Here is a 238,274-nt window from a genome sequence, read left to right as displayed (position 1 = left end):
TCTAATTTGTACATTTTTAGATTATTTTTTTTTTAATGGGAAACAGTTTTCATTCATTTTATTTACACCTATCAATATGTAGTTTGTAGGCCTCAACCTTGCATAAACCAAACACCTACTGCTTACAAAATATTCATTTCATTTTAAAAAGTTTTTCGCAATTCTAGCAAAAGAAAAAAATACTTTTACAACAAACAGAACACATTTTTGTTTTTATTTATATAGTGTGATACAGGATATGATAAACTCTACAGTTTCAAGTGGTATTAAATCCAAAAACAGCTTACCAATTCTTAAATGTGGTGGCTGCATTATTTTTGTTTGGTTTTTTTTTTAGGCTTGTTCACTTTTCTTTTTTACCTGTTGATCCTGCCAGTAAGTCTGTTATTTTTCAAATTCCTGTAACAGGCCAAGCTGTCTTGCAAAAGTGTCAATTAGAGCGTTGAGACAAACCAGTTAATACTAACAGGGCTTCTTACAATGGTCAGCTTTTATTCTTTTGTGTAAAACCTCTATCCCAAAAGGAAAAAGACTGTTGCTGTAGCGGCTTAAAAACTGTTAGCCGGTTTTATTTGATTTAGTCAATCTAAATCTGCTAGTGCATCTAACACTACCTTCTACCAAGTACGGCACTGCTGCTGTCCAAAGGGGTCTCTGTTGCTAACCCAGTGGAGTCAGGAGACAAGAAGTGTCACCTGGCCGATTCACCAGGTGAAAATAAAGCCTAAGAAAAAAAATGATGTAGCCACCAAATGTACAGACTGCTAAGCTACAACATATTACATTTTAGTTTTTATACTGCTTTAATTACTACAAGTCCTAGTGTGCCCAAACAGTCAAGATCATCTTTAGATATTTTAACCACTTGCCGACCGCTGCACACCGATATACGTCGGCACAATGGCAGCAGTGGGCAAATGGGCATACCTGTACTTCCCCTTTAATTGGCGGGGGTAGCTGGCACGCGCCTGCCGCCGCGTACAGCGTGGCGGTGCCCGCGGGACCTGTGGACTCGATGTCTGCTGGTCTCCCTGCGATCGTGTTACGGAGCCGCAGAACAGGGAAGTGCCTATGTAAACAAGGCATTTCCCCATTCTGCCTTGTGACATGACAGAGATTACTGCTCCCTGTCATCGGGAGAAGTGTTCGCTGTCATGTGAGTTGAAGCACACACCCCCCCCCCTACAGTTAGACTCACTCCCTAGGACACACGTAATCCCTTGATCGCCCCCTAGTGTTTAACCCCTTCCCTGCCAGTGTCATTTACACAGTAATCAATGCATTTTTATAGCACTGATCGCTGTATAAATGACAATGGTTCCAAAATAGTGTCAAAAGTGTCTGATGTGTCCGCCATAATGTCGCAGTCGCGATAAAAATCGCAGATCGCCGCCATTACTAATAAAAAAAAAATAATAATAAAAATGCCATAAAACTATCCTCTATTTTGTAGACGCTATAACTTTTGTGCAACCCAATTAATATATGCTTAGTGCGATTTTTTTACCAAAAATATGTAGAAGAATACATATCGGCCTAAACTGAGAAATTAGTTTTTTTTATATATTTTTGGGGGATATTTATTATAGCAAAAAGTAAAAAATATTGCTTTTTTTTCAAAATTGTCGCTCTTTTTTTGTTTATAACGCAAAAAATAAAAACCTCAGAGATGATCAAATAGCACCAAAAGAAAGCTCTATTTGTGGGAAAAAAAGGACGTCAATTTTGTTTGAGTGCCACGTCGCATGACCGCGTCAGTTAAATTGAGTGCCGAATCGCAAAAAGTGCTCTGGTCAGGAAGGGGGTTAGATCTTCCGGGGCTGAAGCGGTTAAAGGTACACCTAGGGGTTTATTCATCACCGTTTTTTTTAAAAGATTCACCTACGTTCAGCCAAGATTCATATTTTTTTAGCTAACTTTTATAAAATGTGTGAACCTTCAGTGAAAGTTGTGTGAATTGTGGGTGTAAAAATGGTTACCCAGACCCCATAAAGTATATCTTAAAACAAAACTTTTTATATTTTGGATAGAGTCTGTCTTCAGAGTCGGTTACAGTTAGCCTGTCATTCATTTGTACCGGCTGAACAGATGCAGCTGTTCACATAAACCTGTGACTCTTGCTGCAGGAATCCATGGTATGCCCCTAATCACACGTTTTAAATAGGGCCTTACTGTCAAAGTGCCACCAGACAGGAAATGAGGGGAAATCTGCAACGGAGACACACAGCAATAAAAAGCTCACAGGGGTTTCAGCCATCAACTACTAATAAAATATTCTCAATAAAAAATAAAGAATTTGGGCAAAATATACACTTTAAACACTTGCCCACTAAGCACTTATACCCCCTTCCTGCCCAAGCCTATTTCCCCCCTTTAGCGCTGTCACACTTTGAATGACAATTGCATAGTCATGCAACACTGTACCCAAATGAGATTTTTATAATTTTTTTCACATAAATAGAGCTTTCATTTGGGGGTATTTAATCACTGCTGCATTTTCTATGTTTTGCTAAATAAACTAAAACAAAAAAAAAAAAAACGAAAATTTTGAAAAAACAAAAACAAAAGATTTTCATAGTTTGTTATAAAACTTTGCAAACAGGTAATTTTTCTCCTTCAGGCTGGGTTCACACTGGTGCGATGCGGGAAACCCTGCGATTCAGTGCCGATTCCCGCATCGCCCCTGAATCAGACACTGGTTCACACTGCCCTCTGCGAACCGCTGGTCGTGTCAATGTAAAGTTAATGACACCCCCAGATTAGTTCGCAGATCGCAGTGCGAACTGTCAAATGGTGCAGGAATCAGATCGCATAGGTGTAAACACCCATGCAATCAGATTCCAGTGCGGACCAAAAAAAGGGTCCTGCACCATTTTGGTATGAATACAATGCGATTTCAGCCATACAGTCTGTATGGCTGAACTCGGATCGCACAGACATTGCCTGTGATCTGCACAGCAATGTGGTGCGAATCACATGCGATGTCTGTCATCGCACAAGTGTGAACATATACTCTCTGATGTGCGCTGATGAGGCGGCATTGATAGGTGGCACTAATATGCAGCACTGATGGACACTGGCAGGCGGCACTGATAGGCAGCACTAATACGTGACACTGATATGGAGACGCTGATGAGCGCTGATTAGCAGCACTGCTGGGCACTGTTGGGACTGCACTGATAATCAGTGCCCTGATTATCAGTGTAGATGTCCCTTTTACACAAGCCATTTATCAGCTCTCCTCTCCTCATGCTGTCAGCGTGAGGAAAGGAATGCCAATAACTGGCTTGTGTTTACATCATGACCAATTGTGATTGGACAAAGCTGATCACGTGGTAAAAGGCCATTGTGGTTGGCCCTTTTACCTGATCTGTAATCAGCTGTGTCTTAGTGACACAATAATCACAGAGCGCGCCGCTCACGTGCCGCAGCGGGCGCGATCATAGGAGGACTTCATATGACGCCCTCCCAGAACTGCGCTGTAGTCGTCATTCTGCTATAGAGCGGTCAGCAAGTGGTTAAAGTGGAAGAAAAGCCTAGCCTAAGTCTAAACATCCAAAAAAATGTTCTCTCAGCCCTCCTCCATCCTAGCCTGTATAAAATAGATCTGTGTAGTTACCTAATTTTAATCTCTTCCAGTTTGGTCACGTGATCCTGCAGCTCTGGCTGAATTAAGTGCTTGCTAATAGCTAGGAATTCTGGGAGCTGTGATGTCAACCATAGGCTTCCATAGCCCAGCCACTGTCAGCCCTCACTCCTCTCCCCTGCAGAAGCCGCTCACTGACACAGAGGAGCCAGACCTGCTGAATCTGATAGGCTTCCATAGCCTAGCCACTGTTAGCGCTCACTCCTCTCCCCTGCAGAAGCCACTCACTGACACAGAGGAGCCAAACATACTGAATCATATGACCGAAGTGAATTAATAATAGGTGGGTGCACAGATATTTCTTATACGGATAAGGCAGGATAGGTAGGAGGGAGAGAACATTTTTAATAAAAGTTAGACTTAGGCCCCTTTCCACACAGGATGGATTTCATTGCAATCAGCAGGGGATCTGTGAGCGGATCCCCTGCTGATTGGAGCAGAGCGGCAGCAGATCGGACACATCCATGTCCAATCTGCTGTATGGGTGGCTGGGAGTAAATGGACTACACTATGTGTCTACCTCCGACCTGCCTAAACGGATAGATTCCTCTCCCATTTTTTTAGCGGCCCCGATCGGACCCAGAGGTGGGCGGGTATAAGCGGAAACAAGTTTGTTTCACCTGTCTGTCCATAGGGATGAATGAAACGTCTGATTAGAACCGCCTGAAAAACTGACAGGCAGACCTGATTGGAATGCCTTTCTGAAAGCGTCCTTTGGCTTTTCTTCCACTTTAAGTTCTCAACACTGACAATAATAACCAGTTATCAGAAATTATTAATGTGGTGGAACAGTGAGAAACCTTCCTATTTTGGCTATTCTGTCCAGGTTGTCAATTGTGGAATAAATTAGACCTTTGCTCTCTGTAAAATGAATTAACCCATAAAAATTGGAAATCCAAATTAAATAAACCATGCAAAATCATCATTCTGTCACGTAAGATTTAGAACACAAGAACAAACTTCCATAAAATGATATTGATATAGAAGACCTAAAAAATTCCAACACACAAGTGAAACCAAGTATATAACTCGAAAAAAAAAAATATGTAACAGAAGAAGAAACACAAAACTCATGATGTGGCACATGAAGCAAGGAAGTATGATCTTCTAACAGCTCTGTAATTACCTAGGACAGGAACTGTTCCCACGGAAGTAACACATACTAATGACACATCTACAACGTAAATGAAAAAACACATACTACTATAGTTGTTTCTATATATTTAGTTGCTTAAATATTTAAGTTCAAGAAGATTCTGTTAGGATTTTAAATGTAAAATAAAGAAGTATACAAAATAATGGAGCAAGAATTAGGAAAGGTGATACAGCTAAAAAGTAAAAAGTTAGCAGAAAAAAACAGCACCATAAGCCTATTTTATAGACAGCGACTATACCTAATAAACATGTCAAGGCAAAATTTAAAAAAAATATATATGCTGTATACCTCTGCTATACATGCACATTTCCCCATGCTTTATTGTTTTAAAGACCCCAGAGGTACAGTAAAATACCATATCTGTTGGCCTTCCAGAAATGCACTCAGGTCCTAAGTCCTGCTGTGGGCTGACAATATACAGTGGTTCCACGGACCCCTGCTTGAGAATGGCTGCCTTAAAGAGTGAGGTGAAGCTCTTCTGATTCCATCATCCAATCATGTGCAAGCAAAAATACTTTTTTTTAAAATTTTTTTTGCATGTGATTAGATATTCTTTGCAAAATGTATTTCACCATATTCACCAAGCTAAGGGAAGACTCTCTTGGAATGTGAAAATTCACTTGCAAAATGAACAGCATATTCTGCTTTAGGCTGGGTTCACACGTCCGAAGCTCTGTTTTCACAGCTAATTGACAAAATGGTTGTTCAGCGTTTCTGGTTAATATTTGATCAGGATCAGGTCAAGTTTACATCAGGATCAGGTCAGGTATACTGTACATCAGGATCAGGTCAGGTATACATCAGGATCAGTTCAGGTTTACATCAGGATCAGGTCAGGTTTACATCAGGATCAGGTCAGGTATACATCAGGTCAGGTATACATCAGGATCAGGTCAGGTATACATCAGGATCAGGTCAGGTATACATCAGGATCAGGTCAGGTATACATCAGGATCAGGTCAGGTATACATCAGGATCAGGTCAGTTATAAATCAGGATCAGGTCAGGTATACATCAGGATCAGGTCAGGTATACATCAGGATCAGGTCAGGTATAAATCAGGTCAGGTATACATCAGGATCAGGTCAGGTATACATCAGGATCAGGTCAGGTATAAATCAGGATCAGGTCAGGTATACATCAGGATCAGGTCAGGTATACATCAAGATCAGGTCTGTATTTTATCCTGTTCACAACTGAATTACATGCGCGATTCAGAAGCATTCCCATAGAAGTCAATGGGTCTGAATTTGCAACTGAGCCAGACCGCACTGCTCAGAAAACCGACAGGACTCTTTTTCAATTCGCACGGAATCCGCACTTTAGCTGCACTGGGCATACGTTAACAGGCACAATATAGCTGCGGTTTGCGCGTTATGGGGACACTCTAACTGCGCATGCGCGGGACACGCGGGACGCGCATGCGCACTGAGATCCCCTTAGTTAGACAGAGGGGAGGGAGGCTATATAAGTAGATTGACAATCAGAGCGGCCTATCCCATGAATAAGCTACAGTTGTAGCGAAACATGTCGGGGGCAAGGCCGAGAGAAGGATAAACACCAGAGACTGTGTGGCTTAAGAGAACAAGGGGCTGCGGTTCACTTGTCAGGGAGACGGAGGAGTCATTGGAAGAGCGAGCGAGGAGTGGGTGAGATAGACCCCTACACACGCTGTTGGCATTGAGGTCCTCCGTGACCACACACCCTATGTGAAAACCTTAGGATAGACCACCCAGATTACCTTGTTGAGATTGCTGTGCACAGAGTGCCGTGGAGTGTTTTGATGTGCTGTTATAAAGTTGACACAATGTGAGTGTACCCTTTGTAGTGTATTTTGTAGTGTGGATATTAAAAGTTTTTACGTTATCACACTATTGGGAGTTCTTTCTCATTTACATATGGAACGAGTCTCTGAATGGAATACATTTAACCCCTTCTGATTGCCTGGATATTCTTATGCTTGCTAGCCTCATACGAAAGTGGAGGCATACAGAGTTGGTAAGAGACTGTCTATTGGGAGAGGGAACACTGAACACAGAGGTGTGGTGGAGAGTTCAAGTGTACTGCAGGATCTTCCAAGATTTGCTGTGACACTATTTATTGTGCATCTTCAACACGGACTTTCTTTATTTCACATATGTGCACTTATTATTGGACCTTTTATGTTATTTAGTCACGAAGTTCATGCTGAGTGTGTTATTGATCAACTGCACACTTGATTATAGAATTGACACATCTGCGATTTTCAGCAATATCACTGAGTCACTGAAGTCACTTCATTGCGTTTTGGTGTTTTTTGTTTTTTGTTTTTTTGTTTTTATTTTCTGATTTTTATTATCACTATTTTTCACTAATTATTTGTTTGATTCACACCCTTTGAACAAAAGGGTTATTAATTTAGGATATTCACTTGTAATGGTAATATTACGGAAAGAGTGATTAGAATAGCGCCACATTTTTATTCTTCACGTGGGTTGCAATACATCATTATCACGTCACAAGATTTAAAAATATTTTTCAGATACATCAGGATCAGTTCAGGTTTACATCAGGATCAGGTCAGGTTTACATCAGGATCAGGTCAGGTATACATCAGGTCAGGTATACATCAGGATCAGGTCAGGTATACATCAGGATCAGGTCAGGTATACATCAGGATCAGGTCAGGTATACATCAGGATCAGGTCAGGTATACATCAGGATCAGGTCAGTTATAAATCAGGATCAGGTCAGGTATACATCAGGATCAGGTCAGGTATACATCAGGATCAGGTCAGGTATAAATCAGGTCAGGTATACATCAGGATCAGGTCAGGTATACATCAGGATCAGGTCAGGTATAAATCAGGATCAGGTCAGGTATACATCAGGATCAGGTCAGGTATACATCAAGATCAGGTCTGTATTTTATCCTGTTCACAACTGAATTACATGCGTGATTCAGAAGCATTCCCATAGAAGTCAATGGGTCTGAATTTGCAACTGAGCCAGACCGCACTGCTCAGAAAACCGACAGGACTCTTTTTCAATTCGCACGGAATCCGCACTTTAGCTGCACTGGGCATACGTTAACAGGCACAATAGAAAGTTCTTTCACATGTCATGCGAATTGGATGTAGTTCAAACCCATCCAATTTGCCTGTGTGAACCTAGCCTTAGTAAATCAACCCCATTTACTCAGGTGTTCCAATCAGTTGAGAGTGGGTTTGACTTGCCTTGCTGTATAATTTGAAGAAAACAAAACACTGCATACCAAACCAAAACATTGCTCCAACTGTGAAGCATAGTGGAGGGCAGATAATAGCGTGGGGATATGACATAAGACTGTCTGAATTTTTCCTAATTTAGATAAAAATAAGATTACTTTTGAATAATATATGAGGAAAATTTAAAGGAATAACAATTTTTTTTAATACAAGATTATATATCCCAGAAGTAGTTTTTGTTTCTAAGTTGAACAAGGTGGATCTATTGTTTTTCAGTCTATGCACCTATGAAATTGAGCTTTATTATCCATTCTTCTGCAAATTTAAAGCCCAGCTCCAGCCAAAACCTTTTTTGTACTTGATAGAGCAGGGAAGAGTTAAAACCTCTGTTGGGTGTTTATTGCCAGCTGTATCCCTTTATAGTCACAGACAGAATTTTTAACTTGTTCTTAACAAACCAAAGCTTAAAAAATGGCTAGAGTTAGGCCTCGTACACACGATCGGATTGTTGGCCAACAAAACCGTGGAATTTTGTCCGAAGGGCGTTGGCCCAAACTTGTCTTGCATACACACGTCACACAATTACGAATTTACTGACATACTACGTGGTTTTTCAGCTCTTTAGCGCCACCCTTTGGGCTCCTTCTGCTAATTTTGTGTTAGTAGAAGTTTGGTGAGTGTTGATTCGCGCTTTTCATTTCGCACTTTTCATTTCACGATTTTCATTTCGCGCTTTTCAGTTCGTTTCTGAACGGCCGTTCGTCAACCAGCCATGTTGCGGAATCGGAGGCGATAACGTGTTATTTATTATTTTCTATATTTTTGGATGTATAGAATGCACTTTTTGGTTAAGTTCTATTGGCAGATATCATGTCAAATTTTGTTTGTTTTCTTTTTTTTAATGCACAATAAAAAAAATTGTGGAGAATAATAGTTGGCTATGTGTTTTACTTCAAATGACAGTTTGGGAGTAGGCAGTTACATTTTAAAAAATACAATGTAAAATTGACAAGGGACACCAACATAGTTGTATCTTTGATCTAAAAAACCTTGGGATAATGGTGATGTGGTAACTTGGCCAAAAAAAAAAAAAAGCATAAAAATATTATTTTTGATATCACTAGAAAAAAAAGTCTTTGAAAATGAATTTGCAATAACTTCACCAGTATCACCAGCAAAGCATTTTCATTATTATCCCATTAAAGAAGAAGAGAATGTGTGCTGCATTTCGAGACTTCATAATTTACCATGTCACGAATGTTAATTCTCAATTACGAATGCTAGTTTACAAGACTGATCGTTTCCGGCTCGTCCTTGCTTCCGACCATGCGTGTTTGTACTTTGGACTTTTGTCCGACTGACTTGTGTACACACGATCGGAAAATCCGACAACAAACGTTTGTCCACGGAAAATTTTAAAACCTGCTAGCCAACATTTGTCTGCGGAAAATCCGACAACAATTGTCCAATGGAGCATACACATGGTCGGATTTACCGCCAACAGCCTGTCATCAAACATTTCCCATCAGAAAGTCAAATTGCATGTACGCGGCTTTAGGCTTTAAAGCAGTGCTCTTATCTTCAAAACACATAACCACATAGATAATCCAGCATTGTCCTGCTGTTATCCACTGTTCCGGTGACATATACTGGGTTATCGTGTTCCTTTTAAAGTGATTGTAAACGATCACCTTGTAAAACAACCCATTTTGTTTAAAATGGAAATGAAAGGTATAACATTTGTGTATATATATAAAAAAAATTATAAATACTATTTTTCTCCTTTTTTACAAGTGATCTGGTTTCCTCTGTTCTCAGCTGCATATGAGGTGGGGGCATAGAAACAACAGCACACTGAGCTTCACAGTGAAAGGCTGTACAGCGGGGGCATGTCAGGACAAGTTTTATCATTGGAAGAGAGCAGGCTGAGTTCCCAGCATAGCTAGAGAACTGACCAGGATGTGCTCTCCTGCTTAGTGTGGTCAGTTTTTAATAGGAAAGCAGAGGAACTGGCAGGAACACCAGGAATTTCACACAAAGGAAGCAATACAATGAGACGAGGAGACTTTTTCCTACAAGTACATGGTACAGCAGGTGCATATCAGGAATATGATATGTTGGAGTAACATACACTTTAAGCTGGCTGCCTCTTGATGCACTGGACCTGCCCTCTGGCCCTCGACCTGGTCACACTGTATGCCAATTCCTGAAGCCTGATAGGTGATGGGATGCAAGTATCCTGGGGGGGGGGGGGGGGGGGTTGTTTAAATTAAACTACCTTTTGGGAGTTAAGTTCTGGTATGACTTTCCAGGAATGACCAAGCAAAAACAAAATAAAATAGTATATAAGTATATATTGGAATATGCACTGACAGCTAGGTCACACACGTGCTTTAAGCAGCACATTTTTAGAAACCGCAGTGTTATATTGTAAAAGCTTATAGTGCAGCTCAAGGTGTTATGATGACGAACAGGCCCGGTGTCTCACAGTATTTAAATGGGTGGTGGCTGTCAAGTGCTTCATCCAGAAAGTGATAGAGCAAATAGGACCAGAGAGATGCTGCACTCCGCCAGCTCGTCAGATAGCAAGAAAGGTGAATGGCTGAGGCCGTCTACATTTCTTCCTATCTGACGAGGTGGTGGTGTGCAGCGTCTCTCTGTCCCCGTGTGAAGTGTTATATTATTACATTACATTACAGATAGTTTCCTAGAATTAGCATGGATTTAAGTGAGGACCACTCTTGCTAAGTCAGGTCATTAAACGTATACTGTATATTGAAGACAATGTAATGTTTAAATATACTGGGGATTTAACGAAGATGTCTGCAGTAGGCACTGTATTATTAAATGAGAGCTGCTTACTTTTAACTTGCAGCTTCTTTTCTGTCCGGGTAAGATATGTGCATGTTTGATGTGAAAAAGATTGCAATTAAAGAATATATGGTATTTATTGCATATGCATTATATGCAACTGGGCTATGGGTGGAGGAGACCCAAGATCAACTCAATCCTTATGCCCCTGAATACTACCTGAAAAGGCAGTGCACAAAGTACCTATTTGACCTTGCCTTTATAAGCACACTAATGTGACCTAACTCTTAGGAGTCCCGACTTAGCATTTAAGGCAAGAAGTATGAGTTGGCAAGGAATTTGAGTTAATGTTGGAACTGCTGGCAGTCATACACTGAGCTCATCTGTGTGCAATGTTGGTATAAGCAAATTGAGGAAAGTAAATTATTGCTGTTCATTCATAGAATGCAAACCATATATTTGTTTTCTAATGCTCAAGCAGGATATACAGTATTCTATTGTGAGTGCTCTGGATGTGTTAACTTATAGTTTGCTGTGTTAGCATACTGCATGAATTGCATTCATTAGACTTTCTTTCGTAAATGTTAAAGCAGTAGTAATTAGCATTTAAAAAAAAATTCCTAAGGGAGCGAGGCTATAGTGTAGATTGACACATTGGGGTTGATTTACTAAAGGCAAATAGGCAGCTCAGAAAGCAAATACAAACATTTCTGCACTTAGCCTAAACCCGAGTTGCTGTATAAATCTGAGTTATTGTATATTAAAAAACATTATATGCAACATACCGTGCTACCCAACAAATACATATATAAAAACTAGTAATTCATACCACATTTCTTCACATGTTCCTAAGCTTCTTCACCCCTGAGGCCTCTCACTCACTACTTCTCTTCTGTGACACCCCAGGCTAGGTACTTGTGACACCCTGCGTCTCGATATCGGTCCTGGTATATTGGACACCAGTCTCTAGGGAGGGGCCAAGCCTGAAAGCTTACTCACTACCAGGGCCTTCGGTCAAAACATGCCATTTCACTGACGATTCCCCTGCTGGCTGGTTGATTAAGCACCCAACATTACTCTTATTGTCACTAGCAACCGCAATATAGCCTCTTCTACTATAGGTCCCCTGCACGTTAGACCTCTGTAATGTATCTTCACTGACTCATCTTCATCCCCATTCTAAAGCCTGTTCTTAGATATGCCATACATGAACCTCTTTAAAAGTAACTTCAGACCAGGTATTATATTTGGAACTTCAGAACTTTTACTAGAATCTTTTCCAACACAGGTCTGTACATAACAGTCTTCCACACACTCCTCTCATACCTTGCTCTCGAGTTAATTCTGGCTTCAGGCTGCCCAGCATCATACCTTTCAGAAAAGTATAAAGTCCATCTCAGATTAATCCAACTTCGGTACCCCAACTGGGTACCCACTAGGGGGATTCCAATAACAAGAACAGTTCTACATGCTGCAGCACTCCTCCATGTAATTCCCCATCTAAGGACCCTGCAAGGTTGCCTCCCCTCGAATTTATAGCCCACCACAAGGAGGCAGGGATATGAATACCTGGGACCTGACAACCTTAACCCCTTCCTAACACCCGGGCAGCCTGGCAGCAAAATACACAATAAATAGATTTAATTAGTAAAACAGTGATAACAAAAATGAGGTAGAACTTAGTCAAGTAGAGAAAATATGAAGGAAGCACTCCTATGGCCACATTCGTGTAATGAATTGATACAGCAAAAGAAAAAAGAAAAAATATAAAGAATAAAAAAGCCCAGGGTTGGACTTTAGAGGCACAATGGACAGTAGTGGGTATAAAAATATTTTATTTATAACAATACGTGGTACAGAAGAGCAAAAAAGAATAAAGGATTTAAAACCATATGATACACTCTATACTCAATACATGACAAAGATGAACATGCATAGTATACATAGTAGTGAGCCCCTGTGCATCAACGCATTTTGCTGTCTAGCTTCATCAGGACACACTCAGGGATTGTTGGAGAAAACAGGTCTCACTATATAAAAGTAACTTGCAAGGGAGTCCATGGAAGATAATCTCACCCATTAACCACTTGCCGACCGGCTCACGCCGAAATACGTCGGCAAAGTGGCACGGATGCGCAAAACAACATGCCTGCATCATTGGCGGCTAGCGGACGTGTGCCCGCCACTAGAGCGTGACCGCTAGTGACACGGAGAGGCAGAACGGGGAGATGTCTATGTAAACAAGGCATTTCTCTGTTCTGCCTAGCAACATGACAGGGATCTACTGCTCCTAGTGATGGGAGCAGTGATCTCTGTCATGTTTTGGTGAGCCCACCCCCCCCTACAGTTAGAAAAAAAATTAATGATAAAAATGCCATAAATCTATCCCCTATTTTGTAGACGCGATAATTTTTGTGCAAACCAATCAATATACGCTTATTGCGATTTTTTTTTACCAAAAATATGTAGAAGAATACATATCGGCCTAAACTGAGGAAGAAATTTGTTTTTTTTATATTTTTTGGGGGATATTTATTATAGCAAATAGTAAAAAATAGCGCAAAAAATAAAAACCGCAGAGGTGATCAAATACCACCAAAAGAAAGCTCTATTTGTGGGGAAAAAAGGATGTCAATTTTGTTAGGGTACAACTTCGCACGACCACGCAATTGTCAGTTAAAGCGACGCAGTGCTGTATAACAAAAAAGGGCTTGGTCAGGAAGGGGGTAAAACCTTCTGGGGCTGAAGTGGTTAAGCTTCAAATATCATCATATAAAGTATCTCAGGTACTTGTTATACATATAGGTACATAGGTACATATTATAAATACATTTTTATACCTACTACTGTCCATTGTGCCTCTAAAGTCTGAGCCTGGGCTATTTCATGTCCAATTTTTTATTTTGCTGTAACATAGTCAAGTAATTACCACAAGTAGGAACCTACCTAGACGCCTAACTGCTTGCTAGAACACAGTACTGTATAAGGTATACAGCACCCCCAACAGGTGCATCTGTTAGTGAAGGTAATAGTTAATTTGGACCAGCTGGGATAGATTAAAAAAATACTTAAAGCCAAAGTGCAGCTTTTTAAGTGTCACCAACCCACATCATAAAAAAACTATCAATAAATGCTGCACTGCCCACCTGGGCGTGTCACACAATCACAGCTTTCTGTGAATGGAAAACTACAAGGTCCGACAGCCTTTGCGGCTGTTGGCTTATAGTTTTCCATGAGCTACCATGGCGCTGTAAGCATCGTGGTAGTTCATTCATTCTTCCAGTCAGCATGTATCAGCTTCCTCGTACAAGGTACGAGAAAGCTGATACAGTGGCAGATCTGCTGGAGACCTGCATAGCACCAGCGATCTGTTGATCACCGGTGCTATGCTTTCCAGGCTCCTGCAAAAAAAAATAATAAATGCACATTTTTATACCTGCAAAAAAATGTGCATTTATTATTTTTTGTGAAAAGATGAACTTTAAAACCAGCACAAACAATCTAGCACAATCCTGCCATTACACATTCTATTATTTGTATCTTTAGTTCACACAAATCAAATACCTTACTTCTGGTACCAAATGTTTTATCACGTGATATACGTGATAATTTACATTTTTGGGGGGGTTTTGCGAGATGTGCAGGGAGAGATCACATAAACACTTGTAGGTATAAGTTCCGGACCGCCCACCGCACATTTACTGTGGCAGGGCAGCCCGGCTGTGTAAAACAACGTACCTGTATGTTGCCTGTGGGTAGGGGGCTCGTGCGTGTGTTCCCGACGACCCGACGGTGTTTAAATTTGTTTCAGAACCGATCAGGAGCCCCTGATTTTTTTTTTTTGGCCACCTTCTTTTCAAACTGTTTCTCCCCAGTAAGTGTGCCAGATATGGGGTCAAAATGTATAAGCTCTGTGACAGGGCAACAGGCTATACATGTAGTTTCCTGGTTTACAAGGGAAAAGATAGCAGCCACCCAACTGCCCAGACTACATAGGAAGCAGCAGCAAGATTGTTTGGGACTTGATGTCACCCTTATTTCGAAAGGAGTACCATTTATACGTGGACATTTTTATACAAACGTGCCACTTTTTAGACACCTCTTTGAATTTGGAATTGGCACATGTGACACCGTGTGATCTAACCACCGGCGCTTCCCCCAACGGCTTGCAAATACCCGACTAGACAGGGGGAGAGAAGATGCTTGAGGTACAATGTAATTTCATGCAGTGAGGTGGAAGGACAAATGGAATGTTTTCGTTATGTCTTCCTTTCACGCAGATATGACTGTCCAAACTGTAATGGCGACTGGAGTTGTGTCCACGAATACAACCTTAAAATGGGAGGGGTGGGCTTCAATGACCAGATGATGGGGCTGTACTTAATTGCTCGTAAGGCCAGACGCTGTATACGCATTTCAATTGGCTCTGTTCAACGCTTATGTACTATACAAAGTGTCTGGAAGAAGTAGATCCTTCCTAAAATTCCAGGAAAAGATCATCACAGCCCTTTTGTATTCAGAAGGTGCTGTGGCCCAATTTCCCAAACCAGATGCAGTGAGCCTGGAAAACGCGGACATAGGCGTGACACCCGCTATTTTTGTCCCCCCTGTCCTGTCCAACCTGGTCTCTGCATCCGATGCTACCACACATTAGTGGATTACTAGTATAGCAGCCTTCAAAATTTCCACTCATCTGCTCGCATTTGGCGAGTGGAAATTAGTGGAGGATAAGTGTGGAGCACGGACGGTCTGGGCTGACAGTTTCCTGGCTGATCTCTTCTGGCAAATGTGGTGCGACCATCAGAGTGGCACGGAGGGGGGCCAGGAAACTGTCAGACGGATCGGGCAGCCGGATGACACAGAGCGGGGATTTCCACTGAGACATGCTGTCAAAGTCCCACCTCCTGGATCGGCACTGGACCAGTGTGCTGTCTATTAGAGTAGCCGGTCTAGGAGGCGGGACTTCGTTTGACAGCACCAGGCTATTTATATAGAAACTGCGTCTCTCTGTGTTATCCGTCCAGCAGATCCTCCTGATTCCTTCCTGATGCATTGCTGGGCACTGATGAGGCTGCACTTATGGGCAAGGATAGGATGCATTGATGGATACTGGTACACTGCACTGATGGGCAATGAGACACTGCACGGATGGGCAATGATAAGTGGCACTGTTGAGGCTGCACTGATGGCCACTAATAGGCTAAACTGATGGGCACTGACACGCTGCACTGATGGGCAATGATAGGCTCCATTGATGGTCACCGTTGAGGCGGAACTGATAAGCTGCACTGGTGGGCACTGATCAGCTGCATTGATGGGTACTGATATGGCTTTATGTTAATATTGTTAAAGTTGTTGTTAATATTTATTTCTGGAACTTAATTCTGCATAAAACATTTAACAGTGTAATTTCATTAGATAATTTACATGTTTAGGGGCAGACTAAGGGGCGTGACAGGGTAGGGGTTGGGTGGGGCAACTGGTGGCGAGTAACTCTTAAGGCCTGGCTGGTGGCTCAGTACTTGAAATTTTGAGCCCTGTGTATAGGGTACAACACGGCACAGTCTAGGGCACATATTCACATAGTATCTCAAATGATGTTAGATGGCTATCGCATTTTGAGAGACCCTAGCCTGGAACATTTATAGTTACAATAAAAGTGTAAAAAAGATAAAAAAAAAACAAAAAATAAAATAATAAATAAAAAAGCCAAAAATAGTTGTCGTTTTATTGTTCTTACTGTTTTACTGTATTTTATACTATACTTGTTTTATTGTTACTGTTTTATCGTTAACCAATGCCATGAGCACTGCCAAAAAATGTGTTTTTTTTTTCGTTTCATTCTTTTTTTTTTCAGGTCATTTGTTATGATCGAAATTCGATATTTAGAAAAAAATTTTAAATTCGAAAGTCCGGAAATTCAAAAATCCGAAAATTTAAAAGAACGAAAATCTGAAAATAAGAACGAAAATTAGAAAACCCAAAAATGTGAAAATCTGAAATGACTAACTATTACTAACTATTAAATTATAGGTATTGGAATTTCCTTTCAAATTTGGCTGTTAATGAACCTAACGAATGCGAATTTATTCAAAGTTACAAATTATCCGAAATAAGGAATGTCACATCTATATGAATAGAACGTAAAAGATTTCTAATAACAAAATGTTTTTATTATTATTATTTATAATTACTAATTTGTTACGTTCCATTCGTTTCTTCCGTATAATTCATAACTTCGGATAAATTTCTATTCGTTACGTTCACTAACAGACAAATTTGAGGGGGCGGAGCCGGCAGCCAGAGCGGATGGTAGTGTGAGGAGAGAGCTCTGACACAACGGCTTCTATAGAGCAGCTCACAGTGACACTACACGCTTCAGAAATACATCCACAGAGAGGGGAGACTCAGGGGAATACAGAGGTTAAAATGAATGAAAGAAAAACGAGAGAAGGACCGAAAAAACTGTCCGACTTCTACCCCCTCACGGCCGGCCGAGATTTCCAAGATGGCACCCGCTATGAGAACAGAAACTCAGCATCCCCTGCACACTCCTGCAGCCATCCGTCGCCATCCTCGGGTGAGTCTAATCTCACACAATATCCACAACCATCCTCACCCTCTGACAGCCCTGTTAAGCAAAAAAGGAGGATTGGGGTGGAGGAGGAGAATCAGGATGAGGCAGGGTCAGAGGGAGACACAATGGAGGAATCATCCTCTCACAGCCAGCAGTTAGATGCTTTTCCTACATCCGGGCAGCCCATCCTGGATACCACAATGAAGGGAATGTTATTGACTCTCAGGGGGGCCCTCCAACAGGACATGTCTGCATTTATGCATACCACAAAAAAAGAAATGTCAGCGTTTAGTAGCAGAGTCAATTATGTGGAAAAAAAAATGGAGGAATTTACACTTGCTCACAATGAGCTGGTGGATGCTCACTTTGAAGTAATAGATGAGATCAAAGCTATGCGCCTAAAAATGGCGGACATCGAAGACAGGGCACGCAGGAACAATATAAAGTTCAGAGGGATCTCCGAATCGCTTAAACCAGCAGAACTCACTGCGTACCTCCAAAAGCTCATGACCACGGTTCTGCCGTCTCTGGGGCCTAACAACATAATCATAGATAGAGCCCACAGACTGCCAAAACCCTCATTCCTGCCTGACCAAATCCCCAGGGATGTCATCGCTAGGATCCACTTTTACCACATAAAGGATCAGCTGATGCGATTTGCCAGACAGCACCCCACGCTCCCTGATCCATTCACCGGAATCGCATTGTATGCAGATTTATCGCAAGCTACACTAACGGCAAGGCACAATTTAGTCCCTATCACTAAAATCTTACGCAACCATAAGATTCTTTATAAATGGGGATTCCCTGCCAAACTGCTGTTGGAAATGCACGGCGAATCGCACGCAATCACTTCACTGGAAAAAGGGATGGAACTCCTCAGATAATGGCGTCTTCTACCGCTGGATGGAGAAGCTGCAGACCCTGATCCACTACCTGACAGACGAAACAACTACCGTCAAAACAGAAGGAGCAAGTAAATGCCACTCGGATACACGTTCGCCTCGGTAGATGGCTCCTATACACGTGTGGCACTTCTCTCAGGATCACTAACTGATGCCTTCCAAATCTTCCATGAACCCAGGTGTAGGTTCAAGAAGCAGCCGTTGTTCGGCTAATATGTTTCTTAGTTATCCCCCTTCTTCAATTACAGGATGACACCTGTGACCTGTTCTATATAAACTTTAATGTTTGATTTGTCCATATTGCTGCATAATTCAGCTTGTTTTTTTGTTCATGTTTTTCTTTTTCTTTTTGCTATTCTGAAATTTTCTTCAGAATATTTATCTCAAATCTTACACGTACCCAACATCAGTCCAAAAGCATATTGTTTATTGATGTCTACCACTAGATGGCAGCAGCTTGTACTCATTGAATGGAATGAACCTTAAAATAGTATCACACAATGTGAGAGGTTTAAACAGCCCCTATAAGCGCAGGGCCATGTGGAAATCAGCTCTGGACCTGAAATGTGATATCCTGTGTGCACAAGAAACACACTTCACTAACAGCAAACCTCCAAAGTGCACACACAATAAAAAGTATTCACCGCCAATGACACTTCGAAAAAAAATGGGGTATTAATCTCATAATATGTGGGTATTTTAATATGGTCATGAATGAGGAATTTGATTCCTCCTCGGGGGCTCTGAGGAAGAGGCCCTCTTTAGGTACCTGGTGTCATGAAGAAAGGCTCTTTGATCCCTGGCGCTGCCTTAGATCCACCGAGAGGGACTACTCTTATTACTCCATGGTGCACAATAGCTACTCTAGAATTGATTTTTTTGTATACAACAGATATGTATACCCTGCAGAAAGTGAATAAGGCTGATATCTTCAACATTACGTGGTCTGATCATGCGCCTGTGGCCATCGAGGTTGAAGTTAGCAATAAAACATCCCACAAACCACTATGGCGCAACAATACCTACCTCCTGTCCTGTCCTCACATTAAAGAGGAAATAGAGAAGAAACTTAAAGAATACTTTAGTATCAATACCAATGGGGAATGCTCCCCAACAACGATCTGGTGTGCTCATAAAGCATATGCTAGGGGTATTCTTATCCAGACTGCCTCGAGGGAAATGAAAAAGAAATCACATCACTTAGCGAAACTCCACAAATCTATTGCAGAACTAGAAGCCCAACACAAGGACCCCAGCACCACATCCCCCAGCATCTTAAAACGCCTTAATTCTTGTCGTGAAGAACTGCGACAGGAACTTAGGGCAGACTACGACCTATATTTCAAAAGGCTGAAACTATCATTTTACTCTCAAAATAATAGGGCAAGCAAACTTCTGGCTTCACAAATTAAAAAAAGACATGCGAAGTCCAACATCACTCATATTCAACATCATAGCTCCAATACCACACTCCACAACCCTAAGAACATAGCTAATGCTTTTGGGGACTATTACAAATCCCTTTACAACCTCAATAAAGACCCATCCACCTACCAACCTACAGATAGAGAGATAGACGAATTCCTTCAAGGAATCCAACTGCCCTCAGTAGACTCAACAACTCTACAAGCCTTAAACTCTCCAATCAATAATGCAGAAATTGAGACAGTTATTAAATCTCTCCCCATGCACAAATCCCTAGGAGCGGACGGTTTTTCCGCTGAGTACTACAAAGCATTTAGCTCCCTTCTTGCATCAAAACTAGTAGATGTCTTCAATAAAGCAGCCACAGCGGGATCCTTCCCAAGAGAAATGCTCCAAGCAATCATAGTAACCCTACCCAAACCCGGCAAAGACAACTCCCACCCCCAAAATTATAGGCCAATATCCTTACTCAACTGTGACCTAAAGATCTATGCAAAAGTATTGGCCAACAGGTTATTAGAAATTACCCCTTCTCTAATAGGTCTGGATCAGGTGGGTTTTGTAAAGGGCAGACAAGCACCGGATGGAACTAGAAGGATGTTAGATCTACTACGATTCGCAGAAATTAATCAGTTACCAAGTACTTTTCTTGCATTAGATGCCGAAAAGGCGTTCGATAGGGTGCATTGGGGTTACCTATCAAAAACTTTACACAAATTTGGAATGTCAGGAATGATTCATTCAGCAATTATGTCCCTATACTCAAATCCATCCTCCCAAGTTTATACCTCTAGTCTCCTATCTGATCCTTTCCTACTATCTAATGGTACGCGACAAGGTTGCCCCCTATCCCTAATAATCTTTTCACTCATTATAGAACCTCTGGCACAAAGCATTAGGTCCAATGCAACCATCAAAGGCATAAATATAGGTAAAGACAGTCATAAGATAGGACTCTTTGCCGACGATATAATTTTCGAGCCGGCAGCCTCTATACAAGAACTTAAAAAGCTATTGCACAATTTTAGTAAAATCTCCTTTTACAAAATCAACACAAACAAGTGTTTCACTTTAACACTCAATATACCCATGGAAGAACAAAGCACAATTAAACATATGTTTCCCTGTAATTGGGACCCCCCCTCCATTACGTATCTTGGTGTGCAGCTCACCTCCTCTTCCGCTAAACTATATTCTAGCAATTACACTCCTCTACTTGTAAGTGTTGAAGAAGAGATGGTCCAAATTGGCAAACTGCATTTATCATGGATGGGGAGAGTAGCTGCATATCAAATGCAAATACTACCTAAACTTCTATACCATTTCAGAACACTGCCCATACCTCTCCCTCAAACATTCTTCTCACAATTAGCGAAAATTTTAAATAAATTTATTTGGGCAGGAAAAAACCTAGAATAGCACTGACTCATCTGTATAAACCCAAACACTTAGGCGGTGTAGGACTCCCCAATGCACACATTTACTATCAAGCAGCAATATTAGAACAAACTCGATATTGGTTCGCATGCCAAACTGACAATAAATGGTCTGAAATAGAACAAGAAATCACTCCTGGCCATAATCTACCAGCCCTGGCGTTAGCTGCTGGTATACACCATAGACCAATCATTCCACTGTACCCTACGGTACAAGCTTCTATAACAGCATGGTCCTCCTTGCTAAGACAACCATTTACGGACACTACTATGCAGGAAATACAAATCCCATTAGCAACGTATGAATACTTGATCCCAAACATCTCGACCCAAACTTTGAAAAAAAGAGGGGAACATTTCCTCATACCTGACCTACAGGGACAGGAAGCAATGGAAATATATCAACTGTTTCAAATAAAGCATTACCTCAAACATAACACACCTAGACCACTTAAAATACCCCAAATACTATGGCACAATCTATTAAACAAAAGCCCGTGGAAACACAAGGGAATATCCTTATTCTACAAATTCGCTACCCCTCTATACTTACAGGCTAAACTGCCTAATATGAGAAAGTGGGAACAGGACCTTAAAAAGGAATTCCCCTTACACCAATGGCATCTAGCGGTAAAGAGTAATAGTAAATCCTCAGCGTGCATAGACCACTGGGATAATGCACAGAAGATACTGCATAGGTGGTATCTTACTCCCCTACGTATTCATAAAATGAACCCGAGTTCCTCCCCAGTATGCTGGCGAAAATGTGACAATACTGGCAATCTTCTACACATATTGTGGAGCTGCAAGGTAATAAAACCTTTTTGGCAGAAAGTAGCTTCCATCATTCAAACAATTACAAATACCACAAGCACACTAAATCCTGAACTTTCCCTCCTCAGCCTGGGCATAGACAACTTTCCCCATTTGACGAGAAAGGTAGTTATAAATATACTATTTGCAACGCGCATATCGTTAGCAAGAGAATAGCGCTCTCAATCACCCCCAAAAAATCCAGGAAGTAATCTCTAGAGTGAATGCCCACTACACAATGGAAAAAATGCTAGCGTATAAGGAAAGAAGAGTCCCGGCCTTCCACAAACACTGGGAGGTCTGGAAATCTTCTCAGTATGCTCCCTCTCACTTGTGAAATCGAGACTTGTGTTTCATGATATTTAGGCTAAGCAACTAGGCATATAGAGGTAAAGGTATTTAATTAATCAGATAAAGTAATAAGAATATCAATAAATAATTAACATTACTAGAAGTAGTCACACCAGAAGTTCCAACCCAGACTTTATTATTTTGTGACTACACTAAAAGGTATGTGTTTTCTGTTATTGATGTATTAAGAATGTATCAACGTTTGAAGTTCATAAGATAGCTGTCTACAAAGTTCGAAATGAGCATATACCGTATTTCCTCACTATTGACCCTCACTAAGGTCATTAGAGGGCTGCCTTGCTTAAGACAATTAGAGGTTCCTGCTCACATTTTGTACCCAGTCGGGGTGACAGGTCCTACCTCCTGTTGAGGTCGTTAGCTATGTGGTTATGGTTGGCCCAAGTAGATTTATCGCTTTGTGGAATTCTGTCTGTCATTCAACACTCACCCTGTTTATGTCATATATTGTAAACAATGCTTCGTACTTTATGTATAAACTGAAATTCTATAATAAAAATCAATGGTTAAAAAAAAAAATAACAGACAAATTTGAAAGGGAATTCCAATACCTATAATGTAATAGTTATTAACCACTGAGCACTTAAACCCACTTCCTAACCAGACCAATTTTCAGCTTTCAGTGCTCTCAAATTTTGAATGACAAATATTCAGTCAAGCAACATGCTACCCATATGAAATTTTTGTCCTTTTTTCACATAAATAGAGCTTTTTTTTGGTGGTAAAAATAACCCAAATCGGTGTATATTATTTGGTCTGTGTGAAAGTTCTAGAGTCTACAAGCTATGGTGCCAATCACTGAAAATTGATCTCACCTGATCACACCTGATGTACTGACGGCCTATCTCATTTCTTGAGACACTAAGGCCCCTTTCAGAACCGTGTTGATCCGCCCCGTGAACATCCGCTTGCTCAGCAGGGATCGCTCCATTGATCCCCGCTGAGCCGGGGGGATGACAGGGCGGTCCCTGCACACTGTGCAGAGACCGCCCTGTCAGATCTCCGCTCTCTCCTATGGGGGATCGGATGAACATGGACCGTCTGCCCGTGTTCATCCGATCCGCTCTGCAGACGGATAGAAAAATAGGATTTTCCTTCGTCTGCAGAATCGGACAATAGCGGGGATGGATGATATCGGGTGTCAGCGGATATTCATCCGCTGACACCCGCTAGCCCATAGGGATGCATGTATGTCTGTATTTCATCCCAAAACGGATGGATGAAATACAGACATACGGTCTGCACGTGTGAAAGGGGCCTAAAGCTGGCCATACACCGAAGAATTTTCTTACTCAATTTCCTTTAGATTTACTTTTAACTGTATAGTACAAGGTTCTGCCTGATTGCATACAAATTGAAAGTGTTTAGATTTGACCTCATATTATATGGTTTTGGTAAATCTAAAGGAAATCTGTAGAAGAAAATTGTATAATGTATAGCCAGCCTAACAAGCCAGGAAAGTACAAATACCCCCCCAAATGACCCCTTTTTGGAAAATAGACAATCCAAGGTATTTAGTAAAAGGCATTGTGAGTTTTTTGAAGCTGTGATTTTTTCCCACAATTCTTTGCAACATGCAGATTTCTTTTTCTTTTTTTCTTTTACAGAATTGTCACAACGGGTTATTTCTCTCACACAGCATATGCATTCCACAAATTATACCCGGAGGACCCGACGGTCACAGACATTCCCAGGTGCGCGATTCTGTGAGGACATCCATGATCGCCCTCCCAAAATAAGCCGACCGCGCTGCAGCCGTCTTTTAGCTATGGCCCAGTCGACGTGTGGTTAATAGTTAGTCATTTCAGATTTTCAAATTTTTGGGTTTACTAATTTTTGTTCTTATTGTGAGATTTTCATTCTTATTTTCGGATTTTCGAATTTCTGCTTTTCGGATTTTCGAATGTCTGAAATTTCGGAAAAATGGGTTTTCGTTAATTCGAATATTTCCGAATTAACGAATTTGTTGAATTTTATCGAAAAACTAATTCGGAATGAAACAAATTGCACATGTCTATTAACCATTGTTTGCTTTGCAGGTATGCCATTCTACTGTTCTACTGTACTGTTATTGTGTTTTATTGTTAAACATTGTGACACCCGCTATTTTTGTCCCTCCTGTCCTGTCCAACCTGGTCTCTGCATCAGGGACTGTTTCCGATGCTACCACACATTAGTGGATTACTAGTATAGCAGCCCTTAAAATTTCCACTCATCTGCTCGCATTTGGCAAGTGGAAATTAGTGGAGGATAAGTGTGGAGCACGGGCGGACTGGGCTGACAGTTTCCTGGCTGATCTCTTCTGGCAAATGTGGTGCGACCATCAGAGTGGCATGGAAGGGGGCCAGGAAACTGTCAGACGGATCGGGCAGCCGGATGACACAGAGCGGGGATCTCCCACTGAGGCATGCTGTCAAAAAAGTCTCACCGGACTTTATATCCGGTATCGCCGGATATAAACAGTGCCATTTTTGAGTTGGGAAAGCATCTTATCACACTGATCTTGGTGTGGTCAGATGGTTTAAGGGCAGAGGAGAGATCTAGAGTCTAACCCAAATTGTTCAAAAAAAAAAAAAGAGTATCTGTCACTACCTATTGCTATAATATGGGATATTTATATTCCCTGTAATAACAATAAAAGTGATAAAAAAGATATATATATAAAAGATATATATATATATTTGAAAGGGACAGTGTAAAAATAAAATAAATAAGCAAAATAACTAATAATAAAAAATAAATAAATTACAGCTCCCCTATCCCCCCATGCTCACGCACAAAGGCAAAGGCAAGCATTAGTTTTGTGTTGTATGTAAACAGCAATTGCACCATGCATGTGAGGTATCACTGCGAACGTCACATCTAGGGCAGTAATTCTAGCAGTAGACCTCCTCTGCAAATCTAAAGTGGTAATCTGTAAAGGCTTTTAAAAATGTATGTAGTTTGTCATTTTGGGGTATAAGTTCACAAATAGCCATGGCATGTTTGAGCAATATATCATTTAAGTGATAACTTTGTGTAAAAAAAAAAAAAAAAACTTTTGGTAATTTTCTCGAAACTTGTGGCAAAACATAAAATATTCCATGGACTCAACATGCTTCTCATCATCATCAAACAGCTTGGGGTGTCTACTTTCCAAAAAGGGGTCATTTGGGGGGGGTTGGGTGTCATCTTGACATTTCAGGGCCTCCGAAACTGTGATAGGTAGTGAGGAAGTGAAAGGAGCAATCCTGAAGGCGGTCATCGGTTTTCGGCATCTGTATGTGGCTGGGTTTCCAAAAAGTCTCACACGTGGTATCCCCGTACTCAGGAGAAGCAGCAGAATGTTTTTGTTGGGGTGGGATTCCACATATACCTATGGCATGTGTGAGCAATATATAATTTCAGTGACAACTTTGTGTAAAAAAATTTTTTTGTCGTTTTTCAATCTCTTGTGCGGTCATTGGTTTTCGGCATCTGTTCGTGGCTGGGCTCCCAAAAATTCTCACACATGTGGTATCCCCATACTCAGGAGAAGCAGCCGAATGTTTTTGTTGGGGTGGAATTCCACATATACCTATGGCATGTGTGAGCAATATATAATTTCAGTGACAACTTTGTGTAAAAAAAATTTTTTGTCATTTTTCAATCTCTTGTGCCAAAAAAAATGAAATATTCAATGGGCTCAACATGCCTCTCAGCAAATTCCTTGGGGTGTCTACTTTCCAAAAAGGGGTAATTTTGGGGTGTTTTGTTCTGCTCTGCCATTTTAGCACTTCAAGAAATGAGATAAGCAGTCAAAGTAAAAGCTGCGTAAATTTCAGTAAAAATACCATAGTTTGTAGATGCTATAACTTTTGCGCAAACCAATAAATATACGTTTATTGAATTTTTATTTTTACCAAGGAATACATTTTGGCTTAAATGTATGACAAAAATTTAGTTTATTGGATAGTTTTTATAACAAAAAGTAGAAAATATAATTTTTTTCAAAAATGTCGGTCTTTTTTCGTTAATATCGCAAAAAGTAAAAATCCCAGTGGTGATCAAATACCACCAAAAGAAAACTCTACTTGTGGGGGAAAAAAAGGACATAAAATGTTGTTTGGGTACAGCATTGCATGACCGCGCAATTACCAGTTAAAGCAGCGTAGTGCCAAATTGCAAAAAATGCTCCAGTCATTAAGGGGGTAAAACCTTTCGGGGCTGAAGTGGTTAAGTAATGACAGATAAATGTAATAATATTAGAAAGTAACGAGAATACTTAACTATGGATGCCTTTTTCGCCAGAGTCCCCCGTTTTTTAGTGTGGCATGATGCTAAAACCAGACGCATGCATAATGCAGCTCTGGGGGTGAGACTCACCCTTCCAAGCTGGATGTGGCATATACAGAATTGGTATGTGAGTAAATGACCAATCGTAATTGTTTGGACAGTAATATCACCTTTTAAAAAGAAGGTGGGCTCAGCCATTCTGGTCAGTTAACAATGACATTCCTTTGGTATAAAGTCAGTTAAGGTAAAGCCATACTTATGTCCTTATATGGCACCTTGACCAGGCTTTGGAGGCTTTTCTTACACATTAGTGAGCCACAATTAAAGGAGAAACTAATTTTCTCCATCAGGTGGCTGAACAAACTACCCAATACAGGCATACTGTGTGTCTGCATAGTGTCCTTTATCTCTAAATGGCCAGACAAAGGATGAAAATGGATCACAATAACACAGATCAGCATTTGCGTTTTTTGTGATAAGTTTGGAACAAAGAAGAAAAGTGACCGATTTTTTATTTTATTAATTTAACTTTATTGCTATCACAAGGGATGAACAAGATCCCTTGTGATCGCTTGGGCAGTGACAGGTACTTTTTTACTGAGAGATTGCCCTCCAAAGCAGCCAATCAAACACAGATTGATTTGATTGGCTGCTTCCCCAGGGAAAGAGCATCGAAACTGGAAGTGATGAACTCCTCATCGCTTCTGGCTTCATTTGTCACAGAGGATAGGAAGAAAGGGATGTACCTCCTTTCCTCTGTCTGCAGCTGACCCGACTGCTTGCAGCAGTCCCTGGCGGAACAAGAGAGCCATGGAAAGGCAGTGGGAGGCCCTTCCGAGCCCTGTAAAAGGGATTGGGTGGTTGTGTAGCTTCTTGGATCACTTTTTACCAGAAAGCCGATTTCCAGCTGAAAAATTTGATACCAGGATCATGCAGCTGCAGCCATGATCCTGGTAAAACCAATTAATCCTGAGGCCATATATATATACAGCCTAAGGACCGCAAGTGGTTAAGAAACCCGTGCTGTGTATTTACAATAGAGGGCAATGTGATGTAAATGTGAACTGGGCACCCCAAAAACTGGTGTGAGACAGGGCAGCCATGTTGTTTGAAATTCATAGCAAGCCATGACATTGCTTTTTTTTTTTTTTTTAGCAACAGTAACCCCTCCTTTAAGAACATGGCTACATTAGGACTTTATTTTTTACAATTAAACTTTTAGCTGCATTCCAGAACATCCTTATTAGGTAATTGAGAGGACACCGCAAACATTTCTCAACCCTATTAAAGGATAACCACCTTTTGTAACATGTTACAACTATATTCAGGGTGTAACATGTAACATATGGTCCCTGCACCCTTCTGATCCCCCACTTTGACAGCAAATGGGGGATCGTGTAGTTCTAAGTGAACCACCAGGACGCTGTTGAGCGCGCTAGTATTTTACTAAGTCTTCCTGTCAGAGTAACTGCCTGCCAGTATCGGAGGTACGGGCAGACAGCTACACAGACAGTCTGCAAGACTGTGGCATTAAACCCACGGTCTGCTGATCATGGGTGCAATGCTTTACAGGCGCCCAACAAAAAATAAAAAATAAATGCATATTTTTTACTAATAGCAGTCATAAAACTGTCAAGTCCTGGCTTAAGTAACTGCTAATCTTAAGCAGATAATGGTCCTGACCAAACACCCATAGTAAATGGTTTATCTGGAGTAATTGGTGAACATATATTTTGGTCTTGGACTAAGGAGATCAACACCCTATATCAGTGATGGCGAACCTTTTTGAGCCCGAGTGCCCAAACCGCGACGCAAAACCAACTCATTTCTTTCAAAGTGCCAACATAGAATTAAACCTGCCAGCATCTCTGTACAGATGGGACTGATAATCCCTCAGGGACGAAAAAGAATGCAGAATGCACTGTGCAACATACACTGACCTACCTGACCATTACACTCCCCTACCTGACACATGCACTGACCTTCCTGACTACTGCACTCACCTACCTGACCATTAAACTCACCTACCTGACACATACACTCACCTAACCTGACACATACACTCACCTACCTGACCATTACATTCACCTACCTGACCATTGCACTCACCTACCTGACACATGCACTCACCTAACCTGACATTACACTCACCTACCTGACATATACACTCACCTACCTGACCATTACACTCACCTACCTGACACATGCACTCACCTAACCATTACACTCACCTACCTGACCATTGCACTCACCTACCTGACATAACACTCACCTAACCTGACATTACACTCACCTACCTGACACATACACTCACCTAACCTAACATTACACTCACTTACCTGACCATTGCACTCACCTACCTGACCATTGCACTCACCTAACCTGACATTACACTCACCTAACCTGACATTACACTCACCTACCTGACACATACACTCACCTAACCTAACATTACACTCACTTACCTGACCATTGCACTCACCTACCTGACCATTGCACTCACCTACCTGACCATTGCACTCACCTAACCTGACATTACACTCACCTACCTGACACATACACTCACCTAACCTAACATTACACTCACTTACCTGACCATTGCACTCACCTACCTGACCATTGCACTCACCTAACCTGACCATTACACTCACCTAACCTGACCATTACACTCACCTACCTGACATTACACTCACCTAACCTGACATTACACTCACCTACCTGACACATGCTTCCTGCACTACTAACATCCCCCCACACAGTACAATGTAGATCGGAGGATCCATCCTCCTCCTTACCTTTCCATGGCCTTCCTTTTCATCCTTTTCATCGTCCAGCTCTCCCCGGGCAGTATTGTAGGAATCCCCACCATCCAGCCACTCCTCAATATCCCCACCACCAGGATGTCAGCTAGCAACCATTACATTTCTCCCTCATGGGCGATCTGCTCCGAGCACCGCCCCTCCCCCTCTGCTTTCCACAGGCTGCACTAGGACAGACTGAACCAAAGTCGTCCTGGAGCAGGGGGAGTTTGAATTTGGTGCCTGTGGAAAGTAATCCACGAATGCCTTACCAGAGGTGTAGGGGTCCGGGGAGGCAATAAGCTGCAGAACAGTCGGGACGGTGGAGGAAACATTTTACACCCCTCCTAAACAGTGCGCAGGGAAGAAGATGACTGGCTGCCCACCCCCCTGCCGACGTCACTGGTACTGATGCAAGGAAGGGAGCCAGCTCCTCCCTGCCTGCAATGTCAGTGCAAGTGACTGCCTGGCTGGGGGAATCCCCTGCCGTGCCGACAGAGAGGGCTTGATGGGGAATCCCCTGCTGTGCCGACAGAGAGGGCTTGACGTGCCAGCTGTGGCATGCATGCCATAGGTTTGCCATCACTGCCCTATATCAAGGTGTGTATAATTATTAGGCAGCTTTTTCCTTTTTTTCCTTAGGCAAATAGGGCTAAAAAAGAGATTTAACGGACTCTCAAAAGTCAAAAATTGAAAAAGTCTTTCAGAGGGATGCAACACTCTTGAAATTGCTAAGATATCCGGGCGTGATCACAGAACGACAAGTTTTGTGGCAAATAGTCAACAGGGGCACAAGAAACATGTTGAGAAAAAAAAAGCAAATTAACTGCCAAAGATTTGAGAAGAATCAAATGTGAAACAACCAGGAACCCATTATCCTTCAGTTCTAGTATATTACAGATTTGCAACCTACCTAGAGTGCCCAGAAGTACAAGGTGTTCAGTGTTCAGAGACATGGCCAAGGTAAGGAAGGCTGAAACTTGACCACCACTGAACAAGACAAATAAGTTGAAATGTCAAGACTGGACCAAGAAGTATCTGAAGACAGATTTTTCAGAGGCATTAGGGACTGATGAGAGTGACTCTTGACGGACCATGTGGATGGGCCTGTGGCTGGATCAGTAACAGGCACAGAGCTCCACTTTGACTCAGATGCCAGCAACGTGGAGGTGAGATATTGGTATGGGCTGGTATTATTAAAGATGAGCTAGTTGGACCTTTTCAGGTTGAACTCAAAATCAACTCCAAAACCTATTAGACACTAGAAGACACTTTCTTGAAGCAGTGGTACTGTAAAAAGTCTGCATCTTAAAGAAGACCATGATTTTTATATACAGGACAATGCTCCACCGAATGCATAAAAGTATTCCATTGCATGGCTAGCCGGTAAAGGCCTTAAAGATGAAAGAATGACATGGTCCCCTTCCTCACCTGACCTAAACCCTATTGCGAACTTGTGGGCCCTTCTAAAAAGGGGAGATTTACAGTGAAGCAAAACAGTACACTTCTCTGAACAGTGTCTGGAATGCTCTGGTTGCTATTGCACAAAAAGTTGATCATCAACAGATCAAGAACCTGACAGACTCTATAAATGTAAGGCTTATTACTGTTTTTGAAAAGAAGGGTGGCTATATTGGTCACCGATTTTTTTTTTTTTTTTTAATTACAGAAATGTTTATTTGTAAAGTTTGTGTTTTTTTTTATTATTCTCACTTTAATAAATGACAATAAACAAGTGAGTTGGCAAATCTAAAATGTTTCATTTAGTTGCATAATATTTGTGCACACTAATAGTTGCCCAATAATTGTGCACACATAAAAATTCTTATAAGAAAGCCAAAACCTCACTTTTACTTTCCTAAATATTCAGGTTTGAGGTTTAACATCTTGGATTGACTATGAGCATTGTAGTTGTTCAATAATGAAATTAATCCTCAAAAATACAGCCAGCCTAATAATTGTGCACACAGTCTATTTACCTGTATTAATTAGTCACAAACACCACACTCCTAGGGGGTACCAGGGAGGTAATAGGCATCTGATACCCATCATATCTATATTCATTCAAATGGAAATTTCATGCTGGATAATAATCCACACATTACCAGCCTGTAGTCAAAGATAATATATGTAGAAAACTGTATTTGAGGGCAGGATAGCTGAATGCTCATAAAAGACTGTGACATCCCATCGGTCACTCCTCAGACCTTCGAATTTTTCAGAGCATTTCTGTCAACATCTCCTCAGGGACCAGAATAAGGGGCCGAATCAGTAGTCTGGAGCTCTCTTTTTACCATCAACAAGGAACATCAGCCAAGACTTATGAGAGTCACTGATTCATCCTGCTCATTGATTGGACTTTGCAAAACCTGCAGAACCCGACTTTGTTAAGTATTTTCATTCTTAAACCCTTTTTATTACCCTGTTGTATTTTTGTCTCTTTTTGATTTGTAATACCTTTTTTCCATAAATACTTTGCACCATTTCACCTGCTTACTTATTAAACAATATTTTTTTTTCAAACCATGAAATTATCTCTGATGCACTAATGCACAACTTAACCACTAGCCGACCAGCTCACACAGATATACCGTGGCAGGTCGGCCCTCCAGCGAGAATTGACAGACCTGTAAGTTGGTCTATGCAAGGTGGATAGCAAATGGGCGCGCGCGCACGCCGTGCGCCACGGCAGCATGCCTGCGGTGAGGAGAGGCAGAACGGGGAACTGCCTATGTAAACAAGGTGATTTCCTGTTCTGCCAGATGACATAACATGACAGAAGATCTACTGTTCCCAGTGATCTCTGTCATGTCCCAGTGAGCCCATCCCCCTACAGTTAGAACACACCTGGGGAACACACTTAACCTCTTGATCGCCCCCAGTGGTTTTTTTTTTTGCCACTTCAGCAAACTCTCTTGGGAAACTTAAGTCACCATTACAGTTCATTATTGTCCCAACTCTTTGTCACATCATAGTAGCTTTATCCAATGCACTTAAAAAGGTTCACATGACAATTCTTACTCAAAAAAAAAAATATAATCCCTTAATACAAGCTCTAGCACCTACTCAACAACCTCCCACCCCCCTCCCACCCCTCCTCTGCGTGCTCGCCCCTTACTTTGGGTCATCAAACTCCGCTATAGACCTATATTCTTAATTCCTCAGCATAGCTCCATGATCTTTTAAACTCTTTCCAACACTTCGCTCTAAACCCTTCATTATTGTCTTCTAAGTTTACTCTCAGACATTCCATATTAAAGGTTTCCTCTACAGAGTCAATCCATTCCCATATTAATAGACTTTCCTCTTCTTGCCATTTCTTGGGGATAAGTCTTTTAGCTGCATTTATCAAGTGCGGTACCAGTGAGTCCTTATACTGCTTCACATCTCCCTCCACTCCGTGGAGCAGCACCACCCATGGATCTTCCACTATTTCTTTTTTGGTGATTTCTTTTATATAATATATAATCTTTTTCGAAAATGTTTTGATTTTGGAGCAATCTCACCATAAGTGAGCCATTGTCCCTACCTCCTTAAATCCTCGCCAGCAATCCGCGGATTTATCCTTTTGGTATTTACTGATTTTGTCAGGAGTTGCATACCATCTAGTTAGACATTTATAGTTCATGTCAGCGGTTTTAGTATCAACTGACGAACTGTGAGTCAAGTTCAGTATTTTTCCTATAGTGGTCTTATCCCTTTGTGACCCCAATTCCTGTTCCCATTTTTATATAAATGGTGGGATTTCTACCTCGCCCACCGTCAGCAAGAGTTTGTAAAGCTTAGATATCGTATTTCTTGTGTTGACCGCGGTACACAGCCGTTACAATGGAGTCAACTCATCCCCTGATCTAATTGGGCGAGGAAGTCTCTTGATAAAGTGATGTAACTGGAGCTACCACCACTCATCAATCAACCAAAGGTCCTTATTGTGTTTTAACTCTTGAAGTGGTATAATTTTTCCTTTTTTAATCGTGTCTCTTAACTGTGTCGTGTCTTTCTTTATCCAGTTTCCCCCCAATGTCTTTTCCCCTGGTGCAAAAAATTCATTATCTTTTAAAGCAATTAGCGGAGAATTATAATTCCCATTAAGGTGCTTATACATTGTGTCCCAAATTTTTAAAACATTCCGTGTTAGTGCGTGTGTGTTTACATCCAACGTTCTACAATGTGGTGGATTCCATATTATATTTCCCAAATGTGCCTTACTACGTGTTTTTTCTAACTTAACCCATCTTTTTTCATTTTTATCCCTAACCCATTTGACCACCCTTGACAACACAACCGCTTTGTAATAGTTTTGAATATCTGGTACAGCTAGCCCTCCTCTTTTCTTTTCCTGTCTTAAAGTTGCAAAGGATACTCTCGGTTTTCTGTGTTTCCATATTGCGTTCATTATAATTGATTTTAACTTTCTGAGGTATGGTTGGGGTGGGGCCAGTGGCAACATCTGGAACTTATAAGTAATATTTGGTAATAGGGCCATCTTTATAATATTGATACGTCCTATCCATGATATAGGCCTGCCTATTATTCTATTACATTCGGTTCTTATTTCATCTAGTAATGGTATATAATTTATTTTGTATACCTTCTTCAAAGTATTCGCTAACTTTATTCCCAGGTATTTATGTTCCTTCCTCCAGGAAAACATGAATTAATTTTTCAGCAGTTGTTCTTCTGTCTTACGTAAATTTATGTTAAGGATTTCTAAATTAGCTAGGTTTTTTTTAAAATGAGATATTTCTCTGAATTGTTTTAAAGTATTTAATAGGTTAGGCATTGTGATCCTAGGGTTGGCAATGTAAAATAAAACATCATCCGCAAATGCTGCAAGCTTATGTTCTTCCTCTCCAATCTTAAATCCGCTTATGTCGGGGTTGTTTCGTACCATAGCCAATAATGGCTCCAAGGACAGCACAAATAACAGCGGGGACAAGGGGCACCCCTGTCTCATCCCGTTTTTCATCTTAAAGGGTGCAGACTGCGATCAATTTATTCTTATAGTTGCTGTTGGGTGGTGATATAATGTTTTGATCCACCGGATCATTCTAGGACCAATTCCCATGATTTCTAAAGTCTGTATCATGAGCCCCCAGTCTACCCTGTCAAAGGCCTTTTCGGCATCTATTGACAGGAGAAGACCTGGGGGCCCACTTTTTTTTATCCTCTGGAGAAGGAGTAGCGTTCTCACCCCGTTGTCCCTTCCCTCCCTTCTAGGAGTAAAACCCGCCTGATCAGGGTGTACCAGAAGATTCATCAAACCTTTCATCCTGCCTGCCAGTACTTTAGCAAACAATTTTGTGTCTGCATTTAGCAGCGAAATTGGCCTATAACTGGAACACATCGTCCCGTCTTTCCCCTCCTTCAAGATTACTGTAATTGTGGCAGACAGGGCCTCACCGCCCATTTCATAGTCTATCCCCAAGCCGTTCATGTATTTGCATAACTTTGGAGTTAGAATCTCTTTGTATTTTTTATAGTACTACGTTGTAAACCCATCCGGACCAGGGCTTTTCCCCTGAGCCGAGTCTGATAGGGCTTTATTTATTTGCTCCTCTTTAGCTATTCTATTGAAAGTTTTTTTTTTTCTTGTTCCATAAGATCCTTCAGTTCATCTCTTTTTGTTACTAAGTTTTGGTATAATTCTATCTGAGTACCCCGGTATTTCTTATGTTCTTGCTCGGCTCTGAAAATCTCTTGCGTTAGTTTTTTAATTTTCCCCGTTTTTTTCTCCTTGCACCAACTTCTATCAGGATCTACCTTATGTAGGCCTTGTGCGCCTCCCACAAGGTGGACCCCGATACCTCTCCTGTATCATTTGTTGCAAAATACTGCTCTAATTCCTTTCTTACAATTACTGAGGTCGCCTCATCCCGGATTAGATCTTCATTTAGGCACCAAGCATAGGGTTGTCTTTAGTTACCAGGTACTACCATCTTCATTCTTACTGCGGAGTGATCTACTCCAGCATCTATTACCCACTCAATCTATGTTCGACCAAGATGTAGTCTATCCTGGAGTAGGTCCCGTGTACAGGGGAATAAAACGTAAAGTCCTGTTTTTTAGAATGCAGAATCCTCCAAATATCTACCAGTTGGCACTCATGCATTTTTTGTTTTATCTTCTTTAGTTGTACGCTATTTGTCCCCTGTACCCGGGACGTACTATCCAAGCCTGGATCCATGCAGACGTTTATGTCCCACATCAGAATCACATGCCCTCTCTTAAATTCCATCAGCTTCCCCAAGGTGTCCTTTAAGTACTTAATCGGGTTCCTATTCGGAGCATAGATATTTGCCAACATACACTCCATTTCGCTCTGCCTTTTAGGAAGAGGTATCTTTCTTCTGGGTCAGTCAACCTTTCCTCCAATGTAAACCGGATTCCTTTCCCAAACCCTATTGCAACACCTCTAGCTCTCTTTGTGATTGTGTCTCCATAGTACCATGTCGGAAAGTTATGGCAATGCAGTTTCACATTGGACTCATGGGATAGATGGATCTCTTGTAAAAAGACCACCCCTGCCCCATATCGTTTTAACTCTTTTAAAATCTTCTGTCTTTTGGTGGGAGTGTTTAAGCCTCTAACATTGTAGGTCATAAAAGTTATTGTTGTCATTTCTTCTTTCCTATGCTTTTCACATTTTACTATCTCGGAGACTGACCGTTCTTATTTGCAAAGTACCAGAGGTGCCCTCCCCTCCCACACTCCCTCCACAACCCCCCCTCTTCCCCCCACCTCCCCTCACGCCCCCCTCACTCAGGTTTCACCCTGGCCACTAGATTGTCGAGGGTCACAGATGCCAAGGCCCTCAACATATCTCTTCATCCCGAGGTGAGGCTCCAAGTGTGCCCTCCTGTCCCCCCCCATCCGGATAAGATGAGGGTAAGAAGGAGCAGTAAACCGGCCACCAGCTAAGTGCCTAACCTGGTATGGCCTGCCTCGACCGCCTTCCCACTCCACCTCCCCCCCCCACACCCTTATAGATTTTAATTTAGATCATCCCTCCGACTCCTAGGTCCTGCTTTTCTATTCCTTTTTTTCTACCTAAATGATTACCAGGTCTTTATCTGTCCAGCCTGGTAACTCTGGCACCTGAAGGTCCAATTTATTACAGAAAGTCTCCAACTCTTCAGGAAATCTTAGCCTGCCTGATCTCCCATCTTTAAAGCCCAGCAGACATGCCGGGAATCCCCAGTGGTACTTAATGCTCTGTGCCTGCATCTGCTCCAATAGCGGTTTTAATAGTCTCCTTCTTGCCAGAGTATCAGGTGCCAGGTCAGTAAAAACTTGAATTTCTGTACCGTCATATCGTAGGGGAACTTTACCTCTCATCTTTGTCCAGATTTCTGCTTTATCTTCATAGAACCTGAACCTAACTATTATGTCCCTTGTCCTAAGCCCCTCTGTGTTGTTTAATTTTCCAACCCGGTGTACCCTCTCTATTTTAGGGAAGTCCTGAACTCATCTGTCCAAAATAGGGCCAAAAATTGTACATATTATTCTTCTCAGATCTTCTCTTTTTTCCGGGACTGATTGAATTCTCATGTTCTGTCTCCTGTTACGGTTTTCTTGATCTTCCAATCTGTAGAGGATTTTTTTTCTATTATGTTGGATTAATTTGACTTGCTTCTGTAAATTACCCAGCTCCTGGACTTGTCTATCTGTTCTCTTTTCCACCGACTCTACTCTTGCCAGCAAATTTCCCAGATCAGCTCTGAGCATATTTATCTCTGTTTTAATAGAGTTTTCTAAGCTGAGAAACATTCCCGTTTTCTCTCCTTTAGTGGGGATTTGGGCATCCTCCCTCTGTTCCTCCATTCTACTTGTTTACATTTCGCTTTCTGTTGTTAAATCATCCCTAGAGTGATCTGAGGCTTTTCCCGTCATCTTCTCTGCCCCCCTTTTCTTATCAACTTTGACTGGCCCCTGTTTCTCTTGGCCTGTGATCTTGGGGCTACCTCCTTGAGCCATATATTGTTTAATTTTAATTTTAGATAGTCCAGTCTGATCGACCTCTAATGGAGCTACAATAGCTACTATGTCTATAGGGGGGGATTCTAGTAAGTTAAACCCACCCCTCGTCCCTCCCCAACTCCTTTGTGACTGCAGAATTTATCCACACCTATGGGATTGGGTTAGATACCTCGCACCAGAGTTATATCCCTGTTTCGTGCCCACAGTTGTAATTATCAAGAACCGTCTATCATTCAGAATGTCATTTCTCCAACGAACGGACCCTTAGTCACACCCCGTTGTTAAGCACCTGGTAAATGTTTGCTGTAATCCTCGTCAGTTTTACAGAATAGTTGCAGAGTGGTTGCCTCCTTAAACCTCAGAAGGGATTCACACCTAATACGTTCCCGGCTCAGCCAGTTCCGTACCTGTAATTTGGTTCCTTCAATGCCTTATACATAAACAGGTCTCTTGTGTGAATAAGCCCCCAACAATCCATTCAGTAATTAATACCCCCTCTCTTACTTCCTTGTTTAGGACACAGATAGTTTCGAGTCCATGGGTATATTTAGCCTCGGCCTCCACAATAGCCACTTAAACTATACAATGCAATGGGGGGGTACCTCCTTTTTCTCTTCTTCTGAACTGCTATTTCATGCCTCCTGGCTTCGCGTCCAGCTACTCCAGCTGTACTTCATATTCCCATCGCACACTTTCCTGGATAAGCTCATGAAATATGGGTGCTGCAGCAACAACCAGCTGGATACTGGTTCAAGTCAAAATGGAAATATTTGCCAGCACACCATGGAACAGCGTAGATAGCGTCCAAACATGTAGTTTATTGCATGATCACAACACACAGAGAGTGCAACGTTTCGGAGTCACGCAGGACCCCTTCGTCAGGCAGCGAGTCCAGCTGGCTCCTCCCTCCATCGGGTCTGTGGTTGGGCCAAAGAAGGGTATCCTTCAGGGGTCTAGCAGAAGCTCCAGCCGTCCAGGTCAGGTCGATAGGGTAGCGGGGAGAAGAAACAAGGGGGGGAGATCTCACCGCTCCCCTTCCCACACACACCGTCCCGCTCAGCGCGGCTCAGCTGTCTCACCCACGATCCACCCGGTGATCCACCGGGCGTGCGGCGCACCAGTGTGCGTGTTCCAGGACAGAGGAGGGGGATGTCATCTGCGGGCTCCAAATCTATCCCCTCTTCAGGTCCGCCAGGCTCTCCTCCAGGTCAACGCATCAGACGGCACAATCAGGCCCCTCCCTCCGTGACAGACCTTACGTCCTCACGTCTGCATCGTCAAGCCCCCCTTGATCGCCCCTAGTGTTAACATTTTCCCTGCCAGTGTCATTTTTACATTGATCAGTACATTTTTATAGCACCGATCAATGCAATAATGTCCCTGGTCCCCAAAAAGTGTCACCTAGGGTCAGATTTGTCCGCTGCAATGTCACAGGCCTGCAAAAAATTGCAGATCACCGCCATTACCAGTAAAAACAATAAAAAATCCCATAATTTGTAGACACAATAACTTTTGTGCAAACCAATCAATATACGCCTATTGCATATTTTTTTTTTTACCAACAATATGAAGAAGAACATATCGGACTAAACTGATGAATACATTTGTTTTTTTTTAGATTTTTTTTTGGATATGTATTATAGCAGAAAGTAAAAAAATAAATTGTTTTTTTGTTTAAGGTGTCAAAGGTGATCAAATATCACCAAAAGAAAGTTCTATTTGTGAGTAAAAAAGGACATCAATTTTGTTTGGGTACAGCGTCGCACGACCGCACAATTGTCAGTTAACCACTTGACCACTGGGCACTTAAACCCCCTTCCTAACCAGACCAATTTTCAGCTTTTGGTGCTCTCACACTTTGAATGAGAATTACTCAGTCATGCAACACTGTGCCTATATGAAATTTTTGTCATTTTTTTCACACAAATACAGGTTTCTTTTGGTGGTATTTAATCACCGCTGGGTTTTTTATTTTTTGCGCTATAAATTTTAAAAAGACTGAAAATTCAATTAAAAAAAAAAAAATTGTTTGTGTTAAAATTTATTGCAGAGTATTGGCGAGGATTGGCAGAGTATTGCAGTGTTGCAAAGTATTGGCAGATTATTGCACAGTGTTGCAGAGTATTGCACAGTGTTGCAGAGTATTGCAGGTTATTGGCAGTGAGCAGCGCTGTGGGCACTACACATCCAACCCACAGCGCTGCTGCAATCTCTCCCCCTCTCACTGTACCCATCAGTACACAGAGGGGAGGGAGTAACTTCGTCATGACGTGACGCCGGTTTGTTTACAAGTGATCGCTCCGTCATTTGACGGAGCGATCACGTGGTAAACGGCCACGATCAGCGGCTATTTACCGTGATCCGTGATGCGCCGGGTCCTCCGGACCCGGTGGTCACGGATGTTCCCGGGTGCGCAACATTCTGGCATGACGTCCCACGGACGTGCACCCAGAATAAGCCAACCACGCTGTAGCCGTCTTTCGGCTACGGCCTGGTCGGCAAGTGGTTAAAGCAACGCAGTGCCTTATCGCAAAATATGGCCAGGTCATTAAGGGGGCAAAGCCTTCTGGGGCTGAAGTGGTTAAAGAATCTCTTAGAAGAGAGCTACTATATGGTAAATCTCTGGATATACAGGTCGGGGGTGACAGTGTGTATTTGAGACGTGTATTGTAAGTCATAATTGCTATAGCTAATATTGTGAACGTTTGATATTTACGTCAAAATATCAGGTGGAAGAGTAGAGTTAACTGAGTAGAAGCCCAGCGATGATCACTGTCAGTCAGCTGGCACTTGGATTGATATCTTTGTGCAGGGTGAAGTTAAGCGTGCCATCGTTGTGCATCAGAGATATCGTGGTGGTAGTTTGACCAGCCATTTGTAATAAGTTGGTGAAGGTGGCTGGGGTCTGACGCCATGTCTTTCACAGGCTCATGTAATAAAAGCTTAGATTTCTGTGCCTCTGTTGAGAATTTTGAAAATGAATTTCTCCATAATGCCTATAGCGTCTATAGTGTCTAGAACACTCTTTATGATTTCCAGTTTATATTCACCTGAACAGACATATGAGTAATTTATACAATCAGCTGAGTTGTCCTTCAAACACAAATTAGGAAGCTATGAACATGCATCTAAGGAAAGAATTTCACAGCTCATCCAAGCATGCCAACACGCATGAGCCATTGGAATGGTTTCCTTACCCAACATTGTTCTTTGAAACAATGGCCAAAATGTTGTGGTAGTATGACATTGTTAAAAAAATAAATCTTTGCATGTATTGTAATACTGTCATTTTACCTTAAAATATGCCACACAATATTCATGCCATTTTATTAAATATTACAATATATTATCTAAATCACAATGGAATGTAGACAGTATACAAAGGTTCAGGTATAGGATATTTTTTTTAAAACCGAGATATTTAAAAAAATATATTTTTCTTTGTTTTACAACACTGATCAATGAAAGGCCACAGGAATTAAATATATATTCATTCACACATTCTAATAACATTGTAATATAATTCAGTGCTCACATCATGCATACAATATACAAAATTATAAATATAGCTGCTGTATAGAGACATGCAAAATGAGAGTCCCCAAGGAAAGTCACACTAGAATTGTGTAGAATACACTGATATAAGCAAACGTTTGAAATGATACCAAAATGATACAAAGCCACAAAAACATAAGCACTATAAACATTTTTCCTTCTTAAAGATTGATTAAAAACAGGTTATGCAGTAAAAGGCTCAGTTTAGGAAAAACAGGATAATTATAAAATAACGTAACAGCATTGCTGACTGCAGTAAAGTGCTTGCTAAAAACCCCTTCCATTGCAAACAGAACATGTTGTGGTCTAGTCAAGTTGTGAAAAGGATAGATAGTAGTGGTATTGCCATTGTAAACCTCCAGGTCTGTAGAATTGGGCAAATGTTTCCAGTATCAGAAACAGCGGTGGCTGGTGCTCCATTACTTGACGGGGGTGTCGGCCAGCCCCGCACTTACCCCATATAGGTTCATCGTGTGTTGTCTCCCTCCTCCTCGGCTTCACAGGGCCTTCCCCTGTGTCTCCTCCTCAGTGACCAATATGATCTCTTCTCTTGGCCAATCAGGTCTCAGGACCCGCTTCCTGATTGGCCACCCTTTTTTGAAGCCTCCAGTTCTAATCAGGTGCTTCTAAGAAAGAAAAAAAAAAAAAGAAAAAACCCCATTGCAATCCATGCGTCCGACACCCTGCATTTAAATTAGGGGCTGGGCGCATGGATTAGGGGGCGGCGCCCCTTATGGACGAGCCACCACTGATCAGAAAGCACCCATACAAGGTAGACTTGGTAATAGTAAGCAGTTTTTGCACCTAAAGAGCAATTCAAGGAGACACAATAATTACATAAATCATTAAGCACTCCAAAAAGTCGGATCTCTTGGTTCCTTGAAACTATTATCTTTACACAGGGTCTGGTTAGGAAAGCAGACTTCATGTCTGCATAAGTGATGTGCATAGAGTTTCTTATGGTGAAGTTGGGAATCCAAGACCTGCAGAATCTGAAGCTCAGTAGTACCTATTCCACACTGTGTGCAGGTCAGTCCCGTTAATTTTGGGCACAAACCCTGTACAGTGTAAAGTGAGAAAAAGATCTAAAGTATTCATTATAATATGAGAGTACCCTAAAAACCCTGTACTGCCGAAAACTCCAGTATCAAAGTATGGCTTAAAGGGGAGCATTACTTGCATGCCAACATTAACTATGTTAACAGTCTTGCTGGGACGGACACAAGACAGTATCAGGAAGGCTAAAATGGTAGTTTCTTTGAGAAAATGCTAATTCTGATTCCCTGTGTTAGTGTTAGCCACATGTCTGAAGACCTGTGGACCATGCCAAGTGATCATTTCTAAAGAGCAATATCAAAAGATCAGATTTACTAATCCTCGCTTTAGCAGAAATCATGTGACCAAATGTCTAGGCTTTAGCTCCTCTGTTTAGCACTAATTAGATCATATTCCCCATGAAATGTAGGAATTTCTATTTATTAATGCATCCAGTCAAGATGATTAACATTTGAGAAGATCATTTTAATGTAAAAAAAAAAATTATCAAAATTGTTATTAAATACTATTATTACTTGTGGAAAATAAGCTGGATTGTAGCAATGTGTTGTAATCTGCTTTGTAAAATTTTCACTTACATCCTATAGTTCCTGAGTTACTAAAGGTTTTTAATAAAGAGGCCCTTTCTTCCTGTAGTAAAGCAAGAAACTCACTCCCCTCTTCAAACAATGGGGTCTTTACACCATTCTCACTATTTACCATTACCTTGTGTGATACAAAAACTAATGTTCCCCAAGACATTAGTTTGACAGGAACCATCAACTTTATTGTCCTGCAATTAATGATTAGGTTCTAACCACATAGAAAGGTGCTCTTCCTGAAAGATTGGCCAAGACTGACTTGTACTGTTTAGGAAATATGGCTGTTAGTCAGCTGTTATTCTATTGTACAGCATGAATGGAGGAGCCTGAAGATTGACATTTCTTGCCAGAACACACAAGCAGATATGTAGCCTTCATAAGAGTACACAGGTGGCCGATTTAGATTTTTTGTCTTGCATGCTCTGGATATTTTCTGGGTTTTCCTGAAGAGGCGGCTCAGTAACTTTAGCTTCTTCCTGCTTAGTGTTCTGATTTTCATCTTTGCTGTTATTTGTTTTTTCTGCTTGCTTGGTCTTCTCAGGACCATTTTCTTTTGAAGAATTAGCTATGCCTCCATTTACTTGCAGGGACTGACTTGTTGTAGATCGTCTTTTAAATAGTGATAACTGGAAAGGAGTAAAAAAGTAAGCATGTTACTTCATAAACCCAATATGACAAATGAAAGCCACTGTATACAACAATAAATAATTTAAAAACTAGAGTTCTCACTAACAATGACTATAACACATATAAAGTGAAGAGTTCTAATGATTTTGTGGTATTTAATATTCTAATAGGGAAGGATTAAAAAACTGTTATTTAGTAATCAATGTAAATTCATGTTAATATTGGCACTCTTATATTGCATATTAAAAGTTGCACTTACATGTACATATACTGTATATATTTATAAAATTGCAACGTACTCATTGAAATGAGTTAAAGTGGCAACACATTGTTAACGTGAATTATAACATTATTTAGCTGGTTACATTCACATTGTAGATTCCATTTAAAATGCTGTGAAATATGCTAAAGCATTATACATAAAATAAAATTAACTTTTTAGCTTTATCAATAAACTGCAAACACGGTGATAAATGTCAAAATACACTGCATTCCTGTTGGACATGAATTCTGATTCACTGTTCTATGTCATGATACTTTGCAAACTGCTTTTTATTTAAAAAAATAAAAAAATAAAATCTGACTCTAATGGGCTGCTGTTACTCTAGGCCACCATAGTGCTTTTTAACCACTTACAGACCAGGCAATTTCTGGAACTGTTTGTTTACATTTAAAGCAGAGGCCCTAGAAAATAAATTGGTGGATTTTGCAAATTTTTTATGTCACATGGTATTTGCGCAACAGTTTTTCAAATGCAATTTTTGGGAAAAAATAAAATAAAATACACGTTTTTAAATTTTAAAGCAAAAAAAAACCCAAAAAACAATACATAACCCAATTTTTTTGTAAAATATAAAAGATGATGCTATGTGCCTCAACTCCTTATTTAGAGGGACAGGTTATATGTGGGGGAACACTAACCTTGCTTTAGATAAATCCAACCCTACTCGTGCATGCCTTAAGCGAGCCCCAAAGGCAGGTTTACGGGTGGCAAAGATGTTACAGTCTCTTAATCTAGTTGATGCATGGTGTGAGTCCCACCCTGTAATGAGAGACTACACCTTTTTCTCTGCACCCCATGCCACATACTCCCGAATTGACCATATATTTGTCTTGTGCACTCCCAGCATCTGTAAAGCCACTACTGTAGAAAGGCATGGTCAGATCATTCTACAGTTTCTGCGTCTTTTGTCAGTGTTATCGGGTCCTCCTTGTTCTAGCCAGTGGAGGCTCAATGAATCTCTACTATCGGATCCATGCTGGTGTGAGGACATACGGATCAGCTTAAAGCAGTACTTTAGTGAGAATATGATGGAGGGTATTTTCCCTGTAACTAACTGGGCAGCCCACAAAGCAGTAGTACATGAGAAACTAATCCAGCTATCATCTCAACTCCATAAAACACGGAAGGCGCAGATCCAAGCACTGGACACTGAGCTACAATCCATGCTCAAACGTCATAAGCGTTCCCCTGGCGATTCGCTGCTTCAGCGAACTGATGAGCTTAGGGTAGAGCTAAATTTAGCATTGACACCTAATGCAGAGAAGAGTGTCCCGTTGGGCTTCCACTAAATTTTAAGCTTATATTATATATTATTATAAGCTTGACCCATGTGCGATAACTTTTGCTGTTCCCAGGGTACGATGTTCTGATGGTACATACTCCCAGAATCCCCATAAAGTATTGGAGGTACTGGAAATACTGGAGATTCAGTAACTTTTACTCATCTCTTTATAAAAATCAGGGTGGGGTGGACCCGCAATTATGTACCCAATACTTGCAGGGTGTCTCATCACCCAAAATTTCAGCACTACATAGGTCCTGTATGGAAGCCCCTTTCACAGCATAGGAGGTATTGGAGGCTATTAAGTCTACTAAGTCAGGTTCTGCCCCAGGACCGGATGGATTTCCGGCTCCCTATTAAATCCAAAATTTAAAGATTCCCTGGTTCCGTATTTGGTTCGATATTTTAATGCTCTTCGGGATGGGGCCCCTCTGGACCCTTTCTCCCAAATGGCTTATATTTCAGTGGTACCAAAGCCTAATAAGGACCCTGGGGAAGTTGGGAACTATTGGCCCATCTCACTTATTGATAATGATCTTAAAGTGGAGTTCCACTCACTTTTACAACTCTTCACCATCCCTCACTAAACTGTGCACTGTAAACAAATTGGATATTTTATTTTTTTTCTCAGCACCTACTGTATATCTGCTGTATTCATTCTTCACTTCCTCCTCCCTGGCCGCGGCCCATCACAACATTTCCTGTTTGCAATGCCTTCTGGGAAGGGGCGGCAACTTCCTTTGAAACTGCCGTTGCTATGGAAAGCTGACCTGAAACCTATTACACTGCTTGTGCTGCACTGAGCATGTGCAAGATCTGCAAGGATGGGATCCAGGAAGAAATACAGTCTGGCTTCAGATGCCCACACTTAAGATGGCCACGGCCTGCTGTAAGTTTATAAAATAACAAACTACTGCTATAAACTAACAAAACAGGCCTTAGTTTAGAGACTAACTTTACTAGAATACATTAAGCTTGTGTATTATAGGGGTATTTTTATTTAAAAAGTATAATTACGGCCGGAACACCACTTTAAACTGTTTACGAAAGTGTTGGCTAACACAGACTGTCCTCCTTCATAAATACATATGTCCATAAGGATCAGGTGGGCTTCATCTCGGGTCGTCAAGGACCAGATCAGATTCGCAGAGCAGTGGGCAGTCTGGTTGGTCAGGGGAGCCCGCACAAGAGGGGACTTCGCCTGTCAATAGACTGGCAGAAGGCCTTCGATTCTTTCAATTATTTATTTCAGGTTTTGGAAAACTGGGGTCTTGGTCCCCTTTTTTGCGTACCCTGGGAATGCTTTACGCTCGCCCACAAGCTAGGGTGAAATTGATGGGCTGTCATTCTGTCCCCATCTCAATTGAAAAGGGCACAAGGCAAGGGTGTCCACTATCCCCGTTACTCTTTGCTATTGCAATTGAGAAAGTTTCTATAGCCATCCAAGAAGATACGCGCGTACAGGGAGTGCGGTGTGGTTCTTCTATGCATAAGTGTGCATTATTTGAGGACGACATGTTGTTCGTCACCTCTCCCCTTATCTCCCTTCCAAATATACTTAGAACCCTACATGAGTTTGGTCAGGTGTCTGGGCTCAGAGTGAATGAGAAAAAATCCTCTGCAATGAACATCCCTGAATCAACGTTTTCTCGTTTACAGGACTCCTTTCCATTTCAATGGATGAGTACAGCTCTCCCATATTTAAGAATTAACCTCCCTTCCACATACTCAGCATTATATGCAGTGAATTGTCCTGCTTGCTTTCAGCATTTAGAACTACTACTTTCTATCTGGACCCTATATGGTCTTTCGTTTCTCGGTAGGATACACACAGTCAAAATGACTCTTCTGCCTAAACATTTCACTACTTACTTAGATTGTTACCAGTGTCGGTCTCTAGGGTGTATTTCTTCCGTTTTCAGTCCAAAGTTTTAAAGATTATTTGGGGCACGAAGGGCAAAAGATTGGCTCGGTTAACTTTGTTTGCTCTTAGGGCAAAGGGGGGTCTTGGAGTACCCGACTTTGATGCGTATTATAAGTCAGCCCAACTAATGCAACTGTCGGTTGTGTACTCTCGCCACCAAAGACCGGAATGGATTCAGATGGAACGCCAGGCCGTCCCCTCTTTCACAATCGATTATTTGCTATGGCTCCCTTTAAAAGATTGCCCCTTAATAAGAGCACCTACCTTATCTCACTCCTTTGCTTTATGGGATCGTTTGCAAACTAATCCATTACTAACTTCTGCATTCACCCCATTGGCACATATAATTCATAATCCTGCCTTACCTCCTGGTATGGACATAGGGGCATTTAAGTGGTGGACAGGCAAGGGCTTATATCGTATCAGCCACTTCTTCACTCATAGGAGGCCCCTTCACCCTTGCTCATTGTTCCTCAGTCCTAAAAATGCCCGTTTCAGAAAAATTCATTTTTTTTTTCAAATTTCTCACTTTCTATGTTCAATTTGGCCAGCAAGAGAACGCCCTTCAATGACCACATACGAACATTGGCGCACTAGGGACCAGGGCAATAGAGGGGGCATCTCTATGATGTATGAATCACTGCTCACCCCACCTCAGAAACAGACAGCCATACATGCTGGCCTGGGAGAGGTGCTCACAATATGGTACTTGGTCCTGACCCGCCTGGCCTAGGATGTATGCTACGGCAACATCAGAATATTTCAAGGGCTGTTTAGTGCGGTGTTCGATGTTGCATATATGGTAAGAGTGCCCTAAAATTATGGTATTCTGGAATAGGGCGGTCTCAATGATCCGCAAAGTGGCAGGGCTCTCTTTTGTTGAACAACCAAGCTTGGCCTTGCTTAATGTTTTACCTAATAAATGGCCGCGTCCGTTGAAATGTCTGATTTACTTTATACTGCTGGCAGCTAAGATCACTATTGTGGGAGCATGGAAGACACCCCTAGTATCTTACATTCAATTTAAAAACAAAATATCATGGATTATGATGCATGAAAAAATTGCTAGCATTATCACTGACCAAAGTGCTTTGTTTTAACGAATGTGGGAACCCTGGGCATCATATATTCATGTACCTTTGTCATAACCATAGGTACTGTGCAGACACCAAGCTCCTCTCCCCCTAATATTTATACATCCCCGTCCTAGTTCTCTCCTTGTCCCAAAGATCATAAAATAAACAACTTCTTTCCCCCTCTCCTCTCCCTTTCTCCTTTTGTCTCTATCCTTTTCTCCTTCCCCTCTTTCTGCACAATGCCGAGAAATTCTCTCTCAAGGTTCAGTTGTGAGAATTACAGTTGTATTATAGTGGGTGACAGATAGCATTAACTGTGATTTAAGACTAATAAGAGAACCTTCTTAGTTCTGTTATTCGCTACACATGTCAGATTCTCTTAAGAGTTAGTGAGTTCTGTTCCTATGACTTAATATCACCACTTTGTTAGTTCTATTTTTATTGGTCTTAGAACTTGCCTGACTAAACCACTGTCCTGAAACTCTCAACAATGTAAACTAGGACAAAATATATAACGTTAAACAATTCAACCTGCAGTTGGGAGGTGTTATCCTGCCCCTGTGACAGTTTGCTCCCATATGGGGTGGAGGGGGGTGTGGAGTGACACCCTTTACTTTAGGCTTAGCATTACATATTGTTAATTTTGTTCTTTCCTGATTGTTACATGATTGTAGCATAAGATTTAATTAACAAGAATTTCTTTACAAAGTCCAAAAGTATGACAGATGCTGTCTATCTTTTGTTTGTTCATTATGATAAAAGTCAATTAAAATATTGAAACAGAAACATTTTAAAGATGATGTCATGCTGCGTAAACCGATACTAAATGTGTCATCTACAGGCGACGCTTTAAAATTCTTTACAGGTTACCACGTTAGATGTACAGAGGAGGTCTAATGCTAAAATTGCTGCCCATGATCTGACATTCACGGTGGTATTAATTTATATTTTTACACTGTTGCTTTTAAAAAAAAAAAAAATGTAATCACTTTTAGTGCTGTCACACAGAATGTAAACATCCCTGTGACAGCAAAAGGCAAGTGACAGGTACTCTTTATGGAAGGAGCTGGGGTCTACAGGACCCCAGCTTGTAATAACAGCCGAGCGGCTGCTTAGCCGGGCATGCCATTCCTTCAGAGCGCATGCGCCGGTGACTTCACCAGCTGCATCTAAAGTAAATATCTCCTAAACGGCGCACGTTTAGGAGATATTTACAGTACCTATAGGTGAGCCTTATTATAGGCTTGCCTATTGGTAAAAATCATACATGGTAGTTTACTCCCACTTTAACAAAGCTTTTACTTAATGCAAAAACCTGTTAGTCATGTTTGGAAACACTAAGAATATCAAATCTAAGAATAATCAAAACTCTTAAAGTCTAAAATGGTCTTTGGACTAGCAACAAAATTATTTACTTTAATTAGTATTTCTATATTGCTTTTCTTCCCGGGGACTCAAAGCCCTTAGGAGGTGAGGGAACCATCATGGATGCATTCAGTTGAGCCAATTAACCTACAAGCATGTCTTTTTTATTGTGGGAAACCAGAGTACCCAGAGAAATCCCACACAATCACAGAGAGAACATGCAAGTTTTATGCAGATAATTTCTTGGTTAGAGTTTGAACAAAGGACTCCAATATTGCAAAGCAAAATACTAGCCACTAAGCCACTAGTAGTAAGTAGCATTTTGCTATGGGACAGGATTTAAAACCACCCTTTAAGAACACAGAGGGCACATGTCAAGGGGCTTTTGCTTGCTTCAAACAAAATTTGCATTCCTATACAAGTCTAAGGGAAATGAAAATCCTATTAAAGCAGGCCAAATGCAGGTCAAAAATAGGTCAACTGCTGGTCATGTGAACCTTTTAGGGCCTGGTCACACCTGAATAGCACAGGAACGCGGTCCGTGTTCCTTTGTGACTCAGTGCAGTGCGATTTTCAGCCCATTAATTTGAATGGGCTTAAACCGCACTGATCGCACCAAAATTAGTGCATGCACTACTTTTCAAGGACATGCTGAGCCGGATCGCATGGTACAGTACCACGGTACCATGCAATCAGGGAAAGGGAAATGCACATCGTTCACAATGACTTTGGGGTGTCATTGGATTATATTGACACCTGCAGCAGATCACACACCCAGTGCATATGAATGCGTGTTTTCTGGTGAGAACAAGCTCTCAGTCATTTCTAAATCTCAAAAGTGTCTCAAATTGATGTCAGATTGAAGCCATTAACCGAAGCCCAAAGACCTTCAACACAGGCCTTTAAAAAGTATGTAATTGTAACATTTCATATTCCTGATACGTGCCTGCTATAACACGTAGTTACATGAAAATGTTTTCTGTTCTCTTTGTATTGCCTTCTTTTGTGTGAAATCCCTCATGTTCCTGACAGTCTCTCTGCTTTCCTATTAAAAACTGACCACACTAAGCAGGAGAACACACTGTGGTCAGTGCTCTAGCTATGCTGGGAACTCAGTGTGCTCTCCTCCAATGATCAGGCTTGTCCTGACACCCCACCCCCACATAGCCATTCACTGGGAAGCTCAGTGTGCTGCCGTTTCTCCTCCCTCCAGCTCTTATGCAGCTGAAAACAGACATTATGTGATCACTTATAAAAAAAGTGTTTATATTGTTTTTTTTTTATATCTATACTCAAATGTTTTGCATTTCTTTTCTATTTTAAACTGAATGGATTATTTTACAAGGTGAGGGTATACATATACTTTAAACCTTCATATATAAACAGCCCCCCCCCCCCAGAAAAAAACTACAAGGATATTGCCTATCTTCTTGCATTAAAGTTCACTGCTTGCTCTGAAACTGCAGGTGCATAATATTAACTCAATACTGTATATGTGACTTACTCGTCTTGTCTTCTCAAACAATGTTGATTTGGTTACATCTTTTTCTGAAGAGAGGACTTCATGAACACCTTGTGGATTTTCCAGTTCTGCAGGTTAATTATATTTGTAGGTAAAAATAATATTTTTGCTCATAGACAAGATTACAATTTTCTTATAGACTGAATATTATTTGTGAATCAATAACTGGACTGGCAATTTTAAGAACAAATACAAATGCTGCTAAACTTGAAATAAATAGGACCCATGCTTATATACCACAAGGTATGGTATACTTAATTTACTAACTGGTCCAGTTTGTGCTTTGCACTTGGGAATATGTAAAATTGCTGGTGTCCACATACCTTCCAACTTTCACACAGGAGAAAGAGAGATAACTTTCAGAACAAGTTACGTAAACAAAGGACACACCTCATGGAGAAGTAATACACAATGATCATTGCAGTAATCAGTGGGTAAAGGACAAAAGGTCCCACAAGAGCCTCTAATTGCCAAGAACGTAAGGCACTGAATTCAGAGTGTGAAAATTCACAGGTCCATCCATTGACAAGTTACCGTGCTTGTGGTTATTATTCCACAATTTTAACCGACTAATAAATCTGTCACATTTCACAGATGAACCTTTCTGACCAAATCAAATGTCTATGATAAATGTAGGAAAACTAGTACTCTTTTCCCCATATTCTTGTGTGTAACAGATTCAGATTAAGGCCCCTTTCACACTTATATGACTTCAAAGTCGCGCGATTTTACTGCAATTTGGGAGCAGTACTACTTTGTATGACTTTGCTACAACTTTGGCATTAACCATTCTCAGCTTGTGCTTACAAAGTAGTGCTGAAATCGTGTCTATATTATTCAGGTACGATTTGCATGCTACTTGAGGGTTTAACATTGAGGTCAATGGAGTACAAATCGTATGGAAGTTGGACCAAAGTAGTGCAGGGACTACTTTGAAGTCAGCGCGACTTAAAGTCGTGCCAATATGAATGGTAGTCATTGAATATCATGGAGAATGACTTGTCATACGATTTTGCAGTACAAAATCATGGGACAAGTCGTATAAGTGTGAAAGGGGCCTAAAAGTATTGTTTTATGCAGTATTACTTTTTCATATATTTACATTGCAAAAACAAGTCACATGATAATCAATTCAATAATTAATCACTTGCGCACCCCCCAATGCACAGATGCGGTGAGGGGGCGGTCGCTCTGCGCCAGATCATGTACATGTATGTGATCCACCACTTCTGGGTAGGGGGTCCATGCCCCTTGCCCCGTCTGTGCTGTGATTTAGTACAGCACAGGCCAATCAGCAGGTTCAGGCCAATGATTTATGGCCAGGACCTGCTGATCAGCTTAGCGAATCACAGTACTGAGCCCTGTGTTTACTAACACAGGGCTCTGTACAGAGAGCAGCGATGTGGCTGATTTTTTTCTCCCTGCAAAGCAGGAAGAAAAATCAGCCATATCTATTAGTAAAAGCAGCACATAATACACACATTACACTTGTAATGCACTTGTAGGCACACAGTTAACCCCTTGATTGCCCCTAGATGTTAACCCCCTCCCAACCAGTGCCATTAGTACAGTGACTGTGTATAGTATTAGCAATGATCACTGTATTAGTGTCACTGGTGATGTCAGGGTCAGTTAGATAGTTCCCACCCAGCGTCAGTGTCAGATTTCCCGCCGCACTATCACAGTCCCACTAGAAGTCGCTAATCACTGCCATCAATAGTATTAAAAAAAAAAAAAAAATCCAGTACATAATATAATAACTTTCATGCAAACCAATCAATATACACTTATTGGGATTTTTTTTTTTACCAAAGACATGTAGCAGAATACACGTTGTCCAATGTTTATGAAGAAATTGGATTTAAAAAAATAAAATGTATTGGATATGTTTTATAGCAGAAAGTAAGGCATAAATTGGGATAAAATCTTTGGAACAAAGAACACGGAGGAGAGATGGGTTTGCTTTAAGAACAAATTAAATAAGGGCATTAGCCAATGTATCCCATTGGGTAATAAATTTAAAAGAGCGAACAAAAGTCTTGGATGGCTTAACTCCAATGTAAAAATGCATACAAAAGCAAAGGAGAAGGCCTTCAAAAAATACAAGGTTGAGGGATCATCATCAGCATTCAGACTTTATAAAGAATGCAACAGGAAATGTAAGGGTGCAATTAGGGCGGCAAAGATGGAACACGAAAGACACATAGCGGAGAAGAGAAAAAAAAAAAATCCCAAGAAATTCTTTAAGTATGTAAACAGTAAAAAAGGGACGACAGACCATACTGGCCCCATAAAGAATGAGGAAGGACATCTGGTTACAAAGGATGGGGAGATGGCGAATGTATTGAATTTATTCTTCTCCTCAGTCTTCACAAGGGAATCGGGGGGCTTCAGTAACCAAAACTGCAGTGTTTATCCTCATGACATCACAGAAAGCGGTGTGTGGGTGGAGCCTGCGACACTGAAGTCATCACGCTTTCCTCTGCGGAGGTCGATGGTGACAGCAAACAGAGAGTAGAGGAAGCTTGAGGAGACGCCGCTATTTTGAACACCGCACATTTAGACGTTTTATCCTGTAAGTGCAACCTATTTAAGCGTATTACATTTTACTTAAATATTACACTATGGGAGCCTTTTCTGTTTATATTTTTGAGTGACATGGATCTAGCTGCTTCAAACATACTTACTGGTTTTTGGAAGACCAAATTCCCTGGGCTTGGCGAGACCGCTTAGGTGGTCATTTAAGTTGGTAAGGAGACCACATGCTCACCTTGGGTGTAAAACTTTTAGGAGGGATCTTTCTTTGGCTTTTGGTCTCTACATATATAATGATAACCTACTGGCTAAAATGTTCATCACTTGGATAATAGGATTTTTTCTAAGAGCTTACCTGTAAAATCCTTTTCTTTTGATGTACATCACGGGACACAGAGCCACAGTAATAACTGATGGGTTATAGGGTACCACTAGGTGATTGGACACTGGCACACCCTAACCAGGAAGTTCAAACCCCAATATAATCCCTCCCCCTACAGGGATACCTCAGTTTTGTAGAAAAGCAATATAAGTGTATTAGAAGAGGGGCGGGACCTCTGTGTCCCGTGATGTACATCAAAAGAAAAGGATTTTACAGGTAAGCTGTTAGAAAAAATCCTATTTTCTTTCTCGTACATCACGGGACACAGAGCCACAGTAATAACTGATGGGATGTCCCAGAGCAATGCTATCTGAGGGGAGGGGAACACAATCAGACCTGAGGACCCTGTAACTCTGCCTGCAGCACACTATGCCCAAAAGCGATATCCTCATGCCTTCTCACATCCACCTGATAAAATCTGGTGACTGTATGGACTGAAGACCAGGTTGCGGCCTTGCAGATTTGAGCCATAGAGGCCCGGTGATGCACTGCCCAAGAAGCACCAATAGCCCTTGTGGAATGTGCCTTGATTTGAAATGGAGGAATCTTCTGTTTCAAACCATAAGCTTGAATAATCATTTGTCGAATCCATTTAGAAATGGTAGCTTTTGACGCTGCCTGTCCCTTATTGGGACCCTCTGGCAGCACGAACAAAACCTCCGTTTTGCGAATTTGAGCAGTTGCTTCCAGATAGGCCTTGACTGCTCTTACTACATCCAAAGAATGTAGTGACCTTTCTTCCGAAGAACAGGGATCTGGAAAAAAGGAAAGCAGAACAATATCTTGGTTTAGATGAAAATCTGAAACCACCTTCCGAAAAAAACTAGGATGAGGGCGCAATACCACTCTATCCTTGTGTACAATCAAATAAGGCTCTTTACAGGAAAGAGCTGCTAATTCTGATACTCTTCTAGCAGAAGAAATGGCTACCAGAAAAATTAACTCTTGTCAACAAGACCAAAGGAATCTGACGTATTGGTTCAAAAGGCTGTTTCTGTAAAACAGACAGAACCAAATTTAAGTCCCAGGGGTTTAGGGGCACCTTAACCGGAGGATTAAGACGCGTCACCCCCTGCAAAAAGTTTCGGACCAAAGAATGTGAAGCAAGTGGCCGTTGAAATAATATTGATAAGGCCGAGACCCGGCCCTTGATGGTACTCAAGGCCAGCTTCATCTCTAATCCCAATTGTAGAAAATCAAGGATTCTACCTATTACATATTTTCTGGGATGCCAACCTCTGGATTCACACCAGGACACATAAGCTTTCCAGACTCTATGATAAATTACTATGGAAGCTGGCTTCCTTGCATTGATCAAGGTGGATATCACAGGACCCGAAAGCCCACGATTCTTCAGAATGTGGGTTTCAATAGCCAAACCGTCAAATTTAGCATTTGTAAGGCAGGATGGAACACTGGACCTTGAGACAACAGGTCTGGGAGTAACGGTAGGGTCCACGGGAAACCCACCGTCATCCTTACTATTTCCGCATACCAAGTCCTCCTGGGCCAGGCGGGAGCTACCAGAAGTACCGACTTCCTTTCCCGCCTGATCCTGTGAAGAAGTCGCGGCAGTAGCAGAATAGGCGGGAATGCATAAATCAGTGAGAACCGATGCCACGGAATCACCAACGCATCTGTCCCGTATGCAAGAGGATCCTTTGTCCCTGCTACAAATCTGTCTATCTTTTTGTTGAATCTGGATGCAAAGAGATTTACATCTGGGACCCCCCATCTTTGGCATATGGCCCAAAAGACGTCGGGATGCAGAGACCATTCCCCTGGGAGTAACTGCTGGCGACTTAAATAGTCCGCCTGCCAGTTCTCTATCCCTGGAATGAAAACTGCCGATATGCATGGCACCTGCTTTTCTGCCCAGACTAAGATCTGGTTCACCTCTCTTTGAGCAGCTCGGCTCCTGGTGCCTCCCTGATGATTGATCTAAGCCACTGCTGTGGCATTGTCGGACTGGATTCTGACTGGGCAACCCTGTAGCCTGAGAGTCCAGGCTCTTAGGGCTAGACATACCGCACGGATCTCCAGAATGTTCATGGGTAAGGTCCTCTCGGTCTTGGACCATACCGCCTGGGCCGCAGACTGTTCCAAAACTGCTCCCCAACCCGAAAGACTGGCATCCGTTGTTACCACCGTCCAGGTAACCGGTACAAAGGATTTCCCCTTCTGCAGATTTTCGGGTATTAACCACCAATTGAGGCTCTGACGCACAGCCTGAGACAGGTGCCTCAGAAAGTCTAATGCCTGAACCTTCTTGTTTCAGGCCGACAAGATACTGTGTTGCAGCAGTCTTGAGTGAAACTGAGCATAGGGAACTGCTTAGAATGAAGACACCATCTTTCCCAGCAGCCTCATAAAAGGCAGACAGAATGACCCCTCTTGGTCCTGACTACCAGAATCAGCTCCCTTAAAGCAGTGATCTTTGGTATAAATACTTTCTCCTGGCTTGTATCTATGATCAGACCCAAATACTCCAGTCTTCTTACTGGTTTTAGGAAAGATCTTTCTAGGTTGAGAATCCAACCTAGGTGTTCCAGATACTTGACTGTGGTCCTCAAGTTCCCGTTCAAAGAGGCTACCGACCGGTCTATCAAGAGCAGGTTGTCTAGATATGCCATGACAGTTATACCCTGAGCCCTTAATCTGGCCAGAGGAGGAGCCAAGATCTTTGTAAACACTCGAGGCGCAGTGGCTATCCCGAAAGGCAAAGCCACAAACTGGAAATGGCGCCCTCCTATCTCGAAGTGCAGCAACTTCTGATGAGCAGGAAAAAATGGGCACCTGCAGATATGCATCTCTGATGTCTATTGATGCCAGAAATTCTCCTCCCTGCAGGATGGAGACTACTGTCCGAATTGATTCCATGCGGAAGGACCGAATCCTTAGGAATCGATTCAGATCCCTTAGATCCAGAATGGGTCTGATATCCGCATTTGGCTTTTGGACCGTAGCAAGGTTGAAATAGAAGCCCAATCCTTGATCCTTCATGGGAACCACCATAATGACCTCTTGCGACAAAAGCCGCTCGAACGCTAGAAGGAGCGACTGCTTTTTCTCTGGATCCCTGGGGACATTTGATCTGAGGAAACGAGGAGAGGGAAATTCTTGGAACTCCAGCTTGTACCCTAAGGTTACCGTGGAGATTACCCATCTGTCCTGGAAATCCTCCTGCCAGAGCTTTGAGAACTGTAGCAACCGTTCCCCCACTCGAGTGAGCGGGGGCGCCCCTTCATAAAGAGGCCTTAGTGTCTTGTCTAGTAGACTTCTTCCCCCAGGACTTCCTTTGTCCCTGGGGTTGACTCTTGTTTCTTGACCCAGACAGAGGAGGCCATCGCGACGGCCTGGAGGCTGATGCCCCTGGCACTGGGGAAAGAGTCCGTTTGAAAGAGGGATGCTTACTCTTTCTCTTAACAGGTAAAAGAGTGCTTTTCCCACTAGAGATCCTTTGGATATAGTTATCCAAGTCTTCTCCAAACAGCCTTGCACCCCGAAATGGAAACCCGGCCAGGAGCCTCTTACATGGTGCTTCAGCTGACCAATTTTTTAACCATAAGATTCTACGCATATGCACCAACCCAAGTGAAAGATGAGAGGTTTGCATGATAGAATCTCTGATGGCGTCAACAGCAAAACATAAGGCCACTAGAAGGTTAGCCAACCCCTGGGCCTGCTGTTCAGGTAAAACTTTGATGACCTGCTTAACATGGTCTCTTAAGTATTGACAGACTCCAATCGCTGCTACTGCAGGTTGAGCCACTGAACCTGAAAGCATCTTTCAACAGGGATTCCATCTTTTTATCCACAGGATCCCTGAGCATCTGAGCATTGTCTACAGGACAAGTCAGACTTTTATTTACGGAGGAAATGGCGGCATCAACGGCCGGTATTCCCCACATCTTAATAAACTTTTCTTCCATAGGATAAAGTGTTGAAAACTTTTTCGGTGGAAAAAAACGTTTATATGGGTGATCCCACTCAGAATAAAGGAGCTTTTCAAGTAAATTATGAACAGGAAAAGCATGTGTTGTTTGAGGAGGCTTCAGTGACCCCAAAGAAGAAGAGGGTTCTTTAACTGACTCAGATACGGGTAACTTAAATGTGGAGCGGACCAATCCAGCAAGGATCTGCACTAAGAATTTCTCATCCTGAGAAGCTGTAGAGGGCCCTTCTCCACCTGATTCCTCTGAAGAGGAATCATCCGTCCCATCCCGATCCTCTGAAAGGGATTCTTCTGCCCTATTCCAGGGCTCCTCTGCCTGAGGGTCTTGGGTAGCAGAGGAAGGCCTGGTACGTTTTCTTCCACTGAGTGAAGATGTGATCACGGCCATTAATATTTCCTCTAAACCATTAATGGTTGAGGAAAAAAACCTCCTGTGTAATATATACAGGGGCTGACGTGCCAGAAGCAGTAGCCCCTGACCCCAACGGCTCTCCCCGGCTAGCCGCCCCTGACCTCTCAGGGGGGAGGATGCTGCAGACAGGGGGCCCTCAGAACCCAAAGGAGATCCCCTAGAGTCTCTGGTTCTTGGGGTATTTGAACCTCTTCTACCCATAGTGCAAAGCAACAAGGTGGAGGTATCACAAAATGAACACTGACTGCTGAGCGATGTAGTCTAGCAACAGCCCTGCTACCAATGCCCAGTCTAGTGTTTCCTTAGTAAATGCTGCCTAGGAGAATGCCTGGGTCCCACCTTATATGCGACCATCAGCTCTGTGTCCCTCCAAAGGCTGAGTGCACCTGACAGGTGTGCCTTTTATAGCCTTAGAGCCGGCAATGTGGGCGATTAAGCACGCTGGACGTGCTGCGCTCCGCCCCCCCCCCTCGTTTTTCAAACAAATGTGCGCTTCCCGCGCGAGCCGACCCTCCGAGCCAAGCATGGAGGAAAGGCTGGGGGTGGGGAAGGAAGGAGAGAGGCTGGCAGTGATGGGGCCTGCACGTGGCAATGGCGGCAGCGGTGATAGTGCGATATACTACCGCCTCACAGACCACCTGCGGCCTCCCCCTATTCTGGAGGGAATATCCAGAGGAGAACCCCCCATCCCATCCTACCTGGAGCTCGGCTGGAGAAGCTTGTGCAGCGTGAACATCAAGACAGACAGTCAGCATGAGAAGGTATGTGCTCTTGGCAGCCCCCGGTGGCGACAATAGGCATAGCATGCATTTACTTAAAGGAGAAACCTACTAGAATTAAAAAATTCTGTGGAATCTCCCTTACCTTATCCAGCCGCAGGGTTCGGTTATACAGACCCAATCTTCACCTCTCACGGTGGGCTCCGTTTGGAAAAACCTTCAGAGACTGGGGCCCCCCACAGATAGGGGGATCCGCAGTTCTGGGCCTGTAAAGCACCCGGCCAGAAATAAGGCTAGAAAAAACATTTTCTGAAATGCGGGGTCCAGCTCTCTAAAAAGAGAAAGCGTTACAGGTAAAACCTTGTTTCTTCGGACACGAGGCCCGGGTACCATCCAATTCGGCCTACAAAGGACACTTTGAAATGGATTTGGTTCGTCTGGCTTGCCCCAGTATAGGATATAGGATATTCCCTTTGGAGCTCAGCACAGGACATCTTTACACGTCTAACACCTAAGACACTGACTAAAAAACTGAGGTATCCCTGTAGGGGGAGGGATTATAAAAGGGGGTTGAACTTCCTGGTTAGGGTGTGCCAGTGTCCAATCATCTAGTGATACCCTATAACCCATCAGTTATTACCGTGGCTCTGTGTCCCGTGATGTACGAGAAAGAAATTTGGTTTTAGGACTGTGCTTCAGTTCACCCTTTGGACTTTGCTTTAGTCTTTTTTTCTTAGATTTTTTCACCATATGTATTTAATTCTTATCATCCTTTGTATTATTTGTTTATGGTGTTAGGTCATTGTTTGGCGTTAGGTCATTGTTTGTACACTTATGAATATTTTTTAAGGTTTTATTATTCACTATATACTTATTTTATTTTTTTTACTGGTTTGAGCACTGCATGTAATACTTTTTGCCATTTTATCAAGGCATGCCACTCAGGCAATTGAATACGAATACCCTGACTTTTTTTGTCAGTTTCCCAATTTCATATATTGGCACTCTGCCTTAGTTTTTATTTTTTCAGTCTTTTTTTCACCACTTCTGAATTTTGAAAAAAATCATTTTTTCATTCATTAATTCGGAGATTTAATTAACACCAGCGCTGCACCTACACCTTTTTCCACATCACAGAAAGCCTTGGGAAACTTAAAGTGGATGTAAACCCGAATTTTTTTTTTTTTTTTTGGATATCATACTGTAGAGTATAAGATTTCCTATCATTTGAGCCCAGTCTTGCCACACAGAGTTAATCCATCTCTGAGCAATCCCCTTTTATTGTTCAGTGAGAAAAATCTTGACAAACTGAGAAAAACTTTGTCAAATACTCCCCCTTGCTGTGAGTGACAGCCTAAGACACAGGCATTATTTTTTAATTCCCTCCTCCACTCCTTTCTTCAGCAGCTCTGCAAGGATTGGCTGTTCCACACCTCAGCATGATTTGGCATGCTGAAGTCATGTGATTACTTTCCTGTCTTTTCACTGGATGTTAGAGATCATAGCAGAAGTTCAGTGTTAGAAATACACAGGAGAAAATGCATATTGACAAGGGGAGTGTAGAGGTGGGCGGGGCATCTACTGACATCACGACTCCACCCACCGAGCTCCAGACAACAGACCCACCCACAGAATCTGCAGTTTTTTGGGTCTAATAACAGACAGAGGGGAGACATTTGACAGGTAAAGATACATGCAGGAGGCATGTATATCCTTATAGATAACCCCTATGGCAGTAGTTTAGAAAGGATGACATTGGGTTTACATCCACTTTAACATTAATAAATCACCAGGACCAGATGGCTTGCACCCGGGGGTACTTAGAGAATGCAGTCAAGTAATTGCCAGACCATTGTTCCTAATTTTTACTGACAGTCTGACTGGAATGGTACCAGCTGATTGAAGTAAAGCCAATGTAGCACCAATATTTAAAAAGGGCCCAAAATATATCCTTAGAAATTACAGACCAATTAGTCTAACATCAATAGTATGCAAGCTCTTGGAGGGGTTGATAAGGGACTATATACAAGATTTTAGTAATGAGAACGGTATCATTAGCAGTAATCAGCATGGATTCATGAAGAACCTTTCTTGCCAAACAAATCTATTAACCTATGAGGAGGTGAGTTGCCATCTAGATAAAGGAAGGCCCGTATAAGTGGTGTATCTGGATTTTGCAAAAGCATTTGACACAGTTCCCCATAAACGTTTACTGTACAAAATAAGGTCTGCTGGCATGTACCATAGGGTGAGTACATGAATTGAAAACTGGCTACAAGGGCGAGTTCAGAGGGTGGTAATAAATGGGGAGTACTCGAAATGGTTAGGGGTGGGTAGTGGGGGTCCCCCAGGGTTCTGTGCTGGGGCCAATCCTATTTAATTTGTTCATAAACGACCTGGAGGATGGGGTAAACAGTTCAATCTCTGTATTTTCAGACGACACTAAGCTAAGCAGGGCAATAACTTCTCTGCAGGATGTGGAAACCTTGCAAAAAGATCTGAACAAATTAATGGGGTGGGCAACTACATGGCAAATGAGGTTTAATGTACAAAAATGTAAAATAATGCTAAAATAATTTGAGTGGCAAAAAATATGAATGCAATCTATACACTGGGGGGAGAGCCTCTGGGGGAATCTAGGATGGAAAAGGACCCGGTTGTCTTAGTAGAAGATAGGCTCAGCAATGGCATGCAATGCCAAGCTGCTGCTAACAAAGCAAACAGAATATTGGCATGCATTAAAAAGGGGATCAACTCCGGAGATAAAACGATAATTCTCCCACTCTACAAGACTCTGGTCCGGCCGCACCTAGAGTATGCTGTCCAGTTCTGGGCACCAGTCTTTAGGAAGAATGTACTGAAAATGAAGCGAGTACAAAGAAGGGCAACGGAACTAATAAAGGGTCTGGAGGATATTGGTTATGAGGAAAGGTTGCAAGCACAGAATGTATTCTCTCTGGAGAAGAGACGCTTGACAGGGGATATGATTTAAATTTACAAATACCGTACTGGTGACCCCACAATAGGGATAAAACTTTTTTTGCGAAAGGGAGGTTTAACCTTAAACTACGCAGAGGTTTCTTTACCGTAAGAGCGGCAAGGATGTGTAATTACCTTCTACAGGCGGTGGTCTTAACGGGGAGCATCGATAGTTTCAAAAAACTACTAGATAAGCACCTGAACGACCACAACATACAGGGATATACAATGTAATACTGAAATGTAATCACACACATAGGTTGGACTTGATGGACTTGTGTCTTTTTTCAACCTCACCTACTATGTAACATTGTTTTCTTTTTCAAAATGTTCAGCCTTTTTTTTGTTTATATAATAAAAAACCCAGTGGTGATCCAATACCACCAAAAGAAATCTCTATTTGTGTGAAAAAAATGGTACAAATTAAATTTCCATACAGTGTTGCATGTTGCCAGTTAAAGTAGCGCAGTGCGGAACAGCAAAAAATGCCCTGGTCACGAAGGGGGTAAAACATTCCAGAGTCTTAAAGTGTAACCCCACTTTTGTTGAGAAAAAAACATTCCCCTCTGGGTGATCGAGGTGCATTGCAAGGATTTTTACAAACTTTGTTGCAGATTCCTACCTTTTGTTATTCTGAGGAAATCCCTGCGTGTTTGTGTCCATGTGGGAAAGTGAGTCTAATAGGAGTGGTTTCACAATTATCAATCAGCTGCAGCACCCACAAGAAAATCATGAGGAAAGCTGCTGGGTCTGCATCCTTTTAGACGTGGGAGTATCTCACCAAAAATGACACTTTTATTGCAGGGGATGCCAGAAAATAGGATTTTTATAACAGCTTACCTGTAAAATCCTTTTCTTGGAGTACATCACGGGACACAGAGCACCATAGTAATAACTATATGGGTTATAGGCCACCTTTAGATGAATGGACACTGGTATAACCAAAAAGGAAACCGGAAGTGCCCCTCCCTATATATCCCCTCCCATACTACCGGGAGTATCCCAGTTATTGTAGCAAAGCAATATATACATATCCTAATAAGAGGGGAGGGACCTCTGTGTCCCGCGATGTACTCCAAGAAAAGGATTTTACAGGTAAGCTGTTATAAAAATCCTATTTTCTTTATCGTACATCATGGGACACAGAGCACCATAGTAATACCTATATGGGATGTCCCAAAGCAATGCCACCCGAGGGAAGGGAGACACAAAGCAAATAGCCACCGCCAGGCGTGAGGACCCTATACTGCCGTCTGCAGCACACTGCGCCCGAAGGCGGTATCCTCCTGCCATCTTACATCCATTTGATAGAATCTCGTGAATGTATGTACTGACGACCAAGTAGCAGCCTTGCAAACCTGAGCCACAGAGGCTTGGTGATGCACTGCCCATGAAGCACTGACTGCCGAGTTATCCGAGTTACTCCTTGTATGAACGCCCGGACTAAAGAAAGCGAAGCAAGCAGCCTTTGGAAAAAACACTGCCAAGGTCGAAATCTGACCCTTGATTGTTCTCAAGGCCAGCTTAATTTCTACTCCTATTTGTAGAAAGGCTATAATTCTTCCTATGACATACCTACGAGGATGCCAACCCTTGGTTTCAAACCAAGTGAATGAGCCTTTCAGACCCTGTAATAAATGGTCCTGGATGTCTGGCATTAATCAGGGTGGTACTACTGAACCTGAAAGCACCCGATTTTTTAGAATGTGGGCTTTATTTGCCACACTGTTAAATTTAGCGTTTGTAAGGCAGGAAGGAATACGGGTCCCTGCGACAGCAGGTCCGGACGAGGTGGAAGAGTCAAAGACTTCCCTACTGCCATTCTCACGATCCCTGCATATCAGGGTTTTCTGGGCCATGACGGGACCACTAGGATTACCACCTTCCCTTTTTCCCTGATCCTGTGAAGCAGCCGTGGTAGCAGCTGAACTAGAGGGAATGCATAAATCAGTGAAAACTGATTCCGCAGGGTCACCAACACATCTTCTCCAAGTGCAAGTGGATCCCTTATTCTCGCTACAAAATTGTCCAACTTCTTGTTGAACCTGGACATCAGTAGATCTACGTCCGGCGTCCCCCATCTTTGGCATATGGCCAGAAAGACATCCGATGTAGAGACCATTCTCCCGGCAACAACTGTTAATGGCTCAGAAGATCTGCCTGCCAATGTTTTACTCATGGAATGTAAACTGCAGCTAGGCAAGGAACATGTTTCTCTGCCCAAGACAGAATATGGTCCACCTCCCTTTGGGCTGCGTGGCTTCTGGTGCCCCCTTGGTGACTAATATAAGCCACTGCTGTGGCATTGTTGGATTGTACCCTGACAGGAGCATTCCGCAACCTGGACGTCTAGGCTATTAGAGCCAGACGAACTGCCCGAATCTCTAGAATATTGATGGGCAAGGTCTTCTCGGACTCTGACCACTTCCCTTGAACAGTGGTCTCTTCTAGAACTGCTCCCCAGCCCCATAGGCTGGCATCCGTTGTTACTACTTTCCAGGAAACTAGAATGAAGGGTTTCCCCTTCTGTAGATTCCTGGTTATCAACCACCAGTTGAGACTTTGGCGTACATTTGGAGCCAGATTCATTAGATAATCCAAGGCTTGGATCCGTTTGTTCCAAGCAGACAGAATACTGTGTTGCAACAGTCTTGAATGAAACTGGGCATAGGGAACCACTTTGAAGGAAGCTATCTTCCCTAGTAATCTCATACAAAGGCGGATGAAAGGACCTTTCTTTGCCTTGACCACCTCTCAGAGCGTTGACCTTTGTCTGAGGCAAGAACACCCTTTCCTCGGTTGTGTCTATGACCAGGCCCAAATACTGCAGCCTTCTTACCGGCTGTAAGGATGATTTCTCTAGATTGAGAATCCAACCCAGGTGTCTCAGATAACTGACTGTTCTGGACACCCCCTGATTTAACCCTGCTATTGACTGATCTACCAGTAGCAGGTCGTCTAGGTATGCTATTACTGCTATACCCTGTCCCCTTAGTCTTGCTAGTACTGGGGCTAACACTTTTGTAAACAGCCAGGGAGCGGTGGCTAACCCGAAAGGCAAGGCCACAAACTGAAAGTTGCACTGCTCTGCCACAAACCGCAGTAACTTCTGGTGAGGGTGAAATATTGGCACATGTAGATACGCATCCTTGATATCTATGGATGCTAGAACCTCTCCATCCCGGTAGAGTGGAAACAACTGACCGAATCGACTCCATTCGAAAGGAGCGGATGTTTAGGAAGCGATTCCGATTCCTGGGATCTAGAATGGGTCTGACATATTGAAAGAAAGTATAAATATCTATAATTCTAGATATTATCATTTCTCATTCTCAGGGGCGTTTCTGGATGTATAGCAATGTCTTTGTGTTATATGTTATATAAATATCAGTGTCCTCTCTCCTAGAGGGTAGGGTGTATAGGAGATATGTTTCTGTACTTTGTCCAAGGCCGCATTTCCAACTTACTTTTAGGAATTCGTTTCTTAGTAGAAATTGAAGAATCCTTCGTTCATACGATGCTTCCAGAAAGGTTGTTTATTTGTTCAGAAAGACAAGCAAAGACCAAACTTACATCGATAACATGTGGCATGGTGATGGTCTCAGAAGGAGGAGGAGGAGGAGACATCTTGATGTTACATTCTTCAAAGTGTTGGGTTACCGCTCTCTCTTCAACCCTACTCCATTCCTATTCTACCATGAATCTGATCCATTCTTATACTGTTTCAAAATGTTACGTCAGCATATCCTAGTAATACCCATATTTGCATATATACTTTAAATGGCTATAGTCTAAAGATAAGCAACATTACTCCACCCATTGTCCTGACATAGCAACTCAAAATAGAAATATCTACCCAGCTAAACCACTCCTCTGTCCTCTGTCCTCCATCCTGTTAACCTTCAGAAACCATCACAAATTACATATAACATTTATGTGTTTCATATATTTTTTCAGAAACTTTTATCACCTAAAATAATAATGAACTTAAAATCTTCTAACAATTCCCCCTCAATGCACTATAATCAACAGATATAATAAGTGCATTCATCTTAAATAATAAATGTCTCTGATCCACATTTTCAATACAAACAATACAATAAACATTAATACATTAAAATAAACATTAATACAATTTAGTGTGTCAGATATTGTACATAAACATTTTCCAAAACTCAGATATCCCTATGAAAAATATTTAACTATTTCATTCCATTGAGAAAATTTAAATTATTATATTAATTAATTTTAATTAATTCTCCATCTAAATCATGTAATATTAAAGATTTTCTTCCTTCAACTTCATAAATTAATTTAACTTCCTGTGAAAACTCTTATGACTTTAACCATATAATTTGACTATTTTAATATAAAGATGAAATACATATCTTTGAAAAATCAAATTATACCGCTTTGTAATATAAATTATTAATCAATAAATAAAATTTCTTCCATTCCTGGAAATTTCAATAACCAAATAACTTCTACAATGTAAGTTTTTATACATTATCCTTGACACAGAACAATTATAAACATAATAAATAATCTACTCGTCTGTAGATACATAAAAAACATAAAACTTTCCCATTATTTGATTGTCATGTTTTATATATTCTATCCATCTTTCTATTTATTTATCTATCTAATCATGTTCTTTAAATTTAGAAACGAAAGACATATCTATAAAAGAAATTGAAAACAAATATCAAATTCTTATAAAAATATGTTTTCCTTAGAAATTTTCATTATTTAATATAAACTATTCTAGATTGATAATCCTTTCTATGTTTACCCATTTTATTCTTATTTTTACCAATTATTTTTATTTATTTTATTACCAATTCTTTAGAAACAAAAAGTATAATTCCAATGTACCTTAAAAATACAAAATAATCTTTCCAATTGACATCCCAATTGACATCTGTTTGCATCCCTGGTACTTTCAGATCTATAATTCTTAACCATAACTTTAGCTACTGGAATAAATTACTAAACATACTCATTAGAAGTAGAAATCTCATTCAAGACATCATTTCTATTTACATTTAGCAAAGGCCTAGCCATGTTTTGTGAACAAACTTCTGAAATACCTGCACCTGTTGTTCGCTAAGTTTGCAACCACACTTCTTTCTGTACAACAGATTATATAAAAATAACAAAGTATGCTAATCTCAAAAGACATCCTGTCATTAACTTAAAAAGTTAATAAACCTAATGTTTAAAAAAATAATAAAGTTTTTAAACTAAGACTATAACAGGTAAATAAGTCACCCAATCTTTACCTTATTCTTGAATAATCTTACCCTATTTAGACTTTATAATACTATTCATACGTTCTACAATACCTGAGTATTTAAGATGATAAGAAACAAAAACTTTACTAAATACCTAAAATTGCATACACGTCCTGCAAAATTTTAAATCATTATCTGATTCCATGGTTTGAAATCCAACCCCAATGGAATATGACATAAGTTCACAACAACTTAGCTTTTGTTAAAAATATTATTTTTTCTAGAATAACCTCAATTAATTTATCAAAAAGAAACATTAACTAAAAAAACAAATCCTAATATCCTCCTTTAGTAGGTGGAAAAAAACTAATATAATCAATCTATATGGATTTGCCAAATTCCTCAATACTTTGTAGTATCAGGTTACTCTTTCCTATTGGATTGTTCTATAAACAAATAAAACAATATTCAGAAGTTTGATGACAAAGTGTTCTAAAATGAGTAGTTCAGAATTTCTTTCATTAGCTTAAACAAAAAAATCAATCAATCAGTCAGTCAGTCAGGTACCTGGATATGCAAAAAGTAAAAATTTCATTTAAAAATAACTCTATCCATTATTGTTGAAATCAATTATTTTTTACCATACATATTATCTTCATCAGTCTGTACTGATTCTAAGACAAAATGTCAGTCCCCCTCTTTATCCTGTGACTAATATTAAATTGTGTAAAAGAATAATCTTACCAGATTATTGTATTGTTTCCTTTACACTGACAATTTAGGTTGGGCTTTCCCAAATATTCTATTTCTGAAAGAAATTTGATCATGTTGAAATTTCTTTTCAGAACCAAAAACATTCCTCTCATACAGTATGATTGAATGAGCCACACATGCCTGTCACTCTGACTGCTAAACACATGGCAGCCTTAAGTTCAGCTTTTAATGCAGACACTTACAGAAAGTTTAATATTGTCATTCCATTGTGCCAATATATTTAGCGCTATTTATACAAACACAGGAAATTCTTTCCCAATAAATGTCCACTAAAAGTCGAAAAAGTGACTTTTTCATGATTAACTTACACAATTGTGGCTCTATCCCTCATATTGCATCTATATAATCCTCATGTATTTTTAAATACCACTACAACTGATCTTTTTAACATCCATTTGCCACTAGACAAAGCTGTGTGTTGACACCTCCTGTTTTCCTTGTAATAACACCCTTAGCGTAACATAAGATGTTTTTCAAAACAAATGGTGCAAAACCCACAATGTCTCTGATCTGTAGCATTGGACAATGCTCTCCTAACACATTTTTTTTTATAAATACCAATGAAATTGTCTCATCATCCACATACACTTGAATATAAAATGGCTGAGAGAGATCTCTATATTAATCAAAAATACTAAATTAATAAGGGCTTTTTTTAGATCTTCAAATTATTTTATATAAGTTCTCTCTTGTAATTAAAAATATTTGCCCTACAGTAAGCCTATATAATTCATTAAAATTTACTCAGACAAATACTTTGTCTACAAAAAATCTCAATGAACTCTTGAGAAAAGTTATTAAGGCCCCAAAAATCTTATTTTTAAAAACAATAACTTTAGTAAGTAATAATACCTTTTAAAAATAAATTTTTTCCTCATCCATGAACCCTCTTCCAGTTATTTGGAAGACTTTGATCCACAGAAGTGAAAACTGTCATGACATGATGACTAGTCTGTGTAACTTGATCTGCATTTCTCTGTTGGTAATAGGCTCCTCGTATGTCACAAACTCTTCAGAGAATGATCTGTTACAGTCAATCTTAGCTATCATGCTTTGTATACAACACACTGTACAATTCGGTAACAATCTAGTTTTTCGTTTTTAAAATGTTTAACCTTTTTACCACTTTTTAAACATATTTTGTTTGTACATCTGCCAAAAATCATGTACACTACGTTATATGACTTTCCTGATTATAGTAATGACAAAAAAATTGTTTAGAGGACAATCTCGTGAAACTCACAGATTGGGTCCTGCCCAAAAACTGCGATTGGCCATATCCCCGAGAAAACTCCTCCCTCAATCAAAGTCCTTACTTTTACCAGAAATACTCATTTACAAAGACTTTTAATAATTGCTATTTTTACAATTTTTTTAGATTGAACAAAACTTTCGTATTTTAATATTTTCTCTGGGTAGTCTTAAACAAATTAGAACAATCTACTACTTTTAATTTAATAACCAAATCTAAGTTTGGAATTTTTGTAAAAATTGTTCAATCCTTAACTTATTATTTCTTACAACCAAATCTGTAGGATTTTTGTAAGACACTAAACACCATGTTATTTTCCATAATCTCAATTTCATACAGTTCTTTCCACAATCTTAATCAATACTTTTTCTCTGAAAACTTTTTTCTGCCCCTTATATATGCGTTTTAAAATGACCACGTGTAATAACACACATTTCTGTTTTTCAGGGCTAAAATATTCATAAACATTTACATGCAGCATTAAACTTAGTTTCCTTATTAAATAACTTCTTTACACTCTGGCATTAATTAATTACCTTACTACTGCATGTATTCCTGTATTCCATATATATGGAATGTATCAATTTCCCGATAGTACAGGAAAATACTTCTGAGCCTTGAGATGTTAACCATCCCATGTTACCCTTTTTATATAAACAAACACACTCACCCCTTGTTAGTATGATAGTCCTGTGCGCACTTAAAAAAAAACAAGAGATGAATAATGTCCTTTAAATTTGTTGTTCGTTGCCTTTTCTTTAGTTTGTTGCTTTTTCTTTCGTTTGTTGCGTTTTCTTTCTTTCGTTGCTTCTTCTTTCGTTTGTTGCTTTTTCTTGGAAGAATCATTTTCTTGTAGCTTTTTGCCTTGTTCCTTGTATTGTGTGCTGTAGTGTGCTTCAGTGTGCTTTAGTGTTCTTGCCTGTTGATTTTTCTTTGCCTGTTTCTTGGACTTTCCATCTTCAAACATCAAAATCCAACTTTCATCTTAGCTTACCAAATAGTACATACATCTGCCCGTTGTACCTCAATGGTAGCTTTTTGGTTCTGGTACCATAAAGAGATTTGAATAAAATCCCATATCCCTCTCTTCTGAGGAAACCTCTATTATCACTCCCTGACACAGTAATCGGTCCAGTGCCAGAAATAAGGACTTTTTCTTTACTGGGTCCTTGGGAACGTTTGATTTTTGAGAACGCGATGGTGGAAACTCTTGGTACTCTAACCTCATCCACCTCTGCAGGAGGCAACTTATATCCAGAGCGGACCAGGTCCTTAAGGGACTGAAATAGCAATTTCTGAGATTGCGAAGTTGAGAAAGGTTCTTCAGATGCTGAATCCTCAGAAGAGGAGTCACCTGAACCTCCTCCCCTTAAAGGTACCCCATTATCATCTGCCCATTGTTGTTCCAAAACGGGAAGGTCAAGGGCAGGAGAAGGGGAGCTGCCGCGTTTTCTCATCTCCTGGGAACCAGCCAGAGCCAAAGCTAAATCGTCCTTAGTGACGAATGCAGAAGCTGACATGTTGGGGGTAGCCACCATGCCTGTGAGACAAGATGGCTCAGATTCGCCATATGCTCCAGGTCCTTCAGGGGAGGTTGGAACTGTGGGCGTGCAACTAGAAGCCTCAGGCTCTGACCGCAGCGACTTTGCACTCCCCCCTGATGAATTACCCCTCCTACAGGCAGACATAGTCCTAATCATAAAAAAGGCAGAGGTACTAAACAAAATGCATCTACTGCCGGGCTTTAGTCTAGCAATTTACATATTATGCTGCTAAAAATGCTCAGTCTCAATGCTGAGTAAACGTACCCCTTGGAAATGCCTGTATCCACACACCCATACAGCTTACATGCCCTTGTGCGCTCTGTGTCCCTCTGTCAGCCAACCAGACACTCCCAGAGTGTTAAGCTTTTAAGCAGTGAGCCTTGTGCTCCACCAGCACGCCGCCATTGTTTTAAGCCACGCCCCAGACTTAGGCTCCACCTTTTTATAAATAATAAGGATCCCTTTCCTGCGCTCTGCACGGAGATGCCGGCCCTGTAGTGAGGGCAGATCGTAGGGGGGGGGGGGTCTTCAGCAGGGGGGAACCTGACCTCTCTGATGGTGGATGGCCCCCCCAAACCCCTACGGATGGCTGACAGAGCAGGAGAAATAGCAATGCTGCCGCAGGAAGCCTTTGCTGACACTGGAGCACATCACAGGGGAAGCATGGAATGCTGGAAGCCAGGTATGTAGCTTTTACACCCTCTAGTGGCAAAACACAGGCAAGGCATCGCATACTCACATCAGAAAGATCAAGTCAATCATATATACATTCCCTGCCTTTCTGACTTACCTGATCCCGGCTGCAGGACTGCTAGAAATGATCACAGACAGAGCCAGCCTTCACCCATCATGGCGGGCCGTGTCATGCCAGACCTTCAAGGACCGGGTCACCTTTCACGGGTCCACTCCCTTGGACCTGTACAGCACCACTGCCGGAAAACTCTTTTGGCTGTATTAACATGACCAAAGTGCCGGGTCCCAGGGTCCAGCTCTCAAAAGAGAAGCATTACAGGCAAAAACCTTGTTTCTTCTTTTATGAGGCCTGGGTACCATACATTTGGCTTTCAAGCACTTTAGATGGATCCATTTGTATAGCTCCTTGATCCCGTCCGGGATTGCTTAGCGGAGCTCTCTTAGCACTACATCAACCGTGACCAACACCTTAAACACTGGCGAAAAAACTGAGATACTCCCAGTATGGGAGGGGTTATATAGGGAGGGGCACTTCCTGTTTCCTTTTTGGTTATACCAGTGTCCATTAACCTAAAGGTGGCCTATAACCCATATAGTTATTACTACGGTGCTCTGTGTCTCGTGATGTACGATAAAGAAATCTGACTTTTATCTTAGGGCAGACTTCTGGGAAAATCAGTGAGCCAATCACGCAAGCAGTAAATTATGTTTCTGGGGGGCATTCTGTACACAGTCTGTGTACAAAACACCTCCAGGTAGCCATATTGCACTGCACATGTAGAAAATTACAGAGCTGCAGATTGAAAAGGAAAAGGCAATTTTTAATTACATTCAATTACAATATGACTTGTGTCGCAATTGTATACTCTATATAATTTCTCAATTTGACATTTCCCCCCCCAATGAAAGTGGAGTTACCCTTTAACCACTTGCCCTCCGGAAAGTTTACCCCCCTTCATGACCATGCCATTTTTTGCGATACAGCACTGCGTTACTTTAACTGACAATTGCGCTGTCGTGCAACACTGCACCCAAATAAAATGCATGCCCTTTTTTGCCACAAATGGAGCTTTCTTTTGGTGGTATTTGATCACCTCTGCAGTTTTTATTTTTTGCGCTATAAACAAAAAAAAGAGCGACAATTTTGAAAAAAAAAAGCAATATTTTTTACTTTTTGCTATAATAAATATCCCCCCCCCCCAAAAAAAAAAAACAAAACAAATTTCTTTCTCAGTTTAGGCCGATATGTATTCTTCTACATATTTTTGGTTAAAAAAAAAAAAAAAAAAAAAATATTGCAATAAGTGTATATTGATTGGTTTGCGCAAAATTTATAGCATCTACAAAATAGGGGAAAAGATTTATGGCATTTTTATTATTAATTTAATGGAGGGGGTCTGCGATTTTTATCGCGACTGCAACATTGCGGTGGACACATCGGACACTACTGACACTATTTTGGGACCAGTGACATTTATACAGTGATCAGTGCTATAAAAATGCACTGATTACTTTGTAAATGACACTGGCAGGGGAGGGGTTAAACACTAGGGGGAAATCAAGGGGTTAAGTGTCTCCTAGGAAGTGATTCTAACTGTGGGGGGATGGGCTCACTACAACATGACAGAGATCACTGCTCCCGAAGACAGGGAGCAGTAGATCCCTGTCATGTTGCTAGGCAGAACAGGGAAATGCCTTGTTTACATAGGTATCTCCCCGCTCTGTGTCACGATCGCGGGCTCCCGGCTGACATAGAGCCTGCGGGACCCGTGGGCGCGCTCACTAAGCCACGTTTTAAAGGAGACATACAGGTAGGCCCATTTGCGCAGCCATGCCATTGTCCTGACATACAACGTCGTGTGCTGGCCGGCAAGCTGTTAACCAATTCAGCCCTGGAAGGATTTACCCCCTTAATGACCAGGCCAACAAAATTTACGTCCTTTTTTTTCCCACAAATAGAGCTTTCTTTTGGTGGCATTTGATCACCTCTGCAGGTTTTAATTTTTGCACTATAAACAAAAAAGACGAAAATTTTGAAAAAAAAAACATTTTTTACTTTCTGCTAGAATAAATATCCCCCCAAAAATATAAAAAAAAAACCAAATGTATTCATCAGTTTAGGCCGATATATATTCTTCTACATATTTTTGGTAAAAAAAATTGCAATAAGCGTATACTGATTGGTTTGCGCAAAAGTTATCACGTCTATAAACTATGGGAACGATTTAGGGACTTATTTATTTTTTATCGTTTTTACTGGCAATGGCAGTGATCTGCGATTTTTAGAGGGACTGCGACATTGCAGCGGAAAAATCTGACCCCAAATTACACTTTTTGGGGACCAGTGACATTATTACATTGATCATTGCCGTGCTCTTGAACGACTGTGGCGTAAAACCAAATGCCTGCAAGACTTCACCCTATATAAATCTGCCCTTCTAAAATACAATTCATGCCTCCATGCTGCCAAACAAGCCTACTTTGTCTCCCTTTTTAATTCCTTGTCATCCAGTCCCCGTTGGCTCTTCTCAACCTTTAACTCTCTGCTTCGTCCCCCACCCCCTCTACCCACTAACTCACTCACTGCCCAAGAAATTGCCAATCACTTCAAAGACAAGATTGATGCAATTCGTGAGGATACCTCTACTGTGCGTACATCTTCCCCATCCAACATGCCTTGCCTAACAGCACATTCAACACTCTCCTCTTTTGAATTGGCTACTACTGAAGAGGTTACAAAACTTTTCTCAGATGCCCACTTAACCAATTGTCCCCTGGATCCTGTTCCCTCACAACTACTACGGTCACCCTCTTCTTCTATCCTATGCTCCCTCACTCACAGCTTCAATCTCTCCCTCTCTAGTGGCATCTTCCCCTCCTCTCTAAAATATGCGCAGATCACTCCCATACTTAAAAAGCCCTCACTGGACCCTACCAACCTGAACAACTTAAGACTCATCTCATTGCTCCCATTCACCTCTAAACTTCTAGAACGCTTAGTCTACAACCGTCTTACCTCCTACCTCAGTGAAAATGACCTCCTTGACCCTTTACAGTCTGGCTTTCGCTCACAGCACTCCACAGAAACTACCTTACTAAAACTCACTAACGATTTACTAACTGCTAAAACCAACAGCCAGTACTCCATACTCCTACTACTTGACCTCTCTGCGGCCTTTGATACTGTTGACCACCCGCTCCTTCTCAATAAACTACATTCCCTTGGCCTCCGAGATTCTGCTCTATCCTGGTTCTCTGCCTATTTATCACAGCTCCTTCAGTGTCACCTACAACTCTGTCTCCTCCTCTACATTGCACCCTTTCTGTGGGGGTCCCCCAAGGCTCTGTTCTTGGACCCCTTCTCTTCTCTATCTACACCTCCTCCCTTGGTCACTTGATAAGCGCCCACGGCTTCCAGTACCACTTATATGCCGATGACACCCAAATCTATCTGTCTACTCCTCACCTCACTCCTTCAGTCTCCTCTCGCATTACTAACTTACTAACTGACATATCAGCATGGATGTCGCACCACTTCCTTAAACTAAATCTCTCTAAAACTGAGCTATTAATATTCCCCCCTGCCTGCGCCCCCCTCCACGACTTTTCCATCAAAATCAACAATGCAACCATCAGTCCCTCCCCTCATGCCAGGGTACTAGGTGTAATCCTAGACTCTGACTTGTCATTTCGGCCTCAAATCCAAACCTTGTCAAAAGTTTGTAGAATTCACCTCCGTAACATCTCTAAAATTCGCCCCTTTTTAACAAATGAAACCACCAAGCTCCTCATTCACTCCCTTGTTATCTCTCGCCTTGACTATTGCAACTCCCTTCTCATTGGCCTGCCTCTCCATAGGCTATCCTCTCTCCAGTCTATCATGAATGCTGCTGCCAGACTTATCCACCTTACCAACTTGTCTGCCAACCCTCTCCTCCAATCCCTACACTGGCTCCCAATCACCCAGCGAATTAAATTCAAAATACTAACCACAACATACAAAGCCATTCACAACTCTGCTCCCAGCTACATCACCAATCTTGTCTCCAAATATCACCCAAATCATCCTCTCCGCTCTTCTCAAGACCTCCTACTCTCAAGCCCTCTCATCTCCTCCTCTCATGCTCGTCTTCAGGATTTCTTCAGAGCCTCTCCCATCCTCTGGAACTCGCTACCTCCACCTGTCCGGGTATCCCCTACTCTTGCTACCTTCAGGCGATCCCTGAAAACCATTCTCTTCAGGAAAGCCTATAACGTCTCTAACTAATCTTTTACCACTTCCATCAGCTCATTCCCCACAGTTACAACCTTTTGTACCACCTGGCCCACCCTATTAGATTGTAAGCTCTTCTGAGCAGGGCCCTCTTAATCCTCTTGTATCTTATTGTATTATAACTGTATTGCCCCCCTTTTATATTGTAAAGTGCTGCGTAAACTGTTGGCGCTATATAAATCCTGTATAATAATAATAATAATCAGTGCTATAAAAATGCACTGATCAATGTAAAAATAACACTGGCAGGGAAGGGGTTAACACTAACACACCGATCAAGGGGTTATGTGTGTTCCCTCAGAATGTTCTAACTGTAGGGGGGACGGGCTTACTGAAAGATGACAGCGATCACTGCTCCTGATCACTGGGAGCAGTAGATCTGTCATGTCACTAGGCAGAACAGGGAAATGCCTTGTTTACATGGGCAGTTCCCCATTCTGCTTCTCCTCGCCGCAATTGTGGGCCAGCGCCAGCGCCAGCTCCCGCGCCAGCTATCCTGCTTTTACAGACTGACGTACAGGTACGTCAGTTTGTGCAGGGGAGCCGACCTGCCGCCGTATATCTGCGTGAGCAGGTCGGCAAGTGGTTAAATCAGCCTATTTCAACCAGGGCCCAAAATTGTATACAAGCCAGTGGGGGAAAGAAGCCTGGCTTTTAGTTACACAAAGCAACAGGTTTTCATTGTGCACCATTACAACCTTCCAGCCACCAGCATCCTAACATCCAATGATGTCAGTTGATAAGGAGGATGCCAGGGCGCCTGCACAGCATCCATTCTCCCTCTCCTGCCCTTCTCTGTCAGCACTGGGGTCACATTAGTTGTGAGGGAGAGAATCTGAAGGAGAAAAGAAACACTGGTACATTAATCAATACCAGTGTGCAATGGTGTATTTGCTTTGGAAGAATAAAATCACCTCTAATGCTGGGTGTCCTACATGTGTGGATGTTGCTGCCTTTTGTAAACCTATTTGTTTTTTTTTTTTTACAATTCTGAATGGGGCACCTCAAGATTGGGCATATTTGTAAAGGGCACTTTGACTGAAAAAAGGTTGAGAAACACTGGTTTAAATTATGTAAATTTCCTCCGTTAAAAATATTATTTTTGGGTGTAGCATGCAGAGTGTGAAAAATTATACGTACCACTGGCTGTTTTGTTGCTAGAAACAGTCTGCTCAGTAATTTTGGTGACCTGATAACAAAAAGCTTAGATTAACCATGATTTTACAGTTGGACAACTAAATATATACTGGCTATTGATCAAAAACAAAAGAAAATTCCTTCAGATTAAAAACAGATGAGTATATACAATTTAAAACCTTTGTTCTTTTACTTGAAGGAGGCTTTAAAAATGTAAAACTCTTAAATAGTATTGTCTTGGAGACCAATAGGAAGATTTAGAGCAAAACTACTTTGTAAATATACCCCCAAAAAAACTTTTTGGGTCAAGCAGGCCTTTAAGAGAGTGCCCTTCTCTTTAGGTATTTAAAACAAGCATGAGACCACATGGACTTTGCTGAACCAAAACACACTTGCCTATGGGTAGCACTGTTTACGTCAAATGGCCTTCATCAGTACAAGAATGGTGGTTATGGTCAGCATGTGAAGCACAAAAGATATCACTTCACTATAGCACACAGTAACACAGGCATTAAAGGGGATGTCCAGGAATTGTAGTTCTAATTATACTGTATGCTGGCTACAGCAAGCTTTTACCATTTAGATTTTTACTCTGAATGTTAAGTATCTGTTTTTTTTTGTTTGTTTTACCATTTACATTTTTACTCTGACAGTAGAGATTCATTCTGCTACACAGCAGCTGCTCTGCCCATCCCTCCGCCCAGCTGTCAATTCACAGAATGCTTTGTATTTTGTAAACAGGTTCACATAATACAAAACCTTCCTTGATTGGGCAAGAGGCAAGGAGGAGCTGACAGCACAGCTGCAAGCGACTCTGCAGTTCTTGTATTGGAGACAGTGTCAGAGCACTGGAAATATAGTAAGAGCTGTACTCCTGTGGTTCAGTAAAAATGTAAATGGTAAATAAAAGATACGTCCATGAGGTGGTATAGACCTTGGTTGCACTTAACTTTCTATAAGCCAGCAGATTTTTAAAAATGCTGCGATCCCTGAATGCTCACTTGGAAATATATGCAAATAACCTTTTAAAAAGGAGAAAAGGCTTCTGGACGTCCCTGTAACATGTTATACTAAAAATAATGGCTCATCTTTAAGCTGAAACAGTGATAAGGCCTTTTGGTTGCTTGAAACATGTCAGAGGAACATAGTTAGGAGGAGTTCAGGCATTTCTACCTTCTGATCTGTTTAAGCTAGCCTGGATGAGCTTGTTTGAATGTCGGCATCTGATCTGCGCTTTGGACTACAGGGGGAAGCTTCAAAGTGCTTTGAGCAGCGCCCCAAGTTTTTGTATATGGGTCATCTATGGGCTGCCTTACTTTTTCTGACTTAAGCTTAAGAGCCTAGAGTCAGAAGTCTCCTAAAATCAAACAGCTGTTGCCCTCTCACATCATCTCCGGGCTTTTGATTAAATAAACTAAAAGTGCCCTACGTAAAGATGATTGTAAGCAAATAAGGGGTTATGTTATTTAGTAAATATAAATTATTTGGAAAATGCATTTTTTTAATATAGTGTATATGTACAATTAGAATAATTTAAGACTGTATTGTGACTGGTTCTCTATAGGCTTCCACATATTCCTCTGTTCCCAGGCTCTCCAATTCTGTGAGAAAGCTACCTTAAAAGGAGGAACTTTACTCTTATCTTTTTTGCACATAACCTAAAATGTTGCCAATGTTGAGGGCGTCATACCCCCCTCCCTGCTGAAAAGCATATGGCCTGGTATAGTTCCAAAAGGGGGGCTGCATGCTGGCTGTCCTACCTTTCTGGGTCAGGACAGCCAGCCAGGTTTAGTTTGAACTGCAAGGGGAACCCTGCGCAGTTTTGTAACATTGTACTGTTTTGTAACCTTATGTGCAGCTTTAGACATCCCCAAACATGTTTTGTAAAGTGGTTATACACCTTAGTCATGAAATCTGAACAAAGCACATATCTGTAGTGTTTATTTGTCTCTCTCCAAAGCTCTAAGTGTCGTTTCTCAATGGTGCTTCATTCCTCTTATCAGCATTTGTCGCTTCTGACACGAGATAAAATGGTGATGAGGAGGAAAGCTCAGCACACAGCTTGTCTATTCACAACAGAGCTCTGCATCATTCCTTCATCGTGTGTGAAGTGGGTGTATCCCTTTCCTCCAATCAGCTATCATGCACTGTACAAGAGCTCTAACCGCAGCTCCCTGCCCCCTCCTCCGTGCTACTGACAGATGCAGAAGGATCTTCAGAACTGTATGTAGATAAGTGACGACTGCAGATAAACAAGTGAACCATATGTGGGTGGATTAGTTTCCCCTTTGTGGATCATCCGAGGCCAGTCACTTCACTGGTATATGAGAGGGTTTACAACCACTTTAAAGAATTTGTGTACTTTTAGTGTTGCTCTTTAAACCGCATGAAAAGACCTTCTCTCCACTGAATCTAAAAAAACTCCCTTGTGAGCATTTCATCTGTGCATTTATCTGTTTTTAACCTGGTGTTCAGCTTTAAAATGTGTTTTTATGAACAGCCATGCTATTTAGTCTTTATTTGATTTTTATCATTATAACTGTTTATAATTTACCTCTTTTGACATCTTCACTGGTGACTCTGTTCTGCTCTTATTTGATACAGAGTCATTATTTCCTTTAATTGTATTATCCTTCTCATCCCTTTCAACCTCTTCCTCATCTTCTTCTTCAGCTTCCTCCTCATCAAATGCCTCTTCTTCCTCTTCCTCATCTTCATCTTCCTCTTCCTCAGACTCATCTTTATACTCCTATTTTACAAAGTAATGCACAAATCCATGTTAAGCCATAATACTGGAGCATGCAAGTTCACTTAAAAACAATTTTACAAGGTATTCAAATGCCATTCATTTTTTTTTTTTATTTAGCAGTGAAAGTGAACAAGTCACAACTGGGCTAATGCAGGACTCTAAATATTCAGTCTTAAAATGGTTAAGTTGGCATTACACTAGTAAAATTTTATTTGAAATATTTAATTTAAAAAAAGTTTGTTTGATTCTCCAATTAGTGGGGTCCAATTGATGGTTGTTTGGGAAATTACATTTATTCCAAATTCTAATGTTAAGTGCAAAACAAATGTCTGTGCGAACATTCATTATGAAATGCACTAGTGCAGGGATATGCAATTAGCGGACCTCCAGCTGCTGCAAAACTACAAGTCCCATCATGCCTCTGGCTCTGGGTTTCATGCTTGTGGCTATCAGAGTCTTGCTCTGCATCATGGGACTTGTAGTTCTGCAACAGCTGGAGGTCCGCTAATTGCATATCCCTGCACTAGTGCATGGAGATCTTTAGAATTGCACAGAATTATTTATTATGTTCCCCAATGCAGGCAAAATGAGAATGATCAAATACATTGTTTGCAATAGGACTTGTTTCGACTACACTGCAATGAGTGTTCCCTTGCGTCTTGCCTTTAAAAAAGCATCAGAATACATCTGAAAATGCATGGTAATGCAACATGGGTTAACACAACATTTTTCAGTGCATCTGGCAAGATGGAACCCCTACAGTGCCCAGTAAATGGATTCTGAAAAGCTCCAAATTCAATCAGTTATAGTTTAGTGTTTTGTCACATTGTATTTTTATACGGTATTGCAGATTTTATGAAATAAGCTTAAAGTACAAGTTCATGTTTTAAGAGTAAATCCCAGGGGGGTGGTTTGGTGTCCCCACCTCCTTTTATCAAGCTCCCACCTAGACCTCAGATGCAGCACAGTCCTGCATGGCTGTCCACTGTGCCTGTTCTGCAGTATGCAGGCAGGACTACAAGTACTACAGAAATAAATGGTACAGTTAAGACCCCTCTCCAATTCATTTTATGGCACTTGTAGTTACACCTGCACACTGATTAGTAAAAGAGAGCAGGACAGTGCCGCATATCATGTCTGTGTGGGGACACAATAGATAGGGGGTGGGGGTACTCTACAGGGCTTTTTATTATAACATGAACTTGTACTGTATAAGTGAAAAAGATATACTGTATACGTCTGTGTATATAGTGTGTGTATATATATATATATATATATATATATATATATATATATATATATACATATATACACCTTACTTTTATAAAGCTGGCTATTTCAATACAAAATGTTACATGTAAAATGTACTGGTTAGTTCTCGGCGTTGCCCAAAAACGATAAAGTCCAACCAAGATGATACTTACAGGAGCTCGTGTTGAGGCAAAAAGAAAATAACCAAGAATAATGCAGAAATATAGTCATCAAGAACATACAATGCCGAAATAGACAAACATATTCTTGCAGCTTTACATTTTCAAAAGATCAGATATTTATTTCTCACAGCAGGAATGGTGGACAAAGGTATACAAATCAAACCTTGAACCATTCCAGTGTCAAACAATGCATTTAGATATCAAGATCCAGATACCAACTAACAAGTGTGTTTATTTGTGTGAAACATAAAAAATAGTCAAAATTAAGGAGATTAAATAAAAGCATTTAGGTAATAAATTCACTGTAGGCAGGCTATAATTTGAATCAGAATTACCTGTGTTCTCTGGTCCAGCTATTAAAAACACTGTGCCATGCATAACCACCTCTATATCTGCACTCTGATCTGTGTGGCGGAGATTTATTATTAACTCGTACGCATACAAGGCACGTGAAGCAAAACTGCAGCATGATTTTAGATGTTTAAATCTATCGGTATGGGTTCTTCGGTTTGGCAGATCAATGTATTAGATGCAGAGTGCAGAGTAGAATCAGATTAAAGGGTTAGTTTATCTTTACAAAAACTGCTTATGCAGGTAAAGGGTGTTGAAAAGAACAAACTGCAGCTTTAACTAAAGTTGAATAATGCCCTTGCTATAGGTGTAGGCCATTTACATGTAACCCTGTGCCTTTGAGGAGTGGGCTCCCTCCAGGCAAACCTGCCCTTAAGTTATCCACTACTATATATGCTCTAACTTGGAGACTCTCAAAAATATAGAATTAGGACTGCAGTATACAGAGCAGCCTTGGTATAGGCACTGCTTTTGATGTGCATTGCCCCCTTCCATGTGGACCTTACTGCAAAGGCTAGTTATAAATTGGGATGGTTGTCATATTTTTGTATAGCTTATTTTCTGGATTTGGCATGGGGACTCATTGGATGCCTTCAGCTGCCATTGTGCTCTTGCTAGGCGTCCAATGGGTCCTTGTGCCTTTAAGGAGGAGTGGGCATCCTCCAGGTAAACCTACCATCATTTTATCCACTGCTATATATGCTCCAACTTGGAGACTCTCAAAAATATAGCGTTAGTACCGCAGTATACAGAGAAGCCTTGGCGTAGGCACTGTGACTTCCACATAGATTTGCAATATTTGCAAATGTGTGTAACTAAAACCTCTGGGCCTCACTTAGCAATGTCCTGGGAGCATTCCAGTCAGGCTTCAGAAGGTACGTAAATGATCTACCTATAGCAAGGGCATTATTCCACTTAAGTAAGAGCTGCATAGTTTGTTTTTTATCTACAGATGCCCCTTATCTGCATCTGCAGTTTTTTGGTAAAGGAGATTTAAGCCTTGTTCCCAATTCAGTTCAGCTACTCATCTCAATAGTCGGCTTGTTTTTGAAACTACATTCTACAGCAGGGAGGCCCTCCAGCTGTTACAGGACTACAAGTCCCATCATGCCTCTGCCTGAGGGAGCCATGCTTGTAACTGTCAGCCTTGCAATGCCTCATGGGACTTGTAGTTTTGCAACAGCTGAAGGGCCACCAGTTTGAGACCCCTGTACCACAGGGGTGTTCTTTTGCTCCACCACTTAATTCTCTCCCTTTAATAGGCATGGTCATATCTGATGTCCCTACAACTTCCTGTCCTAGCATGTTTTGCCAAGTAGTGAAGAAAATAATAATAAAACCCAATACAAGCACTTTCAAAAATAAAGAAATGGCAACATGCACATTTCTTTCTTAATGGGCTCCTTTAGGCTTCATATATAATCATAACAGACTTTGGATGCAGGGATTTCTCTTTTCACACTGCCATGGCCTGGTTCTACAGTACAATTTTTATCTGCAGTGCATGATCGGAGTGCTATAGCTTGTTTGTTAAAAAGGTACAGCTACCCTTTAACAGCACTAAAAGTAAAACATAAGGAACCTGTGTTTAAGCCTTTCGTTTATATTTTCATTTTCCCTATCTGACAATGATGGGGTTGTTGAATGTAGTTATAAAAAGACATTTTGTAGCTCGAGTATCAAGCATCAATTTCCATTTTTCTTTGCAGGCTCCTGATTGGTAAATGAATAGTTTAGTGCTAGTTTGGCACCACTGTTGCAAACTATCTTCTCACAGACATTCTACTTTGACTTTTCACAATAATAACCAGTCTCACTGAAAGGGAAACATCATTCACTGGTGCATATGATAGCAGGAACTCTAAATACAAACCTGCCATCTCCTTAATCGGTGAATCTTTATACAGCATTTACATCTATAACTGTTAAAATTTTATTTCTATTACGTTTTGAAACATTTCATACAAAAGGTTATAAGATTTGAGGGCATAAGCCGTCTGTCATCCTTTTAGCTTACCAAGTTGCTTCAAACCATCTGGTTTTCTTAACAAAAATGGGTCTACCAGATGTCCACAACAAAACAAGGCTATAGTGTAAGGAGCCTTTGACATTTAGACAGGCATATTTGCTGTTGTTTTTAACATTAAAAAAGAAAGCAGCTAGATTGCAATACATTACAGAATGATATAAAAAGCACAATGTGCTCTATGAAACCCTTTACTAAGGATTTGTGCACATGCATATATTTGCTGTTCGGCTGGAGCAAACCCACTGGTAAAGGGTGCTGCATCATCACGAAAGAACGGATGTCATAGACCTCTTTCTAGAAATGCTAGTTGTCTGGTAAATGGCCTCAATGTTTTCTTTCTTTACTGACCTGGAACAAGTATTCAGGAAGTAAAGTCATAAGCTCCTGGCCAGCATTTTTGTTCTGGGCCAGTGACAAAGGAAGTGTTAAAGCCACTGGTTCTTTCTGATTGTCAGGAGACTAATATTTTGAGGAGAGTTTTACAATAGCAGTCTACACATTTCTCTCTGATAGGTTTCTTTTCATTTAAATCTAAACAAACAGTAGAGCAACTCATGTGGATCACATCACACACAGTAAACACTCATTCTTGCCCACATACATATAATAATACTACATACTCTTAGGCCTTTCATACACATTATAAGAAGCATGAACATATACTGTAAAGATAATAAAACTGTGCTTATAGTGATATTAACCACTTCAGCCCTGGAAGGTTTTACCCCCTTCCTGACCAGAGCACTTTTTACAATATGGCACTGCGTCGCTTTAACTGGTAGTTGCGCGGTCATGCAATGCCGTACCCAAACGAAATTTGCGTCCTTTTTTTTCCCCCACAAATAGAGCTTTCTTTTGGTGCTATTTGATCACCTCTGTAGTTTTTATTTTTTGCGTTATAAACAAAAAATAGTAATTAAAAAAAAAAACATTTTTTTTTTACTTTTTGCTATAATAAATATCCCCCAAAATGTTTTTAAAAAATAAATTTCTTCATCAGTTTAGCCCAATATATATTCTTCTACATATTTTTGGTAAAAAAAAAAAAAAAAAAAAAAAAATAAAAATAAAAATTGCAATAAGCGTATATTGATTGGTTTGGGCAAAAGTTATAGTGTCTACAAACTATGGAAAAGATTTATGGCATTTTTATGGCATTTTTTTTTTTTTTTTAACTAGTAATGGCGGTGATCTGCGATTTTTAGCGGTATTGCGAATGACAGATCAGACACTTTTTGACACATTTTTGGGACCACTGACATTTATACAGCAATAAGTGCTATAAAAATGCACTGATTACTGTGTAAATGTCACTGGTAGGGACTAGGCAATCAAGGGGTTAAATGTGTGTTCTAACTGTATGGGGATTGGACTGAGTAGGGGAGGAGACATATCGCTGTTCCTACATAGTAGGAACAAACAACATATCTCCTCTCCTCTGACAGCACAGGGATTTACATAGTAGGAACAAACAACGTATCTCCTCTCCTCTGACAGCACAGGGATTTGTGCATCTACACACACAGTGCTGGCGCTCGTGCACACGATCGCGTGTGGCCGGCAGCGATCGCAACCCCCCCGCCGCGCAGCAGCTCTTAGAGGAAACCCAGTACAGGTACAGGGTTTCGCGCAGGGGAGCCATTCTGCCCCCGTAAATAGACGTGAGCCACTCGGGAACCGGTTAAAGGCTTTTTTTTAAAAATAACAAACATGTTATACTGCAGTGGTTTTGCACAGAGCAGCCCTGATCCACCTCTTCTCGGGTCCCTTCTCCTGGCCCCTTCCTCCTGCTGAGTGCCCCAGAGCAAACAGCTTGCAATGGGGGCACCCAAGCAGGTTAGCGCCTGAGCTAAAGCTCTATGTGTCCATTCACACAGAGCTGCGGCTCGGCCCCTCTCCTTCCTGATTGGCACAGTGGCTGTGATTGACAGCAGTGGGAGACAATTTTACATGTATTTATAATGTTTTTTTTATATCTACACACAAATGTATTGTCTTTCATTTCTATTTTAAACTGAATGGGTTGTTTTTACAAGGTGATAATTTACAATCACTTTAATATTGGATTCAAAATTGAAAAAAAAAAAAAACTATACAAATAAGCTAGTCATTTCGGTTTTTATTCAAAGCTTTGTCATTTTAAATGGTTGACATTCACTTCAAAGCTCAAAATTCTTGCTTTCAGAAAATTAATATATTAATTTATTAGCATAAATACATTCAGACAGTTCATTTAACTCTTACAATGAACAATACAAACAAAAGAAAAATGAAACATACATACAAAGAAGAAATAATAGCAAGGCAAAACATATAAACTGAAGCGTTAGATGATGGAAAAGAAAAAAAGGCAAGAATATATATATATATATATATATAGCACCAGCTGAAAAAATATGTTCCATAGTTTTGGTCAGGCATGTCAGCCTTGTTTTTTGTGGGCTGCATACACCTTTAAAGCCCTAGGTCTGTTTAAGGGATTTGTGAATAAGACTTAACTGTTCAATGGCTTATTAAGCCTACGCTTCCTTTTACAATATTGCAGAGAAGTAATTTAGAAAGTGTTTTCTGGCACCATTATTATGGATATAGGTAGTACTTTGCAGCATTTAAAATTTTGGGGGGGGTTTGGCCCATTGCAAAGTAATTCTGTTCAATTTGCCCATTTGTTTCACTTTAATTTGACATACTAAGTCTGCTTCACTGCTTTTAATACATAGTACCCAATTCTGCTAAAGTGCAAATCTTTAACAGAGTAGGACTTAACCTGAAGTAAGTCCATCACATACCTGAATAAATCAAAACGAAATAACTAAAATATGAACAAGCAAATATTGCCTTTAGTGAAAAACAAAAATCAAAACAATCAGTAAATTTCTAAATACAAACAGGTGAAATTATATGTAAATCTCAATTTCTTTTAGTGTCAAGTTTGCCTGCACCTTCCTCTGCCTTGTAAGCTTTCTTATGAATCAGTGGGTGCTAACCAAAGGTTTACTACCTTATTAAAGTGCAAGTGTGTGTGTGTTCTGCGTGGTCTCTTGTCTTACTTCCAAACCACTCAATGCAAAAATGAACCTGACCTGAAAAAAAAATATATCACTAGATTCCCCCATCAACACAGTTGGGGGAAGGGGTGCACGAGGAGCCGCCCCTGCCGAGAGAACACAGTGATTACTGTGAGCGGCTATAGCCGCTGGCAATAATTGCATGGTAAAAAGCTGATATGTTGATTGTACCCAAGTCGATCAATGAATGCACGTGGGTACAATCAGCCAGCCTATAGATTGATCAAATCTTGGCCAGTCCCTGTGGAACCAGCTGAGATTCAATCCATCTATGGCTGGCTTAACCCTGTACAGTAAATTAGAGGCCCAAAAAAGTACAGAACATACAGATACATAGATGTCAGGGTCAAAAAGAGGTCTCTCTCTCTTTCTTTCTCTATTCTGCATGAGGCACTGTCTACTAAATAACCCATACTTGAAGGAAAAAAAACTACTCAGATTTTACTATACTAACATTCAGTATTAAAAAGAAATGAGTAAACAAAAAGAAGAATAATGTCAATATTAGCTTATCTTTTAACTTGAACAGTAGAAGTGTTTCTTATACAGCCTCTGGCAATGGGTGTACAAATATCCCCAAGTAATAGGGTTTTTTGTATTGTTTCCGAGGATTGACAACAGATAAAAAAAGCATTAAAAAACAAACAAAAAAAACAGGGAGAGGTAATAGTGGTGCACTGATGCACAGTTAATATAAGATTTTGACACCCTACTAAAGCAGACCTAATGTTTAAAGTGGAATTCCAGCTTACACCTAACTAGCTTTAAAACTATCACTCCCTCCTTCTAACACCTATGCTAACTAACATGTGTAAGAAAGATACATTTATACATCTATATTTTTAGCTTGCTCTGGTCCAGTCATGTGATCTCCCCTGTGTCAACCAGTGGCGGCTGCAGGGGAGAGGAGAGAGTGCTCTGATGGATAGTAATGTCTGGAGCAGTGAGGTCTCCCATAGACTTCAATGACCCATCCACTGTCAGCGCTCCCACCCTTTCAGGTGGGCTTGAAAATTTGTAAGTATAGCTATATCTATCTATCTTTCTTACACAGGTTAGTTAGCATAGGTGTTAGAAGGGGGAGGGGCAGTTTAACCCCTTCATGTCAACACATACCTTAATACCCAGACCCAATTTTACACATTACTATAACTGTACATATCATTGCAACTACTTAGTGTATCTAGGCAGATTATACCTTGTTTTTTTCAGGACAGAATGGACTTTCATTTGGTGGTAAATGGTAATGGATAGCCCTGGATTTAGTTTTTTTTATAAAAAGGAAAACTTGCCAAAACAAAAAAAAAAAAAAGTATTTTTTTTTTTTAATTTTAGCCTTAAATTTTTATGCCATTACCATGACCTAAAACCAGAAATACCTGCAAAATAAATTCCCCTACTCCTGACAGTTGCGGAGATACCACATAAGAGTGAAGAGTGTATCTTTTCCTCCTCACTAGAGAAGTCTGTTGTTTCTCCTCTCTACATGGACATGCTACAAAATGATCACTGTGGTAGCCATTCGCAGGTTATCACAGCGATCATGTGATCGAGAGCCAGTTGTCAATTGTTACTAGAGACCAAGAGCTGAGACAGAGAGCTTGGGCTCAGTTCTGAGAGTGCGCTTCCAGCACAGAGGAACACATATGTGGCACCCAAGATTAAAGCTAACTTCTGGGATGCTGCTTATATGTGTTACCAAGTCATAAAGGTGTTAAAGGCTAGTTAGGTGTAAGCTGGAATTCCACTTTAAGTGATGTGCAAATAAAGTACTTACAGATATTTACTATGTCTCAAAGATCACAGCACTCCTCCTTGACACACTGCATATAAGCAGGAGCTCAGAGATTTTTTTTTTTTTATTTTAAATGGAAGATATTTACTAACAGCATTAAACTTGTTTTTGATGTATATTTTGACACACAGGTCTGTTTAAGGCCTCATGCACAAGAGCTTACGAAGATAAGCAGCATTTTTTTTCTACCTGAATTTTACAGAAAGAATTACTCTAATGTTACTATATGTATGCGGGTTTATGTGCGTATGGCATATGAGCATAAATGCATTCTACTGGCCATAATATTAATTTATTCTGGGCATTGCAATATATTTTTGTGCATAAACACACGTGTTTTTTTGCGCCTTTGATGTACTTTTTTTTGCCTGTATATGCTCCTCTTCAAATACGCATGTAAACACCTATGTGTACATGGCTACATTGGCCAATATACAGGTGCTTTTACAGGCATATTAAAAAAAACAAAAAAAACATTGAAAGTCCGTATAAGCTGTGTTTTAAGTTCATGTGCATGAGGCCTTAAAGGGGTGGAGTAAAACAGAATACACAATTTAAAAAAAATATTAAATCAGAAAGATTACCAGTAAAAAGAAGAGAAAGCGTACTACAAAAGAACATTGGTAGAAACAGGTCACCTGGTGTTTTTTGTGCTCTTCCTGAACTACTGTCCTGCCTGTCATTTGTTTATAGCAGACTTCTAGTACTGAGGTACAATAAGTTCCCCTACCCTAATTTTCTCCTATGTGTCATATACTTCACACAGAGCAAATTGTCTTTCTAAACCAAGTCAGTTCGGGGCAGATATCACCAAAGTGTAAACCTCCAGCTTCTTATGCCGCGTACACAAGGTCAGAATTTCCGACAACAAATGTTCAATGTGAGCTTGTTGTCAGAAATTCCGACCGTGTGTAGGCTCCATCGGACATTTGTTGTCGGAATTTCCATCAACAAATGTTTGAGAGCTGGTTCTCAAATTTTCCCACAACAAAACTTGTTGGCGGAAATTCCGAGCGTGTGTACTCAATTCCCATGCACAAAATTCCACGCATGCTCGGAATCAAGCAGAAGAGCCACACTGGCTATTAAACTTCATTTTTCTCGGCTCGTCGGACATCTTGTACCTCACCGCGTTCTTGACGTTCAGAATTTCCGACAACATTTGTGCGACCGTGTGTATGCAAGACAAGTTTGAGCCAACATCCGTCGGAAAAAAATACATGGTTTTGTCGTTGGAATGTCTGATTTTGCTTTAAGGTAAACAATCCATTTCTCCCTACTTCATTCTCTAATTATTCTGCTTAAAAACGAATACAGTACGAGTGCAATCACTGGTTGGCCCTAAAGAAAAACATATTGATGAAGCGGGGTGGGGCTGTAAAACCCAACCATGTAGATTTCTGTGCTCGGCTGAGCAAGTAATAGAAAAAGATACTAGTGATTACATTCAACTGTATCTGCCTGAAACAAACATGCCAGGAAATTGTGGATTTTAACATTACAATATATTAAGAAGATATCAAAATCATATATATATATATTATAAATATATAATAATGCTATTCACACTGTATCAACAATCAATGCTGTACAGGAGTTCAAACCTACCCTGTCAAATAACTATAGTCAGTAGGTTTATATTTACTAATTTCCAGCAATTTAAAATGAAGCTTACCACATATTAAAACAACTGTCAACATTATTTTAGTGTCAAATATTGTGGTAAAATATTGTCCCAAAACTGGGTTGAGGGGTCCAGATTTTTCAATTTTGCGGTCTTTTCAGATTTTGTAGATTCATATTCCTCAAGCTCATGTTTCTTAATATTTTTAACATTCTTTTTTTGTTTATCGGTTTGTTTTGTAGTTTTAGTGGATTGAATCTTTTTCTCATTGGCCTTCTTTTCCATCTCCATTTTTCCCTTTTCTGTTTTTTTGTCTTTGCCTTTCTTTACATTGTCTTCCTCCTCATCTTCTTCCTCCTCATTGTCCCCCTCTTCCTCCTCCTCTTCCTCTGCTTCTTCCTCTTCTTCTTCCTCCTCGTCTGCTTCTTCCTCCTCATTTTCTCCTTCTTCCGCTTCCTCCTCATTTTCTCCTTCCTCCTCCTCCTCCTCCTCCTCATTTTCTCCTTCCTCCTCATTTTCTCCTTCCTCCTCCTCCTCATTTTCTCCTTCCTCCTCCTCCTCCTCATTTTCTCCTTCCTCCTCCTCCTCCTCATTTTCTCCTTCCTCCTCCTCCTCCTCATTTTCTCCTTCCTCCTCCTCCTCCTCATTTTCTCCTTCCTCCTCCTCCTCCTCATTTTCTCCTTCCTCCTCCTCCTCCTCATTTTCTCCTTCCTCCTCCTCCTCCTCATTTTCTCCTTCCTCCTCCTCCTCCTCATTTTCTCCTTCCTCCTCCTCCTCCTCATTTTCTCCTTCCTCCTCCTCCTCATTTTCCCCTTCCTCCTCCTCCCCATTTTCCCCTTCCTCCTCCTCCCCATTTTCCCCTTCTTTCTCCTCCCCATTTTCCCCTTCTTTCTCCTCCCCATTTTCCCCTTCTTTCTCCTCCCCATTTTCCCCTTCCTCCTCCTCCTCATTTTCCCCTTCCTCCTCCTCCTCATTTTCCCCTTCCTCCTCCTGCTCATTTTCCCCTTCCTCCTCCTGCTCATTTTCCCCTTCCTCCTCCTCTTCTCCTTCTTCCGCTTCTTTTGCATTCTCCTCCTCCTTATTTTCTCCTTCTGCATCCTCCTCATTTTTTTCTTCTTCTGCTTCCTCCTCTTCTGCTTTTCCCCCCTCCTCTTCACCTTCTTCTGCTTCATCATCTTTTTCTTCCTCCTTTTCCACTTCTGCATTTTCCCCCTCCTCTGCTTCTTCTTCTTTATCATCTTCCCCCTCTGACGTGTCTTCATCTTTTTCCACTTCTGCTTTTTCTTCTTCTTCCTCCTCCTCTACTTCTTCCTCTTCTGCTTCATTCGTGGCTTCTACTTCTTTTTTCGCTTTGTCCATTGTTTCTTTTTCCACATCTTCCTGTTCCTCTTCTTCTTCCAAATCATCATCTTCAGTCAGACAGCTTTCTTTATTTTCACTGTCTTCTTCCTTCTTGCTTGATTCTGCCATCTTGCCATTTTGCAAGACTGAATCTTCTAGACTTTCTTTTTGTTTAACAATAAGTATTTTATCTTCTTTTTTCTTGCTATTATATGTAGGTATTCCATGTTCATTTGAATTCTCAGTACTACCCCCACTATGCTCCTCTTTCTTAAAACACTCCACTCTGCCACCCTTAGATTTTTTACCATTCAGGTGTGCTTCATTCTCACTAAGTTGGCTTGAAATATCCTCTATTAAAGAAACACCCTGTCTAAATGTCTGATCTGTCAAATTGTCTGAGCTGGAAGAAGAGGACGACGTATTTCCAGCTGTACTAGTGAATTTGTACTCATTTCTACCACTGATCATTTGCTGTCTACTAATACTATCATGGCTTTGGACACGGATGATTCTGGGGGTCTTATCATAATGCTTATTGTTTTTGGATTTTGCTATGCTATCTGATTCACTACATACAAATGATGTGGCACCAGCCTTACTCTTTGTTCTATATGCCATACTAGTCTTTGATTTTTGCTTCTTAGTTCTACTTTGGGTCTGAGAATGGCTTACACTAGTTTCCTTCTCTGTACTATCTTTTTCCAATGAACTGAATTGCTCTTGACTGGCAAAATACTTTGATTTGCCAGCTTCTGAGGCTTTTCTAAATTTTTCCTGGATACCCCTTTTCATAGTGTGTGTGTGTGCCTCTGCACCAGTAATTTCAGATTCCTTGCTGTAGGATCTAATTGACTTGTTCTGAAGAGGCAGCGATGAAAGAGATCTGCTACTCTCCTTTGTCTTGACCTTACCATCAGCTTTCAGTTCCACATTTTTAATGTTCTTCTACTCCACCAGAGAGGCAAAATAATGAAGAAAGAATGGAAAACGTAAAAAATTATGAAACAAAAAACAGAAAGCAACACACACAAAAAGAATGAGACAAAGAAAAAAGAAAAAAAAAAAACAAGCAGAAAATTGACAAAGCATTCACATATACAAAGAGTTAAACAAAATAATCCTAAAATTGGGGAAATTGAAGAAGTCCAGGCATTTTTAACAACGTCATAATATATGCTTACAGTTGCCATGGAACTGTATCAACTTGAGTGCGATGCAAGAATTTCTATTGTAATTCTCAGATTGCACATGTTTGTTGTGATGATGGGCATGTTCTTGTTGTAAATGCTTAAAAACTTGAGCCTAAAATGTAAAACCTTTTTTTTTTAAATAAAAAGCTATTTTAACTAATAATGCACATCACCTTTGAAGAAAAACAATATTTATGAAGTCTACCTAGGAACCAGTGTAAATTCCTTCTGTTAATCTTTATAGTGTAGATAGGAAAGTAAAAGCAGAAACCTAACAAATTCTAGGAACAACATCTGCAAGTGATGCTAAGGATTCAATGAGATTCCTAAGGGAGAGGAACAAAATTGTTACTTTAACTTTAGCAAATGCTAAACACAAAATGGTAGACACAATAATTATTACAATATTTATTTTTAAAACCTGAAGGCATATAATATCTGGGAGAATGTCTCCTACCTTTCTTTTCTGAACTGGAGAAAAAGTACTGACACCAGTTGTTGTGCTCATGACATGGGTCTACAACACAGACATAAAAAAATTAATTAGCATGCTGTTGGATAAAGCACTGCTAAAAGACAAATATAAATAGTGATTGAATTATATAAAATATATCAAGCGGCAACCGAGCAGTTTTTGGTCTTGGGCAATCCTAATACCCGAGTATGTTATAAATGTGACCCTTATTACAAAGTCAACTTAAAGTACGATATAAATGCCATTCCTCAATGGATCAGCAAAAAATACATGTCCTTTATTTAGTGGCTCCATATACAACATAAAATCATTATTCAGTTACTTTTTTGTTTTTTTGCAAAACCTATTAAATACTACTCACAAAGAGGTGCAGTAATACCAGAGGTGTAATATAGTAATATATTAAGGAAATAAACACCCAAATATGTAAAGGGGTCAAGGCTTAGATGAGAAAGATCATAAAATAATAAGTAAAATAAAAATAAAAAAATACATAAAATCACTATATAAAATAATCTGAATTTAACAGCCAAAAAAAAAAAAATGATTTTCTTACTTTCAAGAGTAGATGTGTAATGCACCACTGTCAATTACACAAGCTATGACAGGGAGTCAATAATTATCCATTTCTCTATACTTAATTTTTAAGAAGAACAGTACAGCTACATTATAGTTCCTTTGCTTTTCAATGCGCTTTTTCCGTTGTTTCACAAACTTGCATACACACTCAGAACAAAATGTTTTTTGGTTTGTCTTTCAGCCATGCTTGCACCTCTCCTTGTACATGCTGGTCTGTGGCAAATTGATAACCTCTCAAGGCATCTTTAGGGGACCAAACAGATGGTAATCTGAGGGAGTTAGATAATAATAATAACTTTATTTTATCTAGCGCCTTTAAAAGGTGTATTCTCAAAGAGGAATAAGATAACATAAAGGGAAAAGGGACAATTAAGCGAAAGCTTGTCTAGAGAAAAAAATTTTTAGATTTGATTTGAATTAGTTTAGAGAAGACGACTCTCTGATGTTCTTAGGAAGTGAACTCCAGAGTTTTGGAGAATAGCAGGAGAAGGCTCTGTCCCCCATTAAGTGTAGGTGAGAAGTGGGGACACACAGTAAACCAGAGTTTGAAGAGCTGAAGTTTAGAGGGGTTAGGGAGGAGAGTACGTTGAAAAAAAGAAAGAGATAATAGGGTGCTAAAGCCATGAAGAGCCTTGTAGGTGAGCAAGAGGATCTTAAAGTCAATGCGAAACCTGATGGGTAGCCAGTGCAAGGACTCCAGGATAGGGGTAATATGATCACTTGTACCAGACCTAGTCAGGATTCTGGCTGCAGAATTCTGAACATATTAAGTCAATTTAAAGGGATTTAGGTACACCAGCGAGTAGAGCATTGCAGTAGTCAAGTCAGGAGAACACAAATGTATGGATCAGCTTTTCAGCTACAGTGTAGAAAGCATAGGACGCAGCCAAGCAATGTTTCTCAAGTGGAAAAAAAGATGTTCTGAAAACATTTTATGTGGCTCAAAGGTTAAACTAGCATCAAATATCACCCCTAGATTTTTTTCAATTTAGACTCAAGCTCAAGTACAGTATCATTTATAGGTAAGCTATAAGGTCTGGCTTTAGCTAATTGATTGGGGGGGGGGGGGTGCCAATAAGCATGACTTCAGTCTTGTCACAGTTTACTTGATCTGGACCATTTACAGGATGCTTCAATACATTTGACAATAGGCCTTGGTGTTTGGTTCGAAATGCAGGCTTGTCACACAGCATCTCACAGCAATATGCATGGTTTACTGCTGATCCCTTCTCCAAATAATGTTCTATTTATTAACCCTATGAGCTTCACTTTTCCTGTGGAGAGTTGAGTTTTGAATTTCTTCTTGACTGATGATTATGGGGTGGAGTATTCCACTCCATACTCTGGTGTTTGCTTTCTGGTTTAAAGTGATGGATCCACATTTTATCTCCAGTGAATTTAAAAAAACAAAACAAAAAAAACCCAAAAAAACAAAACCCCCCCAAAAAACGTTATCTTCATTAGCATAGCAGATCAGTAAGCGTTGACAGATGGCCAGACAACTGCACTTGTGCTCTTCAGCAAGTTGTTTTGGGACTCATCTTGCACAGACTTAATAAAATTAAACCCTGTTATGAATATATGCAAAACCATGATTAATTTTCTTATAATATGCCACATTGATAGTCTCTTGTCGGTTTCATAGACTTGCTCAATGTTGTCATCAGTAGTGGATGTGGATGGGCATCTCACTCCTTCTGCATGCCTAACACTTGTCTGACTGTTTTTGAACCCCTCAGTCAATTCGTACACACTTTGCCATGGTAAAACACTGTCCCCCATACCTTCCTGGTACACCTTCAGGCCACAAAAAAAAAAACGGATGACAGTTTGCTGTTCTTCTTTGGTGCAAACAGAGTGGAGTGGCCTGTGCACCAGCAGCAAAGAAAACTGAGAGAAGGTCAAAGGTACCATCTCTTGACATGCGCATAATCCTACCCAAGGATTATTATATAAAAAGTGAGGATAATTATTGACTCACCCTCGTACATAAACATTTGATATAATAATTATAAGGAAAAAAAATAGCTGTACTTACACTGTTTACCGTTTTAACCATGATTAATAAACATAAGGAGAACAGTCTTTTATTTATGTGCTTTAGTTTAGTTTTACCCTAACTGCAAAATTAAATCATTTTTAGCCTACGTACCATGTTCAAAATATCTGTTGGACCTCCAAAATTTTGCTGGCTCACATTATCAGAGTCATCTGCAGAAAAACTTTTTACCACGTCCTTCTGACTTTTTCCCTCTGCAAAAAAAGAAAAGAAAAATTTGATTAAAGCGACGTGAAATCATTTCACATAGATGTAATTTGGTATACATTGTACCACATCCCCAATTATAATGTAGAAATCATAAAAAAAAGAAAGGGACTTTTTCTGGCACTACACACTCGGGAATAGAATCACAACTTCAAGTTTAAAATAAAAAGTTAAAACCATCTTAAAAAGCTATCCATCAAATATAAATTCCATAGTTGTCATAAATAGGGCTTGGATCTAACCCTATATATTTCACCTCTATCAGACCAGAACCCAATATTTATAAGTCATATTAATACCATTTACAAAAAAAAAAAAAAAAAAAAAAAAAGAAAAATGATATATATATATATATATATATATATATATATATATATATATATATATATATATATATATATATATATATATATATATATATATATATATATATATATAAAGAATGTGGGATATGTATACTGATCCGATCCTCAGGTTGAAGGTTCTGCGTCTGTGAGATGTAAAAAATAGTCCCAACACTTTTCGCAATAAATCGCTTCTTCAGGAGGCCTTAGGATGCTAGAGAATACATACATATTAATATGCTAAACACATACAGTGCTTTGAAAAAGTATTCATATCCCTTGACATTTTCCACATTTTGTCAAGTTACAACCAAAAACACAAAGTGGCACATATTTGTGAAGTGGAAGAAAAATGATAAATAGTTTTCAAATTTTTTTTACCAATAAATATCTGAAAAGTGTGGCGTGCATTTGTATTCAGCCCCCCTGAGACAATACTTTGTAGAACCATCTTTCACTGCAATTACAGCTGCAAGTATTTTTGGGTGTGTCTTAGCATTGCACATCTAGAGTGACATTTTTGCCCAGTCCCCTTTGCAAAATAGTTCAAGCTCTGTCAGACTGAATAGAGAGCATCTGTGAACAGCAATTTTCAAGTCTTGCCACAGATTCTCAATTGAATTTAGGTCTGGAGTTTGACTGGGTCATTTTAACACATGAATAAGCTTTGATCCGTCGATCACGGTCTACCTGTCGACCGCCTGCAGATGACAGGTGGACCGCGAACAGGTTCCTGCGTCGCCAACCCCCGCCTTCTAAGTGCTGGTCCTTACCTTTCCTCCCAGCCGGCTCCGCTGTGCCGTCCCATCCAGGTCTCTCTATCCCTCCCGCCTCCTTCGTGGCTCCGGCGCGCTATGTCCCGCTCCCTCTCTCTCCTTCCCGATCCCAGCATCCTCTGCCGCTGTCATCAGTGAAAAGCGGAGACCGGAAAGAAGCACAGCTCAGGACGGAGGGAGGAGCCAGCCAAATTAATATTTTAAGTTAAACCACTGGTGATTGGTTGCTAGGACACAGGGTGGTTCTAAGCAACCAATCACCAGATTGCTAATATGAAAATCGACTCTGCCAGCAAACATCATCTGTCAATAATTGTGCTGCTTCCCAGTCTCCGCTGTGGGGGTGGGGGGGGGCTGGGGGCAGAGGACACCAGTGTGTGTGTGTGTGTGTGTGTGTGTGTGTGTGTGTGTGTGTGTGTGTGTGTGTGTGTGTGTGGGGGGGGGGGGGGGGGGGGTAGTGTGAAATGGGCAGAGGACACTGTTATGGTCAGGGTCTCCCCTATAGCAGTGTCCTCTACCAACCTTTACATTACCCCCCACGCTCCCTGATGCCTGCATTCTGAGCGCAACACACTCCTGATGCCTGCATTCTGAGCGTATAACGCACTCCTGATGCCTGCATTCTGAGCGTATAACATACTCATGATCACTGCATTCTGAGCATAATGCACTGATGAACCTTGCATTCTCTGCATAGCGCACTCCCTAAACCCTGCACTCTCTTGTAATACTTATTTTAGTTCTGAGTAAAAATACGTTATCAAAAAAGAAAGTCGGGCTTACTGTCTTTTTTTTTTTTTTTTTTACTTCATCAGTATTGTTCAAGTAAATCTCCATCTCTCAAAGGTTGCCTACCCCTGATCTAAACCATTCCATTGTAGCTCTGGCTCTATGTTTAGGGTCGTTGTTCTGCTGGAAGGTGAACCTCTGCCTCAGTCTCAAGTCTTTTGCAGACTAACAGATTTTTGCCCTGTATTTGGCTCCATCCATCTTCCCATCAACTCTGACATCTTCCCTGTCCCTGCTGAAGAAAAGATGCTGCCATGTTTCACGGTGTGGATGGCGTGTTCAGGGTGATGTTACGTGTTAGTTTTCCGCCACACATAGCTGTGGGGATCTCTGCAGCTCATCCAGAGTTATCATGGGCCTCTTGGTTGTTTCTCCGTTTAATGCTCTCCTTGCCCGGCCTGTCAGTTTAGGTGGACGACCATGTCTTGGTAAACTGACTGAGATTAAATTACACACAGGTCTATTTACTAATTAGGTGACCTTTGAAGGTTTTTGGTTAGTAACATGACAAAATGCGGAAAATGTCAAGGGGTATGAATACTTTTTCAAGGCACTGTATATTCCATATTCAATATTGCATTTCTAATACACAAATCAAATACTTACACATCATGCAAACAGAATACATTTGCAAATACCCCAGAGGCTGTGGTCCAGGGTCAAGAAAAAAATGGAGTAGGCGGCAAGGAATCCAAATAGGGAGGCCATCTAAGTGCATCCATATAAGGGAATGCTAACAAAATACATATCAGCTGCAGATGCCCAATATAAATAGCAGTCATTTAATAATACCTATTTTGAATAGATCCAGCTCACAGGAAAACAGAGGTCACTAGTCGGCACTGCCCCATGAAGGACACGATTCGCTCCCGCCATCAATACTACTTACTTAGAACAGGGAGGGAAGATCGTTTATCAAGGTTAACTGCTTAAGGACCTCCCCACATACATTTACTGCGGCAGGGCAGCCCTTTAGCACAAATCACGAACCTGTACGTGATTCTCGTCTTCGGCTCTCAGACACGAGCGCCCCGCCGGAGCCCCACTTCAGCTGTGGTTGGACACAGTGGAAGACAATCAGCGAGTCCGGCAGCCTACGAACCTATCGATCGTTCGTAGAGAGGCAGAACGTCAGTCTGCCTATGCAAACAAGGAAAATTAAGATTTCATGTTCCTGCTAAGCAGAAACATGGATCTGTGTTTTCCCTTAGTCAAAGCACTCCCCCTACAGTTAGAAAGCACACGTGGGGAACATATTTACCCCTTTGATTGCCCCTGATGTTAACCCCTTCCCTGCCAGTGTCATTTATACAGTTACGGTGTATATTTTTAGCACTGATCACTGTATTGGTGTCACTGCTCCACAAAAAGTGTCAGTTTCAGATTTGTCTGCCGCAATGTCGCAGGCCTGCTAAAAATTGCTGATCGCCGCCATTACTAGTAAAAAATATAAAAAAAAAAATAAAAAGTCCCTAAATCTATACCATAGTTTGTAGATGCTACAACTTTTGCACAAACCAATCAATAAACACTTATTGGGAATTTTTTAATGAAAAATATGTACCAGAATATGCATTGGTCTTAAATTTATGAAGACATTTGATTTTTTACATTATTTCATTGGATATGTTTTATATCAGAAAGTAAAAAATAATTGTTTTTTTCAAAATTGTTAGTCCTTTTTTGTTTATAGCGCAAAAATTAAAAACCGTAGAGATGATCAAATATCACCAGTTAAAGTAATGCAGTGCCGTATTGCAAAAAATGGCCTGGTCAGGAAGGGGGTAAAACCTTCTGTAGCTGAAGTGGTTAAAGGGAAACTCCACCTCAATATTAAACAGGCCAGACCCACAAAATAGATTATTCCTGCCCTTGAGAATTCATTGAAAAATATTAGCATTCACCACATTTAAATGTTCCTCTTCTGTTTTGATAGGTGAGGTGATAAGGTTATGTAGGAATCCTGGCAAGGTCACTATGTGTTGGATGATCTTTCAATGATCTGGCTCTCCTGCAGGTAATGCCTGGTCTATGCCCTGCATACTTTGCCACTATAGGATAGTAAGTGCCAATATCTATTAAAGATTCTTTGCAATTCAGAATGTTGTTGGGAGAAGCAATTATTAATTTGTGTTTGGGGAGCTGATTCTCATTTCTGTTGATTATTTAAAGACTCCCTACTTCTTTTCTTGGCCTTTTGAAATGCTTTTTTTGGCATTTTTTACTATAGCCTCTGTCTCTGATCATACAATTTTTTGGTCTCCGGAAGAAGCGATTTACAGTGAAACGCATTGGGACCTTTCTTACACAGAACCTTCATCCACTGAGCATCGATATACATTTCTTGCATTTTTTTATATATGTTCCTGTAAATGGTATTAATAAGACTTATTGGGCTTTGGTCTGGTAGATTTGAAATACATTGGGTGAAATCCTTGCCCTGTTTGGGGCAACTGTGGATATATATTTGATCAATAGCTTTTGAAGATGATTAATATTTTGTGTACAATAAAAGCATATCCTCAAAGTGTACTTGCCTCATGCCATAACACCTAATGTGAATCCTGTCCTCTCTATCTATGGTAAGTGCCCAACATCCTCCCCCAGTACACAGGCGGTGATTGACAACCTCAAATATGTATGTTTCCCAGTGAGGCTGTACATTCCCTCCACTCAGGTGTCAGGTTACACTCAGCTAGGTGTTGTGGAGTGTGTGACAAATTCCAGCCCCCGCCTCCTGGAAGCTGAGAAATAGGATCTGCTTTGTGTACTTTAAAGGGCTGCAGATAAAGAGGTACAGTTTATGTTGGAGGATTTGCTTCATTGTTGTTTATCACACAAATCTGGTAATTTAAGTGGGCCCATGAAAGGGTTTAATACCACTTCTGGTAGTTAGAAAAAATACTGCACAAGTATACAATGCAAGCCACCAAGAGGTGTCTGCACATACTTGCAACAGTTGCCCAAAACCTTGCTCTTGCAATGGAATCCATGGCTATTGTGACTTGTTCTTAGTGATGAAGTTTGACCACACTTTATGCCTTTTTGGCATTCCTATTGGCCAGTAAATTGCTGGAGGGTGGGATGTAGCAGAAGTATTGCAGCTTTTCATGTCAGAATGGCCTGGGATTCAGCAGGTTGTTGAAGGTACAGTATTGTTCAAGGTATCTCTAGTGCCCGCACGTTAAATTTGAAGCAGTATATTACTTTAATGAGAGTAACTTTAAAGCTGAACTCCAGTCTGGCCTGTTTCTTCTCCATCTGCTTCTGCCTCTTGGTGGAAAATGGTGTTGCTCTGTAATTTTCTCCCCTTCCACCCTCCACTGTATGCAGTGCAGGCAGGCATACTTCCTATTGTCTCCCAGTCCACTACAAGTCTCACTTAATGTCTTTGATTGTATTTGAGGACCCTTGGACTTCAGAGGTGTAACTCACCGTAGCTGTGTTCTATGTAGTGCCCAAAACTTCTGTGGAGCCAGTTTATTCTGGATGTGAAAGTCTGCCCACTGAATTCTAGGAACAGCAGTCTACTGAAGGTTGTTTTTCTCTTTACGTCTGAATGCAGGGTTTTACCTTTCAGTCAGTACAGTTTACTTTCTGTGTTCCTTATTGTATAAGGTGATAATTTGTGTTGCCCATTTACACCAAAGCAGTAAGGAACATGGAAGAGGAGCTCAGACTAGTGCCTTATATAGTGCAATGCTGTATATGAAGCAACAAATAAACACAATATGCTTAAGCTGATAACACACAAACAATTACATTTTTTGGGGTCTTTATTGAACACACCCATTAAACATTCACAGTGCTGGAGGAAAAAGTAATTGAACCCATAGACTAATTACTTCAGCAAAAGCTAATTGGAGTCAGTAGTTTGCACACCTGAAGTCCAATTAATGAAATTAGTTTGTAGGTGTGGTATAGAACTACTTTAATTCATAAAAGACGCTCAAACATTTTAAGATTCATAAGATGTGAAATGAACCATACCTCACAAAAAAGTGCTCTCTGAAGACAATCAATCAAGAGTAGCTGACGTGCGTAAGGCTGGAAAGGGATACAAAGCGATCTCACAGTGTTTTTATGCCTCCATCAGTTGACAGCCAAATTGTCTAGAAATGTTGACAATTTAGTACTGTGGCTGCTCTTCCTAAAAGTGGCACCCAGCCAAAATGATTCCCAAAGCACAATCCTCAATAAGGTAAGGACTGAATACATCGCTTGCAAACATCCCTGTTCATGAGTCTACCCTATGCAAGGCTTTGAACACGCAGGGTGTACATGACAGAACACCATGAAAGAAGCCACTGCTCTCCAAAAATAACAAAAAACACTGCTGCCTGTCAGAGCACCTTGACAAACTGCAACGCTGCTGGGAAACAAAATATCCTATAGGATAATATCAGGGTGGCTGTTCACCATCTGAAGCTTAGTAGAAGTTAGCTGCTGCAGAAGGACAATGACACTATGCATCGAAGTAAATCCACCACAGAATGGCTTCAGAAACAGAAAACTAGCGTTAGACTTACTGGTAACTCTGTTTCTAGGAGTCGTCCAGGACAGCACTAGAGAGATAGGCTCCACCTCCGGAGGCAGGAAACACATAACCAGATCTTTAAAAGGGCGGCTTCCGTCCCTCTTCCTCAGTCTTTAACCGAGAACTTCCCCAGAACGGCTTCTGAAACAACAAAAACACTGGTTTAAAGTTTTAACAGCATATAGGGAGGCAATCCCTGCTGCCCTGGATGATTCCTAGAAACAGAGTTACCGGTAAGTCTAACTCTAGTTTTCTCTAGTCATCTGTCCAGGACAGCACTAGAGAGGATCAATGAGAACCTACCAGATGGGGGGGGGGGGGGGCTGGGACTACCGCTTGGAGGACTTTTCTCCCAAATGCTTGGTCTTGCGCTGAGATAAGGTCCAATCTATAGTGCTTCATGAAAGTCGAGTAGTTTGACCATGTTGCTGCTCGACAGATTTGTTCTAGTGTCGCTCCAGCTCGCTCCGCCCAAGAGGTCGATAGTGCTCCTGTGGAGTGAGCCATGGGGGAAAAGGGACATTCCTTCTTCAAAATTTTGTAAGCTTCCACTAGCGATTGTGTTTTTTAAAGCTTGGGACCCCAATTTTTTCCCCGAATGCAAAATAAATAGAGAATTAGATTTTCTAATTCTTTTTGGCATTTCCAGATACCGTAAGATGCAGGCTCTCACATCCAGTTGGTGGAATTCTATTTCCTTTGGATTGGTGGAGGACCCACAGAATGAAGGCAAAACAATTTCCTGAGTACTATGGAATTTTGTCACTACTTTAGGCAAAAAGCCTGGGTCTGTGTGTAATACCAGCCTGTCTTCAAAAACTTGCAAAAAAGGCTCTTTAATGGAAAGTGCCTGTAGCTCGCTAATGTGCCTAGCTGTAGATATGGTCACTAAGAAGACGGTTTTGAGCGTGACCCATTTTAAGGACAGCTCTTCTTCCTGTGACCATTTTAACCCCACCTTGTAGAACTATCGAGGCATTTAGGCAAAATTTTGAACAAAACAGGTCTAAGGCCCCTCTCCACATGGACGGATAGAATTGTGCTTTTAGCTGCGTTTTCTACCGCAGCTAAATGCACACAATGCTTTCCTATGGCCCCATTCACACACTGTGTTTAGCTGCGTTTTGATTACCTGCAGTTTTGTGTGGATAGAAAAAATAGAATTGACTGCGTCCAGGAGCGATTTAGCGCAGCTATCCGCACATAACCGCAGTGCACTGTGTCAGCTGCGGATAGCAGCGCCGAGCTGGCTCGCTCATCGGGAAAGGAAAAATGTTTCCCAATGAGAGACAAGCACGGGGATCCCTGCCAATACCAGGCACTGCTGTGTATGGTACGCCCCCTTATGATGGTACAGTCCCATCATGCCCCGGGACTGTGACGTCATAAGGGGGCGGGGTCACCAGGTGACATCACCCGGTGGCCAAGCCCCATGCCTATATAATTGGTTGCGGACCTCGCTCACGGCATTACAGCGAGAGGGAGCGTCATGTCAACATCTCTGGAAGAGAAGAGGGAAGAAGACGTCTCAAAAGACCGGGCTCCTCCATTAGCAAAAGAGCGGCAAAAGAGCAGAAGATAGCGGAGGAGCCCGGCAGAAGGAAGAAGGCACTGGAGAAGAACCAGAGAGCGTGGAGACGACACCAGAGAGAGGGAGAAGAGGCCTGAGAGACCCCTGAAGTTGGCAGAAGACCCCTGAAGTCGGAAGAAGACCCCGGAGCTGCCTAATAAATTACTTTTAAAACCTGTGTAGTGTGTTTTTTTTATTGACACTTTTTTCCCCAGGTGAATGGGTAGGGGTACGATGTACCCCATACTCATTCACATAGGGTGGGGGGCCCCCTTGTTAAAGGGAGCTCCTGGATTCCGATAAGCCCCCCGCCCGCAGACCCTGACAACCAACGGCCAGGGTTGTTGGGAAGAGGCCCTTGTCCTCATCAACATGGGGACAAGGTGCTTTGGGGTGGGGGGGCCCACAGGGAGCCCCCCTTGCCCAAAAGCACCAACCCCCCAAAGTTAAGGGCATGCAGCCTGGTACGGTTCAGGAGGGGGGGGGCGCTCACTCGGCCCCACCCCCTTTCCTGACCGACCGGGCTGCGTGCTCGGATAAGGGTCTGGTATGGATTTTGGGCGGACCCCCACGCCGTTTTTTCGTCGTAGAGGGGGACCCTTGGAATCCATACCAGACCGAAGGGCCTGGTATGCTCTTGGGAGGGGGAACCCATGCTGTTTTTTTATTTAAAATTTAGCGTGGAGTTCCCCCTCAAGATTCATACCAAACACAGTGCCTGGTATTGGCGGGGATCCAAGTCGGATCCCTGTTCAATATGAGTCGGTACCCTGTCGGGTTGCTATGGAAATGGCAAACCGCAGCTAAACGCAACCGCGGCTAATCGCACTGTACAAATGCAGCTGATCGCAGTGCCTGGTGTCTTGAATTTCACAGAAAAAAAAACATGCTTTTAACTGCGGCAGAATAGCCGTCCGTGTGAAAGGCGCCTAATTCTGGCTAATTCTTTAAAGAACCTGCTAACTAGCGGGTCTAACGCCAGGGATTGCTCTAAATAAACAGACAAGGCCGAAATCTGCACTTTTAATGTGCTGATGGCCAGTCCCTGATCCGCACCGTCTTGTAAAAACTCCAAAACGGCTGGGATACCTGCAGACACCCTCTTGGTATCTAAACACAAACAAAAAACTTTCCAAAATTTAACATAAATTGCTTGGGTTACTTTCTTTCTACTAGAAAGAATTGTATTTACCACCCTGTCTGAGAGCTCCTTAGATTTCAGGAGGCTTTTTTCAGACACCAAGCCGACAATTTTAGACTCTGTATATTTGGTAACAGAACTGGGCTCTGGGACAGCAGATCCTTCCTCTCGGGCAGCATGAGGGGAGGCTCCTGTCAGGCACAGCAGTGTGGAAAACCATGGCCTCTTCGGCCAATACGGGACCACTAATATCATTGTGGTCCGCTCCTGAAGAAATTTCCTCAGGACCGGAGATATAAGTTTGAACGGGGGGAAGACGTAACAATGGGAAAGGTCCACCTCTGGGCCAAGGCGTCTATCCCTTTGGCCCCTACTTCTCTTTCTAGCAAGAAGTACACCGGAACCTGGGCATCTGCCTTGTTGGCGAACAAGTCCACGTTTGGGAGACCCCATTTCTCTACTATTAGCTGGAAGATTTCTCTGTTTAGTGACCATTCTGACTCGTACACTTGGTGTCGGCTCAGAGTCCGCCAGGTGGTTGTCCACACCTTTTAGATGGACTGCAGATACTGACTTCAGGTTTCTCTCAGCCCAAAACAAGATGACACTCATTAGTCTGATTGAGGACTGACATCTTGTTTCCCCCCTGCTTGTTTAAATAAGAAACTGCTACCACACTGTCCGAGAGGACCTGTACGTGGTGACCTTTCAGCTCTCTGGCAAATGTCTTTAGCGCTTCCCAGATCGCCTGTAACTCCCTCCAGTTGGCTGATCTTTGGGACTGTACTTTCTCCCAGTGCCCTTGGGCTATTTTTGACCCCCAATGGGCCCCCCAGCCAGCCCCAAGCACTGGCATCCGTGGTGATACAGACTGACACTGGAAGAGACCATAATAGACCCTGCACAAGGTTCTCTTCATTCCTCCACCACCATAGAGACCTTCTGGTCTTTGAAGATAGGTGGATGGTTGTGTCTAGCAATTCCTGCGCTCCATCACAGCTGTTCAGGATATTGGCCTGGAGACACCTGAAATGGGCCCTTGCCCATGGTACTGCAGGAATTGTTGCTACCAGGAAACCCAGACCCGACACAGCTGAGCGGAGGGAAATTGCCAGATTGTTTTGAAAAAAGGTTGCAGTCACCTTCACCTCTTCTACCTTCTCCTCTGAGATAGATCTTTTGCATCACTGAGTTCACCAAGAACCCTAGGTACTGTAAGACCTGTGTCGGGATTAAGTTCGACTTTTCTTTGTTTATCAAGTTTTTTTAAAAAGGAAATGGCCACCCCCAGATCTCCTTGTAATTGGAGCACAGAGGGGGCAAAGAATAAAAGGTCGTCCAAATATGGTATGACCGATATCCCTTTCAATCTCAGGGGAGCCAGTCCTTCCACCAGGTGGATGAGGACAGGCCGAATGGTAGGGCCCTGAATTGAAAATGTCGGACCTACCTTCCCCACTGGATTGCCACCCTCAAATTTTTTTGAGTGTCCTCGTGGATGGGAACGTGTAGATAGGCGTCCCTCAGATCAAGGGAGGACATGAAACAACCTGGGGGAAGAATTGACTTTACCGAAAAGATTGTTTCCATATGGAATTTTCTGTAAGTTACCCAGTTGTTTAGTAACTTCAAATTTAATATTAGACAGAATTTGCCTGACGGTTTCTTTGCTACAAAAACGTGATTGTAGAAACCGTGGTTTACTTCTCGCTGTGGCACTGGAACAAGAACCCACTGATCTTCCAAGTCGCCAATTTGTGACAACAAGGCTGTTGCCTTCTGAGGATCCCTGGGAGGCGTGGTCACAAACGTCCTTGTGGGCGGGGTGCCTTTGAACTGTATTCGATAGCCCTCCCTGATTATCCTCAGTATAAAAGCATTTGGGGTAGTCTTTTCCCACTGTTGGAGGAACTAACCCAGTCTCCCTCCCACGGGAGCCAAGTCACTGGGATTTAGTGTTTATTTTAGGAGAGGAAAACAGAACACCTTTCCGTTTTCCCCTTCCCTACTGTTTTTAGGGATTGACCCCTTAGAGGTCTGTCCTCATGACACTCCTTGTCTTTGAGGACGAAAAAAAAAGTTTCCCTGGGGCTTTCTTACTCTTGGTAGAAAATGCCTTTTTCTTGTCTGCAGTATAGTCTAGGACTTTTTCTAGACCTTGCCCAAACAAGAGGTCTCCTTCAACGGGATGCCACACAGCCTAACTTTTGAGGCCGGGTCCCCCAATCAGGATTTTAACCAGAACGCCCTGCGAGATGAGTTTATAAGGGCAGCGGTCTTCGCTGATAGCTTGACTCAGCAGATGCGTCTGCCATATAGCCTGCTGCCTTATGCAGCATGGGAAGGGAATCCAACATTTCCTTCCTGGAGGTCCCACTTTCCAAATGTAATTGGTTCAGCCGAACCTCCAAATTACGAGCCACTATTGTTGTAGCCATTGAGGGTTTTAAGTTTGTCATGGCTACTTCCCATGACCTTTTCAGCAGTACTTCCATCCTCTTGTCCATGGGTTCCCTAAGGACACCCATGTCCGTTGATTTGGCACACTGGGAAAAGGCTGCGTCTACTTTGGGTACCATGTTCCAGACACAGGTGGAATCCTCACTGAAAGGGAATCTCCTCTTGAAACTTGGGAAAAAACAATTTTTTCTCCGGTTCCACCCACTCTTTTTTAGTAAAGTCCGCCAGTGCGCCATGTACCGGAAAAACCCTGGTTCGGTCATTTTTCAGGGTCTGGTACATCTGGTCATGTAAGGACAAGGAGACCCGCTCTTCTTTAATCTCAAGTGTCTCGTAGATCACCCCCAATAAGGCATCAACCTTCTCGAGTGAGAGCCTGTATCTAGGTGAACTTGTCCCTTGGCTCGGAATATCTTTGGATGATGCCGCCTCACTTGGTTCATCCAAAGAATCTGATTTATCTCCCCCTGATTCGTCACCCACCTCTGGGGCTGAAGCAGGGGGGGGGGGGGGACTGCGGCTGGTTGTTTTGGGGTTTCAAGGTTTGCCAGCATTGACTTAATGGCCTTCATTTCTTTCTGAACACCAGAAATCAATTCCTTGCAAGCCCCCGTGGCCTCCTTGTAAACAAATTTGTCAATACAGGGTATACAGAGGGGCTTGTTCCACCCTTCCTTAAATTTGTTCGTATATGACGGACACCTCTTCTTCCCCCCTGACCTCTCTGGTTCTGTGGGCAGAGCCCAAGACAAGAGAAGGAGAGAAGAGAAGGAGGAAAAGGAAGGGAAACAAAAGACAAGCTACCGTCAGCAAAAAAACTTTAGCAATCTATGGGTGTCCTCACCAACACCTATGTTCCCCCCCACCAGCTGCTGATGGGATTCACAAGACTCTATAGTTCGGATCCCATCTAAAAAAAGAGATGGGGGGACCATAAAAAAATGGGCTGTGTAAGAGTCCATCACTCTGCCCTCCTCCTGCATTCCAGAGGCCGGAACTCGAGGCCTACGCCCGACCCCTGCCTGACCCACGCCAGACACAATCGCATCCAGCAGCCAAGCGGCTATCAGGGAGGAGGACGCCGGCACCAGCTACGTTTAGCCTAGCCGGGGGACCCAGATGCCTGCCACCTTAGACCACCAGGTATGCAGACCTCCTTCTCCTTCTCCCATGGGCAGCTCCCAGGCTCAGGGGAAGGAGAGCTCCTATCTAGCCTCCTCCTCTAGTGGAGGAAACACAAATACTGAGGAAGAGGGACAGAAGCCGCCATTTAAAGATCTGGTTATGTGTTTCCTGCCACCGGAGGTGGAGCCTATCTCTCTAGTGCTGTCCTGGACAGAAGACTGGAGAAAATGCGCCTTTTGGAGTGGCCCCGTCAGAGCCTAGACCTTAACCCTATAAGAGATGCTGTGGAGTGATCTCAAGAAAGCCATTCACAAAAGACATCCCACAAATGTGTCTGAGCTAAAAGCATTTTTGAAAAAAATTGTCAAAAATTCCTCCTGAACACTGCTCAGGTCTGATTCTGAGATACCGAAAGCACTTGCTTGAAGCCATTCCTGCCAAAAGTGGTTTGACCAGCTATTAACTGCAAGAATTCACTTACTTTCTCCTATAGGACTGTGAATGTTTAATTGGTGTGTTCAACTCAAGACATTAGAATGGTTTGTATTATCAGCTTAGAAGTTTTTTTTCTTCTATTCATACTTACCTAGCTGGATGCAGCATCAGACCGATGCCGCATCTGTCGCCCGCCGCCTCTGCACTGAGAACCGAGCCACCGAACATCGTCGATGGCTTGGTTCTCTCACCTCCCCTAGTGGAGAGCTGCTGACTGTCAGTCAGCAGCTCTCCTGCTCTGCTCCTCCACGCTCATTAAAGCGCTGAGCTGTGGAGGGGTGGGGAGCAGCAGTTTCAGCGGCTCGCTGAGAGGCTGAGACTGCCATCAGTCCAGGCAGCTGGTGGATCCAGACTTCCTAAGTCGGGATGACTCACTGCCTCGACTGACTGCAGTGACGTGACTTCAGACCGCTCCACAATTAAAACAGGTCACAGGAGTGCAAAATGATTTGCACTCCTGTAACCCATAGGAGAAGCCCAGCCTAAAAATTTTAGGCTGGACTTCTCCTTTAAGCACACTCTGTTTTGTTTGGTTCACATATGTTTTCTTGCCACTGTAATAAGCAGTGGAGGATGGGGAGGAGTGACTATAAAAACATAGATAGCTGCACACTGGAGTTCTGCTTTAAGGTCTTTCAAAAATATATAGCATCAAAAAATGAATTATCAACAGTAAAAGTAGAAATATTACCTACAAACACTCTTCTCCAAGTTATGTTTGATTTTCTTTTATTTAAAGACAGTCATTTATTTGTTAAGATTTTATACCCTCTCTAAGGCTGCTTTCACACTGCAGCCGCCCAAGCGTTAGCGGTAAAGTGCCACTCATTTTAGCGGCGCGTTATCGCTGTTATAGTGGCGCTTTAGCGCCGCTATTCAGGCAGTAGCGGGGCACTTTTAACCCCCAAGAAGGTGGCGCGTGTCCGAAGCAGTTTTCAGCTGCTTCAGAAGTGCTGCCCATTCATTCCAATGGGCAGCGGTGGTCTGGGAGCAGTGTGTACACCGCTCCTAAACTGCCCCCAAGGATGCTGCTTACAGGACATTTTCTAATGTCCTGCAAGCGCACCACCCAAGTGTGAAAGCACTCATGCTTTCACACTGGGCTGGCAGGGGCTTGACAGGTGCTATTTCTAGCGTTAAAGCATCTGAAAACTGCCCCAGTGTGAAAGGGGTCTAAACAAGAGTTTTGGAAGAGGAACAATGGAAGCTACTTGAACTGAAGATTATACTCAAGACTTACCAGACTTTGACACTGCTGATGAGTCGTTGGCACTTGATTCAGTACTGGCTTGTCTTACTTTGAAAAGACCTGGTGGAACAGTATTGCTCGTAAAAGGCAAGAAAGATTCCTGTAAATTGCCTTTTAATGGTGGTAATGTGCGAGTCAAATCACGGATCTGATCGGGTATTTGTTTCTTAAATAAAAATAAAAAGCATACATTTACTTTGTTTTAGGTATAGAGACATAAAGGTTTAGGAGCACAAAGCTGTGCAACATAACAAGCAACTCTATCAGATTATTGCCTAACTGGATTTACAACCCCAATTCCACAAACGTTGGGATGCTTTGTAAAGTCTATATAAAAACAGAATGCAATGATTTGCAAATCTCATAAATCCATATTTTATTCACGATAGAAAATATAAAACATATCAAATGTTTAAAAACTAAGAAAATGTACAATTTTAAGGAAAAAAAATTATTCTGAAATTTATGGCCGCAATAAGTCTCAAAAAAAGAAAAATTGGGACAAGGCAACAAAAAGCTGGCAAAGTAAGTGGTACAAAGGAAGAGCTGGAGGAACATTTTGCAATGAATTAGGTTAATTGGCAACAGGTCAATAACATGATTGGTTACAAAAAGAGCATCGTAAGAGTATCAGAATGAAAGAGTTTCACCAATCCGTGAAAAGCTGCAACTAAAAATTGTTGAACAAATTTCAGAAAAAATGTTCCTCAGCGTAAAATTGCAGACTTTAAATATGATCCAGAAACGTCACTGTCTTCTGAGCCAAAGCTCATTTAAAATTGTCTGTTGCAACATGGAAAACTGTCCTGCAGTCAGACAAATCAAAGTGTGACACTTTGCAACAGACCATTTTCAATGAACTTTGGCCCAGAGAAGATGGCAGCATTTCTGCATCATGTTTACATATGGGTTCTTCTTCGCATGATAGAGCTTTACCTTACATTTTTGGATGGCAAGACGAACTGTGTTCATAGACAGTGATTTTTTGAAGTATTCCTTTATCACAGAATCATGCCCGTTTTTAATGCAGTGCTGTCTAAGGGCCCAAAGATTATAGGCACCCAATACTGTGTTTCGACCTTGTCCCTTGTGCTCAGAGATTTCTCCAGATTCTCTAAATCTTTTGATGATATAATGTATTGTAGATGATATATTTAAAGTATTTAGATGCAGCTTTTCACAGATTGATGAACCTCTGCCAATGTTTACTTCTGAGACCCTGACTCTCCAAGATGCTCTTGTTATACCCAATCATGTTACTGACCTATTGCCAATAAATCTAATTAGTTGCAAAATGTTCTTTCAGCTCTTATCTGTTTCTACACTTTGCCAGCTTTTTGTTTCCCTGTCTCAACTTTTTTGAGATGTGTTGCTGCCTTTAATTTCAAAATGACCTTATTATTTCTTAAAATTGTACATTTTCTCAGTTTAAATATTTGATGCGTTTTCTATTCTCTATTGTCAATAAAATACAGCTTTAGAAATCACTGCATTCTGTTGTCATGTAGATGTTACACAGCATCCCACCTTTTTTGGAATTGGGGTTGTACAATTGTGCTCATAAGTTTACATACCCTGGCAAAATTTATGACTTCTTGGCCATTTTTCAGAGAATATGAATGATAACACAAAAATATTTTTCACTCATGGTTAGTGTTTGGTTGAAGCCATTTATTATCAATCATCTATGTTTATACTTTTTAAATCATAATGACAACAGAAACTACCCAAATGGCCCTGATCAAAATTTTACCCTGGAATGTTTGGACTTGGTACAGAGACAGAAGGTGGCACACACAGGTCAAAATGATAATTAAAGGTTAATTTCTCACATTTGTGGCTTTTTAAATCACAATTAGTGTCTGTGTATAAATAGTCAATGAGTTTGTTAGCTCCCACATGGATGCACTAAGCAGGCTAGACACTGAGCCATGAGGAAATAGAAAAGAACAGTCAAAAGATCTGCATAATAAGGTAATGAAACTTTACAAAGATGGAAAAGGATATAAAAAGATATCCAAAGCCTTGAATATGCCAGTCAGTACTGTTCAATCACTTAATAAGAAGTGGGAAATTTGGGGATCTCTTGATACCAAGCTAAGGTCAGGTAGATCAAGAACTGTATATGTGAAAAAGTTATAACTCATCGCTAATGCAGAAGTCCCTCCAAACAGCTAAATACACAGTAGGTAAACATATATGAAACTATTTAATCTGCCAAGTATATATTCAGCCACTCTTGTTATACACACACTCTGCTTGCCGCACTATGTAGCCATAAAAAAGATTTGTATTTCTGCCCATCAAGTCCTGTGATTTACAGCTCTGCTACACAGCACAGTCTTCCCTGGAATGGTAGGAACCTGGATTATACTCTACTGTAATTAAAGTAACTGTCATTAGAGATGTACAGGGGTTGCGATTGCAATCCTCGTTCTTTAAATTCTAGATGCCTGGTTTTAGTATGTTTTTTAAGCATTCTCAAAGGAGAGTTCAGTAAGGTCAGCCTCCATTTTTCTCTAATGGGAACTTCTCTTACAGGACTTGCCATTCCCCAAGCTGGTGACCAGAGCGTAGAAGAAGCAGCATTCCATGAGCTCAGCTCTGTCACATTACTCTCTCCTTGTATCAACATGCTCCTTGTAAGCACATAAGCACTGCAGTATAGCTGACTGGCTAATGGTGCTGCTTCTTCCTCTCCCAGCCTGTTGTACAGGGGATTACAAAATGTTCATACCAGGTGAGATTCAGGTACTTACACTGCTTGCACGCATAAAAAAATAATAATTTAATGATATAGTCATGAATTTAGAGCTACATGTGTCCTTTATATCTGGAGTTTAGCTATAACATGACAGCACTGTGATGAACAACAGTTGTCTACATTATTATGCTGAAGACAACCTTGCTTTGCTTGCCACTGCTTTTCTGAAAGTAATGACAAATGGAATACTCTGATCATTTATCACTCTTGTATTAACAGGTTATCATAAGGGATGTTCAAATCATTGACATATCAGGCAGAAAAATGACTTCTAGATCTTTCTTCTCTTCTTTCACCTTGTGCAAGTGACAGGAGTAATTAGTAGGCGTTCTAATGGATTATAAAAATATTCAAAAGTCAATTTACCTAGAGGAAAATTTTACAAGCTTTATTATATTCTAAAAAAGTCATTAAACCACAACTCACAAGCTGACTTGGTTGAGGAGTCACTAATAAAATATGAGGAAATTCCATGTAGCTTTAGTTTATTGCAAAACCCCTTCAAAACAGATATATTTAACGGAACACTCCAAGCATGCATCTAAATTAATTTATGTTTTCCACAACGTGAAATTTTAAAGCCAGGCAATCTACTGTAGAATTCAGTGGGTAATGTTAAGATCCAAGAGATGTGCTTTCATTGGCATCCATGGAAAAGGTTATGAGCTTGTTGGACATCTCATTCCAAATAGGGGGGCATTACTGTGGAGTTCTCCCCACCCCCTATCCTGCTAAAATATCTTCCACTTCTCTGGGAGTGATTTTCACAAGGTTTCGGGGTCTGTCTGTGGAAATTTGAGCCCATTTAGCCCAAAAAGCATTTGTGAAGTCAGGGTTGACAAGAAGGGTGACCTCACAATTGACATTCCAATTCATCCCACAGGTATTCAAGTATGGTGGAAGTCAGAGTTCTGTGCAGGCTCAAATTCTTTCACACCACACTACATCACATGGACCTCGATTTGGGCACAGTTGTGCTAGTACAAAAATTGTCCTTCCCCAATTTGTTGAAGCATGGCTGGAAGACCTCACTTGTCTAAAAAGTCTTGTATGCTGTAGCTTTAGCAGTATCCTTCACTAGAAATACCTAAACCCAATAATTTAGAGGAGTGCTGTAATGTAGATTCAAAATACTAGATTTGTGTGAAACTGACAACTTATAAAAACATTTGTGACATGCAAACAAATTCAAAAGGCAATTTGTAATTTAGTCAGCCAATCTGCATAATTCATCAACTAATTCCTGTGCTCACATGGGGGGGGGGGGGCATGGGATGACTACAGATGAGGTTCGGTTCCTCTCAGCAGCAAGCACGGGCTTTTTTTTGTATCCTATATCAATATTCTGTACCAGCCCTGGCAATTTTGGATAAGGTCTCTACTAAACTCAAGGTACAATTTACTAGAGAGCATTAAGAAGGAGATTAGAACAGCTGGGGCATATAGTTCTGCACCTGTGTATGCTGTGACTGGAACCTTTAGTTCTTTATAGCTGTAAGTTGCTATCTGAACACTAAAACTTCCCTTTCTGTCTGTACCTCTGTAGACCCAAAGCTATGCCTTGCCCCCTGTAAAGTGTGCTGCCTGATACCGAGTGTACCACTGCGGCCAGGTCCCCCTAGACCTCCACCTCTCCCAGGACCTAGCAATCTACCTCCAGAAGGACCATGCAAGCCTACAATATGTGGATCATTCTGCCTGGATTTTCATCAAGTTGTGACAGATGCTTTTAGTGTGTTTCTTCTATCTCATTGACCTGGACTTGCTGTTTGATGTTCCATTCTGCTGCCTGTGTTTCTTCAGTTTCCCCCTTTGCTGTGCCCTGGATTACTAAACTGGGATTGGGACCCTGTGACTCCAGACTTAATTCTTGCTATACCCTGTTACTCTTTCCCCCCCTACTGTGCTCTAAATGTTGTTATGCTTCCCTTGCTATACCATATTGCTACCTTGAGACCTCATTGGATTAACCCTTGCTGCACCTCAGATCGCTGTTCTGTGTCCCCTTATGCCCCGTACACACGGTCGGACATCGATCGGACATTCCGACAACAAAATCCTAGGATTTTTACCGACGGATGTTGGCTCAAACTTGTCTTGCATACACACGGTCGCACAAAATTGTCGGAAAATCCGATCATTCTGAACGCGGTGACGTAAAACACGTATGTCGGGACTATAAACGGGGCAGTAGCCAATAGCTTTCATCTCTTTATTTATTCTGAGCATGCGTGGCACTTTGTGCGTCGGATTTGTGTACACACGATCGGAAATGCCGACAACGGATTTTGTTGTCGGAAAATTTTATAGCCTGCTCTCAAACTTTGTGTGTCGGAAAATCCGATGGAAAAAGTCCGATGGAGCCCACACACGGTCGGAATTTCCGACAACACGCTCCGATCGCACATTTTCCATCGGAAAATCCAACATTAGACTTATCTCCTTATTGTACCAGATCACTGCCTTGTAACCTTGCTGGATTAACCCATGCTGCACCTCAGATTGCTGTCCTGTGCCCCCTGGACTTATTTCCTTGCTTTGCCATTTCGCTGCCTTTTGACCCAGGTGGATTTACCTTTCCTGTACTACAGATCCCTATTCACTGTGATTCTGGACTTATTTTTTGCTATGCCATATTACACCCCTATCACCTTGCTACCTGTCTCATGCTGTGCCTGTAATTGCGGTCCTGTAGACCTACCCATTTGAAAATTCAATTGCTTGCTGAACATTCTAATATAGAACCCCTTCAGCCAATAGTCCTAAACCCCTCCTGATCTATGTGCGTGCTGTGCTCCACCCCCACCACAGGTATCCACATACAGTACCATATAGTGTAATAGTGAAGAAGTGAAGGTCAGGTATCCACAAAATGATGGCTATATACTGTATGTGAGAAATATAAAATCACTTGAATGATAATATACCTTTTCTCTTCGTCTAACACGTGCGGAGGGAGATCTCTGCAATGTTGTAGATCTGTTAGTACCTCCATTTACCATTAAATAATTTTCTTTTAGCTCATCAACAATGACAATTTCAGATTCTTTAGGCCTGGGTGTAGCAAAGACAAGCATATGACAACCACCACATGCCACCTGCAAAGGAAAACACAATATGGTTTAAAACAATATTGGTAATTTATATGCTCTGCTCATTTATATAGTGTAGACCTGATCCTTAGTGCTTTATGGAGCACACTAAACCATTCACATCAGTCTATGCCCTAAAGAAGTTTACAGTCTAATGTCTCTATTACAATCATAAAAACATTAGGACTGATTTATGTGACACCCAATTAAAACTACTAGTAGGTTGCCTGGAAAGAAATCAAAACACTAGAAGGATGCTCGCACAAACAAATGAAGAATGTACAAACTCCATGTAGCCAATGTCCCATGGGCTACCATTTTAAAATCATTTTAAACACATCCTTTAACTTAATTTTATTTTGGTACTTTAACAATAGAAATGTATACTTCTGCAGCCTTCCTTGTTAAACTCCCTTTATCCATGTGTCCCTTTGAACAAAAAGTGGGCAAAAAAAGAACTTTAATTCATCAGATATTTGCAATAAGGCTGTAGAAGTATGCACAATTTTTCATTGGTGTTTTATACCTTTATAGATAGCCAAATAACAATAGATCTTACTGTCTGGCAGTGAACAAACAGGTTTCAGACAACAACCCCTTCCACCTACATGCATGCCCTCATTTTCTTTTTTCTTTAACCATAACAAACATGTTATACTTATCTGCCCTGTGTAATGGTTTTGCCCAGAGCAGTCTGGATCTTCTTCTTCTTGGGTCCCTCTTCTGTGCTCCTGGCCCCTCCCTCCTGTTGAATGCCCCCACAGCAAGCAGCGTGCTATGGGGGCACCCGAGCTGAGCTGCAGCTCTGTGTGTCCATTCAGACACAGAGCCGTGGGCCGCCCCCCTCTCTCCTCATTGGTTAACTGACTTTGACAGCAGCCAATTGACAGGAGCCAATGGCGCTACTGCTGTGTCTCAGCCAATCAGAAGGGAAAATCCCGGATGGCCGAGGCACTTGTGCACATCGCTGGATCGAGATGGGGCTCCGGTAAGTATTAGGAGGGCTGCTGCACACAGAAGGTTTTTTATTTTAATGCATAGAAGGCATTAAGATAAAAAACCTTCTGCCTTTACAACCACTTTAACTCTATTTAGTTCTGCTTTATCAGCAAAGCTAAACAGAAAATCAAGTCTGTACCACTGGCCAATGGGAAAGCATTTACTGCACCAAAAGCCTCATCATGCAACATTCTCGACCACTTTAACATAACCTTAAAAGTGATATTTTAGTTACAGACCTGCCTGACTCAATATTTTTATTACGGTTGTAATTCTTCACTCTGCTTCTGTCCATCTGTGAGCTTTGGCCATTTCTGCCGAATTTGCATGTTTCAACACTTCTGCTTACATTCTCTATACTATGAAAAAATCCAGACATGAAAATGAGAACCCTGCATAGTAGCCAGGGAATTCGTACAGCCCCAGGAACTCAAGTTCTGAGATCCCACTAATATCAGTTTTATGTGGACTAACCCTTTAAATAACTATTTAAGTGTACTTTTGTGTGAATGTACATTTATCTACTTGGCCTTCTTTTTTCAATTATAGTTTTCCAAAAGATATCATAGATCTGTAGACACAAATAATGAAAGGCATAAATCCACAAGATCCTCCTGACTTACTTTCAGAGCCTTGTATAGTTACAATGGCCAAATAAACTATTGTTGGTGAACCAAATGTTTGGAGCACATAAACCTGTTTTTTAAACACATCAAAAAATAGTTAATTACTTATTTCTCCTGAGAAATACTGCAATTGCCATGTGCTATTCTGATTGTTATGTTTCCTGCTGTATTCTTTGAAAGCGGAGTTGGATCAACCACATGGGAACCTGCTTAGTTTATCCTTGTCGGGGAAGCTTTGTAAAATTCTGGACTTGATTGTGAGATATTGTGGATTTTTACCTTTTTCTGTTCTGTATACCTTTTACATCCATAAAAAAATAAATAAAATAAAATAGAGTTTTCAAATAACAGTACATATAGTGCAGATGAAAAAAACTAAAAGTAAAATGTGACCAGTGTGGGAATTGTGGTAAAGATCCCAAGTTTCACAATGGTAAAGAAAATGAGTTGACCCTTCTATAAACATAATAGTTTCTTTGACAAGCGATGTGCCAAAATAGGATGTCATGTGCAACAATTCACATTCCTCAACTGCCAATCTAAAAGTGGTTGTAAACCACAGACATGAAATATGAACAAAGCATATCCCGCTATAGTGTGCACTTGTCTCATTTAAGAACACTAAGGGGTTTATTTACTAAAGGCAAATCAACTTTGTACTGCAAGTACACTTGGAAGTGCAGTCGCTGTAGATTGGGGGGGGGGCATGCAAGGAAAATAAAAAACAGCATTTTAGCTTGCACATGATTGGATGATAAAATCAGCAGAGCTTCCCCTCATTTCAGATCTTACCCTCAGATTTACAGCGACTGCACTTCCAAGTATACTTGTAGTGCAGAGTGGATTTGCCTTTAGTAAATCAACCCCTAAGTGTCATTTCTGCTGCTTCATTCCTCTGCTATCAGCACAAACCACTTCTAAAAACTTTTCCAGACATTAAGATAAAAATGGTGACAGGAGAGGGAGCTCCAGCTGATTGACAACCTCAGCTCTGTTCCTGTGTTCTGTGTGGAAGGGGGGGTAGTCTCTTCCCTCCAATCAGCTCACAGAACTCTGAAGAAGTCTGTGATTTCAGAACTCTGCCCCTTTATTATCTGAACTCTCAGACAAGCTTTATAACTCAGCACTTTGAATGGACGTAGAGAAGACTGCATATAGACAGTTACAACTTATACAACTTATGTAGAAGGATTTGTTACATGTGTTTATTACCTGAGGCTAGTTATTTCACTGGGTACGAGTAAGGATTTACAACCTCGAAAAAAAAAAAAAATGCTGCTCAACCCTATCCACTCTATGTCCTTTACAACCACTTTAGGCTCGGTACACACAGAGTTTTTTTCATTCAACCAGTTAGATGAACAAAAAAAAAAAAAAAAAAAAAAAACACTCACAGATTCCTGCATCTACACAAGCGATGTGGATGCAGGGATCTCCCCCACTGTGCTATTGCTTCCTGACAGTGGGAAGTCTCCCTCTTGTCAGACTATACTGATCAGCACTGCAGCGGCTGATCAAATGCTGGTTTTCCAGCAGGACAGTACGACAGAAGCTGGTCTAACAATTGGATTTTGCTGAGAGGGCTACACACAGATCGAAATCTGGCCACTCCCTGCTGAATCAGCTTAATTCCAATGCATGTGTACCCAGCTTCAATTTTAGCTACATGGGAGGCATAGTTAAAGAAAGTCTATCCTATACCGAAATAAATCATTTGAACTCGCAGTTGACAAAGAATCTTTTTTTTCGCCAGGTCGGTCACTCACGATAGACCAAAAGCATTTCAAATCAGGATTAGGAACTGTCATTTCAAAGTACCAGTTCTTTTCAGCTGAGTACAATGAGACTTGAAAATGACAGTAGCATGAATAGAAATCTGCAAAGGCCCTAGAGGACACAATGGTGGATGTTACAGTTATGTTATGCACATTTTTGGGAAAAAATACACTTTAATGATTTTAAGTGAATACAAACACAATATAATCACCAACTGTTTGGTAAAATATAAAGGATTATATTACACTGAGTAAATGGATGCCAAACATGTCTCTTTAAAATTGCACACATCCGTGGAATGGTGACAAACTATGGTACATCAAACCTATAGGTGACATTTTAAAAGCATTTACAGGTTTCCAAATTAGAGCTACAGAGGAGGTCTGGCCCTAGAATTATTGCCCTTGCTCTGACGTTCATGGTGATGGGGATGTGATCGCTGTTTACATATGTGTGCATATGTGTGCATGACCGACGTGAGCATTCATCTTTGCGCATGAACTCAGGGGGGACAGGGGCACTTTACATTTTATTTACATTTATTTTTTAAACAACGTACCTTTATATTCTTTATCTACTGATATCGCTATCATAAAGGGATGAACAACATGGGTCATGACATGTTCTCTTTTTGGAGAGTCCTGGGGTCTGTTAGACCCCAGATCTCTCCTCTGGCCTCCACAGCATCTTATAAAACCAAGATCGGTTTGATCAGATGCTTTCACAAGCTGGTAATGGCTTGTTTACACCAAACTGAAACCAGAAGTTACAAAATGCTTGTCGCTTCTGGTTTCTGATATCACACAGTAAGAGAGGAACATCATCAGTTCCTCTCACTGTGTCCAGGGAAGCCGATTGTAATGGTTGCATCATTACTGGGCTCCCAGATAGGATGGGAAAGCCCGGTAAAGGTGGCAAGGGGGGGACACCCCTGCCCCCACCCGTAGAAGTCAAGCAGCAGCTGTATAGCCACTCAAATCACTTCAGGCATCGTCCTAGTATAACCACTTTAACTGGTGGACGTAATATGATGCCCACCCAGGGTTAAGTGGTTAACTTTCTTCAAAATTTATAAAAAAAAGATTAACTGGAATTTCATTTTCAAGAGAAACTGACCTGGCCAGCAAATTGCAACAGACTAGCCATAAGTGTTGCCTGTGGTCTCCCTGCAGCCATTACCTACTTATCTTGTTTTGTTCTGCATTGTGCCTCTGTGTGGAGGCAGCTATCTTGGTAGAGGCAGGGCTTTGCTTTCTCATGTCAGAGCCTCCAGCAAGGACAACAGTGAGCTGCACAGCGGTGACAGCATTAGATCTCATTCAGCAGATATATACAGCTATGAGGCTGTAGGCACAGGAGTGCCTGGACACAATCACATGCCGGAAAACGCATTGATTATTTGCAAGGGGAATTTAAAGCAGAACTTCAGTCATTTTTCAACTTTCCATCTATTAAATCTTTTGCCCTTGTTGTTTTAACTTTGGATAGTAAAACATTGTCTGCCAGTAAATACCTTATACAGCCCACTTCCTGTTTCTTGTCTAGTAAAAAAAACCTAGGCTTATGACAGCAGGCACAGCTCTCTCTCACTTTTGTGAGAGTTTGCCAGGAAGGAAGGGGGGGATGAGTCATAAGAGGGCCAATGAGAGCTGCAGGGTTGGAGTTGTGTCCTTGTGTGTCTGTGTAAATCCAGGAAGTGAACAGGCAGCAGCCTCAGCTGCCCACAGTTAAAATGGTTGCAGCCAGACTCAGTGGATAGAGATTTCTGCAGCATATTTGGCAAGTACAGAATCACAGTATATATAAAATAATATGCAGTGCTTGGGGGGGGGGGGGGGGGGGAGAAGCTTCAGAATGGCAAAGATGTTTTTATTTCAAATTATGTGAGCAGACTGCAGTTTCTCTTTAAGACAAAAAGGTACATTTTTGGTGCACTGCTTAGTCACAATAAACATTCTAAAATGCTTCCTTTAACATATCAATTTTTTTTTTTTTTTTAAATGTAGGTTGACTTTAAAGTAGAGCCGTTAGATTAAACATTGGACAAGATTTTGCAGTCCATACTAGTCTGTCCAATGAAATGCGCGGAGTGTGACTGTGTGAATTAAAGTCCCTATCCTCTCTAATAAGAAGAGTTGAGTAGTCAAGGTCAATTGGATCTTGACTATTCAAAAGAATGTAGACAAGGGCACACACACACATACAAACATACTGTATAAGCAGAAATGCAAAAATGTGATGCGGACTGACTTAACAAAACATAATACATCATCCAAGCAGGATCTCTATTCCGTAAACTCTCGCCAGTGAATGGGAAGGCATACAAATCAGCACAATTTTGTCTTATACGTACACCCAGAGTCATCAGATGTATAAAAGAACAATGACTGTCCACCTAAATGGATAATAAACAGGAAAGGGTTATAGAGACAATGCATCCTACATAACCCTAGTCTGTTTACAGAGATCTTAAAAATGTATCCTAACATATGAACTATGACTCAGTACAAGACTGCATACCCTTGAGAGACAGATTGGGAAATTATGTGCACAGATGGATCTACAGCATGGACTTTATCTCTGGATTAGTACCAAAAGCACAATCCAGGGAAAGCTTTATATTTAATGTTGTTCTGCTATCTGCTCAAAGCAAAAAGGCAACATAACAAATCATAAAACATATTGGTAAAAACACACTTGTCAGACACAAATCTTTAGCGAATTTCCTTGCTACACAATTTGAGCAGATTGTTACAGTTATGGACATTTCCACACTGGTGTACTGATACGTCATTAGCTTCTGAAATATTTGTGACAAATCCCATGACAACGGAGGGTACCAAATTGCAATATGTGCACCCATTTGAAGTGTAAGTTCACACATAGAAAAATACTTCATACTTCTTTAAAGTCAGTGAGTCAAAGCACTAATGCTACTGAAGCAGCATAACAGCCAGGCTAGCAGCATTTTCAGAAGCAGAGGTTAGCAATGGTCATCTACATATTACTCTTAGTATAAGCGTCCTTTAAAAATATTAGTTTCATACAATCTACTAAAAATACTGTAAATAGAGAACACAATAAGAATGTACAGTAAACCCCAGAGTGCATCCAAATAGTTTCTGTAACTGATCGAAATTGTGCAATACTGATGAAATTGTGAACATATGATACTCATTTGGGTTACTAAATATTTCTTTTAGTCCACTGGCTTATATATAAATTTACATTTAATGATTACTAGCAAGAACTTGGAACAAACTGACCAGTCAGAATACAGTATGGGAAAAGATAAATGCAAAATCTACTAACCACTATCTAAACCAGTGGTTTCCAAACTGCGGCCTGGGGGCTCTATGTAGCCCTTTGTTTGCCTTTATATGGCCCTTGGGGCACTATTCCACCAACTGAAACCAATGATGGGGCACCATTCCCCCTACTGACACCATCAATGGGGCACTATTTCTCCAATTAAAACCAGTGATGGGGCAATGATGCCAGGGAATTTTCCACACTCATTAGCCACAGTCCGGCCCTCTAAAGCCTGAAGGACAATAAATTGTCCCTTTGCTTAGAAAATATGGACTATTGGATTTTTTTCCTAATTCCAACTGTTCTGTTAAAACATGTTCAGGTCTTTCCCCTGGCACCTAAATGTGAGTTCCTGTACTAGTACTACTACTCTTCCTCTTAATATCACAGTTGAGCATGTCTAAAAAAACGTGAAGTTCAAAAATAGGATTTTTAATAACAGCTTACCTGTAAAATCCTTTTCTTTTGATGTACATCACGGGACACAGAGCCCTAGTAATAACTGATGGGTTATAGGGTATCACTAGGTGATTGGACACTGGCACACCCTAACCAGGAAGTTCAACCCCCTATATAATCCCTCCCCTTACAGGGATACCTCAGTTTTGTAGCAAAGCAATATATGTGTACTAGAAGAGGGGCGGGACCTCTGTGTCCCGTGATGTACATCAAAAGAAAAGGATTTTACAGGTAAGCTGTTATTAAAAATCCTATTTTCGGGGGGGCGTGGCCTGACACGGACCATGATGGATGCTTAAACCCTGAGCTCCGCGCCGCTGACGGGATCTAAAGCCACTCTTCGCTACGATCCGACCCCCGTTCCGGTCACACGGAGGGGGGAAGACGGCAGGACCACCCTGGGCATGTCTAGAAGGCGGAATAAGCCGCCAGCACCTCGCCGCCTCACGGACTACTATCCCCCTGCAGCTATGAACGAGGCCCAAGATGGCGCCGGCACCGGGAGCTTCACCTCAGAAGCGTCCTGCGCTGCACACGCTGAGACACAGCTGGCAGCTTCTCTTCATGACGATCTCCTCTCCCAGTCACTTAATCACTCACACAGGGAGGACATGGACACCCTTCCATTGCCCAATGTCTCCTCTTCACAACCTGGCACGGATAGAGGTAAGAGACTGGCCTCCTCCCCAGCCATCTCCCCCAGCAAGGAGCCACAGCACAAAAAACATCAATGGGCTGACAGAGATCTTGACACAGCACACACCCCAGCTCTGGCAACCATCCCTGTCTCTGACAGCCCTGTGACAGAAACAATGCTGAAAGCCATGCTCCTTACCCTGCAGAGAGACCTACACAGAGAACTGCAACCTAGACGCACATGAACATCATGCGTCTGAAATACACCATATGAAGCTGAAATTAGCAGATTTGGAAGACCGTTCCAGAAGGAACAATATTAAATTCAGAGGTGTCTCCGAATCTGTTAAACCGAATGAAATCACGCCCTACCTGCGAGAGATGTTCTCCAGCTTACTACCTCACCTAAACGCACGAGACATCACGATTGATAGAGTGCACAGAATCGCACACCTCCCCCCTGACACACCCAGGGACATACTAGCAAGAGTGCATTACTTTCAAGTTAAGGAGCAGATTCTACAAATTGCAAAAACCATTAAACCGCTGCCAGCACCTTACACAAATGTCCTCATGTTTAGTGACCTCTACAAGGCCACGATGGAGATGAGAAGAGCGTTCACCCCTGTAACCTCTGTGTTACAGAAGAAAATTACATATAGATGGGGTTTCCCTACCAAGCTACTGGTCACATACCAGCAACAGATAATTCCCATCCTTACTCCCAAAGATGGATATAAAAAGCTGACCAATTGGGGATTTCTGCCCGTATCTGCCAACCAAAAAGAATACAGGGGCTCCTACTCATGTCCTCCGTCTGCAAGGACCGGGATACACGATCCAGGCGAGGTCCATAACAAGCAGGCCCTCGGTCCTCCGCACCACTAGGATCCCTGATGGGCGCAGTCACTGAAATACATCCACTCCCTAAGGTTATAGTGTGCTAAGCACACTGTTATAATTGTTTTACTTACTTTTTGTTCCTACAGAGATATATATTGCTTTTCTCTTTTTATTCTTATTCTTTCTTTTTGGTTCTCCTAACAGTGTTCACGCGTTCATACTGAACGTATAACCTATTTACCATTTGACCTACTTCCGCATTATAACATATTTGACAGTCCTGTGTAACTGCAACGGGTGTCTCTTGTACGACTTTTGTATATAACAGCCATGTTCTGTATAGATACCTACTCTATTGTTTGATTCATATTTACTCAGGGCGAACAGAAGAGGTGTGGAATCTCGCTCCTTTCATTCCCAACCCGGGTCATCTCCCACTATCTTGGCCTTCAAAATCACCTCCTTAAATGTAAAGGGACTGAATTCCCCATTCAAACGCAACCTCCTCTGGAAAGAGGCACTGTACCATCACGCTGACGTGTTTTGCGTACAAGAAACGCATTTTGCTAAAGATAACTCCCCAAAATGCTCGCATAAGCGATACCCACACTGCTTTTTTGCCAGTGCCCCCACCAAAAAAAGGGGAGCAATGATTGCGATTAGTTCCTCTGTCTGCTTTCAGTTACACCACTGTGAAGCTGATGAAGACGGCAGGTACCTGATTCTCTCTGCAACGATTGCAACGCCTCACTCTAGTGAATCTATACGCCCCTAACACTGGCCAAAAGAAATTTTTTAACACACTGATCTCCAAACTGACATCGTATAGATCTGATCCAGTTATACTGTGTGGAGACTTTAATGAAATCATTGACACAACCCTAGACACATCCAACCCAACTAAACGTAGGCCCTCTGCCTTGTCCTCCCTTCTACATAAAGAAGATCTTTATGACCCGTGGAGATGTACCCATGACACAGAGCAAGATTACACCTTCTTCTCCAGCCCCCAGCGTCTTACTCTCGGATCGACATGTTCCTCACAGATAAATTTCTCCTCCAATCAATCACTAAAGCACGCATAGGTACAATCACGTGGTCGGATCACGCACCCATATCCATCCCGTTATTCAATTGCAAAAAGACTGCAAGTCATAATATTTGGAGACTAAACACATCTCTCCTCACCAACCCATCCTTTGAAAATGAGCTTCGATCCGAGATTAAGTCCTACTTTGATATCAATGTACATTCTACTGCTGACCAATCTATGGTTTGGCATGCGCATAAAGCTTTCTCACGGGGCCTCCTCATTAAATACGGAGCACAAACTAAAAAACAACAAATGGCCATCACAGAAACCCTACTAAAACAGATCAAGGCTTTAGAATATGCCAATAAACAAAATCCATCTACCAAATTGTCCCTAGACCTCAAAAACCTAAGATACGACCTTAGCGAACACCTCCACAAAAGATTTGATTATTACGTTAAACGTCTTAGGCTACAATATTACTCCTCAGCCAACAAGTCAGGTGCGTTCCTGGCCAAGCAACTACAAAAACACCGGGCCAATAATAAGTTACAATACTTATCCAACTCCCAAGGTAAAAAAGTTCATAATCCTCTAGATATAGCAAACGAATTCAGTACCTTTTACGCCAAACTTTACAATCTCAATGACCTAAATCAAGAAACCAAGCCAAAATTAGCAGACATAGACGAGTTTCTCTCCTCTATTCACCTTCCCTCAATATCCACTGAGCAACTAGACTCCATTTCTGTGCCTTTCTCCCCCGAGGAAATCCGCATGGCCATCAAACGATTACCCCCTACACAAAGCCCCGGGACCGGATGGATTCCCGAACGAATATTACAAACACTTTTCGGACGTGATCACCCCGCACTTATGCACTACCTTTAACCAGTATATTCATACAAACAAAATCCCCAAAAAGCCCTCATTGTCACCATACCCAAACCAGGCAAATCTCCTGATAACCCAGCCAATTACCAACCGATCTCACTCTTGAATACTGATACCAAAATATATGCAAAAATACTAGCCCAACGATTATCCAAAGTCACCCCCCTCATCATACACCCGGACCAGGTTGGATTCGTGCCTGGCAGGCAGGCCTCCGATGGTACCAGACGCCTTATTGACTTGATCCAATGGGTGGAGCACAGTCAAACGCCTTCTCTCTTCCTCTCACTGGATGCAGAGAAGGCATTTGACAGGGTGCACTGGAAATACATGGAGAAGGTCATGCTCAAGTTCGGACTGACAGGAAATATCCTCCAGGCTATACTCAACCTTTACTCCTCCCCCAGCGCCCGAGTATGGACCTCAGGCATAATATCAGACCCATTTCTCATCACTAATGGCACTGGGCAGGGGTGCCCACTTTCCCGTAGATTTTTGCCATGGTGATGGAACCACTCGCACAAGCCATTAGATCCACACCAGCAATATCGGGCATCACTGTGGGGGCTGTTGAACATAAAATTGGTCTATACGCGGACAATGTTATTACACTCACAAATCCCAGATATTCCCTTCCCAATATCCAAAAAACATTGGAAAAATTTAGTTCAATCGCTCTATATAAAATAAATCACAGCAAATCCACTATGCTGAACATAGGGATAGACCCTCAAACTTCACATCATATCTCGACAACTACTCCTTTCACTTGGGCTAAAAACTCCTCGCTCCCATACCTGGGTATTCAACTAACCTTCCCCAGTAAATCTATGCTTCAACTAAACTATGCTGCCTACAGGAAAAACTTTTGCGCATCTCCAAAGATATGTGTAACTATACTGTCTCTTGGGCTGGTAGAATAGCTCAAGTCAAAATATATTACTGCCACATATTTTGTATATGTTTCGCACGATCCCAATACCTATACTACCCCAGCAACTGGCGCAGATACAAAGTATACTCAATACACATATTTGGCAACATAAACATCCCAGACTCAAAAAAGACATCCTCTTGTCTCCTGTACAAAATGGAGGAATGGGAGCCCCCCAACGTCCACGCATACTACAAAGCAGTTATACTGGATCAACTACGGGAATGGTGGGCGCCCACCTCGACCAAGACTTGGACACAAATCGAAACCATGGCCCTCAACGCGAACCCACAACACACACTAATGGCTGCGCTACTCAACTTGCAACCACATCGACACTTCCTACTTACGGTAACCGCAGCCATGCGAGTGTGGTCAGCCACTGCAAAAAAATCCAAGGGCATACCCAAAACTATCCTTTCTAAAATAAACCTCCAAGCACTAGAGTTGATCTCTCCTAATTTATCCCTTCGAGTATGGACACAAAAAGGACTTACCAACTTGGGACAATTCATTTCCACATCTGGACCCCACCTGTTCCCACATCTACAACAAACTTTTGACCTCCCTGCTAATACATCTTTTTGTATATGAGGCTCCGCTCTATCATCGCTAAACTTGATCTCACAGCATGTGAATCCCAAATGACTGACATCCTGAATTTTTACAATAACCCTAACCCAGCAGTTAAAGGCATTGCATGGATTTACAAGTTGTTAACAACGCTCTCCGAAGATCACACCTCTTCATCCATCACATTTTGGTCGAAATTCACAAGCTCGCCACCAAAGCCCCCATTGTGGCACAAAGCCCTGACCATCCCTCTTCAAGCCTCAAAATGCATATCTCATTGGGAATCGACACAAAAACTATTCCACAAGTGGTACTACACCCCAGCCAGATTGGCAAATATTTACCCGGCTACCTCCTCTCAATGCTGGAGAAATTGCTCAGGCAAAGGTACCCTGCGACACATATGGTGGGACTGTCCTAACATCCACCAGTATTGGAAGGAGGTCTCTGACCTCATCTCACAGCTCTGCAAAATCCCTTTGCCGTTATCTCCACTGGACCTCCTCCTGGGTCTTAACATCCCCAACTGGCCCAAGAATGTCAGAGTCCTGGCGACACATATACTCATTGCAGCCCGATTAGCTCTAATGAAAAAATGGAAAGCCTCACAAGCCCCCTCTGGACCGGAACTCATCGCTCTACTAAACAACCACTTCCTAATGGAATTCTCCTTTGCTAAGGCCAACATGTATACCGCAACGTTTCGTCTCAACTGGGAACCCTGGATCACCGACCAGAGGAGTGCAACACTACCCTGATTGTCTTTTTCTTTTACGTTGTGACATATTTAATGTTATTCATCTTCACCCCCGTAGATTGCTACAACCCCGCACATCTAACATGCGCAGAAAGTAGGAACCCCCACACCCATGCACCGCTCCGCTTAGGGGCACTTCTCTCAGTTACTACTCAGGATGGGTCTTGCAAACGTGTACTATACTCATAACAAGTAGGCCCACAAGTTGCCTTTGCTCTTCAGTTTTTTAGTTTTACGTACTTAGAATGTTATTGGTTCTACAAGTTACCTAGCTCTGACAAGTGGATGATTGGGGGCGCTGCCTCTAGTCTCATGGCACAGTAAGTACCCAGATGGGGCGCCGGGGATTGGAGATGGTGCCTCCACTCATCAAACTTCAACTTTAATGACTATGTATTCGCTATATACATTTGTGACAGAATGACACTGGTTACTGCACTATGTACTAAACTATGTAACCTTGCTATTACATCAACCGTCTGTACTAATACCCTGTGAAAAATTCAATAAACATATTGTTAAAAAAAAAAAATCCTATTTTCTTTCTCGTACATCACGGGACACAGAGCCTCAGTAATAACTGATGGGATGTCCCAGAGCAATGCTAACTGAGGGGAGTGGAACCACGACCAAGTAGGGTGCAATCAGACCTGAGGACCCTGTACCGCTGCCTGCAGCACACTACGCCCAAAGGCGATCTCCTCATGCCTTCTCACCGATAAAATCTGGTGAATGTATGGACTGAAGACCAGGTTGCAGCCTTGCAGATTTGAGCCATAGAGGCCCGGTGATGCACTGCCCAAGAAGCACCAATAGCCCTTGTGGAATGTGCCTTAATCTGAAACAGAGGAATCTTCCGTTTCAAACTGTAAGCCTGAATAGTCATTTGTCAAATCCATTTAGAAATGGTAGCTTTTGACGCTGCCTGTCCTCTATTGAGACCCTCTGGCAGCACGAACAGAACATCCGTCTTGCGAATTTGAGCAGTTTCTTCCAGATAGGCCTTGACTGCTCTTACTACATCCAAAGAATGTAGTGACCTTTCTTCCGAAGAACAGGGATCTGGGAAAAAAGGAAGGCAGAACAATATCTTGGTTTAGATGAAAATCTGAAACCACCTTCGGTAAAAAACTAGGATGAGGGCGCAATACCACTCTATCCTTGTGTACAATCAAATAAGGCTCCTTACAGGAAAGAGCTGCCAATTCTTATACTCTTCTAGCAGAAGAAATGGCTACCAGAAAAATTAACTTTCTCGTCAACAAGACCAAAGGAATTTGACATATTGGTTCAAAAGGCTGTTTCTGTAAAACAGACAGAACCAAATTTAAGTCCCAGGGGTTTAGGGGCGCCTTAACTGGAGGGTTAAGACGCGTCACCCCCTGCATTAAGTTTCGGACCAAAGAATGTATAGCAAGTGGCCGTTGAAATAATACCGATAAGGCCGAGACCTGGCCCTTGATGGTACTCAAGGCCAGCTTCATCTCTAATCCCAATTGTAGAAAATCAAGAATTCTACCTATCACATATTTTCTGGGATGCCAACCCCTGGATTCACACCAGGATACATAAGCTTTCCAGACTCTATGATAAATTACTCTGGAAGTTGGCTTCCTTGCATTGATCAAGGTAGATATCGCAGGACCTGAAAGCCCACGACTCTTCAGAATGTGGGTTTCAACAGCCAAACCGTCAAATTTAGCGTTTGTAGGCAGGATGGAATAGCGGACCCTGAGACAACAGGTCTGGGCGTAACGGTAGGGACCACGGAGAATCCACCGTCATCCTTACTATTTCTGCATACCAAGTCCTCCTGGGCCAGGCGGGAGCTACCAGAAGTACCGACTTCCTTTCTTGCCTGATCCTGCGAAGCAGTCGTGGCAGTAGCAGAATAGGCGGGAATGCATAAATCAGTGAGAACCGATGCCACGGAATCACCAACGCATCCGTCCCGTATGCAAGAGGATCCTTTGTCCCTGCTACAAATCTGTCTATCTTTCTGTTGAATCTGGATGCAAAGAGATCTACATCTGGAACCCCCCATCTTTGGCATATGGCCCAAAAGACGTCGGGATGCAGAGACCATTCCCCTGGGAGTAACTGCTGGGGACTTAAATAATCCGCCTGCCAGTTCTCTATCCCTGGAATGAAAACTGCCGATATGCATGGCCCCTGCTTCTCTGCCCAGACAAAGATCTGGTTCACCTCTCTTTGAGCAGCTTGGCTCCTGGTGTCTCCCTGATGATTGATATAAGCCACTGCTGTGGCATTGTCGGACTGGATCCTGACTGGGCAACCCTGTAGCCTGAGAGTCCAGACTCTTAGGGCTAGATATACCGCACGGATCTCCAGAATGTTGATGGGTAAGGTCCTCTCGGTTTTGGACCATACCCCCTGGACCGCAGACTGTTCCAGAACTGCTCCCCAACCCAAAAGACTGGCATCCGTTGTTACCACCGTCCAGGTAACCGGTAGAAAGGATTTCCCCTTCTGCAGGTTTTCGGGTATTAACCACCAGTTGAGGCTCTGATGCACCGCATGAGACAGGTGCATTGGAAGGTCTAATGCCTGAATCTTCTTGTTCCAGGTCGACAGGATACTGTGTTGCAGCAGTCTTGATTGAAACTGAGCATAGGGAACTGCTTCGAATGAAGACACCATCTTTCCTAGCAGCCTCATACAAAGGCGGACAGAAGGACCCTTCTTGGTCCTGACTACCAGAATCAGCTCCCTTAAAGCAGTGATCTTTGCATGAGGTAGAAATACTTTCTCCTGGCTTGTATCTATGATCAGACCCAAATACTCCAGTGTTCTTACTGGTTTTAGGAAAGATTTTTCTAGGTTGAGAATCCAACCTAGGTATTCCAGATACTTGACTGTGGTCCTCAAGTTGCCGTTCAAAGAGGCTATCGACCGGTCTATCAAGAGCAGGTCGTCTAGGTATGCTATGACAGTTATACCTTGAGCCCTTAATCTGGCCAGAGGAGGAGCCAAGATCTTTGTAAACACTCGAGGTGCAATGGCTATCCTGAAAGGCAGAGCCACAAACTGGTAATGACGCCCTCCTATCTCGAAGCGCAGGAACTTCTGATGAGCAGGAAAAATGGGCACATGCAGATATGCATCTCTGATGTCTATCGATGCCAGAAATTCTCCTCCCTGCAGGATGGAGACTACTGTCCGAATTGATTCCATGCGGAAAGACCGAACCCTTAGGAATCGATTCAGATCCCTTAGATCCAGAATGGGTCTGACATCCCCATTTGGCTTTTGGACCGTAAAAAGGTTGGAACAGAAGCCCAATTCTTGATCCTTCGTGGGAACCACCATAATGACCTCTTGCGGCAAAAGCCGCTCTAACGGTAGAAGGAGCGACTGCTTTTTCTCTGGATCCCTGGGGACATTTGATCTGAGGAAACTCCAGTTTGTAACCAAAGGTTACCGTGGAGATTACCCATCTGTCCTGGAAGTCCTCCTGCCAGAGCTTTGAGAACTGTAGCAGTCTTCCCCCCACTCGAGCGAGTGGGGGCGCCCCCTTATAAAGAGGCCTTAGTGTCTTGTCTAGTAGACTTCTTCCCCCAGGACTTCTTTTGTCCCTGGGGTTGACTCTTGTTTCTTGACCCAGACGGAGGAGGCCGTCGCGACTGCCTGGAGGCTGATGCCCCTGGCGCTGGGGAAAGAGTCCATTTGAAAGAGGGATGATTACTCTTTCTCTTAACAGGTAAAAGAGTGCTTTTCCCACTAGAGATCCTTTGGATGTAGTTATCCAAGTCTTCTCCAAACAGCCTTGCACCACGAAATGGAAACCCAGCCAGGAGCTTCTTACATGGTGCTTCAGCTGACCAATTCTTTAACCATAAGATTCTACGCATATGCACAAACCCAAGTGAAAGACGAGAGGTTTGCATGATAGAATCTCTGATGGCATCAACAGCAAAACATAAGGCCGCTGGAAGGTTAGCCAACCCCTGGGCCTGCTGTTCAGGTAAAACTTTGATGACCTGCTTAACATGGTCTCTTAAGTATTGACAGACTCCAATCGCTGCTACTGCAGGTTGAGCCACTGAACCTGCTAAGGCGAAAACATCTTTCAACAGGGATTCCATCTTTTTATCCACAGGATCCCTGAGCATCTGAGCATTGTCTATAGGACAAGTCAGACTTTTACTTACGGAGGAAATGGCGGCATCAACGGCCGGTATTCCCCACATCTTAATAAACTTTTCTTCCATAGGATAAAGTGTTGAAAACTTTTTCGGTGGAAAAAAACGTTTATCTGGGTGATCCCACTCAGAATAAAGGAGCGTTTCAAGTAAATTATGAACAGGAAAAGCATGTGCTGTTTGAGGAGGCTTCAGTGACCCCAACGAAGAAGAGGGTTCTATAACTGATTCAGATACGGGCGACTTAAATGTGGAGCGGACCAATCCAGCAGGGATCTGCACTAAGACTTTCTCATCCTGAGAAGCTGCAGAGGGCCCTTCTCCACACGATTCCTCTGAAGAGGAATCATCTGTCCCATCCTGATCCTCTGAAAGGGATTCTTCTCCCCTATCCCAGAGCTCCTCAGCCTGAGGGTCCTGGGTAGCAGAGGAAGGCCTAGTGCGTTTTCTTCCACTGAGTGAAGATGTGATCACGGCCATTAATCTTTCCTCTAAACCATTAATGGTTGAGGAAAAAACCTCCTGCGTAATATATACAGGGGCTGAAGTGCCAGAAGCAGGTGTAGCCCCTGACCCCAACGGCTCTCCCTGGCTAGCCGTCCCTGGCCCCTCAGGTGGGGGAGGATGCTGCAGACAGAGGGCCCTCAGAACCCGTAGGAGATCCCCTAGAGCCTCTGGTTCTTGGGGTATTTGAACCTCTTCTACCCATAGTGCAAAGCAACAAGGTGGAGGTATCACAAAAATGAACACTGACTGCTGAGCGATGTGGTCTAGCAACAGCCCTGCTACCAATGCCCAGTCTAGTGTTTCCTCAGTAAATGCTGCCTAGGGGAATGCCTGTGTCCCACCTTACATGCAACCGTCAGCTCTGTGTCCCTCCAAAGGCTGTGTCCACCTATAAATTGTGCCTCTTATAGCCTTGCAGCCAGCAATGTGGGAGTCTGAGCACGCTGGACGCTGCGCTGATGCTCTGCCCCCCCTCCTCATCTTTCAAACAAACGAGCGCTTCCCGCGCGAGCCGACCCTCCGGGATAAGCGTGGAGGCAGGCTGGGGGTGGAGGAGGAAGGAGAGAGGCCAGCAGTGATGGGGCCTGCACCTAGCAATGGCGGCGGCGGTGATAGTGCGGTATACTACCGCCTTACAGACCACCTGCAGGGGAATATCCCTGAGGAGAGCCCCCCATCCTACCTGGAGTTCGGCTGGAGGAGCTTGTGCAGCGGGAAACACTGAGACAGTCAGCATGAGAAGGTATGTGCTCTTGGCAGCCCCCAGTGGCGACAATAGGCATAGCATGCATTTACTTTAAAGGAGAAATGTACTAGAATTTAAAAATTCTGTGGAATCTCCCTTACCTTATCCAGTTGCAGAGTTCTGTTATACAGACCCAATCTTCACCTCTCACGGTGGGCTCCGTTTGAAAAAACCTTCAGAGACTGGGGCCCCCTACGGATAGGGGGATCCACAGTTCTGGGCCTGTAAAGCACCCGGCCAGAAATAAGGCTAGAAAAACCATTTTCTGAAATGCGGGGTCCAGCTCTCTAAAAAGAGGAAGCATTACAGGTAAAACCTCATTTCTTCAGACACGAGGCCCGGGTACCATCCAATTCAGCCTAGAAAGGACACTTTGAAATGGATCCGGTTCGCCTGGCTTGCCCCAGTATAGGATATTCCCTTTGGAGCTCAGCACAGGACATCTTTACACGTCCAACACCTAAGACACTGGCTAAAAAAACTGAGGTAGCCCTGTAAGGGGAGGGATTATATAGGGGGTTGAACTTCCTGGTTAGGGTGTGCCAGTGTCCAATCACCTAGTGATACCCTATAACCCATCAGTTATTACTGAGGCTCTGTGTCCCGTGATGTACGAGAAAGAAAAACAATGAATCAGAAGCTTCTGATAATTTGTTATATATTTTTACATACAGCTAGTAAAAGCACCTGAATCAGTTTTAACATCAGCTTTATGTAGTTCCCTGTCCAGCAGCAATAAAACTGGAAGAGGAAAGAATAGCATGGAAGAAAAATCAGCATCTACTACACTAGCATGTGCCAAGAATGAACACGTAGACTGGAGTAGAGGGCAGAGTGTGGACCTCCTCAGTGTGCTGTTAGGACCTGGCTGTATGGTGTAACAGAGGTGCCTGGCTACATGCTATTACAAATGATTTGTCAGGCAAGACAGTTCTCATGCATGTAGTTGAAATAAGAACCCAACTGTTTTGAGCCCAGGTGTAACTTCACTAACCACTTGCGGACCGCACGCCCACAATGTACTGCGGACGGGAGGCCCATACAGGCAAAGCAATGTACTGGTATGTCGCAGGCTGTTTAGGAATTTAGGGTGCACGCATGTGTGCCCCCTTTGCCGACACCTGCTGTGATTGTACACAGCGGGAGTCTGTCAGCAGGCCCACAAGGCTCTGTACAGAGGAAATAATCTCTTTGTTTCTTAACCCTGTAATGCAGGAATAAGAAACAAAATAGATCTTTAGTAAAAATTAGCACACATTACACATTGTTAGGCACACATTTAACCCCTTGATTACCCGAGATGTTAACCCCTTCCCAGCCAGTGGCATTAGTACAGTAGTACAGTGACATTGTATAGTATTAGCACTGATTACTGCATTAGTGTCACTGGTTATGTCAGTGGCAGGTAGTTCCCACCCAGCGTCAGTTAATGTTAGATTTCCCGCTGCATTATCGCAGTTCCATTGTAAGTCGCTGATCACCGCCATTTGTAGTATAATTTTTTTTAATACAAATTCAAGTATATGTACCATAGTTTGTAGACGTTTTTACTTGCAAACCAATCAATATACACTTATTGGAATTTTTGTTTTACCAAAGATGTAGCAGAATACATTTTAGCCTACATTTATTAAGACATTTTGATATTTATTTATTTTTTATTGGATAAGTTTTTTAGCAGAAAGTAAAAAATACTGTTTGTTTTTTTTCAAAATATTCAGTCTTTTTTCTTTATAGAGTAAAACATAAAAAACCCAATGCTGATCAAATACCACCAAAATAAAGCTCTATTTGTGTGAAATAAAATATATGCATTTTGTTTGGGTACAGCGTTGCATGACCGCGTAATTACCGGATAAAGTAGCGCAGTGCTAAATAGGAAAAAATGACCTGGTTATAAAGGGAGCTGAGGGGGTAACAAAAAGGAGACATTTGCCATTTGGGTTCTTAGAGGGATGAGTTGCATACCATTTTAAAAATGGTATGTGCACCAATAATTTAAAAACAGAAATGGCTCCCCCAGAAAAATGTAATCAGAAGTTGGTAACTTTTCGACACAAAAATTGCTCTTTACATTATTTTACTACCAAGGGCCAAGGAAGTGTTTACTATGGGACTTATCTAGAAATAAAGAAAAAGCTGCGCCAAACCAAATAAAATAATAAATGCAATGAAGTGACCAAAGCAGCTGACACACAATTAAACCAGGTCCACTAAGTATACAAAAAACCAAAGTGCAGCGCTAGGAGTATCCAGTATATACTAGACACATATGTGAAAAACAAATAAAATACAGGCATGCCCCTGTTGAAGACTATTCAGTCGAAACGCGTAGGGATAGCATTTTCAGCTTCCCACATTGCCATTTTTAATCTTTTTGTGATCACTTTTATTTATATGGTTTTTATCCAATAAATCCCATTTTTTGACCTACACTATGTGGAGCTTCTTTTTTTCTTTTTCCATGGCCCTATTTTGAACTGCTGTCTTTGGATTTTCCCAGTCCGTAATTGGAGGACGTATGCAGGAGCTGTTCGACTTCCACCTGTGATCATCGCTTCCTTTCGGTGACCGTGGCCTGTGGGATACCATCCGGCTGGATATCACGGGAGATCATCCCCTTATGCCTATTTGACGCACTGCTATACGGTATGTGCGTCCTACGGATCCAGTAAGGGTATCCATTTATACTCATTGGAGATCTATGTGCTGTGGTATCTGCTGTCGCCTTCCCATCTGAGTGCACACGCGCCTCCCAGTGTCTACTGTTACCCTCCGTTTGAAGAAGACACCTTTCTTTACCTCACATGTTATGGACTTTCACCATTTGCTGTCCTGGTTTTTTTATTTGGACACTCCAATTAAAGCAGGGCTTTTGCCTGGCTTTTCACATTTGATGGTGTTATATGTATATGTTCAATAATTATTTTATTTGTTTTTCACATATGTGTCTAGTATATACTGGATACTCCTAGCGCTGTACTTTGTTTTTTTGTATACTATGGGACTTGGCAGTGGCCAGAAGTTATTAGTCACTGTGATCTGCCTCAAACCAAGAAATAATAATTTAAAAATCACTGAGCAGGGAGAGCTCCATCGTGGACTGGTAAAGTTCTCCTTTAAATTTAAGTACAAGATTTATTTGTATATTAGAGTATCTACATGTAAGGGTGGCCACAAACAAATCAGCCTAAGATCCTTCCCCTAATTCACTGGTCCATACAACTCTTAGGCAACTCTTTCATTTATAGTGGTGATATTGATGCTTTTGACCATAGAAAGAATCCTTAGTCGCTCAAAAAGGTAGCTAACATGTACAAAATCGTCTCTGTGATCTGGCCAATCCTATCTATTTATAAGGTCCTGGTATCACCGGAAAAAGGTGTGGGAAACCAACATTCCGTGTGCGTTTTCTGCACTGTGTTCAAAACACACTGCAGTTGTGATCAGCAGCTGGTGTCAATTTTATCGACACCCCAAATGCAGGACGCACTGTGCGTTTGTCTTCAGCGGATCGCATGGTACAGAAATACCATGCGATCTGGTTGTAGTACATATCCAAAATTAGTGCATGTCCTACTTTTAGTGCAGTGCAGTGTGTTTTGAGCCCATTCAAAATGGGCAGGCTTGAATTACACCACACTGAACTACATGTGAATCGCCTTAGAGGAGATAAGATGATACGAAGATACAAATGTATCTCTTTAGTTAGGCTGGAGAGTCACACAAAAAATAGCAGCATGTTTCAGCACTACAGAGGGTGGCCGGATTTTACTCCAAGAAAACCTGTCAAAGAAACATCTGCCTAACAATGATTAATGCAATGACCACGGTTTGGTAAAAAAAAGTACATATAATGCCAGGTTAGTTTTGGTGCCATAAATAAAGATAAACATGTGTCATAAATAAAAGATAATTCATTCAAAATCAACTTCCTGTACTCCCTCTGCTTATGGCAGGTTTACTGAACCTTATGAAGAGCGAGGGCTACCTAAGTGATTCGGTAACTGGTCATGGGCCACAATGAACTATGGGGTTTTGCCACCCCCCAAACCACAAATGTAAATGAGCCCTTACTGAGCCATAGACTTCTGTTACATATTTCAGGTGTGGTGCACTTTCTGAAAGTGGACCAAAACTTCTACATTTAGGCCCCTTTCACACTGGGGCGGGGGTAAAGCTCCGCTATTTTTAGCGGCACTTTACAGTCGTATTTGCGGAGGTATTCGGCCGCTAGCGGGGCGCTTTTAACCCCTGCTAGCGGCCGAAAAAGGGTTAAAACCACCCGCAAAGCGCTGCTGCAGCAGCGCTTTGCCAGCGGTATAGCCACGCTGCCCCATTGATATCAATGGGCAGGAGTGGTGGAGGAACGGTATACACACCGCTCCAAAGATGCTGCTAGCAGGACTTTTTTTTACCGTCCTGCCAGCGCACCACTCCAGTGTGAAAGCCCTTGGGCTTTCAGATTGGAGAGACTGCAGCTCTTTCAGGGCGCTTTGCAGGTGCTATTTTTAGCGCTGTAGCGCCTGCAAAGCGCTCCAGTGTGAAAGGGGTCTGAGGAGTTCTGGTGCACGTTCAGAAAGTGCACCAAACCTGCAGGATATAATAGAAGTCTATGGATCAGTGCACCTAACCTGCAGAAAAGCAGCAGGCGCACTGCGGATCAGTGTGAAAGCAGCCTAATAAACCTTTTTTTAATAAATGCTAATACGACCATTACAAAAGTCCAGTGTATGTGATGTTTAATATACTGACCACCTTTTCCTCTTCTAGCTTCTGCTGGCATCACTCTCCAGGCTGCAAGAAAGGTCCCAGGCAAAGTGCACTTGGTATCACTCCGCCTGGGACAGTAGCCAGCGCTACAGAGGAAACATTAGCTTATGCAGCTCCTGCTCCCTCCACGGCCTCCTGTTACCTTCACGCCTGACGCCGGCACAATGAACTCTGATGCTCTGGGATGCGGGTTTGCAACCTGTTGATCGTAATCTGGGCTTGCCGAACAGCCATCACAGAGCATGCGCATGTGATTTCCTGGTTTGAGGTCGCGGGCCACAGGTTATGCACCCTCGGCTTATGGTCATACTCCCTTTGCTCAGGATTTTACTGCTATTGTGACCCTGATTTGTGGATTTAGTTACTTGAGGAAATCAAACCAAACTTTACCTTTAAAAACAAACTTATAGTTGATACTTACCTTACTGGTAACAAAAGAGTACTGCACCTAGTTCTTACAGAAAAGTACATCTTCTAAAGCTAGGTGATGCGGGGATAACTCATCAGCTACTAAAAAATAGTTTAGATGGGCTCAGGGCCGGCCCAATACATTGTGCTGCCTGGGCCCAAGAATTAAATGCTGCCCCCCCCCCAAAGAAAAAAAAATCACGCCCACCAAAAGGCCCCCACATTCATTTTTTTTATATAACTAAAATTTAATTTAACAGAAAATCTGATTAAAAATGTCATAAATATATTCCCGATTTTGTAGAAGATTTTGTAGAAGTTATAACTTTTACGCAAGAGGATAGGAGTTTCACACTAAGGCCGATATTGAGCTTTGTGAAACTGTGTGTGACACTGTCATGTAATTTAACTTCATGCAGAGAGAGACCAGCTGTCAAAATTAATCAATGATGTCGGGGGTGGGCGGGACCCAGCAGCTATCAAACACCAGCCAATAGGATGGAATCTGTGGGGGGCCGCTATGTGTATGTGGCCCCGCCCCCTTAAGCAGCCCAATCATTGGCTGGTGTTTGACAGCTGCTGGGTCCCACCCACGCTGGGTCCCACCAACCCCAGGTCCTGCCCACCCCCGTCATCAACCCTTATTTTTTGACAGCTGGTCTCTCTTTGATGTCGGGGGTGGGCAGGACACAGCAGCAAATGATTGGGCTGCTTAAGAAAGGGGGCAGGGCCACATACACGTAGCGGCACACCCAGATCCCATCCCATTGGCTGGTGTTTGATAGCACACTCAGAGGATCTTACAAGCAGAACGATGTGCTCAGTGTGAAACTGTCTCATAGGTAGCAGGGGCTGCACACTCATTGAATGTAACATGTCGCAGCAGTCCCATAGGCCGCCCCTCCTAAAATGCCACCTGGGACCATGGGCCCACTGTGTCCCATGGTAGGGCTGGCCCTGGATGGGCTGCATTTTATGATAATAGAAAATATAATTAGGCAATGTGCATTCTTGCCACTACTAGCTAGAATGATTTTATTACCATGTTAACCATCTGCTTCAGATGTGATCCACTATATTTTCTTGTTCAGCTTAATGCCAATTAAACACAAAGCAAAACTTAGCCAAAAAAAAAAAAAAAAAAAGGTGAAGCATAAAACGTTTGTTTATACCGACTGGACGGTGAACTTCAGAAAATTCCTACACAATGTAGGTAAAAACTGATTAGTGAAAGTCTCTTCTCCTAATCCAAGCTTGCCATATCGTCCATCACCAAAAGTATAAAGAAGGCCCTTATCTGAAACAGAAAAAAAATATTATATAAATAAGAAATATGAGGAGAAATCAGCAGACCAAGCAACTGTGTAATGATCAAGCATTTTCCACGCATTATGTTAACATAGCCCTTTGCACGTTTTAATTGTATTTTCAATAGCCAGAGCACATACACCTCTAAACAAAAAAAAAGGAACAAACAAACAAACAATTTTCAGCTGAATGCGTTTGCTTTTGAAAAGGGACACTGTAAAGGTTTTGGTTTAGCCCTCATGCACACAGACTGTTAAAATAACGTTATGAAAACGCCAGTATCTTTGCAGTGATTTTTTTAAACTTTTTTCAGCTTTGTTCAGCGTTTTTGCAATAGCGGTTTTTAGCGGTTTTCCGCGTTAGCGTTTTTTAGCGTTTTTTTTTTTTTTTTCAAAAATTTTTTTTTTTTCAATAAAAACGTTAAAAAATGTTGGTGAATAACGTTTTTGAGCGTTTTTCAGCGTTACAGCGTTTTTACAGCTGAAAAACGTCTCTCAGAACCCACTGGTCCTGGGTTTTTTTTACAGCTTAAAAATGCCTATGCCACTTGCAGCTCAAAAACGGCTAGGTGGGCATGAAGCCATAGACTAACATAGACAGGCCTTTTTAAGCTGCAAAAAAAGCTCAAAAAAGCAGCTGTAAAAACGTCTGTGTGCATGAGGACTTAATCTTATTTTAAGTTTTGTAGTTCTTCATGTTTTCTCTCTATAAGTTCTTTCCTACATATATACAAAATCTTTGTTTGACAAACATTTACCGCTGTGTGCACTAATGAAGTAGAATTGACAAAGCACAAAGAACTTACTAAACAGGACAGAGCAGTGTTTTCAACTGAAGCTTCGAAGAGAGTGGTGTGAAAAAAGCAAGATGCAAGCAAATGGAAGTAGACGAGTGCATGGTAATTCAGGTCAGGTGAGCGTGCAAGTTTTAGTGGCGCTAATGAAAAACAAGGAAGTCTGGAAAACATGTCAAAATTAGTCCACAGATCCACCTGCTAGCTGAGTATCAGAATAATTCATAAGTTACCTGACTAAAAAGATGAAAATACGTTTTTTTTTCTAGTCCTGACCATAAAAGACAAAACCACAATACATTGACTTTAAGAGTGCTTTCACACTCACAGTGCCCGGGTGTCGGCGGTAAAGCGGAGCTATTTTTAGCGCTGCTCTACCTTCGTTTTAGCAGTGCTATTTGCCCGCTAGTGGCTGAAAAAGGGTTAAATCCGCCCGCAAAACACCACTGCAGCGGCGCTTTGCCGGCGGTATGGCAGCGCTGCCCAAATGATTTCAATGGGCAGGAGCGGTGGAGGAGCGGTGTATTCACCGCTCCTCCACCGCTGCAAAGAAGCTGCTGGCAGGACTTTTTGTGAGGCCCTGCCAGCGCAGCGCCCCAGTATGAAAGCACTCAGGCTTTCACACTGGGATTGCAGATGAGGCTTTTTTCAGGTGCTTTATAGGTGCTATTTTTAGCGCTAAAGCGCCTGAAAAATGCCTCAGTGTGAAAGGGGTCTAAATGATAATGTTATGTAGCCTCTCCAATTTCCTCAGTTACGCTACAAACAATATGAACATATGCTCTACTGTAGTCTGTCATAACTCTTCATGCTAAACCCATCTGTTTAGATACAGTGAATGAAAAAAGTATTTGATCCCCTGCTGATTTTGTATGTTTGCCCACTGACAAAGAAATGATCAGTCTATAATTTTAATGGTAGGTTTATTTTAACAGTGAGACAATAGCAACAAAAAAAATCCAGAAAAATGCATTAAAAAAAAAAGTTATAAAATTGATTTGCATTTTAATGAGTGAAATAAGTATTTGACCCCTTTGCAAAACATGACTTAGTACTTGGCAAAATCCTTGTTGGCAATCACAGAGGTCAGATGTTTCTTGTAGTTGGCCACCAGGTTTGCACACATCTCAGGAGAAATTCTGTCCACCTCCTCTTTGCATATCCTCTCCATGTCATTAAAGGGTAAAGTTCACCTTTACAGGAAACTCTGTAAGGTGAACTTACACAGGTCCCTCTCCTCGCCTACCGCTGACCTGGACCGCGGTAATCTCTGGTTCTAAGCCCCGGTATATACGCACCAGGTGTTCAGGGCTTAGATATCCTCTCAGCTGAAAGTCCAAAACGTCCCTCGTCAGGGGGATGTTTTGGAGCATTGTAATTGGTCAGTGCCATCACATGGGCAGTGCCGACCAATTAACAGCAGCATAGACCGTCCTGTCAGCTATTAAATATGCCCGGGTGGATGGAGAGAGGATTTCTAAGTTGAGTTGATGCCAAAGAGCTTGATTTTGGTCTCATCTGACCACAACACTTTCACCCAGTTCTCCTCTGAGAACATCATTCAGATGTTCATTAGCAAATTTCAGACCAGGCTATACATGTGCTTTCTTGAGCAGGGGGACCTTGCAGGCGCTGCAGGATCTCAGTCCTTCCCGGCGTAGTGTGTTACCAATTGTTATCTTGGTGACTATGGTCCCAGCTGCCTTGAGATCATTGACAAGATTCTCCCTTGTAGTTCTGGGCCGATTCCTCACCGTTCTCATGATCACTGAAACTCCACGAGGTGAGATTTGCATGGAGCCCCAGACCGAGGGAGATTGACAGTTATTTTGTGTCTCTTTCATTTGCGAATAATCGCACCAACTGTTGTCACCCTCCCACCAAACTGCTTGGCGATGGCCTTGTAGCCCATTCCAGCCTTGTGTAGGTCTACAATCTTGTCTCTGACATCCTTGGACAGGTCTTTGGTCTTCGCCATGGTGAAGAGATGGGAATCTGATTGATTGCTTCTGTGGACAGGACAGGTGTCTTTTAGAGAGTTCCTTTAAGAGAGCGCTCCCAATCTCAGCTCGTTACCTGTATTAAAAGACACCTGGGAGCCAGAAACCTTGTTAATTGATAGGGGATCAAATACTTATTTCACTCATTAAAATGCAAATCAATTTATACCTTTTTTAAATGCATTTTTCTGGATATTTTTGCTGTTATTCTGTCTCTCACTGTTAAAATAAACCTACCACCATTAAAATGATAGACTGATCATTTCTTTGTCAGTGGGCAAATGTACAAAATCAGCATGGGATCAAATACTTTCTCTCACTGTATATTTTTGCTCCTAGAGTGTTTTATCTAGAGACTTGGCCACAATGTACCAGTTTTTATTGGTAGAAAGGATTGTAGGTGAAATCTGAAATCACAACTCCTTAAAGCGGAGTTCTACCCAAAAATGGAAGCTTTAACTTTAAGTACTCCTCGTCCCCTGACACAATTGGCATGTCATTTTTTTTTTGGGGGGGGGGGGGGGATGGGTGCTGGGTATCTGGTTTGGAGTGGGACTTCCTGTCCCACTTCCTTCTTCCGGGCTTCTAATCACCTAGACAATTCCTAGGCGGCCCCTCCCTCCAGGCAATGTTCTGGGACACGTGGCAGGTCCCAGAACATTGCCTGGCCATTGACGGAGCGCAGCGCGGCTTGCGCAATGCGCGCCCGGCTGTGGAGCCGCAAACCGTCACAACCGGGCACCCACACTCACAATGTCAGCGCCGACGGAGAGGAGGGGGAGAGAATGGAGGCTTTGGGCGGCCGCATCGCTGGACCGTGGGACAGGTGAGTGTCTGTTTATTAAAAGTCAGCAGCTATACTTTTTGTAGCTGCTGACTTTTAATAAGCTAAAAAACAGTGGAACTCCGCTTTAAGGGCTTGTTTACACTTACTTCAAAATGAGGTATTGAATGCGCATTTTTAAAGCACTCTGAATGCCAATCAGAGCCCCTGTCACTAAATTAAATGGTTACCTTACAGTCCTGTTCACATGGTTGTGTTTGCCTTGCTTCAAAAATTATACCCCATATCGCTTTCTTGGTGCTTCAGGGCGTCTGCAAAGCCTCCACGGAAGTCTATGACAATAGTTGCTTACAGCACCTGAAGCTTTTGAGGTGCTTTTATTCTGTTAGCTTCACTTTGTTTTGGAGGTATTGCAGGTATGAGCTATCCCAGGATGCACTGGGAATCCAAAAAGCAAACCGAAAAGATGTAATCAGCAGTCAGCTCTGGTCCATGTGTTTATATTCTGGAAGTGTCTGGTGCAGACGTTATATCTGGTGTACAATGTGGAGCAGCAGGAAGATGAGCGGGGTCCAGACTGGAGCGGAGCAACTAGCAGAGGGCATGCATGGTGTGCAACATAGGAACGCTACAGCAGCAGGTGAGCAGTGAGCTGAGAGGACTGAATGGCAGAGGATCAGCAGAGCTGGGGGAACCAGAGCAGGAGAAACTAGCAGATGCCACACGTGGTGAACAGAGTGGGAGCAATATAGCGAGAGGTGAGCAGTGACAGGAGAGCGAGAAGGATCAACAAACCAGAGGATCAGCCGAGCTGGGGGTTACTACTGAGCAGGGGATCAGCAAAGCTGGGGGTACTACTGAGCAAGGGATCTGCTGAACGAGGGTACTAATAAGCTAGGAATCTGCTGAACAAGGGTACTAATGAGCTGGAGAGCTTCTTAGTGGGGGTACTACTGGGCCAGGGTACTGGTACTTGGATCCTTTAAAGAAAGAAGCAATTACACTTTGCTACAATGTAAAGTAGTGAGTGTACAGCTTGTATAACAGTGTAAATTTGCCGTCCCCTCAAAATAACTCAACACACAGCCATTATTGTCTAAACCGCTGGCAACAAAAGTGAATACACCCCTACAAAGTTTATTTACCTTAATGCAGAGAATGCATTAAGGTAAAAAAACAAAAAAACAATAAGAGCAACTTTAAAAAGGGATCAACTTCTAGTATGAAGAAAAATTCCTTCTGTATTTTGCAGCCTAAGTCCGGGAGTAAAAAAAATAAAATAATTCACCCTTGCAGTGGGCAAGAGTTAAATGCTTGTAATGTTTGGGGAGTCCTTACCTTATTCCTCATTCCAACAGGGTCCCTCAGGCGCTGTGACCGTTCCCCAACAGGCTGTAAGCTGCAAGCCCTGTAAGCTGCAACTAGCTCCAGTCGCACATATGCCTCTTCAGCATACAGTACAAGGTTAATGTCCCTTTATTGTGCATAATAGTGCTGAGGCACCAGCCAGCTAGAGTGGGGGTGTATATAGAATATTGCTCGACTCTGCATAGCAATTACCACTTTTAACAAATTACTACCTTATTTAGCACAGAAACACAAATGTAACACCAAGTGATAGCTAGTGTTCTGTAATACAGCACAAGAACAGTATCTGCATCACAAAGCAGTTTCGTATTGTGAAATGTATATTATGGCTTACCCACCTGTAATTACTGCAGTGTGGTTTTCCCCGCAAGCAACAAATCGAACTCTATGTGGCTTCAAAGCATCCACTACTTTGGGTGTAGGCGTTTCAAAAATAAAAGTGCCATGTCCTAGTTGTCCAAACTGACCAAGACCAAATGTATAGACTTCTGTGTCTGAAAAAAGGGAAAAGAAAGCCATCAATAGAGCTAGTCACAAAAGAAAAAAAAAAAAAAAAAAAAGATTATATACATGCAGTGTGTGTGTGTGTATACACACGCACACACAAATACACAACAGTATACACCAGTGGTTACATTTTTAAACACTGTTGCTAATTCAGATCTAGGTGTTACATGCTAGATTCCTATTAATTTTTTATTATTTATTTTTATTCATTTTTATTATTATATTCATGTGACTTTATTTTGAACTACTTTCTCCACGATTCCAAATGTCGCCTACATGCTGTGGCTATTATGAAGCCAAATGCTTTGGCACACCACCTAGTTAACGCACAAAAACAAACAAATTTGGGGAGTCCAAGTGCAAGGCGGTGGAGACTTTATTGCCTGGAAGGATGGGGCCAAGATACACTATACTAATGAGAAAGGTTACAATTTGAATCTCCCAGAGTAGAGACAAACTGGTGATTCAGCTTAATGGATAATTAACGATCAGCAGCGACTGGATTTAAAAAGACAGCTACAGATTTGTTTTAAAAATCAAGTTTGTATTGAGCCTAGCACACAGATTAAATCGGCAATATAAATGCTATAATTAATTTCCATATAAACTTAAAGGATAAATCCACCTTTTGCAAAAAAATAATAGTAATAATAATAATAATAATAAATGCACATATATTTGCAGAAAAAACAATGTGCATTCATTTTTCTTTTCGCAAATGAGCCCACAAAGCGTTGCAACTGCTGGTGCATTGCAATGCCAGGCTCCTGCAGACTCTTCCTTCTGATCCATGTCTGTACTGAGTTACAGGACTTTCAAATAGTAAGCTGGAGGAAGTGTCAGTGTTTGGTGCCATGTTACACCCTAAATATAAATGCAGCATACAACTTGGTCTAAAAATGTGGAGTTAGCGTTTTAAGATTTTGACATTGCCCAATTTTAATCTGTTGCTAAACAAACCAAAATGGTGGCCATTTACATCACCACTGACCATCCAGGCTCCCGTGGAGCTCCATGATGAGCATGCAAATGCTGCTAAATCTCCACACCAGTATTCTTGTTCCTCCACAGAAGCCTGGATGGTCAGTTAGTAATTATATAAGTGGCCGCCATTTTTGCTGACTTTAGCAACAGTTAAGTTAGGTACACAGTGTCAAAAAGCTTAGTTTATGTGAAAAAAAAAGTATAGTATTTATAATGCTGATTTAATACATGCGCTAGGATCATTGTAAAATTGATTTCGAAAACAAAAAGGTGCAGCTGGCATTTAAAATTACATTGTCATATAATATTGCATTCATTAGGTATAGACCATCTCTTTGGCTTTATTACACAGATACCCTTTTCCTCCTGTACAGATTAAAAATAAATAAATAAATAAAAAGCTCTCAAAGCACATGCGCAGTACCTACTACAGTGCTTTTTTAAGGCGATACTAAACATTCCTTTTTTTTTTTCATTAAACAAACAAGTTATACTTACCTGCTCTGTGGAATAGTTTTGCATACAACAGCCCCGATCCTCCGCATTGCTCGCTCCAAAGTCCTGCTCTGTGTGTCCATAAGACACAAAGAATGGGGCTTGAACCCACCCCCGCTCCCTCCTCACTGGCTGTGATGGACAACAATGGGAGCCAATAGCTCCCCCTGCCTGTCTCTAAGTCAATGAGGGCCGAGAGAGCCTCAGCTCTAGTGCACATCGCTGGATCAAGATTGGGCTCAGGTAAGAATTACGGGGGCTGGGGGGTGCTGCATGCAGAAGGTTTTTTTACCTTGCTTACAATGAATGAAGGTAAAAAACTTCTGCCTTTACAAACACTTTAACCTTTTCGCCCGCCAAGTCCGTAAGTCGTACGGACCTAACGACGGGGGGTATCGCACACAATCCGGTGACTGCAGCCACTGGGATTATGTGTGAAACTGATGGCAGACTCCTGCCTGTCAGGTGAGAGCATTCGAGCGGCTCTGATGCCGCCCGATTGCTCTCACACACCCCCCGGGTACCGGCGCCCTGCCATGCTTACCGGGCCCCACTTGCCCATCGGCGGGCCTGGGATCTCCATGGCGGGTTCCGGCGGGTAGAGGAGTGGACACACGTCTGCTCTCCTCCCCTTCTTCTTGTGACCCGGAAAGCGACGTCTCCGACGTCAGTTCCGGGTCAATCTCTCGGTGTCCCTGGCTCGCTTTGCTGGGAAAGGATGTTTTGCAATGCGATTTGCTTTGCAAAACATTCAGTGGAGTACAGGGGAGACATGCAGGGTCTTTTAGACCCTGCATATCTCAAAGAGAATCTGTCACCTAAAAATCATCACATCACGTTTGTCCCCTATGTGATGGAAAAAAAAAAAAAAAAAGAAAGTAAATTTTTTTTTTTCATTTTTACAAAAGAATAAAGTTACACTGAAGCACATAAAATCCCCCTCCACATATACACACACGCAGGAACGTAAATGCATGCGTCGGGGCGCCTACGCATGAAAATGTCGATTGCAATACACGTTACACATCGCTGCGCACGCCTAAACTGATACCTATAGGGGGGCTTTGAAGCATCGCCTATAGAATATAGAGGGTAATGAAGTTTGTCGCTATTTCATGGGTGTGCATAAATTTAAGGTTTGGCATGTTGGGTATTTACTTGGTCTTAACCTTGTCTTTTATATTTTACCAAAAATGTAGGTAATTTATAGTCTTCGTTTGCCCTAAAATTCATGTTAGTGTGTTTTTTACTGAAATTTTGCATTTCCTAGACCTTTGCGGTAATATCGCATGACATAAAAAATTGCAACTACCACTATTTTATTCTCTAGGGTGTCTGCATTCAGAAAATATATATTTGTGGGTTTTGTGTAATCTTCAGACCTAAAATGATTTTGTAAACACGTGTGCAAAAAACGTAAAAACGGCTCTGGCAGCAAAAGGGTTAAGCAAGTATTACCAAAGGATGAATACATTGAAAGTCAAGGAGCAGATGTAAAAATAACCAGCTGAAAAAAATAGTACATTTAAACATATTTCAAACATTAAAAGGGGAACTGCATTCTTCTTGATATACTATATATGTGAAGAGAAGAGAACGGCTTAATGTAAATATAAGTAACTTGTTAGTATATTAAATCCTCGTTTCTGTGTTAATTTTGTGAATATGTCTATGGCAGCAGCCACGTTGGCTGATAATATATATGTGGACTCGGCTTTCTGCCATGTAGTGGTGTATTTCAAATCTCTCACATTAAATTTACCAGGTCAGATTAAAAACAGATTGTGGTTATCTGCAATAACATAACACATCTACAAAAGTCCCTGTAACAAGAGAACATGTGATTTATGCTGTATCCTTTTTTATTCATGGCATCAAAGAGGTTAGAACTTTATTGTTCTGTAGCATTTGAGGTTTGTGATTTGTTAAAATATATGTATATTTATAGTTTTTTAATATGTTACACTACACTGAAGTTCATAATAACTGATAAATGAAGCAGCATTTCTCTCCATTTCAAAGCTTTTCCCCCAAGTTCCAATCTATCCTTTGCTACAGAAGTGGAAATAAAAAAATCAAACTTGAAAGAGTGAAAGCTCCCCCATGTGGACATCTGGTGACATACACCCCTGCTGTATAACTTTACAGTAAGGCTAATAATTCCACTTAAGAGTCCAGCTCTGTTCTACGATTTTTTTTGTCTGTAAACTTCCCACTGCCATCATTGGCAATTCTTTTAGTAAGATAGCGATTAAAGGATAATTTCACTTCTAAAAAAAAAAGTGCATTTACTATTTTTTTTGTAGAAGCCAGGAAAGCATTGAACCCACAATCAGCAGATCGTGGGTGCCATGCAGGTCTCTTGCAGACTGTCAGTGTAAACGGTCTGCCTGCTACATGGTACGTGCAGGCGGTTTCACACTAACAGGAAGAATCAATGGACTACCAGTCCAGAGTGCTCAACAGCGCCATGGTAGTTCATGGAGAACGACAAGCTGACAGCTGCAAAGGCTGTCGGTACTTGTAGTTTTCACATTTACGGAACTCTGAATGAATGAATGACGCAGGCGGAGCCCTGCATGGACGTGTTTTTTTTTACAAATTGTGACAGTGAGCGGGGAGGGAAGATCCCCTGCTTGCTGTCACAATGGGGGGGTACGGGGTCGGTGCTACATTAACATGTTACACCCTAAATATGGGCGTAACATGTTATGAAAGGTGAACTTTTCCTTTAAAGAGGGATGTGTAGTGTTTTCAATGGTTTTTTTTAGCTGTACATGTAAAGGAGATCAGTTTGAGGTCAATCATCTTATCAGTTTGTATTAAAGTGAATGTAAAGTCGCTCTCTTTTTTTTTTATATATATAAAAATAACAAACATGTTATACTTGCCTGTTCTGTGCGGTGGTTTTGCATAAAGCAGCCCAGACCCTCCTCGGCTCTCCTGGCCCCTCCATCCTGTTGAGTGCCCCCACAGCAAGCAGCTTGCTGTGGGGGCACCTGAGCCAAGCTGCAGCTCCATGTGTCCATTCAGACACAGAGCCCTGGTTTGGCCCCACTCCCTCATTGGTTAACTGACTTTGATTGACAGCAGCGGGAGCCAATGGCACCCACTGCTGTGTCTCAATCAATCCAATTAGGAGGGAGAGTCCCGGGCAGCCGAGACACTCGTGGACATCACTGGATAGAGAGAGGGCTCAGGTAAGTTTTAGGGGGTGCTGGGGCGGCTGCTGCACACAGAAGGCTTTTTATCTTAATGCATAGAATGCATTAAGATAAAAAACCTTCTGCCTTTACAACCACTTAAGGGCACATTTACACTTGCTTTGGCTTCAACACACATTAACGGCTAGTTTACACTTGCTTGAAAACAAGGCTTCGGACAGGCTTTGTTAAAGCTCTCTGAACGCTAGTCAAAGCCCCTGTCACTAAATAAAATGGTTAGCTTACAGTCCAGTTTACACCTGCTTTTGCTTTGGTTTTGCTTCAAAAATGAACTAAGTAGTGTGCACATCAGCCGCTAGAAGGAGATGACCATCACTACTGTACATTACACATACATAGGTTGCACCAAAATTGTTTACAAACTGACAGCTGAAAGAAGATGAGCTTTTAAGAGACAAATTGTAATATGAACCTGTCTGTGGTTTATGTACTTTAAGCTGTTATTGGGTACATTATATTAATACAGTATTTTCTCTATAAAGTTGATTCATTTTTTCTATCTTTTGTAAACAATTTAAGAAAGCTTCATTGTAATTTTCTTTCAAGATTAGATCAATATTATTTTAATCTGTTGTTGTGGGGCTCTTAAACTGCATGGGGCCAATACACCGTTGCCTATTTGGTAATCCAGCACTGATGGTAAACAATCATTCTCTATCTTCAGCTTGTTAAGCATTGAACATGAAAACTAGAAGCTGACTGGTTGCCATGCATTGCTGACATCTTAACATTTTACTAACTACTGAAGTCTGAAATTTGACTGGATCATTTAATTTACACTCCTTCAAGAGGCTAAGTCATAAATCTCTTTATTTAATACAACAATAAAAATTCTAAAAAAGAGTGTGTGTAAAACAGTGAAAGTCACGTTAACAATGTCTTAAAGCAGAACCCTGTGAATATGAAAACTACCCTCGCAGTGGGGTACTGCAAGGGTTAAATGTTTGTTTCTGCGTAAGCTCCCTGAAAAAAAGCACTTTTACTTGCCTTATCCCTTGCGCCATTGGCAGCCATCGCTGACCTGTTCTCTCTGACACTCCATGTTGTAGGCAGGCCCATGTCTCCCTCACGTCAACACAGAACACATTCTTATTTTCTTTATCATCCATTGAGGGACACAGGAATGTAGAAATGAATAGATATTTGAAACTTCCAAAAAGCAGTTCAACTGAGGGGTGGATAACAGTCACTAATTGATCTAAGAACCAGGAGGCATCTACAACAACCAGAAGGACCAATGCCTAATCAGAAAAAAGTGAAATTCCCTACAAGACAGGGAAAGTGCTAATGGTCCAGGGGAGGGTCAAAGAGGATCGACCTGATGCTCAGACCAGAACCAGAATCTCTGCCAAAAGATGTGACTACCCTGAAGGACACAGATTCCACACCAGCAGAATCTATGAGTCAAAGCAACCACTAACAGGTGGAGGATATAACTACCCATACAGAGAAAACACTGGAGGGTTTCCCAGCCTTCAAATAGATCCCTAAGGGATAAACTAGACAAAAGGTCCAAAAAGGAGACCAGCCAGTCAATGGATGACAAAAGGTCCAACGTTCACCTTTTGAAAAAAATAAACACATGTTTTTTGCAGGAAACACACATGCATTTATTTTTTCAGAGGCCTGCAGAGCATTGCATACGCGATCAGTAGATAGCAGATGGAATGTCCAGCTTCTGCAGACAGTGCCTCCAGCTTTTCTGACCGTACCACTGTATGGGCAGACAGTTACAAAGCTTTAGGAAGTTTCAATAAACGAAGGGTGCTCATCAGACCTGGTGTATGTTACACTCTACACCTATATATGGGTTTAACATGTAACATGCTCTAAAAGGTGAACTTATCCTTTAAAGCAGACCTTCCCCTGGACAATTGCAAAGAAAGTAAAGCATGTAAAAGGTTGTGAAAAGACATAACAAAACATATTTTCTATATCTTGTAGGGTTGTTCCTTTATGGGAATTTTCTCACTCATCTTCTCTCCAGCACTTTCCTCCCAGTGGCTTTCCCAGGATTTATTTGTGAGGCCCTGGCTACATCACCAGTGCCTCTAGAGACCAGGAAGTGCAATGTAGTTAAATGTAAGTAACAGCCAAACGCCTTTATTTTAACCACTAAAAGATGGACTGATATGAGCATGCAGAGCTGCAGGCAACACCGATATATTCTGTTGGGAGAATCTGTTCTAAACTTCTGACCCAGAGCATCACAGAGGATAGGCTCCAAGGAGTAGGAACAATCCAAGCGAACACCAAGCCCCCCAGTGATGGTTTCTTACTGCCATACAGGAGATGAAGCTAACAGAAAGGCAGGGAAAAAAACAAAAGGCAAAACAGTGCCTCTAAAGAGAACTGTGCTGTTGAGAGCAATATCCTCAACATCATGTATTGTAGCAACCAGGTCACTCGTCCTTTCACAGGGAGAATTCCCAAACCTTCCCGAAGGTGAAGGTCTTATGGTACCAAGTTAATGCCCAATGGAGTCCAGGTCAAGGGACTTACTCACAGCAGGACCGCCCACAAAAAAGACACCATCTTCTCTGAGGAAAATAACTCAGTCCTGGACATGAGAACAGCCCTGAGACCGAAGATTGCTAGATGGGATGTCAGGACCATTACATTCATAGGAGCTGCCTGTACATCTTGCATTCAGTCCAGACTCCCAGATACCAAAAGGGAGAATAAGAAAGGCTAAAGTTCAACAAGAGAAGACCCCCTTCCCCCTCCCCACTGCAGCATCTCTGTGCACTCCTCTAAACATCGGTAAACACCTTGACCTTGAGCATTTTGTGGCAGCCCAGGACTCCTGAACATCTTGTGTCACCTTGTGGCCCCAGAGCACCCTCAGCATTGTGTCAGCTTATAACCACTGTGACTGCTGTGATTTCAGAACATTTCTTCATGCCATGACCCTAGTGACTCCAGAGAATGTCAACCCTGTGGCCCCTGTCCTTGACAGGTAATGTCAGCTGCAGGCATAACACAGGCATAGGGCAAAGGATTAGTCAGCAGATTTGCCTACATTTTATGGGCAGAGTTTCCACAATTTAGTTCCTCTTTAACAGACCAGAAAGGAGCAAATGGTTTACAAACACTTTAAAATTTGGGGAAATAGGCTTAATTTACAGTGCCTTGAAAAGTATTCATACCATTTGAAATTTTCCACATTTTGTCATGTTACAACCAAAAAATGTAAATGTATTTTATTGGGATTTTATGTGATAGACCAACACAAAGTAGCACATAATTGTGAAGTGGAAGGAAAATTATAAATGGTTTTAAAAAAAATGTTCAAATAAAAATCTGAAAAGTGTGGTGTGCATTTGTATTCAGCCCCCCCCCTGAGTCAATACTTTGTAGAACCACCTTTTCCTGCACATACAGCTGCAAGTCTTTTTGGGGATGTCTCTATCAGCTTTGCACATCTAGAGAGTGAAATTTTTGCCCATTCTTCTTTGCAAAATAGCTCAAGCTCTGTCAGATTGGATGGAAAGCGTCTGTGAACAGCATTTTTCAAGTCTTGCCACAGATTCTAAATTGGATTTAGGTCTAAACTTTGACTGGGCCATTCTAACACATGGATATGCTTTGATCTAAACCATTCCATTGTAGCTCTGGCTGTATGTTAAGGGTCATGCTGGAAGGTGAACTAAAGCCCCAATCTCAGGTCTTTTGCAGACCTATGCCCCGTACACACGGTCGGATTTTCCGACGGAAAATGTGAGATAGGACCTTGTTGTCGGAAATTCCGACCGTGTGTGGGCTTCATCACACATTTTCCATTGGATTTTCCGACACACAAAGTTTGACAGCAGGATATAAAATTTTCCGACAACAAAATCCGTTGTCGGAAATTCCGATCATGTGTAAACAAATCCGACGGACAAAGTGCCACGCATGCTCAGAATAAATAAAGAGATGAAAGCTATTGGCCACTGCCCCGTTTATAGTCCCAACGTACGTGTTTTACGTCACCGCGTTTAGAACGATCGGATTTTCCGACAACTTTGTGTGACCGTGTGTATGCAAGACAAGTTTGAGCCAACATCCGTCGGAAAAAATCCTAGGGTTTTGTTGTCGGAATGTCCGAACAAAGTCCGACCGTGTGTACGGGGCATTACAGGTTTTCTTTTAAGATTGCCCTGTATTTGACTCCATCCATCTTCCAATCAACTCTGACCAACTTTCCTGTCCCTGCTGAATAAAAACATCCCACAACATGATGCTGCCACCACCATGTTTCACGGTGGGGATGGTGTGTTCAGGGTGATGTGCAGTGTTAGTTTTTCACCACACATAGCATTTTGCTTTTAGGCCAAAAAGTTCAATCTGCCCAAAGCACCTTCTCCCACATGTTTACTGTGTCCCCCGCATGGCTTCTCGTAAACTGCAAACAGAACTTCTTATGGCTTTCAACAATGGCTTTCTTCTAGCCACTCTTCCATAAAGGCCAGATTTGTGGAGTGCACGACTAATAGTTGTCCTGTAGACAGATTCTCCCACCTGAGCTGTGGATCTCTGCAGCTCCTCCAGAGTTACCATGGGCCTCTTGGCTGCTTCTCTGATTAACGCTCTCCGTGCCCGGCCTGTCAGTTTTGCTGGACGGCCATGTCTTGGTAGGTTTGCAGTTCTGCCATACTCTTTCCATTTTCGGATGATGGATTGAACAGTGCCCTGTGAGATGTTCAAAGCTTGGGATATTTTTTAGAATCCAACCCTGCTTTAAACTTCCACAATTTTATTCCTGATCTGTCTGGTGTGTTCCTTGGCCTTCATGGTGCTGTTTGGTCACCAAGGTTCTCTAACAAACCCCTGAGGGCTTCACAGAACAGCTGTATTTATGCTGAGATTAAATTACACACAGGGGAACTCTATTTACTAATTGGGTGACTTCTGAAGGCAATTGGGTCCACTAATTTTTAGTTAGGGGTATCAGAGTAAAAGGGGCTGAATACAACATGTACGCCACACTTTTCAGATATTTATTTGTAAAAAAAAATAATTAAAAACCATTTATCATTTTCCTTCCACTTTGTTTTGGTCTATCACATAAAATCCCAATAATATACATTTACTTGTTTGGTTGTAACATGACAAAATGTGGAAAATTTCAAAAAGGTATGAATACTTTTTCAAGGCACTGTATATACCAATTTTAGATGAATCAATCCAATAATGAATTCAGTTACAAACCTGTGACTGCAATGGTGTGTCCTCCACCACAGGAAACCATCTTCACCTTCCCAAATATTCCAGGGACATGTTGAGGTTGTCTATGTTTGTTCAGCTTCTCAGCAGGCAGACCAAGCTTCCCATTTTCAGGTTCCCCAAAAGTGTACAATTCTCCATTTTCTATCGAAAGCCCAAAAAAAAAAGACAATATGTAATAATCACTTACATCTATTTTAACTGTACTTAAATGCTTAAAAGGAACTTTATAGTGGTTTTGAATATATTGTATTTCTTTACTTATTATGGTAGAGTAAAAAAATTTTATGTTCGAAAAGGTTTTGTTTAAAGAGTGCAATTACTTAAGCCAAAACATACATACAGTATGTCACAAAAGTGAGTACACTCCTCACATTTTGGTAAATATTTTATTATAGCTTTTCATGTGACAACACTGAAGAAATTACACTTTGCTACAATGTAAAGTAGTGAGTGTACAGCTTGTATAACATTGTAAATTTGCTTTCCCTTCAAAATAACTCAACACACAGCCATTAATGTCTAAACCGCTGGCAACAAAAATGAATACACCCCTAAGTGAAAATGTCCAAATTGGGCCCAATTAGCCAGTTTCCCTCCCCGATGTCATGTGACTCGTTACTGTTAAAAGGTCTCAGGTGTGAATGGGGAGCAGGTGTGCTAAATTTGGTGTTATCATTCTCACTCTCTCATACTTGTCACTGGATGTTCAACATGGCACCTCATGGCAAAGAACTCTCTGAGGATCTGAAAAAAAAAAAGAATTGTTGTTCTACATAAAGATGGCCTAGGCTATAAGAAGATTGCCAAGACCCTGAAACTGAGCTGCAGCATGGTGGCTAAGACCAGAAGTTTAACAGGACAGGTTCCACTCAGAACAGGCCTCGCCATGGTCCACCAAAGAAGTTGAGTGCACATGCTCAGCGTCATATCCAGAGGTTGTCATTGGGAAATAGATATATGAGTGCTACCAGCATTGTCGCAGAGGTTGAAGGGGCGGGGGGGGGGGTCAGCCTGTCAGCGGTCAGACCATACACCGCACACTGCGCCAAATTGGTCTGCTTGGCTGCCGTCCCAGAAGGAAGCCTCTTCTAAAGATGATGCACAAGAAAGCCTGCAAAAAGTTTGCTAAAGACAAGCAGACTAAGGACATGGATTACTGGAACCATGTCCTGTGGTCTGATGAGACAAAGATAAACTTATTTGGTTCAGATGGTATCAAGGTGGGAGTGTCGTGGTTTGGGGCTGCATGAGTGCTGCCGACACTGGGAAGCTACAATTCACTTAGGGAACCATGAATGCCAACGTACTGTGACATACTGAAGCAGAGCATGATCCCCTCCCTTCGGAGACTGGGCTGCAGTGCAGTATTGCAACATGATAACGACCCCAAACACACCTCCAAGACGACCACTGCCCTGCTAAAGAAGCTGAGGGTAAAGGCGATGGACTGGCCAAGCAGGTCTCCAGACCTAAACCCTAGTGGGGCATCCTCAAACAGAAGGTAGAGGAGTGCAAGGTCTTCAACATCCACCAGCTCCGTGATATTGTCATGGAGGAGTGGAAGAGCACTCCAGTGGCAACCTGTGAAGCTCTGGTGAACTCCATGCCCAAGGGGGTTAATGTAGTGCTGGAAAATAATGGTGGCCACACAAAATATTGACACTTTGGGCCCAATTTGGACATTTTCGCTTAGGGCTGTACTCACGTTTGTTGCCAGCGGTTTAGACATTAATGGCTGTGTGCCGAGTTATTTTGAGGGGACAGAAAATTTACACTGTTATACAAGCTGTACACTCACTACTTTACATTGCAGCAAAGTGTAATTTCCTTAGTGTTGTCACATGAAAAGATATAATAAAATATTTACAAAAAAGTAAGGGGTGTACTCACTTTTGTGAGATACTGTACATATATAATTATTGACCTCTCATCCCTCCCTCCCCTCAATGCCTAATGTATGCAGTAGAATGATTGACATTACCCTCCCCCTTTACCACCCTTTCATCCCCCTCTATGCTTGCTGTTTTCAGGGGAATAATTGACCACCCCCTTTCATCCCCCTGCCTACCTATTCTGGTTAGAGTCCTGGTGCCCAACCTACAGCCCCAGGGCCGCATGTGGCCCTTTGATATATGATGTACAGCCCTCGGCCCTCAGCAGTCTGTAGTGGAAACATTGACTAGGGTAATAGCATTGATCTCTACTAGCCTCATGTATCATGTTTCCAGTTTAGTACTGTCTTCTGCAGCCTATTCCCAGCCAAAAAGGCATCCTGTCCACACTCTCTGACCCTCATTTCCTCTATTAGGTCTGCAGTTTGACGGTCCTCTCAAGCATTACATATATTGAACTTTATGTGCGGCCCTATGGTTAGAGGAATGCCTGTCCTCTCTGCATGCTCAGTTGAGAGGCATGAGTACCCTTCACCATTTCCCTCTCTGCCTGCTCTGTTAAGAGGAATGACCCCCCACACACACACACACACACACACACACACACACACACACACACACACACACACACCTATCTTCCACTCTGGCTGCACACAGGAAGTGAAAGAACTTATCCCCAATGAAGAAACAGATAAGCAAACCCTTCTCCAGTCTTATCAAATGTATGTAGGTTTGAGGACATTCTTTGTCAGTAGAGGGTTCCATTTTCAAATGTGCATTTAAGCAAATAAGGCATTACATTTGATGTCCTGGAGTGTGATTTGCTATGCATCCTTACTGGAAGAGGATACCTTTGGATGAACATACTAAATCAGATGTAAAACATACCATATGTGTATTTTACACATCACAGCCTTCATCCCTACAGGAACTGTCTGCGGGCATGTACATCTATCCAATCTAATCTTATCCTATCCATCTATCAATCATAAGAACCTGTTTATATTAAAATGTTCAACTACCAAAAACAAAGAAAATATTCCTGCTTTTTTAAAGCTTCCTTATATGTGACAAGGGACAAAACCTTTTTTACATTTTGGATAGGTTTTCATTACTGTCTGTGTCCCCATTAGGGAGATTTGTCATGTTTACCATTATCACAGAAAACGAAAGTGAAAGAAAATTCCACATTTTAGGCTGTTGCCAGAACACAAATTAACGGAAAAATCTTCTCATGGAGATATTAGTTCTGGTTACCCCAGTGACAACCTTCAATTCCTTACTTTTGGAAGATTTCCTCTCACTTCCTGTTTTGGCTTTGGGACAGGGAGTGAAGGGAAATTTCCTAAATGGGACACAGATCAGGAAAACAATAAAAAAACAAAAAACAAACCCTCTCTCCAAAATAGAGCTGCACGATTCTGGCTAAAATGAGAATCACAATTTTTATGCTTAGAATAAAGATCACAGTTCTCTCATGATTCTCGCGGCGTAACATCATCTTTTACCTTATACAAAAAAATTGGGCTAACTTTACTGTTTAGTCTTTTTTTTATTAATTGAAGTGTATTTTTTCAAATACAGAGTGCCATTTTATTCCCTAGGGTCTCTGCTAAAAATATATATATAATGTTTGGGGTTCCAAGTAATTTTCTAGCAAAAAAATACTAATTTTAACTTCATAAGAAACAAGTGTCAGAAAAAGGTTTAGTCTTTAAGTGGTTAAAGTTCCCTTATCTACAGAGATAGGTTAATTCCTTTGATCTGAGAATGAAAAGTTACAATGTTTATAGTTATTTACCAGCATGGACAATGATGTGAAAAACTTGACAGGCTGCTGTTTTTTTTTTTCTTTAGACAGCTGAGTGAGCAGAAAACTCTCTGCACCTGTTACATGAATGAATCAGAAATTCTGCATAGAGATTGTGAGGGGGGTTGGATCGAGACCACAATTTTTTAACGATTAATCATGCAACTCTAATCCAAAATGAAAAAAAATTAAAGAATTTTTTTTGCCTTTAGTTATGTTTTAATTTACACTAATGATGGGCTCAGATGTGTTCAGATCGTACCTGCTAGGAAGCCGTCACTGCACACCGCCAATCATAGGCAGTGTGTGTATGTGCAGCTGCGGCCTGGGAAATGCCTAACTGCCTATGACTGGTGGTGTGCAGTGACGGCTTCCTGGCGGGTACAATCAGAACGCGCATGAGCCCATCCCTAATTCACACATAACAGCAGTGCATGGATGAAGTAGCCAATAAATAAAATAATGGTCATTCACAACTGTCCTATACAGAAGTCCCCTTTAAAAAGTGGTTCCAAAGGCTTAAGGTTTTTTTTTTCACCTTCATGCATAGGTTGCTCTGTGCAAAATCACTGCACAGAGCAGGTAAGTATGACATGTTTGTTGTTATTTTTTTTTAAATGGCTTTAATATCACTTTATCCGCTTCTGCTCCGGAAGATTTGGCTGCTCAACGACCAGGCCATTTTTTGTGATTTGGCACTGCGTCGTTTTAACTGACAATTGCGCGGTCGTGCGACGCTGTACCCAAACAAAATTGATGTCCTTTTTTTCCCACAAACAGAGCTTTCTTTTGGTGGAATTTGATCATCTCTGCGGCTTTTATTTTTTGCACTATAAACCAAATAAGAGTGACAATTTTGAAAGAAAAAAAACAATATTTTGTACTTTTTGCTATAATAAATATCACACATTTTTTTATCAAAAAACCAAATTTTTTCCTCAGTTTAGTCCAATATGTATTCTTCTACATATTTTTGGTACAAAAAAAAAAATTTGCAATAAGCGTAAATTGATTGGTTTGAGCAAAAGTTATAGCGTCTACAAAATAGGGGATAGATTTATGGCATTTTTATTATTTAATTTTTTTTTTATACTAGTAATGACGGCGATCTGCGGTTTTTATCGGGACTGCATCATTATGGCGGACACATCGGACACTTTCGACACATTTTTTCAAACCACTGACAATTATACAGCGATCAGCGCTATAAAAATGCACTGGACTACTGTATAAATGTCACTGGCAGGGAAGGGGTTAACACTAGGGGACAATCAAGGGGTTAACTGTGTTCCTTAGTGTGTGCTTCTAACTGTGGGGGGGATGGGACTGTCTAGAAGAGAGAGCGAGAGATTGGTGTTCATACTTAGTAGGAACACACGATCTGTCTTCCCTCCCCTGAAAGAACCGGGATCTGTGTGTGTAAACACTCACTCTGTCACGAGCGATCGCAGGAGCCCGGCGGTCAACTCCGGGCACGCGCTGCGGGCGAAAAGGTGAAGCAACGTAAGGCAACGTCGTTTCACCCAGCTGTGCCAGTCTGCCGCAGTGAAAATGCGACGGCTGGTCGGCAAGCAGTTAATAAGACCACAACAGTGTTCTTTGATATGCACCTGTAGCATTTTATTTTAAAAACTAAAAGAAAATTACAAGAGATGTCACCTTCCAACTATTTTTTTTCTTTTGGTAATGCAAACAATCCATTTTATTCCTTGGTGCAACTGCAAATTTCATTTTCTTAAGTTCTGGTTAAGACACCCACAAGGCTTCAACCTACAACATCTCTATTAAAAAGTGCTTGGAACTTACTAATATATACATACTCTACTTACTGAGAACAAATTTGCTTTTATGCCCCCTTCCCCAGCAGCACATACTCACCTCTTCTTTCTCTCCCTATTGCTTTATGCTGTTGCCAAGAACAAGGAAAGGTATCCAATTGTAAACTCCAAGTTGCCCTAGTCAGGGCACACACATGGCTAAGGAAACGTTCCCCGCCCCGATATTATGGTGCTAGGCTGTTTACTAACCATTATCTCTGTAACGTGGATGAGGATGAATCACATGGTCTTCCATACCTGAAAGTACCAGGTATTTACTTTATTCCCAGTAGCTGATTGGTGGAGAAGTGTAAGAAAAGTTATTTGCTGCTAGGGAGGGGGATGGGGGGGTCATTAAAGCAATATTAAACCCAAAAGCAAACATTCATTCTATTGCAGCTTACCAATTTTTAGATGTGATGGCTGCATTGGTTTCCTTTTTAGGCTGTCATCCTTCTATTTTCATCTGATAATCCAGCCAGCAGTTCTGTTGATTTTTTCAAGCTCTCCAGCAGAATGTACCAGTTTACATGGATGAGACAAACCATTTAACACTGGCCGGGGTGATTAAAATCATCAGCTTTCACCAATGTAAATCCTTTTTCCCAAAAGGGAAAAATAGGATTTTTTAAAACAGCTTACCTGTAAAATCCTTTTCTTTCGAAGGACATCACGGGACACAGAGCCACAGTAATTACTGATGGGTTATATAGGTATCACTGGTGATTGGACACTGGCACACCCTATCAGGAAGTTCAACCCCCTATATAATCCCTCCCCCTTGCAGGGATACCTCAGTTTTGTAGCCAAGCAATATAGTGTATTAGAAGAGGGGCGGGACCTCTGTGTCCCGTGATGTCCTTCGAAAGAAAAGGATTTTACAGGTAAGCTGTTTTAAAAAATCCTATTTTCTTTCTCGAACATCACGGGACACAGAGCCACAGTAATTACTGATGGGATGTCCCAGAGCAATGCTACCTGAGGGGGGGGAACCACGACCAAGTAGGGTGCAATCAGACCTGAGGACCCTGTACCGCTGCCTGCAGCACACTACGCCCAAAGGCGATATCCTCATGCCTTCTCACATCCACCTGATAGAATCTGGTGAATGTATGAACTGAAGACCAGGTTGCGGCCTTGCAGATTTGAGCCATAGAGGCCCGGTGATGCACTGCCCAAGAAGCACCAATAGCCCTTGTGGAATGTGCCCTGATCTGAAACGGAGGGATCTTCTGTTTCAAACCATAAGCTTGAATGATCAACTGTCGAATCCATTTAGAAATGGTAGCTTTTGACGCTGCCTGTCCTCTATTGGGACCCTCTGGCAGCACAAACAAAACATCCGTCTTGCGGATCTGAGCAGTTGCCCCTAGATAGGCCTTAACTGCTCTTACTACATCCAACGAATGTAGAGATCTCTCTTCCGGAGAACAGGGATCTAGAAAAAAGGAAGGTAGGACAATGTCTTGGTTTAAATGAAAATCAGAAACCACCTTCGGTAAAAAACTAGGATGAGGGCGTAGTACCACTCTATCCTTGTGTATAATCAAATAAGGCTCCTTACAGGAAAGAGCTGCTAATTCTGATACTCTTCTAGCAGAAGAGATGGCCACCAGAAAAATTAACTTCCTTGTCAACAAGACCAAAGGAATCTGACTTATTGGTTCAAAAGGCTGTTTCTGTAACACAGCCAGGACCAAGTTCAAGTCCCAGGGGTTTAGGGGCGCTTTAACCAGAGGATTAAGACGCATCACCCCCTGCATAAAGTTTCGGACCAAAGAATGCGAAGCAAGTGGCCGCTGAAATAATACTGATAAAGCAGAGACCTGGCCCTTGATGGTACTCAAGGCCAGCTTCATCTCTAATCTTAATTGTAGAAAATCAAGAATTCTACCTATGACATATTTCCTGGGATGCCAACCTCTGGATTCACACCAGGTTATATAAGCTTTCCAGACTCTATGATAAATCATCCTGGAAGCTGGCTTCCTTGCATTAATCAAGGTAGATATGACAGGACCTGAGAGCCCACGACTCTTCAGAACGTGGGTCTCAATAGCCAAACCGTCAAATTTAGCGTTTGTAAGGCAGGATGGAACACTGGACCTTGAGATAACAGGTCTGGGCGTTCCGGTAGTGTCCACGGGGAACCTACTGTCATCCTTACTATTTCTGCATACCAAGTCCTTCTGGGCCAAGCGGGGGCCACCAGAAGTACCGACTTCCTTTCCTGCCTGATCCTGCGAAGGAGTCATGGTAATAGCAGAATAGGCGGGAATGCGTAAATCAGTGAGAACCGATGCCACGGAATCACCAACGCATCCGTCCCGCATGCAAGAGGATCTTTTGTCCTTGCCACAAATCTGTCTATCTTTTTGTTGAATCGGGATGCAAAGAGATCTACATCTGGAACCCCCCATCTTTGGCATATGGCCCAAAAGACGTCGGGATGCAGAGACCATTCCCCTGGAAGTAACTGCTGGCGACTTAGATAGTCCGCCTGCCAATTCTCTATTCCCGGGATGAAAACTGCCGATATGCATGGCACATGCATCTCTGCCCAGGCTAAGATCTGGTTCACCTCCTTTTGAGCAGCTCGGCTCCGGGTGCCTCCCTGATGATTGACATAAGCCACTGCTGTGGCATTGTCGGACTGGATCCTGACCGGACAACCCTGTAGCCTGATAGTCCAGGCTTTTAGAGCTAGATGTATCGCCCGGATCTCCAGAATGTTGATGGGTAAGGTCCTCTCTGTCTTGGACCATACCCCTTGGACTGCAGCCTGTTTCAGAACTGCTCCCCAACCTGACAGACTGGCATCTGTTGTTACCACCGTCCAGGTAACCGGTAGAAAGGATTTCCCCTTCTGCAGGTTTTCGGGTATGAGCCACCAATTGAGGCTCTGACGCACCGCATGCAACAGGTGCATCGGAAAGTCTAATGCCTGAACTTTCTTGTTCCAGGTCGACAGAATACTGTGTTGCAGCATTCTTGAGTGAAACTGAGCATAGGGAACTGCTTCGAATGAAGACACCATCTTCCCTAGTAGCCTCATACAAAGGCGGACTGAGGGACCCTTCTTGGTCCTTACTGCCAGAATCAGCTCTCTTAAAGCAGCGATCTTTGCCTGGGGTAGAAATATTTTCTCCTGGCTTGTATCTATAATCAGACCTAAATACTCCAGTCTTCTTACTGGTTTTAGGAAAGACTTTTCTAAGTTGAGGATCCAACCCAGGTGTTCTAGATACCTGACTGTGGTCCTCAAGTTTCCATTCAAAGAGGCTACCGACCGGTCTATCAAGAGCAGGTCGTCTAGGTATGCTATGACAGCTATACCCTGAGCCCTTAATCTGGCCAGAGGAGGAGCCAAGATCCTTGTGAACACTCGAGGTGCAGTGGCTATCCCGAAAGGCAGAGCCACAAACTGGAAATGGCGCCCTCCTACCTTGAAGCGCAGAAACTTCTGATGAGCAGGAAAAATGGGCACATGCAGATATGCATCTCTGATGTCTATTGATGCCAGAAATTCTCCTCCCTGCAGGGTGTGAACTACTGTTCGAATTGATTCCATGCGGAAGGATTGAATCCTTAGGAATCGGTTCAGATCCCTTAAGTCCAGAATGGGTCTGACATTCCCATTTGGCTTTTGGACCGTAAAAAGGTTGGAATAGAAGTCCAATCCCTGGTCCTTTGCAGGAACTATCATAATGACCTCCTACGACAAAAGTCGCTCTAACGCTAGAAGGAGCGACTGCTTTTTCTCTGGGTCTCTGGGAACACTTGATCTGAGGAACCGAGGAGAGGGGAATTCCTGAAACTCCAGCTTGTACCCTAAGGTTACCGTGGAGATTACCCATCTGTCCTGGAAGTCCTCCTGCCAGAGCTCTGAGAACTGTCGCAGTCTTCCCCCCACTCGAGTGAGCGGGGGCGCCCCCTCATGCAGAGGTCTTAGTGTTTTGCCTAGTAGGCTTCTTTCCCCAGGACTTCTTTTGTCCCTGGGGTTGACTCTTGTCTCTGGACCCCGATGGAGGCGGCCGTCGAGATTGCCTGGAGGCTGAAGCCCCCGGCACTGGGGAAAGAGTCCGTTTGAAAGAGGGACGCTTACTCTTCTTCTTGACAGGTAAGAGAGTGCTTTTCCCACAAGAGATTCTCTTGATATAGTTATCCAAGTCCTCTCCAAACAACCTTGCACCACGAAATGGAAACCCAGCCAGTAGCTTCTTACATGGTGCTTCGGCTGACCAATTTTTCAACCATAGGATTCTACGTATATGCACCAACCCCAGTGAAAGACGGGAGGTTTGCACGATAGAATCTCTAATGGCGTCAACCACAAAGCATAAGGCCCCTGGGCCTGCTGTTCAGGTAAAACTTTGATGACCTGCTTAACATGGTCTCTTAAGTATTGACAGACTCCAATCGCTGCTACTGCAGGTTGGGCCACTGATCCTGCTAAGGAGAAAACATCTTTCAATAGGGATTCCATCCTTTTATCTACAGGATCCCTGAGCATTGTCTATAGGACAAGTCAGGCTATTATTTACGGAGGAAATGGCGGCATCAATAGCCGGTATTCCCCACATTTTAATAAACTTTTCTTCCATCGGATAAAGTGTTGAAAACTTTCTCGGCGGAAAAAAACGTTTGTCTGGGTGATCCCACTCAGAATAAATGAGCTTTTCAAGTAAAGTATGAACAGGAAAAGCATGTGCTGCTTGGAAAGGTTTCAGTGACCCCAAAGCAGAAGAGGATTCTTTAGCAGTTTCAGGTATGGGCAACTTAAATGTGGAGCGGACCAATCCAGTGAGGATCTGCACTAAGACTTTCTCCTCTTGGGAAGTCGCAGAGGGTCCCTCTCCACCTGAATCCTCCGAAGAGGAATCATCCGTCCCATCCCGATCCTCTGAAAGGGATTCATCTCCTTTATCCCAGAGCTCCTCTGTCTGAGGGTCTTGGGGAACAGAGGAAAGCCTAGTGCGTTTTCTTCCACTGAGTGAAGACGTAATCACGGCCATTAATCTTTCCTTTAGACCATTAATGGTTGAGGAAAAACCTCTTGTGTAATATATACAGGGGCTGAAGTGCCAGAAGCAGGTGTAGCCCCTGACCCCGATGGTTCTCCCTAGCTAGCCATCCCTGGCCCATCTTTAGGGGGGGGGAGGATGCTGCCGACAGGGGGCCCTCAGAACCTGAACGAGATCCCGTAGTGTCTCTGGTTCCTGGGGTGCTTGAACCTCTTCTACCCATAGTGCAAAGCAACACTGCCCGCTGAGCGATGTAGTCTGGCTAAAAGCCTTGCTACCCAATGCTCAGTCTGGTGTTACTTCAGTAAATGCTGCCTAGGAGAATGCCTGTGTCCCACCTTACATGCGACCGTCAGCTCTGTGTCTCTCAGAAGGCTGTGTGCACCTGTACAGAGTGCCTTTAATAGCCTGCAGCTGGCCTGAGTGGGAGTCTAAGCACCTGTGCTGACGTCCCGCCCCCTCCTCTACCGCCCCCCCCCCCTCGAGTTTTGAAAAAAACGAGTGCTTCCCGCGCTGGCCGACCCTCCTGTCATGCTTCTGGAGAAAGGCTGGGGGAGGGGGAGGGGAGAGAGAGAGGCTGGTAGCAAGATCTGCCTAAACGGCTATCTTCAGAGATGGTGGCCATTAGGCCGCAGAGCCCGGGTGGTATAACCACTTTCTAGACCCCTGTGGCCCCTCTCTAGCCTGGGGGGGGGAACATTCAAACATGAGGAATCCCCCCTTCCATCTTACCTTGCAGCCGGCTTGAGAAGCTGGGACGTAAACAGCGATGAAAAAACACTGAGACAGACAGTCAGCATGTGCAGGTTTGTGCTCTTGGCAGCCCTCGGTGGTCACAATAGGCAAAGCATGCATTTATCTTAAAGGAGAAAAGCCACTAGAACTCAAAAATTCTGTGGAATCTCCTCTTACCTTATCCAGCTGCAGGGTGCTGTTTACATAAACCCAATCTTCACCTCTCACGGTGGGCTCCGTTTGAAAAAACCGTCAGAGACTGGGGCCCCCTACGAATAGGGGGATCCAACAGTTCTGGGACCGTAAAGCACCTCGCCAGAAATTAGGAAGTTTAAAGCCATTTTCTGATCTGCGGGGTCCAGCTCTCTAAAAAGAGAAGCATTACGGGTAAAACCTCGTTTCTTCGGACACGAGGCCCGGGTACCATTCAATTCGGCCATGAAAAGACACTTTGAATGGATCCGGTTCGCCTGGCTTGCCCCAGTATAGGATATTCCCTTTGGAGCTCAGCACAGGACATCTTTACACGTCCATCACCTAAGACACTGGCGTAAAAACTGAGGTATCCCTGAAAGGGGGAGGGATTATATAGGGGGTTGAACTTCCTGATAGGGTGTGCCAGTGTCCAATCACCAGTGATACCTATATAACCCATCAGTAATTACTGTGGCTCTGTGTCCCGTGATGTTCGAGAAAGAAAAATGGTTTGGTGTAACTGATTAATTTTGAGCTGGAGTTTGGCTTCTGTTTCTTAGTGGTTTAAAATCTGCCAATACATTTAAAGCCCCCTCTCCCAGATTGACAATGATGTTGACTGCTGTGCCTCCTGTGCTAATTTTTCCAGAACTGTGTCTCACTAATACAGGTGTTTTACTGGCCAGATCACCAGTTAAAAACAGCAGAAAAAAGGCCAAAGAAAAGCAAACTAATGCAGCCACCACATAGAATGATTGGTAAGCTGCAATTTAATACATCTATGGTTTGAGGTTTAATACTGCTTTAAAGCGAACTGTTTACTTTGCTCTGCATAAACAAATCACACGTTTGATTTCAAAAGCAACCTACGCTGCACAGAAGAGCATACATAAAAATTATTGTCTTATAGTCATTACGTGCAAAAATATCACAGTTTCTCACCCAGGTTCACAAACACTTCGAGCTTTGCTTACGTGTAACGAATGCCGAGTGATAATAGCCGCAGGAGACCCAACAAATCGGCTTTCCAATATCCACTTGGTGAGGACTGCAGACTGTTTTTTCATCAGCGAGGCCAAGTTGACCTTCTGAATTTTCACCCCACATGAAAAGCTTCCCATCCACTGAAATAAAGCAAAAAGATTTTGATATTCAATTTCATATTTGTTATTTATTGTTTAACAATCTCTATGTCTTCTCTGCACTGGTAAAGAATAGTCTTATGTTACTGCAAGGTCTAAAGGCAGGTTCATTTGTTTCACATGAGACTGGAATAAGAACTGGATCTGTCTCTCACAGCAGCGGCTATGTATAATGAATGCTTGCAATAACCTACAACTGCCTGTCTATAAAACAGTACTTGAGTTCTTTTCCATTTATAAGCCTTGGCTCTGCCTGAATGTCAAATGCAGTCCCATCCAGACAGGTTACATACTGATGCAAATTTTGTTAGTCAATTTCTATTATGCTATTCGCTTCAAATGAGTACCTGTCAACAAAACACAGTGGATGCAATACTGGCTGGCTGAATCTATATTCAGATGATAGCATAAATTTACTAGGAACCAATGGCATCACTGTGGCACATGGAGTCCGATAAAAAAAATGATATCCCTGGATCCTACTGATCTCAACAACCTGCCCAGCACACAAAATAGCTCCTTCCAGTGTACATGAATTGTGAAATCATAAATTAAGTCCATATGTGAAAACATCCATGTGAGAAAACAGTCCTCCAAGTAAAAATGTCCATATCCTTCCTTCAAGCGGATGAGTGTGCAGTGAATTAAGACCGTCACCTCATAAGAAAAGCCACCACAAAAAAGGGTCAAATGTATGCTTACCCTAAGTGAATGACCTTCTGGTTAGAGAAAGGTCAAACTGTTTTACATATCATCCTCCAATCACATTGGCAATACTTATAAGACTCCAGATCAGTATCACTTCCAGGGCCCCGGAAGAAGTCTGTAGTGACGAAACGCGCAGGCCCAACATTGTCATCGCATCAACCAAAAGGAATGGTAGAACGCTATCTACGCCAGCTGGGAGTGTTTTTAATTGTGCAATAGATTTTAAGCATTGCAATAGTTATTTTAATGTGGTCGTAAAGGCTTAAGGTTTTTTACCTTCAGGTTTTCTATGCATGAGGGTAAAAAGCCTTCCGTGTGCTGCTCCCCCCCACAGTCCCATCTCGATCCAGCGATGTGCACAAGGGCCTTGGCTGTCCCGGGACTCTCTCTCCTCATTGGCTGAGACAGCAGCAGGAGTTATTGGCTCCCACTGTTCTCAATCACTGCCAGTGAGGAGAGCGGGGACAGGGCCGATATGAATCTTATGGACGCATAAAGCAGGGCTCGGGAGCAAGGCACGCACCAGTGTTCCCATCGCAAGTGGCTTACTATTGGGGGCACTGATCATGGGGTAGGAGCCATGAGCACCGTCAGAGGACCCAAGAAGAGTAGAGTATTGTGGCTGCTCTGTGCAAAACCACTGCACAGAGCAGGTAAGTATGACACGCTTTTTTGTTTTGTTTAAAAAAGCTGAACCTTTTATACCACTTCAAGACAATAAATCAGTTTTTAAGAATTTTATACTATAAGATTTGTTTATTCCCTTCATGTTTACGTAACTATGGGTTTGGAGTGTTTAGAGAAGTAATACTGATTTGGAGTTTTGCCAATGCGATTGGAGTACCTGGAGGATCATATGTAAACCAGCCTGTTTAACCTTTGTCTAACCAGAAGATCATTCATTTAGGATAAGCATACATCTGACCCCTTTGGGATCTTGTCTATATTAACCTCGCACACATTTCTGGGAACAGGGCTCACTGGTAGTGGGTGCTGCAGCAACTACCAGCTGGTTACTGGAAAATCACAGGTAAATGCACATATTTGCCAGCACACCAAGAACCCTCAAATGTCGTCCAAATGTTTTTATTGCAGAAAGATCACATCACAAGAGAAAGTGCAATGTTTCGGAGCCTCGCAGGACCCCTTCGTCAGGCATGCAGCATCACATGCCTGACAAAGGGGTCCTGCAAGGCTCCGAAACGTTGCACTCTCTTGTGATGTGATTTTTCTGCAATAAAAACATTTGGACGACATTTGAGGATCCTTGGTGTGCTGGCGAATATGTGCATTTTCCTATGAGATGACAGTCTTGATTCACTGCACACTCATCCGCTTGAAGAAATAATTCGGACATTTTCATTTAGAAGACGTTTTCTCACATGGATGTTTTTACAATTTTGTTTTGTTTCATTAGATTTACATTTTATATTTTTTACAGTGCAGCATTTTATTTGCATGAGTTTAGCTTACTGTAATAAATATCTCATAACTGCAAAAAGGGGGGTTAAGGGACTTTAGGTGAACCTGTGACCTGGTAAGGCCAACTGTTCCATCCCTTGGGACTTTAAATGAAAATGTGACCTGGTGAGGTCACATATTTCCATCCCTGTCATACATCAAAGAAAGGGGGAGAGAGAACTATCTCATGTCAAGATCTCATGGTGTCTTGCCAACTATAAGGTTTAGAATCATTTTTATAGTTGGCACACAAGTGCGCCTTTCTATATAGTACATGAGTGCTACAAATATTTTGGGGCCCATTCAGAAATGTGCATTGCAGTGAAGCACAATAAAACCTATGTTCTATCAACTCATTTTCTGGTGCCGTTCCTTTTGAATGTCAAACCAATGCACCTAGCCAGCACAACACAACACACATGCATTTTAGCACACTGAAACACAGAGATGTGAATCATGCATTGAGATGTGCTGTCAGCCCATTCAAAAAGAATGGGCCGCCCTAAAGGAGTGTGTATCTGTGCGTGAAAATGCACGCACTAAACACAACACAGTTTAAATGGACCCTCAAAGTGGAATTAAACCCATCGATTTAACGGTTTCCCAAAACAGTTACATTCAATGCATGTCATGAATGATAGTCACATTTGCTTGTGCTCTCAACCTAACTGTTAAACCATTAAATGGCTGCTGTCATAACTGCTTAAGGCTGCTTTCAACACTGATCAGTTTTTGTTCAGTTAAAACAAAAATAATGAAATGAATGGAAACCGCATTAAAAACACGGCAAAAATGCATCAAACACACAGCACGGCTGTAGGAAAAGCTTTGTCCAGTCAAATTTCCAGGGAAAAACGCAACGCAAGCATGGCAAAAAACGCATCAAAAAATGCAAAACACCCTGGCAGCAGTGTGAAAGCAGCCTAAATGTGCAGAACCATGGCAACTGCATATCAGAGGCTAAGATGGCAGTTTCCTTGGCTGTAAAGGATAGGTGGGGTAAGTTCTGCTTTAGGCCCCCTTCACACGATCAGATTGATCGGGTCCGCCTGTCCGTTCTCCAGGCGAACCCGATCGGGTCACTCATTGTCTTCTATGGGGAGGCGGATATCAGCAGACATGTGTACGCTGACACCTGCCTGGCATCTGATCTGATATAATCAACTGAAAACAGATGGATGGCGATACGTTTGCCTTCCATCCAGCGAGTCGGGTCAGATGGGATCGGATGAAAATGGACATGTTGTCCGTTTTCTTACGATCTCCCATAGAGGAGAGCGGGACTCTGACAGGTCCGTCTCTGCACCGCTGATCCCTGCTGAGCAAGCGGAGTCGGTCAAAACGGATCAGCCCCGTGTGAAAGGGGCCTCAGTGCCGGCTCACCTCAGAGTGATGCAGGAACCAGCACGATTCCAGTGCCAGTTCCCGCATCGCAGAGAACTTGCAGGCATTTCACACTGCCTTATGCGAACCGCTGCGGGTGTCAGAAAGTTGTAGAAAGTTAATGACACCCCCAGATCGGTTTGCATATCGCAGTGCGAACTGTGATTTCGGAAAGGGATCAGATCGCATGGGTGTGAACACCTATGCAATCTCATTCTGGAGCGGACAAAAAAAGGGTCCTGCACAATTTTGGTTCGATGCAATGCAAATTCGCAACGCACAGACATCGCATGTGATCTGCACAGCAGTGAGGTGCGAATAACACGCGATGCTGGACATCGCGCTGGTGTGAACCGGCACTACAGTACAAACTTCTGTTATTACTTTTTTTTTGTTTTTTTTTTTTTTAGGAAAAGTGACAGCCCCAGCAAGTTATTACTCACCCATCTAAACTATCCCTCTGCTTATCTACTAGGTAAGCTCCAATGTTACCACTCCCCTCCTCACGTGACAGTGCACAGGTCTGGTAACTGGTCTCTCAAGACAGTACACCGTTATATGGAGAGGTAACAAGCACCCCCATACATGGAAACTTTTCTCCATTAAAGCAAAGGAGCGAGGGCTCCAACAGAGCAGGGAGGTGGCTAAGGAGCAATGACTAATAAGTATAACTTGTTGAATGAGCAAAATGGCAGTGCCGCTTTAAAATTAAGAAAATAATTAGAATAAAACATATAGCCCTCCTTCACTCTAAACACGAAGACCTCATGCACATGAAACTCCCCTTCATGTTAGCCTATGTGTTCATGCACCTGCCAGTGCGTCCAAAGCAGCAGAGTTTGGGCAGCAAAAACACTTGTAAACACCTCTAAACATGTGTTAATGTTAGGCTCATTTAGCGCTCCAACGTTGGTTAATTTTAATGGCCAGAATAAATGATTCTGGCCAATTAAAGGAATCAACGTCCAAACGCTTGACATGGGTAAACACGCCTAAAAGTGTTGCAAATTTTTACCAGCAGCTGCATTTTTTTTTTTTTTGCCAAAACACTGCTGCCAGGAGGAAGGCTTTTAGGAGGAGTTTAGAAAACGTTCCTTGCGCACAAGGCCTAAAACTAAAAAAGTTCTAAATTTATTATATTTTTTATTTATTTTAACAGTTTTACAGATTTGGAATTGTGGCACTGTCAGATACAAATAGACAGTTAGCCCTGATTTACACCAGTGTGATTTATCATGCGATTTGACAGTTCAAAATCGCATGACAGGTTGCACTTTATTACTGGCAACAGAACCGTTCAAATCGATGTGACTCAAGTCGCAGCAACTTTGAAAATGGGTTCCTGCACTACTTTTTTGCAATTTCATTGCAGCTTGGATTGATTTCTGTTAAATAAAGTCGCAAGCTGCAATGAAATCGAATGTCCAACTCACACTGATCTGTGGATTTGAAATCATGCTGAAGTAGTGCGATTTCAAAGCCAGATTGGTGTGAACCAGGGCTTAAAGTAAAACTGTAATCTACATGTATGGGTACTACAGGTTCTTACAGTACTGGATTTCTGTTAAATAAAAAAAACCATCAGCAGGTCTCTTTTCATGAACTGTAATTATCCGTCTTGAACACAGCAAATGCCCCAGACTCTGCATATTCTGGGCATCAGGGAGATGTCGAAATATAGACTGCTTCCTGCCAGAGTCTGCATGTGAGCTCCATCGCAAATGTCTGCATTTTCATACAAGTGCCTCATTACTGCCACTAGATGGAGCAGATTATCAAAAGAAATAAATACTTGTTTACTACGATCGTCAGCTTCATCTAATAGCCATAATGCTGTATTTTCCTGATTTACTCTGTTCCGTATATAGAATAACATTCGTCTTGATGAGAAAATAGCCTGATAACATTTGTTTTTGTCTTCATTCACATCTAACCAAAGTACATGCAGTTTTGTAGGACAAATAACTCTGCAATTTTTTTTTATAAATACACCCCCAAAACTAGCTCAGGAACTCTGTCCTACTATATCTACATCCGCTAGATCTAGGACTACTGAACTAGAAGGAGAAGTGCTTTACACAGCAAACTAATTAAAGTGAGGCAACCAACAAACCCTTATTTACAATGTGAAGGGAGACTGTATAATTACAATAAAAAGGAATAGAAAAAATATTTGCAAAAAAGTTTTTTGTCCTAACGAAAAAATAAATAAAGAAGGAAAATACAAACAGATCAATTATACACTCCCTTTTAAAGCCAGCACTCATCTCTGCTGTACTGGTATATCCAATAAAAGATGATAAAGGAGGGCCCCGCTCATAAGAGCTTACTAGCTAAAACCATATGTATTGGAAGGAAAAACTAAGGAGACAAGTCCTTAGATTTTAAGCTCCTTGAGGGCAGGGACTAATGTGAATGTACAATGTATATGTAAAGTGCTGCGTAAATTGACGGCGCTATAGAAGTTCCTGAAATAAATAAATAAGCCTCTGAATAACAAAACACATTTTGTGAATACTGTAATAACCTTAAATGTATTCATTGTGTTGTAATGCTAGCGCTCATGTATCTGTGGCTTCCTCTGAGGTACGCTTTAAAAAAAAAATCATATAACAGAAAAATCATATTAATACAACTTGGTAAAGCCCCATAAGCATAATACCTACAACATCTATAGCATTGTGTACAACCCATAATCAAATACTTCCATGTACCAAAAAAATCCCTGTGGGTTTTGTCAGTTGACAATTGAAAAGCAAAAATATGGATTCTTAAAAGAACCTAAGCCTCTAGCAGTGTTTGCTGTATGTAGTGAAACTTAAAAGGGAAAGCACATCCAAAATTGTGTTTTTAGTTGCAGGTAAAGTCCGGAGGACTGAATCAGGACGATGGTTTCTTTTAAGTCCTGGATATTCCAATACTGAGACCTTTCTACCATAGTTCTTTACTGTGTTTCTGTCCTGGGAGGTTTTGGTGTTCCTGTCCACCTATGAATGTTGCAGCTCCCCCTGTTCTAATGTGGAGATCCAGGAACTCAAGTTTAGAGCGCTCACCAATGAAGATCCATGGAAACATAGGAACCTGTGTCCACAAGTGTCTACCAAAAACTGAAATACTGGATGTGGGTTGACTGTGCAGCTTTTACTACATGATTTTTGATGCTAGGGCAACTACTTATTGTGCTATAAAAGCAAGCACATTCAAAACATCTGCCCTGTCCTGCCCCAGACTGATATACAGTGCCTTGAAAAAGTATTCACACCCCTTGTAATTTTCCACATTTTGTCATGTTACTACCAAAAATGTAAATGTATTTATTGGGATTTTATGTGATAGACCAACACAAAATGGCACATAATTGTGAAGTGGAAGGAAAGTGATAAATGGTTTACAAATAAATATCTGAAAAGTGTGGCGTGCATTTGTATTCAGAGTCAATACTTTGTTGAACCATATTTCGCTAAAATTACAGCTGCAAGTCTTTTTGGGTATGTCTCTACAAGCTTTGCACATCTAGAGGAGGTGCATGAATACTTTTTCAAGGCACTGTGTGTGCGCGCGTATAATTACACATATATATATATATATATATATATATATATATATATATATAATTCTATTAAATATAATATATAAAGGTCGCTTCTTTCAGAAAATATATAATTGTTTGGGGGCTCTAAGTAATTTTCTAGCAAAAATGCAGATAAAACATGTGTGAAAAATTGAAGGAATGCACCGGATTTCAGGTGGTTAGAAAAAGAAATGACACAAAACCAGTTCTCGGCTCCCCTTTAAAGTAAAGTTGCACTTTAAGAAGGGTTCTATCATATCTGCTACTTGGCTACATTGGAAAAGGAGACATCCCGAGGATATAATTTCTAATTTCTAGCTTGTCATAACATCTGTTTTTTCCATTCACACATGCATATTACTCTGTAAAACGATGACAAGAAAAAAATTTCTGAACCTTTCAGATCACTGGATTTGGCAGTAGGTAATAAGCGTTAATACGGGGCACCTACCAGTTAAGGCAGCTGATGTATTGGATCCAGCTGACAGCTGTTTGATTTTATACTGAGAGTTGAAGAAGGGGATTTCATGAAAGCTCGCCCTTTCCGTCGTGTCACCAAGTCCCAGCTGTCCTTCGCTGTTCCATCCAGAGGAGTAGACCTTTCCTTGTACTACAAAAAGATAAAAACACACAGGCGTACGTTTTCATTTTCTGCAGACAGCTCTCTGTCAGTGAACCACGCAGTCTTCTGCTTCTAATCACATAGCTTGGCAACCTCTAGACTTAGCTGACAAATTTCTCACCTGTTGTGATGTATTTGTTTGGCTAACAACATCGGCTTGCTGCTTCAGGATATTTACTATACAAGAAAGGCCCAAGACATTTCTTCTCGTTAGATATTAGTTGTTGGCCAATATTGATATAGCCTCCTGCTTTAATAACTCCATGAACAAAAAGTCATACAACAAAGACAGAACCATAACCCACAATTACTTGGCAAAGCAGCAGGACTTCCAATTATTTTTCAACAAGAATAAATCTTACACTTAGCATTTAACCTCAGAAGCAATACGAGACAACAAAAAATAAGTGAACATTGCTTAACATTGTGGTTTTCATTTTTTTTTTTAAAACAGAAAAAAATAATTCACAATTACCGTATATTGCAAGCGAAGCTAAATATTACAGTCACATGCCATTTTATAGGTCATACAGTTTTAACTGCTGCATCAGAAAATTCTCAAATAAAATTTCAAGTGAAAAAAAAAAAAACAACAAACATATTGTGCATCAGCTTTCCAACCACATAACTTAGTTATATGGCGGCAGAGTGGCTCTCCTGCGCTGGATCACGTACCTAGTACGTGATTTGGCACTCCCCGGTAGGCGACGTGCTCCGATTAAAAGATATCATACTTACCTGCTGATCTCTTGTATCATGTTCGCACACAGTCTCTGACCACCTCCTGTGTCATGTCCGCAGTCCACCTCCTGCAGTCATGTCCGCAGTCCACCTCCTGCATGTCCGCAGTCTCTGACCACCTCCTGTGTCATGTCCGCAGTCTCTGACCACCTCCTGTGTCATGTCCGCAGTCTCTGACCACCTCCTGTGTCATGTCCGCAGTCTCTGACCACCTCCTGTGTCATGTCCGCAGTCTCTGACCACCTCCTGTGTCATGTCCGCAGTCTCGGACCACCTCCTGTATCATGTCCGCAGTCTCGGACCACCTCCTGTGTCATGTCCGCAGTCTCGGACCACCTCCTGTGTCATGTCCGCAGTCTCGGACCACCTCCTGTGTCATGTCCGCAGTCTCGGACCACCTCCTGTGTCATGTCCGCAGTCTCTGATCATCTCCTGTAGTATATCTGCAGTCTCTGACCATCTCTTGTATCATGTCTGCAGTCTTTGACCATCTCCTTTAGTAGGTCCGCAGTCTTTGACCATCTCTTGTATCATGTCTGCAGTCTCTGACCATTTCCTCTAGTATTTGGGGGGGAGAGCCTGGAGCTCTTTTAAGTTGTTGTCTGCTGTGTTTAGACTTTGCTACATGCAGGTGTTGTCTTTTTTTTTTTTTTTAAGAACAGATAAAATAAAAAAAACTGGAATTCTCCTGACTGCTTGAATTCTTTTGATGAAAACCATGCGCACTTGCGCTGTAATCGTAATGCATCACAGAATCAAATCGAACTGTTGACATGATAATCGTAATCGAATTATGAGGCCAGTGAAGATGCGCACCTCTAGTATATATCCCATAGTTTGTAGATGCTATAACTTTTGCGCAAACCAATCAATATACGCTTATTTGGATTTTTTTTTTACCAAAAATATGTAGCAGAATACATATTGGCCTTAATTTATAAAGAAATTAGATTTTTTTTATTGGATGTTTTATAGCAGAAAGTAAAAATACTGTTTTTTTGTTTTTTTTAAAATGTCAAGCTTTGTTTATAGCACAAAAAAAGAAAAAAAAAAAAAACCCAGTGGTGATCAAATACCACCAAAAGAAAACTATTTGTGGGAAAAAATGACAAATGTAATTTATGTACAGCGCTGAAGGACTGCGCAATTGTCATTTAAAGTAACGCAGTGCCATATTGCAAAAAATGGCCTAGTCATGAAGAGGGTCAATTTTACAGAGGTCAAGTAGGTATCTTAGGTTTTAAAGAATATGTAAATCCAACATTTCATATTCCTAATGTGTGCCTGCTGTACCATGTACTTGTATGAAAAAGTAACTTTGTATTGCTTCCTTTGTGTGAAATCCCTGGTGTTCCTGCTGTCCCTCCACTTTCCCATTAAAAAAATGACCACATGCTCCCCCGCTGATCGTCCTCTCTCCCCTATCTTGTCCCCGAAATGGCAGGAGCTCTCGTGATATAGTTGCCACTCTGCCCACTAAACAGTACTTGCAGGCTATGGTGGCTTCAATTGTCAATGCTCTCACAAGAGAGCTCCATGATCTATGCCAGCAGGTAGACACGGTGGAAGAACAGGTGATGGACCTGGAATCATCTACTAATGCTATAGTGGCCCGCGTCACCACCCTGGAGCTGGAACACCAGGCCTTTCGCCGTCATCATATTGAAGTCCAGCTGCTGCTGGATGATGGGGAAAACAGGAACAGGAGAAACAATTTGTGCCTCCGCGGCATCCCAGGGGCCACCATGGGCCCGAATCTATGTGCCACAGTGGTGGCTATACTGAACCAGGTACTGGGCAAGCCTCCCACCACCGAACTGGAGCTAGCCAGGGTGCACTGAGTCCCAGGCCCGTCTCACTCTTCTACAAAAGGCCCTGCTCTTCTGGACCACCCGTGGGACGTCTTCTGCAGGGTCCACTTCTTTACCGTTAAAGAGGAGATCCCACGTCAGGCCTGGCCGAAGGGCCCCATTGACTTCGACGGAGCTCTTATACAGATATATCCAGATGTCTCCAGGCAGACTCGGGCCATGTGGGGGCTCATACGACCTCTTCTCAAAGTAGTCCGTGAAGCAGAAGCAACTTATCGCTGGGCCCACCCTTACCATCTAATTGTGCGGAAGCAAGGATCTGACTTCTATCTTCGCTCCCCTGACCAACTCCCAGAACTTTTCAGCTTTCTAGACAGGCCTGCCATCAGCATTTCCAATTGGCATGACTATTTTCTCACCCATGAGGCACTACCCTTGCCAAGACCACAGAGGATAAGGCGACCCGCTCTCGTGCTTCAAGTAGTAGGGCCCCTAGGTCTCATCCAACCTACTCCGAGGCCTGATCCCCCCATCAGTTTAAAGTGGAGTTCCACCCAAAAATGGAACTTCCACTTTTTGGATTCCTCCCCCCTCCGCACATTTGGCACCTTTAAGGGGGGAGGAGGGAGCAGATACCTGTCTAATACAGGTATTTGCTCCCACTTCCTGGCATAGCTCACCGCGGTGCTTGCGGTGATCTATGCCACTTCCGGCGCCTACCCCGTCCTCCCCCACTGTATTCTGTGAGACACAGAACACAGCAGGGACCTGAGAGGACGCGCAGCGCGACTCACGCATGCGCAGTAGGGAACCAGGAAGTGAAGCCTCACGGCTTCACTTCCTTATTCCCTTACTGAGGATGGCGGCAGCAGCAGCCGAGAGCCGAAGGACGGAACGGCTTCGGCTGCCAACATCGTGGGCTCCCTGGACAGGTAAGTGTCCATATATTAAAAGTCAGCAGCTGCAGTATTTGTAGCTGCTGGCTTTTAATATTTTTTTTTCAGCGGACCTCCACTTTAAGTGGCTGGTAAATCTTTGCAAATCCTAACTTGGTGGATCCCTCCCAAGAGTCACAGCGGCCTTTACATCTCAGACCCAACAAACTGGGTATTCAGGCTTCTGTGTATTTTTGACCCTCTGAGCTTGGCTGGCATGTTGGATGTTACCCTCTCTACTAGACCAAACACACAACATCTCTCTGGTTCCCCTGATTTCTGATTACTGGCTCTGTCGAACGTTTCCATCGGCCTGGGTAGCTGGTAACACATCCTAAAGCATGACTTGGTGGATCCACTGGGCTATGCAGCCAAGTATACTGATACCTCTCTGCTGAACCCAAAATCCCCCAAATTCGCTCCTGGCCTCATGACTACTGGTCTAGAGCCTTCAGGAATAGATTTCCCTCAATCCTGGCCCAGTCTAACCAGTTTAATATGTTGTATTTGTTGGGTTTGGTTTTTGTTTTCTGTGCCGCTCTGCCCCATCCGTCACCGTTTTAGGTGTTGGGGGGGGGGGGGGGGGGGGTGATCTGTGTGCAGGAATGTGGGGTCTGCAGACAGGTTCCACACCCAGTTACCTCTGCCCCCCCTGTCAGATTTGACTGTTAATAGACCCCACGTGGCGCTAACTAGTGGGGACTCGACCTTTAAACATTACCTATCTCTCTAACCCCCCTGGCAGTTCTCAGGTGTTGTTCCCCATTTATTGATGGGGAGGTGGGGCCTGTCTAGCAGGGGTGTGTATTTCTTGTCAAATTTGTTTATTGAATTTTAACAATTAGTATACATATGGTGGCAGCAAAAGAAAAGATCACATATATGGTAATAATATTGAGTTGTAGTTCCAACAACTAAAAGTAGTTTAACTAAAACAACTTTAAAATGGATCTAACTACTCAAAAGATTGCGTCATACATTGTATAAGAGAGGATAAAACCAACTTAGACCAGGTTAATATAAAATATGACCTCAGATAAAAAAAAAAAAAAAAAAAAAAAAAGGTCTTAAATATTATCAAGAGTAAAGTTTTTAAATAAAAATAAATAAATAAACAACTATAGAACTATATAAAGAGTAAATTGAAAGAGGAGAGGGAGAATAGGGGGAAAAAGAAGATAAAAGAAAAAGTAATCTTAGGTATTAGAAAAAATAGATAGGGAAGAAAGAAATGAGAAGTACTAGGGGTCCACGGGGTAGTAGATGGTAATAAACACATAGCATGAATGCAGAGAATGGAAGTATAAATTGAGCTTACCAAGGTCTTAGTAGGGAAGCATCAAAATTGGAAGGCAATTCCTGACCTCTCCACTAATCTCCACCCCCAATGTGTTCAGACTTCTTCAGGAATTCGGAACCATTTCGGGTCTTCAGGTGAATGTTTCGAAATCAGTGGCCCTTAATATTTCCGTTCATAAGACTCTGATCGACCAACTTAAACAACACTTTCCCTTCACTTGGGCAGGAGACACAATCCCCTATCTAGGTATCAAACTGACTAAGTGCATTGGCAACCTGTATAATGCCAACTATCCTCCCATGTTCCGCTCATTAGAACCAGATCTAAATAAATGGTCGAGGGAGGCCCTGTCCTGGCTAGGTAGAGTGAACGCAGTCAAAATGAATCTATTACCTCGTCTTCTATATTTGTTCCACTCCCTACCCATCCCTATTAAAAAACATATGCCATCTAGATTTCAGTCCAGGGTAGTTGGATTTGTCTGGGGAGATCAAGGTCACCGCTTTGCACGGGACATCTTACTCCGCCTTAAGACTCAGGGCGGACTAGGACTACCGAACTTATGGCTCTATTACCAGGCAGCACAGCTGGCCCAGTTTTCTGCTATATACGCCAAGAATCTCAGACCTGACTGAGTCTCCCTGGAGAGACAGGCAGTACCTCATTATACACTTGACTTTTTGGTGTGGAGACCAGCGAACCACAGACCTGCCATATTAGCTCCTACATTATCACTCCCTAAAGCTTTGTGATCAGCTACATAAAAACGCGCACTTGATATCCGCTAAAACCCCTCACACACCTATTTCATAACCCCGACTTCCCTTCAGGGATGAATATACATGCTTTCCACTGGTGGCTGAACAAAGGTCTTTTCAGAATAGGTCATTTCTTCACACCTAATGGCCCCATTTCTTTGGGTCATTGCCTGAGTAAACTAGCAATGCCCACCTCGGAAAAATTCTGACTCTCACAGATCAGGCACTTCCTCCACACACTCTGGACTGACAAACTGAACATTCCCAAGGCTACCATATACGAACAATGGTGTACAAATATAGGACCTCAAAAGGGTGGGATCTCCACTATTTACGCTTCCCTGGCAGATAGGACGGACACACCGGCATACGCTCGTTCTTGGGAATCCGATCTGGATATCCAGCTGGATTCTAATGTGTGGTTTCAAGCCTTCGGCAGATCATCTAAAAGGTATCTTAAATATCGCTTTGATAGAAGCTAACAAAGTTTTCACGAAGTGGTACTATGTTCCTGCCAGGCTCTCCAAGATATTCCCAGATGCCTCCCCTCTCTGTTATAGAGGTTGCGGACATACAGGCTCGATGCTTCATATATGGTGGACATGACCCCGCATACAAAGCTACTGGAATAAGTTTCTTCACCTACTACGAAGGGTCACCGAGATCGACATTCCTCAAGGCCCCACATATATATTACTAAACCGCAGATTGCACAACACCCCTAAGTCCACGCAACAACTAATTTTCTTTATGTGTTTGGGCGCCAAGATCACACTACCAAAAGCCTGGAAAACTCCAACTGTGTCAATCTTGGCAGCCAAACGAAAAATTTCATGGATCATGACACAGGAACAAACAGTGGCTAAACTACGGGACACGGTACAGCACTTTGAGGATATCTGGAGACCATGGGCCACATACTTCAAAATCCCGCTTTATCCTGGTCATCTGAAAATATAAAGGATTTCCCAGCGAGACCACACTCCTGTACCCTACTTCCTATCCCACTCCCCTCCCTAACTATTCCTCTTCTCATGTCTTCTCCTCTCTCTCTCTTTTCTGATATCTATCACTAGACACCGGACTGACAGGATGTAAACCATACAGTGGACTCCTCACAGATCGACCTCCTATATTTGCTAGTTAACCAAATGCAGGAAATTGATAACCATAGTTGGTCAAAACTCTCATGGTAAGAGACCTGTCGGCACGACCTCTGGGGACACAATATCGGTGTGTCCCCCGGGGGTGGGGGGGTCGAGGGGCTCCACCGGGTGGGAACCCCAAGTCTAAGGGGGTAAGCATCCTGCGCGCCAAAATCGGTCCCCTGGACTTTTGAGGCACAATGGACAGACACTCAGGGTCGTTTTCTCCTCCTGAGGGGGAAGGCATTTGACTTGCGGGTCACCTTTGTTAATGTGTATTTTCCGAATGTGGACCACCCCCAGTTTTTGCGGAGGCTCCTCCCAGAGCTCTTGGGCTTCACTGAGGGTCTCCTTCTCTTTGGAGGAGACCTCAATTTCGCCATGGACCCACTACTAGATGTTTTGCATGACTCCTCTCAGTTCCCCTACTCGCCTTCGGCAGATGAAGGCAGACTTGCAAACTCGGCATCTGGTTGACCCCTGGCGGTTGCTACATCCGCAGGACCGTGACTATTCCCTTTCCCCCCGGTCCATCACATCTACTCACGGCTTGACTAATTTTTGATATCGCACAAAGACTTATCCAGAGTAGTGTCTACCTCTATTGGATGTCATCTCTCTCTCTGATCACGCTTCGGTCCACATGACACTCCACCTGGGACCAGTGACTCAGACCCCTCCATCCTGGAGACTAAAGGAGTCTCTGCTCCAAATCGGAAGACATCTGATCCAAGCTCCTGACCACCTTACGGGAGTATTTTTCAATTAAGGAAGCCTCGGTCACCAATCCGCTAGTGGTGTGGAAGGCTCATAAAACAGTCACCCGGGGCGCACTGATCAGAATAGGAGCTCGCCTTAAAAGGGAGCTGTCTCGCCGTATGGAAGAACTCTTTACCCAGATGCGTAGTTTGGAATGCTCCCATAAGGCCACTCTTGCCCACTCCACCTATCAAGATCTCCTTAGAGTTTGCAAGGAACACCGTTCACTCATATTCCACAAAACGAAGCAAAAACTAAACTGACTTGGGCACATCGTACAATGTACAAATTCTCAAACCAAAACGGGGCACACTGTTTGCAGGGGCATTGTGTGGTCCCCGCACAAAAACTTACATTTCTAGCATCATGGCCTCATCTGGACGGAGGCTGACTACTTTTTGGCGGCGGAGGAGTTTAGGTCCTTCTACGAGGGCCTTTATAACTTAGGTTGCGGCCCCCCACAGTCTCCCCCTTTTACGAAAGAAGCACCCCGCAGTCATACCTAACCTCCTCTGGCATGCCTTCGCTCCCTCTTGCAGTACAAGAGGAAATGGAAGAGCCTATCACAATTGAGGAGCTGGGAGTCACTCTGGCTCACTCGAAACCAAAAAAGGACCCCGGCCCGATGGTCTAACCTCAACTTATTACAAGGCCTTCTTTGAGATGCTTTTGCGACCCCTGGTCTCCGCCATTAATTCTATCACGGAAGGGGAATCCTTCCCGTTAGACACCCTGAAAGCCCATATTTCTCTGATCCCAAAGGAGGGAAAGGATCCACTGAACTATCGCCTGATAGCACTCCTGAATGCCGTTTTGAAACGGTTCGCTAAAATTCTAGCCAATAGGTTGCTCCCACATATACCAATTCTTGTTCAAAGGGATCAGGCAGGCTTTGTGCCTCTTCGAGAGCCACACGACAATACCATTCGGGTGGTGAACCTGATCCACGCAGCCAGATCGTCGAACCAGCCTCTTCTCTTGCTGTCCATGGATGCAGAGAAAGCTTTTGATTGAGTAAATTGGACCTTTATACGGGCCACCCTTGAACACATTGGTCTCCGATCCTCCATGTTAAGTTGGATATTATCTCTTATCTCACCCCACAGCCGCGGTCAAGGTGAATGAGACTAGATCTAACTTCAATATTCAAAATGGCACTCTCCCTAGAGCCCTTTTTGTGTACAGTAAGGGCAGACTCTGCCATCGTCGGGTATCAAAAAACATCAGGGATGCACAAGGTGGCCGCACTTGTGGATGATCGGATTTACTTCCTAACGGATCCCCTTACTTCCCTCCTGAACCTGCTCCAGTCCCTGCAAGAGTATGGCTCGCTTTCTTTTTTCCAAATTAATCTGTCCAAATCTGCTGTTCTCAATGTTACAATGGATAAGGATTTGGTCAAGACATTGAGTTCGATGCTTCCCCTTTTACTGGGCAACTAACGCTATACACTACTTGGGCGTTGACATCACCTCTGACCCCTCTGACCTGTATTCAGCGAATTTTGCCCCACTACTTATTTGTCTTAGAGCAGATCTCCTCCATTGGAATTCACTCACATTAACGTGGTTTGGCTACTGCAACGCCCTCAAGATGACCATGTTGCTTAGGGTGTTATATTTGATGCAGGCGCTCCCCATCGCCTTCCTCCTGCGTTTTTTAAGCAAGTTAGCTCTTTGTTTCAGGACTTCGTCTGGTCTCATCGCAGGCCACATTTAAAACTTCAACTTCTCACGCTACCAAAGCATAGGGGTGGAGCAGGCCTACCTGATGTGAAAGCCTACTACAGGAAGACACATCTCACGAGACTGGTGGATTGGCACTGCCACACGGAGGCGAAACACTGGGTGGCCATGGAAATACAGCTAAGAGTTGGCTGTGGCTCACATAATCTTTGCCCAAAGCCCTCACAGATCACCCCACCTTAGACAGTACACTGTTGGTGGCTAGGGACACCTTTTGACACTCCTCAGTGTCACCATCGCCCTCCCCTTTGGTACCGATTCTGGGGAATCCGGAATTTGTACCCAGCCTTCAGAACCCTCACTTCCAACTCCTGGCAGCGAGCGGCCGGCTTCATCTATGTGACTTTGTGGATCCAGATGGCCAACTCTCCTCCTCTGCCAGGGTGTCTGCCGTAGACCCTCTGTTGGACTTCTGCAATGGTCTCCAGCTACGTACTTTTCTTCGCAGGCGTTCGCGGACCCCGGGCATATCTCGACAGCTCATGGAATTGGAAAACATTTGTCGCCGAGGGGAGCCGGTCCGCCATAGCCTCTCGACAATCTACACCCTATTGATTAGACCGGCGGAAGGCTTTGCCCCCATATTCCTGTCCAGGTAGGAATCGGACCTGGATACCAAATTCACTGACTCCCAGAAGGAGAAGATCCTTCATTTTGCACATTAGTCCTCCATAGCTACCAGAGTCCAAGAGACCTGTTACAAAATTCTGATTTGATGGTACAGAGTGCCCACCACTCTGCATCGTTTTTTCCCTCAAGTTCCTAGTCTGTGTGGCAATGCAGAGGGAACAATGTTGCATATCTTTGGGACTGTCCTAGACGCGGACCATTCTGGCGGGAGGTAACTGGCACGATCAAGCATCTGACAAATGTCGACTTGGAGGGGAATCCTGTGGCTTGTTTGTTCTTTCACCACAACCGATTAAGAAATACAAGGCCTCCCTTACAATCCAGTTATTGAATGCGGCTAAGGCATGCATTACCCTCTGTTGGAGACCCCACCATCCAAAGCCCTGTGGTTTTCTAAAGTAAACGAACTGACGGATATGGAAGATCACACCGCCACCCTAAACAACCAGGAGGAGACTTTTCGTGAGACCTGGAGACCCTGGCACCACTTTGTGTATACTGATGCATATCTCCGGGAGGTCTCGCACTCTGGCTGAGCTCTTGCATTTAGTTCTACTCACCTGGGTGTGAGGTACCAACTGTCTACTATCTGTTTATCCTTTCTTTCCTTTTTTCGACTTTGTTCTCTTCCCACACTAGGGACAATCACTATGCCATTCTCCCCCCCTCCTCCTTTCCCTTCTTTTTTTGGATATTTGGTCTAGTTGTGGGTATCACTTTTTGAATGTAGTTTATATCCAAGTCCACCTTTATTTAAATTTTTGTTGTATTCTAATCCAACTGGCCATTGGGAAGCTCTGCATCCAGATACTGTATGAATCTTGTTTTATACCACAGCTTGACATTTTATGTTTTCTGCTAGGGTCCCCTTTATAGTTACTTGTAAATTCCCCTAACTCTACCTGCTGTTAATGAATTCTGAAACGGTTATATTTCACATGCTCATCTGTACAGTGTATTGCTGGGCCGGTTGATTTGTACATTTTTGAGGTGACCCTTTTCTTTCTGTTACTTGATCATATCATATGTTTTATGTAATTTATTTGGGCTGTAAACTGTGCCCTCTTTGAAAATAAAGGAATTTTTAAAAAATGACCACACTAGACATGAGGGCACTGCATGGTCAGTTCTCCATCTGTGCTAGGAACTCAGCCTGCTCTCCTCCAATGATCAGACTTGTCCTGACCCACCCTCCCCCTCCTCCTCACTCCTCCTCTATTTTAAACTGAATCGGTTATTTTACAAGGTCAGAGTTTAGATATATTTTAAGTGTGTGACCTGTATTTACGTGAAGTATATCTAAAGCCCAAGACCAAACATTTAATATATGGCAGATTAACTTATATTTTTCAAGCTTTTTTTACTTTTATTTTCACTTAGTGATCCTGCCTGTAACACACTTTCAGTTCCGAGTTTACTCGCTGTACTGTATTTATGAATGAGCAGCATTGTCACCCTATGACAGGAAGTGTGTAAGTGCGGATTTAGACGTGCGGCTAAATCTCCCTTGCCTTTGAAGCCAGATCAGCATTCGATTGCGCTCCAGATAGGTGGTGAAGAAGTGATGCAACACCTGCTCACAGCCTGTTATAACCCCATTTTTTCCAACAGATGCACAATGCAAACGGTAGCAGGGTATTTGTGATGCTTCCTCATTGAATGTGTAGCATTTGGAGTGAATGCTACATGCCATTTAACTTTTATGTGGCATGGGTACAGCCCTGAGAGGCTGTATTGCTTTGTTTGGGTCGGTGATTGGGTGGGGGGGTTAAAACTGCTACTTGATTGCTTTTTTACACTGTTGCTCAGGTTAACAAGCCCTTGTAGATTTTTTGATTATGCCATCTTGGATTGTGCCCAAAATGGGAGTTTAAAGTGCTTTACATTACACAAATATTTTCACATAGAAAATGCATTAGAAAAAACAAATATTACCTGTACAGATCAAGGTGTGATTTCTCCCACAAGCAGTAAGTTTTACTTTTTCCGATCTTAAAGCTGCAAACAGAAGAGAATTCATTTACCCTTATTAGCAAAATAAAAAACATACTGAGCTGTAGCTGTAAAATATTTTAACCACTTCCACACTAGCATTTTTTTTTCATATTTTGCACACATGCAAAAAGCAGCATTTTTGGCCATAAAAATATTGAAAGTGGAACTTTAGTCAGAAAATGAAGTTTTAAAGGATCACTTGAGGTTGGTCCTATTGCAGGTATAGCTATGTAAAACATTAAAAATAAGTGCCTATAATGTTTAATATCCAGTAACACAGCGTCTCACCCTGCTCTGCACATGCTCAGTTGTTCTCTTTTCTCTGCACTGTGCCTAAAATCAGAGCCACTAGAGGCTGATCAACTGACAGCTTTAAGAGTTACTGTTGCTGAAGGAGGAAGAAAGCAACAGGAATGTCACAGACTGTGCTGAGCAAGGACAGATTAGGGAGGGAGAAAAGAAAAGCAGGAGAGGCGACAGGAAAAACTCTGCTGCCTGGGAGACTCAAAAAGTTAAAGTGATTGTACACATTAAAAAAAAATTCAAATAACAAACATGTTATATTTACCTGCTCTGTGCAATGGTTTTGAACAGAGCAGCTCTGATCCTCCTCTTCTCAGGCCCCCCCAAGTGGCTTGCTATGGGGGCATGTGTGCATGCTCAATATCAAGCCGATGATGTGTATATACAAGCACATACACATGTAAAAAAAAAGGAGAGAGTCCCAAATGAAGATTAAAAATTCGATAGGAATGACGATATGCACCAGTGGCAGCTCCCTTGAGAGTAGAAGCAATAACTCTAAAAGACAATATAAAAAGAGACAAGGTGCGCCAATCTAAGTGCAGTATCAAACGCAACTTTAATAGATAAATATAAAAAAAGAGGTGGCCAAATGGCTACTCACAAATACTCAATAAGAGTTAGGCATGTATACACATACACATACCGCAGCTGTTTACAGTTGGGAGTCCCGTGGATGTACAAGACGCTGTCTGCAAGATGTTCATTGGCAATCTATGGTCTGTAATCCTTGGCCGGTGGGGATGCTGCCGTGGGGGGTACAGGAAAGTCCAGATGTCAGCAAAGGCTGTACGTCGTTCGTCTAACACCGGCAGCCAGAAGCCGGAACTGGAAGAGGACCAGCGTGAAGCGCACGGGTCACTGGAGTTTAGGCAGCGGAAATGATGTCTGGACGTGTCAGATGACGCGTTTCAATGCATCCGCATTCTCTTCAGATCTAATGCAGCTTGGCCCCACCCCCACCTCACTGGCTGTGACTGACATATGCAAGAGCCAATGGCCCCCATTGCTGTATCTGAGCAAATGTGCATATCGTGTGCTCTAGTGCATATCGCTGGATCGAGATCGGGCTCAGGTAAGTATAGGGGGGGGTTGGAGGGAGCAGCTCATTTGAGTTTTTACCTTGATGCAGAGAAAAAAAAAAAAAAAAACCTTCAGCTTTTAGAACCACTTTAACCACTTCAATACAGGGCACTTTCAACCCTTCCTGCCCAAGCCAGTTTTCAGCGCTGTCGCTGTTTAAATGACAATTGCGGTCATGCTGCACTGTACACAAAGAAAATTTTCATCATTTTCTTCCCACAAGTAGAGCTTTCTTTTGGTGGTATTTGATCACCTCTGCGGTTTTTATTTTTTGCTAAACAAATCAAAAAATACAGAACTTTTTTTTAAAAAAGTTTCTTTGTTTCCGTTATAAAATGTTGTAAATAAGTACGTTTTGTCCTTCACTGATGGGCACTGATGAGGCTGCACTGCTGGGCACTGATGGGCATGGATGAGGTGGCACTGATGATATGCACCGATATGTGACACTGATAGGTGGCACTGATAGGTGGCACAGAGGGGCACTAAAAGGCGGCACAGATGGGTAATTATGGGTGGCACTGATGGACACTCATAGGCGGCACTGATAGATGGCACTGATTGGCTTCACCGATTAGGAGGCACTGGCAGGTATTGCTGGTGGGCACACATTGGCATCATGGATCACACAGCCACGCATCGGCTTCACAAACAGCGCCGCTGCTCGCCCAAGACACCACTCACACTACCATGGTCCTTGGTGGCTCCAAAGCAAAGTTCAGCTCCAGGAACATTAAGGACGCTCTGACCAGGCCTCCCAAGATGGCGCGCGGCTCCCCCCACCATCTCAGGTCAATAACTGAGTCAGACTCGGACACAGGCAGCACACAAACAGTAATTCAATCTGGCATGTTCAAACAGTTTGAACGAATGCTGCAGAAAGCCCTGAAACAAACTTCTGACCACATTACTGACAAGTTAACCCATGAGATCAGGGAGTTAGGCCAGCGGACAGCTGAGTTGGAAGTGAGAGTAGATGACTTGGAAAATCATACACAAGACTATTTGGCTGAATTTGAGAACCTTAAAGAGGAAAATGCTGTGTTACAGTCACGCTTAGAAGCTCAAGAAAACAGGGACCTCCGCTCTCATCTGCGGATTAGGGGGATACCCGAGACTGTGCTGGCTGTGCAAGCTCCTATATTGGCTCTGTTCCAGGAACTGGAACCTGGCATTCCTATAGACAGACTGGAAATAGACAGGGTACACAGGGCCCTGGCCCCACACAAAACAAACGGTCCACCCAGAGACATAATAGCCAAACTACATTATTATCGCATTAAGGAACAGCTCCTGGCTGTAGCCAGAGGGAAGGATACATTTACCTTTCAGGGACACACGTATCAGATCTTCGCTGACCTTTCCCCTCTTACGGTAGCAAAAAGACACACCCTGAAACCGCTCCTCCAGATTCTCCAACGACACCAAATCCCATATCACTGGGGATTCCCATTCTCAGTACAATTCACGCACTTGGAGACCAAGTATATCTGCCGCACTTTAGCAGAATTACAGACAGCCCTACAAGACCTGGGCCTCCTGGACCAAACCTCGCATTCGTGATTCTTCCCACAAACATCGGGCGGCTGTTGACAAAGATCACATTCGTCGGAACCTTTACAAACGGGGTTGTTACGACAACCCTGCAACATCCACTGACAACTCTATGGACTGATCCTGCTCGGGTGACGTGAAAGGAATTCGACATCTTTCTCCAGGTATCATCCTTAGATGATGAAGACCACCTTAGTTGGCTCCTTGCCCATTTTTCAACAGACACTGGCTCGTTTTTTTTTTTTTTTGCAACTTATGGTAAGATAACCCTCTTAAAATAGAGCCAGTTGGCCTGTTACGAGTGTCACAGACTCCCAACCTTCACTACCTTTAAAGAGGCAACTCATGCTACATTAACTTGTTTTTTTTCTTTTTCTCCCTATTACTATTTTTGCAAGTGGGGATTATTGAAGCTCACTGGTTCTAGAGCCACGGTTCATTAGGCCTACTTGATAAGACAATGCCCTTAGCATTGAGCCTGCTGGCCTGTTCTGAGGGTCACAATCTTTCATCCTCCACTACTTCTTGCGAGGCAGCACATGTTACGTTAACCAACTTGTTTTCTTCCTATTAACGTTCAATTAAATGTACTTTCGCATCACTCACAGAGTGACACTTGGTGACAGGTCATGGTATCTCTCCTATCATTGCTATGCCATGCTACAATTATATCTGTTAAGGACTTTTGTCCTTTTTTTTTTTTTTCTCCGGTGCTGTTTCCCCGTTGGAACCACTTGTGCCCTCATTAACTGCCCTCAGTACCCTGCTCCTAATATGCAGGATCCAGACGGTAGTCTCAGAGCCTCTTCGGGACCGTTTGTTGCTCCCCTAATACGCTTCTGTACCCTATTGTTATGCTGTTATTTATCTACATTGTTTGCCGTTCTAAAAGTTTTATTACCTCATTTTCTCTTCGTAGTTGCGGTTCTTTGTTCAGGATCTAACAAAATGACCATCGCACAAAAGCCAAATCACCTATGGTCCCCCTAAACATTCTTTTCTTGAATGTTCAAGGCTTGAATACCCCATACAAGCGTACCAAGGCCCTACGTTCTTTTGCAGCTGCAAAAGCCCACATTATTTGTTTACAAGAGACACATTTCACAGAGAAACATGCCCCCAAATACCTCAGTGCCTCCTACCCACAATTCTATACAGCCTCAGCCACAACCAAACAACGTGGGACACTTATTGGCTTCCATCGCTCTATGCCTTTCACCCTTGCTTCACAAATCAAAGACCCAGAGGGCCACTACTTAATACTCACAGGCCATATATCTGATACTGCGATCAAAATTGTATCCTATTACGTCTCAAACAAGCCCCCCAGCGCATTTCTCTCGGATCTCCTTCAGGTAGTGGGCACGCATAAATTTGGAACAGTTGTTCTATGTGGAGATTCTAATCAGGCGATTTTCCCTTTCCTCAATACGTTCCCTCCAGCCTCTTCAACAAGCCCAGCCAGACTAACATTCCAACAGCTTCTCACCAGGTACAAATTAGTGGATACCTGGCGTGAAGCTAACGCTAGTAGCAAACTATTTACACATTTCTCACATCCCCACAAATCATTTTCTTGCATTGACCACATTTTTTTTTACAACAGCTATGGTCTATACTTTCCTTGGTGATCACCTCCTATACATGGACTGACTACTCCGCAGTATGTACCACTGTTGCCTTCCCGATACCTAGGACACATGATACATCTTGGAGTCTCAATGACTCCACCCTCACACATTCCTCACACCAGTTGGCAGTAGAAGTGACTCTTAACCCCTTCCCGCCGACCGAACGCATATATGCGGCCTCGGCTTTCCGGGGTTATACCGGGATGATGCCCGCAGCTGCAGGCATCATCCCGGTACCGTTGTTTTCAGCGGGCGATCGGCTACCCGAGTATAACAACCGATGCGGCTAAAAGCCGCTCGGCTGTTATACCGGAGGAGCGGGAGGGGACACCCCCCCCTCCCGCCGCCTCCCGCCGCTGTTACCGGGCCTCCCGTGCGATGCGGAAGCGACGTCATGACGTCACTTCCCGTTTACTCGGCTGCCAATGGCGCCGAATTTAAAAAAGTACACAGTATTCAGAATCGCCGTTTTCGGCGATCTGAATACTTTGAAGTGTAAAGGAGGGATCGGGGGTCTTTTAGACCCCCGATCCCTCCATAAAGAGTACCTGTCACCACATATTACTGTCACAAGGGATGTTTACATTGCTTGTGACAGCAATAAAAGTAAAAAAAAAAAAAAAAAAATTTTAAACACAATTTATAAAGTACAAAAATAAATAAAATAAATAAAAAAAATTTTTTTTAAAGTGCCCCTGTCCCCGCGAGCTCGCGCAGCGAAGAAAACGCATACGGAAGTCGCGCCCGCATATGTAAACGGTGTTCAAACCACACATGTGAGGTATCGCCGCGATCGTCAGAGCGAGAGCAATAATTCTAGCCTTGACCTCCTCTGTAGCTCAAACCTGGTAACCGTAAAAATTTTTTAAAGCGTCGCCTATGGAAATTCAAAGGTACCGTAGTTCGTCGCCATTCCACGAGTGCGTGCAATTATAAAGGGTGACATGTTTGGTATCTATTTACTCGGCGTAACATCATCTTTCACATTATACAAAAAAAATTGGGGTAACTTTACTGTTTGGATTTTTTAAAATTCATGAAAGTGTCACTTTTCCAAAAATTTGCGTTTAAAACACAGCTGCACAAATACCGTGTGATAAAAAATATTGCAACAATCGTCATTTTATTCTCTAGATTCTCTGCTAAAAAAATATATATAATGTTTGGGGGTTCTAAGTAATTTTCTAGCAAAAAATACGGATTTTAATTTGTAAACACCAAATTTCAAAAATAGGCTTAGTCATGAAAGGGTTAAAGAATACCTTTCCCACAATGCTACTGATGACATCTCAGCACTGGCTTTATGGGAAGCCCACAAGCCCATGATCCGGGGCAAACTGATTCGCCAGGCTGCATCCATCAAGCGAGACTGGAAAGACCTCTTTCTACCGCTGGAGGCAAACTCCCATCTCGATAAGGCTTGGCTTGACCTTGATCTGTTACTTACTGACTCGGTAGATAAACAAATACGCAAGCGACAGCATATTTCTTATCTCAGAGCAAATAAGCCCGACACACCCATGGCTCAAGCGCTACAAGCTATTCACCGCCCTTCGACATCTATACGACTGAAAACAGCACGCAACACATACACTAGCAATCCAGTAAAAATTCTGCAAGTATTTTGCTCAAACCTCGCCAAACTGTATTCCTCATCCCCTGACTTAGACTCTACTGTGGCAAACCCAAACGCAACGAGAATCTCTTGAGTGTCCTGTCATGGATGAGGAGGTGGCTTCAGCCATCAAAGCCTTGAAACCGCGTAAAAGACTGGGCCCTAAAATTTTGACGCCTATGTTAACGAGAGCCTTCAACTCTCTGATGACGGGACACTCATTTAGATCTGAGACTCTAACATCCATAATCTCCGTGATACCCAAGCCACGATCTGACCTTTCCTCTTGGACAAACTACCGTCCTATCTCTATACTAAATCTCGACGTCAAGCTGCTGGCTAAACTCATGGCAACCCGTTTGAACACCATCATAGACCACCTAATCCATCGCAACCAGACAGGATTTGTCCCCATACGTCAAGCTGGCGACAACATCAGACACGCCCTCCTATCCCACATTGCCAAAACTAGAAGCATCCCAGCTTGTTTCTATCCCTAGACATCAGGAAAGCGTTTGATTATCATCTTTTCTGGGGGCACTAAAATATACTTCCAGAGACATAGCCGAGGAGTTTCGGAGTTACTTTTCATCCCTTTACAAGGTCAGGCAAGGTGAGTTAGGTACCCTGGAAAGAGAGGAAAAAATGGAGGAGTTCATAAGGGAGGCAGGTTTACCAAGCCTCTCAGACAGCGACGCAAAAGAACTAGAACATCCGATTACTGTAGAAGAGATCGAGAGGGCCTTGAAAGCATCTCCCTCTGGAAAGAGTCCAGGCGAGATGGTTTTACTACCTACTTTTACAAAAAATTTAAGGAGTCCCTGATCCCCAGGCTATGCCAGACCTGGAATAGGTTAGGGGGGCAGGAAGAGTTATGCGATGGGGCACTGACAGCGGTAATAACCTTAATACCAAAGGAAGGTAAAGATAGCTCGCTGTGTTCTGCTCAATGCAGACATCAAATTATACGCCAAGGTACTTGCCAGCAGACTAAAGGATAAAATGTCGTACTGGATTCACCCAGATCAGACTGGTTTTATACCAGGGAGAGAGGGGAGAGACAATAGCGTCAGGTCGCTACTGGTAATGGAGGCGATGAAATTAAGGGGGACCCCCGGTCTGCTTCTTATTATTATTATACGAGATTTATATAGCGCCAACAGTTTACGCAGTGCTTTACAATGTATAAGGGGGACAACACAATTACAGTACAGTTCAATACAAAAGGTACAGGAGGGCCCTGCTCGTAGAGCTTACATTCTAAAGGGAGGGGGTGGTGGTACAAAAGGTAATAGCTGCAAAGAATGATTTGATGGGGGTGGCTCAGGGACAGTTATGTGGGTGTGGGATAGGCTTCCCTGAATAAATGAGTTTTTAGGGATCTTGATTGATGCAGAGAAAGCCTTCGACAGAGTAGACTGGGGGTTCATGCTGAGGACGTTAAGGGCAGTTGGTCTGGGTGGAACCATGTTGAACTGGATTAAAGCATTGTATAAATCCCCCTTGGCATTCGTCAGGGTGAATGGTACACCATCGGCGGTGTTCAGGATGGAAAACGGGACCAGGCAGGGCTGCCCCCTGTCCCCCCTCGTTTGTTTTAACCTTAGAACCCTTACTGGCCTTGATTCGAAAAAATCCGGACATATGCGGATGTGAGGTGGAGGGAGATGTACACAAGCTCTCGGCGTTTGCCGATGATGTATTGTTTTACATCGTCAAACCGAAGATCTCACTTCCCAACCTCCTGGCCACTCTGAGGAGTTATGGGGAGCTATCGAATTATAAGGTTAACCTTAGCAAATCAGTTGTTTTAAACATTAATATCGATGGACAACAAGCAACTAAACTTAAGGAAAATTTCTATTTCCCGTGGAGCAAAAAAATTAGCTACCTGGGAGTTACATTAGCAAATTCCTTAAGGAAATTGTACCTATTAAACTTCATTCCTCTCCTCGATGAGATCAAGCAGGAAACGAGAAAAAGTATGCATTTGCCGATCTCCTGGATCGGACGAGTAAATACTGTCAAAATTACTCTGGCCCGAAGATCCTGTATAAAATGCAGTTACTCCCAATCCATTAGCGCAGGCTTTCTTTAGGGCATTGAATAACATTCTTACTAGATTCATTTGGAAAAATAAGAAGCCACGGATTGCCTACAAGGTCCTGAGTAGGGATAAAGCACAGGGTGGTTTGGCTCTTCCAGACTTTAAAAAATATCACAGAGCGATAGTAGTGTTAGATAGTGGTGTTAGATTGGGGAAAGGATCCGATAGATAAAAGATGGGTAAGCTCAGAAAAAGATATGAGTAATGATTATCATTTCTTCTGTTTGCTGCTAACAAAGCAAACAGAATATTTGCATGAATTAAAAAGAGATCAACTCCAGAGATAAAACGATAATTCTCCCGCTCTACAAGACTCTGGTCCGACCGCACCTAGGAGTAAGCTGTCCAGTTCTGGGCACAAGTCCTCAGGAAGGATGTACTGGAAATGGAGCGAGTACAAAGAAGGGCAACAAAACTAATAAAGGGTCTGGAGGATATTAGTTATGAGGAAAGGTTGTGAGCACTGAACTTGTCTCTGGAGAAGAGACGCTTGAAAGGGCATATGATGTAAATTTACAAATACCGTACTGGTGACCCCACAATAGAGATAAAACTTTTTTGTGGAAGGGAGTTTAACAAGACACATGGCCACTCATTAAAATTAGAAGAAAAGAGGTTTAACCTTAAACTACGTAGAGGGTTCTTTACTGTAAGAGCAGCAAGGATGTGGAATTCCCTTTCACAGGCGGTGGTATCAGCAGGGAGCATCGATAATTTAAAAAACTATTAGATAAGCACCTGAACGACCACAACATACAGGAATATACAATGTAATACTGACATATAATTACACACATAGGTTGGACTTGATGGCCTTGTGTCTTTTTTCAACCTTACCTAGTATGTAACTGTTCCGGCAACACTATAGAAAAGCAGCGTATAACTGTGGCAGCAAAACAAATAAGCAACTGCAGCAGTCAACATTTTGACTATATTTTAGTTCTACTTACTTACTTCTTACCAAGATACTCTATGAACAAATTGGGAAGACTGAAAACTTCATGCGTACTCAGTAATAAATAATGGTTGCCATTTTTACAGTGAGTTTTGTACAAGCATGAAGCACTTTAATTGAGTTACAGTATGCACACATGTTGGATTTAGTATACGTTCAAATGTTAAATTAAGTTCTCAAGTAGTGGGTTCAAATTACAAGATTGTGGGATTATAGATCTGCGCTACTTGCTGCTTGTTTTTTTATGCTCAGGTAAGGGTCTGGTGGTATGGATTTGGGGGGGGGGACCCCACGCTGTTAAAAAAAAAAAAGTTGGTGTGAGGTTCCCCTTATTGTTACGTACGGGACGGCCAGCTTCCTGGCTGGCTCCCTATCAACCAGCTCAATGCGGTAAATTACTGCAGTAATTACTGCTAAATCAAACCAATACCACATTCGGTACACAAGGCAATATTCTTAATGAATTAAACACTTGCACAATTGTTACCGCATTCTATTAGCCGATATTTAACTTTGTGAAGTAGTGAATTGACCCCCATGTAACAAATTTAGAGCTGTCCTGTGCACACCCTCTGTGTTATCTTAAGTTATCTAACTATCCCCTCCTGCATGTTTACCCCCCCCCCCCCCCCCCCCAAGCAAACATGAGGAATGTGTGTACTAAAAAAATGTACTGCATATGAATTTTTACCCTGAAATACCCTTTGGATAAGTTTGACATCACATCGCTAATTACTAGTAAACAGATAACAGGTTTCCCTACCATACATGCCTGCAGCAGCTGGAAATTATTGCTATCCAAGAGAGAGGTTTACACACTAGATTATTGTACAGCATATGTACAAAGATTTAAAAGGAATTGCTGCAGTGGTCCCTACTGTGAAAGGGCAACTTGTTTTCGTTCTGTGCTGTGCTGGAGAGTAAGGCTCCATTTACATCTATGCAGGTGGGATATGAATGTGCTACACACTAAAAATCACACAAGAGTAATGATTGACCCTTTTGTTTTTTAAATCATGTTGCACCAAAACACAAACACATGATACTTTGTTACCATGCATTTTTAATTAACAAGGTATATTGTGGTGCCATCAGGAATTAATGGCACTGCCACGTGCCTGCAAAAAGGATGCTTGTTTTTTGTGCATTGCAGGGATACGTGTGATTTCTGTTTGGCAAACAGCCATAGACACCACTAACGGTTGCATGGCTGTGTTCGAGAGCACAATATAGGCTTTAGGGAGTGCCTCAATACACTGAATCTCTAAAGATTGGGGTTTCCTCAACAGGAACTGGTAACGATTTATTGAGCTAAGAAATAGCCAGATCCACCCCAGGCACTTTCCACTTTTTGTGATATTCCTCCTCCACTGGGTATTGTTGTACAAACCTCCTGGAAGGTGTATATATTTTGCCTGGTTTCTGCCAGTCCTTGTAGAAGACAAGTACAAGTGGGTTAACCAGAAAGGGTCTGTCGGTTTCTTAACCACTAGAGATCCATGCTATAGCTGAATGACACCTACAGCGCGGACCTGCTTTGCCGGGACTACGTCTATTGACATCGTCCCATGCACGAGCGTCCTGCGCGCTCTGTGATCAGCAAGTCTATGAAACTCGCCTGATCACAGATTGGAGTAAGGGGTTGATCCCAACCCCTTACCACATGATCAGCTGTCAGCCAATGACAGCTGATCATGTGACATCAACAGAGCCGGTAATCGGCTATTTTTTCTCCTCGCGCTGACAGCATGAGGAGGAAAAAAAAGACGATCACCGGCGGCCATGAGGGGGACATCAGTCCCGATCACGGCGAGCGCCACCAGGTCATCAGTGCCCACCTGTTCCCTCTGCTAGTGCCACCTAGCAACAGGCAGCAGTGCCGCCTACCAGTGCCACCCATCAGTGCCCACGGTGCCACCCATCAGTGCCCAGTCGGTGCCTCATCAGTGCCGCCCATCAGTGCCACCCATCGGGGCCCATCAGTGCCGCCCCTTCTGTCCCCATCAGTGTCGCCTTATCTGTGCCTATCAGCATCGCCTTAGCTGTGCCTATCAGTGCAGCCTATCAGTTCCCACCAGTGCTGCCTTATCAGCGCATATCAATGAAGGAGAAAAATTACCCGTTTGCTAAATTTTATAACAAACTATGAAACATGATTTTTTTTTTTTTTCAAAATTTTCAATCTTTTTTTGTTTGTTTAGCAAAAAATAAAAATCCCAGCTGTGATTAAATACCACCAAAAGAAAGCTCTATTTGTGGGAAAAAAATGATAAAAATTTCATTTGGGTACAGTGTAGCATGGCCGCGCAATTGTCATTCAAAGCGCGTCAGCGCTGAAAGCTGAAAATTGATCTGGGCAGGAGGGGGGGTTTAAGTTCCCAGTAAGCAAGTGGTTAATTTTAGGAAGGGTTACCATTCTGAAAACCTTCTAGCAGGTGGTGATGGTTCCAGCTTCAAGCAGGAGAGCACCTCGCCCACAAAACATCCTAATGGTTTCTTTAAGTTTGTGAGAGATTGAGGGGGACCACCCAACCTTCCAAGAGGAGTCCTACGACTATGAGGTTCGCATTTCACACCCCCCTCTTTTCCTCCCTCTCCTCATCTTCATGGAGAAGCAATGGTGCCTTGATAAGTTGAATGCCAACTGACAGCACTAATATCTTGTGCATCCTGCAGACTTCAAGGCCTAGAGACAGATCCAAGGAGTTTTGAGAGTTTTCAGGAAGTGCATGTGAGGGGATTTAAAACAAAAAAGTTTACAAACTTTAAGATCACCCAAATTAAAAAGAGTAGGCTAGAGATAAATAAAATACAAAATGATTCAACAAGGTGTATGAGAATCCAGAATTATTAGTATAAATAACAAGCAGTAGTGAAACTACAGAAGTTTGTTTCTTACGGTGTCATCTACAAAAACTTGACAGTCAGATACGTGAATAGTAGCAAAAAAGCTGTTTGTTATTGAAGGTTGCACTGGCACAATATCAGATCACCTCAGAAACATTGGAAACAGGTCAGCTTGGGTGACCCTGCAGCCAACATATATCAAGATAATACCAGGCCTTTTTTCTGAATTTTGTAAAAAAAAAAAAAGGTTGATGGCATTGTGTGTCCTTTAGAGTCCAACTAAACATATCATTTAAATCAGCTAAACTCAGGTGTACTGAAAAAAAAAAAAAAAAAAAAAAAAAAAAAAAAAGGTCAGTAGTGAGTGAAGCTGAGCGCAGAGGTCAGTAGTGAGTGAAGCTGAGCGCAGAGGTCAGTAGTGAGTGAAGCTGAGCGCAGAGGTCAGTAGTGAGTGAAGCTGAGCGCAGAGGTCAGTAGTGAGTAAAGCTGAGCGCAGAGGTCAGTAGTGAGTAAAGCTGAGCGCAGAGGTCAGTAGTGAGTAAAGCTGAGCGCAGAGGTCAGTAGTGAGTGAAGCTGAGCACAGAGGTCAGTACTGAGTAACACAAAGTGCAGATATTAAAGTGGAAGTCTATTCTAAAACTAAAATCCCTGCATCTTTAGACACCCACGATCTAACACTAACCTACCTAGCCTTCTAAAGAAACAAGGAGTATACATACCTTTTCTGAAGCCGATCCGACCCTATTCTGCAGCGACAGAAGCTCTGCAGAGGAAGCAGCCGACAACGGCTGTGAAATTAATGGGAAGCGACGTCACCCATAGAGTTACTATGGGGCTTCCGTTGTCGGACGTATCCTCTGTACCCGCCTACACAGCGAAGCATGGGATCGGGTCGGATCAGCTTCAGAAAAGGTATGTATACTCATTTTTTCTTTACAGGGCTAGATAGGTTAGTGTAATGCCCCGTACACACGGTCGGACTTTGTTCGGATATTCCGACAACAAAATCCTAGGATTTTTTCTGACGGATGTTGGCTCCAACTTGTTTTGCGTACACACGGTCGCACAAAGTTGTCGGAATTTCCGATCGCCAACAACGCGGTGACGTCAAGCACGTACGACGAGACTAGAAAAGGCCATTTCAGGACCAAGCGCGGCACCCTTTGGGCTCCTTTTGCTAATCTCGTGTTAGTAAAAGTTTGGTGAGAGACGATTCACTCGTGGTTTTCAGATCGTTTTCTGCCGTTCAGTTTGTGCTTGTGGGTTTGTATTTGCTCTTCAGTGCGTGCAAGCAAGTTCCGCGTGACTTTAAGTAGTCATTGTGTTCTTGTGCGTTCGTTACTGTTTTTCAGGTCGCTCTTCACAGGCCTTGCTGTTCTTCAGTGCGTTCTATTACTTTGTTCTGAGCAGCCGACCGTTTTCTAGCCATGTTTCGTATACGTACTACTCGTAGAGTTCGTGCTGTGCGAGGGCTTGGTGTTCGGGTCCTGACCTTGACACAAGTCCAGTCCATGAACAGGGTGGGGAGGAGTTCATGGACCAAGAATTGGTTGCTTCAGCGTGACCAGTTCTCTCATATGCCTTTGCTCCGTGAGATCCGTGAGAATAATCCTGATGATTTCAGGAACTTTCTCAGGATGACGGACCCCGTATTTCACCGTCTGCTGGCTTTGCTGACCCCTTATATCAGCAGGCAGGATACCTGCATGAGGCAAGCCATCACTCCGGAGCAGAGGCTGGTCGCTACCCTGCGGTACTTGGCGACAGGGAGAAGCCTGCAGGACCTCAAGTTCTTGACAGGCATCTCCCCCCAGGCTCTGGGTTTCATTATCCCAGAGACCTGTTCTGCCATCATCCAGGTCCTGCAGAAGGAGTATATGAAGGTAAGATTTTTATCCTTTAATATCACATTTTATTGTATTGAATGTTTGATAATATATTGTACTTCTTTCCTCATTCCCTAATTACCATGATTGTAATATGCTGTGAATGTCCCCTTTGTCCTCATGCATGCTGTTTTTTTTAGGTATTTATTTTTAAAGTCCTTCATACATATCTGCCTTCAATAACCTCCCCAGCATGGTCTCCTGCCCCTATAGTCACCTCATGTAGTCACTTAACAATGTATTTTATCAGCTCCATAGTAGTGCTTTACCCCCAAACACCCCCTAAAATGTTTATAAATGTGATTTGTGCTTTAAATTCAGGCAGAGTGCCAGAGGCTTTTTTTTCGTGGTGTCCCCAAATCATTTTTCAAAACCCTCCCCCCAACTGCTAAGTCAGCTGATCCCAATTATCTATCTATCCTCAAACATCTACCTGCTGACTTTGCCAAACCCATACACACTACACCCATCTCTTTTGTGGTCAGATTTATGGATGAATTCCCCAAAGCATGTAGTGCAAGGGCCTGCCTGTATACTTTCCAATGGTACTGTTTAAAGTTTTTGTATACTATTATTATCTTGATAGGTAATATCAGAATGTCCAAAGGTCCTCAAATGTGTACAGTGTGTATTTATATCTTTGTATTAGGACACTTCTTACCTGTCCAGTGGGCTGCCAATAGTGTAACGAAGAAGGGGCTGTTCCAAGTAATACCCTGTATTTAGGCATTCATCTCTCAATGAAGTGGAGAGGGTTATCTGTCCAAGATCCCCCCCCCTATAATGTTAGAAATGGTCCATGAGAGGGGGGGGGGGGATATGATAGGTGTACCTTATACTTTGGTGTTAATTTCCCCTTAATAAATGCTATCTGGAGGTTGGCCAAGAATGTTTGTGCCTAATCTGCTTGCCATGTTTATGTGCAAAAATAGTAAATTATTTTTGTTTTCCTCAACAGTTTCCTTCCACACCACAGGAATGGCAGACTGTGGCCTCCCACTTTGCCCAGCGGTAGGACTTTCCTAACTGCAGAGGGGCAATTGATGGGAAACACGTCCACATCGTCCCACCACCCAACTCGGGGTCGTACTATTTCAACTATAAGGGGTTCAACAGTATTGTGATGTTGGCGGTGGTGTCGGCTAATTACGACTTCTTGTATGTGGACGTGGGGAAGAAAGGCCGGATGTCCGATGGTGGAGTCATCGCCCAGACGGAGTTCTACAGGCGTCTCCAGAATGGCAGCTTGGACTTGCCACCTCCAGAGTCTTCGTTGCGGATGAAGCATTTGCGCTGGGGGACCATCTTATGCGGTCATTCCCGATGAGAACCATCACCCCGGAACAGAGGGTTTTTAATTACCGGCTGGCCAGAGCCAGAAGAGTGGTGGAGAACACATTTGGAATCATGGCCAGCCGGTTCCGCCTATTTCTGACACCCATCCATATGGCGGAGTATAAACTTAATCATCTAATCCTGGCGTGCTGTGTTCTCCATAACTTTTTACGCCAACATTCTGCCAACTATGCTGGCTCAGTTGGGCCTGAGGCCGGAAATCTACATGATACAACCCTGACGGCGCTTGAAAGTGGCCGTCCTGGCTTGCCCTCCCTGAGTGCCCGTGACGTCCGGATAAGATACCTTGAGTTCTTTGCGGGTATGGGGGGCCATCAATATGCCAGACAATTTGTGAAGCATTTATCAAATAAAAAAAAATGAATCTTTGGTGACATTTACTGCTTGTGTTTGTTTTAGCTGACCCTGACAGCAATGTGTGGAGTCCTGAAAATAGCGTAATTGTGTAACCTTATACAAAGCACTGTTGGCTGTTATTTACTAAATGCGTATACACTTTTTATACTACAAGTGCTCTTGAAACTGCAATGAAAATGCTCTTGTAGTGCAAAGAGGATTTGCCCTTAGGAAATAACCACCATTTTCTCAGAAAACAGCAATTACATCACCACAAAAGTGTTGTAGCGTTGAGACAATAATCCACACATTCTTGATTAACAAAATTTTTAATACATGCACAATCACATGTGCATTTAGAAACGGTTTTTAAAACAAACCAACATGTTTGTTGTATAACAATTTTTGGGGTGGCATTATCAAAAATAGAAATGTACATTTACGATTAAACAGGCCTGTGTAAAACCAACAAGAAAGACAAAAAACTTGAACTTACAAAGTTCACATATAGAAAAACTTGAAAGCAATATCAGACATGAGTATTTAGGAACTGTGTTTGATATTGCGTTCAGATGGGGTGAAGTCACCCCTTGAAAAGCCAAATTTGGAAGATGCACACCAATTTACGAATGTCAACATGTGCTAGCTGCCATCAAGGGGGATTAAGGGACGTGTTTTGTGGGAGCAACCCCTTCCTCACAGCTACTTTATTATTGAGGAAGGGGTTGCACCCCCAAAACGCGTCCATTGATCTCCCGTGATGGCAGATAGCACATGTTGGCACACTGTGTGCATCCTCCAAATTTGGCATTTCGAAACATTGCTAAAAAATTTAAAACATTGTACCACACAAAAAAAAAGTGATTTTGTGGGGTTTTAAATTCGCCCCAAAACATCAATGATGTTATTATTTTTTTGAATCACATCATTGATTTTTTTCTTGATGTTTTCCAATTCTAAATTACACCCCATTATCTCCCCGATCAGGATCTGGGCACTTTCTGATGTGAAAGGATCTTGATCCCTAACCTCACGATCACCTAAAAAGAGATAAACCAAACAAAAACAGGTATCAAAAATCTGCCAGCATCCATCTCTTACCTGAGCCTGTGGTCGCAGACACTCACCTGTTGTGGTGCCAATTTATACCACATCTTCTTCCTCCTCCTGCTCCGCTTGTGTTGGGGGTATTTCACCTTCTTCCAGAGGTGGGGGGTCTCTGGTCTCCTCGGATGAGGGGTGTCCTCCGAGTCTTTTCTCCCCTATGTAAAACAAAAATGGTATAATTAGCACACATATATTTGATGGCAGAACTATAAATAGGAAACATTGCTTGGAAGTGGGGTACAATTGTCAATTTTAGCAGAGTTCCAAGATGTCGCTTTTTTATTGTCCTTTGTCAACCTGCAATACTTTACCTGTTTTGTACAAGCTTCACAGATGGAGCCCCCCTATAGTATACACTGGAGCACCTGTGTGGGCCCCCTAATAAAAAGGGTGTTCTTGTGTCCCACACTAGTACTCCAGTGTCCAGATGTGAAAACAGCTGCTGAGTGTCCCCTCCTTACACAGAATCTAGTTTGCATTTCATTCTAGTAACAAACCCATCTACACAACCAAATATTTTGCATCCAAGTAGGCCCTAAAAAATGTAGGAAAATGCATATGGCCTAAACAATGGTGTTTTAGAGGCCGAAAAAAAAATGTTTGATACGAACGAATAATGGGCCCATGAACATTAAAATTCACATTTTAAACTGTACAATTAAGAAAAGCATATGGAGCAGCACGAACGTAATAAAAACAAAAAGAATAGGAACACAGCACAACTACTTACTTTTTTGCAGCACTCTCCGGATCTTTCGGTACTGCTCGGGCTCTCTTAATTTCAGGTCCGACCACCGCTTCCTGAGCTGATCTTTCGATCGTCGTACCCCGAAATTCCGGTGCAGACTTTTGACTTTCTGATATTGGGGTTGGGGTAAGGCCCATACTTTCCATCATAGTCGGCCTTCTTCAGGATGTCGACCATCTCCAACATCTCCCCAAAGGACATATTTGTGGCCTTAAATCTTCTCCTTCTGGATCGGGACGTTTCTGTCTCCGGGCCTTCCTCCTCCTCGTTGCTATAATTAGCACGCACCTGCTGTGACTCCGCCATGTGCTCTTCACCCACTGCGCTGAACGAAAAGGGGCGTGGAATAGACTAGAAAGAACGTCAGGGGCGGGCGGAGTTACACGCATGCGCAGTGTGTAGAAAGCGTAACACACGTGCATATTACGTACGATCTGTGAGCGGAGGAAGGAGCATTGGACGCGCCGATCGTAAGAACGAAGGTAAGAGACATACTTGTGCCTATACTGCTTCTAGATTGAGGCCTATATTGTAACAAGATTAGGAGAGTTTTGTCTGACATTAGGCTTTGTCTTGTGTTGTGTCTTGCAGTGAACATGGATATCTTATTACAAGATAATGACTTCATGTCAATATTCATTGACATGTTCAGGGAGCTGCCCTGTTTGTGGGAGATCAACCACCCACATTACAGGAACCAAACAAAGAGGAAGGCAGCGCTGGATCAATTGTTGGAAATTGTGAAGCAGGTGATCCCCACGGCAGACATCACATATTTGAAGATCCTAATTGGTGGCCTGAGGAGCACATATGTAAGGGAGCGCCAGAAAGTCCAGGATTCGCAGAGATCCGGAGCAGCAGATGACATCTATGTCCCCAGGATGTGGTACTATGACAGGCTGCATTTTCTGGCAGGCCAGACTGAACCCAGGTCATCCCTCTCCAGTCTTCCTTCCACACTTCCTTCCCCTCCAGCTGAGGCTTCTGATGCCCAACCTGGGCCTTCCAGGCAACAACATGTGGAGGAGCCCAGCTTGAGCCAGGTATAGCATTCCTCTAAATATTTCTGCTTGTCCAATCAATGATGTTAACTAGATGTTAGTTTGGAGTACTAATTTCTGATTGTGACTGATGATGCAAAAACTAAAACCATGTCCCTTTTTCATACACAGGGAAGTCTCAGCCAAGAGGTGGCCGGGCCGAACCGCCTGCCTGATCTGCAGGTCCCTCCCCTACACCTGGAAAGAGAAAGTGGCAGGAGGAGGAGTGCCCTAGAGGAGGCTGCCATAGGCCTCTTTTGGAGGGCTACAGAGGCCCTGGGAGCACCACAGACCATGGAGGATGACTTCGCTGCCATCATTGCCTCTAAAATGCAGAGGATGGAGGAGGGAAAACAACTCATGTGTGAGTCGCTCATATTGGAGGCTCTTAATAAAAGGTATGAGGGCCCAAATTACATCTGGGACACACCTTTGCGAACTCACACATGGTCCTCCTCCTCCTCCTCCTGCAGGTCCTCCTCCTCCTTCTGGTCGTCCCAGTCCTCCTCCTCCTCCAGGTCCTACTCCTCCTCCTGCCACATCTCCAACAGCACAGCCACAGCCGGAATGAAGCGTGGAAGGAAGACCAAAAAGTGAGGACCCTGGATCCAGTCTGGTCTGGCAAAAGATGCAGCCTCTTGTGGTACCACAGCCTGGGGACACAGATGTCATCTGCTGCTTTCCGGATCTCTGGGACTTCTGGACCAGACTGCCCTCCCTTACATATGGACTCCTCAGGCCACCAATTTTGATGTTCAAGAATTGATGTCTGCCCTGGGGGTCCCAGGCTTCGCTAATTTCTCCTGTTTATCCAGCGTTGCCTCCCTCTTTGTTTGGTTCTGAGCCCTTAATAAAGGATTTTTGGTTTCAATTATACTTGCCTATGTGTGTTTTACTTCAAAAAGGACAGTTTGTTTGTGAGGATTCAGGTACATTTCAAAAATACAATGTGAAATTAACAAGGGACACCAACACCAAGCAATCTCCTTGAGATTAAATAATAAAAGATATCAATGGTGTTGTGGTAACTTGACACACAAAACACACACAAAAATAGTCTGGAGTAAAAATAACATTAAACAAAGATCAGCCTTGGACAAAAATACAAACATAAAATCTAAACCAAAAATGGCTTTAAATCAAAAAAAAAAAAAAAAATTCTGTCAGATGTGACAAATAACAATATATTCAGGGAATCCCAAGAAAAAAAACAAAAAAATAAGTTTGTGAGAAGTGTGTGTGAATATGAGCAGCAAAACTACTTAATTCTTGTCACATTATAAAGAAGAAGAGAGTGCGCTGTATTAAACCATTTTTAACATTGCAGCGTGACGAAAGTGCTGTATCCATTGTGAACGCTAATTTTACCTGACCGAGCTGTTCCGTGTCGAAATTTCTTCTGAGCATGCGTGGCACTTTGTGCGTCGGAACAGGCCACACACGGTCGGAATTGACGCGATCGGATTTTGTTGTCGGAAAATTTTATCTCCTGCTCTCCAACTTTGTGTGTCGGAAAATCCGATGGAAAATGTCCGATGGAGCCCACACACGGTCGGAATTTCCGACAACACGCTCCGATCAGACATTTTCCATCGGAAAATCCGACCGTGTGTAGGGGCATTAGAGTGTGGGTGTCAGTGCCTTACGTCAGCCCCCACTGTAGAGAAAAAAAAGGCCCCCCGAGTGCTTGAATGCCAGCGGCACCCACTGAAGTGGCCGAGGGTGGCTCTGCTCAGGACCAAAGTAGACTAATGAAGGCAGAGCTTAAGAAGTAGTGTCCTGCCTCTGGTCACTGTAAAAGGCAGTGGGACTCTACTGTTTAAACTCCTCCTACAAAAGGTGACATTCACTGATTCATTGCTAGGAGAGAGGCAGAGCTCACATCCTGGGACACCACCCAGGACAAAGTCACTGCTAGACAGCCAACTTAAGCAAATCCATAAAATCCAGGAAGTTGGTAAGAAAATGTTAAAGGGAAGCCATGTTTTGCTGCACGGAGATGCACAGGCCATGTGGGTGCAGGTCCCCGAATGCGCATGCATCCACACAGCTGTCAAAGTGGGATCAACGGCTGTGTCCGTGCAGCCGCTGTGTCCCAATTGGCATGAATGGCACTGCCTGCACGGGGATGCAAATAACAACAGGCATCCTCGTGTGGGCAAACACAGCCCTCGCACGGGCATAAAGTACACCTATGTAAACAAAGCCAAAAAGTTAGAAACCATGCTTAGGTAAAACCCGGCTTCTGCACTGGAGAGGGCGATGTATAGTTTTGGAGAGACCATGGGAATACTGGCTATCCCAAATCCTGAGCAAAGACACTCCTGGACTGTACCTAAATTTTACCTGATGTATTTTATAAGTTTATTATGAGTACATACATGGTAGGGTCATCCATGCTGACCTGCTAAAATTTTTCTGCAGTCATCTTACATCGTCACTTTGCCCTGTGTAACCTTCAATGACAAACTGTTTGCTACTATCATCCACTATTAACTTTAATTCCTAACGTTAGCTATTTTTGTTTGAAATAGTTTGAAAAGAGTTAAAATTTCTGTAGGTATTTTTATCTGTGACCCCACAGGTGAGATTTTCCCTTATTCATGGCCCTATGACATTAATCCAAAAAATGGAATGTGCACTCATGGACAGTAAGGCATTGGCAATAAAACACAAAACAATAAATGCTATATGTGACAAACCTAGCCGGGACAGAGGCTGTTGGAGAGGACTGAATGCAAGCCTGTTGCCTTTTGATTATGGGCCCTGGATTTTCAATGGAACAATACTCTTTGTGAAGTGAATTAGAAATCCAGTCTGAACTGTACTAATCGGACTCCGTCGTGTATATATGTATATATTGTATGTTGTTTGATTCTGTTGGGGACTCCTTACCGTAGATTTGTGTCCCTGAAGAGAGAGGGGGGATTCCTTCAGCAGCCCCCTGCTGATAAGAATGATTCATACTGTTGGGACACATCCTGTGAGGAGATGCTGGTGTCATCAATTCCAACTACCTGTGTTTATGTTAATTAAAGGAGCTGATCACATTGTCCTCTATACAATGTAGGAGACGGGACGACTCCTATTGGAGCTGCAGCTATTGTGTTTATACTCCTGTGTGAAGCTCGGTGCCCACAAGTCTGTCATCTGGTCTGGGTAATTTTTTTAGTTAATTAGCTCATGTTAATTATGTTAATTAGGTTACAGTTGTATTGTTAGAGGAGGTTCCAATGGCATATAAAGTCTTGTAACTTTGATTCATAATAAAAACAGTTCTGATGTACTCCAAGACTGGTGTTGTCTAGTCCTTGGGGGTTCCTATAGTCAGATCCATTGGGCTCGTGTTCCAGAACTTAGGAAGCGGTATACTGATGGAAGCACTCAAGCAGAGTGTGGGACGTTCCGTGACATTGGTGGCAAGCAGCGGGAAAGCTTCCTGCAGTCTGGGACATCCAAACCTCCAACTGGATCCAAGATCAGCATAGCAGACTTCAGTCACCCCAGTGGAGATATGGACCTGGCATCAGAATTCCCGGGGCTGCTGCGGATCATCCTTTCAACATACACCAGGACTGTGTCTAAGGATGAATACCTGGAGCTCAGGCAGCAGATTCGGGTGGGGCTCTGGATCGGAGCCCTCCAGCTCGCTGGTATAAAACAGGGCAAGTGCTTTCCAACCCAAGAGCAACGGGCCAGTGACCAACGGGCATTGCGGATGGCATTCCTGGGAGAGCGGCCCCAGGAGCAATGGGTGACTGAGTTGGACAGGCTGGTCCAGCAGGAGATAGAGCTGGACAATCGTTATCGGGCTCTGCAATGGCATGCAGAGAAGGGATATTTAGGGGAGACGACAGAATGCTCTCCAGAGGGATATGACTTTGGCGGCCCTGGATTGCTGTGGGAGAACCTTACAGATCTTTTTATGTTTGGCGATGAAGGGGAACCTGACCTTGAGGACCTGAGAGAATATAGAGAGTCTATGCTCGGTCTTGCAGGGGTCTCAGAGCTCAAACCTGATCTGGACCATTTGCTAAGGAAGGAACAGCATCTGGAAAGGGCATACAGGAAACTGCTAGAACAAGTTCAGCAGCATGCCAGAGAATCGGCAGTGGAAAATCCGGAGATTGCCGTCCCCAAACCTGAAGTGCTGACAACAGGGCAGAGCTCTGCTAACCTCTGCCCAGAAATGATAGCATCTTCTGGGTTCCATGGACAGGAGATGGTGAACCTCTATCCCCAGACATCAGTTGCAGAGACATGGGATTTGATAGACTTTTCTGCTGAGGAAGAACAACCTGATGAGCCTCCAGCAGAAGAGCTGCTATCAGGGCCAAAGTTTAGTGTGCTCTTCCCAGCACCAACAGTGGCTTCGGCCTTCTTGAGAGAAGAGGTAGTCGGCCTTTCTCCCACAACACTGACAGGGACATGTGATTTTCTGCCAGCAGCATCTATGGAGTTAAAACAAACTTCTCCAGCAGAAGATCTGGTAACTGAACAGAGGGTCCAAGACCTCTGTCCCACACTTTTACCAATTCCAGAGACTGGGGATTTAATAGACGTTTCTGTAGAGGAGGAGCCACCTGGCAAACCCCCAGCAGAAGTGCTGGCAACTGGACAGAGGGTCCAAGACCTCTGCCCCACACCTGCAGCAATTGTGGAGGCCCAAGGTGAGGAGGTGGCAGTCTATCGCGATCTGCAGATCAGGATCCAAGGAGAAAACGCAGTCATCACCTCACAACTGCAGCTTGATCTGGTGTCGGTTGATGGGGCTTCAGTCCCCACCTGTATACCCCAGGGATGCTGGGCAGTCAGCCCAGATCCCCAACAGCAGGATGGAGTGAGCCCAGTCCCCCTGTCTTCTCTCCAGCGGCAGAAAGGACTCCAGGGAGAAGGGCCAGTCCGGGCCTCTCCCCAGCGGCGGATATGTTCTCTGAGAGAGGCAGAGGATGGCTGGGTGAGTAATACTCTGTTTGGAATAATTTATTTGGGGTACTGTGTGGGTACAGGCAGTAGAGGACTGGAACTATGGACTAACTTCGGAGTCAACCCGTCTGGGGTCTCCTCCTGTGTTAGTCTCCTGCCGAAAGGGGAGAAATGTGACAAACCTAGCCGGGACAGAGGCTGTTGGAGAGGACTGAATGCAAGCCTGTTGCCTTTTGATTATGGGCCCTGGATTTTCAATGGAACAATACTCTTTGTGAAGTGAATTAGAAATCCAGTCTGAACTGTACTAATCGGACTCCGTCGTGTATATATGTATAAATTGTATGTTGTTTGATTCTGTTGGGGACTCCTTACTGTAGATTTGTGTCCCTGAAGAGAGAGGGGGGATTCTTCCAGCAGCCCCCTGCTGATAAGAATGATTCATACTGTTGGGACACATCCTGTGAGGCGATGCTGGTGTCATCAATTCCAACTACCTGTGTTTATGTTAATTAAAGGAGCTGATCACATTGTCCTCTATACAATGTAGGAGACGGGACGACTCCTATTGGAGCTGCAGCTATTGTGTTTATACTCCTGTGTGAAGCTCGGTGCCCACAAGTCTGTCATCTGGTCTGGGTAAATTTTTTAGTTAATTAGCTCATGTTAATTATGTTAATTAGGTTACAGTTGTATTGTTAGAGGAGGTTCCAATGGCATATAAAGTCTTGTAACTTTGATTCATAATAAAAACAGTTCTGATGTACTCCAAGACTGGTGTTGTCTAGTCCTTGGGGGTTCCTATAGTCAGATCCATTGGGCTCGTGTTCCAGAACTTAGGAAGCGGTATACTGACGGAAGCACTCAAGCGGAATGTGGGACGTTCCGTGACACTATATAAACCCAACTTTACAGTACCAAAGTGCATTTGCCAGGCACAGTAACAGACAAAGAGACTTTAGTAAATCTAAAAGTTTGCATTATAAGATTTTTTAAGTTATCCATTAAAAGCTAACATTATAACAAAACATTTGCTTTTTTAGCTAAGCATTTATTCCTGGCCAACAAGGTATAATATGAATAATAGAATCATTTCTAACTGTTCTGCTTGGCAGAAAAAGTATTGCTGAAGTTACATTAACGCTGGAAGAACTGAACAGAGAAAATAGTGGGGATCCCAAAAATGACAAAATTAGGGGGGAAAAAAAAAAAAAGGAGGTTGGATATATTTTGTGAGAAACAAAATAATGAAAAAAATAACACCTGTACTTTCTAATACATATGGCAAACATTGGAACAAACCTTTGACATATCTTGGTGTGCTGATGACATTTTCAGAGCCGATACCCAGTTGTCCATACATGTTGCTGCCAAACACATACAGCTTGCCATTTTCTGATGAAAAATAAGGTTAGGTTAAATTATGTACAAAAACTTATTAATGTACAAAAGGAAAGCTGAAAATTATTTAGAAACTGTAAAGTTAACTGCCATTATTTTTGGAACTGCATATTAAACATCAGGGTGGATTTTATTTAAATCACTAGTAAAAAGGCTCAATTTAACCCTTTCACTGCCAGGGCCATACGGACCTAATAAGTGCCCACAGGTGGCCAAGTCTGTACACCGTACAGACCTCCTTTCTCCCTCTCCTATAAGCTTATGGTCACTTCAATGACAATAAGCTTATATCAGAATTGTTCAGCAGCCGATCTGTCCGCCGTAATGTCGCAGTCCTGATAAAATGTAAAAAAAAAATAATCGCCGCCATTACTAGTAAAGTAAATAAATAAATAAGCCATAAATCTATCCCCGATTTTGTAGACGCTATAACTTTTGCGCACACCAATCAATATATATGCTTATTGCGATTTTTTTTTACCAAAAATATGTAGAAGAATACATATCGGCCTAAACTGAGGAAGAAATTTGTTTTTTTTTTAAATATATTTTTTGGGGATATTTATTATAGCAAAAAATATTGCTTTTTTTTTCAAAATAGTCCGTCTTTTTGTTTATAGCGCAAAAAATAAAAACCGCAGGAGGTAATCAAATACCACCAAAAGAAAGCTCTATTAGTGGGAAAAAAAAAAGTTTGGGTATAGCGTCGCACGTCACAGCTGTCAGTGAAAGCGACGTAGTGCCATATCGCAAAAAATGGCCTGGTCATTAAGGGAGCAAATCCTTCCAGTCCTTAAGTGGTTAAAAAAACTCCTAATAAATTCCAACTAAAGTTAAAACTGTATTCAGTTAACAAAAAACAAATATTTGTAAATTTTAAAATTGTGCCTTTTTGTGAAATGGTGAAAACTGAAGGTACAAAAAAAAAACAAAAAAAAAAAACAATATACTTAAAAAATCTGTAAGTGTGTATTTTTCACCTACAGCTTTCATGATAAACACTGTCTGGCCTCTCCCACTTCTACTGCAATATTTCACTACTGCCTCGGCTCCCCCTCTGTCATTGCGGTCTAGTAAAACCACTTCCATGATGTGCAGAATGCCTGTGCAATATTTCTGTCACTTGACAAAAACACACAGTAATTTTTCTTTAATGAAAAAAAAAAACTGCCCCTCTCCCTTTTACACTGGAGGTCAAGTGAAACCGCTAACATAATGTGTAGTTAGTCTATACACTATATCTGGCTGCTGTCTCTGAAATAATACAATCTTTTTTTTTATTTATTTATTTTTTTTTTTTTAAGAAGACTAATCTCTTCTTCTTAAAGCAGAGTTCCAGGCTCCTTCAGAAAAAATTGAAAGTCAGCAGCAACTGACGCGACCTGGTTGCCAGATAGAGCAGAGGAAAGGGAGGGGGAGAAACAACCTAAACGAGGCAGGATGTCCTCCCGATGCAGCTTTTTTGGAATAGTAGAGAGCAACCACCCTATTCCATCAGACCGTGGAGCTGTTATCTCCCGGCCCACTTCCCACAGCTCAGCTGTGTGGGCCTTTTTTTAGCACATATATTGTGCTTCACATATATGCAATGAGGGAACCAGCGCAATTCCAGTGCGGGTTCCGGCATCGCATAACACCTGCCGTCGTTTCACACTGCCCTATGCGAACTGCTGCGGGTGTCAATACAAAATTAATGACACCTCCAGATCGGTTCACAGATCGCAGTGTGAACTGCCATATGGTACAGAAATCGGATCGCATGGGTGTGAACACCCATGCGATCCGATACCAGTGCAGACCAAAAAAAGGGTCCTGCAGCATTTTGGTGTGAATGCGATGCAAATTCAGCCATACAATCTGTATGGCTGAACTCGGATTACACAGACATCGCAAGTGATCTGCACAGCAATGCAGTGTGAATCACATGCGATGTCTTATATTGCACCAGTGTGAACCCAGCTTCAGCAGCCTCCACTGACAGGAATGATGGTATAAGCAAGGGGGGGCCCTGGTCCATGCAACATGTCTGCCAGCAGCACATCATTAGCTCTAGAGTACAGCTGGTACATTTCTCTGCCCCAGGTGCTGAAGCAAAACACAATACACTACCTGCCACCCACACACCCAGCGTCTTTATTCCAGCTTGTCCAAATTGCTAGCTTTACAACTTCTGCCTTTCCATCTGGTGGATTCTGCCCCTTCCATGAATTTGCAGAATGTGCTGTACCACAATGGCAGGTTCTCAGTCGTTATTTCTTTGCACGTAGGGCCATTCCAGCTCTGTACCATCACGTGGAAGGCAATGTTTTGGCATCTTTGGGCAAGGCAGTCAGCCGCAAGGTCCACATCACTGCTGACACGTGGTCCGGAAAGCATGGTCAGGAACGATATATTTTGTTCACAGCACACTACGTAACACTGCTTGCAACTAGGAAGGATGCAGGACAGGGCTCAGTGCTGGAGCTTGTTTTGCCGCCATGTCGCCATACAGTTGGTGCTGATAAAGCGAGATCTGTCAGCTCCACCCCCTCCTCCATGTCCCCCTCTGCTGGACTGTCCAATGAACCACCAGTACCCCCTAAGCGTTTAAGGGGCCATTCAACAAGTCAGGCTAAAAGATGTCATGCAGTGCTTCAGCTGGTCTGTCTAGGGGACAGGAGCCACACCGGAGCAGAGATTTTTTCAGCTCTGCAGGGGCAGGCCCAGAGGTGGTGTGCGATAATGGCACTAACCTTTTGTCCACCCTTTGATAAGGAAAGTTGACAAATGTGCCATGCCTGGCACATGTCCTCAATTTGGTGGTGCAGCGTTTCTTAAGCCACCTGATATCTCACATGCCCACCAGGTGAAAATCAACTCTGGCAATGCTGCAGCAGCTGCACATGCAGCAGCGGGCCATAAAAAAGCACCTGTGCAAGTATGGCACAAGGACAGGCTCAGGGCAGCTTGGCTTTCTTTCCCCACACCAATGGCTGCTGATAAAGGATGCATGCACTGTACTGTCACCATTTGGGGAGGCAACAAGGATGGTGAGCTGTGACAATGTGACACAATCCCTCATGTGTTCCTCCTAAAGCATACTCTGCGTGACATTATGTACAGTGCACTCAAGGCAGAGCAGCATGAGGAAGAGGAGGACTTCCTTTCCTCTCAAGGCCCGCTTTATGCAGACACCATTCTTGCTACACCACAGAACACAGAGGATAGGGAGGAGGAGGGTGAGGATTCTGACAGTTTTGGAGGCATAAAAGCAGAGGAAGAAGCAGTCCTCAGAAACCTTGGAAGTAGTACGTGGCTGGGAGGAGGCAGTTCCAGATACTGTAATCCTTATGGACCTTAAGGACTCTGCTTCTCATGCCTCTGCAAACTTGCGGTGCATGGGCTCCCTCATTCTTCAAAGCCTGCAAAAGGACCCAAGATTTTGTTGCATCAAGAAGGATCATTATTGGTTGTCAACCCTCCTTGACCACCCTTTACAAGGGGAAAGACTCGGAAATTATCTAACCCTCGCAGAGGGAGCACAGGATGAAATATCTTGAGGACACCTTAAAGAGGTGTTTATGTAATGCCTTTGCAGACTCTGGTAGGTTACTGTCTCATGGAAAAGCTAGTTTAAGGGTTCTGATGGTCAAAGGAGGAGTCGTGGAGAAGGGGGCCACCTCAGTAATGCATTTAAAAAACATTTTTAGTCCTCGGCGCCCAGGGCAGTCAGCTTTCACATCCCATCGGCAGCGTCTGCATCATGTGGTGGAAGATCATCTAGGGGCAAAAACAGACATGGAGAGCTTTCCAGTAAACGATCCACTGAGTTTCTAGGTCATGAGAATAGACCATTGGCCAGAACTTGCCCAGTATGCAATTGAGCTGCTGGGCTGCCCTGCATCCAGTGTGCTTTCCGAACAGGTATTCAGTGCTGCTGTAGGTTTTGTGACAGACGGAAGAGCGCCTCTGTCCACAAATTTTGTCGATCGGCTGGCATTTGTCAAAATGAATCAGTCCTGGATTAGCAGCAGCTATCAAGCCCCTGAAACCAATATCGCTGATTGTTATTGGGATCTCAAATCTCTGCAAGACTGTCTAGGCTGCCTAGCTTTGTGGGTGTTGATTCTATCTTGAAGTAATTTTTTGGCAGAGGTTTCATGGGCACAATAAATACCCAAGGACCAATTTTAACACCCAAGGTGCATCAAATTTAAATTTTTTACAGTAAGGCCAATTTTTGCTTTTATCAAGAGTACCTCTAGAAGGTTACAGGGTGAAGGCACCACCAACACCCAAAGACCAAGTTTTCCACACCTGTTACATCTATCCATAGTCTGCGAAAGAGACGCCAGACTTTAATTTAAGAAAAAAAAAAAATTGTCAATCTTGGCCTTAGTGTACTATAATTTGGCTTCTTCATATAGGGCTTGCTCACTGTTATGCAAAATCTTGTTCCGAGCGCACTAAATTGTGGCCCCATCACACAGACTGGCTCCCTAAGCCGCTGTTTACAAACTAAGAAGGCTTGCAGGGAATATCAATTTAAATGTCATTTTTTTTTCTTCATGCTCCATTCACACCTGATCAGGCGCAGAATCTCAGCAATTCCGCTTGTTTTAAATCGCGGCAAAAAGCAAGAAGAATTTGTGATACCATTACTTTTTAATAGCACCCCAATTGCGCCGCGATTTTCCCGCGATTGTTGCACAGTATATCACACTGCAATCGCAGCGTGAAGCTTGTCACTCAAAAAAGGAACATGAGCTCCTTTTGAGTGACAGCGTGGCGCGTTGCGATTTGGCGTGATTAGGGTGCCATTAGAAGAAATGGCATCGCAAACGCGCCGCGCATTTAGCAGCAATTTAAAATCGCAGGCAGAATCACTGCGATTCCTCACGCAATTTTAAGTCGCAGCTAAACACGGGATGCAAATGTGATGCCATTACTTCTGTAAATGGGGCATCATAAAATGTCAGTTTTGCTGCAGCAGGTTCTTTACACGGTACAGAGACGGCACTATATTTAAATACTTAACCGCTTGCCGACCGCCTCACGCAGATATACTGCGGCAGAAGGGCTCGGACAGGCAAAATCACGTACCTGTACGTTGCCCTTTAAGAGGCGGCCAGTGGGCGAGCGCGCCCGTGGTAAGCTCCCCGAGTCAGGTCGCAGTCCCACGGACTCGATCTCTGCGGGGATACCCGCGATCGCCTCACGGGGAGGAAGAACGGGGAGATGCTGATGTAAACAGCATCTCCCCGTTCTGCCTAGTGACAGTGTCATTCAATCTCTGCTCCCTGTCATCGGAGCAGAGATCAGTGAGGTCACACACACAGCCCATCCCCCTGACAGTTATAAAAAAAACCCTAGTACTGATTTATCCCCTCCCCGCCCCCTAGTGGTTAACCCCTTCACTGCCAGTGTCGTTTACACAGGAATCAGTGCATTTTTATAGCACTGATTGCTGTATAAATGACAATGGTCCCAAAAATGTCCGATGTGTCCGCCATAACGTCGCAGTCACGATAACAATCGATGATCGCCGACATTTAAAAAAAAAAAAAAAAAAAAAAAACTATTAATAAAAATGCCATAAAACTATCCCCTATTTTGTAAACGCTATAACTTTTGCGCAAACCGATCAATAATCGCTTAGTGCGATTTTTTTTTACCAAAAATATGTAGAAGAATACGTATCTGCCTAAACTGAGGAAAAATAGTTTTTTTATATATTTTTGGGGGATATTTATTATAGCAAAAAGTAAAAAATAATGTGTTTTTTCCAAAATTGTCGCTCTATTTTTGCTTATAGCGCACGTCGCACAACCTCGCAATTGTCAGTTAAAGCGACGCAGTGCCGAAACGCAAAAAGTGCTCTAGTTAGGAAGGGGCTTAAGTGGTTAAGGACCGGGCCTATTTTTTAGACTTGGTGTTTACAAGTTAAAATCATATTTTTGTTCTAGCAAATTACTTAGAACCCCCAAATGTATATATATATTTTAATTTATTTTATTCAGACACCCTAGAGAATAAAATGGCGTCTTACAAGCGCAATTTTTTGGGAGAAAATACACTTTTTGAATTAAAAAATAAGACAACAGTAAAGTTATTTAATTTTTTTTATATACAGTGGGGATGGAAAGTATTCAGACCCCCTTAAAATTTTCACTTTGTTATATTGCAGCCATTTGCTAAAATCATTTAAGTTATTTTTTTTCCTCATTAATGTACACCCAGCACCCCATATTGACAGAAAAACACAGAATTGTTGACATTTTTGCAGATTTATTAAAAAAGAAAAACTGAAATATCACATGGTCCTAAGTATTCAGACCCTTTGCTGTGAGACCCTATGCTGTGATATATTTAACTCAGGTGTTGTCCATTTCTTCTGATCATCCTTGAGATGGTTCTACACCTTCATTTGAGTCCAGCTGTGTTTGATTATACTGATTGGACTTGATTAGGAAAGCCACACACCTGTCTATATAAGACCTTACAGCTCACAGCGTATGTCAGAGCAAATGAGAATCATGAGGTCAAAGGAACTGTCTGAAGAGCTCAGAGACAGAATTGTGGCAAGGCACAGATCTGGCCAAGGTAAAAAAAAAAATTCTGCTGCCTAAATGGAAGACGTTTGGGATGACCAGAACCCTTCCTAGAGCTGGCCGTCTGGCCAAACTGAGCTATCGGGGGAGAAGAGCCTTGGTGAGAGAGGTAAAGAAGAACCCAAAGATCACTATGGCTGAGCTCCAGAGATGCAGTCGGGAGATGGGAGAAAGTTGTAGAGAGTCAACCATCACTGCAGCCCTCCACGTGTCGGGGCTTTATGGCAGAGTGGCCCGACAGAAGCCTCTCCCCAGTGCAAGACACATAAAAGCCCGCATGGAATTTGCTAAAAAACACCTGAAGGACTCAAAGATGGTGAGAAATAAGATTCTTTGGTCTGATGAGACCAAGATAGAACATCCTGGCCTTAATTCTAAGCAGTATGTGTGGAGAAAATCAGGCACTGCTCATCACCTGTTCAATACAGTCCCAACAGTGAAGCATGGTGGTGGCAGCATCATGCTGTGGGGGTGTTTTTCAGCTGCAGGGACAAGACGACTGGTTGCAAATTAAGGGAAAGATGAATGCGGCCAAGTACAGGGATATCCTGGACAAAAACCTTCTCCAGAGTGCTCAGGACCTCAGACTGGGCTGAAGGTTTACCTTCCAACAAGACAATGATCCTAAGCACACAGCTAAAATAATGAAGGAATGGCTTCACAACAACTCTGTGACTGTGTTGAATGGCCCAGCCAGAGCCCTGACTTAAACCCAATTGAGCATCTCTGGAGAGACCTAAAAATGGCTGTCCACCAGCGTTTACCATCCAACCTGACAGAACTGGAGAGGATCTGCAAGGAGGAATGGCAGAGGATCCCCAAATCCAGGTGTGAAAAACTTGTTGCATCTTTCCCAAAAAGACTCATGGCTGTATTAGATCAAAAGGGTGCTTCTACTAAATACTGAGCAAAGGGTCTGAATACATGTGATATTTCAGTTTTTCTTTTTTAATAAAACTGCAAAAATGTCAACAATTCTGTGTTTTTCTGTCAATATGGGGTGATGTGTGTACATTAATGAAGGAAAAAAAATGAACTTAAAATGATTTTAGAAAATGGCTGCAATATAACAAAGAGTGAAAAATTTAAGGGGGTCTGAATACTTTCCGTCCCCACTGTATATATTGTGAAAGATAATGTTACGCTGAGTAAATTGTTACCCAATATGTCATGCTTCAAAATTGCGTCCGCTCGTGGAACGGTGACAAACTTTGACCCTTAAAAATCTCCATAGGCGACTATTCAAAATTTCTACTTGTTACCAGGTTTTTTTTTTTTGCATTGGTACATGTCCCCCATGACAGTGCCCAGCTTCCCATGCCCTTTGTTTGAAAATCCCTTGCTTATAGGTCTGGAAAAAATCCTTTTAAGGCTTACCTGTAACCAAAACGGAGTGTTCATCTCCACATGATATGTTTGCAGGCTTGTTGTTTTTCAACCAAAATTTGCTGGGACAGTTCTCTGCAAATTTACTTTTTCCAAATGTAAATATCGCACCAGAATCTATCAAACATAAAGAGAGGGTTAAAAAAATATGTTTGATTTTATTTACACAAATATACTTATAAGGATCAGTCTACCAAAAATAGTATATTCGTTTTTGAAAGACGCTTTATATTTAAAGCGGTGTTAAACCCAAAACCAAAAATGTCATATATTGCAGAATACCAAACATTAGACTTTTTTTCTTTACATGGTTATTGCTTATACAGTGAAGCCCACTGCATAAAATATTTTTAGCTCTCATTAATGGGTTAACCATTCATTCATGAACAGCTTTATTTTGGTTGTGATCTGTGATTCGCTACAGCTAGTCACATGGTACAGGAAGCCAGGTAAGCAATAAGCAAGCTGTTCATGAATAGAAAACCATTCATGATGAGAGGTGGAGATCTACCTGCGCAACACAAAAGAGATCAAAGATCACTGGGGTTCTGCGCCCTTTTGTCTTGTTTTTAAGAAATTACCCAGCAAGGCCTAACTAAATAGTAAGGAAAACTTGGAAAAATATAAGACAAATGTCACTGTAAAAATATAAACTTACACTTAAATACCAGGCACTTAGACACCTTCCTGCCCAGGCCAATTTTCACCTTTCAGTGCTGTCGCAATTTGAATGACAATTGCGCGGTCTACACTGGCTACACTGTACCCAAACAAATTTTTTATCATTTTGCTCCCACAAATAGAGCTTTTTCTTTTGGTGGTATTTGATCACCTCTGGGATTTTTATTTTTTGCGCAACAATTAAAAAAAGACCGAAAATGTTGAAAAAGAAAACAAGTTTTTTTGTTTCTGTTAACATTTTTTGTAAATAAGTAAGTTTTCTCCTTCGATGATGGGCACTGATATGGCTGCACTGACGAACAATGATAAGGCGGCACCAATGATGTGGCACCAGTGAGGTGGCACTGATGAGGTGGCACTGGTATTGCGGCACTGATGGGCACTTGTAGGCGGCACTGATAGCTGGCACGGATGGGCACTGATGGGTTGCACTGATGATACTGATGGGTGGCATTGCTGTGCATCACTGATGTGTTAGTACATACTGGTGCCAATCAGTGCCCATTTGTGGTCACAGATTGGGCATTCACTTGAACATGTGGATGGCCATGGGGTACATACCTGGCCATCCACATGTTGCCCCCTTCCCTGGTGGTCCTAGTGGCGTCCCTAGTGGTTCAGTGTGGTCATCTAAAGGGGGGGGGGGGGGGGCTGCGCTGATAAACAGTCAGCGCAGACCCCCCCTGTCAGGAGAGCCGACGATCGGCTCTCCTCTACTCGCGTCTGTCAGACGAGAGTGAGGAAAAAGCCGATCAACGGCTCTTCCTATTTACATCGTGATCAGCCTTGACTGGACACGGCCGGAGGCTCTTTACCGAGATCGGTGGAGCGGTGTGTCAGACTGACACACTGCTCCACCGATCGCCGCGATGCGCGCCCCCACGGGCGTGCGTTAGCTGTTATCCTGAAGGACGTCATATGACACCCAGTCAGGATAACTGAACCACCGCCCGGCCGTAATTTTGCTATAGGCTGAGCGTGAAGTGGTTAATAGTGGACAATGTCAGTCAATAGAGCAGAGGACGGTATTGGTAGGGCAGTGGATGGTGTGTGGACAGTGTGAGTAGAGCAGTGGACAGTGTCAATTTTTCATTTTCATTGATCATTCAGTGTAAGGGGGCTCTTCTCCCAATGATCAATAAAGTAATACGGTCCTTCGCCCAATCGCCACCAAAATAAGGGGACACTTTACTGACCACTGACATAAGGAACACCTTATTGACCATATTTTACTGACCAGCAATGTAAAGAACACCTTCTGACCACCAATGTAAGGGGACACTTTACTGACAACTGATGCAAGGGGATATTTTACTGAGCACTAGTATAAGGAACACCTTACTGAACACTGATGTAAGGGAACAATTCACTGACCTCCAATGAATGGAGCACTTTTCTACTGACCACCAATATAGGGAGCCATTAACCTCAGACCACCAATGTAAGGGGACACAACGCTAACAAATTCCTGCTTATTTAATTTCATTGTCACTAAGGAAAATTATTTTGTCATATAGAATGGTTGTCATCGGGGTGGATAAAAAACTGATAATTAAAAAAAAAAAAAAAAAAAAAATCAGATTTTTTTTTTTTTTTTTTTACTTAAATCAGATTTTTTTTATTTTTATCAAATTTAATTTTAATAAAATGCTTTTGGAGTAAAAATCTATCTAAAGATAGTTTTCTATTTAAGATTGTGGAAAACAAAGTGGGTGCAGCGCTAATAACACTAAGAAAAACACAAAAATTTAAAAATTGTGTCAAATATTCAGAAGTGGTGAAAAACCTGAGTAAGTAAAAAGGGAAAACTAAAGCAGAGTCAAAATGTAAAATATGGTATATTATTATATAAAAGTATAAATGGTGAAGTCCATTTAATAACACAATCAGGAAATGGTGAAAAGAATATATAAAATAAATGAAGCTTGACCAAAGTCCCAATTATAGTAGACAGTGATTCAAAAGACATCCATGTGGGTATGAAGATATATTGTAGTCGTGAAGCTGTGAAGAAAAACCCTTACCCGAAAAAACTACCACAACAGCGGTCTCACCAAGCACAGGGAATTCGGTCTCCCAAAAACCTAATAATGGATGTCTCCAACTCCTGGATCTTTATCACTCAAAGAAATAAACAAAAGTTGCACCCATAGTGCAGTATTTAAAAGAATATTTTATTAAACTCAAGTAAATTGCACTTACGACATGGAGCTGATAAACATGTGTCAATATATGATATGGCGGTGCCTCCTCGGGCTTCCTCTGCCTGCTGCTTGCTATACCATCAATCTCCGTAGAGACAAAACGTGATGGCGTCAGTATCACAGGCCCACCCTATGCGTTTCGTCACGATAGGACATCGTGGAGGGGTTTGGCAATATTATAATATATATATATATATATATATATATATATATATATATATATATATATATATATATATATATATATATATATATATATATATATATATATATATATATATATATATATACACAGGGCTCGACAAACCCCGGGCGCCAGGTCGCATTTGCGACTAGATTTAGCGACCTGGCGCCTGGGGCGGCACAGCTGGGGGTATCCTGTCTCCGTGCGGACTCCGACCCCCCCCCGTGCGATCGCGTCGGGCCGCCGGTAATTGAGGCCGCGACTTTGCGGCCTTCTTCGGTCCTTCTGGAATCTGGCGCCATCTTGTGGTGGCCGTTGGTATTACAACCAGCAATGCTAATGCAATGCTAATGGCTAATGGTAATGGATACTTGCCTGTTTTCACTACCCGCCCATCTCCTTCCCAAAGTAGAGAAGAAAGTGAGTTTGGGGATAGCCCTTTTTTTTTTTTTTTTTTCTTAATAGCTTTTATTTTTATTTATTTGAATTTTAAAGTAAAAACTGTTTTTTTTTTTTTTTTTTTTCTTAATAGCTTTTATTTTTATTTATTTAAATTTTAAAGTAAAAACTGTTTTTTTTTTTTTTTTTTTCTTAATTAAAATTAATTTATTTGTTATCGCCCTGCTTGGCCCCTTTCCCACAGGCTGTCTGATCAGGTTCGCCTGTCCGTTTTTCAGGCGGACCTGATCGGACCCTTAGAGCGCTTTCACACCGAGCCGCGGGGGGCGTCGGTGGTAAAGCGGCGCTATTTTTAGCTCCGCTTTACCGTCGTTTTAGTGGCGCTATTCGGCCGCTAGCGGGGCGGTCTTTCTGTGTAAATTTAAGATTAGTTTTTTTTTATATTGAAAATAAAGCTTTGTCGGTCGTTTAAAAAAAAAACCTGGCTCCTAACTTTTTTAGCTGGCTCCTAGATTCCAAGAAAATTTGTCAAGCCCTGTGTGTGTATATATATATATATATATATATATATATATATATATATATATATATATATATATATATATATATATATATATATATATATATATATATATATATATATATATATATACACATATATATATATATATATATATACACACACATATACACATACACACACACAGGATTGATATAGTTTTCCCATAGGGCATTAATGGAAACTCAGATAATTTGTTCCACAGTTGCATACAACAGTGACTGCTATTGTATGCAGTACCGCATGTGGCCAGAGGTGGGAGGGCACCTGAGACACTCAGAAACACTCGGAGAGGCTCGGAGACGCTCAGGAACTGAGTGTTTCCAAATGTCTCCGAGCGTCACTGGTGCCCTAGCACCTCTGGCCAAATGCGGTTTGGCACCTTTCAGGGGGGAAACAGGTACCTGTTTTTGACAGGTATCGTCTCCTACCCTGTACAGTCCCCCAATACTGCCCACCACTACCCCCCATTTTACTACCCCCTTCCATTATATTGCCCTCCACTGCCCCCCTCCCATTATACTGCTCTCCAATAACCCCCCTCCCATTATACTGCCCTCCACTACCACCCCTCCCATCATACTGCCCTCCACTACCACCCCTCCCATCATACTGCCCTCCGCTACCACCCCTCCCATCATACTGCCCTCCGCTACCACCCCTCCCATCATACTGCCCTCCGCTACCACCCCTCCCATCATACTGCCCTCCGCTACCACCCCTCCCATCATACTGCCCTCCGCTACCACCCCCTCCCATCATACTCCCCTCCCATCATACTGCCCTCCGCTACCTCCCCTCCCATCGTACTGCCCTCCGCTACCTCCCCTCCCATCATACTGCCTTCCACTGCCACCTATCCCATCATACTGCCCTCCACTGCCACCAACTCCCATCAAAAACTGTAAAAAAGAAAAAAAACTCTAAAAAACAAAATTGTAAAATAAAATATAATGGTAAAAAAAATAATAAAATAACAAAAATTAAAAACTACTGATCCCGTCCACTGCCCTACTGACCACATCCACTGCCCTACGGACTACGTCCACTGCTCTACTGACACCATTCACAGTCCACACTGACACCACTGGTTGAACTACCAGCAAAGGTTGCACTTGCGACTGGGCTCTGGCCTTCTGCCACCATGGCGGGGCCCAAGACTGCACAACATGTGAAAGGGATCCGCTGTGGAATCATGAAGGGTAAGGGTGGTGGGATCAGTGGGAAGGTCTCTAGGCTTGGAGGGAATGGCCCAGGCCGGAGGTTAGGGCTGGGAGATTTTCCAAAAAAAAAAATCTAAGATTTTCTTAAAAAAAAAAAAAAAAAAAAAAAGAACTCGATTCACGATTTGAATCGAGTGTTTTTTTTTTTTGGACACCGCGCTGGTCCTGAGGAGCTGCGGGCTGGAATTTTTAGGCGAGGCCACGGCTTCGGCCTAGTCCACGGCGTCCAGCCTCGTGGACTAGGCCTAGGCCGCGGCCTCACCTAAACCCCAGCGCCTCAGGACCGGCGCAGTGTCAGCGCCGGTCCTGGGGAGCTGCAGGCAGGAGTTTTTAGGCGAGGCCATGGCTTCGGCCTAGTTCGCGGCGTCTGGCTTTGTGGACTAGGCTGAAGCCGCGGACTAGGCCCAAGCCACGGCCTCTCCTAAAAACTCCTGCTCGCAGCTCCTTAGGACCGGCACGGTGAAAAAAAAAAATCTAAAAAAAAAAAATCGATTTGCTTAAATTTTGAATCGATTTGACCTCTCAACTTGATTCAAGATTTAAATCGATTTTTTTCCCCAGCCCTACCAGAGGTCCCTTCATGGTTTCTTGCACCAGGGCCCTGAAGGTTCTAATTACGCCTCTGCTGCACCCTGTATATAGCTCACCCCAGAACCCTGCACCCTGTATATAGCTCACCCCAGAACCCTGCACCCTGTGTATAGTGCACCCCAGAACCCTGCACCCTGTGTATAGTGCACCCCAGAACCCTGCACCCTGTGTATAGTGCACCCCAGAACCCTGCACGCAGCTCACCCCAGAACCTTGCACCCTGTACACAGCTCATCCTAGAACCCTGCATCCTGTACGCAGCTCATCCCAGAACCCTGCACACAGCACGCAGCTCATCCCAGAACCCTGCACACAGCACGCAGCTCATCCCAGAACCCTGCATGCAGCACGCAGCTCATCCCAGAACCCTGCACGCAGCACGCAGCTCATCCCAGGACCCTGCACGCAGCACATCCCAGAATCCTGCACGCAGCACGCAGCTCATCCCAGAATCCTGCACGCAGCTCATCCCAGAATCCTGCACGCAGCACGCAGCTCATCCCAGAACCCTGCACGCAGCACGCAACTCATCCCAGAACCCTGCACGCAGCTTATCCCAGAACCCTGCACGCAGCTCATCCCAGAACCCTGCACGCAGCTCATCCCAGAACCCTGAACGCAGCTCACCCCAGAACCATGCACCCTGTACACAGCTCACCCCAGAACCCTGCACCCAGCTCACCCCAGAACCCTGCGCCCTGTACGCAGCTCATCCCAGAACCCTGAACCCTGTACGCAGCTCATCCCAGAACCCTGCATCCTGTACGCAGCTCATCCCAGAACCTGCACCCAGCTCACCCCAGAACCCTGCACCCTGAACGCAGCTCACCCCAGAACCCTGCACCCTGTACGCAGCTCACCCCAGAACCCTGCACCCTGTATGCAGCTCATCCCAGAACCCTGCACGCAGCTCATCCCAGAACCCTGAACCCTGTACGCAGCTCATCCCAGAACCCTGCATCCTGTATGCAGCTCATCCCAGAACCCTGCACTCTGCACGCAGCTCATCCCAGAACCCTGCACGCAGCTCATCCCAGAACCCTGCACGCAGCTCATCCCATCCCAGAACCCTGCACGCAGCTCATCCCAGAACCCTGCACGCAGCACGCAGCTCATCCCAGAATCCTGCATGCAGCACGCAGCTCATCCCAGAACCCTGCACTCTGCACGCAGCTCATCCCAGAACCCTGCACGCAGCTTATCCCAGAACCCTGCACGCAGCTCATCCCAGAACCCTGCACGCAGCTCATCCCAGAACCCTGCACGCAGCTCATCCCAGAACCCTGCACGCAGCTCATCCCAGAACCCTGCATGCAGCTCACCCCAGAACCCTGCACGCAGCTCACCCCAGAACCCTGCACGCAGCTCACCCCAGAACCATGCACCCTGTACGCATCTCACCCCAGAACCCTGCACCCAGCTCACCCCAGAACCCTGCGCCCTGTACGCAGCTCATCCCAGAACCCTGAACCCTGTACGCAGCTCATCCCAGAACCCTGCATCCTGTACACAGCTCATACCAGAACTCTGCACGCAGCTCATCCCAGAACCCTGCACGCAGCTCATCCCAGAACCCTGCACGCAGCTCATCCCAGAACCCTGCACGGAGCTCATCCCAGAACCCTGCACGCAGCTCATCCCAGAACCCTGCACGCAGCTCATCCCAGAACCCTGCACCCAGCTCACCCCAGAACCCTGCACCCAGCTCACCCCAGAACCCTGCATCCTGTACGCAGCTCACCCCAGAACCCTGCACCCAGCTCACCCCAGAACCCTGCACCCTGTACGCAGCTCATCCCAGAACCCTGCACGCAGCTCATCCCAGAACCCTGAACCCTGTACGCAGCTCATCCCAGAACCCTGCATCCTGTATGCAGCTCATCCCAGAACCCTGCACTCTGCACGCAGCTCATCCCAGAACCCTGCACGCAGCTCATCCCATCCCAGAACCCTGCACGCAGCTCATCCCAGAACCCTGCACGCAGCTCATCCCAGAACCCTGCACGCAGCTCACCCCAGAACCCTGCACGCAGCTCACCCCAGAACCCTGCACCCAGCTCACCCCAGAACCCTGCATCCAGCTCACCCCAGAACCCTGCACCCTGTACGCAGCTCACCCCAGAACCCTGCACCCTGTACGCAGCTCACCCCAGAACCCTGCACCCTGTACGCAGCTCACCCCAGCTCACTGCCCAGGCTGCAGTTAAACTGCAGTGACTTGCCAGTGTCAGTTGGTATACTGCAGTGACTTACTTGCAGTTTGAAAATGGCGCCGCCAAGACACACAGAGCCGGTCTTGTGTATCTCGGCGGCTCTCGGCCACTTTCGGCTCCTCTCGTAGTCCCGCCCGGGATGGGCGTGACTGTGAGCGGAGCCGAGCGCCGCCCATATACAGATAGCCGAGTGTACTCGGCTAGGTTCGGCTAGCTCCGCTCACAGTCACGCCCAGTCCCTGTGTCCATCATAGGGCGGGACTGGGCGTGACTCTGAGCGTAGCTAGCTGAACCTAGCCGAGTACACTCAGCTATCTATGTATATTGGCGGCCGGCGATCGCTCCGCTCAGTCAGCGGGGGATAGCAGGGGATCGGCGTATAACACGCACCAGCGATTTTCCCCTGATTTTAAGGGGAAAAAAAGTGCGTGTTAAACGCCCATAAATACAGATATATTATATATATACACACACACACACACACACACACACACACACACACACACACACACACACACACACACTTCCTAAAATTATTCCTTATGAGAAAAGTACCAGACAGCATCAGAAACAGCATGGTGAGAGTACACCAGAAAAAAAGAAGACATTTTATGCACCTGCATCTTTGCATAACCCTCTGTACTCAGTTAAGCATATATATGTATTCATTCATGCAAATGTTAGCGGACTGAATTATGAATACGCCAGACACACTGGAGCAGTTCAAAATTTATAGCTTTCTCTAAGATGCAATAAATAACATTCTAATGCGCGCTTCAGGTTTGAAAGATTGTCCCATGAAAGATGCCCCACAAAACTAGCTTTCATCATGCCCTGTTTTTGCTTATTTTAAGGTGTCTATTACAGGCCCCTCTTCAAGCACAAGGGATAAGGCATGCAGAACACATGTTCTCATTACAGATAACCCCATAAGCACTGGAGACATGCATACATCAGGGGACAAGCATAGAGAACACATGTTCTTGTTACAGGTCATCCCATAAACACTGGAGACAAGCATAGACAAACATTCTTGCTACAGGTGACCCCATAGGGGACTGGCATAGAGTATACATGTTCTTGTTACAGGTCACCCTACAAACACAAGCACGGGAAAGGCATAGAGAACATGTTGCTGTTGCAGGTCACCCTACAAGCACATGGGAAAGGCATAGAGGACATGTTCTCGTTGTACGTCACCCTACAATCAAAGGGGAAAAGCATAGAGGACACACACTTGTTGTAGGTCACCCTACAAGCACAGGAGACAGAGAATAGAGAATACATGTTCTTGTTACAGGTAACCCCAATAAGCGCTGGGCACAAGCATAAAAAGCACACTTTCTCATTGCAGGTCATCCCATTAGCAAAGAGGACACATAGTTTTGTTAAAGGTCACTGCACAAGCACAGGGGACATACACAGTACACAAATTACGTCACTCTACGATCACAGGGGATATTACAGATGATCATCTGTGTACATGTCTGTTCAGGTCCGTTTTTTTTTTAATGGAACAAAGCTAAGTCCAGGTCTGTTGAAGTGGACTAAAATGGATGTAAACAGACAACGGTCCGTTTTTGCATAGTTTGATAGGAGCCAGCACCGGCTAGCAGCCTGAAAAAATTGGGACTTGTACCTGCTGTCAGCAGCAGGAATGAGTCATTGGTTAAGTGGCTGACACCCACTTGAGGTCTGGTGTGGATTGGGGGAGAACCTCAGGCCAAAAAAATAAATAAAAAAATGGTGTGCGGGCTTTTCCCAAAATCCATATCAGACCCTTATCTAAGGATACAGCCTGGCAGACCAAGGGGCACTAGCTGAAGCCCCTCACAGGTGGCGCTGACTGAGGCCCCTCACAGGGGGCGCCGACAGATGCCCCGCACAGAGTGCACCACTGAAGCCCCTCACAGGGGGCGCAGGCCGAGGTCCCTCACAGGGAGCGCCAGGGGCACCCATGATGGGCCCACCTAAAGGACCCCCAAAAGGGGATCGCCCTCAGAGCCCCCACAGCTCCGCCCCTCTGGTTGGACTCAAGAGACTAGTAGGCCGCAAAAGCCGAGGACTAGTAAGCCGCGGCCTAAATTTTCGGCCACAAGTACGAGACCCGCACGTGAGACCGGTCCAATCTGAGCTGCGGAATGGAGGGTGGATGCTCAAAAACGGAAAGCGGCGGCCTCCGCAGCCCGACCTGGGGCCACCCATCCAGCACCCAGTTGGTAGGCCACAAACCCGCCGCCTTAGTTACGGGAGGGCCGCCGCAAGTTGCCCCCCGATCACGGATGTCCGGTCACCTGCCTCCTAGGCCCAACCACGTCAGCAGGTGGGCCCAAGGGATACCCCCCACCAGGAACAACCCCAAGGGTGGAGGGGGGGGGGGAAGAGTGTGCCCAAAAAGCACCTAGGCCAGAAGCCTGGGCCTCACCCGGGCAGCGAGGTGGGGGAGAACCCCAGAGACACCGACCACCCCAAGGAGTACCCGCGCCCCACACCATGTCCAGGAAAGGAGGGGGCCCCGTACTTACCAATCCAGCGAAGATCCCTTTACCACCATAGTGGTGGTAACACTGTGGCTCAGGCCGAGATCCGGTTGTGTGCAACCGCACGAGACATTTAATTCGCAGGGCCACCCCCCGTCCAGTGGGGCTATGTCGCGGCCGACCTAGCACGTAGCTGCGGTCTGCATGCGCTCGCTGGCAAGACTGGGGAGACCACTGGATCTTAGTGTCAAGCCTGTCGCCCAGCCTGGCAGTTGATTGTAGATCTCACCGGAAAAAAAAAAAAAAAATCGAAGAAAAAAGAAAATAACAAAAAAGTTGCCAGGACTAGAAATCCCAGCAGGGAACTAGGTCCTTACTCCTGACTAGGCAGAAAAAAACTGAAGGCCTATAGCAGAGAGGGGGGTGTATACCACCGAGGACTGCCCATAGGCGTAGCCAAGTCTTTTTTCTGCCTAGTGTCCTACTCCTGTAGGGGGCGGTATAACCCTATGGTTCTGAATAATGGAGCACTGTGTCTGTCAATGAATGCAAATGAAAACCTACGTTAGACTTACCGGTAACGGTATTTCTACAAACCTTCCAGGGGGGCACACCTGAGAGATGAGGGCTCCTCCCTATAGGAAACACAATCAATTGACACCTTATTATAAGTCCCCACCCTTCCCGTTGACCCCCAGTTTATAATAAAGTAATCCTGAACCGGTTCACAAGGAGAATCACTCCACATTAGGTACTCACCTGCCAGTGTTCAGCTTATTTTTCCCTCCACATAGGGCAGGAAGTAGGCCTGCCGTCCTGGAACGTTCGTAGAAATACTGTTATGGTAAGTCTAACGTAGTTTTTCTCCTATCACCTTCCAGGACGGCACACCTGAGCGGACACAGGCCTACCTTCAGGGTGTGACCACAGCTTCTAGGACCTTCTGGCCGAAGGCCAGGTCTTGCTGTGACAACACTTCCACACGATAGTGCTTCAGGAATGTATCCTGACTAGACCAGCTGGTCGCGCTGCAGATTTGTTCCCAGGAGGCCCCTGTTTTTCAGCCCAGGAAGTTGCTAGTGACCTGGTTGAATGGGCCTTAACCTTTGCTGGTGCTGGGACTCCAGAACTCTCATAAGCCAGGGAATTAGCTGCTCTGATACATCTGGAGACTGAGGCTTTAGAAGCCTGAAGTCCCTTCCTTGGCCCAGCGTACAAAACTGGTAGGTGATTGGATCTCCTAAACACCTTTGTTCTCTGTAAATAGGTAAGGAGACACCTTCTTACATCTAGACAATGAAATTTATTTTCTTTCTCGTTTTTTGGTTTATCACAAAAAGATGACAATGTTATATCTTGCGTCCTATAAAATAAGTACCTTTGGTAGATACAAAGGGTCTGGCCTGAGGGTGACTATCTGGCTGTATCAATAAGAAGGGTTCCTTCATGGACAGCCCTTGCAGGTCCCCAACCCTCCTGGATGTGGTAATTGCTAACAGAAATTATCTTTTTAAGGTTAGAAACTTAAAGAGAACCTCCTCTATAGGTTCAAATGGGAGTTTTTAGTGCCTCTAACACCCTTGTCAAGTCCCATGGTGGGAAACTGCCTTTGGAAACAGGGGAAACTCTTTCCCTGGCCACCAAGAAACGTTTTAGACCGAAAGGGCCGCTATCTGAACCAGAAGGGTGCTGACCGCTAGGCCCTTGTCTACTCCGTCCTGGAGAAACGCCAGGATAACCAGAACAGAGGTGGAGGTCATCTGTTTTTCTTTTCCCCAGGAAAAGAAAGTTTTCAAAATTTTTGAGTAAATCTTTTTAGTTACTGGTTTTTTGCTCAGAAGGAGGGTACTTATCACTCTTTCAAAACAGACTTTACGTTTTAGGATCTGGCGCTCACTAACCAGGTCATCAGCTGGAAAACTTCCGGCTTTGGGTGTAGTACTGGCCCCTGCCTGCGAAGATACGGCCTGTTCGGGAGCTTCCATGGCTCTGCCATTGAGATGGATCTTAAGATTGTGAATCAAGCTCTCCTTGGCCACCAGGGCATCAGGATGAGTTGGTCTGGGGACTGGCTGAGCTTCTAAAGGACCCACTGAATCAGTGCTAGGGGTAGGCATATGCCAACCTGCACTGCCAGGTCTGAGTCAGGGCATCTAAGCCTTCTGACTCCCTCTCTTGGGAAATTGAGAAATATCCCTTTACCTTCTTTTTTTGCCGATTGGCGAACAGATCTATTTCCGGATTTCCGAATCGCTGCACCAGGGTTTGAAATGCCTTGGGGTTCCCAATCCCCCTGCCTTATCGGCTGACAGCTGAGGAAATCCGCCTCGGTGTTGCTTGTCCCCTTTATGTGGGCAGCTGATATGGAGATAACTTTTCCCTCGGCCCAGTCCAGGATCTCCTTGGATAATTCTAGAAGGGGTCTGGACCTGGTGTCTCCCTGGTGGCTCAAGTAGGCTACAACAGTGGCGTTGTCGGAGTCTACTTGAACCTCCTTGCTCGTGATACTTTCTTGAAAGGCTTTCAGGGCTTCCCCCACTGACATCCGACCTAGCAAGCTGTTCCATTAACCTTGGGCTTTCTCCTTTCCTAGGTGGGCCCCCCACCTCCAGGAATTGGCATTGGTGGTAACTTTTACCAGATCCCACTGCTCTCATGGTCTGCCTCCCTTTAGGTTTTTGGGTACTGTCCACCACTCTAGGGAGGACAGGACCTGAGGGGTGAGCATTATCTCCTGATCCAGGGACTCCTTTTTGTCCCAGGAGGACAGGAAGAAGAAGTGAAGAGCTCGAGTGAAGTTGCGCCCAGACTATGGCCAGTATACTTGCTGACACCAGACCTAGGGTTCTTAGCACCTCCCTTCTGGAGCGCGATGGGGTTTTTATCAAGTCCCCCACTTATGAAACTAGTTTTGCCACTTTGTCCTTTGGCGAGAAGGGCTTCTGTAGTCTAGTGTCCACTCTGTAGCCTAGGAAGGTCTTGACCTGTTCTGGTTCGAGGGAGGATTTTTCCATGCGGACTATCCAACCCAGGTTGGATAGTCAGCTCTCCCTGTCAGAGGGGGGGTCTGCGTTGATAATCAGTACATTGAGTATCAGTGCAGCCCCCATCAGAGGTCCCCAACAGCTGCCAATCAGTGCCCACAAAGAACGCCTGTCAGTGCCCACAACAGTGCCAATCAGTGCCCCATCAGTAATGCCTGTCAGTGCACTTCAGATGTCACTCAGTAATGCCGTCAGTAGCTCCTCATCAGTGCTGCCTATCCAGTGCCACCTATCAGTGCCCATGAGTTTTTTTTTTCCAAAATTGTGACTTTTTTTGTTTATAGTGCAAAAAATAAAAAATGCAGAAGTGATCAAATACCACCAAAAGAAAGCTCTATTTGTGGGAAGTAAATTATACAAATTTAGTTTGGTTGTAGTGTTGCATGACCACGCAATTCTCATTCAAAGTACAACAGCGCTGAAAGCTGAAAATTGTCCTGGGCAGGAAGGGGGGAAAGTGCCTGGTATTGAAGTGGTTAAAATTACACCCCAAATTGGATTTTTTTTTTTTTACACTCTGATTGCTTATTACAGTGATGATCACTGTATAAGCAATCATTTACTCTGTGTAATGACATCCATTCATAATGTCATTGTTTACTACTGTGATTACCCTGTACCATGCGATCACTGTGACCAATCACAGAGATCACAGTAGTAAGCAATGGCGTCACAAATGAGAGACAGTTTACTACTGGACATGTGATCACTGTGATTGGTCACAGCAATCACAGTGTACCAAAGCACAGCACAGCGGTCCGGTACACTGATTGGTTATCCACTGGGTCTACCACAGATCGTGCCACTGTGCACGACACATGGTTCTAGGAGGACGTACCCGTATGTCCTCCCAGAATGACACTTGACCCGCTTGGCCAATGGACATATACGGCTGGGCGGGACAAGCGGTAAAATACCACTAAAAGAAAGTTCTGTCTAATATATACACACACAATTAATTTGGGTACAGTGCTGGATGACTGGAGTAATTGTTACTCTAACTATTACAGCACTGAAAACTAAAACATGGCCTGGAAACAAAGGTGTTTATTAAGGATGGGCTCGGGCATGTTCGCACACTCCACATACAGAGCCCACCAGGAAGTCGGCATGGCGCTGCGCTAATCACAGGCAGTGAGACATTTTCCTGATGTGTGGCTGCAGAGATCGGGAAATGTCTCACTGCCTGTGATTAGCGCAGCGCCGCGCCACCTTCCTGGCGGGCTCGGGGCACGTGGAGTGTGCGAACACGCCCGAGCCCATCCTTAGTGTTTATACAGGTCGGTACTAGTGATGAGCTTAGGCATGTCCGGATGAAGGATTCAAATCCATGTATGCGAGTCCACCTGTAAGGACCAATCATGTGCTGCGTATCGGAAACATTATCCAATAAAAAATTTTATATTCATTAAAAGGTTAATTTTATACTTCTCAAGATTCCTATGTTATACAGTCATTCCGAAATGATATTTGAGTTCAGCATTTTCTCAGGAAGCAAAACATTTGTTGTCCGGTGTTCATTCATGTTTAATATTTTTTGCCCCCCTACCCATAGAGGTGACAGCCTCCGGGTGGGCTCCCACACGTGGATTCAGATTCTAGTCTGAACATAACTGCACTCATCCCTGGCTGGTAAATTCTATCACTTACCAGGGCTTTTTTTCTCGGAGAATAGGTGCAGGAACTCCCCCCCGTCTGAGTCACCCCTTGTCTCTGCCCCCTACCCACCTCTGACCACAGTCCCTTGATTCCACCACCTACTGCCCCTTTTAGAGAATACAGAACCAAGTATAATTTTGTGGTGCTAAATTATTTGTATGGAACATGGTAATGATAAAAAGAAAAGCAGTAAAATAGATCCCCTGCAGCCAGCAACAATAGAATTCCAGCAATAGATCCCCACACAACAATAGACTCCCCCGGCAACAATGGACTCCACCCCTAACAACAATATATTCCCTGCAGCAACAGTGAACCACCCACAACAAAATATCACACCCAGTAACAAAATATCCACCCAAGCAACATTAGACCCCCACCCCCCCCAGCAGCAACAACAGATCTCCCAGGAGCAGCCAGCAACATAAGATTCCCCATCAGCAACAATAGACCCTCACACAAAATCAGATCCCCACCAGTGACAATAGATCCCCCAGCAGACAACATCAATAGACCCTCCAGCACACCTCACACCCCATGCTATTACATACATTCAGTGTTGGAGGTTCTGGAACTGCGTTCCCCCACGTTCCCGCTGAAAAAAAGCCCTGTCACTTAGGCCCCTTTCACACTGGGGCGGTGGGGGCGTCGGCGGTACAACAGCGCTATTTTTAGCGCTGCTGTACCGTCGTTCTTGCAGCGGTATTCGGCCGCTAGCGGTGCGGTTTTAACCCCCGCTGGCGGCCGAAAAAGGCTTAAAATCCCTCGTACAGCGCGGCTATAGCCGCGGTATAGCCGCGCTGTCCCAATGATTTCAATGGGCAGGAGCGGTGAAGGAGCGGTGAATACACCGCTCCTTCACCGCTCCAAAAAAGGGGTTTGCAGGACTTTTTTCACCGTCCTGCCTGCGCACCGCTTCAGTGTGAAAGCCCTCGGGCTTTCACACTGAACAAACAGCGGAGGCTGTTTAGGGGCGGTTTGCAGGCGGTATTTTTAGCGCAATAACGCCTGCAAACCGCCCCAGTGTGAAAGGGGTCTTACTGTAACACATAAGTGCTGCAGACAATGGCAGTAAGTGTGGAGTTATCTGTGACTATCCCATTCTCCTGGGTGACAGAACATGTCAGGGACTATTAAGGATGAGCTCCGGCGTGTTTGCATGCTGCACATGCAGAGCCCGCCAGGAAGTCGGCACGGCGCAGCGCTAATCACAAGCAGTGAGACATTTCCCGATGTGCGGCTGCAGAGATCAGGAAATGCCTCCCTGCCTGTGATTAGCGCGGTGCAGTACCGACTTCCTGGCGAGCTCTGCATGTGCAGCATGCAAACACGCTGGAGCTCATCCTTAGTGACTATCACACAATACAAAGCCTCCAGTCACCCATAGACCATGTCACTGCCTCCCATACAGAGAGCCATGGATCGTGTCAGTGCTTGTCATAGTCCACTAGCAGGCACATGTATATCATGTCACACAGCACTATCTGATCAGACTGGTGACTGGCATACAGTACAAAGCAGATTCTGCCAGTGAGTGTCCCATGACATGGATGCATGGTGAGATGATGCTGCTGCCTGAACTTACCGGGCACTACATTCTCCTCTTCCTCGGCGGCCATGCCCGGGATCCCGGTGGCTGGAGCTCAGCTGCTCCCCCCTCCAGTCCTCTCATTCAGCCATTACCCGTCCACAAGCGTTTTCTCCGCCAGGAATCCGAGAGCGGAAGTAAACAAACTGCAAGTCTATAGCAACGGGGGCGGGGAGCCGTCATCCTGTCCTGCGGTCCCACATTGCCACTGTGTGGCTGGAGGACGGAACTTCGTTCAGTAGACCAAACATTGATATTGCTAGGAATGATTTGCCTCATTAGAAGGGACAGAGCTCAAGGGGGAACCTCTTATTTGCAACAGAAAATCATGTGTCTTTTTTTTTAACCACTTGCCTACAGGGCACTTTCACCCCCTTCCTGCCCAGACCAATTTTCAGCTTTTAACGCTCTCACACTTTGAATGACAATTACTCAGTCAGGCAACACTGTACCCAAATGAAATTTGCGTCCTTTTTTTCACACAAATAGAGCTTTCTTTTGGTGGT

General features: G+C 43.0%; 2 protein-coding genes across 2 annotated transcripts; both read right to left on the bottom strand.

The window, feature by feature from the left end:
- Positions 1 to 41,555: 41,555 nt before the first annotated feature.
- RPGR (retinitis pigmentosa GTPase regulator) lies at positions 41,556 to 237,952 on the bottom strand. The gene is made up of 17 exons (XM_073616341.1): positions 237,766 to 237,952; positions 220,935 to 221,060; positions 212,869 to 212,961; positions 188,013 to 188,075; positions 176,083 to 176,241; positions 168,341 to 168,490; positions 155,876 to 156,034; positions 145,811 to 145,966; positions 140,392 to 140,516; positions 115,617 to 115,787; positions 109,917 to 110,091; positions 95,326 to 95,426; positions 92,577 to 92,636; positions 79,091 to 79,285; positions 76,540 to 76,588; positions 50,630 to 50,715; positions 41,556 to 43,194 (listed from the first exon to the last, which is right to left on the bottom strand). Exons 1-17 carry the CDS (start codon positions 237,797 to 237,799, stop codon positions 42,943 to 42,945), a joined length of 2,154 nt encoding a protein of 717 aa, XP_073472442.1. The 5' UTR covers positions 237,800 to 237,952; the 3' UTR covers positions 41,556 to 42,942.
- Positions 84,920 to 92,532, bottom strand: LOC141128811 (uncharacterized). Its single transcript, XM_073616342.1, has one exon. It carries the CDS (start codon positions 91,719 to 91,721, stop codon positions 89,661 to 89,663), a length of 2,061 nt encoding a protein of 686 aa, XP_073472443.1. The 5' UTR covers positions 91,722 to 92,532; the 3' UTR covers positions 84,920 to 89,660.
- Positions 237,953 to 238,274: the final 322 nt, after the last annotated feature.

The sequence above is a fragment of the Aquarana catesbeiana genome, linkage group LG02 (genome assembly GCF_042186555.1).
Source record: "Aquarana catesbeiana isolate 2022-GZ linkage group LG02, ASM4218655v1, whole genome shotgun sequence".
Classification (NCBI taxonomy): Eukaryota; Metazoa; Chordata; class Amphibia; order Anura; family Ranidae; genus Aquarana; species Aquarana catesbeiana.
The sequence above is the reverse complement of the archived record's forward strand: the minus strand, read 5'-3'. Positions and strand labels throughout refer to the sequence as shown.

What these genes read in the sequence shown, in the direction of transcription:
- LOC141128811 (XM_073616342.1), bottom strand. Translation starts at nt 91,721, where the DNA reads ATGAAAAGGGGTATCCAGGAAAAATTTAGAAAAGCCTCAGAAGCTGGC.
- RPGR (XM_073616341.1), bottom strand. Translation starts at nt 237,799, where the DNA reads ATGGCCGCCGAGGAAGAGGAGAATGTAGTGCCCG. An exon ending in TCACACCTTGATCTGTACAG is followed by an intron (nt 176,242 to 188,012) that starts GTAATATTTGTT and finishes ATCTTTTTGTAG; the next exon opens with TACAAGGAAAGGTCTACTCC. An exon ending in TGAAGTTCACCGTCCAGTCG is followed by an intron (nt 115,788 to 140,391) that starts GTATAAACAAAC and finishes TTTCCTTTGCAG; the next exon opens with GTGGCATGTGGTGGTTGTCA.